The sequence below is a fragment of the Pelmatolapia mariae genome, linkage group LG16_19, assembly GCF_036321145.2.
Source record: "Pelmatolapia mariae isolate MD_Pm_ZW linkage group LG16_19, Pm_UMD_F_2, whole genome shotgun sequence".
In the NCBI taxonomy this organism is placed as follows: domain Eukaryota; kingdom Metazoa; phylum Chordata; class Actinopteri; order Cichliformes; family Cichlidae; genus Pelmatolapia; species Pelmatolapia mariae.
The window spans coordinates 50,012,771-50,246,272 of record NC_086241.1 but is presented as its reverse complement, the minus strand read 5'-3'; the positions used below and the strand labels follow the sequence as shown (position 1 = coordinate 50,246,272).

Genomic DNA, 233,502 nt, shown 5'->3' with positions numbered 1-233,502 from the left:
ATAAAGAAACTTTCCTGCTCATGCGGCAATCGAGCTGTCTGTGAAGTGAACCGTGATCGAATATTATACTAATTTAACTGCACGTTAAAACGTTTCCACTATTTCTTTATTGAAAATCTCAGTAGTTTCTCTCTCAGCTTGCTCTCTTCAGTTTATCACACGCGGATTTAAATATCCATACCCCAGAGTACAGTTTTAAAGTTTTACAACTGTATTAAATGTAAAAATATCTTCAGAGATATAAAGATATTATATATATAAAAAATATGACACTAGATGCCTTAATCACTTTAAAGCACCCAGTTTGTCATTTGGGGGGATTTTGTCACATAACAAAGTAAAATTGGTAGGTAGGGCTATATAAAACCTTAAATTGGAGCTTAATTAAACTGTCAAAAACAACATCTTACATGAATGATAATCATAATATGAATCTTCTTGTAGGATTTTGTGCTGTATTCACTTTCAGGCTGCACCATCAACTGTTGCCTGTCCGGGAGCAGAGATGTTTGTCGCTGATGTTACTCTGGCGCCATCCTCCGTCAGAAATACAGAACACCATCTCTCAAACTGAAGAGGGTGGGCTCTCCACGGTTAAATATTTAATTGGTAAACTTTGAATATTTCATGCGGGTGATGTAAGCGACAGTGGCCACATGCCCTGCTGTCCTGCACATAAGAAACGGTTTCTCTTTTTGCTCTCTCCATAAAAAGATTTAATTTTATTTCACTTTTTCTTCGTCCACTTTTTTTGCACAAGTCATAACAGCCAATGGTGACGTTTTAAACGTAAATATAACCTCCAATATATGTTTTTATCGTCGGCTGCAACATTTCTCGGGAAAGGGGCTTGTCAAAAGACACTGGAAGATTTATTATTAGGAAATTAAGACTTCAATTAAACAATACACCGTGTAATAAACGTTTTTTTCCACACCAGCTTATAAGTCATATTTAAATATGTTAGTGAGTGGTCAGTGAATTGTCTGCCAAGCCTTATAGGTGTATTTTTCCTATTTTTTTCCGTTTACTTTAACAGCAGTTAAAGAGAATTAAAGTTAAGACACTTTTATTTGCTGCAAAATGTTGAAGAAAGTATTGATACGCAAAACTGGAGATTCTTGAAATCAGTGAATGAAGCTGGAGGTTAACAGGGATCGCAGATGCTACGAGGTGCTGTTCACGGTCCTGAATAGCGGACAGGAGCCGTCAAGCGCGCATCATTTATCTGGCTCGTCACTGTTTCCCACTTGTGCAAACAGCGCTCCAGCAAGAACATGCTCTCTGAGATAGCGTTTGTTTCAAACATCCCTTGAGAAAACTCTTACCTTTGTTTTTCTCTTCAGCAGGTGACTTGTAAACCCAAATATAATGTCCGAGTCGACGAAGAATGTCCCCAGGTCTATAACGCTGGGGTTGGGCTTCCCAGCTTCGGGAGACCCCGGTGAGTTTGGTAAAGCCATGTGGGCTGCAAGTGTACCCTAGAAAATATTCCACTCCCTGGGAAACCTATTTGATTCTTACAGCCATCTATTTCATATGTCTCGTACCCCCTAAAAAGATCCAAAGGGTTTTTTAATCCGGACATTCAGTCATTCAAGCTGAGCGCTCGCACGTGTGCGTAAAATAGCCACGACTTCCAGCAGCCCAATAAGAGGGAGGGAAACAAGCACTGCAATCCATCCGGTGCGCAAAAAGGTGTTTATATCCACTGAAACACTTTTTTAGCCATTCTGAGGAAGATTATCCATGATCTCTGAGTGCTGTTGCAGGTCTGAGAGAGAAGGAGCACCTTGTGCATCTGCTGTGCTCTCATCTCATCTCCTCTCCCCCTCCCTCCCTTCCTCTCTCCCCCTCACTCAGCCTCCCTCTCTCTCCATCTCTCTCTCTCTCTGTTCCCCTCAGATAGAGATGACCTGCTCTCATAGCCGATTTGCTGGTGCGTCGTTGTCATCCCCCTGGACGAACACGTAAAACACAATGACAATCCGGCTATAACCCCTAACGACAGACCCCCTGTAATATTCCTGTATTATTCATGTAGGGGCTTGCAGTAACGACCCAATCAAAGCTTCTATGTTATATGTTTGTCTTATATACATATATAATGTTCCTATAATCTTCCTGCAGCAGAATGTACTGCAGCTCTGTGGTCAAAGTGTTGCTGTAGAAGCCAGTCTGGGATATAATCAAATACGAGGCACTTGATTTCTTTACTGTGATGACGGTTATCTGCAGTGATAGCCAATTTTGTTTGGATTGAAACAGATCAGCTTTTGATTGATTTTACTTTATTACAGTCTGTATCGAAATCAGATCAGCTCAAATTTCCTGTGAGATGTCCAAGGCGGAAAAATCTCCCGAGTGCTGTCTGAAATTCCTGATAATTTAAGGTGTTTGCTGCTTAAAAATGGAACTAACAGTTATAACTGAGTAAGATCGCATGGTTGCCAATCAATATTCAGCGAATAGCCTCAACTCTTCGAGCAAGCTGCGGCTAAGATAGTGAGATTAAGAATGAGGCCAGTGGGTGGTTTCCCTGTGATCCAGCGGACCTATTATAAAAGTAATGAGTTGTCTTTTAGAAACAAAAGTAAAAACAATTTAGAGACGATTAGTTTTTAGAATGAAAACAGGCGTTAAAACAGAATAATCAGAGCGTTGTCCTGCCCGGGTTTAATTTACGAATATAAACCAGTTTTTCTTCTCAGACTGGACTGCACGGAAACAAACTGTAGTGATGATGTCATGCACATGGAGCCGCTCCTCGGTGAGCTACGTGTCACTGTGAAACGCGGCACCCGTGGTGGTTTCACCGAAACACTGGCTCGCATTTCTATCTATTGTTGAAAACTGAATTCAAATTGACAAAGTATGTTTTTTTTAATGTTACAGCTGTAAGAATCCGCATTATTTCTTTTGGATTAAATTGATATAATGGGGTTAAGTGTCTCCACCAAAGCCCATAAGAGCAGAAACAAATATTTGATAGGCTATATGTTGCACTTGAGAGTGCAGTTTAAATTAAGAAACACCACAGGCTGGTGTGGTATGTGGTATTTTGGGCTCCGTGGTATAAGACTATGACATGATTAGCTTTATTTAGTTCTGAGTTTTAAAAGGTGCCTTCAAAGCCACTGGAAACAGCAGTACACCTGTTGGCTGAGGCTGAAATCTGTGGATGGTTCCTTTAACTTAACAAATGAAATAGCTGAGCGGAAATCATATCTTGGGGTGAAATTTATCTTTAACTTCAATCGTTTTATTAGTTTAGCTCATTAGTATCAGAGCCCAAATACAGTCAACTTTTTTCACAGTGGCGGTAAGTGTAAGTGTGACGTATCTGATCTGACTGCTGGAAAGTTGCAAGGTCACCGGGAGGGAGCGGCGGCTGGAGCAAAGTTTTTCTTTGTCTTTCAGGAGGGCAGAGAAGATCAAGAGTGACTCTGGTGCAACAATTATGACTTGACAGCTAAGCAGAGGGGGGTTAATCATTTGTTTTATCCCCAGAACAACGCAACTCATCACACCCGCTGTTGCGCACGCACGCATGCATGCACGCACGCAAACACAGACACCTTCTTTTGTGTGATGGAGAGACAGGGGTTGTGAGAAGAGCAATAATTGCAATTCATAGTAAAGATGATTTACCATGTCCGTCACCCAGCCCTCCCCTCTGGAGGAGGTCTGGGTTGAGTCTCCTCTGGCCGCTGATGAAATTCCAAAGACGGGATCCCCTGGGACTTCGTGTGCTGCTACATCTGCTGCCCTTGCGCACGTGCAGGGAAATCGCTCTGGGCATCTCATTAAGTCCTCTCCTATGTCTTATCCTCTGACTGTGAGACCTCGATCTGCAGCTTCTCCCGGTGCACGGACAGGCTTTGTGAGAAACGTTTAGCAAATATTGATAGTTCTTGGCGCATGGAGGAGATCAAAAGAAAAAAAGGAAGGGGGCTGTCTAAAAAGGAGAGGGGGAATAAATGGTGCACACTGCTTTCATGAATGATTTATGCAATGTAGAGTAGCCTATTCCCTTCCCTGGGAAAAAGCATTTGGATTTACTTGTGTCAGATTGTGAGTCCTTAGTTTTGGTTTTCTCATCAAACCTTTAAGCAGATAAGAGACCTGAATGCAAACCTGTGGTTTTAATTAAGTCTGAGTTTAGAGGCTTTTTAAACTAATTTAGACTAATAAATGATTTAATCAATATAATACAGAGGGGAAAACAGCAGCCCAGGAAAAATGATCTTAAACCAAGTTAAATGGGGAAATAGCTGCCCCACGCTTAACTATTTCTTGATTAAAATGTCTTACCAGCAATTATTTTTCTCTGTTTTGGCAAATTAGATAGCAGCAGATGTGATTTTTCCATATTTACCACAGTTGCAATTTTCAGTACTTTGGACAGCGACCATCCCTGCAGACGTAAAGTACACAATCCCACGCAGACCCATCAGAGACAAATGGTTCTTTATTGACTTCTGAACAGCAGCAACAGTAAAGCGGTGAAAAAGACGGGTGTTACAGCAGCAGGAGCAGCAGAGCTGTTAAAAAATTTGTATGTGCGCCAGCAGAATGAAATTACTGAACCCTGAAGATTTTTACAGCTCCCCGCAGCTCCTGGATTGCAGGTGTGATTGCAACACAAGGGGGCACAATGAGAGTAGGAGACAAAGGCGCGCATTAAGGAAGAAGAAAAGCAGAGCAATTCACTCTGTTGTTATAAAAAAAAAAAGTCAAACGTTAGGCCTTTCTGGTATAGAGTCACTCGAGAACAGTGCAGCTTCTTTTCCAAAGGTGGGAGCATTTGTCGTACTGGTCAAGTGGTCCTAAACATTTCACAATTTTGTTAAAGAACTGTTGAACTGTTGAGAACCACTTAATCAGAGAGACTACGCACGTCTTCATAGCAAGGTCCGTCCTCTAAACTGTTGATCTCACTAGTGAAAGAAAAAAACAACAACAGGCAGAATTAAGTTCTGTTAATCTGTCGGTTAAGGCACAAGTTAAAAACACCACACGACAGCAGATTTCACACTGGGCCTGATGGAGAGCAAATACTCAAAAACTAACAAGGGGTTTCAGCCAAAGACTTACCTAGAGATACTTCTTTCCTCGCGGTGGTGTTTCTTTGTGTCATCCCAGCCCAGACTGACTAACTGCAGGGTTAAGAGCTCTTTATATAGCGTTTTGGGGCTTGGTTCGTACAAGCCTCACATTCAGGCAGGAATGAGGCCCGTGCAGGTCCAACCGGATGAGCTGGGTTCCACCAGTAGGAGCACGACGGGGCAGCCACGCTCAAGACAAAGATAGCAACTGCTATCACATGAATATGAGGAATTTCATGTTATCTTTGTCTTTGTAGTTTGTTTAATTTCTGATGAAACTATCAATTATCTCACAAAGTCTTACATTGTGTGAGCTTAAGGGCTGTGTTTGGGTTTCATGTCATGTAACACCTATTTTAAGCAGATACTCTGGCTACCTGTCAGTGTTAAGATTGTATTACTAGCTGTTAAATCACTGAATGGCCTGCACGAGATAAATTATAGATGGGAGTTTCATAGACACGGCATTTCAGTGGTCTCATGGATCAGAGGGACTCCGTTTCACTTGACTTTTCTAAAAAAAGAAAAAAAAAATAGGGGGGAAAACCCCACTGTTTTTAGATTAGCCTTTAACTAAACCTTGCCTTTTAAAATGGCTTACTTTCCAGACTTTTTTGTTTTGTTTTGCAATTTCATTTTTAAGTTTTTAAAACATTTTATTGTTTCAGTGGTGTGAGATTTGACATTCAGTTATCCGCCCTGCTTTGTGAAGCCTAATTATTGGTCATGTCACATTTCGTGTGTAGTACACAACAAAGGCCCAGCATGAATACATACAAAAGAATCATGTAAAAGTGATAACTACTCAAGAATCAGGCATGGAGCAGTGCATGTGTTTTTTTGTATTTATTTATTTTTTTTGTGCAACATGGGAGCGATCACAGGAGACATTTCTCTGAAAGAAGAAATTTATTTCTGCCTCTTTTTTCATCCACAGAACAAACTAAATCTCCCAGAGTTTCTGATTTGCAGCAGCAGACAGCAGAGGCAACAGCAGCACTGGAAACAACAGGATACATTAAAAATAACTAAGATGTATATGCACACACATGTAATCACAGATTGGTTTTCAGTAAAGTTAATACCAAACAGGAGTAGCAATGTTTAACATTTACTCATGTTTAACTAAAGTAACGAATAAGTAAATGTCATTCATTTGTGATCACAAACGTAAAGAATGCGAAAAGACATTTAAAACACATTAAGGAAAACAGAAACCGTGACACTTTAAAGCATTTATGTCTCACACAATACTCTGGATTTCCCCTTTCCATCTCAAAGAAAGAGATATGTGACACTTCAGGCTCAACAATCAGAACAAGAAACACGCTAGATGAGTTGCAAAGGTTTAAACTGCAGGTTTCTGAAATACCTGTTGTAGCAGGGGGAAATGAAAAGCTCTGGGAGCAGAGGTATACTTTGGCTGAAATGCACGGGTAGTACAAGTGGACACCATCCAAAATAAAATAAAATAAAATAAAATGGAAAAAAATCCCTAGAATCATTTGAACTGAGACTTTGCAGCATGTCACTATAAAAGAAACAGCATAAAAATCTGTGAATGTACCCTGTACGTCCAGATATTATGCTATGACACATATATTGCTACACAAGGAGAAAATACTACTTTATATTGTAATGTTCGTGTGTATATATAGGTTCTGCTGAAATGGCATAATTCCCTAAATGGACATCACATTTACTACATACATAGAAATAAAACATTTGATTAAAACAATCAGCACTGTAACCAGTTTCCTTATACACAGACAAGTCTGCAACAACTTCATGTACATACATCCACTTATTTTCTCTGGGCCCTTCATGCCCTCAGCGGTTACACAATCTTTTGTGTTATTAATATTTTTGGAGAGGAAGACTGCAGCAGCGATGGCTTTGAAGAACACATGCAATCAGATGACATTCAAGAAGAGAGCAATTTTGTGAAAAGTAGCCGGACATTGTGCAGAGAACGCCTCGGCAGTTAAATGGATGCCAACAGAGGACAGTTCTTGTTGGTTCAGGTAGCGTCAGCTCAAAGTGCCGGTGGGGTAGCCTTGAATTGGATCACTCCGCTCTGCCACGGGGACAAACAGAGACAGGATTAATATGCAAGGGTAGCTGGTGTTTCAGCAGAATTCAATAAAACGCTTCATCTCCAACCACAATTACACACACAGATGATCAGATGTTATCTGATGTATCTCTGGTGATAAACAGGGTCTGACACACGTTTGGCTCAAATTCATGCAATAGTTGTTTTGCAAAGTGAGCAGGTTACAAATTAAGCTGGCAATTAGCTCGTTTTAATCAATGATTAAGTTATTATTTAGTCTGGTAAAGCTGTCAGTTACAGTTTCTCAGAGCCAGAGTGAAACGTCTACACAGTAAGGAAGCAGCTTATCCTCACGAACATTTTTCTTGATTACTTCTATTAATGATTAAATGATTTTCAAATGTGTCATTTTACTTCTACTCCAAAATGTAATCAGATTTCTTATTAGACTAATTAAATATGTCAATGTGCATTGACAAGAAAACGAATACACACATATACATATAAGCGCTTTCTTACTACAAGCCATATGCACTTAATCACACACACATTCACACAGTGCTTTTCTCTATATCTAAGCACATTGCCTAACACTCTCATGGATGAATCAAAACTCAGGGCTCATTTTTGCCCAAGGTTAAGCTGACATGCAGACTGGATCTAACCACCAACCTTCCAATTGGCAGATGACCTACTCTATGTCCTGAGCCACAGTCAACCTGGTTATAATATAATATATTGTTGGCACTAGGAGCTTTTCCGATTTCCTTTTGCAGTCTGCTTGTGTGTCAGTTCAACCAATGGGATCTGAGCAGGTGTGGGTACATGCAGGTGAACAAGGTGTGTGAAGACCCAAAGAGTGAGTGCATTGACCAAAATGCTATGTGGACATAGTCACCTATCACCTGACATAAATTTAGGGTTTTAATTTGAGTTTCAAAAGGAATCTATTTGTAAACTCAAACTGAACAGGAAGTATGGAATTATTAAAATATACTTCTATTGGATGTCCTGGTTACACCAGAAACCCAGACCCACAAAAAAAAAGCCTGCTTCCCCCAGGTTTTCAATCAGCATGCTAGCAAATGGCTTTCCAGATCAGAGCCATTTCTCTGTAGATTCGGCACGTTATTCCCACCCAATTTGGTGACCATTCCAAGTGTACGCAATTCCTCTTTAGCACTTTGCGCTGAGACACACAACCCAGTGCCAACAGGTCATGATGGATAATAAGCAAAAGGTATTGTAGACAAAGAAAAAAGGGAGCCAATGCAGTCATGCACAGGGTTTGATCTCATGCTGACTATGGGGAATGTAGACACAGGGAAACACACACACTTTGGCTACATCTTATTTACCTCCTCCTCCTCATCATCATAATCATCATCATCATCATCATTAAATTCACCCAATACTTTCTGGAATTAAACAAAGTAATTGAGAGAAAATTATAGACAGAGAAACCAAGCGTGCCCTGCAGAAGAGTAAAGCAGAAAAATGGAGAAAACAGAGCATACCTTTGATTTTTTGCTCATGAGTCGGAGCAAAAATGCTACCACATCCTTTTTGCCGATAGCTTGGGCCTGTGACAGGCAATGATGGAGAAGTTGTTTTTTTTTAACTTTGTGAACTGCTAAGTGTTAATAAAATAGAAAGATGCCTTCCTACAAACCCACCACTTGAATTGCAGTCTGCCCATCATAGCCTGGTTGATTTAAGTCTGCTCCGGCAAGGCTCCAGATTTCCAGACCATCCAGGTCACCATTGGCTGCCAGGCTGACGCACACAAAGTAAAAGCATTATTACAGCAACAGGATTCATTTCTCCAAAATCAGTATCAATATAATATACACTGGGCAAAGAACAGCTTGTGTAAAGGAAATTTGTGGAAAGACTGCAAAAGCATATCAGTGGAACATTCAGTATTACTGAGCCACATGAGCCACAGGAGCTTGAGGTTTATCTTCATAGTGACACGTGCAATGCTTATCATACGAAAGGTGTGTTCCTGAAACTGGAAATTGGAACGGTCTTAACAAAACCTGTTTAGTGTCTCGGGCAGATTAAAAAAAAAAGAAAGAAAGAAAGGAAAAAAAACAACATGTACTCACTGACACTACAGATAGAGAACAGATCTGAAGCTATGCTGTTAGGGAGCATTCCTACAGTTTGTGTAAGAGTGGGACAACTGGTTGTACCTGTGTCAGCTATGTAGGATGGGTCATTAGTGACGGTGGAGCAACGAAGTGGCTGTGTACAATTGTTACAATACTTCCTTTTTTTTTAATGTGTCTGACCTGCACATTTCAGTTCCTGCTTCCTCCAACTCATGTCTGGAGAAATGAGCTCCGGTCTTTCTCAGCAGCTTCACAACTTCCTTGTGTCTAAGTTAGAGAGCATGTAATCACAGAGTTATTGTTACTGTATATCACCTTTCACACATGCACTCTTTTCTATTAATAAAAGGGCATCGCAACTGATCACTTTTCTGTAACTTTTGCAAACCTTAAGATCGAGCTATAAATATATTCCACATGGCACAAGTTTCAAGGAATGTAATGACACAACACAACATTGTGACTATAAACCTCTCTCTAATTGCAGTGATATTAGGACATTAGATTATGGTGCATTTTTGCTATTCTCAATTGAAAAGTCAGATCTTCCCCTCTCGGTGCCTGTGTCCAATCAAGAGCAGCTGCTGCAGCACACACACATAGACCCTGCTATTAATGATGGGCCTAAACACTCAGAAGTTTGGCTAGACTTCATGAGAAGTGATGATGATAATCTCAGTTACAACAAGTGTGACGAGTCCTTTGCACGTGAACCAAATAATGCTCGTGCACTCCATCTCCGTCACTTAGCGAGCTGCCAGAGAGCCTATATCTCTTTTAAAAAGGGCTTATGTTTAATAAGCATATTCGTTTGAATCAGAACAAACAGACATAACTACCTATTAAGTGTAATTAACAGTTCAGGGGAAAGATATAATGCTAATTTTAAACAACATTTTCATTCACACTGTAATTTAGACTTGGAGCGAAAGAGTCAGTGTGGCAGTAATCATCATTTGGCAAGTACGAACAAGTTTGTTGTCCCCCGCAAAGAGCCGCCCACGCAGGAGTCACATGCAGTGATTTTCACAGTGACAAGAAATGTGCATTAAAAGCAAAGGCCGAAAAATTTCCACAACTGACCCGCAGACTTTCTGAATAAGACCTGTGTGACAAAGCGACAGGGTAAGCTAGTAAGAGCTCAATTTTATGCCTAATTGTTTAGCTGTATGGAGAGCAACAGCCAGAGAAACTATTAGGGACTTCCTGCGGAGCATAAAGAAGCCAGTAACTCTCATCAATGAACCGGGGAGCAAGCTGGTAGGACTGGTTCAGAGGGCACTCCCCACATTTCTTTCAGGTTTCTCTCTCTGTCCTCTCTGCCTCTCCTTATATGGGCATGAGGCTCTTACTACAGTACGAAATGTGGCTCACAATGTGCTCACGCATCCCTGACAGCAACTTAAAACTCCACTTTTATTACTTATTGTTATTTCAGTGAAAATATTAAGAAGGGGAATAGCTACCCAAGCTGTGCAGCACATTACAGGAAGTGTAACAACAGGTGTCTGCGCTCCAGTGCATCCCTCTGCCATCACAAAGGAAACAAGTCCACACTTGCAGCACCAACCGTTGAAAGAGACGAGCCATTTGTCGCAGCTCTGACACATACAACGTTTTCACCCTGAGGCTCAACATAGCCCTGAAATGTTGCGCCTGGCTATTCCCTGACAGACGTTTAGAGCAAACTCAGTGAATGACACAAAATTAAAAATACAGCTTTGGTAAAAATAAACACTGCCTAAATTGTCAGATGACAATTAGCCTAATTAGTTTATAATTATTGCCTGGCCTCTAAACTCCATTACGAGCCCCTTCCTGGTTTCACCCTCCCCCCAGCCGCTGCTGCTTTCTTGCCATTTGAGCAGAACCTATCAGCAGCTCATGTAATGAAGTCCTCTCTGTAGCAGCTATTAAACATATTTGCAGGAGATCCTCAGATGTCTAATGGCCAAGAGGGGGGATTTAAATTGTTGTGTTAGCAAATTCATAAATGACAATATTACTTTAACAGCAAGATAAAGGCAGACACACTGGCCCTTACTGTTTCGAAACAAGACAAGTCTTACCTGAAACGCACAGCATTGCATAGGGGTGTGTCGCCATAGCGATCTTTAGCGTGGACTGAAGCTCCATGACTCAGTAGGTACTGCACCATTTTGAGGTGGCCCTCACAGGCAGCAACATGAAGGGGTGTGCGTCCATCGTAGTCCCCCAGACATAAGTTACTGCCCTGTGGAAAGGGAAAATCATCAGTGTATGTGCTGGTGGTGTGGTGAGATGATGTATTGATTTTATTTCTAATTTATATTTGTTCTTTTTGTTTATTTGTTTTTATTTAATCTTTATTTATACGGGTAATCCCAGTAAGACTCAATTGCTCAATCACAAGAGAAACCCGTTTCAGACAGAGTAACAAAATTACAAAAATAATAATAAAAAATCTCCTGAAAAAGACTAAAACTTGAGTGTACAACCAGAATGATCGAAAAGCCTTACACCACTGCACTGGGCGATGCCAAATCTGTGGCTGATTTTTTTTCCACTCATCTGAGGATCTAAAGTGCCAAACTGGTTGAGTAGTAGTCTTCAAGAATACTTCTCCAGGCTTCTTGAAGGACATTCAAAGCTCTTCTCTGGATGTTTGCTGCTTTTTGTTCCATTCTTTGTGAGGCTGATCCCACACTGCTTCAGTAATGTTGAGGTCTGGGCTCTGTGAGGGCCAACCCATGCATGGTAGTGTCCCACTGTTTTTTTGGGATCACCGTCATGCTGAAAAAATGAAGCCGTTGCCAATCTGATGCTTTTCAGATAGTATTACATCGGATCAAAATTTGACAGTACATTTCTGTGTTTAGAATTGCATCAATTTTGACAACGTCACCATCCACCATGTTATATAGATGGCTGTATTCACTCACTGCTGTAGCTCTCTCCTGATCTCATCTGTAGATACCGACAATGATTTGAACCAAAAATTTCAATTTGATCACTTCATAAGACCTGCTGCCACCGATTTTTACTCAATTTCTTGTCTAATGTGGTATATCTCAGCCCTTTCTCCCTGCTTACTTTCCTTAAGAGTGACTGCTTGACAGCCACCCTTCTACTGAGACTATTTCTGCAGAGGCTTCAGTGAACATTAGAGGGATCATCAACTGGAAGGTTTTTGCTGGATTTTCTTTACTATTTCTTAAGGACACGACTTTCAAATAATGTTCATCTGCTGCTTTTTTATGCTTGAATGATTCATGGGTCAGTGTTAAGTGGCTTAACAAATATGCAAAAAATAAAAATAAACAAGGTCTGGACCGAAAATGAGTGAAAAGAAGCCAATGCCCTTACGTAAGGGCAGAATATATTTTTGAAAACCTTAAGGTAATCTAGGCAGCAGCTGCATACCAGTCAATCCACATATAGACATGTACATGCGACTGTGGAGACAACTCTAGGCTTGCCTTACCAGTCTGTCCTCTAGTTCTGCTTGTCTGAGTGCCTGCGTGTTGACTACACCGCTCTAATACAAAATGGAAGTGTGACCCTGAAAATGTTTTGCAAATCTACCAGTGGGAAAAGTTTACCAAAGTTCAATGACCTTACAGCCAAACATGGCCAGGAAAGAAATGGGTAAAATGTGTTTGGAGACTCAAAAACAGGAAATAATGATTAACTTTACAGCATGTGGTGAAGGTCGTAGGATTGCTTACCATTTCTTTTAGGGCTTTTAAGGCCTCAATGTCACCGATCTTAGCAGCGGCGCATGCCAGCGTGGGAGTCAGAGCATCTCGGATGGCTTCCAGCTCCTTTTGAAACCAGATTCCAAGAATTTTAAAACCCGCAATTTCTCTGAATATGAAAACAAGTCATCAAGTATGGCAAAATGACAAGCTCCTAATAACCTAAAGTTAGCCCCAGAGCTGAAAGTCTGCGGAAATGCACTGCTACTCTTACCTCTTTGCAGCTGACGCTTAGAGACTTGGCAATGACTTGGATGAAACGGCTGTCACTCAGGCACAGTTTGGCTCCTGCCAAGTCAGCGATCATTTCACCTCGCAGGTTCTCTGCCATCATCTGGACAGAGTCACAAAAAAAGAATATTTTCAACACAAACCACAGGTTCACAACTTTCTCTTTTAACACTTTGTTATTTTAAAAACTTCCACATTATAGAAAAGAAAGTGCTGAAAGTGCCACCAGCCTTTTTCTTCGCCTCCAGATCAAGCTCCTTCTTGGCCAATACGTAGGACAGTTTTGACAGTGCAGCCTCTGGAGTCATGTCGCCTCCTGCTATCAGGCCGGCTTCTATCAAGACCTGTAGTATCAATCACAGGAATAAGTGACTTCATTGATTCATCATCTCTCCAACTCAACTAAACTTAACATATTAACAAGATTGTGATTAATTACCAAGCGTCATGAACTACCTTGCCGGTGGCGTAGGATGTAGACACCGACCCCCTCAGACACTGCGTGCAGTTGATGATGATGACACCGGCATCAGTGGCTTTCTTTAACTGTTCCAGGAGATCAGGGCGGTTATCGGGGGCATTTCCGCTGCCGTAGGTTTCCAGGACCACTCCTTGCATGGGTGGCTGCAGGAAAGCCTTTACCTGGAGAAAGATGAGCACAGTTTCAGGTTATAAACACCCAAAATTTATGGCCATCTTAACTGGCTACTCAACTGCGCAGAATCAAGATGAGAAATTAGTATTCCGTGTTATTTTTCCTGCAGCCCCTTTAACTCCATGCAACCCATTCACTCTCCTAAAAGCCCATCTGGTGCCATCTCTGCAACCAGAGTATCTCAGTCACTGGTTGGCTGGTTGGCACTGGGAAGCCCTATACCACATCATTACCCATGGCATATGACTAGAATGGCAGATGACTCAAATGGCAGAAAGGAGAGCAATTAATCTGAAGGTGTTAGCAAGCATAAAGTCACTTGGCAAGTTCGTGGCAGTTACCATAAAATGCGAGAAGAAGGTGACATTAAAAGTTCCAGGTTCACTCAGTATTTTTTGATGCGATAAGCAGTTTGACAAGAAAGGTGTGACGCAGATTACCAATGAAGCTCCCGTACTGCAGAGTGCGGACACACGAGAGCCAAGTGCCTAATCAAAACGGTGCCTCATAAAAGCAGTTAAAGGCTGTAAGAAAGCCTTGATAGCAGAGTTGGGCAGTGGGAGCAGATTGAGACAGTAAAGTCGCTCCCCCAGCAGGCGCTGCAGGGGGAGGTGCAGCTAAATGTTACAGTATCTGTAGCAACCCTCCCTCTTTACAGGGTGATTGGACATGGCCCATAACTCCGTCTCATCTTTCTCTGGCTTGAGCTTTGATGGCAGCTTACATGACTGGGAAAGTAACAGAAGAAGGCTAATAGCGCAATTAAATTGAAGTTAACTATATTTTATTGCAGACAAAACAACAGTCTGTTACCTTTGAAGAACAGGTGATCTCGACTACATTTTAGTGCAACAGAAAAAAAGTAGGCAATTACAACTTTCTCGGCTTAAAGATTTGCACCATGCTGGCAATTTTAACCAACTCATTTCAGCACTTGACTGCATGTCATTTGGTTTTAATTGGAAACAGCGTAAGCAAGCTGGAACCTCTGAGGCTCAGAAATGAAGCCAAGGCTCAAGTCCAAATACTGCAGTTCCTCAAGCAGCCAAATGAGGCTGTCTCAAAATGTGAGAAAACAGACTCCTATGTTTAAAAGGACAACATCGGGGAAAGCAATACGACTGCTAAGTTACATGAAGCTAGCTGATTGTTTATGGTGCTAGTGAGTGTTTTAATATTTTTTTGTGACCTTAGCTGTAAGGTTGTACAAGGTTGCATTTAAGACTTAAAGTTATACACAACTGTCGGGGCAGCCGCTCTGAGTGATTAGTGAGGCACTCTAAGGAGCAAGCTGTTTAGTTTTTCTCATTTTTATTCTTCTATCCAAATAATGACAAGCGGTAGCTTCAGAACATCTGGTAAATATTCCAAAATTACAACCATGGTCCACTTCACAGGCTACACCAGTAGCATTAAACAAAAAACGACATTTTATACCACTTTCATAAAAAGTTAAATAAACTATATTTCCCTGAAACTTACAGTAGACGCAGTGATTCCTGGGAATAGCCTAAGCAGGCCTACGTTGCGGTTCAGCTCAGTCTTGACTTGAAACTTTGCTGTGGTGTTTGCCCTCCACACTGTATCCCAGTTGACTGGTGGAAAGTTGAAGAAACTCCATTAAAAAATAATTTAAAAACAAAAAGTGATTTATTTTCTACATAAGCAGTTTATTGGTTCCTTACTTGCAATATCCACTTCAGCAGTGGCCAAGGGGGCCAAGTTAGGAGATGAGAATGCATTGAAGCTCCCAGCATCCACTTTGGTCACACGATTCCCTCTGTAGAGTTTGTTGTAGAAATACAGGCACACCTAAAAAATGCATGTTCATAAGATGAACTTAATAATTTATTTCTTGATTGATTAAATCACTAACATTCACTAACATATAACAGAGCTAAGAGAAAACAAAGCAACAACTGGTGATCAGGGTATTACATTCAGTCAGCTTCTCTCTCACAATCCAACATTTCTAATAAGGTTTGCAGTCAATTAGCAGCTATAAGCCATCTTCTTTATCTCACCTCAGGAATGACAAATTGTCCAGCAATTAGTAATGCCCCAAGTAGATTGTCTCTGCCATCATTCCTCATCTCATAGATGGGTACCTGAAGACAGCAAGTGTCTCATTTTAACAAAGCAGTAAACACCCTGGTTTATTTGCTGGTTAGTTAGTGACTTGAGGATAGAAGCTCTTACCTGTGAGCCCGTGAGAATGATCGGTTTGCCCAAATGCTCACACATAAAGGACAGGGCAGAGGCTGTGTAAGCCATAGTGTCTGTGCCATGAAGAATCACAAAACCATCGTAGCTTTCATAGTTTCTCTGGGGTGAAATAAGAAAAAGAAAAAATGATCATAATGGAGATAATTTCACATTGGCATATAGATTTTAAAAGGCAGGATTTAAGTAATATAAAGGCACAACAACAAATTAAAAAGAGTAGCAAGTACCTCAATGTCCTTTCCAATTCTACCCCAGTCATCTGTGGTCATATTGGAAGAGTCCAATAAAGGATTGTACTCCAAGATAGTGTAGACTATCCTCTTATTTTGTTTACTTACTCTGGAAGAGAAAACAGTCCAGTTTATCTATGAGCTGCATTCTCTATATGAACATTTACACAAAGCTAAACAGTGACAGATTATACAGCCAATAATAAAGCAGCGGTGTTAGTCGTTCCAAGTACAAATATTCAACTTCAAAAGTTCACGCAGTTAACAAGCGATTAAAGACTTTACTCGGACAAATCATTACGTATTATGTACTGTGGTGAACATTTAATAAAAGCTGGATCAGGTTCTGATTAAAGGGGAGATGTGAGCTTAAAGAAGCGTAAGGGAATGTTAAAAACGCTGACTTCAAAGTCCGTTTAGCTGGGCTTTCTGTCTGAGCAACAGGGCGCCAAAACCTGTTTCAGGTTTACACACACAAAGAATTTTCAAAGGGTAAAAGGGAGGGGCAAAGTCACACAAGTTAGACAGTGCAGCACTTTAAAAGTTAAGCATTTTTGTTTAGCACAGTAGAGTCCCAATTTCCTGCACAGCTACATGACTGAACACTTCAAATACATTTATGGATACAAGATAGCTTATCTGATATATTTTGAAGGTTCTTTGGTGACTCGTATCATGTTGGAGCAAAAGCCTGTATTTCTTTTTCATTACAAATAATAGGGAGGGAGTCTTTCATACATACATATTTATGCTGCCTGTAAGTGGAGTTTAACGCAGGCGTCCCACAGCCCCACCTGCCACGCTCCATGTAAGGCAGCGTGACTGACTGAAGCGATTTTCTTTTTAATCTCCCTTTTAAAGAAACACCGTAGAACACCCCCCACATTACCATAGGGCAGCCTTATAACATAGAGATAGGAGGTGAATGGAACAGCAGGGGGAAGAGCGGGTGAGTCCCAGTCCATCCAAGCAGGGGTCCTATAGACACTCTACTAATTAGCCTCAAGTCGACACATGACCCAAGAACATATGCTGTCGATCTTCTAGAAGAAAAGTGCCTAAAAAAACACTATTCAAATCACCAATTATTCATATATCTGGCAGTGTGCCCTAAGGTTTAGCAAAGCTACACATTACCATACCCATGCTAAGACACTTCATATGCTCAGAATAATAAATGCATGGAAGGACATTGGAGGTGGAAGCAAACAGCCCTGTGGCATTGCCTCTCAACATCACATGAATAAAGCTTTTCAGTTAATCAATAAACCAATTCCCCTCTGAAATAATAGACGTAGGATCAGCTCTTGCATAAGATCAACAGTATGCCTATTAAATTTGCATGTGAGTTTAATTCAGTTGATATGAACACTACAAACTCAAGGATGAGCAAGTGTTAAGACGTGCTGAACACCTAAAAACATTCAATTAGTAGAATATTAATTAATATGAAAACATAAGAAGATTGCTTTGAAATATATATATATATATATATATATATATATATATATATACACACATATCACAGATAATAAAATAATGGAGTTCTAACAACCTAAACTTTAGAAAATACTTACCATTTCAAGGGCCATAGATACCTTGATATCTTTACTATAATATAGGACTAAACCCACTTTCACAGTAGCAGTCAACATGAGGGCAGTGAGGAAATTAGTGTCTCTGGAAAAGGCTACTTCTACTGACGATGAAGACCCTAAAGGGCATGTCAATCAGCTCAGAGCCCAATTCACTCAACTGCCCGCAAGCATCAGAAAACAAGACAAAATAAAGTTAAACATGCAACACTGCAATCTATCTTTTGCTTATATCAGGAACGAGACGCTGTACAGCTGCCTTGTTAGTTATTGAGTTCAAAATTAGCCGGAGTAAGAGACACAGAATTACTTCAGGCAACTTTTTTTCCAACTGCCGAAAGACACGTAGGCATGCGCTTCCCAACAGGGAAGCACACCCAGGCATGTGGTGTTAAGGACAGCAGAGACATCAAACCAATCTCAAGCAGGGAGAAGTCAAACACAATGCAACCAGTACTACAACACCCGTGAAAGTGCAGGTCGGGATGGGGCGCTGGCTTCCTGTTAAAGTGATAAAAGCAGTTAAGGGTAATAAAAATAAGTGCATCTCTTAACAGGAATGTAACTTGTTTTATTTTCAGCCTCTGCTTTTCCAGATAAGAAACATATCTTGCACTGTGTGCAGTTACCATCTTGGGCAGATACAAGATATAAGGCGATTTAGCCTGTATAACGAATGCTCTTGCAAAAACACCTGAAATACATTATATCTCATTGTCCTGAGGACGGTCTGCACATACTATAAACACAAAGTTTGGATCTATAAAGATCCAAATAGCTGTCAGGTTTAGCCATTCAGGAAAAGCACTGCACATTAGACGAAGTGCAACATTTTTTCACTGTGAAGTGAGACGGTCTCGAGTTAAATAAATGACATAATTAATGTAATAAAATAGGTATAAAGGAAATAAAAACACACAGGATTTCAAACTTTTAGTTCAAAATAAGCAACATTACAAATTTACATGCGATCCTTTTCTTTGTTGTTGACCTACTCTTACTCTGTCAGTAACACAGGCCTCACGAGATGCTAATAATGAAGACAAATTATGAGCTAAATAATCCCGTGCCTCATACTGTTAATTTTCTGTTTTCAAATAAGTATAAGGAAACATGTTTAAAATATTACAAACACAGTTAAGCATGTAGTCTTCCTCTGATACATATGGCAACCAATAGTACAGCATGTGGTTTCTTTTTGTTAAATACAGATATATATATCTACATGTTGACTAATGGGTGCACTTACGGCAGGACCAAGGTGTCAGATCCATAGTACTCATACATGCGGGTCTGGTAAGCATACGTCTCATCATGGAGGATGGGCAGCTTACGCAGGCTCTTCACAAAAGCATTGGCTTGTGGGGCAAGAACTGTGGGTTAAAGAGCAGAAAAACAACAGAGATTTTTAATGTTTAACAGTTTGCTTTTAGTAGGACTACTATTAATAGAAAGCGAGCACAGTGGATATGCTGTCATCTCAACACCACAACAACACTCTCATACTGAACCCTAGTGGTTATTGTAAAAAATAACATTACGGCTGGAAATACACTTGAAGCACACTTTTAAAAACACATGATCTTCTTGAGTATAACATATAAGGACAACATTAAATGTACTATTAGAAACAATAACACAAAGGTTAGGAGACAGAATATAATATGGACATGCAATCTTAACTGTCAAGCAAAATAAACACATACATTGAACTCACACAAATAATACAGCTTTAAACTGGCAATCAGAATAACTGATGATTATCATATTTCAGTTAACAATCATTTCTGTCCGGCACATGGCCTCACATTTGATTTTAGTATACTTTAGTATAAAGAGGAGTTCCTGATCGTCCCAGTGAGTGAAAGGTTGCCTATGTACTGTGACTGGAAAACAAGCCCAAATCATCACCCCTCCACCACCGTGCTTGACGGTTGGTAAGGTGTTTGGGTAGATATGCTTTGTTTGGTTTTCACCAAATGTGGCGCTCTGGATTATGGTCAAACATCTCCAGTTTAGTTTGGTTTGTCCAAAGGACATCGTTCCAGAAGTCGTGTGGTTTGAAAAACCTACGCTATACTGCCATGTTCTTTTTCTGGAAACCCTTCCAAAAAACGCCATATTTGTTCAGCCTTTTTATACTGTAAAGAGAAAATTGACATTGAACACACTAACCAAGACCTGTAGCATCTGAGAGGTAGCTCTTGAGTTTTTTGCGATTTCTCTCTTGCACATTCTGACTTTGGATTGAATTTGCTGGGGATCCAGGCATCTGTCTTGAATGTTTTCCACTTGTGAATAATCTTTCTTACTATAGAATGATGAACCGATGGAATGAAGGGCAGCAACAATTCCTTCTCTAAGATCATTCATATTGTGTTAACACAAACTTAATCCTCCACAACAGCACTTCATGATGATCAATTAATCAAGTGCAATTTGTCAGCAGTGGCTGGGTCGTAGTTTCCCTCTAAATTGTACAGAAGCAACAATGGTGTAGTTACATTATCACAGAGCTGTAAAGAAGTCGTGTGAAAACTATTTTTCATATGACTGTATATTAAGGGAGCTGACCTACAGTTAAGTCCGTGCAATTTTTGTTATTTGAGCCTTTTATCAAAACATATTCAAGTTACAATTACAACCAATATGGGCTTAAAATATGACTAAAGTAATACTTTCAGCTTTAATTTGAGGCTGTTTACATCCAAACTGTAAGAAGAGTATAGTAATTACGGCTCTAATGGCATAATGTATTTGGAAGCAGTTGCTATAAAACCCACAATATGTAATCAAAGAAGCTCTCGATTCAAAAACCAGACCATCCTTAGGCTCCAAAAAAAAAAAAAAACATCATAGAGACAATGGGGCTATTATAAGTGGCCAAATCAAAAGTGTGGGACATCCTAAGAAAAAAGGATACACTGGTCAGCTCTGTAAATAATAAAAAGGCCTGGACCCCCCACAGATCCCCATAGCTGTGAATGGTCACAGCATCTTTTCCATGACAAAGAAAAAAACACTTCAGAAAATCCATGTAAATGAAAAAGACTCTCCAGAAGGCAGGCATATCATTATCCAAGTCAGCCATTAAGAGAAGACCTCGGAAGACCTTCATCACAAGCTCCAAACTATTCACTGGGTTCAAAATAGAAAGGCTAGAATTAGAGTGATGGAGAAGGCTTGGAAGCATGAGTCGAGCAAAACAACACAATGAAGGCAGTGTGTTGGCACTGAAAAGATTTCAGTCATTTACTAAGCTACAATGAAGGATAGTGTCATATCAAATCTATAAAACAATTTTATTCTTAATTGTAATGTCTAAAGAGTGTATTTAATTTAACTTTTGTTTATCTGTTGAAAAACAGACCAAAAAGAACATACCTTGGCATAAAACTGAGGAAAAACTGGTTTGGGGTGTTAGTGACATGAATATTGATGAAGCCTGAGCTGGGAGAACGCCAGGGTGTGGGGAGAGATTAGATGAGGAAAAGATCTTTCTGCTGTGGTATAAATCCTGTGATCACTTGTCAATATCTCAGTTGGTCAACAAACCACCTTGATCTACTGTACATTGTGACTGATCTAGCGCTCTGTTTTATGAGTTCACTCTGATTGTTGGGCTCTATTTAGTTATAAGTATAATACAATATGTATGTATAATACAAGTGTGGATGATGACCCTCGCCTAAATGGCTTTACGGCTGCTTTTTTTCTTTTCTTTGCTACCAGAACATGCATGGCCTTGTATCATTCTCATATCTACTCTATTGTGTACAAAGTTATGAAAAGTATTTGTCCAAATATAGTTAAGGCCAGTTCAGCATATTTAGATAAGCCATAACATATAAGAATCTTTAGTTGTATTGCAAATGTCAAAGCAATGAATAAACCACAAACATGAGTAGGTCGCTTATTATGGATTGAAAAATAGGGACAGGTGGCTTTTGAAAAGTCCGAATACCACAGTAACTAATGTCAACATCCAGTTATTCATTGAGAGAACCTGTTTTCACTGTAGTATATTTGGCATTGGCTACTCTCCTGTTTCGAAACTGAAGTCTGTTGTAAAACGCTGAATCATGCGCAGATAGAGTAAATACATACTTCTGTTCTCAACTTTCGTCTTTGCATTTCTGTTCACTAAAACCAAGCTTCATTTAGCATCTTCATTTTCATGTTCATTCACAAGACCAAGACAGTCTGCTCATGTGTACACCGGTGTAGTTTATTTAGAAGGTCGCCAGTCGCACATGGCATCAGCTGTGTAGGTAAGCTGTTTTCCCCAAGTCTATTTTCGGATGCACGTGCAGATTGTTGTCACGCCTCGTGTTCAGACCCACATGTAAACATGCAATAAGAGGAAGCCACCGGCTATGCTAGCTAACTGCTACAGAGGAGAACGACGAATAATTGAGGACAATGATTGCCATAGCTACCGTCGTCATGAAGAGTCATGCCGATAGTTCCTCCAGTATTGATAACGAGGACCCGCGCCTCCGCGGCGCAAGGTGAGGTTACCAGGTCGGCGCTCTCAATCGAGTTGCAACTGGACAACTTTCTCCTTCGTCCTGCATGAAGCTGAAGACTTCGTGGAGGGGAAACATCATTAACTTCTATCAGATCCAGAGATGGTTGTGACAAAGCCCGGGCGAGAGATGTGAGGCCATTGGTGCTGGAGTCCGCCATGATGCTTTTCGAAAGCCCCTGCGCTGTCTCTTTAAATGCGGTAGCTAAGAAAAGTGTTCAAAACCCGGGTTTCTTTAGTGTTAGCAGGATTACATGAGGCTCGTCTGCCTTTATACACGGAAAGCGGCTTTCATCGTAGTTAAAACGGCTTAGTAAACAGAGGAGGGACGCATTGTTACCGTTATGTTTTAATTTCCCCACCCACTTAAACTCTTCAACTTCTCGGACTCCTCAATTTTGCCGCGTCGCGAACTCTGACGTCAATGACATGGGCGTGTTCTGCACGTGTCTCTCTTAGCAATAATGACAATAATAAAGTTTTGGTCCTTGTTCAAGGAATTTTTATTTAGGCTGATCTACAAATTCTACGCAGTGAAGAATTCTGTAGAAAAGCTAAAGAATGACCTAGATGTAAACTCTTTATGCGGACAGTCTCCTGATACCGTGTGCCCATCCCATATATGTGGTCTTCTCGCTTTTCATATAGACAGTTCGTGTTTTCATATCTTTATATGGAAATACTTTATTTGGCTGATATGGTTATGATTATATTATGAATTATAACCATAGCAACCAATATTGCGAGTACAATGACACTCTCACCCCCTTTTCCTGTTCCTGCGTTATAACATGTAGCATACTGGCGATTTAACTTACGTTGTTACTTAACGGTTTGCAATAAAGTTGTTGAAATATACTGTGTCTCTTGAGTGTAGAGTACATTTGTGAGGGTGACTTTTGTAATACCTAAATAATAGTTACATAAAATATGGTATGTAACCTTATAACCTTGTAGTTATGTGTATACAACATAAGTTGTCATTTCATATTATTACAGTAAAATCCCTCACGCCACACTAAAAATCTTCTGGGTCAAACCAGCTTCAAACTGATCTTTTTCTATTATAAAGCTGCAGATGCACATTTCATATCACTATCAAAGTAGTTACTGGAGTAAAGCACTTTGTGTGGTACTATTTTAGTACTCTTAGAGTGTGTTACCTTCAAAAAGGTTAATGTTTGTATTACCAGGAAAGGTTTTTGTGTTTCTGTGTATGGGGGTGTGTATGGGTGTGTGGAGGTCAAGCAGTGTCCAAATGCAAAGCAGTTCAAAATTTTTCTGTTTTCCCTAAATGACTGCTGCTTGCATGCTCAAACTAATGGAATAAAACAAAACAAAAACAGTTTTAGGGAGGAACTGTAAAAGGTCAAACCTAATCGATCCTTTTGACGTACACTGACCTGTCTTCTGTTTGTCATCCCTTTCATTTCGGCTCCATGAGGGCCCCAAGGACAAATAGCAGCTAAACTGTGTTTTCCTATTTGCACAGTGGGTCTATAAACCTGTGTGAGATAAGATTTTCAGAACAAGGCTGATGATAACTGCTGTCGCTCTTCTCACCTTGATAAGAAGCAGTTTACATAATAAATGTATATATTTTCATACAATTCATTTGGATCTCCTGAACAATTATTTCCACGTGTAGAAAACCTGTTCTGATAATAACTTCCAGAACAATTAGACCTTTACCATTAAAAAGAAATTCTTACAGGTAGTAGCTGTATATTGGAAGGAAATCTTACCATTACAATTATTGTGTATTGTAATGTATTGTAATGCTTTTTGAAATGTTATCCATCCATCCACCCACAGTTTCTTTTACCTGTTTATTTAATTTGAGTACTCTGTACTCAAAACAGTACAGTAAAATGCACCCAAACAGCCTGAGAACTTATTATTATGCCATTTTTATCTAGTTGTCTCTTTTATTTAGTTTGTTTTTTCACTGTGCTCAAGGGGCCTGAGTTAGTGAGCACAGAGAATACAGGCAGGTAACTTCCTTGTAAAGCTCCTCGCAGGCACATGGGGGGAGAAACACCCTCTGGCATGTGTGTATTTCAGGGAAATGTCTGTGTGCACCTTTCTCACAATGTGGGCTCATAAATGCGGAAAGGTGCCTTTGCCGCATGTTAACCTGTATGTGAAGCTTTGTTTTGGGTACAATATAGAAAAGAAGGAAGACATTAGCTTGACATTTTCACTACATATTTTATTTGGTTATTTCAGCATGCACTATCTGACATAGACAAATCGGGCCCTTTTAAGTTGAAACTGTGAGTGTGATGACGCACATGATTAATAGAGGGTCAACTTCCTACGGGTCAACCACAAGGATACCTGGCACGCTTCACTTTTTGGTTTTAGAGCTAAAGAAAAAACATTTGGAGTTCATTTAAAAAATGTTTACTGCTTTATAGTTTCTGACTCTTATGCATGAAGGTAGATTCCTATGATCATTAGGAGGACACTGTGTTGTCAAGGAGTCCGGACAACTCAGTTTCCTGCCTTCTGGATAATTTTGTGCAATTTTTCCAATTTGTGCAATTTCTGTTTTGTGTTTGGGGCAATAAATATACATGCATCATGAAATTTATGCATCTTTTTATTTATTTATTTATTTTTTAAATTTACATTTAAAACTCGGTTGTAAAAGAAGTGTGCGCTTACTGAAATTAAATGTGCATTTATTATACATTTGTGATGATGCATAGCAGTGTCTGTTATCTTGATGTTTTAACAAAATACCCTAGTATCAGGCCTTTGACATATAATCAGTTTATATGTTTTAAGAGCAAAGTCTGTGTTTAAAAAAGAAATAAATAAAAAAATTACTGACTGGAAAAAAGGGAAGGCTATAAAAACACAGGTTAAAAGCTTTGGGATAATCTATGACACACAAAATAATGCCATGGTGAACTGCAGTTTCTTTCAGCTCAGCACAACCTTCAGAATAAAATTTTTATTTTTAGAACCCATCTGAAAAGAATCATGGATACTTCTGTTGCATCTACTCCTGTAATGCACTGTATACTGGAGCTATTCAGTCATCTCTTGCTCGTCTACAATTAGTCCAAAATCCTGCAGCCAGATTACTGACTGGGACACAAAAGAGAGTTCAGATTACTCCAGCCTACAGTGGCTCTATGTGCATTAGAGAGTGTGGTATAAATTGGCACTGTTTGTAATCAAAACAGTAAAGTGTCTTGTGTGTGCCTTTGCCGAGACTGTGGAATGATCTCGCAAGTAACCTCAGACAAGCATCAACGTGACTATCTTGAAATCTGAGCTGAAAACAGACCTGTATGTCAAGCTTCTGGAAGCAGCTGATCTCTGGAAACGTGGATGGAGGAAAAGTTGTTGTTGTGTTACTTTATGTAAATACCTTGTTTCTTCTATTGTAAAGATTTTTGGTTTTAAATGTGTTATATAAATAAAATTGATTAACTTACTAGTAAACATGAAGCTGCTTCATAAAGTATTCAGAAAGGTTACTGAAGAGAATTAAAATTAATTAGAGAATTATTGAAAAATAAATAAATAATAATAATAATAAATTGCACAATACATTTTAAGCAGTAAAATGCTGGATGTAGCAAATATGATCCAGAGAAGGTTCAATAAACACTCCATTTAAAAAATAATAATCATTTTCTGGGAATTATTTCCTGGTTCAGGCATTACAGGGTTAAGTGTTTTAGCTGAAGGCAACTGGACTGGATATTTAACCCAAGTGGGGATTTTACCTTATAGGTGGTGCTGCAGGTGGTTGACCCAACCTGTCATCATTGAGTCATTAAGGTCACAAGGGTCAAGGTGTGAGTGGGAGCTGAATTGCCTAAGAAGAGGCGCCAGACAGTCAACATCTCATAGACGGCTGATAGTATGACAGACCACAACCCATGTTCAGTGCTAGCCACTCACAGTGGACATAGACGGCCGTCTTTACTCATCTCTCTCAAACCAACTGTCTTCTCTGTCTAAAATGTGAACATTTAGTAACCTCTAAGGATATTCCCTGTCCTTTAAGTGCTACCGAGTCCTATCCTGAGGTCCTGGCTTTGCTATGTCGTGCATGTGTCTGTGGTTATTCTGTTGTTTCCTAGGCAAGTCTGAGCACTCGTCACTGCATTGCACTTCTTACACAACATTGTTCAGCTTGTGTTTAGGTCCACCCAATTTGTCCTGGGTTGAACCAGTTTTTGTCTGAAGGTTTGCTGAGTACACCAGGATCTTATGAGTGGAGAAGATGAATACTTCATTTCACATTGTAATTCATGGTTAATTCACACAGTTACTGGTTATTAATTAAGTATTTTTGCATGACCTCATCTCAAGTGAGGACTATTTTTGCCTTATAAAGCATTTATAAATGAAAATGAAAGTACCTTAAGACTCGAACAAGTCTTGGCTGTACTCACAACAGAAAATGATTCAGAAAACCCACAAAGAGATATAGAACGTAGAAATAATTATTGCCAGACTCAAACATAATCCATCTGAGGTTTACAGAATACTGAAGCGTAGGTCGGACCAGAGTCTAACTAGTAACAGGAGTTTAAGAGCGAAAGATACACCAACCAGTTAGAGCCACGGGGTAATTTAACTTAATCAGAATCAGAATCAGAATCAGAATACTTTATTGATCCCTGGGGGAAATTATTTCTTTGTTACTTAAGCTGCTTTATTTAAAATAAAAGATGAATATAGTTTTCACAAAAAATAGTGGATATTTCACAGAGCTTCACAAACAAGTGTAAACGCCATAAACAAAGCGTCCATCACATTAAACTGATAATACAGGAAAATATCTCTGATGTCAGAATTTCTTTAGTTTGTTCCTGAAGTTCAACTTTCCTCTGCTTTGTAGTCTGTTAGCTAGCTTTAGTCAGATAAGTCCAGTCACGTTCATTTCCAAAGTGCTTTCACATTAGGTGAACTCGGCTGAAATGAAAGAAGTAGTGGATGATCACCTCCTCCTTCCCATTCAGTGAAAACTCAGAGCAGCTCCTTGGGGTAAGGAGGTGATCAGGTTAAGAAGTGGTTCTCCTTCATCATGGAGAATCCCAAATCAATGGGCATTTTCCATGGAATCTTAAAATCCCTAGCCTGTAAAACAAGGATGCTACCGAATTAAATCAATAAATAGCAATATTTAATGGCCATAATGTAAATAAAATCAGGATTCCCAAAATACTGCTACATTATTTTTGGCAAAGCAATTGTTGTATTCTAGTATTCCATCTTTTAATATTCATCATGACTTTATTTTATTTTTTTGTTTCTTTTTTATAGGGTTATTGTTTTAAATGGACATGCATAAAAATACAAACATTTTTATCTGTATTTATAAATTTCATACTAGGGAGGAGTAATGTCTTATAAATGATAAATTGGAGCCTTACTAATGCCTTAATAGTTAATGGTGTGACATTTTTATAAAGTGTTACTCCTTCATTTTTCCTTGAATGCTACTCCCACTGGGTTTCATCCGTAGAATGGCAGTGATTTTTGTACTGCAGGCAAAGTATTTGGAGTTTTGCTCAAAGAGTTGATTTTTAACCAGACATTCCTTCTTGTTTGCTAAACCCCAAGCAAGCTTTCATGTGACCTTTACTAAAAAACATTATTCTGTCTAAGGCCTGTTTCACACGACTATGAGATTCTTGAATCACCTGCCTGACCATGGGTCTGATTACTTACACAGTCAGGGCAAATGATCAAATCTCCAGAGTTACTGTTCATTTTACAATTAAAAAAGGACAATTTAAAGTGTACAAGTTGGTTTTAACATCTAATAAAATCACTGTGCTTTCATAAACTATTTCATTAAAGGTTTAAGTACATTTGTCAGTGCAGACAGATATCAGTGGTGCACTGTGGACGCATGCTGGTTCACTAGTGTTTGCATATAAATCCAGTAAATACAAGACCTTTTTTTCTCCACATGGTTATATAGCGGCAGCAACGAGCGCAGCAAAGGTTAGTAAAACACCTGTCCTGCTGCATCCCACACAACAGAGGACAGACAAAGAGAACTGCACAAAATGATTGCCAATCACACATTTGGATAGCAACTTTAAACAGCCACACGGGGGCGGTGTTACTTTACTTTGATTAACATTACTACAGCGTCAGTAGACTTATCAGATAGAAACATTGGGAACTGAACATGTTAGGCATGGAGTGTATTACCATTTATGTGTGTTAACAAAGAACATTTTCATATATAACGTGATACTAATGTCGTTATTGGAAACAGTTTGGAATAAGGAATCACGTTGCGGTGTTACCTTAATTGTTATTAGCTAATTTATTGTTAACTTACGGCGTAAAAGAAAGCAGCGTCAGATTACGTTTTATTTTTATTTCAGAAGTGAAATTTGATTGTAAACGGCGTTTTAATACTGTCTATAGTTTATCCTCATGACCCAGACAGTCAGTGCTGTACTAGGCGGCAGTAGCTGAATGAAGCAGACGGGAGGAAGTGGCTGTTAATGCAGCTCCACACCTTTCCGGTGTAGCAGCACTGCGACCAGCTCCACTCAAAGGAGAAAGGCGAGAGCTGGGTGTATTTCTGGAGAAAGGAGGGGTAGATAAGAGGTAGGTAACTTATATTGGAATTAACCGTTTAACCGATAAAGATTTGTCCCAGACATTTTGTCATTGACGTGTGTATTATTCGTCCAGATAAGATTAGTTTTCTTAAGCTAACTACCGTTAGCTAGTTAGCTCGCGGCTAGCTAGCTAGGCAACAAGCTAGCTTATGTTAGCCTACTACCTGTGTGAAACAGCCACGAGCGATAGCTAGCTAATTTTTCATGTCTGACCCTCCCACCGAATCTCATTTCAGGGGGGACAGGAGTTACGCGAGTGGGTACATGTGCTGCTGAGTCACAGAGGTTATTCTCGAAGTCGTCCCTTCCCGCACGGCAAAGTTTCCCCGCACAGCGCTTGATGGAGTAGCCGCAGAAAGCAGCTTTTCTCCTTTGGTAGAGAACAAGGGCGCACCCGGTGAAGAGGACCGCCAGACACAGACACCACAAGGAATTCACAAGTACCGCGGCTTTTTGAGGGGAGGCCTTATATACTCACAGCGTCTACTACCCTTCATTTTTTAAATCGACTCTGCCCAAATTTCACACACCGCTTTGTGTTGTTTTACACAATACAATGAACGCACAGCAGCCGCTGGTGTCAAGTTCTTAACCTTACCGTGCCATGTTTTGTATAGGCCCCGAAACCCGTGTGATTTACTGAAGGTAAATGTCCCCGCTCTCAACAGGATCCTGACAGACTTTAACGAGAAGTCCCGAAGTCCTGCTAAGGTTTGACATGCTTAAGGACTTTTGACTTTCTAACCTTCAGTTGCTCTTCAGAGTCATGTTTTCACCAGTAAATATATTATAAAAACTGAAGTTGTAATCTTAAGTGAGTAATTACCAAAACGGTATCAGAAACTTTTCTCAGTAGGCGCAGAATATATATGCACAAGAGTTCAAAATGGGGAAAATGCTCTCAAAAATATTTGGCAACAAGGAGATGAGAATATTGATGCTTGGACTTGATGCTGCTGGAAAGACAACAATCCTTTACAAACTGAAACTCGGACAGTCTGTGACCACAATCCCTACAGTCGGCTTCAATGTGGAAACTGTGACCTACAAAAACGTCAAGTTCAACGTATGGGATGTTGGAGGCCAGGATAAGATTCGCCCCCTGTGGCGACACTACTACACGGGCACCCAAGGGTTAATTTTTGTGGTGGATTGCGCGGACAGGGATCGCATCGATGAAGCAAGGCAGGAACTTCACCGCATCATTAATGACCGGGAGATGAGGGATGCCATCATCTTGATATTCGCCAATAAGCAAGACCTTCCGGATGCCATGAAGCCACACGAAATCCAAGAGAAGCTCGGATTGACCCGCATCAGAGATAGGAATTGGTATGTTCAGCCCTCCTGTGCGACCACAGGTGATGGACTATATGAGGGCTTGACATGGCTAACCTCAAATTACAAATCTTAATGATTGAGTTGCTGACTGTTTTAGGTCAAAACTATAATAAAGTTGCAAGTAACAAATAACTTCTCAAAATGAGTATGGTTAAGAAAAGTTGATTATTTCCCATTTATTTTTTAATACTATGTTTACCCCATGACTAATTTATCTCTAACTGGGTTTGCCGGCTTAAAGTTCGCTTGTACTCTGTAGCAGGCCTATATCACATTCATTATTTCTGGGGCTTGCTTGATGAATATTGAGTTAATCGGTCCTAAGGTTGAAGCCACAGAAATCACCGCCTTTGCCTATTCTTTCTCCTGTTTTGTATAATTTTTCTAATGAAGCTGAAGTTTTTATCTTAATTCTTGGACTAAAGCTTGTTTCAAGGTTCTTCGGTCTCTGTTGCATTGAACTTGGATTTTTTTTCTTCTTCTTCTAAGGTGAGCTCTTTAATGTTATGTAGCCTACATGGAGGACTTTGACATTTGTTTTAAGACAGTACTGTGATGAAAAGTATTCACTCTCAATGGTATTGAGAAAAAAAAAATTCACCAATGCTTACATTTCATTCTCACCAGTTGGGGCATCAGAGGAGGGAAAAGAATGACTTTGGACATGTTTTGTTACCCCCTCTCAATACCCTTATGTGGGCTATATATTTAACTGATTGACCTTTTTGTGTCATGTCTTGATACCTAATTGTGCTGAATATTCAACAAATAGGCCTCCAGTAACTTTTAAACATGCTTGTCGGGATGCATTTTTGATTTTTGGGTAATGCGTAGTCTGTCGACTCAATCTTTCCAAAGGAATGTCATTCAGTTCTGAGCTCTCAATCTGATACCACAGTTGATTAGCCTCAGCAATGGGACATTATATGATAGCCTATATCTGTAGCATGAGTACGAAAGTACATTAACCCTACATCAGAATCCATCTGTCACGCAGTCAGAGGGAGCTGTTTACTGGTGAAATGTTGAATGACACCTTGTGGTGCAGCTCTTACTCCTATTTTGACTGGGGGTACCATGTACAGAACAATGTCATTGTAATGTCTTATTAAAAAAGTGATTTTAAATCTTCTATGTCTCTGTTTTTTCAAGAGTAAATGTAGTTGGTGGTTCATGCAACATTTTCAAGTTTTGGTAAACTTTTAAAAGCAGAAAAATGTAATAGGAAGTTTGTTTCAATGTGTGAGAAACTCAAGCTTACAATTCAAGTGTTAAAAATTCTCCCTCTGCTCAGTGGTATTCTCCATAAATGTTTATACGTTCACCCCTTAGACTAAGTTGCTGCCCTCAGTTCCCTTGCCAGTAAATGGGGGGGGGGGGAAATGTACAAAACAGGAAGTCCCGACTGCTGCTCTTTTTGGAACAACAACAGAGCCACACGATAGTTTGCATGGCATTTGGAAGGGCAGCGGAGATGTACAGCTGAATTGCGAATTCTTTTTGAATGTTGCATGTTGCTTGTGAGCCATAGTTAAGTTGATGCTGAGCTGTCAGTTGTAACTTCCTGAGTCTGACTTTGTTTGGGACCAGCAGTTAAAAAAAGTCTTGGTTGCTTTTATTCAAGCTGCCTAATAGAAGCCCTGCTGTTCAGAAATGAAAACTCGAATATGTCTGAGTAATGCTCTGTGATTAAGTGAAAATATAGTTTGCCTGTTGGATATAGCGGAGAAACTGCTGATGGGAACACATGTCCTACTTTTTAAGGAGCCTCTCATGACCGCGTTAAGATCATTTCTACATCCTTTGAAAATGCCAAAAGCTGTATAACAAGGGTAGTACCATGAATAATCAGTGTGTACTCTTACAAGATAAACACAAACATAAGTACCAACTAGCAGACTAGGAATAGTTTTGCAGTCTGTTCAATTCATACTTCTAAAACATGGACTTTCTTGCTGCTTGTATGCACTGCTTCCTAGTTTAAGCAGACATAGTTGTACACTACATTGTCACTGAAATGTTTAGGGGTTAGTATTCCTCATAGAATATATTTTTGCAAAGTATGTCTTGTAAATATTTTAATTTGTCAGTTAGGACATGGAAAACAAATGTTTCCATTGAAACGTTTTTTGCCAAAGACAGCACTGCTGGTGTTCACAAATCATCTAGCTGCTGTGTTTAGAGCAACAAAAGGTTAGCTAGCATTATTCTACAGATGTCCTAGAGTTTTTTGGCTCAGCATGCTTAATGACCTTGTGTCTTTTCCATTGAAACTGACACTATGAAAGCTAGTCATAAAGTGCATGTTTGCATTTACTGCAAGGTGATGCATTCTGTTTCATATGTATTATCTTTTTTCTTTCTTTCTTTTTTATCATGGCAGCATTTGTTTTGTGGAAAATTTGGTGTTTAGTGCGTTGCTGCAGGGGCCTCAGGATGTTTGCTTTAGCACAACGGAGGTTTCCGTCAGACAGGTCAGGTGACATCAATATGACTCTGCTTCTACTGATGTTTCACACAACCCACATACGTAATGCAGCAGTGATTTATGATCAGCTACAAACACTCAGTCAAAGTATTCGAAGGGTACATGTAAATAGTTGCTTTCAGTAAGAGCTAGGTCTAGGGCCTCCATTAGACACTGATGGCAGCCTAATTGGTCTGTAATGGCCACTTTGGTTCCCACCACTTCATTACAACCATATGATCCTCACAGCTTTATTGGCAACACTTGGGCCCTGGGGCAAGGATAGAGAGTGTAAGCAGGTTTTATGACCTCTTCTCTGTAAAGATGAGACCTCCCGGCCCTTCTGTCAACTCCTTCTGCGCTCAGCAAAAATTCCTTACATTTCCTGGGAGGATAGGTTAGAAATGGGTATTAGGTCACAGAAATAATGAGTAATGAAGCTTGTTCTTCTTTTTTATGAAGCATTAGGGTTGTCAGGTTTTGCAAAAAAAAATTGTAGCAAATTTGACTGTTTTTACAGCAGCAAAGAAACAGGTTCTGTCAGGACCACACCAGCAAATGAGGATAATCAGCACTTGTTTCTCATGAGTCACCAGTGTCATAATTTGCAGAATAAGAAGGGCTTAAACTTCCACTGGTCTGTGCAAGAATGTGTATGACAGATTTGTCTTAGCCGGCCAAAACGCGTGTTTGTTGGTGTGGTTCCCAGGACAACGGCCTGATGGGACCTCTGCCAGTGTGGCCTGGTGTTTTTGGTATCACACTGGTGGCTGGCTGCTGCACGTTTCCAATGAGTTCCTCTACTCTGTATGGAAAGAGGAAGAGTGGGGAGAAATCGAAAGATAACCTAATCTTTGCAAGTAAAGTTCTGCAATATTGGAATACCTTTTTTTTTTTTAAAAAAACTGAATAACGGCTTGTCCTTCATTAGTCAACTTCAAAAGTTTTTAAACTACTCAGGAGAATCTGTTGTGGTAGTATTGTAGCTGTACTCCTCCCATGCTTAGAATTGAATTGTGCTTGTGGTTTTCAGGGGTGTGGTTTGTCTTCCTCACTTGTCTTCACTTCCTCTAAACTCCAGCTGCAGATAACATTTGTGAAGGTAGCACCAATGTAATGCTCATTTTCTGTCTGCAGGCCCTGAATATAGTCATCGCCACTTTAATGTTGGCCTGCAGGACGACAGCCACACCCTTCTAGCTAATCACTCAAGGATTTGAGATGCATGCACAAAACTAAACACCATTATTATTTATCTGCCAAATGGTAGGAGGGAACACCTACTTTAAGCCACGGTTTGCAGAGCTTAGTTCAGTGGCTTATTCTCAGGGACAATAAAACAGCCTCTTTGGTTATGAAACTGCCCTCTATCACTTGCTCTCTGTCCTCTGGTTAAATCCCGTGCCCCTTCTTTGAGTGCGTTGTTAATAATGAACTGCACAGAGCTCAGTTTAAAATGGGTCCGGAAGTGGCTGAAAGTCGTTTTAGGTTTCCTGTTGAGGTTAACACTGTAGAATGCCATGGTAAATGCTGCATTTCTCTTTCGGTACCGTAGCTGGGGCTGGAATTTGTTTTGATTGCAGGTGTTTTGGAGTAGGTTTTGCTCATAAATGAAGTTTCCTACAAGCATGTTGTGGTTTTGATAGTGAGTAATGCTGTGTAGTGCAGGCCAGTTACATGAGGTTGAAAATATGAGGCTGTGATATCCAAGGTGCACTCTGGGCATAAGTCCAAAACGCATTCCATTCATATCTGAAGTGAAGGTTGCTTACTGTGGTGAAAACTGCACATTCAGAGAACCAGAAAATAACTGTTAAGTGCTGGAAGTCCACCTGACATATCCAATTTGTTTGTTATTGCACAGACAAAGTGCTCATACAGGCATTAACTAATTTAGGTCACAAAGAAAACCGTTTCGCTGGCTGACATCCAATCTGTTCAGTTATTTTTTTTAAACCTCAGAGCTGCTATTTATTTTCCGTTACACATAAATGTGTCCAGAGAGTACTCTTGAAAAGTGATAAAATGTTTATGCGTGCACCAGTTGAACTGTGGAACAATGTACTGTGCTTTTTGAACAGCACCACAAATAGAGTAAAGAGTGTTAACCATCGTTGCTTTCAGGTGTCAGAAGTGCTACAGACTGGGAGGAGGAGGGGCAGGTATAAATGGTGTTGCAGCTTGAGGCCTCTCGAGCGTCTTGCTTGCAAGGAACAGAAATTTAAGTCTGTTTCTGAAGTAAAGTGAAATCAGTTTGATTTTTTTTAGATTACTTGCCTATTTAATGCATTTGCATAAGGCTTATTCATACAGTACACAGAACACTGACCTTTGTCATGTGGCATCTGCTATGCTGATGCCACATGGCAAACCTCCACAGTGTTAAAGGATGAGCCACTAAGCGGTGATTTTAACACTGCAGTGTGTACTACTATAGACAGCAGTCATTCACCCAGGAGCAGTATCCACCAACCGCATGGAGTCACCCACAGCTTTCACACACTCGCTGACAGGATGATGAAGATCCATGCAAAGTGAACTCAGAGACTTTCCTCAGGAGCTCGCCGCCACACTGTCACACTCCATGACCGACTACATCTGTGTATGTGACAAGATCGCTGTAATTACAGCAGAGTCAGTGTTTCGCGTGACAGTGCATCTGGATTAAACAACAGTTTGGGTTTGGAAGGAAGTCTCAGATCTGTGGCGAGCCAGGCGATGCTACACACACGCTCGCTCACACACACAGTCCAGATTCAGACTGCTGTGAGGTAATGACTCAGGGAAACTTTACACAAAAGCACACAGCTACACTGCTTCCCTGCTCTAAAATTCTTCCTTCTGTCCTGGACCACCACACATCTTTAAAATGACAAATTCATCACTGCACTAGTATGCCGTGGAGACAGCAGTCACAGGAAGTGAAGTCACAGGACCTTTGGTATTTCAACCAAGGGATCAATAAACTACTACTACATTTTTTGCTGACATCAGTAAATGGCCATGACTGTGCCACATACATTGCACATATGTGTGTATATATATATATATACATATATATATATATATACACATGTATATATACTTGTGCGTGCATATTACGCATATTATTTTAAAACCTAATATTGCCCACAAAGACAATCAAATGACCTTTGATTAACAAATGTCATTACAGGCATAGTGCTGACATTAGTGCACTAACAGGGATGAAAGGAGAGTAAAGTGTGTGCAGTATTCTCACAGTGCTCCCCTCTCAACTGCAGCACAGCTGTCTTAACAGCACCCCCGCCCTCCCCCTGTTCCCCTGCAGGGGTGTGTTTGGAGGGGGAGCATTGTGTTTCTATAAGCTAGTTGTCCCATTGGGCTTTGCTTCCCTGGCACGGTACCACCTCTTGCTCTCAGATCCAATGAACAATGAGTGCTGCAGATTATTAGCATTGTTGTGTCCCATCTTTCCAGATGAGGATAAAGAGATAGCTGAAAGATAACAAATACAGTGCTTGGTAAGCGAGGTCTGGCCTGCTCCCTCTTGGTGCACCGTAAAGTTCAGTCGGGCTCAGATTGCTATGTAAAATGGAGAAGGGGGGGCGGGGGTGGTCTATGTCTGTGGATACACCTTTGCGGAATCAGAGGAGTCACTCTTTCATGCAGGCCTTCTTCTATTTTTAATCAGCCCAGTTTGATGTCTATTCTTGAGCCACTCCCTAATAGTTTGTGAGAAAATGAGTCTTCCTTTCTGGAGCAGTGTCTCTTGGCTCCAGGCAGCGTGATGATGGTGACACAAAGGATCCTCTGTGTCACTTGGCTGTGATGCAGCAGAGTTGAGCACACCACACGGACTGCTGGAGTCAGACTCTCCTCCACCCATCTGGTATTAGGGGGGGAGGGGGGGGGAGTGCGCGCTGCACTGCTACCTCATGTTAAATTGTTTTACAAGAATGCTGATTATGGAATCCATTGCAGGTGTTCACTAGCCCAAGACAATGATTAAACTTATTAAAAAAAAAAATCCCAGTATGCATTAGATACTATGGACTTTTGTTCCAAATACAGGTTTTCCACACCATTAAGAGTTATTCCTACTTATAGCACCATCTGTTGGCAGAAAATGCCCCCATTCTGTCTTGATGGTTACCAGAATCCACAGTAATGTGCATGTGTGTCTGATATATATGATAACAGATTACCGAGACACTGCTGCTGCTTCACTGTGGGCTGTCCTCATTTACAGTGGGCCTTCCTATTCCCCTGTTGTGTGAGCCTAATTAGTCATCCACAGGAACAGCACAACTACACCGTTTTAATTATTTTTGGTTAACATTTAAGGAAAACACCAGGGATGAGGAAATATATTTTGAGTTACTTAAGTGGAAGACCCATGGATGGGGTGGGGGAGAAAGTGTTGACACAGAATAATGGAGCTCCCCTTTACCCCTCTAATCTCCTCAGTAACCCTCTGGGTCCTGTCCCCACCACACTGGGGGGCATGGACTTATTACCAGCTGTGAGTCAAATTAATTAGGCAAACGTGTCCCAGCCAAACCAAAGCAGACCTTAACCGCAAGTTAATTCTGACTGTAACGGTCCAGCTGCACAATGTGCAAGTGAGAGTGGCACAGGAGGGCCACAGGGAATGATTATTTTACATGATCCACTGTAGTTATTTATAGTAACTGTAAATAAAAAAATAAAAAGGCAATTAAACTCACTTGCTCCTTTCTTCATAGGCATTCTCATCGACCAACATCTGTAATCTGATTCGATCCCACCACACCTCTGCCTCTCTTGATCAAATGCTCATTTTAAACATTCACATGTACTGTTAGAAGAGACTGGTTAACTGGTTTGTTAGCTGGAACAGAAAGGAATACACAAACAATTTTCTTCATGTTTTCAGATTGCTTGATTTCATGTTGACTCTATACACAAAGCTAAAGCACCTGCGCCTGTAGTATTATTAGCCACTGCTCTGCTCTACTAATAACGCCAACTCTTAAATTCAGGGAAATTTATATACAGTGGGCTTTTCTGCCTATTAAAATAGGTAAGTGTTGCATTCATCCAGTGATCATGTTGGGCCATTTCATTAATGTGTAATCAAACTTGGATCTATTGTACTATTTCTTTCATAAATCAATTTGAGTATTTAGGGGGATCTCATCCTGTCAACTTCAGTATTAACATTTTACTTGGCCTGAGTGTTTGAGGACAACGTGCTCATTACCCTACAGCTCTACTGTGTAAACAGACAGCAGCATGAAAGGCTGTGAGGGGCCCCTGCATGCCTGTGGGAGTATGGGGCGTACTTCATGGTTTTATGCTTGAAAAGGAACCATAATCTTCCACCTAATCTGGGGCTTTGAGTGGAATTCCCCTCACATGGACGGCAAAAGCTGGCATTGCAGATCTCTGTTGTCCTCAATTTTTAAAGATTGGGGACCCCACATAAAGATATAGATTCAAATTTTTAGTTATACATTAGATTTGTTACCCTAACCTCACTTCATATGAAAAGTTAACAAAACTGTCTTCACATCTTAATATTTAATTGTTGAGCAAGCAGCCTGGCTCTTTAATTAATCAGTGCACACAATTAAATCCTTTCCTAAGTTTCAGATTTTAAGCAACTACTTCTTACAAGTGTCTGATTTTACATAATTCACAAGATGAAAATCACAAAGAAAACCACTCTAAACACCACTTATCACTGTCATCAGGTGCTTATTTCTGCATGAGGTTGTCAATATTTTTATGTAAACATGTAATTGTACATATTATCCAATTATTTAATTATCACTTGCTAAATATTCCAAGTTTAATGATATACAATGGGAAAATATGTCTGCTCAAGAGCAGAAGTCCAATAGGTTTCATGTTTGCAGCTTTTTGCAGATGCCTAGGGCGTAAAGGCTTCACTTTCACATCTGCTTAACTGTATTTTGTATAAACAAGACGAACTGCAAAGACCCAGGGGGATGATGCCTCTTGCTCAAACAATGCACTTGTTTCTCCGATCTGTGCTTGCACACGTCTGCCATCTAGCTTCACAGCAACAGAACTACATGGACTGAAAGAGAACTCTACTGTTTTAAAGAGCAGGAAAAAATAGTGTCTGTGTGTTGATTTAATCATGTGTGCTCCAGTCAAATAACACACACAGTAATTTAACAGCATGCTTCCCTTTAAAAAGTTAAAAAATTTAATATCTTAAACAAGCTCAGTACACTGTTCCAAGTTTCTATGTCACAATTGGAGTCCGATAATCAGGCTTTTCTTCGAATGTGCAGAATGTGGATGTCGGGACTGCTAAATTCTGGGTCTTGTTTCTCTGAAGGAATCTCCTCACAGCAGAAGTTCTGTTGCAGCAACTTAAAAAGAAATGAGAGCAGGTCAGACGATAGCTATGACAAATATCTCCACTTAGTTTGTGGAAATAAAAACATAATCTAACCTCAAAAAACTGCCTTTCCACTTCTGGGTTGACACCCTCACTGCGCTGCTCATAGCAGCAAACAATGCAGGTCACTGGTCCACAAAGCAGCTTCAAGCTCTCCACCAGTGGAACGATTGACTGTATGGAAATAAGCGATGACTCACAATGAGACATACAACACTTTTTCAGAATGATTGTAATGTTGCAGTCTTGTAGGGGATCATAATGGATTGAAAACTACAGGAAAGTACCTGCTCATAATAGATGCAATCTGCCATAAGGACATAATCTGGGGGAGGCGAGAATTCAGACACATCTTCACCCCTGTAATAGTGGAAATAAAATATTAAGCATATGCTGAATGTCCCGCTGAAATATTACTGTGAAATTTATATTAGGAGCATAAGACAAATAGGAAATGTAAGTACAAACCATTTCAGTACCTTGGCAGTTATGGATCCACTGCTAACAAGCGCCTGGTTTTCTTGGATGTTCATCTTCAACAGGGTCTGTAAATCTTCTAGGTCTGTTACTATTACCTGTGCTCTGCAGCAATTTTTTTTTAAAAAATATTAATAAATCACCAATACTAACTTTTTCCATATGATTACTAAAACATAGTAGTAGTGCAAGGAATGACGTTTAAATATTTTGATATTTAAACACAACACTAAGATCACATATAAAAAAAAAAAAACTCACCCTAGCGTTGCTGCCATAAGACCAACTACTCCCGTACCAGCTCCCAACTCTAGCACAGTCCTACCAGACCAAACGTTCACACCTGAAGACGGATCGTAAAACTGCTTTGTCTCTAAATACTTTGCGAGAACAATAGCTGCATCCCACACAACGCAGCCAACATCTCCCAAGTAGCACTGCTTAACTTTTAGGGCACAACCGTCGTTTCTCTCTATTTCTCTGACAAAATATTCATTCTCGTCTGCCTTAGCCGCCATGTTGGCCAAAACAGAAACAGAAATAGAACTTCCGGTCTGATATATTTTTCTAAATAAAAGACTTACCTCGCCCAACATTAGGACTGGTGCACAGAGTTGTGCTTGATGCTTTAAAAAAAGTTATGTATTTCTAATATTTCTATTTTATTATTTTAAAAATACAATCATAAACAATGAAAAGTCTATGGCATCACAAAAATATAAGATAAGACAAGAAATACTTATCTTAATATTTATTAATAACAGTAATACAATTAAAATTAAATTTTTATAGCAAAAAATCAAACAGAATTTAAACCGAAGTTGCAAAAAAAAAAGTAAAAATTAAATTAAATTAAATTAAAGACATGAACGTGAACGATGATTAGCGGGTCCTTCCACCGTAGCACATTTTAAAATTATTTAAAATTATTTGAAGCGTACCAAGAACCATGGTTTCTTTTAGAGAGTGAAGGCTTATAGGGATTTCTTCTTTTTTTCTTATTTTCTTTTGGCCTCATAACAACAACAACAACAACAACAATAATAATAATAATTGTTTTGTGTCTTCCCAAGTTGAAGTGAATTTTTTTGTACATTTATTTGTTGTTATTTTTGTTGTAATTCACAATAACTGTTATTAATGACCGAAAAAAGAAAATAATATTAAAAAATAGATAAATTAATATTACTACAATTAACTTGACGTGCCGGAAGCCGTGACGTGTTCGCGCGCCACTGCGGCGACGGTAATTATGCTTGCTAGCTGTGAGAACTAGCAGCTGAGAAGCAACTTTATACTGTTTGTCGAAGTGTAGTAACTGAATATTACCGATGTACATCTGAGTCTGTGTTTGTCAGTTGTCCTGCCTCTGCATAGGTTTAAAATGTTTGCCAGCAGCACAGAGGAGGTAACTGATGGTTACGCCTCAGCATGTGAACAGTCGTGGGGTACTGTACCTAAGGACAAAAGTGGACTGAACGAAACCTCCTCTTGTGTCACATCAGCTTCCTCTGCTTCATCAAAGCAAAGTTTAAATGAGGGCAGTACGAGCTCCCGCCACGGCCCATCATCTGGAACGGCCTCAGGTGATGTGCTAACATTAGCAAGTTTTATTTTATTTATTTTTTTGGGGGGGGGGGGGGGGGGGGGGGGGAGATTAGATACCAAAAAATTTGCTAACATTGACATTTCTGTTATGAAATGATCAATTTTTTTATTTATTTTTTTTAAAATTGAGAGCAGTTGGGGCACCCGGCAAAGTTTGGCTCTGGGCATGACACAGCAGTAATAATACTGTACTACACCTCTTTTCTTATGTTTCCTATTGCTATAGGTCAATTACCGAGCAGCTGTAGAATAGACAAGCCAGCTTCATTGCTCCTTTCATCTTGTTCAGAGAGCTCATCTTTCCACAGCCGTGGAGGAACACCGAGACATAGAAGGACCCCAGGGTCTGCTGGGGCACCTGGTACATATCCTGCTCAGAGTTATTGATTACTCTGGTATTAATTAAGCATATTTTAAAAGAAGATATTACTATTAACAAAGAACTTTTTATGCAGGAACAAGTTGCTCATCTGGATCCACAAACGCTGGTGCTTCTGTGGTTGTGGTAGTAGTTGAAGGACGCGGCTTAGCCAGAGGAGAGATTGGCATGGCTAGTCTTGATTTGAAATGCCCAGAGCTTGTACTCTCCCAGTTTGCAGATACGGGAACATATGCCAAGGTAAACCACCCATGTCGTACTGTCATTTAGTACTCAAAACAGACTGGGACACATGGAATTGATATTTCAGTCATGTGTTATTCATCTGAAGGTCATAACCAAGATTCACATCTTGGTCCCAGTGGAAATACTGATGCCAGACACAGCCAGTGAGAAGGGGAAAGGAACAAAGCTGTTCAATCTCATCACTGAGAATTTTCCGGTACAAATGCAACAATAACACACAATTCTTTTAAACAAATTTCCACTTAAAGTAGAGAGTAGCCAACTTGTGCTTAAGTATTCACTGAGTTGCTGTGGTTCAAACTAAATTTTATTGGGTATTTTTTCTTCAGGGTGTACCTTTCACTCCAGTGCAAAGGAAGTATTTTAATGAGAAGAAAGGGCTGGAGTACATTCAGCAGCTGTGTGCCCCAGAATTCAGCACTGTTGTTATGGAAGTTCAAGCTAAGTATGCTATAGATAGATAGAGAGATACTGCAGCCTAATACTTTTGTCATTGCCCAATGTAATAACTTTTTTTTTTTAGGTATTATTGCCTAGCAGCTGCAGCTGCTTTGCTGAAGTACTTAGAGTTCCTCCAGAACTCTGTCTACGTTGCCAAGTCCCTTAAAGTGAGCTTTAAAGGGAGTGAGCAGACAGCCATGATTGACTCAGCATCTGCCTCTAACTTGGAATTGGTGGTTAATAATAGAAACTACAGGTGAGATGGAAAGCGATGATAAGAACGACATCTTTTTATGTAGTTCCTCTGTCATGCAGTCTGACTGTGCCTTTTCTTTTTTCGTTCTAGGAGTGACCATACTCTTTTCGGGGTACTCAACCACACAAAAACACCTGGTGGTGCCAGAAGGTTGCGCGCCAACATTTTGGAGCCTCTAGTTGATGTGGAAACAATCAACACTCGCCTGGACACCATACAAGAGCTGCTGGAAGATGAGGAGCTTTTCTTTGGCTTAAAGAATGGTCGGAAACAGGCACAAAAAATTTGAATCATTATAAGTATTCTGCATACTGAAAATTGGAGCATATCTGCATTGACTGTTTGTTCTTCTGGCCCTTTTAGCCATAAGTCATTTCCTTGACATTGATCAGCTGCTCTCAGTTCTCGTCCAAATCCCAAAGAAGGAAACAGTACGTGCAGTACTTTCAGTGCTTGTGACAATATTCTGTTTGTTTACTTCTGTGCATTTGTCACTACTGTTACTTTTTTCTTCTACAGTTTCAAGTTGCTGAAGCAAAGATTACACATATCATTCAGCTGAAATACACATTGGACCTGGTGCCGAGGTTAAGGGTCTGTGCTGCTAACATCCTCAAACAAAATCGCCCAGTAGCCATGGACAGAATAAGAAAACAATGAATTCATTAAAAGCTAATTGTGACTTAGTTATAATGCAAATACTGAGTCTTTGTTAAAGTGTTATACCATTTAAACAGACGTTGCTGAAGAACCGGAACACAGCTCTGCTCAAGGCATATAGTACAACACTTGAAGATAACAGGTTGTAAATTTTGTGCTTATGTACAATGAACTGAATTTGCTAGTTACAATCTCCTGTCTACAGACTCATTCCACTGTATACATTTATGTCTGCCTCAGGTTTGACATGATCCTGGAGCAGATCAAGACTGTGATCAATTATGACACAACTTACATCAAAGATAGCTTTAAAATGCGCACCCAGAAGTGTTACGCTGTGCGCCCGAACATCAACAAGTTTCTTGACATTGCCCGGAAAGCTTACACTGAGATAGTGGACGACATTGCAGGTGTTAATGCTTAGTGTTTACCAGATAACTTTGTCTTGTGATGTTTTGGTAATCTGTTCTTACCTTTAGCCATGCTTCATGTCATTGTGCTGCACAGAGCTTGTGAACCAGCTGGGGGAAAAATACAGCTTGCCCATGCGTACTAGCTTCAGCACAGCTCGAGGTTTTTTCATCCAGCTGAAGCTTGAAGGACTAACCTTACCAGAAGGGAAACTCCCCTCAGAGTTCATCAAAGTAAGGTCCACTGAAGGCAGCCAGACATTTAGCAAAATATCTAACTCAGCATTAGTTGTTAATAAAGGAAGCTAAATTGCCACCGGTGGGACAATAAGGTTGACATTGATGACATTGAATGAAGAGGGAAAAACCTGCATTTCAACATCTTTTCACCTCAGGTAACTAAGCACAAGAACAACTATGGCTTCACCACTGCAGACCTGATGAAGAAGAACAGCCGGTGTGAGGAGGCCCTGAGGGAAATCTTTCACATATCTTATGTGTGAGTAGATCATGATCTCGTGACTTACAAACATGAACAGAAAATTGAGGTAAAGGAATATAGCTTTGTGGTATGACTGTTCTTAGCAGTTTTAGAGTTTTGTACAGTGTTGTGCAAAAGTCACCCCTCATTTCTTTATGTTTTGCTAGAAAACTAAAAGTTAGAGCCAAAACTTTTATATTTGGGTTAAACTCCATAAGAGCTGTTGCCACCAATTTTTAGTGCAATTCTTGTGATATTCAAGCATACCTCATTCTTTTCCTCCCTGTTTTCCTTCATTAATAATGTCTTCTTAACAGCCACTGAAATCATTTCTGATGAGGCGTCATTGAACAGTAGAGGGATCAACTAAAGGTCCAGGTGCATCTCTGAGGTCGTGTGCGGGGTCTTTGCTGAATTTTTCCCTATTTCTTAATGACTCAACTTTCAGATACTGTTCATCTGCTGTAGATAGTCTTTTAGGCCTGCCATTTTGTTTGTCCTTCACTTGTTCATTATCAAATTTCATATCAAGTTCATTATCAAAGACACACTGCACACCATGCTGAGATGTGCCAAGTTTTAGCCTTTTGAGAATCACCTTGTTGCTGCAAAAATATTTTACGTTGTAAAACTTGATTATTTTTGGCAATTTTATAGATTCAGCTAAAGACATTGGAATAAATTATGTCTTTTGTGATAGGCTGTCAGTAACAAAGTTTCTAAATATACAATTTAAAATGGGTTCTTTGCTAAGCGTTAGATCCTTTTTAATGCTTGAATGATTCATAGATCAGCCATAAGTCGCTTAACAAGCAAAACAATATTCCTGGGAAAATGGTCAAGTACAAGGACTGGAAAGAAAATTTGTGAAAAATCAGCCAGTGTCCAAAGAAAAACTTTGAAAGACCTTCAGAAAGCCTGGAGAGCTATTACTCAAGACAAATAAAAGAAAAATTACAGAAAGTTTTGGCTCTTTGGAAGCAAAATATGAAGAAATAAGGGTTGGGTCAAGGACTGTGCTTTTGCACAGTAGTGTAATTGCAGAACTTTGATCTGATTTACTGATCTTTACCAGTTGATATTATTTAAGGGGTTACTTAACTCCTTTAAAACCAATTATTCAACTCATGCAATAAACTGGGGAATGTAGATTTTTCTCCGTGGCCAAGTTCTGTTTTTAATTATGCTTATAAGGACATATCTATTAAACGTTGTTGTACTCTCTGTCCACTAGGGGGCACTGTTTATTAGCCATAATTTCTGTTCAGTTCAGTTTTTATTTCCCTGAATCATGTAACCTGTCTCCATACAGGGTGATATGCCAGCTGCTGAGAACTATCCATGAGCACATTCACTGCCTTTATAAGCTCTCTGATGCTCTATCCATGTTGGACATGTTGCTGTCCTTGGCAAATGCATGCACCATCTCAGACTACGGTAAGCATGAATCACTGTTGATTCCAGCTCTCAAGTCAGTCAGACTGTCATATTAACCATGACAAAGCCTGAACTGTTGTCTGAAGGTGTGCTGTGTGCTGCACAAGGCAGCACCCAGCCATCGTCACACATGACAGCCAGAAACGCCTCTACTGAGCTGGCAGCTCTGCTGGCCTTAGTTCTTTTCTGTGTCTGTCGTGGGCAGCACCAACCCAATCAGCCATGTGGGTGGTGAGTGCTGGCCCTCAGCTGTCTGAAAGTGTCTCGTTATAGACACGTGCTGACTGCCTGCCCCCTTTCTATCCCAGCCAGCTTGTACTCAGATTACCCGTCTTACATAACTGCGCACTGATGTGCTGTACTTACCGAGACAAATCTACCCAGCAGAGGAGCTAACTGCCTTACCTCTAGCAGAAATCGGTGTGTTACTATGTTATGACACCTTTAAGTGAACAAGTAATAGATGGTGTATATAAATGTAATTTTATAGATGGCACGTGTGTGTTTTTTTCACCAAACATTAGAAATGAATGTAAGGCTCAGTATGTAAACAGAGTTATTGTTTTGTGTTTTTCTGTTCTGTCCACCAGTGCGTCCACAGTTTACAGACACATTGGCCATCAAACAGGGCTGTCACCCAATTCTGGAGCGAATTGGCAGACAGCAGCCTGTATCGAACAATAGCTACATCTCTGAGGGCAGCAACTTTGTCATCATAACAGGACCCAACATGAGTGGCAAATCCACTTACCTCAAACAGGTGGCGCTATGTCAGATCATGGCTCAGATAGGTCAGCAGGAAGTTATAAACCCACCCTCCCCATGTGAATTTTAAATGTAGGCCTGGTCATTTCTGTGCATTAATTCAACACTGTATTTTTATTTCAGGCTCGTTCGTCCCTGCTGAGTATGCTTGTTTTCGTGTTGCTGATCAGATTTTCACCAGAATTGGTGTAGATGATGACTTTGAAACCAACTCTTCCACCTTCATGTTAGAAATGAAGGAGGTACACATTCCTAAGTTATATTTGAGCAAACAAAACAAAAAACATCAATCAAAAAGATCATTTATATGTAATTAACTGAGTATGTCTGTCCAAAAGATCTCTTACATAATCCACAATGCAAGTGACAAGTCCCTGATTATTATAGACGAGTTGGGGCGTGGTACCAGTGCTGAGGAAGGGATTGGTATTTGTCACTCAGTCTGCGAGTTCCTCCTTGGCCTGAAGGTAGAGTATGCCCTAATACAGCCCTGCATCACCACTCCTTTCTCTAAATTGAAAACCAGATGGTTCCAGTTCTTATGCACCATATTAGCTACTTAATTTATTATAACTTATTGTTACACCTGTAAGATCAACAGTGGAACGGTAGAACCAACAAAGAGATTGGGCATTCTCACCTAATTTTCAAGGTTTGTCCTGTTTCTTGCAGGCGTTCACTCTGTTTGCTACACACTTCCTTGAGCTGTGCCAGCTGGAGTCTCTGTACCCGAACGTGGAAAACCAGCACATGCAGGTTCAGCATACACGCAGTGGTGACACTGGTGCAGAGAGCGTGGTATACACATATTTGCTGAATCGAGGATCTTCTGAAGAAAGACACTATGGTACAGAGTCAGTGAAATCCAACAACAGCCCTGTTGGCATTTTTCATGGAAGCAGTCACAGAGCTTGTTTTTGTTTTTCTAGGACTGAGAGTAGCAGAAATGACAGCCCTTCCTTCAAGCGTAATTCAAGAGGCAAAGACAATTGCTTCAAAAGTTAGCCAGCAGTTTTTGGTATGGTTTAGAAAGTTCAGTTATTGACTTTTTGTACTAACATCTTTGGGTCGTCAACGTCTTCTCTGTGCCTTTAAAATTAACAGTTCATTTTCACCTGTGCTTATATGGAAGGTCCCATTTATGTGCCACAGTATTACAAATTATAATAAACAGGAAGCCAGCATTAGACACTGAGAGACAAATGCTGTATCATGGCTAAATATGTATTTCATTGATAATAACCCTCGGTTAAAATCAGAGAATTGCTGGATAAAAAGAGAAGACCTAACATGTTTTATTCTTTCAGGCTAGACATCACACTGATCCAGAAACTCAGAGGCAGCGAGCTGTGTACCACCTCTCCACACGCCTGCTTCAGACTGCTAGAAACTCAAGACTAGACCCCGATAGCCTGCGAATGTATCTGAAAGGGCTAAAGAAGCAGTATGAGGCAGAGCTTCAGACTGCAGGGCAAGCAGTGGATGCAGAGGAGCAGTGACTTGACTCTAAGCCTTTCAGCATGGAGGAGCTTTCATACACTTTCTTTTTTGTCTGTGATCTCGACATGACACCCTGAGTTTAAAGATGACCTTATCTGACATAAACAGCTATACGAATGTTTTTATAAACTATGTCATAATAAATAGTTTCTGTGTAAATTTGTTGTGTTTATGATTTTTAATGCAAAGTAAAACATAGCAGAATGTGCATTAAGTTAATAACATCCCACTCTCTTAGTTTACAATTACATAAATATTCCCGTAAGCCATAATGGTAAGCAAAGATCTGCTGGAACTTGTCATACAAATATAGTACTATAGTCTGTAGACTTTGGGGAAGTGCGCTGGACCACTCCTCTTTCAGTATCGTAAGATTTACGAACCAAGAATGTTTCGAAAGGGCGGTACTTTTTACTTATTATTTGTGATGTGATGACATGTGGCCTTCGGTGTGCCACGAGTCTCAAAATGAACGCTCCTTAGCAGGCTGACTGTGACCCGCCCCCGCGAACCAGAAACAGCAGATTCTCTGTGACGGATAGCGCAGAAGAAAGCCGGGTTGGAGCTGCCCTGGGAAGGCAGGAGTGTGCTGGTGTCAACGCAGAGCAACGCCATTTCACTACTAGCTAAGGGAACAGCAAACTGAAGCTACAGGTATTTCTAGCGGCTGTTTCGGGAAATCTTCTATTCGTTTCTTGTGAAAAAAGCTGCTCATCCCGTACTTAGCACAGCTTAGCTCTTCACGTAGGCCTGGGAACGGCCCTCAGGACTTTAACGGAAGGATGGGGACGGGTCAGAGATTTCAAGAGAGACGGAGGCTAGGATCTGAGGAGGAATGAGGCCCGTGTGGGCAAATGTCCACCCCTCCAGAGAGTGTGAAAGAGAGTCAAAGTATTCCGGCTAACATTTGTGTGGTCAGTTCTGTCGCCTCTGTACTAATTGGATTGGGCAGCTAAAGCTAGTGCCTTGCTCTCGGTAGTTTGCTAGTTAGCTAGCCCATTCATAGTGTTGAGCTATAGCCACTGAGTCGAACTTAAAAAGTGGTGACGGGTCTTTTCCTTCATGGATTTATACATAGTAGCAACTGTTTATGACCGTGGCTGGAACACAGTTAAGCCCCAGCAGTTGGACATTTTTGCTCGTCATTCTGGGAAGTCATTTTTGTGACATGTGTTGTCTTTTCTTTCGTTTTCGTGGTTTATTTGAGTATGACGTGTGATAAATGACCTAGCTGGGCTAGCTTGACAAGAAGCTTAGGCCACTTCTGCTTTTTCTGTGATTACATGCTGCAATCATTGACAGTGTTCCTCTAAGTGTAAGAATAGCTGCCATTGCGTATCTTGGCTGACTAGTCAGCACAAGGCCCACGATGCTACGTGTGGCATGACCTAGCATGCTGGGACATTTAGGGCTCAGCTGGTAAATGTTGAGGTGACTCGGGGCTATATCACCAAGTTTAGGTGCTGGCAAGCACAATAAGAAGGAATTATAATGGGGTTAGTGACCAAACACGTTACTGTGGAAAAGTGAGACTTTGTTAAACTGACTTTTACTTACTAAGTAAACACAAAACTAAAGTACGTCTCTGAAGGAGCTTGAGATTTCTTCCAAGACCTCACTGCCCCTATTTTAAAGAGCCTTTAGGGTTATGCCTCAGCTTCTTCTCTCTTTTGATGAAAGCATTGTTAGCTTTGCTTTACAAGAGTGTTCTTTTTAGTTTCTTTGAGGTCTGTCTGTAGATGGGTTCTAATCTGAAGTGTTTTACTAAATGGCATACTTTCCTGGATAAAGCATGACAGGCAGGATCATATCCTTGCAGATAACTTTTTTGTTAATGTTTTCTAATAAAACCAAAACCACAGTCACTGTGTACTTTGGTACTTTCTTTAGTTTATTGCCAGAAGATTGATAAAGATGAATGTCAGTATTCAGAGAGAGCCAACTTCCATTTGACTTAACAATAAATCTAAGGTAGATCATTTTAATTGCCTGACTATCAGACTCTTTGTGGGTGAAAGGTGTTGTTGGTGAATATGATATTTCTTAAATTTGAAGAATAAAACAACATATTACAACAATCTAGCTAATCTATGTAATTATTATAAATCAGAATACAGACACAAAACATGTAAATAAAATACAAATGACATGTAGGGATGAGGTTGATATAATGGCATCTTCTTTGAAGGGCAAAAAAAAAAAAAAAAACATGCTCAAAAGTTTCCTTTAGTAGACAATGGTGGAGGAAGTAGAAAAAACAGTGGTCCATTTTAACCCCCCATTTGTTTGTGGTTTGTGCTCCTCTTTTCTGTCTTCTTACCCATTTAGTCTCCAAATGGTAGGGCCTGTAAATTGCCCCTTCCTGACCCTAGTACTGCCAGATGTCACTTCCTGTTGAAAAGCAGGTCTTCTTTCCCACTGTCACCAAGTGCTTACTCAGAGCAGACCATCTAATCTTTGGAATTTCCTCTCTAATAATAAAGTATTTGTCTTGAAGTGACTGTTGCTGTGACCCTGTACTAAATTTGTATTGAAAATGGCGCACTTCAAAGAAGCAGTTTTCTTTTCATTACAAAGATGTTCTTCATCATTTCAAAGTAATTATAAAGGTAAAGTGACTGCTAGTGCCCCTCCTACAGTTTGTCGTGAACATTGACTTGCTGCTAGAAATAAAAATCCTGCAGATACAGTTGTTACAGTCATAACGATTATATGAATTTATTATGTTATTACCACTTAATTACATATTGTAACACATTTTCATTTGGCCGTCTCCCCACCATTCTACTGTAGGTTTGATCCAGAAAAATAGTTTTCATTTTTCATAGTGTTTATTAAACTTACATTGGCTATATAATTTATTGTAGAGAAACTGCACACTTAACTAAAAAAGCTCAAATTTTCTGTAGTATCCTGGACTATAGATGTGTTTTAAAATGACTTGTTGCCTATTTTACATTTATTATGTATGCATAGCCTGATTTTCAATTACTGTCTGTATTGCTTTTTGGACCTGATAGTTATCAGGAGCTGTCTCTGTGTCCATGTCTGCCAATATCAAGAGGGCTGGCCAGCCAAGTGGTTAGATTCCGGGGAGCCAATAACCCGGGAGGGCTTTGTCCTGCGGGCTCATTTTGATGCTGGAACAAGCCTCAGGCCGTACAAAAAAATCTCATGCACCTTCCAGTCTGAGGCTAGGGACTCAAAGCAACCAAGCCTCATACCTTCATACTGCTTACTCCACCCACACTTTAAATACCAGGAAGAAACGCGGAGTTATTTTGACACATAATGTACTCTGGCATGGGAGTGTCCTCTAATATGCAATCAGCAATTTTCTGATCTAGCAGCGACTGAAAGTTAATGATTTTATTTACACTAGAAACTTGTTGTGTTTGTAGTACATAGTTTAAAAGGGCTTCTTTATGTTTTGACCTTATTTATTTTATAAAACCTGCAGTGTGTTCCAGGTAGTTGATGTTTGGGGCAGTCTCATCCAGAACTGTGAAATACATTTTTGGTTTTTAAGTGTTTCTTATTGGTTCAAGTGTAAAGCTTTAAAGCTCAAAATGAATGGCACATTTTCTAATGAGGTCACAGATAAGATACCAGTACAAAAGACAAGCAGAGAGTAAAATCTCTTATAAAGACCACATCTTGGTGCATGCTTTCACAGATATGTCTTTGCACACCGTTTACGTTTTCTGTGAGTGTGAAGGAATTCAGTCCTTGGGGTGGTTGAATAAGACAGCCATTTTCAATCAATTATTAAGATGAGACAATCTGATGTATTTGAGTCAAAGTAAAAGTAAAAATGTTATATAATAAAAACTGGACCCAAAAAAAAATGTTTCAAAGATGTTACATAATGGGGAGCTTGTAGTTTGTGTTCACAGGAAAGGCGTGCTGTTTCAAAGGCAAACAGTTTTTCAAAATTGGATCAAATAGTAGTCATAATGAGCCTGATATGTTTTTATGTGCTGCGTGTAATGGGAAGGGTTGGGTGAGGCAGGGAGGGGAGGAGAAGGGAGTGAAACAGTATCAACATTATACTAAGCCTGCCAGTCCACAGGAAGCCCTGCAGTGGAAAGTTATTCTTAAATGTATTATCATGGGTAATCTGCTTAATCCAAATTACTAAAGACGTCTGCTCTACAACAGTGACTCCTACGCTGTATTGCTGCCACAAATCTTGAGTATAGTATGGGATTGTGTCGCACTTCAGGTCACTCACTGTCGCTGCCACTCTGCATTGTTAGACACAATACTGCTGCCGTCACCCAGGGCTTAACTTACCCCCACTGTCAAAACACGGTGGTTTAATTTTTGTGATAAGTCACCGTTTTGCACGTGGTGTCGTCGTGTGTTGATTTGCAAGACGTACTTTGCAGCAATGTTGGAAAATGGTTTGTTATTTGTTTATTTTTAGTAAAGTTGCTGCCATTGCTGGAAATTTGCAAAGAATGTGACAAAAACATCTTATCTGGGCGATTAAAGCGAAAAAGATATGAACTAGGGAGGAAAAACTGGAGCCTAAAGGGGAAATATAAGGGGGAAAAATGCCAGTTCTGTGCTAGTTTATTCTTGCTGCATAGCCTTGAGGAGTCAGCTCAAACTCACCACATAGTTCCTAGAAATATCTTTGGCAGATGCAAAGCTGATGATGTCTTAGGACCACTTGACTCTGTAAATTCTGTTTGGGGTGGAGGAACATCATCTTCTTTTGGCTTTATGCAGGCGGGGGCTGAACTGCAGCTGCAGCAGATCTCATCCTGTGACACTTGGATATAGGTGTATTTTTGCCCCTTGCAAATCCGGTCCGATGTGAGTTTAGAATAACCACCGTGTCATTCTTGTGGGGGCTGAAAGAGGGAGGTGACTATTTAAGAGACTGTGAGCCATTTTCTTTTTAGCCTAGTTGCCTTTCTAATGATCTTGACCTATTTGGTCCCCTTTTAAACCAGGGCAAACAAAGTTGAGTCTCACAGTCAGTGTTTTAGGTACAGGTGTGTCTCTCTTTACACAAGTTACACATGTGTACATACGTTAAGCTGTGTTGCTGGGGGACTGTCTTCTAATTGGATCATATCGCTAAGAGGTGGCAGGGTGTAAAGAAGAAGAATCTCCTCTCCTACCTTCTCAGCACTACTGGTGTGCTTACACTCCGCCCCCTATGTACACATATCATAATCCATTTCCACTCATGAACTCTGCATAGAGAATCAGGTCTGAACACTGTTCTGAGGTCTGTAACCAAAGAGTTTGTGTAAAGATGCATGCAGTTTCAGGGTCTGAATAGTGAATTCAGTGTCCAAGTGAATTAAACCGGCATTCTTTTCTGTTTTCAAAAAGATGTCAGTTTGCAAGGAGATCTATAGCTCTGTCCTTCACTCTCCTGTCTGTGAGCTCAGTAAGCAGTTTCCTGTTGAGTCTGTTTTTGCAGTTGCAAGTTTCAAATCTTTCTGAATGCAGCATGTTGTTCATTCTGCGTATTCTAGTCCCCATTAAAATCAAAAGGCGGATAAACTGGGATATTTTTTTACTGTGTGACTGAAAAAGCGCTAGCCTGTGAGAATGCAATTTCTTAGCCTTCGTGAGGGATCCACCCTTCACTTGTCACATTCAGCCATCACTCTGGCTCCTGTGACTGAAACTTAATATGCTCGCTGAGAGACCAGCCAGACTTGTTAGATGGAAAGCAGCAGCAAGCTGACTGAGAGTATAAATCCTATAAATCTCATTATATCAGTTTCAATATTTGAGCAGTTTATCGGCTCAGGATCTGGTATTTAGCTGTTTTTATCAGTCTATTAGTCTTTATCTATTAAAATTTCAAACCAACATTAATTGTAAATTGAACAAGACAAGTTTTCTAAACTAAGCTTGGTTTTGTTTTTCTTGGGTTATTGTCCAATTTCAGAATGGCGGTGGATATCTACGACTCTCAGTACCTGCTCATCCTGGCCCCTTCACTGGTCATCGCCCTCATGTTCCTCTTCTTCTGGCTCTTCATGAAAGAAACCTCCTACGATGAGGTGCTTGCTAAGCAGAAGCGTGACCTCAAGTTGCCACCAAGCAAGCCAGACCCCCGTAAAAAGAATGAAAAGAAGAAGAGCAAGAAGAAGGAGAGCTCCAGTGGGGGAAGCGGCGGAGGAACCGGAGGTGGGGGGGAGTCAGAGGAGGATTTGCGGGATTTCGATGTGGCTGAAGGTGCCAACAGCTCCACTGTGGAGGTAGAGGAGGAACCTGTGTCAGCTGCTACCCCTGATCCTGCTCCACCTACACCCACTCCCTATGTGCCAGTATCGGTGTCACCAGAGGCTCCTGCTGGTCTGAGAGAGAGAAAGAAGAAGGAGAAGAAGGCTGCCAAAGCTGCTGCTGCTGCCGCCGCTGCCGCCTCCACCGCAGTTTCCCCCTCTGAGGAGCCAGAAGTGAACGGCTCCAAGCCAGTCAGCCGCAAGACAGAGGCACCATTGGCTGCAAGCAAACAGTCCAGCACACCCTCACCGAAACGTGAGGTTCAGGTCCAGATCCAAGCTGTTCAGGCTCCCGTTCAAGCTCAGACACCTCCCCAGATTTCTGGGAAAAAGAAGGAAAAGAAGAAACAAAAAGTGGAGTCTGGTTAGTAACCAAGGGTAATGTTTAAAATGGTTGCAGTTTTGTTTTTTTTTTGTTTTTGTTTTTTTTGAGAACACATGAGAACGGCAAGTAGCAGTTTCATTTGGTTAGTATTTGTTTGAAATTACAGCAGTTGTGGTAAAATTGAGAAGTAATATTGCTGTAGTTGCTCTTTTCTCAAGTTCAGATATTTGTGCCAGTAACTTTAATGATAATCGAGCATTCTTATTTAATCAATCAAGGCAACCTGAGAAGGTTTTCTGAACTTGCTGTCCTGTCTTTCCAGCAGATGAGCAGCATACAGAGGTTAAAGTGGAGCAGGCCCCAGCTACTGTCAAGAAAGAAGCTCCCATTGTGGCTGAAACCAAAGTTTTAGATGGTGCAACTCAAAGCGTGACCAGTGGCAAAAAGAAGAATTCTGCCAAGAAGCAGAAAACTGATCATGGTAATGATGATAAAATATTACGTTATTAATTAATAACATTAAATTTGAAGAATTTGGCTCTATTAAGACTCTAAAGACAAAATCTAATAAAGAGTATTTTCTGAAATCCAGTTGATGAAGCCCATATTTTGCCAGACTCAGCAGCTTCTGCTAACCACCAGGCAGCCCATAATGATGACGCGCCATCCAAAGGGTCTGGCAAGAAGCAGAAAAACGAGACTGATAAGGGTAAGAGGTGAAAGCGTGGGTTTTTAATCCCAAAATATTTGTAAGCCCTTTTAAACTCGGTTTCTCGTTTTTGCTGGCCTTCACAGAGAACACAGAGGTGAAACTGAAGGAGCTGCTCTCCGGTCTGTCCAGCCTGGCTCTGTCAGATGCAGAGGCCGTCAGTGTGATGGCTCTACTGCGAGAGAAGAGCCCTAATGCCGTGGACGCCTGGCACAAGGTGAGAGATTAATAAGAGATAAGCTGAATTGGGTGCTGTCACAAACAACATTCCACACTGTTTGCATTTGGCAGGTCACCCAGTGTTTGTAGTTGGACTTTCTATGCCTTCTTTTAAAATGTGTTCTCTTTCACTGACAGTCCTCAACTAGGCCTGACCCGACTGCCCAGGAAAGGGAGAAGCTTCTGACAACTCTGCAGGAGGAGGCCTCCATTGCCAAAGACAAAGTGAAACAGCTCAGTCAGGTCTAGAGTCCAATCTTTTTCTTTTTTTTTGTTCCCCCTAATGATTGTGACATGACTGATTTCCTTCCAACTTAATCACTGTAATGCTGGAATAATTCCGCTTGGTTCAGTAAAATGCTTAATTTATCTTCATACTTTGCTTCAGGAGCTGCAAGTTGAGAAGCAGAAGACAAACAGGGTAGAATCAATGATGAGGGAGCAACGCGCAGCGATGGAGAAAGAACTGGGCAGTATGCAGGGCAAAGCACAGGGCACCTACCAAGAGCTCCAGACAATGCAAATAAAGGTGAAGCCTTACATTTCAATTATTATCAGTACAGCAAGTACTGGCCTGTATTATACTTGATAACACTTGGATAACTGCTAGTGTTGTTTAAGAAATGAGGAATTTCAAAAATGTGAAGAAAAAAAACTTCTAGCAGCTTCTTTGGCACTCCAGAGAGAGTTGGTGAAGACTGAGTACTGTTGATTGTGTGTAGTTTCAGCAGGTGAGGGAGCAGCTGGAAGGCCAGATCAGTCGACTGCAGCAAGAGAACAGCATCCTGAGGGACGCAGTCAGCTCCGCCACCAACCAGATGGAGAGCAAGTCAGTGTTACACAGCTGTTCACGCTCCCTAGAGCTCCATACATGTCTCATGCTCAGCGTAGTGAAGCATAGTGATTCCAGCTATCTCTCTTAGTCACCTCATTGTCTTTTACCCTATCTTTCGTTACACAATAGCCTAAGCTATTTGTAGAATGCTTCTGCTGCAATTTACATATCCCTTAACAAATGCATTTTCATGTCATGTATGTGTGCTTGATAGGAATTCGGCCGAGCTAAACAAGTTGCGTTCCGAGTATGCCGGCCTGATGAAAGAGCTATCAGACAGCAACAGCAAGCTACAGCAGGAGGAGCACCAGAGGAAGTCACTGGAGGTCAGCTACAAGCAGAACGTGTCCCAGCTGGAGGTACGCTAATCCAGATGCGCGGCGTGTTTATTTAGCCTGTGCTTCAGTTTCCCCAGCTGAGACAAAAATGAACCGAGTTGTGCAAAACCTGGACATGCTTCAAATATGGTTAGCGGGTGTGGCAGCATTACTCGGGAAATGGGAGGAGGTTGTAGTGGAAGTCCCGGTGAGGGTTATGGGAAACAGAACCTGAGCTGGAAGGATTTTTGTTGCCTTTGGAAGCAGGAATGTTTGAGGCTTTGTGCTGTGTATAAACAACACTTTTCCTGCTAGACACTCAGATGAGCCTTTCCCGACTTGTCGCAGACCACGATCATAAGATGGAGATTTAAATTGCTGGCTCGACACAAACAAGTCTTGGCAACGAGCTTTAGTGCGAGAATTGCACTGTGTAGAAAAAAAATCTGAGAAAGAATCTGCACATAAGCCTCTAGATATTCTGATGGATTTCATAAAGTTTTAATTTAGTCTGCAAAATTTATACGATCGCTCAATTCCAATGAAAATGTATGGAAGGAAGGTGTTCACAGAGTTTGTATCTGTCTCCAGGCACAGCTGCAGGATGCTAAGCGCCGCTGGGAGGAGCTGCAAAACTTTATCCACAGTGTCAATGCCGAAAGAGAGAAAATTCAGACCTCCAAACAAGGTGATAAAACATAACATTGCACCAAACAAAAGTTTTAATTCTTGTGAACCCTAAAAAAAAAAATGATGGTGGCTCAGTGACGGCTGTCGTGTGGTTGCAGAGCTCCACAATCAGCTGCTGGCAGTTGAGGCTGAGATGAGTAACAAGAACAAGGAGATCCAGACTCTCCACAGCAGCCTGACTGAAGCTGTGGTCTCCAAGGATCGGCTGGAACAGAAAGTGAGGGAGCTGATGGAAATGTCCAAGCACAGTATGCAGGACGACTCGCTCCAGGCCCGGGTTCAGGTGTGCTCACAACTCGCAGTGCCAAACCTGCAGCAAGAAAAATGAAACTGTTATTGTAGTTACATGGAATGATATCAAAATGGATGTGAATGATATTATAGTCCTCAACCTAATGCTCACTAATGACTTGTGTTTAACAGGAACTTATGAATGAGAACAAAAGTCTTCAGGTCCAGATCTCTACGCAGGTAAATGGGTCAACTTCACACACTTATCATTTAAAGTCAATATGGGATGAGTACCTAGAGGTGTGTGTGTGTGTGTGTGTGTGTGTGTGTGTGTGTGTGTGTGTGTGTGTGTGTGTGTGTGTGTGTGTGTGTGTGTGTGTGTGTGTGTGTGTGTGTGTGTGTGTGTGTGTGTGTGTGTGTGTGTGTGTGTGTGTGTGTGTGTGTGTGTGTGTGTGTGTGTGTGTGTGAGAGAGAGAGAGAGAGAGAATGTAGGCTAATGACATTTCTGTTTGATATCTAGGCCACTCATGTCTCCCACATTGAGGAGCTGCAAAAGCTGTAAGAAAGATTTCATCTTCTCAGATATTGTGGCTCACATTCCAGGCTGTATCACTGAGCTATATTTCATCTTTCCCTGTGTTGTTGTTGTTTTTCTTTTTTGCCTAGTCTGGCTGAAAAGGAGCTGCAGCGAAAAAGTCTGGAGGATTCTCTAAATGCTGAGAGGAGCAGTGGGGCTAGTAGAGAAACTAACATGCAGGTATATTCAGAAGAGCACTTCACTACAGCTTCTCTTACTAACATTATACTGGTTCATTAGTTTGCAGGAATGTGTTGCTGTGTTGAGTGGAAATGTAGTTTGAAGTCCATGTACACCTTCCCCACGGGAAGAGGGCATGCTCAGATTTGCAGATATTTTGGGTTCAGATGACAAATTGATTTAATGCACTTCCTGGTATTTTAAACCTAAGACAGAATTAGGAATTCTGTATAATTTCCAAGTGATTGCACAGTATGTCAGATCCTCCATTGTCTTGGCATAATAAGTGTTGCCTGTATTCATCTGCAGGCCTTGCACAATGAGAACATGTCACTGAAGGCAGAGATTCAGAATCTGCAGGCACAGATTTCTGATCAGGTTAGTTGTGTTGCTTTGCTTTACTGTTTAAGAAAAAAAATCCACTATATGTTGGTGTGGGTTTTTTTTTGTTTGTTTGAGAGGTTGTTTTAAATTAAAAACAATCTACTTTTGGATGTCCTCTTGCAGACTGCATCCCAGCTGGCTTTGGACCAGTTCCAGAAGAGGTGGGTATGAGAACTGGAGCACATTTTAAATACATCAGCGTCTTAATCTGTCTATGAAATAAATGATCCATAATTCTTTGAACAGTGTCCGGGAGAAGGAGGAAAACATGAAAACTGTAGAGGGCCTGTTGGAGAAAGGGTTGATTGAGGTGGCCAACAAAGAGGAGGAGCTTAAGGTATCTGTTTTCTCTAAAAGACACAATCAAAACATGCTGGCTCATATAAACACATTTATCTGACCACAGCTTCCCCTAAGTGACTCTGCATAATACTGTTGGCCTGCTAACCACAATCTTTAATTGATATGAAGTCTTAAAGTCATTTGTTTCCCCTAATATAGATTGCAAGGAAAGAGAATGAGTCACTTAAACAAGAAATTGAGGACCTTAAGAAAAAGATGGGTTCTAAACAGGTGGGTTCTAAAATGATTATTAAGAAGTATTTCCTGAATTTTTGATTCCTATTCTGTATATATATATTTTTTCCTTCCCTCTAACTAAAGGTGTCTTCAGAGCTGATGGTGGAAGAACTCCAGAGCAAGTAAGATCAATAAAGTTTATTTTGATTATTTAGTACAAAGGTTTAGTTCCAACCATATCCTATTCATGAAAACAAAGGCTACTACTGACTCTGTAAGCATATAAAAAAACTAATTCCCCCTGGCAGTCCAGGACACTCCTAAGACACACCCCTCATAGTAGCTCTTTCAACATCCTTTCCCATTGGAACAAGAGGCTGTCTATTGTTGAATGTCCTCTCATTGTTGATATTGTGAAGATAAGCAGATTTCACAGGCTTTACAATGTAATGACCCTTATTTTATTGTGCTTCAAAGGATCCAAGAAAAGGAAACAAAGCTGAAAATGGTGGAGGAAAGTCTACAGGCAGCACAAGACAGCAGCTCGGCCAGAGAGAAGACAGTTGAGGTGCAGCCCTTTCCTTGTATCAGTATAAACAGTTTGGCAGATTTCAAAAGACCCTTTCTTCACGTTGTTCTTCAGTGTTGTCCTTGTTTGGGCTCTTGTCTGAATCAGTTTTTGTCTCACAGGCTCTGGAGCAGCAGTTGGCTGCCTTGCAGGCAGAGATAGAGCAGCTGAGACAGAAGGAGACAGCAGAAGCGCTGACCAGCTCTGCTACTCAGCTCCAAGAACTCCAGGCTCAGTGAGTTAAATCAGCACCTCAGTGTAAGCTCCCTACACACACGCTTTTCAAATCCGACTTTTGATGACCAACATTTGACCAACAGGCTGGTGGGAAAGGACCAGAAGATCCAGACACTACAGAGTGAGCTGGAGGCAAGGACGAAGGAGCTAAGCGAGAAGATTCAGCAGGTACAGCAACAGGTAAGGGAGTGAGAGAACATATACATACATACACATACATATATATATATATATATATATATATATATATATATATATATATATATATATATATATATATATATATATATATATATATATATATATATATATATATATATATATATATATATATATATATATATATATATATATATATATAGTGTGTGTATATATAAAAATGATAAGTGCTCATGTTACACATTTTCTGGCTAAAACTCATCCAGATGTCATTTGAGGAGGGGGGGGGGGGGGCACTCTTTACTATGTTAAAGGTTGTCGTCATGCTATAGCTTCTTTATTTGGCTGTTCCTATTTTAGTGTCATAAGATATTCAGTGCTGGTTTTCATTGTCTATTTCTCTCCCGCTCATATAGCAGTCCCACACGGTAGTGCCAAGCCCAGAGCTCCTTACAGCGTGAGTAGTATTGCATGACATATCAAAACAATACCAACACCGTTTTATTTTTTTAGGCCTGTTTACTGTATTGTACCGGAAGTGTGATCAGTTTTGTAATGTGTGGTTCTGCTGTTTTCTGTCAGGTTGTCAGAGAAGGAGAAACAGGTCTCCAATCTGCAGGCTGAGCTGGCTGAGCTGAGGAACACCGTAAACCTTCAAAGGAAGAAGAATGATGTAGGTTTCACATAGCAATGACCTGAACTGTGGAATAGCACAGGTCAAACCCTATGAGCAATCAGCCCTGCCCATTGTGTTTCACAAAGCACTCCCCCCACAGTGTTGCACACTGCATATATTCATTCTGCCTATTGTTGTCTGCCACTCGCTTTTTGTTCATTTTAAATAGTGCTTTTTTTTTCTTGTTTTGTTTGTTTTAAACCAAATACACATTTTTCTTCAGCTCAGGTTGTGTATGTAACACGATTACACACACATCAGTTCAGTGTCTGTTTTGGATTGCTTAAGCTGAGCATTGCATAAGAGGGCTTCCAGCCTACTCTTGTTGTGCTCGCTGCTGGCCATGACTGTTTCAGCAAGCCTGTTTGTGCTTGTGGGTGATTCAGAGCATTAGAAACTCGTCTCTCTTATTTTTGAGAGAGGTTTATTTAATCTGAGAAGCATATAAACATATGTATTATTATATGCACACTATAGTTGAAGACACTTATTTTAATTAGAAATAAAATGACTTAACGAATATTTTTTTACTAAATATACCTGTGCAGGCTGTGCATGTTGTTTTAAACCACACATGGTGTCAGAGTAGGACTATCAAGACTTTTTGTTTTTTACATATTTTTAGCTATTGGAGCATGGATGAGAAATGCCTTTGGTTCGTTTTGTTACTCTACCAGTCTTTATTTGAGGGTCACTGAATGCATTCCCCCCCGAGGCTGAACTGAAAGTAGTATCTCTCTGGAACTGACCAAAACAGGAGCTTCGGGAGAAAAACTGGAGTGCAATGGAAGCTCTGTCAGCCACCGAGTCCATGCTTCAAGGGAAACTCAGCAAAGCTGTCAAGGTTCGACACCTCACCTCAGTCTGCTTCACTCTAGTTCCAATCTGATGCATCCCCCTCCGAAACGCTGTGTTTTGCCATAATCGACCCAGTGAAATTTCTTTTCTGCCATCATCCATAACAACGCTGCATACTCATTTACCTTCACTCCTACCGCTCTGTTGTTTGGCCTCAACTTTTTAATTGGCTGTTTTTGAGCTGGTGAACTACAGTAATCTGCTCCCCCTCGGGCATCTCCGACTTTATTTAACAAATATTGGCTTCTTAAGTGTGTATACATAACTTTCCTTTATGCTTTGAAGTGTAAGAGGTTTTTTTTTTTCCTTTCCTTACCCAAAGCTTAGGTCGATGCTTGGAAATGAGTGTGCAGTGACTTAGAAATTCACTAGATGTCATTAGATTGAGATTCATTGTAATCATTTTGCAGCTTCCTGTTGTCTCTCTGTCATGTGGCATGCTTTGTGACATTGTACTGTTAAGATCACCAGTTAATCAAAGAAAATCTGTTTAATTCAAATCTAGTCCTTTTTTTCCCTTTTTGTTTAAGAGAAGTGTTAACATCCAAAGCTTGTAATGAATATGCAGCAGTCCTCTAATGTTTCTCAATGCTCTGTTCTCACAACTGAAACATCTTTGTTCTCTATCAGGGTGAACAAAGTGCAACTAAATCTAAGCTACAATCAGCTGTTCTTTTCATGCATTTCTACTTCATGTAGAGTTTGCTCCCGGATAGCTGTGCTATTAAGAGTTACAGTAATGTTTATTTCAGTCATCCGCCTACATTAGGTGAGGGTACATGCCGAACTATCTGCACAGCAGCTGCTCTCCTGCCATTTGAGTACAGTAGAAAGCACCTTCTCGCGCCTGAGCCAGGGAGTTCCTTAGCAGCTGTTGTGTGCTATCGGTGCATGCTGGTTGGTTGTATTCAGCTCCACACTCTGTGTCAAAGCTGTCTTGTGACAGCGTGTTAATGCAAACAGTGGTTAGACAGCCAGCTGGCTCGTGTATGGCATGTGTTCCCCCTTTCAGACCTCAGAGTTGATGGTGTATTATTAGAGGACTGATCAATACTTTTTGTTTATCGGTGAGTGTCAAGGTACAAATGAGAGATGCTCTGAATCTGATGTGACACCTGGCCTAGGTGTGGTCTGTTGATGCTTATGGTTTCTCAGAGTAAATGGAACTGGGAGTGAGATTTTTTTTTTTTTTTTGGTCCTAAACTTTGATAACGAGCTGTCATTATAAAATTTGTGGGATTTTGATTGAAGCAGCCTGATCACTGGTTTGAAACAGATTGATGGGGGTTAAGAGAAAGTTGGTGGTTATATTTGCTTGGATGACCACTGGACCTTGTCATCGAAAATATCTTAAGTATTTAAATGGTCATTTGTTAATCTCCTCTTCTCTTTTTGTTCTTTTACAATTTGCTACCTACCTTCTAGGAGAACCAGACAGCGCTGGCTGTATGTCAGGCTGAGTGCCGAGATGTTCTGCACAGACTTCTGCCACATGTGCCTCTGCCTTCTGAACAGGTATGAGAGGAAACATTTACCTCTATGCTAAATGTATTTGTACACTACAGCTACATGTTGTGTGGTTGCTGTTTACTTCATTTTTCCACCTTAATTGTCCTGTAGAACCATCAAGAATGGCTACAAAGATTTGAAACGGCAGCAGGTGAAAACTCAGCTACACAATCCAGCCCTGGATCAGGAGACTCTGAGGTAAATTTGGAAAAAATGCAAAGTTGAACATCATTCCTTTTTCAAATGAGTCCATCAGTAAGTACGATCCACTTTCTAGGAACTGGCTGAGAAACTGAAAGAAGCTGAGGAAACTCAAAGGGTTCTACAGAAAGACTGTGAGACGTACAAGAAGGTTTTGGCAGAGACAGTAAGGGTTATTTTTATTTTACTTTTGGGTTTGTTTGTTTTTGTTTTTTTAGGGGGGTGAGGGAGTTGCCATCAGTTGCTATTATGGTAGCACAGTGATCTCCCTTCCAAATGGAGCTGTCATTTATGTTGTGTCCACAGGAGGGCATCCTGCAGCGCCTCCAGAACAGTGTGGAGCAGGAGGAGTCTCGCTGGAGGGTGAAGCTGGAGCTATCGCAAGCAGAACTAAGAGAGGTATTGATTCAGGTTTAGCAAGAGATAAAACTCCAAAATGCAGAGTCACTGAAGTGAAATATTGAGAGTTCTCTCTCACTGGATCGTTCTTCTTTCTTTGATCTCAGATGAGCCAGAAAGTCGCAGCTTTGGAGCAAGAGGTTGAGAGACTAACTGATGAAGCAGAGTTGGAAAATGTCAGTAAACCAAACACACAAAAAGTCTACAATGTACACTCGCAAATGTCCTGTTAGAGCGGCTGTCATTTGTATCTCTGCTCATCTGTTGTGCTCTGTAGCTGAGAAGAGAAAAACAGCACTTGGAGTCTGAGTTGGAGAGGGCGGAGCGCGAGAGTGCCACTTATGTGACAGAAGTCAGAGAGGTGAGCAGAAACTGGACTTCTTCAGTCATGTTTAACCTCTTGAGGTGAACGTGCGACCTCTGTGTAACAGTTGAGCTGTTTTCACACATGCACAGTTACCCTGAACATTTCCAGAGAGCACCCAACAGAGGTGGCGTTGAGACTGCAAATGCTATATGCAGTCTGATTGGACATTAGACTACAGAGATGGCAGTTTAAAAGTCTTTGTAATGTCGGATCGCACTGATGTGTGATTAGCACAGGTAATATCCTGGTGCATTCACCACTAGCTAGTGAATGTCATGTGCAAGGCTCTACCCACACAGCCCCCTCACTTTAAAAAGACTTAAGTATTTCCATGAGTGCAAATGTGTCCGATTTAGGCTATTTCAGCATTTTCTGCTCTGTGCTACATCTGAGAAATGGATAACTGTGAGAAATATCCCAAATTAAGTCTTGAAATTGTCCAAAGTTCATGTGTGAAAACTGTTCCATGTGTGGTGTTTTGTGGCATCCCACAGTTTGTTTATTCTGGGAATATAAAGTTCACACAGCACAGGTTTTTTTGTTTTGTTTTGTGTGAATTGAATCACTTATGAATCTGGTTATCTGCAGTCATGCACAACTAATGCCCTCTGCTTCATTTGTGACTTTTTTTTGGTTGTGGATGCCTTATGGCCAGGTCAGTGACAGCTTGTATGACTGCATAAACTGTGTGCTGGTAGTGCTGACCTGGTTCACCTATGACAGACCCACATTAAACAAAACCCTGTCAAACTCAATTTCAGCTCAAAGATCTGTTGACTGAATTGCAGACCAGACTTGATGGCTCATATACAGAGGCTATCAGACAGAATGAGGAGCTGACTTTGGTAAGCGTTGCTCACCCTCTAGCTAGAGCTCCTTTAAATCCTATCCTTTATTGCACTCAGCAGTGGCGCGACACTGACTGCAACAGAACGGGGTTCTCTATCTCCTGCAAAACTGTGGGTCATCATTCACAAAATCTGTAGATTTGGACTTACATGGTGGAGCCATGAATAAGATTCGGGGCGGGGGATTTACAGCTTCTGAGTGATGACTCACCTTTACTTTTGAGTTATAATACTAACTCTTCTTTTTCTGCACCTGCACTCTACTTGTGTCTAACAAATGGCTTGCTAATTAAAAATCTTCTTTCTCTGCTAGGCCAAAAGTATGCCTCCTCTTTGTCTATCACTTACAATTTAACTTCTCTGATGCCTTCAGGCAAGCCTTGCGTCTGTTTTGTCTGATAGTCACTGAATGTCTTCGTGGTCATGAATCTTTAGTAGTTTTAAGCAATATTTTGGCTGTGTTCACTTCAACAATAGCACTATAAGAATGACGATCACATTGCTATGTAGTTCATACAAATTGGTGTGTATTCCTTCTGTTCCTGTGTTAAGTGACTGACATAATGATTGGATTTATCCTACAGTTGTGGAAACACTGAGACAGAAATGTACAAAGTCTGGAAAGTTATCAGTGATACAGTCATTTCTTCTGAAGTACACACGAAGTATTACAATGTCTGATAAAATTTAGGGAATTACTTTATTACTTAAACAGGACTTCCTGGATTATGATTCATCCTCCCAGCTTGTACCAAAAAGCCCACATGAGCTTAGTGCTATTTTTGGTTTGAACATTGTCTAAGCAGGCCCAGGGAATAAAATGAAATCTGTGCAAATGTTGAACTGTTTAATGTAGTTAATGTTGGCAGGAGGATTTGTATATGTTCTGAAAAACTAGAAGCGGGACTCAAAGGCCAGGTCAACAGTGCAAAATATCTAAATGTCTGGTTTCTTTCCAGCTGAAAACCCAGCTCACTGAGACGCTGTCGAAGCTGGAGGCAGAAGAAAACGAGAGGCAAAAAGTGGCCGGTGACCTGTATAAGGTAACGGGAATGATCTGGATTTCATTACACTTCTGATAAAGGTCAAACTGCCGACCACAATGCTAACAAGCGGAAATTTCTGTCCCTTCATGCAGGCCCAACAGTCTGTTGATCTGATCCAAGGGGAGCTCTCAAAAGTGACAGACAATGCTGATGACTTGATCGAGAACAGCAGTCTGTCATCACAAAGAGTAAGGGCAGTTTGAGTGTTGTAACACTGTTGTGACACCAAATAATGTTTATGTTGCGACATCTGGTCCTTTTAATGTCATGTTAAGACCAAAAAATTGTGTTTGTGACAGGAGGAGATTGACAGAAAGGAGAAAATGACTGCAGGATTGGGTCAGACAGTCACAGAACTGCAGCAGCTGCTACAAACTGTCAGCCGGCAACTCACTAAGAGACAGGAGGGGGTGAGGCCTTTTGATCGTGCTCTTTGTTATTCACAATTGGGTATCATACTCCTGTCTTTCCTCTTGCCAATGAAGATTAAACTTTGCAATTGAATGTTTGTGCTTTCCCTCAGGAGGCTGATAAAGATCTGCCCAAGGTATAGTGAGACCCCCACGCAGCCACCCTGACTGTATTACAGAGACCACCTTTGACTTTCGGTCTCATCCTGACCACATCACAGCATACTGTCACACCCAGCCACTTCCTCCCTTTCAACCTCTATCACTGCACTTGTACTGTAGGCAGCCTCAAACTGACTCTGGCCAAGACGCTGGCAAACCACTCCCAGACTCACTGCTGGCCACAGAGGAGCAGGCAGAGGTTACAGTTAACTCCAGGCACTATACCAAAATACACACTATTCCACTCCCACCACATTCCTCTTCTTTTAGCAACAATGCCAGTTAATTTTTATTCTAAACTTAATGACATCCAGCATAATTTAAACTATGTGGAAACCATTCCTCTGTTTTAAATTGCTTGTATTTTTCACTGAAATCCTTTTGAGTACTGCAGTAGTTTTGTTGTTATTTGTCTTAAGAGAGGGCAGTGATACGAATTTCCAACTCGACTAAACAAACTTTGGTTTTTCAGTCCTTTTCTTCTTAACTTAAAGATATGTAGTGTTTAAATGTATCAGTTAGGACCTGCTGAAATACACTATGTTGTTGATCTGTTTGCCTCCTGATCAGAAAACTATCCAACTGTGCATCCATTATGCATTTATTCATTCATAGCTCCATGTCATACCTTGGCTCAGTACTGGGTGGGAGAAGGGAGATCAGAAGAGGTCTCAGCATATCTGAAGGGTCACTACGTGACTGTAACTATGGAGATGCATGGACAAATTGTACTCAAGTCTGTACTGTAGCTCCAAACAGAAGGGAGTGTGTGTGACCCTGGCTGTGTAAGGCCAGGTCAACAGTGTAGGGGTTTTTAATCCTACTGCAACTACTCTAGGAATAAGCGTCCCATATCATCTGTAATCAGCACTCGCTATATTGTTGCTAAGATCATTAACACTGAAGATTTTGTTCTTTTTGTAACGGGTGATGTTAATAAAAGGGATGCTTGGTAAATCTGTTCAGCCTCCTGTGTTGCTTCCCCCCCCCCCCCCCCCCTTCTACCAATGCACTTCCCTCTTCTCGCCACAGTGGGGCAGCACATAACCTAAGTTGGAACTTGTTTATAGCCTTAACAATCCTGAACATGGGGAAAGGAAAAGTCACAATGCTTCTATTAATGGTGCGATTGCTAGCAGGTAAATTCAGCATGACAATGCAGAATAAACATGTCCGTCATGCAGAGGCGTTATTCCGGGTAAGTGTTTTTGTAGAATAGTAAAAAAGCTCGATATTGCGTGCCCTCAATAATGGAACATTTGGGGTGTGACCAGGTTCCTGTGATAGTAACATGCTGTATAATCCCTCACTATGGGACACTTTTTCTGCTTTGTGTGAGGCTTACAAATTCTATCAGCGGTACAACTCTTATGAAAGAACCAGTAGCTAAAATCTAGAACCTACCAAGGATGACACCTGTAATGCTGGAAAGTACCACTCTACTGTGATCATTTGAAAGTGAAATTTTACCATTCTACTTGAGCCCTTATAAAGGCACAAAGGCCTGGGTGTATTCTTTCTAAATTTTCCATATTTTCTTTGCCACCTCCAGCTTTTTATTTTTGACAAAAGGATAAATCTGCATGCGACTAGACATGACTTGACTTTGACTTCTCTTCACAGAAAGCTCTTGCTCTCATCTTTTGCATGTTAAAAGGCCTTTAAAACAACAGGACTGTTGTGCTGCCTGGAGGAGGGGTGCGGGTCAGATCAGGAACACGGGCAACATGGAATCAGCACATTCCTCACATTCTCCCACACTGTCATGCTCCAGTCAGCTGACTGGAGGTCTAGCTGTTGCCTTCATGGGAACCTCGCGAACAAATATGCTTCACAGCATCTTTGATATACTTGTTAAACTGGATCGCACAGGAAGCACCTTTCACAGCTTGTTGTTGCAGACTGCTTAACCATGTGTGCACAACTGACTGCAAAGTGGCTATTTCCTAATATACAGCCATTTGCTTACACACCTAAAAATGTACACGTTTGATAGTATATCTAAAATGAGGGATATTTTCTACAGTTCCGCCATTGTAATCAATATGATGTCCTTTGTGTGGAAATTGCAGAGATTTTAAAATGTCATAAATCTGAGGTTTCACTTTGTCAGACACATGCTCATTGTTTCACCTCTTGCATAGAGATGCTGTCATGTAAAGCCTGCCAAAGAGCAGTGTGGAAGTTGACAGGGGCCTTGTGTTTCCTTTGCTAACACTCATACCCTCAATTGTGCAATTTAGTTTGTTGCAGTACGCCTCTGCTCTGCATGCTTCTTGCTTGCTAACACTTGACTCCTCCCCCTAAACACAGATTTACACTCATACTACACCAGCACAGCTCCAGAAAAGCAGCCCACTCCCTGCATCTGCTCTCTATCAGTGTGGTATGTGGTAGAAAGCCTTTGATCCCCCCCGAAAAAAAAATATCTGTGTGTGTGTATTTCTGTGGGTATGCATGTGGGAACGTGAATCAGACAGACACAGAAAAGACCATAGAGCTCTATTACAAAGACAATGGCGGATGAAAGCAGAGAGAAAGGAGACAGTGACACAAAAAAGGAGTAAACATTCATTATACCCACAGCATTAAGATCAGTCCCTGGCCCTTGTAGATCCAGGCCAAATGCAGCTTGATCCCTATGCACAAATGCCGAAGAAGCTGATGTTAATCCGTGCTATCAGTGGCCAAGTGTATGCACCATTAAAAGAATTCAACAAATGCCAAATATTTGACTTGTAATGCTTACAAATGCACAATACTCTGTCTTATTGTGGTGAAGTTTAAATTTGTTATTCGTGAGGGTGGGGAGGCTTTTTCCCCCTTCCGGCCCCTGTATTCTCTGACTACCTTTTGTTTTCTGTAGGTGTTATTGCACTTTGAAACTGGACACCAGTTCAAATAGAAGGCCATTACTGCAGAGACAACAGGGCTGAAGCAGTAATAGCACCTCCAGCCATGCAGATTCCTGTTAAACAAGACAGAGCCATTAAAGCGTGGAGGAGACTGCTAGACAAAAGTGGCACTTTCACCAGAAAAGCATGAGGGGGAGGGGGGGGGGGGGGGGGAGTGAATGTGTGATGTACTAAAAGAGGTGTTACTAGAGGCTGAGAGGTTCTTAGTAGCATCACGTGTGGACATTTGGATAAATTAGATTTCTGAGTCAGTCTCAGAAAAGCAATTAGCCAAATTACTAGGCCTTGGTGTTATTATTTGACTAATGCGCATCAGCCAGTTGACTGACATTACAGAATGAAATAAGCATGCACTCACGGACCGGAAGCCAACAAAAGGAATGCTGAAAACAGAGACAAAAATGAAAAAATGAGCAATGGTGTGGTGAAAGTAAAACCTCGAGGCATGCACATCCGTAGTGATGTCATTAAGTTGCACAATCAATCACATGCATTAGCCAGCTGCAATAAAGTCATAATCAAATAACACGCTGTAAAGAGCCTAGGGGGTTACCAGCGAAATTACAAAATCTGATTTCACAATTTTTTTTCACACACTCGCTGTTATGTCAGTCAGAAAATGTACCAGGAGGATTCTGAATAGTTTTTTTTTTAAATTTTATTTTTTTACCATGTCTGTTCCCACTTTATGTTCCATCCTCGGTAGGCAAAACTACTGCACTTATAAATCATGTGATCCTTGGCACATTTTGCTGAAACAGTAAATAATAGAAATGTAAATACAACGACAAAACGTTTAAACCTTTATTTCCGTCAAATATAGGAAACTGCAATCACGTCAGGAAAAAGTATGATCCCTTTAAGAATTCCCAGATTGTACTCTTTGTTTACATAACAGAAGGTGCGATCCATAAACCATGACGGGTGGTTTCAAAAATGATTATTACAATGTAGATTCAACTGCTTTGTCTACACGAGAATTAATTAAAGATGAAACATTCTCATGTACTATTATCTATGTGTTTAATGAATAGATACAATAAAATTTGACCAGGCATACCATTTTAACCTAGGCGTAGGTAGAGAGCCCCCCCTATACAAAGTAAAGTAGAAGTGAATGGTACGTTCCGGCCCTGGTCCTCGCTGTTTTTGTATCTGCTTTAGAGCGCATTCAACCGCCAAGTAAGTTACGTTTTGCTATGTCACGCCGAGGAAGTTTCAGACCAGTTTATTTTTAGCAAACTTGATTCGTGAGAACACTGAAACACATGCTGCCGTGTACGCGATCTGAAACGAGTCTGCGTCGCGCTTTTTAAGGAGGAATTTTAGGTAATTTGTGAACCGTTATTACTGTAAAGCTAACAGTGAAGTGAAGCCAGGAGCCTCATGTTTTCGTTAAGCCAAGAGGAGCACTGCGCCCCATCCATAGACCTAGTGAAATACGGAGAGCTGGTGGTTCTGGGGTAAGTTGAATCGTTGTTGTATTTGCTTCTGAGTAAGTGTGGACATGAAACTGAAAACGAGTGTTTGTTTTTAAGTTTCACAAGCGGGCACTCACACTGCTACCTAAGCTACATGACTGTAAGTTTTTGAAAATAGCATGGAGTTAGCAGTGATGCGTTGTGTGTGTTTTTTTTTGTTTTTGTTTTGTTTTTTAAATTCAAGATCAACTTCCAACACAGGCGAGATTATATAACATCAAAGAGGCGCTGTGATGGGAGCACGTCAAGCTCTGTTTAGAAATTTACAAGCTCACGTTATCCCACAAATCAGACACGTGCGCAATTACAAATGTAGACGTTTTAAATATCCCATTCCCTGGCAACCCCGATAACTACAAACTGCCTGCATGTGTCTACATATCTGTGTCCGTGAAATAGGACAGATTTGGGACAACTTTGGGAACCCGAGTGAAATTTATTCAGCAACTCTGACCGGACGCTCCTTCTTACCTTAGAGTTGGATTCATGGGGTTTTAGGAATTCGGAAGTAGTGATGGTCCCCTCCCCCAGCCCCAGGGTGCTTCCTTTAACACAACTTCTGCAGTCACGCACGCACGTACTGCCGGCTGTTCTCCGAGTTTAAAATCACACACCTTGACCTGCAAAAAGTTATCTTTACATTCCTTATTTAACAGACAAGGGGAGCTTAAATGTCGGATAACAGCGAGAGCCTTATGAAGTACTCTGTAATGATATATGTAATTCGATAAAATGATATTGGGATATGCTACCTGATGTGAGGAACATTCAAAATGTTATTTATACAGTAAAACATTTTTTCTGTTCACAGAGAAAATCAGCCAAAGTATCTGCTGAATTATACTGTATAGTAAGTAGTAAGGAGTCGGTTACTGATTTCCATACCTTATACAGTATCTGCCATTACCCACAATGCTCCAGTGCAAGTCAGAGAAACAAGGGAAAGCAGTGGACAAGTTTATCTAATCTCACAGGATATATTCTTATATTGCTTTATACTAGCAGACTCTAAGCTGCCTATGGGAACAGCATCAAAGGCTGTTCAGTCAAGCTACCTTTCTGCTGTTTTTTTCCATCTTTGTATTTGTTAATATCTCAGTATGGAGTAATTTTTGTTGGGCATGCACGGAACCACCATGTTTTCACAGAGTGTTGAAAACAAGCCGAGCTGTAGTTCTTTTAGTTATTTATTTATGTGTTTTTTATTATTCATCTGCTTTAAATCATCTTATGCGGCTTCTTAAAAGCCTTACTGGCATCTTTACATTTCTTGCCCAACCAGTAGATGATTAGTAATCAGTTCCTTATTGTCAAGCCTCCATACTTATTTAAGCTTTTAATCTTATCGCTTACTTATTTCAAAGTTTACAAGGCTCTTCTGACAGTTTGACATTGCAGAACAATTACGTCAAACCTGCAGCAGTGGAAATTTTGCCTTGGTGTCAAGAACCTGTGTAGACGTACATTTTTTTCTATATAGTAAACTGGTCAGGAATCTCTACAGAAACTGATAAGAGCCTCACCATTAACTGTATTGTTGTCAATAAAATATCAGTAATTTCCCCAATGGAAAAAAAAAAGTCAGTCTCATACATTTACTGATATAATTTCAGGTAAATATAAAACATGGGAAAGAAATTGCCAAGGAATTATGACTTAAAGCATTATTTATCAAAAAAGATGGTAATATTCTGTCAGTCTGTTATTTTGCCTATCAGATGTATTGATAGCTGGCATGTGCTGGTCATTTTCAGGCTATTTGTTGAAGTAATCTTTGTTTTTCACATCACTCTTTACATTTACAAAGCCTTTTGTAGAAGAGCACACCTACTCCTGTTAAGTATTTGAATTATTTGGCATTCATTCTGTAACTATCCAATTGCCACTTGTACTGGATAATATCAGACAGTACACAGACAGAGTGTGTTAATGTAAAAAGGCAAACAAAATAAGCAGTTATTCACATCTGTGTTGTCACCGAATAAAGCCAGTGTAACTTTTACCTTTATTATATCATAACTGCTTTGTCCTCTTTGTGTTTTTGTTTTGTTTTTTCATTTTGTTTTGTGTGTTTTTGTTTGGTTGTTTAGAATTTATTTAGGACAAATTGCCACAAGCTATCCTTCTAAACAGTCACCTTCTCATCCTGTCTGTATTGTCATGGCCAACAGATGATGGAAAACACGAGTGACTGAACTTTGGCCACTGGCCAGTCCTGAGGCTCTTATAAAAGTTATTAAATTTTTATAGTTCACATTTACTGGTGTCCATGCGGCTGTGTGACTTTCATCTTTACAGTATTTGAAATAAGGTGCTGAAATGATGGCTTACACAGAGAGCAGACTACACTGTGTTTTTGTACACTGCCCTCCACCCATACACTCGCAGTCATAGTGCTTATTGTAAGGGATAAAAAGTGCTGACTGCTTATTACCCCAGGCTCAGTATGTGGCATGTTTGAAGCTGGTACTTTTGTTCTCTCCCCTGACATAAAGACACATATGTGAATCAGATGTGACGGGTGTATAATCACTGCCATGACATCACATCCCATTGATAAAACTGATGGTAGACAAGATAGCTGACAGCATGGAACAAAGCTTGTTTGAGCAGCAGTTCCCTCAGCGGTTTGTTGCCATGACCGTGGTGGCTCTTATTACTTGCATGGCTGCCCCCCCATCTCTGCCGCCGCAGATTGGCTTGGTGCTGGTCAGTGAAAGGAGGCAGGATGAGGAGGGGGTGCTGCATGGGTATCCTGCAAATGAAAGGATGGATTGATCAGGACTCAGCCTTTGCCTCTCTTCGGCTTCCTCTGTCCATTGTGGCAGGGAGACTAGGCCTATTGATTGAACTTTCTACATTTTGCCTTAGAGAACCACTCATTAAAGGAAAGTGTACAAATAAACTTGGGAGCATCTTTGGTACAGACTGACATAGATCGTGCCTTTTTATTAATATTATGAATTATGTAATTTAAATGGTATAAAGAGAAGAGACATCTCTTTCTGGGTTTTTTTGTCAGTACTACAATAGAAGTATTTAAAGATTTCAGGTGTAACTGGTTGAATCTAGAGTGGTGCAGTGGTTAGCATGATCACCACTCAACAAGTATTCAAACCTCTTGGTGGATTGAGGCGTTTCTGTGTGCAGTTTGCATGTACGTCTTGTGCCTGCGTAGGTTTTTTTTTCTCAGTTGCAGCAGGATCCTCCCACAGTCCAAACACACTCATGTTAAGGTAATTCAGAGGTTCAGAAACTGCAGGGCATGGACAACTAGGCAAAAGAGAGACTTTTATTTATTACCAAACAAGATTTGGCTAATGCTATTGTGCTTACTTATATATAAAGTAAAGTGGGGTATGCCAGAAGAGGTTTGAGAGCCACTGGGATTTTTGTTGATTGTGGATTGGCTGTAAATATGCATTGGAGAGTATGTGGTAGTCTGTCTTTCTGTGTCAGCTCTGTGATTGACTGGCAACCTGGCCAAGATGTGCCCAGCCTCTCACCCTGTGACGTCTGGGCTAGGCTCCAGCACCCCTGCTGCCCTAAGTTGGATAAATGGATAAGAAAATGGATGGATGATGCTCATTTAGTTGACTCATACTGTCTTTGCTCATCATGCCATCTGGTTGTCTGGTAATGATGTATTATTTATGTATTTTTACAGCTTAGATTGATTTAGATGAAGTATTGATAGGCTGAAGTCTTAGTGACCTAGAAACCATCTTGTGTGACCCTGTAAGCCTAACCTAACTTTCTGTAATTCTAATGAGTGTTACAGCTATTCAGCATATCTTCTCCTCATTCTGTGAACACTAGCCTTTCATGTTAGCATAGGAAGTAGGAGGTGCTGTTGGCTCCTTACCGCAACCCTGGAGGATAGGTGATATGCCAGAGTCTTCTAATCCCTGCTGCTAAGTATTGGAAGGTAAATCCGCTGTCTGTCTGGCACGGGTCAAAAGGGAAAGCGATCACAATTAGTTGGAACGCAGCTTTAAAGAGCCTGTCCTAGCTAATGTGACGGTGGCAGTTCCATCATGACAGAATATTGTTCCTCGGTGTAATGCTGAATAATTGAAAGCATATGCTGCGTTTCTTGCAGAGCTAGGGTTATATTCTCCAGTCAGAATTCATCATGGCAAAAACACTAAGCTGGATATCATTTGATTGTGTGCTTTGTATGAGACACACAGGGGCAGGTAACCAGCCAGTAGACCCCCCTAAACTGAAAAGACATCTTTATGTAGGGCTAGCTGGTCTTTATTTAGGTGGGGTGTTTTTAGAGCAGGTCAAATAAAAGTGGAGTACAGAGAACAAACCATGTGAAATTAGCTTAGGAATGTGTGCATCAATAAAGGGGCTTTATTTGTTTTCTCTTACAGATTACCTGTGAATGAAAGCAACACAATTACTATATAAATGGGGGGAAAAGTGAGCATTATTTTATTTTTCTTTAGATTTAATGTGACTTATGTCTTGTACACTTGTACTTTATTTTGAAAGCAGCATGAGAAGGCCAGCTCAGGCTTTTGGAGCCCAAGATTTCACAACTGTGTAAGGGTCTGCATTTAAAGTGTGCACTGGTCTAATGACATGGAAATAGAATCCCTGAAATGGCCTTGAAAGGAGTACTATCAGACAGTAATCACCACTAAAAGTAAAAGCTGAACACTTTAGGAGAGAAGGTAAGCAGGTCTGCTGTCATTTGACACTTTCCTCCTGTCTTTCTGTCTTTGTATTTGTTGCATTTAGTCCATAGAATCTTCCAGTGCCTCTCTAGCTCTCTGTGGGTGGCTTGTCCTACAGGCCAGCTTTGTGCACTGTGCTGACTAGGACCATGTGTTTCTTTGCCTGGCCAGCCGTGTGGAGACATGGGACAGGTGGACTAGCCTGGGAGGGAGGTGGGAAGGAGCAGAAGGAGGTTCTGTTGCTATTGTTCAGAAACAGAAAGGAAAAATGTCAGATTGCATAGTGGCTCGTAGACTCTGTTCCCCTCCGATACATTGGTGTGCAAACTTGAGGCATATAATATAAATGTGTATCTTGTGCAAAGTGTCTGTTCAGCACATTTGTGGTTTATGTGAGTGTGTGACAGAAGGTCTGTGTGTTGGATGATAGTCGAGCATGGGGTGTCCCAGCTGTAGGAACCAGCTGGTGGATAGAAAGAAGACCAGTTGTACCGGAAGGGGCTTCTTCATTCACAAAGAGCAGCTTAGGCTAGGTGCCTCTCAGCACACTAAAGGGCAAAACTGGAGTCTGTTATTAAGTGATTTTGGAAACGGAACAGATAGCTTTGTAAGCTGTATCCGTGTATAAAATTCAGCTTTGAAAGAATGTGTCTGAGTCATCCACCCAGACTGTGCATTCCCAAAGTGATAGCAAACCTGACATGCATCTTAAAACGTGCTCCTGCCTGGGACACAGAGCAAAAGAACAGCTGCAGTTTACACAGTGCACGCACACTGAAATCACCAGCACCAGAGTGCATTATGTAATAAGAGCCGTTATCCAAGGTAACGCTTAGATTACTAATAGGGTGTATTAGATTGTCAGTGATGTAATGCGTGGCAAATCTCCTTTTCAGAACACACGAATGTTTCTAATTCTCCGTGTTTACTTCTTATATGATTACAAGACTTTTGCCTGTAAATCTCATTAGACACATCTTTTTGCAGCTATGGAAGCTGTTAGCATTTTCACACAGATGAAAATAAATAAATAAATAAATAACTGTCAATTTGCTGTCCTTCTCTCCACCCTGTCCCGTCTCTGACAGGTACAATGGCTCGCTGCCCAACGGAGATCGTGGTAGACGGAAAAGCAGATTTGCTCTATACAAGAGAATCAAACCCAATGGTGTATCACCAAGCACTGTGCACGTCCTCAATACACCCCAGGCCACCAAGGTACAGAAGGATGATTTAATGATTTAAAACGATTTAATGAACAGGCTCTCGGTGGGATTGAACATCTGCCTGCCTTTCTCTTCAGACAAAATTTATAAAAGTGTGCAAAAATGTAACAGAAACAGAAGGTGATATTTCTTTTTTTAGGTAATAGTTTGGGTTTTTTGTTTGTTTTGGTTTTGCATATATACATAAGAAGATTTGGCTGTATATGAAGTTGAAAGCATAATTTCTAAAAATGAGCCCTTTTTGTTTTTTTTTCCACAGCAGCTGAATGGCCTTTTAGTGATTGTGGTAGCTAGTAAATTGTGCTGTGAAAAGCACTTTACATTATTGTTGGCAGACCTTAATGTTGACATTTCCACTACAATGACTATAGTTCCTAGCTGGGCTTCAGAGTTTCTCTTCACGGCAGGCTGCCTGCAGGGAAGTGCCACATCCAGTAAAACGTGTTTGCCTTCCTGCATTCCTACCTTCGGTTCCTAGGCGAAACTGCTAAACATCAGACAAGACCCGCTTACCTCTGCGCCACTTGGAGACCAGTGTTTGACATTTTTAGCTAAAAGGCTGTCTGGTTCAGGTTACTGTCAGGTTGTGGAATCCAGAAATTTGCTCTGGGACGATTCAGTGACAGACGCCTTTTCATGGCAGAGATTGCGCTTTATTTTGTTTGAGTTTGAGCTGCAGTGTGCTGTGAAATATGGCTGAAGTGTTCTGCTGCTCCACATCATAAATTACGTCTCAGATAGTTTGCTATCTGCATTAGATGTGGCTGTTTTTACTGTGCATTACATTAGTTACTGGCTGTTTCACTGACCACTTCAACCCTGGCACCCTGTTATGGGACTTGAAGGATGAGCTCAGGGGTTGTTGCTTTATGCCAGCCTGGTTCGTCCAGGTGTATAAACGGTTAAAAAAGGGCCATTCTGTAAGAGACGAGCTAGGTGGTCAGCTTATTTTAAGGAGAAGGGGGTATTACAGAGGTAAATCACTAAAATGAAACAAGCCCCCTGCCCACCCCCTGCAACCCATTCTTGCTCTCTTCCAGTGCAGCATACGAATGAACTGAGAAGTCTCTGCGGCTGAGAGGGAGAGCTCACGTGTCGGTGCACACTCTAGTGTTCATGGCAGATAATGAGGAGCTCCCATGATGCCACTGCCAGCCTCGTATTCAGAACATTATGATTCCAACTCCTACCACTCGGGAAGGTTGGGGAGGATATTTTTGGGGGCGTAGCGTTTATAAAAAATACATATTTGTGTGTGCACTGCTCCTTTTTTAGTTCTTTAACAGGTGGAGCACCATTTGTTTGTAGCAGCGCAGTCAAGACAAGACTGCATGCGATGATGACATTTGTCCCCGTGTGCATCTGATGTTACAGCAGACTGTGGCAGCTCTGATGACCCACTTTCCCTCTCCCGCTTTCCCTCCTGCACGTGACGAAGAGGAGGGGGATGTTTAGGAAATGGAATTTTGCAGATTAGAGCAGAGATGGCATGTGGTACAGTGTTGATGGAAGCTGGGGCCGGGCTTTAACCCAGCCTTCCTCGCTACACTGACATGAAGCAGTTCAGTTGCCTGGCGAGCTTGTGTTAACCGAGGCCAGCAGGGAGTTTATGGTCACTGTTTCGCGAGTTTTTTTGTTCCTCTTCCCAAAAAATTCCTGTAATAGGTTTTAGGATTTTGGTAACATCATGACAAAATTACGCAATAAGCCTGTAGAGCTTTGGCTTAATTGTGAGCTGTAAAAAAACCACACATACACGCTAATAATCCATAGAAATGTTCCAAGTTGTCAAAAACAAAACAAAAATAAGGACAATAACATGTTTTCTTCCAGGAGCGCCTCGTAGTTGTTGATTCTAAGGATGTGAATCATCACTTAAGTGCCATGTGTTTTAATAGTGGGTTTGATTTTTGCTGTGGTCTTTAATTTAACCTCACCAACGAGGAAAGGATTGTGCAAGGAAGTTTTTACTGTAGTTCTGCTGTGCTGTTTGGCACTCTCAGATCCGGTGATAAAATGCCACAGATTGGATGATGATTTATTATACTGTTGCACTGTGTACTTTGTTATGAACAAGTTGGGTTTTTTGTTTGTTTGTTTTCACATTTCAGGCCGTGAGCTGTAAAGGTCAGCACAGTATCTCCTACACGCTATCGAGGAACCATACCGTAGTGGTAGAGTACAGCCATGATAAAGACACAGATATGTTTCAGGTAAAAGTCCGTTCACTTTTACTTTGGCACACAACTGCATTCAGATACATTCACAACCCGTACATTAGTTTCTCAGCGATTACTGTACTTCTTTATAGTCAGAAAACATAGAACAAAAAGGCTTTTGTTCTGCTTTTTTTGTTTTTGTTTTTTTTAATGTACTTCTATACCTAACATTACCAGTTTCGATCTAGTAAAGCCAGGAGGAGTATTTCCTCTCTGACAGCCAACAATGGTCAGAGCCTGTTCCCCATTCCTATGGCAGGATGTGGCTGTAATTTTAACAGCAGGAGAGCTGCTAGTTCTCTGGCTAAGACATGTTGTTTGAATTTGATGCTACTTAACCTGTTTTGTTTTTTTTAAGGACTGACAGTTGTTGGAAAGGTTTTATTGCCCTTTATTGTTTGTGTTCTGTTATATTGCCTACAGGGGCTTCAAAGGCTGTCAGAACAGTAATTGCTATATCCTTAGATTGTCAGTTCAAATGGCTCTTTATGAATGGGATAAATGAAAATATGGATGTAAGCTTTAATTTGACTGATTGACAAGGTCTCTTTGGGCTCTTTTAGCCTCTTTGGTTATACACAACCACCTGATTAGACTGTAAAGTTAAACGTTTATGTATAAAATGCTTTTCACACAGTAAAGTAAGTAAGTAAGAAAATTAAGTGCTGTAATAGCAGAAAAGCAAGTTAAGACACACAAAAAGTATAAACGTTCAAAAACACGTCCAATCAATAAAAATCATCTGTGCCCGGTTTACACTGCTCTAGTATTAATCTGAACGTACAGCAAGGCAGTGATGAGCCAAGGGATGTTAATGTTACAGACACATGCTTCATATTCTGCACCCTATCTTCCCCATGTGTTTAAACAATACTGAACGCACCAGAGAGAAGAGGAAGCCACTCGAAATGTTGGACTTCAGGACAGTGTGAGATGGGGAAAAAGAGGAAATGAAAGGAGGAAAGCCTATTTTTGCCTCTGTTTATTCAGCTTGAACTGTTTCCAAGTGCTGAAAATTATGCTCATTAAAATATATATAGATACTCTGTGTGTGTTTGCTTGTGCACGTACATAAGCTAGCAGGATGCAGAACAGTTGCTGTGTCTGGTATGAATTAAAAAGAACCTTTCTTTATTGATTGCACTGTTTTGAGATACTTTCTTTTGAAACTGTTGTGGAGTACAGCATGATATTAATTATTATTTTTGTGTTGTTTTTGCAGATTGGGCGTTCTACTGAGAGTCCCATAGACTTTGTGGTGACTGATACAATAGCAGGGGGTCAGGAGGGTGAAGAGACTCTTATCACGCAGAGTACCATCTCTCGTTTTGCCTGCCGAATTGTCTGCGAACGTACCCCGCCTTACACCGCTCGCATCTATGCAGCCGGATTTGATACGTCCAAAAACATCTTCCTTGGGGTAATTACTACTTGGTGTACCATTGTGATTATGCACCATCTCTATCTATGCTACTTTTTAGCCTGTAAGGTTACATGGCTGCCTATGTTTTTTTTTTTTTTTTTTTAGTGCTTCTAATCCTTGAAGCTTGTAACCAGATAAAGAAAATCACTGTTTCATATGCACTGTTACGTAAAAAGTGAAATGCCACACATCATGTCAGTTTGTGTCATCATCCATTTTCTGTCTTGCCTGTAGGAAAAAGCTGCAAAATGGAAAAACCCTGATGGTCACATGGACGGCTTAACAACCAATGGTGTGCTGGTAATGCACCCTAAGGGGGGATTCACTGAGGAGTCCAAGCCCGGCGTGTGGAGAGAGATCTCTGTTTGTGGTGATGTTTACACGTTGAGAGAGACCCGCTCAGCACAGACCCCAGGCAAACTGGTGAGTAGTTGAAAAGTTAAAATGTATCAGTGTATGTATGCAGTGACACTGTGATGTTATAGAAGTACTTTAGAATATTAAAGTGGCCCTGTTATGTTTATTATTTTAATTCTTCCACAGCCACTTTTAGAGTAGCTTTGAATGAGTCCCAAATCAAAATAAGTAATTATCTTGATCCAAAGTCTGAAATAATCCATGTTTGCTGATTTCCTGATCTCAATAAGCAAGCCTTCCTCTGATTGGTTGCCTATTGTACACAAAAGGTTTAAATGGCATTTGGGTGGGACTTATGCCACAGAAAAAACTGTCTGAAACTCAGCAGTAACAGGAACTAAAGGTGAACCAGATGTTGTCAGTATGTAGTACAATGTAGTAATAAGAAAGATCAGCATGTCATAGGCAGTGGATTTTTTTCCCATGTAGAAGGTAAATGTGTGCGCACTTCACTATCCTCCGCAGGTGGAGAATGAGAGCAATATTCTACAGGACGGCTCCCTGGTGGATCTGTGTGGAGCAACGTTGCTGTGGCGTACTGCTGAAGGCCTCTTCCACACTCCCACGCAAAAGCACCTGGAGGCACTCAGGCAGGAGATCAATGCAGCGCGCCCCCAGTGCCCTGTGGGCCTCAATACCCTCGCCTTCCCCAGCATGCACCGGAGTCGTGCCCTTTCATCTCTGGAAGACAAGCAGCCTTGGGTGTACTTGGCGTGCGGTCACGTGCACGGTTACCACAACTGGGGCCACCGTTCAGAGCAGGAGGCCAACACTGAGCGAGAGTGTCCCATGTGCCGGGTGGTGGGGCCCTACGTGCCACTGTGGCTGGGCTGCGAGCCGGCCTTCTACGTGGACACAGGTGCACCCACATACGCCTTCGTGCCATGCGGACACGTGTGTTCAGAGAAGTCGGTCAAGTACTGGTCAGAGATCCCTCTGCCCCACGGCACTCACGCCTTCCACGCAGCCTGCCCCTTTTGCGCCACCCAACTTGGCCCAACTCAGGGCTATTCCAAGCTAATCTTCCAGGGTCCGGTGGACTGAGTTTAAGGGGTATTGCTCTGGCTGAGGAGATTAAACAGGAATGCTGACATGCAGTGAAAGATTATTTTGTGCTTTCTTTCATTTATGTAAGCCAGCTCTGGAACGAAGCGAGCCTTTTTCAGGTTCTGGTCATGTACTGTGGATTGACAATAGAGAGCCATTACAGATTGTTCGGGGCCTTTTGTGGCTGTTTGGATGGCCACTGCAGGATGCAGAGATGTGAAGCACACTGGACCACAGACGCACGGCTCCTCCAGAATTAAATACTGTTTTAGCTATCCTGCCAACAAACCTCTTTAAACAAGGCTCCAGTGCTGGGCTGTAAACTACAATGCCTGCTGGTTTTCCATCAGAGGGCTGTAACACTAAGGTTGTAGAAGGAATGAGTTGAATTTACTCATGAATCAGACTGAACCAAATTATAGCAAGCAGGTGTAGTTGAGTCTTCTGGGAAATATATGGGGTGGGGTGGGGGAGGGTATATAATTCAGTTCCTGGTGGGCCTGAAACCAAGATTTTACAGAGCCAGACAGCTGGACTGTTGGCTGAGAGAAAAGCTCGGAGAAGATGGAAGTTTTAATAGTTAACTTGTTAAATGGTCTACACTGATGTCCTGGTCCTTAACCCGTAACGGCATCAACACCTTGTAGCTCTCCGGAGGCGGTTTCTAACTGCCGAACAAACTTTGAGGGAGAGTTGGGGGGTGGGTGGGAAGACTTTTTATGTACAGAGATATAATCCAGTGCCTCAAATCCCATCAAACTATGGGAATATTTTTCATAGTTGTCAAAAAGATATTTTGTTGAAGGTAAAGAGAGAGATAGTTTTGCATACAGAAGGTGTAAGAAAAATAACAACCCACACAGATTCTAACACCAGAGGTATTTTATTACACTGAGGCCCTTGTACTGTTTTGTAATGCAAATGTTAATATATTTTTCTCCAGCATATATAATGTGTGTGAGAATGCTTGAGCGTATGTGTGCGTGCATGTTTGTGTGATTGTGTGCGTGTGGATTGGACTGCGTGGGTGCCCTCGGGCCGTTAAAATCACCCTGCATCGCTTCACCCCGATCCCCAAAAACGCTACCAGAGAGAACGCGGGATTTAACACAAGGTCGCAGGGGCTTGACAATGAATGTACTGAAATGCATTGACCCTTCTCGCTGGTGGTGCTTTGATTATACAACTTGCTTTCAAGGTGTGATCGAAGCCTGCTTTCAGTTAAATAAATCGCCGGAGCCGTACAACCATATGAATCAAGCGTACCTGCTTGCTTGCTAGCTGTCACTGCCCCACACAAACACACACACGCGCACACACACACACAGACACACACTGTATTCAATCTGCACTGTTGTTAGCTTTATCCCCACGCTGGGTTTGATCCAATGATTTGTACGCTGTCGAACCTGGGCACAGTCTCAGCAGCATCCAGAGATTATACCAAATATAAGGAGGAGCTGTTTTCTCTCCACATGCAAGATGCGACGGCCACTTTTTCCTCCAATCCAAAGTGTTTCTGTAAACAATGCTACCCCCAAACTGCTGCTGCTGCTGTGGTGGTGGAATGTTGACAGCTCTGGATTACAGTCAAGGCTGTTCAGTCGCTTCATGGGAACAATGATATTATCACACTCTGTGCCAAATTTGGTAAGTTCTATTGTGTGCGGATGAGTCAAGTTGTCCAAAACAAAAGTAGCAGATGAATTGAAAACTGAAGAATCTGGGACAAATCTGTCTGTGATGTTAGCTTTCCAGACTGTGCCCAAACGAGTGTCGTTTCCAACATTAGATTATGAAATACAATAGTGAGCATTAAAACAATGAGATGTTAAGGGCGATGTTCTATTATATAGCATTAGGTTTTCCCAGACTTTATTATGATGATTAAAAAATTTCAGAGGTATATCTGAGGCGGGGGAAATCTGCCTTTGTCCTCGACATGGTATTTTTACTTTATTTTATTTTTTTCTTTCCGCTTCCCTCTGAAGAGAAACATATTTGGCATTGTTAAGAATGTCAGCAGCATTACACTTTTCCTCTAACCACAGAGCATTTCAGACTCGCCTGATTTCTGCTGATGTTATTTAACTGCCATGCTGGGTCAAGCACTAGGCCACATACTGTACGGTAGCATTCCCTTCTAACCTCATGTGCGTTCGGCTCAAACACTGTGTCCATTGCTTAAGACCGTGTTCTGTAACAGCTGCAAGAGTAGCTGCCTCAAACATTCCTCCTCGGTAAACATGGGTGGGGCCCACAGTTCACCCAAGGGCTTGTTCTATGATTATTATTATTTTTGTGTCTCTAGCAGGAACTCTGTACACAAGCCATAGAACGCACTGATGCTCCTAATGTCTCCTTTGCAAAGAATAAAATATTTTTTAAAAACACTCTGCACCAAGTTGGATTTCTCTCTCGCTCTGACTGACAGTTTCTATTTCATACTTGTGGGTAATGTTCAGGGACTCCTTTTAAAGTGATCCACCGTTTTTTAAAGGGCTGCGTGCGGTTGATGGGGATTTGTTGGTTTTTATTTAGCTGCTGCCTTTGAACACTCCAGATGTCTCAGCTGTGTTCGCACAACCAACATAGCAGCAATGTTTAATCACAGTTACATATGTGTTTCATCATTCCTCTGTATGAGCATTTCTCTCCTATCTTGGTTGCCAAAATGGCTCTGAATTGTGATTGCTCTATCAGTATTTTTTTTTCCAGATAAGGCAGAGAATTTTCTTCAAGTCTGTTTTATTCACATTTCTTGTTCTATCTTATCAGCTTCATCTTAATATTTATTAGAGAATGACTGCATGAGTGTAGCCCCTTGTTTTCAGTAGTTTTTTTAAGTATGCAGTTTCCCTATGAAGCCACAGGAGGGCACTGTTTCCTCAACAATAGCGCCTTTGGCGTTATGCCTCTCAAGGTACTGAGCCTGCGGGATCCAATAGCTTGAAAACACAGCAAATAAATAAAAGTTTGATGTTGGTTATGAAAAACACTAAATATAAATGCATCAAAAATACATATGAAACATCAGAAATTGAATTATTTAAATTGGCATGCCAGTGAGGACTAAAATCCTCCAATTAGGCTATCAGAGGAGTCTATATATTTAGTTTGAACCAATTAATCTATTACATACCATATGTTTTTGTTTATGCAGTCAAATTAATTATAATAGTCTTTTATCCCCATCTAAATCCTGATGTGATGTATAAGGAGTGCATAGTTGTGTGCAATATTTAGCTTTTAGGATTTTTTTTTTTTTTTTTAGTGTACATGCAAAAATATTGTACCATAATGATATTTTCCATCATTCGCATGTGACTTCATCCTCTCTATAATAAGGACGCATGAAAAGGATTTAAATGCATAACATGTCATTCTGGCACAGGGAGGCGAACGGAGCTGTGGGATGCCGTGCTTCCTAATTAACATTTCTGCAGTAGATGTGAAATAGGTTCATATGTCTGCACACTTGCCTGTTTTTCTTAATGACAGAAGAGACACTGAAGGTGACAGCATGCTAATTTTGAGATCACTTGGTGGGTCCCCCTGCCCCTAAGCAAGGCTGGGTTATGCAAATAAAGCAGGATACCTTTTTTTTCCTTCTCTCAGTTTCATGAGTAAGAAATGAGGTGCATGTCCTGCACTAATGCTGAGAATTTACACAAACCATGATCCTCCTATCATCCCCCCTTTTTTCTCTTCTACCATAGTTTTTTCACTTTTATGGGACCATTTTGCAGTTCAGTGGGAGTCGTATTATAATTGTACTAAAAAGTTCCTTTTGTTTGGTTGACTGAGCAATCAGAGAGCACAAAGCTGTCATATTTGCCTAAAACAAGGTGGTGTATTGACAATGATAGCTTGCAAGTTTGCTCCTGTTAAGTGAGTTTTCAAGAACAGGAACAGGAAAATTAGGATGCTTTAGAAGAATATTGATTATCCAGTGCTGTAATGATATATTGGTAGTGTCTTTAAGAATATTAACAGCATAAGAGGAAACCATTACCTGTATCCAGACAGAGCATTTAGAGTTTTTGGGTGGGCAATGGCAAAAAGAAATTCACTCTTACTAAATAAAGTACCTAAGCATTCCAGTAGTTTTAATTTGATAGCTGAGAGCAGTGAGCTGCAAACTATATAGGTATAGGGTTATGGCAATTATTTCTCAGTGATCAGTGAAAAAGTATATGCTGTACATCTCCTCCACACTCCTCTGGGTAGGCGCAACCCTGCACATAGTGATAGTAATGAAATCCAAACTGTTTTCAAGGCCCGGCTTCAAAATGTGGCTGGGGGGGCAATCAGTTGTAAGTGCATGCAGCCTTAAAAAAAAAAAGACTGAAACTTTTAAACAGTGATCGTGCCACTTCCTCAGATATTTAGATGGGATTTTTCCCCCTCTAACAACAGCCAGCAATATATAGGTTATTGGATTAAAGTCAACAACAGCTGTCAATCATCCAGCTGTTACACATCAGAAGGTTGTATTCAGAGTTGTGCCTTAGTTGCCTTTTTTTTTTTCCTTTTTGTCTGTCTGCCCTGTGATTTCACCTAACATGTGAAATGCCACAGGTGGCTGCGGGCTGTACGCCAAGCTATCAGCGGGATACCTTAGCTGGCAAGTTGAATGCTGTGATATTTACCTCAATTACCCAGCGTGCAACTGAGGCAAATTATATGCAGATCATCATCTGTAAATAAGAGATAGTGCTCTTCCCCTCGTGTAAATTAAGTAACAGCACATACAACCCTCAGAAGCTAACACAAGACACATTTGTCTCCCTGGTTTTTTAATAGTAAACTTGGCAGGTCTTTTTTCTTCTTCTTTTTTTAATCTTCTTGCAAATTGGACTGCCACAGCACAGTGCCACATATTGGACTGTGCTGCTAATTCCTCACTATTTCTGTCTCGAGTGATTAGTCACTAATTGTTGCTTCAGTCAAACACCTGCATGTCTTACTTTAAGTCAGGTCCAGTCTTTGTTATCCAGGCCCAAGGTCAAACACCTCACACAGGACTCTCCTCTCACTTCTGAGTCATGCAATTTGAGTTGTCAAACAAAACCATCCCACTTTTTTTTTGTGTGTGTGTGCATTTGTCTCCTTTAGCTTGCAGCCAGCTCTGTAGCACTACACAATTCAAAGCTGTATGCAGTGCAGTTTGAAGAGGATTATGATTATATCAGGCCTATTTACTATTTCATGTGGCTCTTGATGATACTTTGTACTCAGCCTACTCAGCTTATTACTTTCTCAATGAATAACAAATGAGTTGTCAAATAAAAGGCAAATAAACACAGGGCTAAAGAGAAGCCGATACAAATATTTCATTAGAACATATGTGGGGAAAAATAGGTTTGGAAAATCAAGCATTAAATTCAAATACTAAAGTGGGGGCATACTTTGCCTCTCTGAGCATCTCACGCCCCCTCTTTTTTTCGTCTCTTGTCTGCTGTTACACGGGCACATGCGGCGTCTTGCCTACTCATCCAAACAAGAGGACAAATTACTTTAATTATGGAGTAATTGCAGAGTCTTGTGTTAATTAAATCTTTATCAGTTCAAGTAAGTGGATTGCTCCCACATGGAAACCATGCAGTGACGTGCCGCCTTGCTCTCTCCCTCCTCCCCCTTCTGCTCTGTCTAAATTTTCAGTCTAAGACCATCTTTTATTCACGGCCTCACCCGACTCTAACGTCTCCTCACCCCTGCGTCTCACACTGAAATGATTGGGATTAGCATGATTTGGGGAAAGGGTGGGAGGGTGGCAGGGGTGGGGTTGTTTTACCAAGTCTGTCGGCAGCCAGCTGTTTCTTAAAAATACCATAACAAACATGATAGCACCGACACGAGGGAGTGTCCTCACGCTGGAAAATGAGATACAAGATTTATCTCAGGTTCCTGGTGTTTGACAAAATTGAATCCTCTCATTTTAATTGCTCTCGACTAGGTGTGCTGCTCCAGGCGATGAAAACAGGAGCTCTGTATGTTGTCCCTTGTTCTCCGCAGACTATTATGTTCCATTGTGCAAAATGCCGATTATGATTTGCTTTATCCTTGTCATCTATCTTATTTAGGATCATTTAAGTAGCCACATGTTACAAAGGAACAGCAGTCAGCCCTGTTATTATGTGTGTTTGAGTCCCCTGCTTGTTGTAATGAGAACTGGATCACAGAGGAGAATTAATCTCTCTGAAGACCTATTCTGTGGTTCAAGGCCTCGCTACACGTACGTTTTACAGGGAATGGTCGTATTTTTTCCACTTGCAAAAGAGCACAGCGTTAATGCTTGTTGTTTCTCGCAGCTTTGTCTTTTGACTAGTATTTGGGCCAGGCTGTGTGGAGCAAAAGAGAGGCAGCTTTAAATGAAAGGACACAGTGAACGTACACAGAGACCTGGTCTACAAATTCAAGAATGATCTAACTTTATTAACCATGTTTTGTTAAAAACGCACAAAACATGAACAAAAACATAAAACATAAAATTACCTTGTTACGATTCCAAATGATATTCCCAGAGTCATGTGACTAAACATGCGTTAACCTGTTTTTTTATTGGACAAAAAAGTGAGACTGTTTTTCAGGGATGTGAAAACTAGTTTGGCATTATGTACTGTAATTACATGTTATACACTTTTATGGTGCTCACTGTACACTGATATCCATGGGCTGATATATTAACAGCATGCATCTGAATGAAGACAAATAAGTCAGAAAGAACCAGAAAGAACAACAAGAGATCCGCTCCCTCGGTTAATGTCTGTGGGTTCCAGGCTTCAGCCAATCGGCGCAGCATCCCAAGGATTCTTGACAACGTATTAAAAATTAGCATTTTATTTATGATTATGTTAATTTGTCCAATTGCATCTGAGACTTTGACAAAGGGGGAGGAGGTGGTAGGGCTGTGTATAAAACTGTTCCACCCCCTCAATTAAAGCTGAGAGTGCGCACATCAAATGCATCTTGATTGTTTTATTTCATATGCATTGCAGTGGCCCACAGAGCCAATGTTATGAAAAGTACATCCTATCCAGTTATTTCTCACCCTGTCTGCATGCTGCCCATTGATTGTAAGCGAGAGAAGGTTGAGTAAACATGGCTGCTCTTTTTGCAAGTGCAAATACTGCAGAGTTTTAATCTTTCTGCGTCAACACAATGTACATTTTGGCTCGTGGACACCGCCAATGTGCAGCTGTTTAGCAGAGAGAATGTTTATGAGTCGACGAATGGGTGTAATATGGCTGTGAAGCAGATTCAAAGGGGCTTAAGTGGATTACACCTAATTTCAAGGATGCTTAAGGTAAGATTAAAACAGATATGTGGTAGGTTAAGTGAGGAAAATACAAAATCAAATAGATGGAACTGCAGTCAGCCACTTTCTCACGCGTGGCTGCTCTTTTTCTGTATGTATAGCATTGAGTTTAAAAAAAAATCAACAACAAAAATCTGAGACAAAATGCAAATTTTTCATGTAAAAAGGACTCGGCAAAGAAAGCATACGCACATTTTAAACAACAGTTTTGCTCCACTAGACCGTCACAATTCACCGTTAATGCCCTTTCTTATCTTATGCTACAAATCCCCAGAGCTGGAACATTAGAACTCTCTAATCACACACGCTGGCACACAGTGTGGGCACTCCACACAAACACACACACACGCATACAAAGTCACACACCTCACATACAATCTGAAAAAGATAATGAATTTAATACTGCTGCTATTACAGTCAACTAATGTTTGTTAATAGCCTGCCGCCATATGGAACGAGGGCCTCAACCATGTGGGTAATTCCTCTCTTTGGACAAGCTGTCAATATAAAGGCCCTGCGTTTATTTTGTGAATGCATGGGATAGAAGGGGGGGTCTTAATCCAGCTGGCTCTCTAATGATTCCTCTGTGCCCCAAATATGAGCTACATGGCTGCGAATATGCCTACAGTTGTGTTTTATCTCAAATATCAGAGCTAAAATGTGTCCATATTGGCGCTCCAATGAACATTTGCGCATATGTTGTACAGTTTGGGTACAAGACTAGCTTTCTATGTGGTAGGGGCTAATGGAAGTGATGGTTTTAGAGAGAAGTCTTTATGACGTGCCTGATTACCCCTCACCCCCCCGCCATCCACCACCACAAATTCATCCCATCTCCTCCCCACATCCCTCTTGCCAGCACTGCACCCCAGTGGATAACCAAGCTTGGATTAGCAGTGACATCACACTGAAGAGATGGCTGAGCCCCAGTATGAGGAAGGGTGAGTACTTTGGTTTGTGTGTGTCAGATGGGTGTGAGTGTTATGTGTGTGTTCAAGACTGATTAGACGGTGAGGGTGGTGGTGAGAGGGACGGGAGGATTAGAGAGCCATCTGAGAGTTGGTTAGGTGCTGACACCACTCCACCTCACCAAGGGCTCAATTTACTGAAGGATCAGAGTCATTTATGGTGGGCTGGGATTATTATCAGTTCAATAGGGCAATTTCTTTATTACAGTCACCTCTCAACCTGTGAAATATGGACACTTGTGATACATTTACAAATTCATGTATCTTGTTTCTGGCATAATCTAGTGCTCTACTGTGCACGTAATTGTGCATTTGAAGCAGGTACTGTAACAGCTTTAATATAATAATGTTTTAATCCAGTAATAATGCCATTTTCACTGTAAGGCTTAAAACAACCCCTCCAAATGAGGGAAGGCAGGCTATGTTTGAGTTGAGATACTCAGCAGGCCCTCTCAACTAAAGCTCTTGAAATGCACTGAGAAATCATATGCATTAGAAAATGCATATTTGCATGTTGATCCTTCAAAATGGTGCCTGGCAATGAATAGTAATCACAAACAGGTCCCTATAAGTAGCTGGTTTGAGCCTTTAGACTTTAACACATACTTTTCATTGGCATATGTAGTTTCAGTTTACAAATTAGTCAGATTTAGAGTTCTTTCCATTTCTGTACATTTTAGCACACAATATTATACTTGGAAGAAAACCTGAAAACTTGAGTATGTTTTAAAATTTATGAGTAAAGCGCAAAAAGGAAAGGCTTTCAATTTTTAGACTAATTTTGACAGAAAAATAAACTGTCGTGCTAGCGTAAAGATGCAGACCCAACCCCTCCCCGTTCAACTCTGTGAGTTCAAGTGATGAAAGAAGACTGATGCACATTCCTGAATGACATTGAGTGAACAAGGAAGTAGTCATAACCATGTTGCTTGGCCAACACGTCCGAGATATAACACTGGTCGTCCTCATTTGAACCGCTCGTTTTTGTTTCCTTCTACAAAGCAAGAAACAGCAATTCAATGAGTAATGCAACTTATGAGGAAAGCGTGTCCGGTAATATCGCGAGGTTAGCCAGTCGGCGTGAATGTGGCTGCTACTTTCCGCGGGCAGGAAGGACCTAACTCAGCACACTCTTCTGCAAGTGTGCTGAAGACTATGCAAAGGTTTTACTTAGAACTAAATTAAATTTACTTCATCTCTACCCAACATCGTTTTAGACGTAGGTCAAAGTTTTATTTATACCCCGAAGGGTCTGGAATACATGGACGCTAACGTTAGCTCGCTAGTTAAGAGGCATTTCATTGAAAATCGTCCGTATTTCCCCCGAAAGAAACAAAATGTCCGCGGAGCACAGAGCAAGCTGGATACTGACAGGAACCGTGGTCGCTTGTGTCGCCGCTCTGTATGTGCCCTGTGTGCAGAGGACGGTCCCCGGTGGAGACTCAGGTTGGTGCTAGCAGGCTAGCTAACGCTCATTTGGTCACGTGGCTTTGTTGTGTTGCCGGGAGCCAATCATATTGCGCCTTGTTGATGAAACCGCTGCAGCTTGACTGGTGCTGTCCATGGTGCTGCAAGTGAAGGTAAAGCGACGTTTGTTGACGTGACAACGTAAACAAACACATGCCAGACTTTGAGATACACATATATAAATTGAAAGAATCATTCTTTCATTCATGTTTTTAAATCGTCCGCGGTAAATACGAAAACCTCTAAATGAGACACTAATACCTTTTTTACTTCCAGTGTTTAAGGCTGATTTTGGAATCAACGCTGGCTGGTAAAGACAAAATGCATTATTTCATAATATTCAGTCAGTGTAATTAACAAATAATGCAAAAATATACACGACTATTTGTATTTATTTCGTTGTTTTCTTTCTTATTCTTTTAAAATATCTTGACGTTAATTATTTTGACGTAAATTGGTGGTGCTGTAAAGAACAATTTCCTGTCCTATTTGGGATGATGTAGTTTAATGTAGTTTATGCTTTTCTGTTCTTTAAACTCAGCTGCTTTTAGTTGTACTTGTACTTGTTTACTTGTAATTCTATAACATAACTTATTTGGATTTCGTTGAAGTCTGTAGAGGTATAACAGTTCTCCAAAGTCACAGTTTGGTTCACACCTATTTTTATTAAGAGTGAATGAATAGGAAACATTTTAATCACATGCTTAATGACTTAAATGTGATTCAGTCGTTACTATAAAAAGATGCTTTGACCCAATGTTACCTGCTACACATAGGTACAATGGTACTGTAAGATAAAATTGCAATTTTTTTTAAAAAAAGATCAAATAATAGCATATTATGTGTTTCAGAACTGTTAACATTTTCATTTTATTTTGTGACATATTAATTAATTTATTTTTTAACAACAGATGCTCTTCCTGATACAATCCCAAAAGGTATTTGTGTCTCTCGCCAGACCAAACCAGCAACCTTTTGTTTGTTAGGCGTTTGTGCAAACCATGTTTGACTCACACCTAATTGCATTTTTCCTCCTCATTTTATGCATTTTTAAATTTTTCTGACTGTTGGGTAATACAGACACCATAATTGCTGACAAAGCACTGTTGACAGCCAGTCACTACAAATAATTGTCCTTGTTTGTTTAAATTCAATATTTTGTGTGCATGCATAAACCTAATTTACATTTAACACGGCTTACTGTGGACTTGAATGTATTCCACTCAGTACCTTCCGATGTGTTTTCCCAACATTCTTGTAATGCAGTTTATGAAGGAGTGCCTTGAACAATTACAAACAGTGTTTAGAAGTGATACCAAGGTTACAAACTTGTAAATTATGGACTTGAGGGCATGAAGGCTCTGCTTGTTAGGTTTTTACTGCTTTGGCGTGCGAGCTGCAGAAGGGAATGCATTTTTGCAGAATGAAAGCATAAGAAAAGCTCGGCCAGATATAAGCGAGGAGAGATGAAGCGAGAGCGGGCAATTGGAGTGCTGAGTAGCCCTGCTGGTTGTGCTGCTGTCTAGCGAACAGGGCCTTTGAAAAAATGGCCAGCCCCTTCTCCACAGTGTTTAGGGACGGTGCAGGATGCCCGCTCTGATAGTGCCAGCTGAACACCCTTCCGAATTCTCCAGGTCTCCGTCTCTGTGTCCTAATCTCTTTAGGTGTGATGTGCCCTGGAGAGGCTTGAGCGCAGCCCCGCGGGTACGCTGTTGTCTAGGAATGTGGAGTGTGGAAATGATGGGGATTATGGGAAGACTGGTGTGGGTGCCCATGCTCCACAATCACAAAGACTCTTGGCACCCATGCTGCTACCCCGTTGAGTCAATATTTTCCCTTTTTAGTATTGGGGCTGCAGAACTGCATCTCTGTTGCACTGAGATGGATGTTTTGGCTTGGTATTAGTTTGAGTTTCAGCGCTGAATGGTGTAAAAGTGTGCCACTTCTAAGGGGAAAATGAGTGAAATTGAGAAGCCGATGAAGGATGAGAAAGTGTGATGTTAAATGATGGCAGGTAGCTGGCGGCTCATGCCAGGTGAAATGGAGCTGTGGAAACATTTAAGCTGTGCAGGTGGAGGAGTTCTGACTTCATGGTCCATTAGACTGATAAGAGTTAGGGCTCCTCATGTGGCAGAAATTTAGGCATCGTAATTCACTGTATCAGCAAGGTTGCAAAATATGAGAGGAAACCAGTGCCATCTGAAATCCAGCCCTTCTGTTTTGTAAAGGTTGTTACTGCATCACTGCTCATGTCCCTACTGTGCAGATGTTTGTTTGTTTGTTTTTAAATATATGTAACAGCACCAACAGCTGCTCAGATTGAAACAGCTGTATTCTTTTCTTCTTTCTTACGTGCTATATGTTTGAAAACCAGTGAACACAGGAGAGCAATATAAATTAATTTACCTTAATGTGATTTAATGGAATCGCGTGTAGTGTCTTACGGATTCGACATAGCTTGTAAAAGTGATAGAGTCTGCAAGAAACAAGGCCAGCGTTTCATTGGATGTGTTTGACGGAGGAAGGGACTACCCGCCTGGTACCAGTAGAGGGGGCTGTCCTGAACCTAAACATTTATCAATGTCATTTAATCTGAACCAAATTTCAATTTTCATGAGTGGGAGATGCAAACATTGGGTGAGAAATCAGTATAATTTGAAATGCTCTGGGTGTATTCTGGCACAAATGGGTTTGTGCCCAGATACATTAAAGCTCCCTCAAAAAGCTTTTAGGGGTTTTCTTTTCACTTTGTGCTGCGCCTCACACAGAGCTTGTCAAAAAATTGTGCAGCCGGCTTTTATTTTTACAGCTTACTTCATTCTGTGACTGTCACCGGCGTAGCCTTTCTGTTTGTGCCCAACGGACTAAACGAGACATTGAGACATTAGGAGTGTGGGAGCAGGAGAGAGGCACGTAGAGCAGCAGAAGAAAGAGGAAAGGAAAGGACCCTAATGCATGGGGAGGATGGGACTGGAAGCATTATTCTCAGATCTGCATATGTGTGTCTTTGTGTGACAGAGCATTGGAGGGGGAGTCTAATGGTTTGTGTACGCGCGTGTGTTTATATCTGTGTGTATGTGCTGGAGAAGGGAGGGAGGCATCGGGGGAGAAGTGAAAGATGAAGAGAATGAGCGTGCCGCTTAGGAAATGTCACACTGGGAAGATTTGCAGGTTTTGATCCTGGCAAATTAATGCAAAACCCCAGTGCAAGTATTTGATTTGGGAAAACTTTGGGAGCAGACTTGTCTCTTAATAATAATTATTGGGTTTACATTAATTTCCTCCCCTATTCTCTTCCACAGGAGAGCTGATCACCACTGCTTGTGAGCTGGGGGTAAGTATTAGCTGTATTGTTTAATCAATTCACTCATTAACTCTTATAAGCATTAAGGAAGTTTAATTAAGCATGGGCAGAAAGCAGATTAATTTACTTTCAGTCCACAGGTTTTTCCCCTTCTTTTCTATACACTTATTTTACTAAGTTGCAAGTAGAGAATGCTATAATTTGCAACCCGTTTTTCAAATCCAATTAAAGTCAATGGTAAGGCGATGGCTTTTGTAGGCTTTGCCTTATGTACGGTATAAGGCTTATTATATCCACCCCTCTTTTTTGTGTGTGTGTGTGTAAGCCGCGAAGAATGAACTAAATCGGGTTAACAGTTATAATAAGTTTTATTATTTAATAAAGTTTATTACGCCGCTGTGATCCTTTTAGGGAGGCTGTGTCGGTGTCACTATGCCAGTAATCCTGCCGTTAGTGCTGCAGTCCGTGTGGCCTGCCTGTCTGCCTTTCAGGCCTCCCCAGGGCCTTGCAGGCCATCTCTGGGACCCAGGCTGCTGGCCCCCCTCTTCTGATCCCCAGAGCTTGAGAGTTCTCCTTCTCTTTGCTCCCTGTGGCCTTTATCGCTCAGCTGTCCTTTAGCTGCATGTCTGTACACTGCTGTCAGCCCACACAGTACTTCCTCATGCTCTTAATCGCTCTTCATTTTGGTGACGTTACCCACCTGCGTGATGCTACCATTTAGTTCACCACTCTCACTGCTGGAGCTTTTCTTTTTCTCTCATATTTACAGCCTCGCTTTTTGCTCATCGAGTTATTGCGACGCGCCTTTTCCATTCCCAGCTCCTCACTCAAATTTTAGCAAAGCTGTTTGCATGTCTGCAAAAAGATCCTTTGCCGTGTTCGAGGTAACTGGTGAGTCAGTCACACTCTCACCTTTCGGTTTTCTGTTCATTCGAAGAGCTGCCCCTTCTCACTGCCTGCATGCTTTGTGTTATCTGTGCCAGGGAATGAGTCTGTGTTTAATGACTGAGCCCTTATCTGGGTGGAAGAGACTTAGTGGCTAATTGCTGTGATTGCCAAGATCTCCCAGGCGAAAATGACTACGGCTCTGCGGTGGTTTGGGGGTTGAGGCTGACGAGCACCACGTGTTATACCACGGGCTCTAGGGAGCTGCACTGTCCTTGGGAAGAGGCCCGCAGCAAAGAAGTGAGAAAAGGGGAAAAGAAAGGGAGTGTAGGGCTCTTGTATGACAGCACAGTCAGAGTAAAGCCAAGCAGGATGTTTCTGACTCCTTACCTGCTGAGGATAAAATGTTGATACAGCAATATATTAAATCCCTTTCTTGTGCGATAGAATTACAGATATGGTACACCGTTGTTAAAAATCAGAGTTTTTAAAAGTAAATTTTGTAGGGACTCTCCACACAGTCCCGATGTACCGGAGTCACTACCGGCGCTTATCACATAATTAAGGGAAAACAGAAGCTGAAGAAGAAGAAATTTAAAAGGGGAAAAGAGAGCTAAAAAACTAAACAGTTTCATTACAGAAATGGAGTAAAAGTAATTCATAGTGATGCATACTGGCACTACATTGCAGGGAATAAATAAATTTTTTCTTCTATTTGTTTTCTTTTTTTAAAGTTGCACAGTTAAGGTGCATATATCATTGATTATTGTCTCTTAATGTATAAGGTATTGTGATACAGTCATCATCGTGGTAAACCTATTGTGATAGCATCACATTGTGAGCTATTTTTACACATACTGCAGCTCTTTTTCTAAACATCAGTGGTTTGCCTGCCAGATCTCTGGGATTGTGCCAGTGTGTGAATAGCAGATCACTGAATTTAACACTAGTGAGCAGAATCACGTGTTTTTGCCCCTTACTCACTTTATCAAAGCTGCTTCCCTTCCCAAACCAAATGGAGTATTTCCTCTAGTATAGCAGTAAGAACGCATCTCCTGCTATATGCTGCATGTAAGAAAGGAGCACCTGATTCTCCCAAAAGTGTAAAAAGTTCACGTGTGAAATGGCCCTTGTCTTTGTTTTTGTGTCTTTAGGTGGCCCATCCTCCAGGATACCCACTCTTCACTCTACTGGCTCACATGGCTATGCGTCTGCTGCCCTCACTCTCTCCAGCCCACAGTGTTAACCTGATGAGTAGCCTCCTAGGGGCTGCAGCTTGTGGTGGCTTCTGCATTACTGTCTGCAGGTAGGCATATGAAAAGTGTGTTTCCCAATTCCAGAATTTCTTGATGCATTATGTTCTGTTCTGGGATTTTAGTTATTGTATAAAAAAATTACATTGGTGTACTCTGCAATCGAGTAGGTATCAGTAACTGAAGTACTAAATTCTCAAACAGAACTTTAAGGAAGGAACTCACATCAAGGGAAGTAACAATAATAAGAAGACATTTTTGAGTGGCGGCAGTCTTTAAACATTCCCCTACTGACTTTTTGCATCGTGAAGCTGTCTGGAACAGAAAGTGGTATTTTTGGGCCCTGACTGACAGGCAGTGGTCTCCCTGATCCTCTGTTCAGTATTCAGAAGCAGAACCCAGTCGCCGTCCTCCCTCCCAGCACCTTACCCTCCCTGTTTACCTATCAGCCACCCGTTGTGAGAATGCGTGTATGTGTATGTATATCCCAATTATTGTGCCCTCCACCCCCCCAAACCTGACATCCCTGTTCTTCTGCCCCCCCCCCACTGCCCAGCATGCTCCCAATCCTGACATGGCACGATTTCTAATCTCTCCCCTTCTTGCCTCCTGGGTCTGAGAGGAACAGGATCACTCTCTGCGCTCCTCCCTCTCCCCTCTCTTCAACTACCTCTCCCCTCGCTCAGTCATAAACACAGTTTACGGTCCCCGCATTGCCATCTACCCACCCTGCAGCTTCGCCTGCTGCTGACCGTATCATATAAGGAGTATTTTACCCCTTCCTGCTTTGTCTGTGTGTTTATCTTGCATGGTTAACCAGACTGCCTTACATCACACTTTTTGCTGATTTTAGTCATTTTCCACACTGCATTTTGGTGGCAGCTTAGTGTCAACATTTTACCTTTTTGTCCCTGTTTGTGCATACTGGGCTGTTTCCAATCATGTCATATATTTCTAAGTTACTATTTCCAGAATAGGAATTGTTGAATATGATGTAATTTCTTCCTGCTGTACACCTTGGCAGGCTGTGAGGACTCTGTGATAGCGGGAGGACAGCAAGTGAAAATGAAATTGTGTGTGTTATAAAGTGCGCAGTGCTGGGCCTGCTTCCTGTGTGCTTGGCCAGTGTGTGCGATGTGGCAGGAGGTCTGGAGAAGGTCAGGGTACAGGGTCAGCCCTGCTGAAGTAGGGCAGGGACTGGAGAGGGAGAGCTACCCAGGGGACTGGCCCTAAGCCCAGACTGCATCAGTCTTAGACCCTGCCCTGTCTTACTGTTTCTGAGAGGTGAACCAAAGGCTGCCAGCTTTCACCAGTGGTCCCAGGACAAGGCAAAAAGGACAAAACAATAAAAAGAGGGTTAAAAAAGGGGGAGTTTAAAATGCTGCACTACTTTGTTATGCTTTAACTGGACATCCTTATTGCTCCCCTGGTATTAATGCTTTTGATGAGCTACCAGTCAATTACAGGATTGGACTCCGTTCTTGGCCAGACATTTACAGTTATTTTGAGGGCCGAAAATATCCATGCAGTCTGCTGATATTTGGCTCCTGTTTTGCATGTTAACCGTAGCCCCAGTTTATAATCTCGGGGGATTTAGATCCAGTTGTGGATTATGGTCAAGTAAAAAGTCATTATAAAGCTCTGCAACCCCCCTTACCCACAACCGCCCGCTAGGGTTGATGAGTGGTGAGGACTTCATCCAGAGTGCACAGTTACACCATATAAGCTCTTAAGTGTGAATGTATAATCTACGCTTCCAGTTTAGAGAAATAAGCATAAAAGGTTTTAGTCATTATCTGTTCAGGGCCTAGACTGGGATGAGCTATGAGGCTGTGGATCAGTTGGCACACTCAGGTTACTGGGGGGTTACTGGAGAGGGCAAAAGATGAGAGAACTGGGCGAGGGTTCCCGGATGGTCGAGACCTGCTTCTTGGTTCTGGCGTGCAGGGCATTTGTGTGATTTAACCCTGTCAACAATACTGGCATAAATGCCACGGCCATGCAGAGACCCTCTGTTCAGTCCTTTCCCTCAGATGAAATGCCAAAACTGACCAGCCGTTCATACCTGCTCTGCCCTTGTAGTGAATGTGCTGTGTCCCAACATAATTAATTTCTTAAATGTCATTTGTTGTTTTTGTCCCTTTGTTGGCCCTCCTAAACAGTTTTTTTTGTAACTACTTCTCATTTTTTTGGTTTTCATTTGCTGGGAAATAGGCCGCCCTCACCCTCCCAAACAAATTATTGCTTTGTGAAATTATGTTCAGATGGCAAAATATTTTGAAGTTAATACGGGTACTCGAAGTCAGTTTCTCTCAAATAATAAATGGTAAGACCTTGAAATTCATCTGGAATATACCCAACATTGTGAGCCTTTGATGTATCAATTTAAATTAGTCGGCCAGATTGCCGTGTTTAATGTGGGGGAATGTAAGTTGATAGGCTTGGAAGCCACTTCTCTCTCTTGCATAAGTTTAAATGTAGCAATTTAGCCTCCCTTTGATTTGTCAATTACAGTTTTCTTTGCTTGATCATATAGTTTGATGGCCGAATTGCATGTCTTGTTATGTTTTCACACCACGGCCTGACAAGCCTTTGAGGATGGTGGACGTAATGATAATTACTATCGATTGCACTTGGAGGTTCACAGAGAGAAACATTTGGCTGGTGGAATGCTAAAGGCCTCAGCTGTGAGTCTCTGGAGGAATGCGCCCTTCGTAGCGGGATAATCCAGACAGCTCTGTATTTTGTGCTCTCTCGTTTCATAGTTTATCTGCTAAAGCTGCTCTGAATCTCTGCTACCTGAGAGGAATCTCTCTCCATTCCCCAGCTTATCCCGAGACACCGCGAGCAGACACGTTAGCGAGCTGACAGCCATCACAGCAGAAAAAAAACCCAACTTCGCCCCGCTCAGTCATCAGCACTTTTCGGTTTGATCACATGATTACATAACAGGCCCGTTGAAGCACACAAAACGTGTCTGGCCTCCCTCTTTCCCCGGCGGCCCTCGAGAGAAAAACTGCACACCTGCGAAAGGCTCCCCTGCCAAGAGCTAGCCCATGTGGCACAGCTGACACCTCAGTGGACGGGAGGGTGGGCGTGGTGCCATTCCCTGCCGCGTGCTGCATCCCCAGCTCCTTATAAGGACCTCCACCATATGGTCCCGATGGTGCTTTCTCTCCTTGCTCAGGTGGGTTGTTTTTCCAAAGGGGTGGGGTTGTGTGTGTCTTGTTGAGGTCGTGTCAGGAGCGACGTGTGGGGGAATTGTTTTTAGCAACGTCTGATGTGGGTTTGTATCCAAAAAACAGCTGAATAGAGTTGTTTTATTGGGTAATGCTCTCACCTCTTCCTGTAGGTGGCAAGGATGCCCCTCCCTCTCACATCTGCTACTCTTGGATAAAATCTTCAGCCCAAGTATCCATAGAGAATACACCCATTACTGTTATTTTTAAATTTATTTATGAAAATGCAGAAGACAATTTTAAGTTTGTCTGTTTAAAAGGCCTCAATCGCTGGACCTTTTGTTCCTATTCTGCAGTATCTCATCCGTCACATTGTAGTCCAACAGACCTCCTTTACTCCCACCCTCCTCAGCATGACCAATGGTTCCCCCAGGACTCATCCTCTAATACAGTTAAACAGATGTCTAATGAAGATGTTATTTCCTCATTACTGGCTACGGGATGGGGATAGAGCGGAGGAGGGAGGAGGGCTAGATAGACAGCAGAATACAGTACCAGTTTAATATTCCTTTTGCCCGTGGGCCCGAGATTGTGTCTGCTTCGGACGTCAATATTACATTCCTCACCCACCACAGGCAGTCTTAATAAGGCACCAGGCACAGAGACGGATCAGACTCGGCAATTACAATTCACCCAGAATTAGTTAATGGAATCTATACAGCAACATTTATGTATCACTGGTGTGTGCCTAATGACTTTGTTGGAAAAAAGCAGCAATAAAAAATGGCATTCAGTGAATTGCATAAACACGGGATTTTTCTAAATTGTTTTTTTTTTCACCCCCCTCTTCCTGTAATTTTTGTGTGTTGGGTGGAGATTAAGATGGCATTCTGGGAGAAATTGTCATGTCAGTGGCTGCATTGTTTGAACAGAATTGTGGTGATTAATTTTACACGCACTTGTAGCGCTGGAGCGCTTTCTTGGAGGAGGGGTGTCTGAGCGGCAGAGCCAGGGCCCGTGTTTACCCTCCTTTCAGCGCAAACAGACAGCGTCTTCTTCATACACCGCACGGGGGAAGGAAAGATGGGGAAGTGCTTGGTTTGGAGACTTGTTAGACTTTTTTTTTTCCTCCTGAAACATACAGTGTGGACGTCAGTTAGAAATCAGATTTTCTCAGTTAGTTCTTATTGTAGTTTAAGATGAAATAATCGGGAAAAATATCATAAACAGCCGTCATTCCAGTGGTCATTCCACCAGCTAGCAAAGTTAAAATATAGTAAAATGTGATATGATAGGTAATTATATCAATATTTTATCTATTAAAGGGAAGTGAAAGGGTAACTGGACGGATGTCAGTGCTGCCATATTACTAATATCAACAGTAATATCACCATATAACACGATTGTTATGTTTCTGTTTAAATAACCATAAAAAATAAATCTAAATAAGATTACGACATATCATTTTATCCATTTTGAACTCCAGTTGAAATCTTAAAATTAGCATTGCATACCTAAACAATTGTGCAGCTGATAGATGATGAATTTATAATAATCACAACAGCAGAAGGTAACATCTGGCTTTTACTCTCAAGCATAAATTAAGCTCTTGACTCTACATTTTCTCTAATGTAATACTGCACATTGCATATTTTTTTTATATTTTAAACTCCAGTCTCATGTTTTTTGAAGTGCATTTTTTTGTTGATAACCCAGAAATCTACAAATCTTTCTGCTCTTATGTGACAAAATAATTTAACCCGTTTGAACTCGAAACAGCAGAAATGTATAAAATCGTAAAACTGTTCGATCGTACTGTCATGATGTAATTCCTCTGAAAGAAAATTAACATTGGGTCATTTAGTAGTACTAAATCAAAGCCAATACTTTGATTTACTGACATTCCTTAATGTTTGTGTATCAGTTGCAGATTGGCTTTGAAACTTCAAAGCAATACATCATACCCCTGTCATATAATAGCTGCTAAGTAGCCTGCCTGGTGTCCCGGCCAGAGGGGAGCCCTGGGGTGTTTACTCGGGCCAGCTGGAAACCTCAGCCTCAGCCCGAGCAAGGCCACCCCCTCTCTCACGGGCTTTTTACCCTCTTCAGGAATGTGTGATTGTTTTCCAGCACCGCTTAACCCAAACCACCACTCGGTTAGAGAACAGTGCGGCGTTGATCCGCGATGGCACAGCTGTGGTATTGTCTGTTCCCTGGGGTGGTGTGTAACAGCGGCTCTCTTAGCCAGCTCCATTGTGAAGCTTCATTCAGTGCAGAGTGCTGGTGTAGGTTTTTTGTGTGATGCTGTTTAGCGCAGACGACCGATGCTGGCATGTCTCCGGCCCATACTGTAGAACCGAGTGTGTAAATGAGGCAGGTTCTCATTTTGACACTTCAAAGTGATTATACTGAGCCTTTATTGTGTCCTTGAAGGGGACATTGTCTCTCGTATCATTGTCATTTTTTATTTTATTTACCTTTAATCCTCCCTTTTCAGCCTGTGCTCCTTTTTCATATTATTCAAGTTGAATTATGGATAGTTTTTTTTCTTTTTAACCACTTACTTTATTTCCAAGTTTGTGTTTCGTTTCAGGCTTTAAGTATATTGGTCATTCCTTAATTACCCCAGTGATGACGCAGGCATTTTTTGGCAGGTTGGATCAGTTCAGGGTTGAATAGTCTCGTTGTCAGCCGTGTTATTCTCCTGCCACGTCCCAACCAGTCCATTGTCACTGAGCCACAACATTTCAGTACAGCGGCAGCATCCTGCACAGCACTGAGTCGTGATAACAGGGAACACGGCCACACTGGTGTCAAAATGTGTCCTGCTTTATCCGAGCGCCCTGGGAGCAGCCAGCCCGGAGAATGAGCTGTGGAGAGGCTGACTGGGACCCAGGTGGTCCCGCGCAGACAGACAGGTCATTTACAGGCTGCACTGTACACACATCACTGGCTTCTTACCGACTGACAAGCTCTAACAGAGAGATTTGTCAGGCACTCAGGGAGAATAAAGAAGTTCAGGAACAGAAGTGTGTGCCTGTATGTGTGTGTCTTTGAATATGTGACGAGTGCTGGCTATCAGACGAGCTTCAGAAGGAGGAACAGACTTGGTGTAATAACCCCTTCTTTGGGACCCCCTTGACTGCTCTGCACCCCGTGCCACCCCCAAACCAGCCCCCCCGCTAGGTGCATGAGCTGTGGGTTAATTGTCATGCGAGGAGGTAAAATTATGGGTGCGGGAGGTCTCTGCACCTCAACAAAAGTCCCCATCTGCATCCCCCCACCCCCCTCTAAAAACGCCACCCTTCTTCATTTTTCCTTCAAGTTACAACTAATTCCTGGAGCGGTGCAGCGAGGAAGTCGCTGCTATCGCTTATTAAGACCCACTCCTAGACGCCACCACCCCCCAACCCCATTAAGTGCACGCTCACACACATACGTGTGCTCATTCAGCAGGCTTGCCTTACAGAGAACACAGAAAAAAATAGTGGAGAGCAGCAGAGAGAAAACCCAAGAATAAAAGGGGAAGTAGTCAGCAAGCTAAAGTTTTTTTTTTTTTTCCACCCTTCTCTCGCTCTCCCTCTCCTTTTTTTCCTGATTTACCGCGCTTTCCTCAGAAAGCTCCATTGTTCCCCTAGCCTAAGTCTCATCAGGCCTTTTGTGGCTGACTATCACAGCGGCAGGCAGAGAGCTGGAAATGTATAAATGGTATCATGCCTTGTGATTAATGGCGGTGCTTATGAGTCAGGTCTGATAACGGGCCTGCTCTCTACTCAATTTCAGATACCGTTAATGGAATCTGTCTTCTGCGATTGTAATGTGAGAGCGCCTAATTTGCTATGGAGCTTGAAGCTGTCACCGGCAAGGGATTGTGGGGTCATAAGGGACCTGGCAGCCGTTTGGCCTGCAGCTTGTATCTGCGGTGCTGAATAGAGCAGCTCTCTGCCTGTCAGTTAGCTGATAGGCTGATGAGGACTCTAAGCCACTCCACACAATGGCGGAAAGGGCCATACTGCCTGACTTCCCTAATTGTCGAGCCTGCTCATATTTCAGAGCCAGCATGCTGGGGACTGGGTTGCCTTTTTTTTCCTTTTCTCTTCTTTCCCCTCTCTCTTCTTGAACTTTTTTCTTCCCTTTTCTATATTTCATCCTACATCCCGCACACTGTCTCACCCCTTTAATGCACACTTTTCTGCGCTATTTTCCTTTTCTTTCCCTTCTCCCCATCATTTGTCGCCTCACTCTCTCTCTCTCCCCCTCTGTCTCTCAGTTTAGTAAGTGGTGGGTCTTAGCGTATGACAGATTATCCCAAGTTTGCTTCAATTACCGCAGAGGAGATGGAGACAGTACAGGAGAGGAGGAAGGGGAAAACTTTTGTGCACACATTATATTTAAGAAGCTGAGGATAAAGTGCTATCTCCACCACGGTGGTTTCTGTGCCAGTCTGTTCAAGATCAACCGGCTGCTCGAGAGGGACTTCTCATGATATGTGAATTACCCCAAATCGCTGAGTGTTTTTCAAGGTCTTGTCCGAGAAGCAAACTTGGGTAGAAGGAAGATTATAATGGGTCCCCAAATTAGTTATAGGGAAGTGGTGGCTTTTTTGACAACAACATTTAAAATTTGTGTGAAGCTGCTGACTTTGTTATTTTCTCTCTGTTTTTTTTTTTTTTGTGTGTCGTTGCAGTGCAACTTTGATCAAAAAAATTGAAAAAAGCAATTTAAGTTCTGCAGCCTGTTTTTGAGGTTCATTTTAATGCAGTCGTTTTAAACAACTGAAACATCCAGATGGTTAAATTAGTTAAATTTAGTTGACCAGATTGTAATTAACTTCTTGTCATTGTCCTCCGATGCAGTCCTTTCTAAAGAGTAAAACCCTCTTCTTCTCCACTGTCAGGTTGGCAGGTCCTGGTCCTGGAGCAGTGCTGGCTGGTGGGCTGTTCGCTGTGTCCAGACTCAGCTGGCAGTGGTCCATGGTGGCAGAGGTCTTCACCCTCAATAACCTTTTTATTGGCCTTCTCTTCTTCTTGACCGCCAGCTTCCACTGTGCTGAAAATGCCACGCAGAGGAAGAAGGTAACTCAAAACACCACACAACAGATGCAACACACAGGTTATGTTTTATTCAATGTAAACGCACAATGCTGCACTGTTTTGGTTGTCCCTGTTAGATTGCACACTGGGGGGCATTATGCTGTGGCTTGGGGCTCTGTAACCAGCACACACTGGTGCTGTATGTGTTGGTCATCATTCCTTGGGTCCTTTACCGACTGTACTCTCAAAAGGTAAGTCACAGGGTCTCATTAAATAAAGAGAATTATAGATGGAAAAGAAGAAATAGGGTGTGTGCAATTTTTTTTGACGGAAATAAAAAGGCTACAAAAACAAGATTTCTTAAGAAATAATCCTTATTCATTTTTTCCTCACATATCCTCTTAAAAGCTGCTGTTTGCGAGGTGCAGCCAATCAGAGGGAAGTTGGTTTAAAGGGAGAGGAGCTAAAATGGCTTTCAGATAGAGATAAATATGGATTGTTTTAAACTCTGAACTCTAAATATATGAAGCTGGAAATTAGCGTAACTTCAGAGTTAGTGTTGGTCTAAGAAAAAAGGGGCTTTTAGGGAAAAGCATGACCAAACAAGGCTCTCCAGTCTTGTTGACACACGCATTTTCCATTTTACTTTCTTGCTTACGGTTTGGACAACATGAATTTAAGAACATCTTATCCTTGTATTTAAACAGGAGCTGTCTTTGCGTTGCCTTGTATCTCTGGGATTCTGTTTCCTCGCTGGCTTCCTGCCGTACATCTACCTGCCGATTTCATCCTACCTCAACACAGCCCGCTGGAGCTGGGGTGACCAGACCACCCTGTCGGGTCTGTTGACCCACCTGCTGCGAGCTGAATATGGCACATTCTGTCTGGTAAGTGTTGCTTGCCTCGCTGCATTTAAACAGACCCTGACCCTGTTGGCTTAGCTTACATTGATTTTTGTTTTGCAGGCAAAGACAGAAAGCTCGGTTAACCTGACCACAATGCTGCAGTAAGTAAACAGTCTTTCTGCTGTTTGCACGTGAAACTTCCTGGTCTGAGTATTGTAAACGGCACAAGATGGTCATTTAATGGGTCTAATGACCATCAGCTAAACTCGCATCATTGTTTCCCAGAACAAAGTAACATCACTGAATTTCTAGTTTTTGTGGCCAAAGCAGCACGTTTAGTCCATCTCGCAGGAAACATTGTGTTTCTCATCCATAAACTGCCCAGCATGTTTGATTTGAGTATTTCATTTCTATTTAGACAGTAGGATCTAGGATGGAGAAGGGAAGAAAGTAGGTCGATTTGATCTGAGGCACAGTGAGGGCACGTTTGGGACTAGAGATGGAAGACCCAACTGCTCTTTGCAATGGTTCTGGTGATTTACACAGGTTTAGCCACATACACACGCACACCAAGCCATTATAAGGGCCCACAGTCATTTCTGCAGCCCATCTCTTCCCTTACTCTCCCCAGCAGCTTTTGTTCTTCCCATTCCACTCTCTCCCATCAAAGCAGAACTGAACCTGCTTAGAGGGCCAAATCGCTGTGTTCTCTTTCTCCAGCAGTTTGAAATGATCACTCAGCTCTGGTGTTTAAGCGTGACAAGCTGTGATGACAGACATTGCAATAGAGCTTGAGAAATTGTATTTTTCCACTCTAGCACCTCCCCACCCCCTCCACCCCATTCCCTCCCTTGCTTCCCTCTGCTACCACCACCACAGTCATCCCACTCCTGGTATCTTTCTCCAGCTGACGGGATGGGGTGCGTGTGCGTCTTAAGACCCCCCACTACCAGCACCCCCTCTGCCAAGCACCCACCCCTTTCCATCACCCCTGCTGCTTGATGGACAAGCACACCTTCAAGATGGGGAAGAGAGGCGAACATGACAGGCATGTCGCACTGGAGACGTAAACCCACTGGAATAACTGACACGCACACACACATGCACACACGATCATGAGCACATTCACACATAGTGTACATTGGGAGATATAGAGACTCAATAAGCTGTCAAATAGAGATGGGTATTAAGGAAGAGGCAGGAAACTATCTCTCCGCTCTGAGCAAGCGCTGTGTGACTGACAGGCGCTGTGAGGAGAGGATGGGGCTGTGGGGGGTGGATGACACAGTCATTCGTATCTGTCAATCCGATTGAAAGGAGGAGTGCACAGTCCAAGGAGTTTGTTTTGATAGGGGATGAAGGGCATTTAATAATTGGTGTCCTTGAGTTCAGTAGCAGGGAGGGTAATTGAGCTTGTCTTCGGTGTCCGTCATGTCTCTGTGTGTGTTTGTGTGTGCAGGGCTCAGTTGGACCATTCCCTGGCAGAACTTTCACTTCCTGTCTTGGTACTGGCAGGAATGGGCTTTGCGCTCTCCTCATTGGACAGGTAAGGATGAGTTGGATGCCAGCGTGCAGCACACCAAACTCTGTCACGCACATCTCAGCACCCACTTCAACTACAAAAATCTAATCCCCTGGAGTAAAAGACGGGGAACAAAACCACTGACAAAATGCTGATCTTAGAAAAAAAGAATACAAAACAACACTGAGGCACCTAACTGTCAAACTGTCTCGACGCTCCACATTCAGATCAAGAGGATTTGATGTGTATTTTGGATTTTCAAAATCATGTTTGTGTGTACAAGTAAATCACTGCCTGTATGCATCTATATGTGGCAGCGTGATCCTGTAATTCATTACAGGAGAGCCTTTGCTGGGATCTGTTGGGTGGAGCTGATAAAGCCCCAGTAATGCCCCAAAGCCCCGCAGGGCACAAGCTATTCTCCTTCTCCCCAGGTGCACTTCAATAAACTTGGCTACATACACAGACAGATGATGAAGAAGAGGAAGGTCGTCTAATAGATTGCCCAAAGGAAACCCGGCAAATGCTTATTTACCCCATGTTAAAGTGTAAGGTTATAACTATGATTTTGTTTACTTTTTAGCTATTGTGCTTGTAAGTGAGGAAAACGTAAATCAAGAAAGCTTGAGTGAGTATAAGTGTCTGGCTGACGGAGATCAGCAAATCAGTTTGTTGGCAGGAAACTGTGCTCCAGCCTGAAAGCGGGTCTCTTCAGGTTCGGACGATGACTTGTTTTTTTGCCACGAGGGGAAATGTTTTCTTTTTGGTGTATAAGAACATTTTACAGCTGTACTGTAATGAGTTTGTGATTCAGCGGTTGGCACCGGCTCATTATGACTCAGTCTGCATTAGAAAATCAATCATGCACCTCTTAGCTTGCTGGCAGATACGTTTTCTCTCAGGCTTGTGATCCCCGTCCGTGCATTAATATTCTTACAGACTTATTCAAAACAAGTATATTTTTACAGAGCAAATAGACAAAGTGATACATTAGACTAAAAATATGGAATTGGCAGACGATGCATTTAGAAAAAAAAGGAAAGCTGGTTAAATATTTGTGCGCTGAATAACCCAAGGTGTCCCGTCCTAGGAGGTGTCGCTCAGTGTCCTGGCTGTTAACTGTCATGCTGGTGGTCTACTCGCTGTTTTTTGCATGGAGAGCCAACCTGGACATTAGCAGACCCTTACTGCTCGGAGTGGTGAGCTATAAGACTTTTATGTTCTTAGACATCTTTTCTCATTTCATAGCTGAAGCATCACACCTTGTGCTCAGCATTGAATTACAAGTTTGTCTCAGTTTTCAATATTCTAAAATAAAACCACAGAGACAGCAGTGTACTGTATGTTGATGCTGATCCTGGTCCAACGGTAAAGCAAACCCAGAAAAAAACAAAACAAAGCAAAAAAAAAAACAACAAAACTACAGAAAACACTTTTTTGCCTCTTTGTGTGTGTGTGTGTGTGTGTGTGTGTGTGTGTGTGTGTGTGTGTGTGTGTGTGTGTGTGTGTGTGTGTGTGTGTGTGTGTATATACACTTGTATATACACTTGTATGGTCACTTCCTGCAGGTTGAGCGTTTCTGGCTCCAGAGCGATGCTGCAGTGTGTGCGCTGGCAGGCCTCGGCTTGAGCTGGACTCTAGCTGGGCTGGAGAGGAGGCTGGGCTATGGGGGGTTGTGGAAGACCACAGGCTGGGTCTTCACTGCAGCTCTGCTGGCACATATGGTGCACACCAATCACAGGTGAGTATTGCACTTGCTAACAGTAACAAGCTTGCTGTTGTTAGGTGTGATGAAAATCTGCAGTGCTGTCGATACACAGGCAGGAATTACTGTGGTGTGCAACAGTGGTTTTCATTGCACAAGTCTACAATGGTAGATTTCATCTGACAGAAGCTACGAGTTTAAAATGCTGACTTTAAATTTGAAGATTTGTTGTGTTGTTGCAGTTAGACTCATTTTGGCCCCGGCCTCAGAATTGCACTGCATGTGAATGAAGACACTACCAAAGGAATGCAAAGGCAGCACTTTAAATGTATTCTCATTGTTTAATTTAAAAATCCAGCGCTCCGAACTTTAACTCCTTACAAAATCCTTACAGTTCCATTTCCACTGTTGTATATTTGCAGTAAAAGGGCTGAGTTAGGGCTTTGTAACGTCTGAATTTGGAGACAATTAGAAAACTAATTCTTAACAGCGAAGATTTTGATCACAGTGGACATAATTATTGTAGCTGCATTGTTTTTTTCTTCTACAGGCTATTAGTGATTTCAGGCTCTAATAGTGTTTTTGTGTCCGACCGCTCGAGTCTTACGGTTTCTTTTCAGATACTCTGCAATCCATGTATCTGTCAATTTAATGTTTTTACATTATTCATGTTGCAGTAACTACACTGAACCCAAATGCATATGAAGAATGAAGTTAAATACTTCTGCTTTGTAAACTTTAAATGATGTAAAAACTCCCCTCTTCTAGCTCATTCTAAAATCCCCATGCACATTTTTTCCTGAGTCAACCTGATTTGTTTCTCTTTTGCTTCTCTGCGCTTCATACTGCAGGTCTGAACTCCACATGTCAGGTTTTTCTCTGCTCACCCCATGGTAGGGGCTAAAGAGAGGCACGGTTAGCACATAGATTCTACTCTGAGAGCTCAGTCTGAGATGTTAGCTGTCCGAGAAGGCAGATTACACCAGCGTAGCGCTGGGGAGTGCCAGACAGCCATCACTGAGCGGCTTTGATCAAGGGGAGAGCATGGCCTGTGCTGTCAGACCCATCACACCTGTCTCCCCACGATTAGATAGGCAGCTAGAGTGAGGGGAAGGGGCGGGGGCACTGACAACTTACCCTCAGAGCACCTTGAAAGCGTACCTACAGACACTCACATATACACCGCCGCACACATCTCACACACACTTCTGAGCAGGGGAAAAGATGTGTTTAACCATTTTTAAAATGGGAGAAAATGCAACTTCTGTTTTGATGCTAGTGTAGAGTAATTGCTTGCATATGTGCTGTTGATCTTAGGGAGTGTGATCAGAGTGGGAACACTGTGGTGGAGAGGTTCGGCAGGGAGCTTCTGGCCTCCTTCCCCAAAGACTCGATCATCCTGACCAGAGGAGATCTGCCTGGAAATTCTCTGCGATACCTGCACTACTGCCAGGGCGTACGGCCTGATGTACGCCTAGTTGATCAGGAGGTCAGGAGGTTTTCCCTGTTTCCTGTATTGAAAAGATTTTTCCTTTGTAATATAAGTTAAGGAATTTTATTTATGACGAAATTGTTTTGTCTTATTTTTCTTGTCCATTAAAACCACACTATATTCAAATGAGATTTAAAAAAATAAAGAACAAAATGTGAATAAAGTGTGATTTCTCATGATAATATAATGTTTGACATATTTTGGCAAAATGTCAAAAATCAGCTTTGTGATAACTGAAAGAAATTCATTGAAAATCATAAATTAGACCCTTAAGTCAGCAAGTAGAGGCTTTATAAATTAGGTGTGTTGTCATTATATACTTATTAGTTTGTATATGTTATCAGTATGATTCATCAGTTGCTTTAAGATATAATGACACAAAAAATCCCTTTAAACTAATTGCACTGATGATTCTTTAACTGATAATCGACTGGATATAAATATTTCTCTGGGATTGGTGGTGCTCTTTGTTCTCACTAGATGATGACATATGCTTGGTATGTGGCCAAGCTGGCACAGCACCACCCTGGGATCCACTTTCCCGGCCGCTGGTGGGACCCGGTCAACCTCGAGGAGAAAGGCACCTTCAGTCTTGATCAATTTCTGTCCCGCAATACGCAGTGAGTGCCTCAGACACATGAAAAGAGCAGAGGGGGAATAAAAGGATGGTCTGAACAGCTAAATAGGAGGATGTTAAATGGAAAGAGAGAGAGAGTGAGTGATTTGGGAGGGCAACAATGAACAAGTGGGTGATCTAATGAGGCAGAGATCAGCAGGATGGTCGACACAGTGCAAGCACGAGATAAGCCCACAGAACTGTTGAGGCCATAAAAGGAGTCTGATGAACTACAAAAGTCAGCTAATCTACTTGATTTGGTTAAACGGTCTCTGGTGGACTTGCTGCTGCTCCCTGCTCCCATGATTCACTCCTTCAGGAGGAACTGAGATCCAGAAATTGGATGGTGCCTTGTTAATACCAAGCCCACCAGGGGGCAGTGTTTGCCAGGCCAACATGTATATCTCTCTGTGGGGGCAACACTGACCTGCGGGATTAACCCTCGGGGTCTGTGAGAAGCGCAGGGCTGATGGGAAGCTAGAAGGTGCTGGGATGTGAGGAAATTTCTGTCACCATGTTGTCACTGTGTGTGTCATTATATACAGGTACCCGGAGATAAAAACTGAGGGCACGAGCAAGCCTCTATCTGAGAGTTTGTCTCTGTTTTTCTGCAGGAGGGATGTGTTTGCCTGCATCGGGCTTCCTGATGGAGACCTGAGCTGGGAACGCAGTTATTCCCGCTGGCCCCTGGGTGTGTGTGACTACTTAGTGCCCGTTCAGAAGCAGTTTCACCCTGAAGAGTGGGCTCATCGTACACGCAATATCTACAACTGGAGTGATCCACACAACAGGTTAACAGTTAACTCTTACCTTCATGCGTATTTCAGCCTGGATTATACTATTAAAATAATATATATTTAGATTGGTGTTGGGGATGTCATGTTATGCTCATTGCTCTGAAATTCAACCTAACATATTAAATGTTTTTAGAAAAGTTTGATCTCTTTGATCTTCATTTGAATTTTTGAAAATTTCATCGTCACTGAGATTTAAATGGTTAAAAATTTGCATGGTTTAATTTTTAAGGTCTGCTGTTGGCCAAGAAAATAAACAAATCCTTTGGAGCGAAAAAAAATAAATAAATCTCAGTGCTCACTTTTCTCTCTGTGGTCTCAGTCGTCCCTCCACAGACTCCACAGAACGTCCCTCAGTGGGCTTGTCCTCTGTTCTCCATGCTGTGATCCAGCTCTTTGTGAATTTTACCAGAGCAAGACATTAGGCCCTTAGCCATCTGAAATGAGACTGAAGATGAAAAATAATGAGTTTCTTATTGCGTTTTGTCAATAACTGTGTCAAAAGTGGAATTAGTCAAAGCTCCATATTTTGTTGCTGTTGCCAGGAGCCCTTCATTCACTCAGATATCCACGGCTGAATACTGTGACATTATTTCCCGCACCCTCACGACAAGCGTGTCTGCCGATGCCCACAAGCCAAATATTAGCTCGGAAACCCTGCTAAAATATTCTTTTGAAGAAGAGGTCAAGTGTTTACAGTCAACAAAGTGGGAAAAAAAAGGCAGATGTGGTTTTACTCCATGTCTAATGTGCTAGCTGGTATTGTTGCTCAGTCACTTAATGTTTATGCAGCAAACATTGATGTTTAGTGTATCAAAACCTGCACAGCCAAGTGGAACAATATATTCACATAAATAATCATTTATAGTTAGTGGAACTGTGAATAAGCCAGCGCGGTGCCTGAAGGTGGTTTAGATAAAGAAATGTTTTTTTTTTCTCCCCATGTATGAACAGTTTCCATCCTGCATCCTGGGAGCGTGTTGCTAATGAAGAGATGTGGCAAGCCAGGTATGCTGAATGCTTTACAGCGGATGCTAGTTTTCTTGTTTGAAGTGGATGTATACTTTCGAGCGTAAATAAAAAGCTGTGTCACGATGCATATTACCCCACCAGAACATCTCCATAAACCAGTCTTGTGTGGTAAAACATCTACACGTACAATGTATTTGGTGCCGACATCTACATAAATCACTCCATTGGAGTGGTGCGTCTGAGAGTGTAGATCTGCATGGCTCATCCATCCAGCACTTAGCCCTGAGCCTGCGTGCTTTGTTTCAGGATGAAGACGGCTTTCTTTTTGTTTGACCTGGCTGAAAGGATGCAGGGAGAGGGGAAAGCTCGCCTCTTTGAGCTGTCTTACACTGTGAGTCTGACCCCCACCTGCAAACACTTTACCATAGTAGGGCAGATTAAAATGCATCAGGAAAAGCATGAATGTTTTTATGTTTATCTCCCTTTTTTTTATTGCTGGGCAGCTATATAAAGAGATTGTTGAGGCCCACTCCGACTATCCTCCAAACTGGGACAAGAACCTGGCTCTGGCTTGCGAGAGACTGCTCCGCTCCGGTCACAGGGGTTACAGTGCAGACAGCCTACTGACCTGCAGTGTCCAGCACTTCAGTCTTTACTTAGAGAAGGACCCCACTGATCCCCAGGCACCCGCCATCCGCTCAGCCATTACTCACCTGCTCCAAGAGAGAGACAGATTCCGACAGAGCCGGAGGCAAACCCCATAAGATCCATGGAGCTGGAACAATGGAAATTATGACTGAGCCAATGTGCCTCTGTGTGTGGTTTTAAGGTGACGCTCTATGTGGATCAAGACTGGTGCACTGGTGTTAAGTTTGGCTAAATGTACTGTGCCAAATTGGACTTGTATATCAGAATTTGAAATTAAGGGAAATGCTGGTGGATAAGTTCTTGTTTGAAGTTACCAAACAGAGCTAACACTGTGCTATGTCTCATTTGATGAATGTTTACAGTTGACCAGCGGCAGGGCATGACTTTAGGAAGCCCTGCCTGACCTCAATCAAGCTCTGCACGCTTCTCTTAAAGTCACCCATTCAATTGCTTTATCGTTACATCTCGTTCTTTTTCCCCCCCCTTTTTTTTCCTATTCTGCTCTCAGAGCTTTTAACGTGCTGATTATTCTGCCTCAGCCTCTGCTCTACTTCTTTTTCTCACATTAGGATGGCAAGACCGAGATTGAGGGAAACCCAATTTGGGGGCAGAAATGGGGGATTAGAGCGGCTGTTTAATCTAGGACAGACTTGTGCTGTGCCACGCAGTCCTCACTCCACATCAGTGGCAGCCCTACACACCCACCCACCCCTCTATCCTTCCATCAGTCTATCTTAGATGGTCCTTTAAATGTTTAAAACTAATGGATTCGATGAGTGCTCCCCCCCCCCCCCCCCCCCCCCCCCCCCCCCCCCCCCCGTCTCTCTCTTCCTTCCTAACATGAGGGCGGTAATCCCTCTTGGATTTAAATGAAATGTGAAATGTCACAATGCCAGGGACCCTTTTAGAGGTGCGTTCGTGCGTGTGCCCATGCGGGCATCTATGTTGATTTGGGTCTGCATGTGTGTGAGAACATGCTTAAATCTCCACTCAACCCCCTCTCCTTGCCAGAATTGCTCATAAACCTATTCGATAAACAGATCGGCACACTGAAAAGCAAAATGCTTTGATCACTAGAGAGACGCAAAGTCATGGAAAGTTCATGGACAAACGCAGATACGCAAGACTTTCAGTGCCCGACTTACAGGAAAATGGAATCTCAGGTCTGTGAATGTCGGGAAGAGGTGCTGTCAAACTTAGTCGGACTGGACCAGGGTTGTTTGAAGAACACCCTCGAAGTACGCCTTTGTATACCTTTGATCGGGATCTGACACATCAGTTACACACTGTTTTTTAAATGTTAGTGTTGATGTTAATGAACCTCGTGCCATGAAATTTGTTGTGCAGAGGTCAAATCAGCATATTGCCATAAGCTTTATAAAACGTTTCTAAAGAAGCCTGCTGTTTGAGATACCAGCGGAAAGCGAGGGACAGTGAGTGCATGTGCAGTTTTCTCAGAATGTAATCTGCCCTCTGTGTTCGCAGGCCTGGTTAGCGGCTGTCAGCTGGCTGGATGATGAGGTTCGACCTGCTGTAGCACAGATGGTTTGGTTTCACATAAAAACAAGGGGGAAACTGTCATTCTGCTTTCTACAGATTAAAATATTTCAATAAAGATTTTTTTTTACGTATTTTTGTGCTCTGCTCTCAGACTTAGTATTTTTGATCAAAAATGTTATCATATTTGTTGTTTTGACATTGCAGGCAAATTAATAATGCGGGTTTAAATCGTGTTTTTTAACTTCACTTGACTGTATTGGTGTAGTTTAATGTTTACATCAGTTATCTGCTGCCACATGCCTCATCCCCTCTTATTTTTACCTTACCTTCCTTTTATCATCCCCCTCTTGTCACCCACCCTCCCCACCTCCCACCCCCTCTCACTCTGTCTTTCCGTAACCCCTCTGTTCCTCTTCTCTCCCGTTTCTGAGAGTCACTTGCCCACCCTAAATCAGCAAGCTGCCGAGGATTGTGGGAACCCATGGAATCGCCGTGACCAGGGATGCAGGCAGGGAGCCACGGCAACGCTGGAATGTGGGGCGTCTGAGGAGATAAGAGCTGTGAGCCCAGCCAGGGAGAGGCGCGAAGTGGGGGAGGACGAAGAGGCAGAGTGAGGAGGGTGAGACAGAAACAGGGAGAGCAGCAAGTCTGTGAATGGGGAAACAGAAACACAACGCCATAAACAGCCAGAGAGCAAGACAGAGTGAGACAGAGAAAGAGGGGCGGGGGACTTAGGGGGGCACACACTGGAGATGGGAAGCCAGCCTTATTCCTCTTTGCATTTCATTTACATCCCTGGCCGTATCGACCAATCGGATTGGGAGCAAAGCCCAGGGCTTAGGAGGGGAATAAAAAGACAAAATGCCTTTGCTGCTCTCATCCCTCCCTGATAATACCCCTTCTGTTTTTCTTTTCTCCTTTTCTCTCGTCTATAAGTAGATACTGTCCGAAATGCCAGCGGAAAAGCGACACCTCCGCTTGCTGTGTATCTCAGATAGACCGAGCGGGAGCAGGGGCTGAAAAGACAGCTTTAGCAACTGGGCCTATCTCCACTCCTCTCTCTGGCTGGATGGGAGCTTGGAGTGGAAGGAGGCGGAGGGCTGGGGTGTGTTGGTTAGTGTTTGGGAAGAGAATAGAGGGTGTGAGAGGCATGATATACTGAGCTGGCCACAGATTTTGCAAAATCTTACACTCTGAAAAACTTTGCCTTCAGATCCCTTTCTTAAGCATGAGAAACCTGTGTCAAGGATGTTTACCAGGTGCCACCCATCCTTGTAAAGGTTGCCAATGCCTTCTACCGAAGTCTGCACATATTTGTTAGCTTAACATTGCTGTCCCATGCAAAAAGAAATGTTTTTTTTCCTCCTAAGACTCGTATGTCTCATTTCATACTATGATTTAGTCATGAAAGTGACCGGTTTCGCATTTTCTTATTCAAGTACAGTACTGTCCAAGTCCTGAGCAGTTTATTGAAACATGCAAGCGTAAATGGAAATACAGTATATGAGGTAAAAACAGAGTTTGTACATTTCTAACAAGCTTGAAAGTCGATATTTGGTATGACCACTTTTATTCTTCAACACAGCCTGAACTCTCATAGGCAAGCTTTCTTGTATTTTCTTTAAGTTGTCTTTAGTAATATTTCTCTGGATGTTGCCTGCCTTTTCTTCTGCTCTCTGTCAAAATGATCCAACACTGCTTTGGTAACATTGAGGTGCAGGCTCTGGGGAGGCCAGGCCTGCATTCATCCCTCCACCACTGATTTCCAGTCCTGTTCTTGTGTAAGTTGGAATACCTCAGTTTTTTTCACCCTGTTTCCCTTCCACAAGAAGGAATTCTTAACAGCCACTGAGACCTTTTCTGATGAGCCTTTAGTTAGCAGTAGATAGATAGATTAATTATTCTTTTTCTTATTTCTTAAGGACGTGACTTTTGGATTCTGTTCATCTGCTGTAGATAGTTTTGAGGTCTGTCCTCTATTCGTCGAGTTTCCTCAGTTTTTTTGTGACACATTGCACACCATGCCAAAACATGCCTAGTTTTCAGCTAATAGCTCTTTGCAACTCTACTTATTGGTGCAAAAATACTATTTTGTACTTGTCAAACTGTATTACCTTTGGCATTTTTCATGAATGCAAGAGGTAAAGATAGAAGACAGAACTGTATGTATCAAGTAAACATGTATGAGAAAATGTAAAAAAGCTGATTTAAATAGAACAGATAAACATTTATCACTTTTGTCTAAGTGTAAGGAGGTCCTGAGTTTGGACCCATGCAGTGCCTCTGTGTGCACTGGACTCTACCACAAAAGTGATTCTAAATCTCAAGAGTTTCACTTCCTTCATGCAAATGTATTTTAAAAAACAACATTTGCCTGCAGGTTTGTCTGAAACACCAACTGTAAGGCACACTGTAACCTTAAACTTCTCACAGAGGTAGCACTACTGTTATCTTAGCTAAATTAACTGCTCTCCTGGATGTGTATTGCGTAGAATTAGGCCCATTAACATCAGTCTGTGTTGACATCATGATTGACTTTTCTCAGGTTTCCGTTTGCCATCACTCTTGATTTGTGTTTCCACAGTGTGTGGCGGCCAGTGTTTGTATGTCAGGTGCAGCATGTGTGCAAGTTTATTTGTACAGGTGTTTGTAGTGCCCTCCATTGTGTTACTGTTTGTATGTTGTATTTGCAAGTTTCTTTACTGTGTTTAAAAAAAAAAAAAACTGGCATTGTCTTCCTGCTCATGTCTTTGTGTGGTTGCACCTATACCATTGTACTGCAGCTGGATCTTGCACTGCCAATGCTGCCTACATATAAATAGTGCTTATTGAAATTTACTGTTTGAGAGATGAGTTTATCTCACTTGGGGTTTGTGGCACAGCTGTTAGAGAAAGAGAGGGTCCGTTACCTGCACCAAAAACCTGTGAGTGATCAGGTCACATTAGGACCCTGTGTGGACCCCCCCTGCTGCTTCACAGCATCCTGGTCCTCTTTAGCCCACACAGCCGCCTCCCAATAGTAAATCAAACCAAACAATAGAGGAAGATATCCGAGGGATTAGAGGTCAGAGGGTTGGGGAATACAACATCTCTATTTCCAGGATCAATTTTCAACCGCTTGGTAATCTCTGCCCCCAGGCTTCACATACCTCCAGTGGTCTCTCTGGCGGGGAGGTGGCATTGCCAGGCTGTTGGAGCTGGTACTCCAGCTGGGTGTGCATGGTTGATAGGATAGCGGGGAGGTGAGGTTGTAGGTTGATGGTGTAGATGGACAGGAGAGCAGAGGGATGAGTAACAATAGGTCCCTCCCCTGTATCCAAACCTTACCTTAATCCTCACGGATAAAAGTGTAAATGTACGGTGTGTACGATCATACGCTTGTGACATTTTAGCAGATGAAAAACGTTCGGCGTGTGTCTGTGTGCTTCCTGTGTGTGCACGTGTCCACAAAGTTTGTTTTAATCTGCAAATTTGTAAATGTGAAATAACTTTGAGTTCTTTCGAGCAGGCTGAATATTATCCCCAAGTTCCCGTTGTTATCTTGTGTACACACATTTGTTTATTTGATACAGCCCCGCTCCACTACAGCACTTCTGTATATCAAAGACAGCAGTGCGGAGCGTAATTGAAAATGGCTACCGTGGAGAAAGGTCTCTCTGCTTTGACTGAGAAGAGGCAGGAAAAAGCCTCATTCTCCGCTCCCTTCTTAGATCTATTTAAATAATTGAGGAGTAAACTGACAAATTAGGCACCTTTATGGACGCCCCTGGGCTCTCTCTGGGGTCCTTCACTTTTCCCAGTACAAGAGAGCGCCACTAGGCACTGGATAATATCTCTGTGTGCTTTGAGAAGAAGGGGGGTAGTGGGCCAGGAGGGGTTTCGCCAATCAAGCGGGCCACACTTCCTCCCCCAGGTTCTAATTTTGTGCCACATTAAAGAGCTCGGCCTCCATTTAGGACACAGAGAGGCATTTTCATAATTTGCCGGGTCTCTCGACTAGCTCGGGGTGCCTTTTTTCCTCTCTCTTGCCTCTCTTTCCCTCACTCTGTATCTGAATGGAAGGCCCGGGGAGGAAGAGGGGTAATTCATTCGTTTCCTTTCAACCAACCAGCTTCAGTTCTGCATAATGTTGCTGCTAGGTGTGTACGGAAGCTAATATTTATCTCTTTAATAATTCCCCATTAGACCTGAATATTATTTGCCACATAAAGCCTACACTGCTTATTGTGGGGTGTACATTGAAACGGTGGCGTTCGTGCGTTGCAGCTGTGACCATTGATTAAATATGTGTACTGTACACCCAACACGTAATCTAGGTTAAAGTTGTTTTAATTCTTCTTGCTGACACCATCCATTCATGCAGCTGCAGCATGTGTAAGCATTGATTCATATGTGATTGGTCACATAATTCACAGTCTCAGGGGGCATTTCATCGCTGACAGACAAGCTAATCTGAAATCCCCCAATTTACAAATGAAAATCCCACCATCCAATTGAGCTAATAGAGGGACTTGAATGGGATAATAAGATGTGGTGTAATACTGTGTAAAAAGCCTGTAATGTTGTGTTGGTGTAAGAGCCTGTGTGACTGGATGTTTGACTGTTTGCAGTGATTATAGGGGCCTCCGGGCCTGGCGACGGCTCCGTGGCTGGGACAGGGAGCTTCTCCCTGGGCAAGGAGATACGCCTGTCTGCCCCTTCTGCTGGAGCTACAGGGACCAGGATGTCATGAGGGAGAGTGCTCCCTGTGAGCTCTCTCTCTCTCTCTCTCTGTTTTGCTTTCTGTCTCTTTCTGTACGTCTCTTTCTCTCTCTCTTCCTCTCGTTCTCGGTCTGTACTATTGCAGTGCTTGCAGATGTGCACAAACAAGGGAGGATTAAAGCAAAACGAATCTAAACAGACAAATGGAATTAGAATGATGGGTGTCGGTGGGCTGGTTCACAGTGATAAACATAATGATGCTCTGTATGTATGTGTGTGTGAGTGTGTGTGTGTTCCTGTGTCTGGGGGATTATCAGTGGTTAGGTGTGTGGTGTGTATGGCTGGGTGACTGCTTCTGGGTGTCTTTGTGTGTTTGCCTATCCGTCTATGTTTTTGTAATTATGTGTGTGTATATTTACTCTGTCTATAGTTGTGTGTTTGATAAATTAGTTATTCCATATTGCCTCACAAAAACAAGTCTCTCTGTGCCCTCTGCGTGTGTGTGGGTATGTTTCTCTGTTTTCCTTTCTGTTAGGGTCATATTTCTTTCTCGTCTTCCTCTGTGTTTCTGTTTGTGCAGCGGACACTTTTGCCTGTGTGTGCTTAGTGGTCACCGAACTCAGTACTGACCTGTAACTTGAATATCATAAGGCACTATTTGCCGGAGTTGAATAATGAAGTGTAAAACTGACCACTGCTCTGCTGTTTATGTGCAGTTGTGTTGTGTTCTTATGCCAGCAGTCTGTGCGTTTATGTGGTGTTGAGGTCAGGAGTGTGGAGGAACCAGCAGGGGGGCAGTGATCAACAGTCTGGGGCTCCCCTGCAGAGGGGCTCTGGGATTAGGGCTAAACCCTGTCCTGCCAGATGGGCACAACACATCCCCACATCACACAAGCACCAGCACCTTTAGGACTGCTTTTACCCTGCCCCCTTTCTCTGTGGAAACTAAGTGACTTAAACCCGAGGTAAAAAAAGAGAGACAAAAAAGCAAACTGATATGCTTACACACTTTTTAAAAAATCCAGTCTGTGCAGTATAGATATGTATTTTTTGTTTGTTTAAGGAATACCAATTTCTCCACTGATTGAATTTTCAAATTTGGTGCATGAGTGTTTTGTTACACTGACGTAGCAGGAAAAATGAGGCTGTGACATGTTGTCCATCGTTTCTTCTCAGGACCTCACAGAAACGCGGCAGAGGAGACGACTGAGATGAGGCACGCTTCAAAGTGTCAGGTAGTGGACAGTATGGCCAGTCAGCAGGTTTCAAGGGCATCAGAAATGAAACTTACAGGTTGTTTTGATGTGCTGTATTTTAGAGCCACAGGCTACACTGAAATGATAAAGTGTGTCTGTGTGTGTGGGAAGGTCTGTAAGTGTGTAGATTGGTGGCTCAGGCATCAGCAGTGGGTTGATTGCTTCCTGCTTGACTGTTATCAGGCACAACTGGCACTAAATAGCATCTATAATATTGAATGTATTCCCATAAATCTATGAAATTATTAGCTTTTTATGCATTGGCTCATCGACCTTATGAAAAATCTTGCTGTTTTCTGTTTCGTTACAATTCCTTCTTAAACTCGTAGCGACCTATGAGTCCATCAATCGCAAGTGGATAACTTGACATTTGCACGAACCTCCAGTGCTTTGTGATAACAGCCCACCTGTAACTATTATCCACTGGTTCCCCAGCATGACTTAGGAAATCATCTCTGCATTACTAGAAAGCAGATTACATGAGACAAGTGTACAAACAAATAAAAGATTACAGGCTGTGAACATGTTTCAGTCTAATTCCCTTTCAACAAGCTGTGCTCAGCACAATGCTTTTCTCTCCCCAAGCTAAATTTGGATTTCCCCGTTGATGTGAAGGCCTGCTGGCCAGCCATGTCTTCCACCAAGAGCACAACCTCTGTAATGACAGTGTTCCACAAGACTGGCCTGTCTCCTCTGCTGGCATTAGTTAGGCTTTGGAGTTCAAGTGACTACAGGGTTTAAACATGGATTTTTAAAAAAAAAAAAAAAAAGAGGGGAAGAAAGACTCGCTGTTGTTCTTGAAAAGCTGTGTTTATCCAGGATTAGAGACACCAACATGTTAATAATTGTTTCTCACAGAACTGCAAAGAAGCACTTTCCTGTAATCCCCTAATCAGGCATTACACCTCTGAGCGAAGCCACAACGCAGGCGCGTGGTGTCTGTGACGCAGCACGCCTACACTGTGTCATACACCCACATCTTCTCCAAACCACACCCACTTTGTACAAAAGCACCTGCTCTAGTTTTCCTTTTGTAATCTACACTTCCTGCATTCACCTCATCTGCTCAACGCTGTGGATCAGTTGGGACAATAATAAATGTTTTCACTTTTATAGTTTTTTTCTTTGTCATGAAGCATCTGCTGTGGATGTATCAGAAAGTTCTACATGTGTCTTTCATTCATTTTTCACTATAACAGTCTTTTGTTGTTTGAACATAACATTTATTAAAGCACAACTTCTGACTTCTACTTTGCTACATTTACAGCCAGAATTGCTGCTCACTGGTATAAGTTTAGCAATTTAGGTATTTTTTAATGAAAATGATAATTACACATATACATCATCCTATCTATAATAATTGGATCATATAATGATATATAATATGCTAATGCAAAAACCAGTTTCTTTTGGTATTTATAGTTAAATTGTGTGCTTGAGTAAGGATCACAGTAATTACCTCCGCCAAGGAGGTTATGTTTTTGGTAGCATTTGCCTGCGTACATGTCAGTTTGTTCTGTTTTCAGTGAATTATGATTTAAACTTTCCTTTAAAATTTGGCTTACATCCACTCAGGTCTTCAAGGTCAACTCAATAATTTATTTTTAGAAAATTGTCAAAAATCTTTCAAACTCAACTATGATTTTTACAAGTGTGGCGTGTATCATCAACATATAGGAAATGCAGTATAAAGATTTAAAATATCATATAACAGCTGAACTTTGACCTATTCGCCAAGGTCAGTAGCTTGATTTGAAGGTCAAAATGATACTAATGCTATATAGAGCTAGTCAGAAGTATGTGCCATTGTTTGTATTGATACAGAGGCATGTATGGAGAGGATTGTAAATATCACAGTACTTTGGAGCGCTGAGCGCTTCTTCAAATAAGGTCAAACTTTCATCAAATATCTTATCTTTACAACTGTGGTTAAAATTCTGCTGCCTTTGCTTGGATTGACAACATTTATGAAATTATACTGGTATATGGAGGTTATAAATATCACATTATAGTATCATGTCACATTTGACCTCTGACCTCACTTTTGCATTTCATATCTGCCTTTCTTTGAAATTGACCCCAAACTGTCTTTTAGCTTTAAGGAAAGTGTTGTCAGGAGAAAGTGAATATTCTGCCTATTTAGTTTGAACTATATGATATTTCATAATGAGTTCAAGTTATTCATGTCCAGTTATTTATAAATCAGTACCTGTTATCCATTACATACGGCTGCATAATGTTTGTGTATTTAAAGTATCTGATTTTTACTGTGCTTAAAAGCCTCTTTAAAATATGCTGAAAAAGAAAAAAGAAAACAAAGTGAATATATAAAAAATACAATATTATTTCCTTATTAGTAAATACTGTCCAGAGAGTGAGCTGCCTTGGGAGAGGTTGTGCTCTTTTTTTCTGCCATTGCTCACGACATTGTAAATATCTTGATTTGTAGAAAGGCAGATAAGATTTGTTTTCTGTCTGTAATGGTGTTTGTACCCTAAAAGTTGTATAAAGACTTGGCAGCTCACAACTTAAGCTCATTTTCTTTCGTCATTACTTCATGCTCATGTCTATTGTTTTGGGCGATCAATTATTGGTCTCTGTCACGATGAAACCTCTTTGAAAGCCAGTTTGTTATTTCTTAGGCCAGCTTGAAAGTAGTCTCTGCAACCTGAAGCTGTGACACCTTGATGAGGTGGAATGCAGCACCTGTTGTGATGCTGCCAAGGTCACATAGTTTGATAGTCATTGGTCAGCTGTCCTCGGTTGTACAGTGGCAAAGGGTCAGACGTGAGACCACTGTACATGCTGAGACGATGACAGGGCTGAGGTTGGTGTTGATGAACTTTTCTTCAAAGCAGTCCTGGGAATGTGATGGCTGTCAAAGTGGAACCAGTAGATGAGCTTTCGTGTGCTAATGTTTATGAAGATTCCTCCAATATCGTGGCCTTTTAGCTTTACACATGCTTGTTGAAGTTATTGCACCCTTCCCCACACAGATGCATGTTTGTCTGCATGCTTGCTTGTTTAAATGAGACTCACCACATGTGGTTTTTCAGTCTTTTCAGTTCCTCATCCAGTTTTGTTGTGATTTTTTTCTTTTCATGCAACCATTGTTAGCGCTTAATGTTTGTTTGTTTGTTGTTCCCCCTGGTTTCTGCCCTCCTCCTGTCTCCTTGCGGGTTGGAGAGTGTGGTGAGGGGATCGGCTGGGATTAACCTGGGGAATTTAATTAGTGGACCTGTCTTCACCGCTCTTAACATTTCCATCTCCCTGGGCTGGCTGACTGGCCAGCAGCTGGGGAGTTCAGAGGCAAGACACATGTTTAACAAACAGATTAGTCAGTCATCCTGGCGTATGTATGTGATGTAGAAGCGAGAAAGATGAAGAGGAGAATAACTGAGAAAGCATAAAGGAACGCCTTTTGCAGTGGGACTGTCAATTTTTACAGCTACATATTTTGACTTTAAAATGCAGTAATAACCAGCTGTGACCATGAGGGGGGGCACTTTTTATTATTATTATTATTTTTTATACATACACAGTACTTGCCACTGACTTTGATAGCTAAAACTGGGGATTTGTGTGGCTAAATTAAAACGTTTTTGGTTTTAAAATGACGTGTAAAGTAAAAGTGGTCGAGACGTAATTTTTCACAGGACAGTTATCATGCTCTAATATTTTAGAATAATTTTGACCGGTATGAATTAAATATCTGACCACACCCTGTCCTGTTGGTGGAGGTGTTGGGGAGCAGTGTTATTGTGTAACCACTGTGAGCTTGGGGTAATCACTATTCAATTCAAAGCCACACTATTTCATTGTAATCCTGATGCTAAACTCCCCATTACCCCATCTGGGACCCAACAACAACACCCTCCCTCCCACCTATGCTGCAAACACGCACTCAAAGCAACCGTGGCTGTGTGTTAGAAATGCTGTGTGCCCTGTGAGCGCCTGCTAGGAGGGGTCATGTCCAGCAAATTAAAAAAAGCTGCCGTAGGAATGTCGCCAAGTCTCACAGGAGCAACCGGCACCCATCCCTCTTCCAGTGCTGACCCACTGGTCACCGGTGAATCCCCTGTTTGTATTCTGCACACACACCCGGCTCCGGGGAGCGATCCCACAAGCCTCCTGTGGGACTGCTGATAATTTAAGTCAAACATTATGTCCCCGCTTGTTTGACACCCATTTAAAGCTTTTCAATCACATGTGTTTGCCACAGTCCATCGCCTAGCCTCAGAGTGCTATCCATGTCACACCTTTTGAAAGACCTAATCAATTTTGTTTGATCAAGTTCCTCGTGTCAAAACAATTGATTTTTCTTCAGAATGAGATTGGTTGACTGATAATTCTGAATAGGTTAGGTGCCCCTTTTTGATTTCTATGAAACGAGGTTTGTGGACTTTGTTCCCCTCCCCCAGCGTGCCTCCCCTCTGTACCCCTCCTAGTTTGGGGCTGACTGGTGTCACAGTGTAATTAAGGACTCTTAAAGAGCTACGGAGCATACTCATTAATGAACTGTAGCATCCTTGCTGTCCATAGACTGAAAAGAGGAGGGAGGGGCAGATTCAGCTGGAGGGCTTGCCGGCTGAATGGCTCGTAGTTCAGTTGGTGTGCAGAAGGTTGAAGAAGAGCCTAAAACTTGCACAAAAAAGGTTTTGTTGATAATTAAAAGCATGATGGGAAATTGATTATCGTTTTTCAGGGGTAATAGTCATAATTTAACAGGCAAAATCTTGTCACTTGGGTTGGAATCTATTAAGGGCGTTCACGAGTTCCTCTACCCTTTCAACAACAACAACAATACCCCCCCTTTTTATTTTTTGTGTGTTTTTTTCCATTTTCATGGAAATGCAAAACAAAACAAATGGCTGTGTTTGTCTTTATGAAAGTAGGCCAAACAACTGCTGACAAACAAGAGGGGGAGTTGTAGGTCAGGTCGCCACAAGCCATGTGTAACCGTGCCTGTTGATAGAGCATGACACACTGTATAAGCCACAATAGACACAATAACATACAAACGCCCCTGCCAGAATGATGTAATATTGTCTAGACTTAACAAAGACACACACGGGGAAAAAAAAGTGTGTTTTTGTTTTTTGGACTGGGCAAATGAACTCCATATTATAACAGACTTAAACATTTATACCAGCTCCAAGGATCGCGGTTCAATTCTGCTTCACTTTTGGTTTGATTATTTTTCAAATCTTTGAAATATGTCAAATATTTCAAAAAGAAAAATAAAGTTGCCTCGCAAAATTAAAATATTTATTTGTTAAGATGTGAAAAGTTGTTTCACTGGAAAACCATCTTCACCCACACAGCACAGATAATTTTATTTACATTGAGAAGTTCAAAGTGCTGAATTTAACATAACCATTCAGATTTACTCATTTTTTTGTCAAAATGTTTGTAGTTTTAATAAAACTGGACAAAAATTTAAGAAATGCATGCAATGTCAAAAATAGAGCTCATTCGAACAAAAAATCCTATTAACAGTATATCTGAAAGTGACACCTGAGTTTTCCAGCCAAAAGAAAACTTGTTTCTAACTATTTAAAGTGGTGGATTGTGTTTCCATTTCAGGGAAACAGAAATTTCACTTCTTTAATTTCACAGATCAGTTTGTCAGCATCTCGGTGAGATCAGCTGCTCTGGGCACATTTGAACAGCATCACTCCCGAGTTGTATGACCTGCTTTTGAGACTCGTACTCTGAGACCAACATGTCTTGGTATGTTTGATGTAAGGAATATAAAACCAAGACTTCTGTGAAAAAAAAAATTATAACAAGCACTTGACAGAGTCAGACATTCTTATATTTTTTTAACGGGGTCTTAAGAAGTAATTCTTTTCTTTCTTTCTTTTTTTTTTTTTGTTAAACCACTTAACACTGACCTATGAATTATTCAAGCCTATAAAAGCCACCTAACTCAAGCGATGAGCCAGTGTTGTGCCTAAATACAACAGACAACTTAACAAGCACCCAATTTAAAATGTATCTTTAGGCACTTTGTTACTAGCATCCAAGAACACCTCATTTGTTCCCATTTCTGTAAGTGAATTTATGAAAAATGATAGCTCAGTTTAAGAGGCATAAAATAGCATTTTAGCACCAAGAAGGTGATTTCAAAGACCTATTAGCTGACAGTTTGGCATATCTCAGTGTGGTGTGCAGTGTGTCATTAAAAGATTTGAGGAAACTGAACAAATGGAGGATAAAATAAAAAGTGGCAGGCCTAAAAATCATAAACCCTCTACATCTACTGCAAGAACAGTATCTGAACGTCATGTCCTTAAGAAACAGTAAAAAATCAAACAACAACCAGCAAACATTGGACCTGAGAAATGTATGTGGCCCTTCAGTTGATCCAAGAACTGGACTAAAAATCAGTGGTGACAGGTCGTATGGAGTGATGATTCCAGATATGTGTGTAGAGAGTAGCTCATATCAAGTACTGACTATCAGGCTGCGTAGAGCTGCAAAAACTCTGTTGTTGTCTTATACACAGTATTTTGATGTATGTTTGCAGATGTTGCAAGTGTGACTCAAGACTTTGACACTTGTGTGGCAGCATTTTAAGGCCGATTTAAGATCAAGTATTGATGTTATTACTTGAATACTATTTAAATTTCACCTTTGAAAATGGGGGTACGTGCTTTTGTCCATTATTGCCATCGGTGATCATGAACAGTGTCTTGATCTCAGGCATTTTATGTCACATTTCTATCTTTTAACTTATTCCGCTGAAAGCTGATTCAAGGAAAGTTATTAATGGCTGCAAATGTTAGAGCTTGAATCGCAGTAGGGGGGTCAGGATCCTCACAGTTTGGATGAACGGACTTGACCCAACCTCGGTAACCTTTATGACTTGACCCCAATACCTGCGCGACAATGTATTTTCCTGCACTGAAGTTCATTAATCACGAAGCAGTGTTCGGTTTTATGGATCTGTGCAGTGATATATAAGTATATAGTAGTTTAGTATGCCTTTTATTTGCAGCAGAAGTTGACCTCCTATTACTACAGCAGTCTATTCAAGTGTAGACCTCTTTTAATTATAATAGATGCGATTGTTTTTAAGTGCCCTCCCTCTAACTCCCACATCATACTTCTTTGTCTAATTCCCCATCGTCTGGCATAATACCTCAGGTTAGACACACGCGTGCACACACACACACACACACACACACACACACACACAACAGATGCCCCCTAACGCTTATTCACATAAAGTCGGCACGTGATCGGCGTCCCTGGGTCCACAGGCCTGCCAGCCTCATGGCATTGTGTTCCCCTTGGGCAGGCAGCCGGTCTCCCTAAATACCCTTTTGTCTTGGGTTGGATAACAAAGCAGTGGCCAAGCCGCTGGTGTGGCACGCGCACAGCCACTCATCCCCGTGGTTTGTGACCCAAACAGGTGGATTGGAGGGTTGGGCTGGTCGCGGTGGGTAGATGAAGAGGAGGAGGGGTGGAGGGAAGGGGTGGAGGGTTGGGGGCTGCATCTGTCTCCACACTCAACGACTCTCTGGGTCAGCCACTGCTCCATATGCTCTCAGGAGAGAGGGAGGCACGCATGTAGACCCAGACTAACAGGTGCAAGGGGGGGGTGATAGGGGATTAAGAGAGGTAAAATTGATCAGAGAAGGATTTTGAAACTGTCAAATTAGCTGTATAAAGACAGAGAGAGATTTGACTATCCCCGGAAGATTTCGCTTAGAATAGATTCTCAACCCTTAAGCCATATTAAGTCTCTGGGTTACATTATGAAGAGCAGTTTTGCCTGTTGTCAGCCATATTGGCTCTCAGGCCCTAGAGCATCACATCTTCAAAGGGCAACTGTTGCTGTTTATGTGTTACCCAGTTGACCAAATAATCACTGGTGCTGTAAAATGTAGGCTTGTATTAAGTCAAACTGCATCTTGTATTTCACTGACATCAAGACTGAAACAAAAGCGGGTTCTTTAAGATATATTAGAAGACAAGTGAAAAATCTTTGTGCCAGTTAGTGATACAGAGTATTTGCGAGGGAAACCACAAATAATCAGCGGATTTATGGATTTATTACTTATAAAAGAAATTATTATCTCTATATTTTTTCCTGTTACGAAAGGTATGCAGTGTACTTTCCATGTCACAGTCTAGGTTGGACAAATTAAATTAACATCTGTGCTAAAGACTTTACCAAAAGCTGCTCCAGTTAAAGAAATGAGATTGGCGGCCTGGGTTTTCTTTACCTGTATATAAAGGATTATTTTGGCTGGTTTGACTGGTGTGAACTGTGCTTTGATTACAGTATCTTTAACAGGATCGTAGACGGATTACAGAGATGCTTTTCAAAGACCCGGGTGTCCTTCAATTCAAAGTTAGACAAACTACAAATTGAGAAATTTCAAGACCCTTGCTCTTGTTCCTTAGGGGTGAATTTGATACGCAGTCCTGAAAGAGCTAGAAAATGGGTAACAGAAAGCTTTTGTTTGTGTGTCCACTGTAAGAAAATCACTGAGTAAAAATGATGTAAAAAGGAAGAAGACCTGAAAAGAAAACACTTCAAAAGAAACACAGTGGTATGTTTGGAGGGGGGAAACACCTCATCCTAACTGTGCGGCATGGTGGAGGCATTATCATGGTTTGGGTCTCCACTGCCAATTAAAGGCCTTGATGCCTACCAGACACTTATAGAGCAATGAATTAAGTACCAAATGTTAGGGCCCATGACCCGAAATTTAGTAACTAAGGTTCTGAAAAGGCCAAGTCTAACCTTAACAGAATTGAGATGAAGTAGCACCACCAAAAGACAGCTGTTCAATCAAGACCTAACAGAAATACTGACAGAACAGTTCTTATCAAGGTCCAAGTCGTCTTATCAGCGGTGGAAACATCCGATGTAGGTCTTGCTGTAAGATATGTTTGGTTTAGCCAGACTGATTTTGGGTGTAATTGTAACATAGATGAAGAATATACCACATTTTATCAGTAATAAGTTCAGAAATCCTGGTAATTCTAAGATTTATCAACTGTTTTAAGTGAACAGCTGGTCCATATATCTTCTGTTTACTGGCTTCAATCACAGTAAAGCTTTTTCTTTTGAAAACACACATGAAACCAGATGGAACCATGTTACCTATTACACTCGAGGTTTGAAAAGTCTGCTATGAAAAGTCAAAGCATTTGCTGTCAAATGATCTTCTATCCAGATTCTCTAAGCTTTAATACTAAGATGTGCTGTGCGCATACTTATAGTGGCAATAAGCCTTTGTCACACCAGACATTCTGGGTCGTCGTAACAGGATGTGCACAGGTATAATTAATGACATTAACGAAAGCTCAGGTTCATGCACAATACCTGCACCCTGCAGCCATCATTACTGTTTTTAATTACAACTCTGATTTTCTTGCTATTATAAGTGTGAATATTTGCCATGAAAAGGCCTATATTCACATATTTGAAGCTGTGCTTTAGTGTTGATGGCTTTGAAACTAGCAGCAATATTTTCAAGTTTACCACCAATATGTGAACGTATATCGAACTTTTTCGAGATTTCTATATACGTACTTCTAAAACCGAGTCTCTACTGTCTCAATGTGTTGCTATTTTGCTAAATTACTGGATTTCCATCCCATCTCTCTTGAGAGTGTACCAAATATTTCATAAAAAAGAGATAAAAACCACCTTTACCATTTATTCAACCATGCAGTCGACTAAAGTGAAAAGTTAAGATTGACTCCTGCTGGAAGAAAAGCCGCGCCGTCATGTTGGCGTTGAGGTTTCTAGAAGTTGAAATGTGTTTTGAACTTGTGTGTCATGGAGACGGCTGCTTTCATGTATTCAAGGCACGTTGGATGAAGGCATACACTTGCGGGGCCATGAATTCAAAAGGCTTAGCTTTCTGTGCGATGACACCCTGAAACAGTTCATTGATGTATAACACTCAATGAAATATTGAAATAAGCAAAGAAGAAATTCTTCCTCTGGGGCTGATTTGCTTCTCCGCCATCTCTGCACTCTAACTAGCTGTTGTCCATCTGAGCTGCGGTCTCTGAGCTCTAATCTGTTGGATTCAGCTAATTAATTTTTGGTTCTTCCTATAGGCCTGTCTCACAAGAGAGGGATGTTTGCAGGAGATTAAACCACAGAGTGTTGGTTAGAAAGGTGTAAATTATCAGGGAGGTCTCATCACATGTACCTGTGTTAATTGTTATAACGAGGAGTCTTGTGGGCTTAGCAGCCTGACGAGGAGGAGAGAAGTGGCTCTTTCACAGGTATCTGTTCTAGTGGGCTGTTCAGTGGTACCAGGGGAACCGAAACACTTACGTGATCTATACAGATGTTGATGAGGAAGAGGAAACCGCTGTAGCATTCTGCTGCTAGTGATGGCGAATTATTCTCTGAGGAGTAGATCGCCTTTTATGGATTAATTCATTTACACTGCTGAATTAAGAGGGCAGAGTATTAATTTGAAATTATTAAAGTATATTGTTGCACAACTTCTTTTCTCTCTTTTGAGATATACTGTGCGGGTTTTTGATATTCTGCGTCGCCTGTGGTGAGAATACTGCAAGAATGGAGAGAAATTGGCTCAGTTCACCATGAAGTCATTAAATTTGTAAGCTGTTTGTGATCAAAAGGTGTGTTTGAGGCCATTAACTATTGGGTTTGATCATGGTTTTGCATGTAATGTCAAATGTCAGCTGTTCCCGCTATTTCCCCCTTCAAAACTAAGTAAGTAAAACAGAAGCGAGCCTTAAAAGCTTACTCTCTGTGTAAATGTTTTTAAGTGGCACAATCGAGGAGGTTTCTTGTGCTTTGCATTGTTTTGTACTTGTTTTTACTAACACTTGATCCTCACTTAGCTGTGATTCAGTTGGATAGCATATGGGTAACACAGTAGTTTATATCCATGAGTCATTTTGGCCAATGTTTTACATTTTATGGAGTAAACCATGCACAAATATTGTGAGCTAGAAAGTTTGAATTTGACAGCAGTGTGGGGAAAAAAATTAAACTGTTTCTGGAGATTTTATGCAATGTTGAGGCCTTCCTCAAAAAAAAAAAAAAAAAGCTGGGAATCAAAGGAAGGCTGTGAAATATTTTACTTTTACTTTTACGATGATGAAATGCTTTAGCAGCTCAGATAGTTTTGGTTATTTTTTTTGATGCATTTTTTTGCACTCGTAACAGACAGAAATATTTATTTGTTAAGGACTCAGTGCACGTTTGACGTATGATATCAAGTTTGCACCCCTTTGACAATAATGAGAATTTCATGTATTTCGCTTGAAGCCATATGTGGCTCTGTTTAATATATTATGCGTGACCTTTTGAGCCATATTAACCACCAGTTACACTTTTAATATTTCAGCACTTCTCTCCTCGTGGTACGGCACCATTAGGATGACGCGTAATCCACACTGAAAGTATTTCCATTTTGTCTGGTGGAGAGATTTTTTTAATGTCTGGGAAACATTTAATCCAAAGAGTTTTTAAAAATGCTGAATTTCAGCCTTTTTAAAATGTAGTTACTGTTACAAAATAAATTTAAAAAAATAAAATCATTGCAGAGTATAAATTTATCATTTCTTATATATACCTTTGTGTCTAAAATTGTTTTGTTCAATAATGGATGGATGCCCAGTCTTAACTAGGTGAGCTTTATCTAACTAGGTATTAAGTTGACCCATAAGTATAGTAGTAATGTGTTTTTTAACATATGCTGAGGTCTGGTAATCTTCTTACGGGTTTGATGGGTTTTTTCTACATTTCTGAATAGCTTAACAAAATATGCCCCAGTAATGGATGGTTGTATCCTCATCCATCACCCTCCTCCCAGCTACTATAACTTGAAATAGGCCATCAAGTGGCTAATGAACTGATAAGCCCTCTGTGTCCTGTGGGGCTTATGAACATCATAAGCCAAATGTTTGGGCATATTTGGTGAAACAGTTTTTTTTTAAAGAGCACTTACCAGGGCAAAGGACCCCGTTGACCCAGTAGCTATAGAATTTTTTAAAAAGTCTCTTCACATGCATGTCTTTTTACCACAGAAAGTTATAAATTGCTGCAGGCCGTGGAGCAAATAACGCTGAGGATATTTTTGAGGTTACAGGTTCTGCGGTGCTTGCTGCTGCTGCACGAACAATGTGTGGCCCTTTGCATTTTGAGACCTCCTAGTCTAGCTTCCTAGTATCATTATCAGTTTTGGATCTCTGTAAATCCACGGATTTGTGTGAGCAGTCTGAGAAATTAAAATAACATGCTTTTTACTGCGCTTACTTCAAATCTCTTTAGACTTCATTTTTTAAAACATCTAAATCTGTTATTATGTAGGCTATACAAAACCCCTTTAATTTAATCTTTGACAAGATTATCAAATTAATTGATGATGTCACAAACTTAAATAATTTCAGAAAATGTCGACTAAGCCTGGATAAGCACTTTCAAGGGGATACTGCTGGATTAGCTTAAAATATTTATTTATTATTTTGTATTAGTTTTTTGTACATATTCGCCTGAAAATCATCATTTTATTGATTTAAAAAGAATTATTACATTTTTTAGCCATAAATATATACAGGTATACTATATGTACAAAGCATGCAGACTTTTAGACATGTTTTAAGACTTTTTTTTGGAATTACAGTTTTTTTTTCTTATTCAGAGCCATTAAATAATGTTTACACTTTTTCCAAACCTGTCCAATATTCCTAGCCAGCTATTTTAATAATCTCCCTCAGTAATAAAAATTGGTGTTCTTTGCATTTAAATGAAAAATTCACTGAGTTCAGCAGCTAATATTTATCTCTCTCTCTCCCTCTTCCTCTTCTTTTTCTTTCTTTTTTTTTTTTTTTTTGCCTTATTTTATAAAAGGATCACTTACTCTCATCTGTCTAATTTTCACAACCCCCGATCAGACCACACACTCGGTTTGTAATCCTCCCTATTTCCTCCCGCGGGCGTTGAGGCCTCAACCGGCAAACTTTGCGCAGGCCGATGATGCAGAGGATGACTCGCAGTTGTTACAGACCGGACAGCAGACCAGGGGATGAGGGGCGCTGCGCGGCCCGCTGTTAGACAAAAACCAAGAGGGATTAATGCAGCGTCTGTTGGTCCCATATGCTCCTCAGGACTGCTTTGGTCTTGATTAAAACTCATTGTAGGCTGTGTATGAAGTATTGAAGTATTGTGAAGGCCGGACGCCTAATCCCTCTCATGACTTGTGCACTTTGAAGACACGAGACTCCAGGGTCAGAATAACAAGCGGAGAAAAGGAACCTTTCAGCTGCTATTGGTTATATCACTCAGCATTAAATGCGAAAGTGACAAGTATGTTTACTGTTGGTGTGTGTATATATTTATATATAATTCTTCATGTCATGTGCGGACGCCTAAATGTAATTGTGGGACTCATCATGCATTTCCAAGAATGCACATTTATTCCGATTGAGATTGTATCTGTCATAATGTTGTAGGTTCTTTACCTTATAAGTGCTCTACACTTTTTTTGTGATGTGATGCTGTATGATTAAATTTAACCGGGTTACCAGCCTTTTGGTAGTCTCTGAAGGGAGTCATCTTCAAACCTTTGCCATGCTTCTTATTCTCCAGCCCCATTTCTTGCACCTTGTCTCGTTCTCTTACAGTTTTTCCCTCCTTGTCTGGCATTTGAAAGTGACCCTGCAGTCTGAACCCCCTCCCTCCATCCTCAGCAGACTCTATGAAGGAGTTGTTGACGCATCTCATGAATATTCAGTCACCCACTAACCAAAGCTATTGTTTCCGAGTTCAATTGCTTCATTGTTTATGACCATAACGAAATACATGTATGTTGCTAAACCTGGCGGTGCACTGCGCGAACTTAGGCTGTAATTTACTGTTGAATAACGCCGCAATCTGCATGTGTAATAGGCTAAATTAAAAGGAGCATCCAGCAGTGAGAACCCATAAATAATCTGCTGTTTGTGCTTCAACCTTGAATAAGTTATACGGCCTGTTATATAATTAAGTCTTTCTAAACTGCAGTTCAACCTCATAAAACAAACACACACGCACACACACCTATTTTCTGACCACGCAGGAGTGGAATCAAAGTCGCTCTTCTCTTTAACGCTTCGATTATTTCAAGCAACGCTTTTAATTAGTGTGATCCTTTAGCGGAGACTCCAATGAAAGAGAGATTATTGGCAATGTCAAGGATGCTAATTGAATGTTGGACTTCTAACAATTAGCCCGCTGCACAACCATGTCGAGTCATTACAGATCCCATACCCGCTTTGACTTTGTCTGTCGTCTTAAAGAGTAACGTCGGACTTGAAAGTTGGAGCAATAAAAAGTAAATAACAACAAACCCTCTTTTAAAAACAGCTTTCTCCTCTTGAGTCCTAAAATGTATTGATTTCTTTTTTCCCTCTAGACATAACCTCTCCTGTGCACTTAATTAAACACACCGCGCATGTGGGAAAAAAAGTTACAGGAATATTGTGCGGAGTTTTTCTTGCCCTCTTTTTGAGCCAATTTCTTACTTTCGTACAACTGCACTGCTATAAGCACTTCTTAAACTGTAAACCCCACAACAGAGCAAAACAAAATCAAGTGTTGTATATTTTCATTTATTTTTTGCTGTATGTATCTCTTACTGGTCTATTTTCAGGGCAGTGAAAGCAAATTAGCGTTGTTTCTTGATATATGGATGTCATATCAGCGCACTTGTGAGACATGAAATATTAGCCTTCATATTAAAGAGCTCATCCAGGGATCAGGCGTGGAAAGCCATGCCGCGCGGGCTTTGAATAGGACCACGGCTGCCCTGCGCCCCAGAGAAACCCCCGCCGGTAAAATATTGGGATTAACATCTTTTGGAGTCCGGGATTAAACACTGCTTTCTCAAACCGCACACTCGCTTTCACTGTCTGAATTGCACTACCGGAAACAATGCGGCATTAATTCGTTCTTCTTTTTTTTCTTTTGCGATTAAATAAAGGGAAAGGAGAGGATTAAGTTTATGTGGCGCATTACCACTACGAACACTGGATGGCTCTGAGACTCATCGAAAGACAACACATGGGCGTTAATGCGTTGGGATGTTTTTAAGACGTGATAGAAAAACTAATTACGCGTGAGAAAACAGAGTTTGGTCGGCACGCACAAGTGTAGGCTAATTATTACTCAGACGGCCATTATTGGCTTAATTAATGCGAAAGTTCTGATTTTCCCTCTTTGCCTCATCACGCACATATACCACCGCAGCCTCGGTTGAAAAAAATAGTACCCACAAAGGTTTTGTTCCATTTTTAGGGCTTAAAGTCGTAGAAAACGAAGAAACCCCCTTAAACAACCATGATTTTTGCGCACATTGCCAGGGTTCCACTTTAATTTCCAACACGCACACGCACACACAGATCGTCTATTGATGAAAGAGTAAGCTCACAGGACCTTTATTCATGTCTTTTCAGCGGTGAGGTCACACCATCTTTGGAGCCAGTAAAGGATCCACAATCACCGTGTGTTGAGATCAATGGAGGGGAAGCAAGTGTAGAGCTCTCAGCAGCCGAGAGTCTTTTCCAGTATGGCTAACCCTTGATTATTACTACCATCCACCATGTGCTTGGAAAGTCTCGTCTCTCTTTGTGATGCAGTAAAAATAACCATTAGCATCTTTCGTTGGTGAAAAAACCCCAAAAGAAACAAAAACGAAAGAAAACGAAAAAGTTAGAAATCTAATAAAATCACAGCAGAGAGTCCGATGCGAGGGGGGGCTCACAAATTGCATACAATACAACAGATCACAGTTTCGAAGGCTAGCACAGATAAAAAAAACAAAAACCCACATATGTACCATTTATATAAGACGCACACTGATTGTCTCTTAGAAACTACATATTGATTCCTTATAAACACTTTTTTTTCTTAAATAAAGTAGTGCATCCATGTCCACACGCCATCCTCATGTCCCTCTGCCGGCAGGGCGGCAAAGTTGTTTAAGAAGCTTTAAGAAGGTCTGTCCATCCCGAGCACTTCAGCAGGACTATTAACTTGAGTTTTGTTCTTTTACTTCCGTGGCTGTGGTGTGCTTTTCTTTCTGAGTCCACTCTGTGACGTCCTCAACAGGTGGTGTTTTTTTGTTTGTTTGTCTGTTTTTTTACGCACATAGGTACGCACTGACAGATAAAGAAGAAGGGCTACAACCGATGAATAAACGGGAGGGGGAAATCTCTTTGCCAGTGCTAAAATACATTAACTTCTCCTCTAGGAGGACCAAAGACCATCATGCCAAAAACTAGAGGCCCCCCTGAGAGCCCTGCCTCGGTGTACCAGGCTCACGTTTTACCCAGTCTGAAGTGTTCTGTTGAGGGATGGCAGCGCTGTGTCTCGTGTGATCGTCACTGTTTGTGCACTTTTTGACAGCTGATTGCTCGGTTCACAGGACCTGGAATTTCCACGAGGACGTTTGATCCTTATAATCCAAGCAATCGGCATTGAAGTTCAGCTTCCACGATGCCGCTTGGTCCTTATAATCCAAGCAGTCTGCTGTGGAGTTGAAGCCCAGGCCGGACGTCCCGTATCCCTGGGTGGAGAGGGACGCCGGGGACTGGTTCAGATGGCTTGTGACTGCGTTTGTGCTCATCGGACTGAGAGTTGACCCCGGGCCTGACAACTGGTGGTGCATGGGAGTGAGGTAAGAGCCGCAGTCCATACCCCCGAAGTAGGACGTCGACCCGGCGTAGCCCTGGCTGTAGCCCGAGGCCTGTGTGTAGGTCATGGGATAAGACCTCTGCATGCAAGAGGAGGAGGTAGATAGGGGATCTGAGAGGGGAGAAATGGATGCCGGACTCCATATGGACACTGGCGCGGTGCTGGTAGAGATGGCGGGGACCGTGGTGGTGCTGGTGGGGGGTGTGAACTGGCCGCTGGCCCCGCTCTCCGAGCTCACTTCTCTGGTTGGGGAACTTTTCTTTTTGGCAGGTCGCACTTTGTTCTGCCCCCCATTCTGCTGCTGCTGCTGCTGCTGGCGACACTTTGCCCGCCGGTTTTTAAACCAGACCTAAAGCAGGAACATAATTGAACACGTTCATTACAATGTCCCCATAAATACTAACCAAGCTATACTAACCGTTTAAAATAGGAAAAAATGCTATATATTTCCTCTTTTATTGCCCCAGTAAAATTATTTCAACGTAATTGGAACAGTTTCCTAATAACTGAAAGATGCGTTTTAGAGTACATATAAAGCAAATAAATAAATAAAATACAATTTTTTTTAAAAAATGAACTTTTTTTATGCTTGTGTTTCCTTTCAAATGAGTCAGAAATATATTTTCCCCCAGATTAAATCAAATACAAGTACAGGTAAAATACTATATATTTAAAATACTAAAATGCTTTACAGGGCCCAGAGTGAAATGTTTCGTTTGATGCTTCTCAAATTAAAATAAAAAATAACAAAGCCACTTTTTTCATTCTACAATATATAACAATATTTTAAATATGTCTTGGCTTCGGTTGACTCACCTGTACCCGGGATTCAGGTAGATTGATTTTCAGCGCTACCTCTTCGCGCATGAATATATCAGGATACCGAGTTTTAGCAAATAACGCCTCCAAAACGTCGAGCTGTGCGCGCGTAAAAGTAGTCCGTTCTCGCCTCTGCTTCCGTGGAGTGGCTGTAAGTGCAAGAGAAACAAAAATCGCATAGGTTATTTATGTATACATGTACAATTAAAAAAAAAAGTCATCAAAGCCAAATTTGAAACTAATTACGCAGGAGTCATGTGAGAGTAAAAAAAAAACAAAAAAACCCGGTGGCAAATTGTAGCATTTGACATCTTTGAGTCTAACGTGCCAAAAAATTTAATGCAAACATCAAAGTAATTTGCCAGTAATTTCCTCTGGAGCCACATCTAAAAATAAAATCACACACGGAGAGACTTGAGGATTAGTCCTTACTCCAAGCTGTGTGCGCTAGAAGTTTGCTGTAGACTACTTTCCATCACCTTTTGTTCGTATTGGTCTGGTCAGTCTAATAAATGTATTTATTTTTCTTTCTTTTTTTCCTTTTTTAAAAGAAAGAATAATAATAATAATACACGCAATAATAATTCGTGAATTTAAAAAAATGTATATGAAGGGCTGGATAATTGCTGTAACATAATAGCAAAGAGCCCTAAGTCATTTTCAGGCTGTGTGATCACATCTTATTTAATTTTCAAAGAGGTTAAACATACCTGGATAGCCCACTGATGGATGTAAAAGATCCATGCCGGAAGTAGTTAAGCTGAGGCCATTAACTGTGTAAGGTGGTTGCTTTAGATACGACATCATGCTAATGTTTGTCTGAGTGCTGAAGTTGGAGAAAATTTTGAAAATTGATGGAGCTCCCGAGGAGTATTCGGTGTCCTCTGTTAGCCGTGTGGTCCGTATTACACCTGGCACCTGTTTAAAAGAAGAAGAAGAAAAGAAGAGGAAGATGGATATTCTCGTGAAGTGATATTGGCTCTATTTACGTGACGCTGTGGCGAAATAAGTCCTTTCCAGAGCGCATGGCTCTCCTCAAAAAGCACCAGCCACTTCTCCAGCTGTCCTCATCTTTGCAACCCCCACACGCCCTCCCACGATTAAGATAAAAGAAAATGAATAAAAAGAAAGGAGTCCTGTGATTGCAACAAGTTAAAGCCACTATCTCCTTTATACAGTGAAATTAAACACCATGAACTGAAGATAAATCTCTTCAAAATAAAAGCTAAAAATAAATAAAAGTTGTGGGCAAATTATCTATTTTATTAGGAGCTAACTTTATTTTTATTTTTTAATATTATTTATTTTATGTTAACATGAGATTGTATGTATGTAATAATCGATTGGATGAGAAGAAAAACAGCTGAAGTTGAACTGATTGTTACTAAAACGTCTGAGTCCGTTTAGTCTGACAAAGCACACAGTCAACGTTACATTTTTATGATGAAGATTAATATGCGCCCATATTGATGTGATTTAAAATAAAAATTACTGAATTTTCAGGTTCATTTAGTGAATAAATTGTGTTATTTTTATGTAAGAAGGAGATCATTTTAAAATATTGAACCAGTGAAAGAAAAATGGACACATGCTTTCTCGATACACATTTATTTTTATTTTTTTGCAGTTGTTTTAAATAAACAAATTTGCTCCTTGGTAAATTTTGACCGCTGTCACTTCAACTTCAGTGAACCTCACGCGTTATCCCCACTGAGCCTCTTGATTAGTTGCATTTTTTTTCTTTTCAATATCCAACGGTTTTAACCCCCTCATCCCAATCTGTCACACTTAAAACACACCCGTCAACCAATTGCGCGCACACACGCTCGATAATAATTACTCTGTCCAAGAATTAATTATCAGAAATGGTTTTTTTTCTTCGTAATTTAACGAGGCAATCCAGGTGGCAGCTAACCGAGCTGCAGTTTGGTGTGAGTACAGTCCACAGAGCTTCCAGCAAATCAAACCCGGCTCTCTTTCTTTATATTTCTTTCCTGCAAATCCTCGTGCGTTAATTATGATTTCATCGCAAATTTGCTGATATAAAGTAGGAAAAAAGTATAAAGTATCAGCAAAAGTAAAGAAATTAAACTCTCGTAGATATTTGCTTGATTGAGCTAAACTCCTAATTGTGACTCCCCCCCCCCCCCCCCTCCCCAAACAGGATCCATCCAAATGAAGTGTTGGTTTATTGTCTTATGAATTATTTATTTTCCGAGGCAAAGGAGAGCTAGAAGACAGAGGAGGCCCAGGAATAATTTTCAGTAGCAGGCCCGAATATTCCTTCTTTTCTTCTTCTTTTTTTTTCCGGTGAACTTTTCAGCCTGGACGCCTCCACAGTTTTCCATCTTTGCTGCCCTTATCCTGTATTAATTTACGCAGAATACACGAGTGCAGTGTGTGTGTATGTGTGGGAAATTTTTGTCTGAAACTTGACTCAGTAAACATGGATAGACGCCCTTGTAGCAGTCCTGGATCAGTGAGTGAGTGTGAAATTGGTAAAATATGACCTCCAGGAATCAATTAATTATTTAAAAGCCCATTATTACATCAAGAGAACTTCAGCCCAGCGCTGAGTCTGGTCTTGTTTTCAGTATCAGAAGCTATCACAATGTAATTTTATCAGTTACTGGTTTACTGATGTGATTTACAATGTTTCCGTTTTTTCTTTTCTTTTCTTTTCTTTTCTTTTCTTTTCTTTTCTTTTCTTTTCTTTAATATAATAAATCAGTTTGTTGAGTGCACCCATTGCACCCGTATTTGTGCACACATAAAATCAGTGACAGCCTGGGTTTAAGACGGTATATTTAATGCCAACAAATAACCTGAAACCTCCTCGCTGGGATCTCTTTTAGAGTCTTCGTGGGTTTTTATTTTAGCACCAGTTGAAACGTTTTGCTTCCTCTTCTAAAGAAAACGATTAGGCGAGGAAGTGATCAGGTGAGGAATTGCAGGCTTTAACTAAATTTCGGTGGTATAATAATAATAATAATAATAATAATAATAATAATAATAAAGCTGAACTTACCTTGGCAGGGATGACTGGAAAATTATTTGTCTACTTGGTGTCCTCCGGGAGAAATAATAAAAGTCAGTAGAAATCGACGACGTCCTGTCGCATAAAAGGAGAATATCACAAACCCGAGCAGAGCAGGAGCAGCCGTCTTCACTGGAGATAAAAGTTAAGCGTTGAGCGCCTACATGAGGTTCTGAAGCGTTGCGGCAGCGGCGGAGTGAAGGAGGGAGGCTGCATGTACGCCTTTAGGATTTGTTGGTGTGTTGTGAGTGAAGTGGTTTGAGTTAGATTTTGTACAAAGTGCCAGCCAATGGGAGCCGCAGGACTGAGCTGAGGTCTGTCTCTGTCTCCGTCTCTCACACTGGTGGGGAGGGTTTTTTTTTCCTTTCTGGGAAACAAATGTCTCCAGCTACTTTTTTTTGACGCACAGTCTTCAGCCAATGGCAGCGAGAGGGCGACTGACAACATCCCCATCCCACCGCAGAGAGGGCACACTGATAATAAATAAAGGGTACGCCGTTGGATGATGAGAGGTGGAAGGAGTTTAAAGCAAAGAAAAGTCAGTTTATTTCTCATTTTATTATATTTTTTCATGACATCAAAGGAAGCCTTAAAGTAAGAGATATTATATAAATAAAAAAAGGGGGGAAGAGGCGAAACATATCCGAAAAATAAAGACTTCTCAGAGCGTTTAATGTATGTCGAGTATTTTAGTGGGAAACTCTTTTTAAGCGTTAATAATTTCACACCCTCGTCTTTACTTTACGAGTTTAAATACAACCACAGATGTTTTATTATAGAATAATATCACGAAAGCTTCCAGACAACCGATCAATATTAAAAGTCGATTATAATATGTTTTATCATCTCTGTTGAGGCACCAGATAAATCTGCAGAAGAAGACCGGGAAATATAAGTAGAATTAAATATGTAGGAAAAACCCCAAAACAACAACAAAAAAACGGGGGACCAAAGCGGAGCTTCAAGGCTGCACCGTCCTCTCACATTCCAGCACGTCGTAAAAAAGGGGGATTTAGAGCGACTTATTTCCTTAAAACTGTCCTCCCATCCACTGAGCCAGCCAGTCTGCTACCGTCAGCCCGCTGCAGGCCCTGCACCAAAATGTACAAACAATATTTCCAGGTGGGTTCCCACCGGGGAGACACCTGAGCACTTGGGGACTCGCAGCCACCGCACCTGCGGGGTACAGCCAGCCATGCAATTACACACATTAAAAAAAAAAAAGCTTCTCCGTTTGGCGACGTGCGGAATGACTTTTCACTGACTGCACTTGAAACGGTTCCTGCAGGAGGAAGATGTGCTCGAAGAGAAACAGACTTCTTTATATGAAGGTAGGCCTCTTTTAATTCTGTTTCATGTGCCGAAAGTGCAATTTAGTAGATTTAATAATAATAATATTATTAAGAACAATAATACTAATAACAATAATAATATTAACTATTTATTTATTCCCTCTGTTTTTACCTAGTAACAGCTACTTAGTGCAGGGTTGATGTTATTTCATATTTACTGGAGGACCAACAAGCTGCAAGGGACACATAAGCCTCCTCTACGTCACTTGAATTTTGAACCTGCGTGCCCATCTCAAAATAATATGCCGAGGGTTTTTGTCACGGCTTGGTAAATGTATCATCTTAAGAGGCTTTGTGGAACACCTACACACACACACACACACACACACACACACACACACACACACACACACACACACACACACACACACACACACACACACACACTGTGCGCTTGCACGGACACACCCGCTCCACTTCAAACAGATTTGAATATTGATTTAGATTTATAAACACAGACAGACCGTGGGCTTTTATGACTCGTCGCTTGCCTCTCTCCGTGGCTCGTGTGCAAGGCCGGAGTCAAAGGTGCAGTGACAGCTGCCGAGAGTACCGGTTCTCTCTCAGCCTCTGGAGCTCACACAGTCTGACGCACAGCACACCTTATCAACTTTGCAAAACTCAGTGACATCTCTGTTGACAGATTTCGATCGTGGGGAAGCGGCGGTGTGGATCACGAAGCTGGATTTCTTTTAACAGCACAGCCGAGGGGAGAAAAGTTTGAGGAAGAGGAGCTGCGACACATTCAGGTAACCTTCTTTCTTTCTTTTGCAACTCGTGCTTATTTTTTAATTTTATTCTTGAAAGAGTAAGAGGAACCGCCTCATTTATTCGAAAAGGAGTCTATTAATCACTTAACTTATCACGTAGAGGCAAATTTAAACGGGTGGAATAATTAACTGTTGGATAAGTATTTTTTTTTTTAAATTGTGTTGCTGTTTGCTTTATGACTAAAACATAGCAAAAATCATCATAGCGCACAAAGTGTGAATGAAGTCCTGCACTTTCTTGAGGTTTTACATTATTTCACATGAGGGTGTGCTTGTGACTGTTACAATGTGCAAGCCTAAATAAAAAATAACCAAAAAACAGTTTGACAGTAAAACCTTAATTTAAAAAATATTTTATTAATGTTTCCTTATGTTTGGCAGCTGCATGCAGAGGGTCTCAAACTGCGTGAAAAATGATGACGTCTCGTGCTGTTATCTGCTGGATCTCACCGTTTAAATTGCTAAATAATTTATTAAACTGTAAAGCCTGGCCCTCCTCGGGGACTTTGTATCTTAAAAGGACGTTTAAAAGGAGAAGGAGTTAAACGCCTCTGGCGAGCAGCGCTCCCACTGACTCCCGGCTAATTGACGACGACTGCTTTTATCTCCGCCTCTGCTACACTCAACCTGAGGGTGAGGATTTCACCAGGCCCGCTCCAATCTGTGATTTCTACAGTTAATGCGTAGCCATGCATCTTTTCAAACGCACCGCGCAGGCCCTGGATGTTTGACCCTTGTTTGATAGGGGGGGAAAAATCGCATTTTTAAGATTGGATAATTACAGGCAATACAGACCCCCATTTCACTGCTCTGTGCTTTATCCAGGCATGGAAAAGAAATAATCAACACATTATAGAATACATAAACGCACTTTAAAAAAAACCAAAAAGGTGAAACTGGGAAGTCTAACAAAAAAGAGGAAAAAAAGGTGCTTGTAAATTTCCTTAATTTCAAATAACATATTTGCCATCAAAACAGCTTTTCTCGCATCTCTTCTGCTTCTCTTTTCCCACCTATAGTTTCATATTCACATGGCTGAATACGAGGAATGTGTTGGTGGAATTCATTCTCAGCTTAAAAAGAGACTTAAAATGGGAACAAAATCATGTAAAGCATTCATATAGAAATGATAATCTGTAATGTCAAGAAGAGCCTTTCCTTCTGCACATAGGATTTCAAATTTACCCCCAGGAAAGGTTGATTACACTTCAGTCAGCCTTCATCGTTCAATATTACTTCTGCTAACATGCTCTAGTTTTTTCTCCCCTCTTTATTAAATACACAAAGTTATTATGTATAAACCAACAGAAATATTACTTTATAGAATTAAAACTATTACCATCCATCCAGATATCATTTAACTGCCAAAAAAATAAATAAAAATAGGATTGTTATGTAAATGTAGTAATGATGTTTTAAACTACTTTATTTCAAATTGTTTTTATCGCAGCTAAGAGTTAAGTTAATGTAATGATTGAGGTTAAACTCTATTGTTTATCAATGATGCAGGCAGTAATTACTGTAGCTAGATATTTGGTGTGTGTGTGTGTGTTTTTCTTTTTTTCCCTTTCTTTCTTTTTTTTGGTTGTGAGTGTGTGGGTGACAGAGAGAGAGGAAGAAAGAGAGAAAGATGAGCTGGAGAAGGATAATCACAAGCTGTATTTTAATTAGCCTGGCAGGTTTGATGGATACATGCAACCACTGCTGCTGCTGCAACAACTGCATAGTGAGCAAGATGCCTAAACAGAGGGCTTTCCCCGCACTCTTCCCTTATCACAAAAGAGCTAAACCTTTGTGTAATGTAACATGTAAGTGACCCCAGAGGTCATCAAAACACATCCAGTCCCCTCCCCGGGGATTAAAGGGGCAGAACCCCATTCAGTGTCTGTTTGGGAAGAGTTTGCTAACACGGAGGCACACAAGGCATGCTGATCTCCTTAAGCATGTGCAGTTTTATAAATTTAATTTAGGCTGAAAGTTCTGTTTAAATAATTTCAGAGACGGGCACACTGTTGGATAAGTCTGTGCTCCAGTTTTCAAGCTGGTGCTAAACTTGGGAAATTTTGGGCTTTCTTTCCCACACATTTCTCCATAAATTCAAATGCTGTGCCGCCATAATGGCACGGCTCTGTGTGTGTGTGTGTCTGTGTGTGTGTGTTTGCCAAGTTCGTTCTTTCCATTAATATGACATGTCTTTTAATTGCTGCCATAAATGTTTGTGTTGTGTTTCACGCAGGAGTTTGCCAACAAACAAAACAGATGCAATTAAACACACACTCGCCTTCAGATCATCTCTGAGGAGACAAAGTCGAGTCTGGTGGAAAGCCGACAAGGACAAACAAGGAGGGAGAGGACTCTGCTGCCTCAAGGTTAACGCCGACTGAATGAACTCTCGTCTTCACACTATCAGTCTCGCCACAAAGACACATCACTCATTGCTTTTTATAGCATCTGTGCTCTTTTTAGAAGTTGACACGATGCTCAGTTGATGTTTTATTTTTGTATCATTGCAGAAAAATTAAACCAATTTTATTTATTGACACGCCTCTGTTTATTTTGTGACTTGCAATTAATTCAAGGTTAATATGCAAATAAAGACATTTATGTTGCCATCACTGTAAGAGCACCGCTATGCTCTCCTTTCCCACCCTCTCCTTTTACCTAGCCCTCTTCTCTGTGTGCTGCTGAGGTGTCTGCGTGGCGTGGTAAAACCTGCCCTGCAGACCGGACCTCTCAAGTCTTCAAAGGTGGAAGAACTCAATGTGGGGGATTTGTTCAGGCTTATTTGGTAACCTAGGATTTGAATTGGATTCTGGGAAGCATTCATAACACATTTGGAAATGTTACATTGTGTGATTTTGTGTGTAATCCCCATAATAAATTTTAGAAATGGTCACAGCACTTGCACAACTGTGACTATTCATGATTTATCAAATGGTTTTCTTGTCTTGCCTCTTGGGGGTGAGGTGTGTGTGTTGCCCGCGGGGAATGGGGGAGGCGATCTCAGAGCCGGCGAAGAGACAATTCTTTAGTTTTAACCTTTCTCTTAACAATTTTTTTTGTTTGTTTATTTGACCTGAATATGTGATAGGGTGAACCACCATGCTTCCAGAGCGATTCTCTCAGACCCCCCAACAGCACTGGAGCATTTCAACCTCTAGTGGATTATACCTCCCTGGGAGGAGGGTTAGTGTACACACACACACACACACACACACACACTGTAGGTACAGTTTATTAAACTTGCTGTATATTTTATAAAAGCCACAGTCATACATTAGCACGCTGGGCTGCACATTTTATTGCAGTTGAGTAGAAAACTGTGCAACTACAGCATTTTATATTTGTAGCAAGCCAGTTGTGTAATATGCAGAAATCTCTCCAAGCATGTTTTATGACATAGAAAAATATTCCTTTTTAAACTCTATATAGGTCCTTAATGATAAGTCAAATACTGACAGGTCTCCTACTAAAAAAACATCTTTGCTGAAAGTTACATATCAGCTCCAGGCTACTTCTGATGCCTCCAAATTTAGCTCTTTCTCACTGCTTTTGCCCTCTCATATAAAATGTCGATAGAGAACCTTTCCCCCCTTTCAGGAGATTAATCTGGAAAGTCACGATCAAACAGATAAAGGAAGAGAAACAATAAGCGGAGCAAAGCAGGAGCGGAGGTGGATACTTATCATCCTTCACCATCCAAAATGAGCGATGTGTACTTGAGAAACGATAGCTGTTCGCCTGATGCTCCAGAAGGAGCCCAAAGGGAGTGAACTTCTGTGTGAACATATATTTTGGGGGCTCTACTACTTGAATTTTGTGTCTGGTGTGTGTAACTCTCCCGCCTTGGATTGATAAGAGCGAGAGCTGTTTGTGTGTGTGTGTGTGTGTGTGTGTGTGTAAGTAAATGAGTATTTGTGCCCTGTCCAAACCCCACTTTGTTTTGAATGACACTTTGGCGATGCCCCCAGTCCCCCACTTCGACTTCTCAAGCGTACCCCCTGTCAGTGCCAACTCTGCCAATTCCTCTCATGTCTTTAATATCTCTCTTTGGGCCCTTGGGTTTTGCCAGTGAAGGCTCCCCAGTGACAGTTGGACATTGCCTTCACATTTGGGAGACAGCGGCGGGTGTCTGTAGCGTTCCCAGCCCTGGGCCTGTGGGGAATCTGTGATGGCTCGCCTGTCAGCCGGCCCCTCCCCTGTAATTAGGAGAGTAAACACAGCGTCTGGCTCGGCTTGGGGGAGAAGTAGGAGGGAGCGGAGGAGGGGACTGTCCGGCTCCTGTCCTACTGCTGCTTGAGCTGTCCAGGAGTAGCTTCGGATAGCTAGCCTGTGATGTGCAGCCCCTTCACATCCACAAAGGATGGAGATGTGGAGGAGAGTGCAGCCTGTTAACGTGCTGAGAAACATCAGTACCTTGTTGAGCATCAGTGAACCAGCGAGGAGGCTTTTCACTAAGCTGAACCTTTGTTTAGAAGTAGAAAGAAACTGATCATTTAAGATGATCTGAGAGCTGTTCAAAAAAAAGTGATGAGAATGTTGATGAGGGTAAGCTGTGCACAGAAAGGTGTTCCTTGTACTTCTTTAACAGCATAATGCTCATTTAGGTCTCTAGGCAATAACATAACACCACTACAAAGCCTCATCTCCTCTCTTCACCTCACTCCTGGTTGCTGGGGGGACTGGTCAGCTGCTGGAGGAATGTGTTGTGGGCTGGAGTTGTAGCTGTAGCTCGGGACCAGCTTTGGGGGACTGCCATGCTACCCTAAACCAGCCACTCCACACTGCCCAGGCAGGGAGGTGGGCTGCGGGAATGCTGAGACCAAGAGGGGAGGAATTTCACTGGTTGACCTGCCAGAGAAATGCCATGCAGAGAGCAATGAAGAGAGAAACCTAAAATGAGAGCGAAAGACAGAAAAGCATATCTCAGCCAATTGAAACGCAGCCTGTCAGTGTCATTTTGGTTTCGTAGGATGATTACTGATGATGGGCCAGTTGCTGAATGAGCTGGTTGCCACACAGACACTGTGGCACCGCATCTGACTTCGATCTTTTCAGGTTCAGCGGGCATAACCAAAGTAGCTTCAACAGTTTATAATCAGCACATTTAGAGATGTATCCCATTATTTACCATGCAAATCATCCATCTGTCTTAGTGGACGTTCGTTACTTGAACGTGATTGGATGTATTCGTGTTTTTGCGTAAGTAAATTTTAAATCAGATGGTGTGCACCAGTGTGTACATGTGGCGGAGATGGAGTACAAAGGAGGAGGGGCGCTTGAAGGCCCAGTGTACTTGCCAAAGTCTTTACGGCGCCCAGAGAGCCATGCTGCAGCATCATGGTCCACAGCATGGAAAGACATGGGGCAGATGGGTGCAGTGTAGCAACTCAACCTCCCCCTTCTCCTCCCAAATGTGAGGCAGCAGTGGTGGGAATGGCACAGTGTGAGAGGGAGTCTAAGTTCAGGGCTGAAACAGAAAAGCTGTTGGAGGGGCATTTGGGGGCTGGGAGAAATTGGGGACTGAAAGCTGTTTTTTTTTTTTTTGGAGGGGGGGGGGGGGGGGGCACTGGAGAAGCTGTTGGTGGGGCCGAGATCCTGCAATGGAGAGGGAAAGCCAATCCCCCCTGTCACATCCCTTTGAAATCCAAGTGCAGGGGCACGAGCCCAGGGAGGAGTGGCAGCGTGGCCCAGCGCCTGGGCAGACAGGCAGTCACCGCACTGGGCCGCAGTCCAGCTCGCCTGGCCTGGCCCCTTCCCACTGTAGCCCACCCCGTCTGGATCAGGCTTACGGGAGTCAGGCAGCAGACCCCCAGTGGACAGGCCGGAGCCCTGCGCTACTGAGTAGCATCTCAGATCCTCTGCTGGGTTTGAAACAGCAGCAGAATCCCCCAGGGAGAGAGGCCCTGCGGAGCTTAGGAGGTGCCTCCACTGCCTCACAGCTTCTCCTGCACCCAGGCCTCTGGATGGGGGCCCAGTGTAGTCTGCTGCTGATGATAACCCCCACCTCACCACCAGGCCGTTCTGCCTTCAGGGCCCTGTGCAGGTCCACACATCCCCATGGCAACAGTGGCAGGGCCGTCCACACAATGTGAGTGGGCAACAAGCCAAGTGCTGCCAAATTGGGATGAGGGAGAGACATTTTGGGAGAGTGCTCAATCCTGAATCTTTTCACCTTTATGTTGTCTCTGGGTAATCGTGTTTTTGGCTTCAGTGAGCTAATATCAGAGATTTGGCCAGAATTGTGAACAGTGGTCAGCGGCACCAGAGACGAGTGCACTTTTGCGAGGTTCCCCGCCTCCCATGTTTCTTAAATTCAACTACTTCTCTTCAGGCTGGAAAACATTACTTGTCAAATATTGCTAACAGCAGCAGCAGGCATTTATAAAATTAAACCCTCGGGTGGGCTGATATTTTCCGAAGCGTTCCTTGTGTGTTTAAAGAGACCTTGTCAAGGCAATATTAAGCCTGCGTAAACACAAGTAGTTCAATGACATTCGCAGCAGCCACCTAAAGTTGATTCCCCACCCCCTCCAGCCACTGGGAAGATACTAAGTGGTTGGGTGGTGTTTACTGAAAGTGGATATCTGCTGTTTGTTTTGTTGTTCTGCTTCCCGACCGTAAACACTGCATAGATTTCCTTGAGTGGTGTTTGAAACACATTTGTGTGTGCGTGCCATGTGTTATATTTGCTGATAACAGGATTTACTCAAATTGCGAATCACCAGTTGAGAAAGGTTAATTGTCAGTGCAAGTGGTAGAATGGGTACATGCAATAATTATTAGTCTAAGTTGCTTTATTATTTAATGATGCTAATTAGGCATTAGCTGTGGTCCCCTTTTTGGATCACAACTTCAAATGCATGTCAAATTGCATTAAGTTCACTTTGACATCCATTTATCAAACTAAAGGAATGCTGTTTTGTAGATGTCCTTAGTGTGTTTATTGTTGTGAAACGGATCTGTTAGCAGAGGGATTTTTAAGAAATGGCTCATTTTATTTGCCGTGAGGACAATGCATTTTATGATTGGTGCACTTTTAATGGTAGTCTTAGTAGATTGGTCATTTACGCTTGGATCAAGAAAGATATTTGATACATGCACAAAAGCGGAAATTTGAAAGTGTCTTTTCAGCTGCACTGGATTTTACTCCACTAAGACACACAAGGTTTGGTTTGTGTGCCACCCATGTGGATTAGACTGGCATGAATCTGGCATTAAGGTTAGGTGGAAAGTGACAAGGAAAGAAAGCAAGAGATCAAGGCATGACTGCCAGTGCATGTCATTGCCCTACACTCTCATCAAATAGCCCCGTGCTGCTTATGTTGCTGCCCAGACGCAAATTAATTTGGACGCCTGGAAAGACTGCAGAGCCCGGGACTCATCTCTGCCCTTTAAAAGAGAAAAGGCACCAGCGGAGAGCACTCTTCCAACAAGGGGGTGGGCAGGGGCCGAGAGAGAGGTTTTGATGGATTTCAGTGGAGGTCAACAGAGTGTCTGAAATAAGATGGGAGGGTACAGAGGACATGGTTGAATATGCTTGTCCTGCTATGATGACAAGATGGCTCAGCTACCACTGTGCCACTGGCCTCCCCCTGCTTTCATGCTCGCCTCCCTCCCCCCTGGAAGCCCCCCCATCTCCCCGCAGGACACCAGTGAGGTAGAGAGGAGAAGCAAGCGGGGGGAGAAGAGTGGGGTGCTGATGGTTAGCTGCCGTTTAATCTTCTCCTTGGCTCACTGCAGATTCTTTCACTACATGCCCCTCTCCCTCATCTCCCCAAATCTGTACCTGCTCATCCCTGGGCCCGCTTTACAGGGGAGCTCTTGATCAGTGAGGTGATGGAGAATAGCCCTCGTCACACACTCCAAATAGGATCAGATTGCCTGGGAGCAAAAGGTGAGAGCTACATGGAGCTTGGTTAAAATAGAGGAGGTGGTGGTGTGGAGATGCTTCAGCAACCAGACACTACCAGGAAATGAGCTCAGTTTGAGATGGACTTTCTAGTGCTTGGAGATTTCAGAGGGGTTTTGGTGCTGGTGCAGAACAGCCACAAAACTCCAGTGCATGCATTGGCCAAGAGGGGAGGAGAGCGAGGTGGAGACCACACTCTCCACTGGCTTGTCGTTGGCATGTCGTTAACCTCCCGGGGATTGGGGGGAAAAGGAATCAGTCCTCTGTATGCTTTAAACTCAGGGTTCGTTTGTAAGGTGCCCGGGGAGCACTGCACCCCTGCTGGAGGACAGGGTACCAAAACAGCAGCATGCTGACAAAAGGGGTGGAGTAAAGGGTTAAATAAAACCACATGCTGGGTCATAGAGCAGCCTCCCTGGGTTCAGCAATAAACAGTTAAGTTGCTCAAATGAAGTGTTTCAGTAGTCTGAAAAAGCTTTTAGTTATGTATTTATTTTTTGACCCAACTCATCACTGATCATGTCTGATTTAAGATTTAAAACTACAGACGTATTATCAGCAAAATCTACTTTAAAAAGTACTCCTTCAGAAAGTCTGAACTTTAAATGCTGTACTTCAACGTGGTTTTAATTTTGATTGGTTCATACACAGTATTCAGAAAGGTTACATACTTTGTCTTAAGATGAACGCGTAGTGTTTTAAAAATTGTAATACTTCCCTCAGAAAAGGAGTAAAGTACTAAAGATTTGGAACTGGAAACAGAGGGGAACCACAGCACATTATACATTATATTATTTGCTTAAATCATAGAAAAGCTGGTGTGTGAATGTGACAAGTTGCTTTCTCCGTGTTGGAAAAGGAAAACAATAACACAAATATTTAGTTTCGAGGTTAAAGTGTGCAAGTTGATGAGATGGAGGCCGGAGCTACAGTACAGCGGAAAAAAAAGAGAGTCAGAACAAGAGGTTGGTAACTCTTGCCCAGTCTTGTGATCAAGCACCAGTGGTTACACTACAAACTTCTATTCCTCCTTTTCACCATTGCTCTTTCCACCCCTTTTCTTTTCTACAGTAGTAATGCCTCTCACTATTTTTCTACATCTTATCCCTTTTAATTAGAAAGCAAATTCTGCAGCCTGGAGAGACCTAATCCCCTACTGCCCAACAATGCACGGAGTGGCTTTGAACAGCCGACCTGCAGTCTCAACCCCCCAATGCTTCAAATTCCCCCCACACTGCTGGACCTTCAAGGGGGGAAGGGGTCTTTTTCTTCTCAGAGCATTATTACTTAAGGATACATGTGCTGCGGTATTTGCAGAACTGCATATTTGCATTTTAGGAATGTTAACAGTAATTAACAACTAAGTGACACATGTGACAGAAATGATACAAGTGTGTGCCAACTGGCTCTGTCTCCCCTGCGAGAGATGTAGCTGCATCTGATTTGCATATATATTAATGTCCCTTATTGTATAGATTAGATCCCATTAGCCGTGGTGATTCTGGAAGAAGGTGCAGTCACTGGGATGCAAAAAGTCCCGTTATTATGTTAAGATCATTTTAAAATTGTTGGGGGGCAAAGAAAAAGAAGGGGTTATGGCACTGATACAAGGTTAAGAGTGATTAGACTCTCTGTCCATCTTGACAATAGGCTGAGATTAGATTCTGCAAGCCCAAAAAGAGGGGGGAAATAGGCCTCCATTAGTTGTCTGTGCATTTACTCCGCTTGTATCTAAAATTACCAGCTTTCTTTTCTTAATAAGAGTATATCTCGATGGGCACACAGCTGCCAGAAATTAAATTCTGGCTTCATTCCTGGGGCTGTGCGCTTTACATCCACTCTGGCACTTATCGTAGTGGCAAAGTGATCATTTACTGAGCTGTTTGTCAGGAGAATTATGAAGCTGTCAGTGCCTGCTCTTGTGCCATCCATAGAAGAGAGGTCATCAGATAGCAGCGATGATGAGAGACAGAGGAGGAGAAAATCAGGCACAGAGACTCTAACAGTGGCTACAGTTTAATCTACTGATTGCTGCTCTTGATTTAAAAGAAAGCTGAAACCTTGGGAAGTTTGATTAAGAGTCTTTGTGCCACGCTGCCTCCAGTGGCCAACGTTTTGCTTCACCCATTACGCATTTTCTTTAATAGCACTGAAGCAGACAAACCCAAGATCCATTCTCCTCGGCCATCACACCATGCCAAGTATATAAGGTTCCTCTGAGCTGTTTGATACATATTGTTGCAGTCTTACAGCTTTGCTATATATTTTTTTTAAATGAACATAATGAATGGAGTCACTGTTTGTTAACTAGATGTCAGCAGCCTACTGTGTTCCTCAGTATTTTAGTGCCCTGCATCTTCTTGCAATGTTATAATTTGGTTTCCTCTCATCCAACAAATTAGAATTGAAGAAAAGAGTGTTTGTGGGGAACAATGTGCGAGATGTTACTAATGCAGAGAGGTAGGTTGAAATTTTAAGTAAATACAAAATGCAGTTTTTAAATAATGATTTTGATTTATTAAGGAAAAAAATTAGCCAAACCTACTCGGCCCTGTGTAAAACAGCAATTGCCCCCTAAACCTAACAACTAGTCATGCCACCCTTGGTAGCAAGAACTGCAATCAATCATCAGATTAAATGACAACGAATCTTTATCGATTGATCTAAGAAATCAGAAAGGGAGCACATTTTTCACAGCACTGTTTACTGTCATTTATTTGAATGCAGCTTTCGCAAATCCCTCACAACGCACAATGGCAAGCAAAATGTGGAAATTGAAGTAAACCTTAGGTTTAAAGTCTTATTAAAGTTACATATTAATATTTCATTTTTCTATTGCAATATTTGTTAAAACTGTTAGTTGACCTGCTGTTTCCGTTTTTGCATCTGTTTGGTTTATTTTTGTATTTATTTAAGTTTTATTCCAATTAATGTGGCCATACATTGGACCATGTTTTTTCGGGACACGTGATTCTATCGATGCCCAAACTGAAACAAAATATATCTGTTAGACGTGTTCACCTGGTTAGTTGAAGAGAAAAAGAAAGCACTGTTTTCAACACATTAACCAATAGCAGCGCATGTGATCTGATACAGACGGATTCAACGTTCTTCAACCAGCCAGCTCACTCGTAGAAAGTTTGCGTGATGCTATAATGTGATGATCTGAGGTAAGAGTCAGGTGAACTCACAGCTAATAAGTGGTCATCACGTGTCCTGCATCCTGCACGCTGTAGGTGGTCGGCACCCTGGGTTACACCAGAGTACTTCCAGTCGCAAGAACATGTCTGATGCAAAACTATCTCTTGTTGCGTAAGCGAGGCCATCTTGCGCTGATTTCCAGACAAGGTTCAGCATTTTTCTATGTAAGCAGCGATTGTGTGGTAGTGCAGGTATGAGTGCAGTTTGACTGTAGAGTCACGTGGGTCCATATGCAACAGGAATATAACTGTGACTTGTTAAATTAGATACGATTACTGTAACGGACTACACAACACAATTACAGTTTTTTTGTTTTTTCATTTTAACTATTCAAAATGTTGTTGTTTGTTTTGTTTAAATGTTTGCCTCAATGACTTTTCTGGATAACCTTAGCGTAGAAAATGGAAAACCTGTGGATGTAGTGGAAGATTGACTTCTCTTGTGTGAATCGATATTAGTTAGTAATGAAAATGAAGACAGGCATTTTGGTTCAAACAAACGAGATGAAAGAAAATCTCTGTCGTGAATTAATAAATTGGGCTCGCGTGTTATACTTTGTAATTTGCGGACCACGTTCGTCGGCGCTGCGTTTCTTCTTCATTTTCATGCTTTCAGCTCTGTCACCTCTCTCCTCTCGCTGTAACAATGTTGTCTTAAATGAATTCAAACAGAGTTTTATTGACACAATGAATGATGTTTCAAAGGAAACACAGATTACAAGAAATAACTTCATTTAGCGTCTATATTAATCATTGCTCAGCTAATTAACACTGATAGAGATGCCCTGAGCTAGGATAGTGCTCTGCGTGCTTGTGTGTGTGTGTGTGTGTGTGTGTGTGTGTGTGTGTGTGTGTGTGTGTGTGTGTGTGGAGAGAGGTGGGGAGTGCTGGGAGATGAGGGCATTCTCCCACTTCCATTTACTTAAAGCTCAGGGGATCTTTTTTTTTTTTTGCATCCTGTCGCAATTAGTTACTCACGCTGTCAGTCTGTCTGTCACATCCTGGTGTGTCACACTGAAACAACTATGGAGTGGGCTGTCTGGATGAACAAACAGCAAGTGTGAGTGCAAGCATTCAGCAAGAGAGCGTGGGTCACACTCTCTGCCTAAGGCCAACATATTCTTTTCCTACTCAAGGGTTCGATTTTCAGAAAGCTACTTAGGTATTATTCTAATCCCTACCAAGTTTCTTCCCCCCAAGGCCAACAACTCAGGTTACCACTTTGGACAGTTGATCAAATGCACTGCTAAAGTTTGAAGCTGTTTGTTAGAGCATAAGAAGCCAACAGTGGCAGATTCGAGGTATTCAGCCTGATCTTCTGACTCCACTGTCATGATAGGTGATTGTATCAGGAATCCAGCATTGTAGTGCTGCTAATTAGTATGTGAATGTTCAGCAGTAGACTGAGCTGCCAGTCTTTATCTAACTGAGTAGGCGCCAACTTATTAATAAAACATCATCTCTTAATTTGCTATAACAACACATTAGCATGACAAAATCAATGACTTTGATTTGATATTCATGTATTTCTCTGAACATATTTGCTGTTCTCCTGGGCCTGTATATGCTGTGAGGTGAGGCTTCTTGGAGCTGCTGCAGATGGGGAGGGGGCAGTGGAGGTTATGGTGAGGACTGCTGGGAGTTGTGGGGACGGCCGCCTCTGTGGGATGTTTTTCTCTTGTACAGTTTTGTTGTCTAAATGTTTTACAAACTTAATTGGCATTCCCGGGGGATGGCTGCCAGCTGTCTGCCTGATGGCAAGGGTTTCTAATTTGGTGCATGGCGAAGGTTAGCTGATGGGGTAGCTAGCGGAGCGGAGCAGGGTGTACAACACGCCGCATGCTGCACATGGCCCTGATCAAGCCCAGGGTTTGCTTGTTTTTCCCTCGTTTGTTCAACAACAGACATTGCTTCACCGGGAAAGAGAGTAACAGCTGCTATCTAACAAGCAGAGTGCAGAGAGTGCTGGTCCGTGATGTTGGAGTGAAGTTTTGGAGAGAGCTGGCTAACCAGTGGTGAAGCTGGCAACAGGCTGGGTGCATAAATGGTATCATGGATCATGGGCTGGTACCTTATCACCTCTAACCTGTAGATAGTGCTTTATTCCCATCCAAGAGCTTTTTTCAGTCATAGTTAAAGTAGGATTTAAAAGTTATGGACAATGTTTCATCAAGGTCTTTGAACCTCCGCCTTCTCTCTACAGCATCGAAACTGCTTTTTAACTTTCATTCAGTCACTTTTGTCTCTTCCTCACAGGTGAAACTCTAAATCATCTCCTCAACTCCAGCCAACCCTTTTAAATTTGACAATCTGATGCCACTGAGGGATTTGAAAGGTCAAACTACCTATTTTAAGAAGTCAAACTAAGCTCACGTTCTGCCTTAAGTACTAATTAATATAAAAAAGCAGAATAAAGAGCTTGGGAGCATTAAAGGTTTAGGTAATGAATGGTGGATAAGAAACCGCTGACACGCTAATGGACTAAAACCAAAGATTCTTATTTACATAAAAAATAAAAAAACACAAATGTGCTTTGTAAGTTGGGTTCAAATAAAAACTTGATTTCCTTTAGGAATTATTTGGTTAGAGAAGGTGGTATTTCCTTAGATGCCAGTTTTACATAATTAACCTAGATTGGGTTGCAGGTTTAGCAGGAGTGTGCAGGCCACCTTTTTTTGTGCTGCTTTGCTATGTACAGACAGCTATATTGTTAAAATTGTAATAGTTCCCCTGGATTTCTTGTGTTGCTGTGGCATTGACCTCTAAGGGCAACCATACATATTGCCTGAAGATATTTTGACACTGCAGGATCTGTAAACCAAATATCCAGAAAGCATGTTATCACCCGCGTCCTTCAAAAAACACACACAAATACATCCATGGTCACCCACAAGTTAGCCCCTTCAAACCTCAGCCCAACCTGCCGTACAGGCCAGTACAGCAAGATTCATCTGTCAGCAAGCATCTTCTGTAGGGCATGTTGACTCTGCGCACATTAATATCAATGCATGGTGCTGCATAGTCACATTGGATAATTGGCATGCAGTAGTGGCACAGTGGCGGAAAATGTAAAAGTTGCTGGTTGTTCAAGGGTAAATAGAACTTGTCTCCATGACAAGGTGGTGACAGCTGAGTGATTTATAAATATGCTTTTTAAAACTCTCCCACATGAGCGCAGTAGTATTTTCAGCTCAGTATTAAGTCAGTGGAGTTGCATGCAGAGGTTCACCTGGGATTCCTCTCATGTGTTATTCCAATTGCAGTTCTGCAGTTTTGCAGTCCTTGAACAGAAACAAAGATCAACCAAATGTCCTTTTATGTAAAATACCATCCTGTGAGCCAAAGTGGAGTTTTACTTGTGTGACAAATCCAAGAGATATTCCTAGAGTACCCTATCGGAAGATAGCTAACAGCTGCAACCTCTCTGCTATTGATGGGATACTTTGCAAAAATCTTGGCTCAAGGACCATCAGATTTTTTTTCTCCCCAAACAAGAGGCCGAATGTGGAGAATGCAGAGGATCAAGGGATCTAAAGCTTAGTAAAAGCACTGCATTCATGATGCATGTGTCTGATGGTCGGGAACGGAGGAAAACATATGCTGAAGTCTTTATTGGCATTCTAGGGAAGATTGGAGGGACAATCAATTAGCTGTGAGTCCTCTGGGTCTCTTGGGATATACAAATGACTTAGTGGCCGTACACACACAAAGATGCTAATTCCCTGGGCTTGACTTCATGGGCAAATGCCACTGGTTGAATACCACTCACTGATTTGCTTTACATTGCTAAAGGATGACTCATGTATCAGCAGGTGCAGGTGGATAAAGTGGACATGCAAAAGGTGTGTATCTGAACCTGGGTGGTACAGGCAAACCTTGTTTTAACATGGCTGCTCTTGACTTTAATTGGCCTTATAATAGTCTAATTGATAAGTGTTGTGAGTGGGACAGGGAGGGGGCAAAGGGTTGCACTACGCCCCTGGCTGTGGTGCAGACTTGAGAGGAGCATGCGGGGGCACTGCTGATTATTCAACATGTTTCTCTAATCCCAGCCCTTGTGGTAGGAACCTGTGAAAGAGCCTGGTCTTTGTGCCGGGGGGCTAATCGTGTTTTGGAAACGCCGATCGAGGCTAATCTTCTGGCCTGCTTCTAATGTGGAGCCGCTGATATCCTCTGCTGCGATAAATTAAGCTACTTATTAATCTAATTATGGTACATTCATCCCCACAAACTTTCATGTGACTTGGAAAGCCCCCCCCCCCCCTCGTTTCACCATTAACTCCTGCACCCCTTCATCCTCCCCCTCTGCAAACCTTGAGACTGACTCTGCTCTCTCAGACTGCCTGGCCCTGGCCGGCCCAATTAGGAGCCCTCAGGATTTTGCCTCTAACGAGCCTCCAGGCTCCAGTCAGCCTTTCCACACAGACTAGGGTCAGTCTTGCTCATTCTACATCCACCCCCTCCAACATCCCCCAAAATCTCCACCTGCTCTTTTCTGCCTTTCTTTACCCATTTTATCCCCTTCATCTCACTTTGAAGGGCCAAACTAGTTTAATGTTATATTAAATTTTATTTTGCAGTTTCTTTGTATGTCTTTATGTCTCACAAAAAACAAGTTAAAAAAACACAAACTGGCTATTTTTGCTAGTTTTGAAAGCTTCTTTTGTTTTGCTCCATGTTTCTTCCATCAGTGAACCCTTTTAACTCTCTTGTAGACTTGTTTTATATTTTCAATTCCAAAAGTGAAAGTGGCCTCTTTCTGGCCTTCCACAGGCTGTGCCATGCTATAATTCTCTGCTTCTCATACTTCTGCTCCCAGCTTTTGCCTGATGTTACTCCCGCTGTATTTGCTGGTCTTTCACAGGGTGCTGTGGCTCTGCTGGGTGGGGATCTTGGGAAGATGTAAGGCTAGCTATGGGGAAGTGAGAGCAGGATGACAGGCCCCTTCCCTCCATGGACAGTGACCCTGAAGGGAGATGAAAGAAGTTCACATCTGCACTTTAGCGGCTCAAACAGGGCTGCAATCATCCGTGAAGTCTCTCCTACCTACCCTCCCCCGCTGTCTCTCTTGTGCACCTTACTCTTTCCATACTTTCTTTGATTTTAGGTGGGGTGGAGAAGAGTGTCACAGCACCCTGGTGTTTGGACCCCTCTTTTTCCTCAGCCCCTCCTCATGTCTTTCTCATGATTTGGCTCCTTTTTCCTGGAGCCAGTGGGAAAAGTTTCTTTTTTAGCCTTTCTCCTATACTAGCAGAGCTAACTTTTACCTCTTTCTCAATGGTGCATATTCTGGAATCAGCTACACATATTTTGTTTTGCCCAAAAAAGTACTGATCTTTCTCACATGGGGTCATGTGCACATTGAGTGCAAGAGTTGTCTGCCATATTGGATGTGATGCAACCATGGGTTGTTAGGGAAAACTGTTTATTTCCCAACATCCCAACTTGGATGTTGCTGGCTTTCTCTGACTGAAATCAGTTGCAAACTAGAATTTAGTTGCTACCACATTGTCACTGTTGTCTGTTTTTTATTGTTTATATACAAATACTCGTTATCTATTAGTCCAATGGTAGTAGAACTTGGAAAAATGTGAAGCAAACCAGAAATGGAGAAGGTTCACCTTCAAAATAAAAGTCAGACTAGGACTGCAGCGATATCTTTGCCACCAAAACAATTACAAGGAGATTTTTGCCAGCCGGTCAGAGAATACTGATTTTTTCCGGTGGTTTTTCTGATTTTTCCAGTAGTTGACAAATGGTCGTGGATCAGTCTCTTGGTATGTATGACTGGGGCCTTATTCATTTGATCTTATGTTGTCACTATGAGTGTTATACATGGAAATCAACTTGATATCACATAATTAGTGGACTCACATTTGCAAAACCTCAACTGGTTACCTCTCAAGAAGCACCAAGGCAGAACTGGCATCAACACCCGAACCTGCTCAGTGGACCATAAGAGCTATTTAAGCAGCAATGCTGCAGCTCTATAGAACAGAAGGACAGACTGCTTGTACCATTTCTATTACAAGTTTACATTATTTTTCTCATAACACAGTCAAAAATCTTTTAATCGTTCTTCATGGAACTTCATTTAATGCTCTCTTACATGACCCTAGGTAACTCACCTTTTACAGGTATATTGTGAGTGGCATTAACCTTCTGCTGCTCCCTTACTCAAATGATGTTGTGGATGTGTTCTTTCTCAAAGCAAAATGGAGGGTTGAGACAACAGGGAAGCACTCTCTATCATTTGTTCTTAGAAACAAAGGTTCTTTGCTGCTATCAAACTCTCATTAGATATGGAGAATTGAGTGTGCGGTCTTCACTACGTACCAAACAGCGAGGTGATAACACAACGTAGAGGCAGGCCAGGATGCTAATTGCATGCCGAATATTTATAGTCCAGACAATTAGCTGTGCCTTTTATATGCAAAATAACAACAGCAGCAGTGGCAACAGAGAGAGGGATGCGGATGGAGGGGGGGTAAGTAATTAAGATGCTCAAAACAGGACAGGGACATGCAGTCTGTTGTGCTCTGATTTGTTGCTAACAAACACAATAATTAGCCTGTTATTGCAGGATAATGAAGTTGCCAGTGTCCTTTTCCCTCTGCCAAGTGACATCCTGTACAAGGACAATCGCTCCACTGCTCCTGTTACTGTGGACAGGGCCCTGAGGGGAAGGTTGTTGAGAAGTTCAGGGGTCACAAACCATGATCTGGTACGGGAATAGTACGGTGTATAGTGGTAGCATAAGGCTTTACAGCTGTCTTTGTGTAGTGGTGAAGTGGCAACCTAATTTCCATTAGGATGTGGTGTTTTGAGCAGGTATTGCATTTGTTATCCAGTGTTAAATCAAGAAAAATCATAATCCTGAGTTTCAAAAACCTTTAACACGCATGTTCAAATGTGGTCATGAAAAAAGGATAAGTGATGTGAATTTTCTTGCTATTGTGGATTAAGGTTGTTTCAAGAAGAATACAGTGTTATAACATAACATATAATAAACTTTCTCCAGTGATACGAACACTGTACATGTACATTTGTGTGTCACAGTGTGTATCTGCCTGCTTTACACATATGTTTGTGTATGTCTCTGACCGCAGGTTCACTGAATCAACAATGCTGTCTGGCGGGATTAGGTGCAGCTAGAGCTGATTTGATATTTGTGGCTGATAGTGCTTGTAAGTACGCCTTTGTTCCCTTCCATTGTGGCCAAGATTAAGGCAAACCTCCTCTTCATCATCCTCCTTCGGTGTAGTAATAACCTAGATAAAGCTAGTCTTTGATTGAATCATTTCTGTGCGTGTTCAGGACCTCCTCTCTTTCTCTTCCTGTCAGCTGTCGCTCGTGTATCAGACGCCTCATATTTACACTTTATTTTTCTTCATAACTCTGCCACTCTGTTTATTCTCTAAGTTTCTATCTGTAATACCTGTCAGTCACTGCTAGAAACTAATGAGAACATTTGTGTATGTAGATTTCTGCTAATGATGACTTGAATATAACTGAATAATGCCTTTTGATTGCTGTAATGCACAGAGTAATACATGGATTTTCTGATATGTTAGTTTGGGTAGAAGTTGGTCCATAGATACATGTAAATTGTTTATTAAGTTCTTAGTGTGCATAGAAGATTTTGGCCACACAGGCCTTTAGATCAGTTGGAGGCCTCTGCCAACATCTGATTGCTAGGTAAAAATTAGTATTTCCTGACTGCTAATCAATGATTGGTGGAGGCTGCGAGCTGTTGCAAAAACGGTATGGTGTTGCACCAAATACTTCAGTTATAGTTTTGCATGGAAGACAATGACTTGTCTGCAAACACTCGCAAACTACTCACCGAGTGGTAATGAAAATCTGAAAATGGAGAACATTCACCTTTAAAGTAAAAGTTGCACCTTTTGAAGCATTTTGTTTGTAGCCGTAGAAAGTATCAAAGACGTAGCTACTGTGACATCACCCATTAGTTTCTGAAGTCCTCTTTTGTTGCAAAAAGATCAGATGTGATGAAGAAGGGTGGGTCTGACTGTGAACTGCACTGTCATTGGTTAACAAACACCAGAAACTCAGCAGGAAAGTGCTTACAGACGGCGTGACATAACGCCATTTTCCATTAGGACCATCAGTGGTGACCTTCAGATAGGCAGAAATTTAACTTCTGCACTGGTTTCCTTTTTCCCACCTGGAAGCTACGTTCATGTTTTCTACTGTCTGCGGTCGCAGCGGTAAGGCGCAACTTTTAATTTGAAGGGGAACTTTCTCCATTTTTGATTTGTGTCACACTTTTTCAAATTCCAGAAACCAAATGGAAAGGATGGGTGACTGCGGTAATCTGCTAGCAACTAAAGTAATCACAATGTTTTGTTGCAGCAGCCTCTTTGGAACCGATTTCACTGAGCAACAGTCAGCAACCTCCAGCAACCACTCACCAACCAGTTGGGCAAAACACATTCTCCTAACCTACCAGAGGATCCCAGCAGGTTACAGACAGGTCTTTAGATCCATGTGACCATGAGTGCTAAGGTTTAGGAGAATTTAGTTGTGTTTGGTGTCATGTGGAAGTCAAATAAGGACTTATTGATGATGATTATCGCACAGTGTGGCTATTTTAAGTGCAATATTTTTAGATCCCAGCCTCACGACCAACAAACACACAAACAAATTCCTTTTAGGTGAAAACAAAATGGTATAGCTTTCTTCACAACTTTCTCAGGTAGGATATGAAACCTTTGGCTTCTGGATTTACGTATAAACATTATTAAGGCACTCAGTTACACGGCATTTAAATGTCCTCCTGTACTTAAATAACATATAGAATTACTGTTATTGTTATTATAATATAATTCCTTTAACAAAGTAAATATTGGTCAAAATGCATTAAAATATTCTTAATGAATGTAAGTTAATCGATTATGGCAATGATATATTTGTAGCAGAAATATAATTGAAGAATAAATTAAAGAAGGTTACCTCGAGCAATTTTTTGATATCCTTTGATAAGATAGATTCTGTGTTTAAAATAGCCTTTTTTACTCTTGTTGATGAATAAACCTGTTTCAAATTCAGTTTATGTATGAAGGGGAAATCATTATATTCTTATATAAACATCATTAGATTATTGCTGCGCAATACTTTAAATTTTGTTATCGATCCAGTACTGAGTAACTACAGGGTCAGTCTTACAGATGTCAGTACCAATACTTTTAACTTATAAAGGCAGCTTGTGTAGGGGAGAGCAGTGTGTCATGACTTATGAGATGAATCATCATCATTTTAGTGGGTTACAAATCAGTGTGCTACGTACTGAACTTAGAGGATAGAAACAAAGTATTGATCCTCTCGCACTAGTATCAGTCCCCCCTGATGTAGGGATGCCTACAATACACCTGACCAGGTAGGGCTACTGTACAGTGGACGTGCTATGGATTATCTTTGCTCTAACATTTACACCTTTGTCGTGTTTGAGAAGTTATGACCTGCTGACACCATTTTTGTGTGTCTCTTTCTCACACAGATACACATACCATACAGTGGTGTTGCATACATGGTCACAAACATACCCCTCCTGTTTACTTACCCACCCAGGGTCGTCACATGACAAAAGACATCCGAAGTCATTTATGTGATTGTGTATCTTTCCCGGCTCTCTCTTATACACACACTAATCTCTACAGGTATTTCTCCTCGGCTGCTGTTATTAGAATGCAGCAAATGCTCTCTATTGATGCATGTCAGAGCCTCATTCTTTCATCTCCAACATTTAATTTACCGTCCTGTTGTGCCACTAATCCTGTGTCGTGCCATTTCCTCCGCTCCTCAGATTGCTCTCTCAAAGCCCCCTCTCCGCCAGATAAAGAGGAAGGTAATCGCCATTGTCTGGCTACAGATACACCAGTGCTGGCTCCCCTTCTCTCTGCAGCCCCAAATTAAAGGGCCGTCCTGCCCTCGCGCCCCCTTAATCACTGGCCTCGTCTCTCTGAGCGAGTGGACCCCAGGGCTGGTGCACTTTCATCCACAAATAGGCTTTCAGTGAGAACCACCCAGGGCTGGGCTCCTCGCAGGAGATCCCCACACACTCCTCTGCTCTGTCTTTCCTGCACCACTCTCACTCCCAGCCTCACACACTTGCTCTTCCTCAGGCCCTCCCTCAATGATTGGACATGAAGAGTATTCTACTTTCACTTCTATTGCACCCTGATGAATTGAGTCTTTCTCTCTCCTCAGGAGGTCTGACCCACAAGTCTGCTAAGGAACTTCAAAGTGGTAGTGCACAGAGTCATTTCAGCTGTTTTAACTACAAGTGGAGGCAGCAACGCCTTCCACTGTGTTCCTCTGGTTGCTAAAGCTATAAAATTTGCAAGCTGTCAACACAGCTAAAAATCATGCATTTTCAAATGTGTTTCATATACAGACATTTCATGAAATTGGTAACCCAGAGTGTGTATTACTGACTGATATAAAAAGCATTTCTGTAATAGCGTGCACTCATCCATGCAGGGTAAATTGGTGATGAGGCAAAAAGCATCTAAACTCCACAGATAATCAGCTACTTGACCGTAATTGACTGAAAGATTCTGCTTGATACTCACAATCATGAAGTTAGGCTGCACCATTGAAAATATAATTGATTGCCGACACATTGTAGGGTTGTGGGGGTCAGCCCCCTGCCCTCAAATATGCAGAACCACTCAGTAGCATTTAGCTAATTTCTGCTAATTGAGGCTCTTGCTCTCCTCTGCTGAATTGACATAACGCTGGAGGGCTCAGCCAAATCATCACCATTATGACATTAGTAAGAGCTTATCCAGCGCTAAGAGCTTGAGCTGATACTAACACTAAGGAGTTTAGGATGCTAAGATGAGACCAAGCAATTGCAGTAGCTGTGGTAAGACTGATGGACAACAATGAAAGTTTACAATAAGGATCAAAGATCCTAGCAGGGTTAAGGGAACTATCCAATTAAGAAAACACATCATTCAGAGCATGTGAGGAAAGAGACACTGCTATAACTAATGCAGTAAAGCTGCAACCCGCCCCCCCGTCTACTAATAACAAACCGTTTAGCTTGAGCGGCTGCTGCCATGTACAAAAGAGCGACTGGTCTTTGCTATACAGTTAGCCTGTCTGCCCTTCTTATTAAGAATCCTGGGGGGAAAAAAGATTCTCCTCTTTGCTTGGCTGTTTAATACACACTCAGAGCAAATTATTAGGGAAATAATATTGTGCTTTTCATGAAACAAAGATGGGGGGACATCGACCAAGGGTTCTGGTGCTGTGGGGGAAAAATGATTGCTTGTAATATGTCCCAAGTTGTAATCCTTGGACAAGAGATTGTGGGCTCCTTTTTAGCCAACAGAGGGGCTCTGGCTGGGAGAGGCGCTGGGCTTAATTAGACTTGTGTGTGGAAGAGATGGGCTTTAGGTATAGCTAATTAAGATCATAGCTGTGGCTGAAATGGTTTAAACTGCACTGTAATGCCAGTCAGATCCCAAAGAAACAGGAAAATGCATGTGAGATGCTATTTTCTGTTGTCCAAAAGTGGACATCTAGGTGATCAGGGCAAAGGTAGAATGGATGGTTCCCTGTATGTTCTTTATGTTGATGGAAGCGTGAAGGACTGCTACTACAATTTTGTCGGTGTGATGACACTTCATTTAACCTTAGTTTTATGATGTTTATCAGTGATTTCCAACCATGAGACGCGACAAAGTAAAAACCTTCAAAAGCGAAGGGTTTTGGAGGTGGTGGTGGCCACAGACCATTGCTCTCTCCTTATTTCATCCTAACAGATCTTTCTGTAGTTTTGCTTTTTGCTGCTGACTGTTACCTGCTCTTTTGTGCAAAGAGAAACAGGAGTAGCAGTAACACAGCCCCACAGCATGACCTCCAGTGTTGTAAGAAAGAGATTCCATGAGTGTGAAGTGAGATCCTGACCTTCTTTAGTGGGACCTGTGCTCACAGCTCAGTGCTGTGCAGCTTGAATGGCATTCATCTAAGAACACCAGAATTGGCCACTGTCGCCTCATTCTTTTCACAGATGAAAGCAGGTTCACATGGAGCACTTGTGAGAGATGCGTAAGACTTTGCACAACATTTGTTATGGTGTCTTCAACCTCAGTGATAGTCTTGAGAGACATACATTTGGAAGGTTGCACACACCCTCATATCCTAGCCAACAGTACTCTGAGTGGTGTTGGGTATGGGGGTGAAATCCTCAGGCCAACTGTCAAACCTGCATCTAATGCATCTGCTGCAGTACCTGGATGACAAAGGAACTAATGTCACTAACTTTTCCTCAAGTTATTGACATTAGCGACATTGGATTTCCTGACCTGAATCCAATTAAGAAGCTTTGGGGCGTTATGTATCAGTGGAACCACAGGCTGCCCACGAGATCACTGACAGATCCCCCAGTGCCCTCTCCACTGTCTCATCAGGAGATGCCCAGACATGGACAGGGCTCCATACAGGGGGAGACAGTACTGAGTCACATTGTGAAGCAAGGTTGATCACCCATGATTTGAGTTTTTAATTTTAATCCAGCCCTCATCTCCTGTCTGCTCTACATTCCTGCTGAAGAAGAATAAAGATTTAAAAAAAAAAAAAAAAAAAATCTTTTTAAAGATAAAGTATACGTGGGCATTTGAAACTGTTTGCTAAAATCACAGATACATTAAAATTGTGGGAAAAACTCATAGAGTAGAAATATATTAAATTTATTAATGAAAACATTTAAAACGATTAGTTTAAAAGTGCAGTTATCGAGATAAAAGCATAGATTTTAGAGATTTAAATGAACACATTAAACAACTATTTGAATGTGAGAGGTGGTGTTGATAATAATCTTGATCATCTTTGGTCTCTCTGATAGTGGGACTGATGCATACTGAGGCACAAAAAGTGACCTATCAAATCATAATTGAATCAAATATAGCTATTAGATTCAAGTAACATAAGGATAAAAGCTATTCAAATATAACAGAGTGCAGTGCAGTCTACATTAGGTCAATCGCCAAATCTCTGTTAGTCCGTCTGCTAGTTCCTGGGCCTGTTAGCGCCAGAGACACTTGATAATAAGAGTGGAACTGAATCAAACTGGAGCCCTCTTGTGTCTTCTGGCGGGCAAAATGGTTGGAGGCCAAACAGCCGTTCCTATAATCCTCGCTATTGACAGGGCCTGCTCTGTTCTCCGCCTGATCTGTTTGGTCTGTCAAGTTAAGGGAGCCCCTCTAGTGCTTGTGGGAACCAAATCTATAAACAAACCCTCAAATGATCTCAGAGCCTTCCTTATGTATTGTCCTTGGCCTACCATCAACCCTGCTGCTTCAATCGGAATTATTATTTAATTGGCCCCTACAACAAAACGGCAATTTTTTTGTTCCTATATTGGAAGGGGGGGATTATATTTCAGCTCACACACGTTTGAGGTTTGGCGGTAGCTTGGTAATAAAGTTGGAGGCTCGCTTCATATTGAGAGAATATGCCTCACACCAGAATAAAGGCGTGAATGAATAGAGCAGTGGAGAAATACATTAGATATTTCCCTGGAGCTTTTGAGCCCTTTCATCATTTCATTCATCTTTGTTCGGACCAGACCTTTCTTGCTGTGACTTTGTTAAATTTCAGTATTTCATCTCTTGTTCGTTTCGGCTAAGGGTGAAGAGGGGAGGGAGCTTTCTAAATGTTGTCGCATAGCTGTGATAACCAGGCTCTCTCTCTCTCCGTCCCCTCTGACCAGCCGTCACCTTTAAATCTGCCTTTTCATATTCTTCTCAAAGCGTCTTGTCCATAGAAAAGGCGCCTGCCAAACCGGATCTCTGGACAAACAAGAGAGTGTGGAGAAAGAGAGAGATGGGAGACCTATTGGAGGCAAATTATTTAACCACTGGTGAAGAATAAAAATGCCTCCTCTTACTTCTGCCTCGCTCTCCTGTTTTCCATATTGTTACTGGTTGTAATAGAAAAAAAAAAATTCCATGATTGCCTGTTGACTTCAGGAGCCTTTTACTATAATCAACAAGTACTTCTTCTTAAAGACTCTTGAGCTGTACGGCATCCTCATACCTGGACTTGTTCTTGCTAAAAGGCCCCTGATTTGTATTAAACAGTCGGTCTTGATGCTTCATGCTTCTATAGGGTGTGAGTGACAAATCTGGACAGCAGTGTGAGTAAAGAGTACATCTACCTGGGTGGTTGTCCGGTGACAGGTTGCCAGAGAGCGCAGGCCAACTTGACCGACAGGCCTGCGATGGGCGACGACAGCATGGCCTCCTCGCCCGTGAATAGCTGGAGGCCCAGTAGCACCTTCAACTACATCTGCCAGCGCTTCAGAAAAAGGAAAATATTCAAATGGTAATCGGAAGCCTGTGAATCATAAGCCCAAGGTAAGCTATGTAATGCTGGTAAGACAGTGAGTAGTGCTTTATTTGTGAAGAGGGAAATCCTTTTTGCCATTCAGGGGAAGAATTGCAACAGTAATACCATTAACTTGCACCCTGAATCGCCAAATGCCATTTAATTGCCAATAGCAGCCCATTGTTTGGAGTGGGTGAATTTAGCCTTCAGCGCGGCTGTGTTTATACGTGTGAGGGCAAGAGGGGATAAAAATGGAAGGGTTTATGTTGCGGGGGGGTTGTAGGGTGTCATAGTGTAAGATGTCTGAAGAATGATGGCCCCTCACACATGCACAATCACACACAAGCAACCGACGTCTAACTAAAGCTCCGAAGTAACTAGCTTAACTAAAGTCTTTAGGGAAAGTAAATTCGGACAAACTCCTTTCTCCTTAATACCTGATTTGTTCAACAACATGATTTGGGGCGCGTCTATTCAAGGCCCTTTTGGGCCGAGCCGAGGTCTTAAGGCTCAAGGCTTGTACCTCGCGGTTATTGTTGGCTGTTTAGGGTTTGTCTCAAATCTCCTTGTGCGGGTGTGTGGACGCTCCTAATGCTGGCTAATGGGCTTCGGCAGAGTAGCAGTCTCACAACTCCCATTGAGGACCCCATGGAAAGCAGCATAAGCTCCATCGAATAAAGGCTCTGGCCAGACCTTTCTTTTGGAGTTTTTTATTATTGGGAAGAGGCCACCCTCCATCACCCCCATTTTCACCCCAAATCTCCTGTCCATTCTCCTTTGGATCCTCTGTCCTCATCGACCTCCCTCCAACCTGATCAACACCAGCACCCCTTCTCCGGACTACAAGCCCAAACCCATCAGCATTGTCATTACGCTCCCTCCTCCTCTCGAAACCTGCCACAGTCCAAGACGTTGGCCTCCACCCCCAGCCTTGTCTCATACCGTCGATGCTGACCCTGACAGCCATGTCCCGGGGCGGGCTAAATTGAATGTGAAATGCATGGTGGGTCCTCGCAGACTCCATTGTGCAAAGGAGGAGTCTGGGAGGCAAGCAGCGTCACTGCTCCTCAGTGCTGATCGAGTTTGACAGCACAACGGGAGGAGGCAAGAAAAACGTTCTCCTGCTCTCTTTCAGAACTGAAAGAGGGCCTTTTTCAGTCACCCCCACCACCCTCACCCTCACCCCCACCAACCACCTTACTCACCAACTAGCTCTGCCTTCCCTCTATCACCCCGTTCTCTTCTTTTCACCATGCACTGAAATGGGCTGCAGCTTTCTTTTGACCACTTGCTCCCCTGAGATCACACTATATTTCATTGAGCTCATCCTTGAAATGACAACAGAGGAGTTCCATTTCAACGCAATGTCATCTCTCCTTGCTTTCTACTGTTTTTCATCTGTAACTGAACAAACTCCACCCCCTTCCACTGATTTCCGGGGTGCTTTGTGGATCTTAAAAACACTTCTCCTCTTCAAATTTAGCTTAGAATCCACTGATATCATTGAGTTAAACCTAAACAGTTCAGACTACGTAACCAGCGTTTACATATATGTAGGTTTGACATATGCCTGTGCATGCCCATATGGAAAAGATATATATAAATCTTATAAAGTTTGTATCTGTCTTGTGTGAAACTTGTATGGAAAGCATACAAGAGTGAAAACAGATATAAGATCCCTTGAAAAATCATATAAATGAAACTTGTATGTTTTGGATACTTACTAAAACAATATATGAAAGTAATGAGAAAGTGGCCACTTTCATGAGTAAATCATATAAGTTTTTACTATTTCTTTTCCATATGGGTGAGAGCTAGTGTCTGTGAGCGTACTATTGAAAATGCCATTTGTTTTGTTCTGCTTGGCCTCAGGCAGCCCCTCTCCCTTGGATGCTGCAAACCCCTCATTTAATGCAAATGACAGTCATCAGCAATCCAATGCATCTTTCATCGCTGCACATTGCCTAATCAATGTGAAGTGCTGTGTAAAAAAATACATTGCCTCCCTGTAATAGTTGTTTTTGACCGAGTCAAGTGCAGCTCCTAGAATTAATCCCAACCTGAGATTCAATTATGGGCGCCTGGCTAAGCAGGAGAGGGATAGCACCGTAAGCAGGAGTGAGGGGACTATGATTGTGTGGTGGGGTTGGGCTCTATGTATCTGTGTGTTGTGTGAAGTGTATGTATGCGTGAACATTCCTAGCTGTGGACATGCAGGTGAAGTAAATTATAAGTTCAAATTTAGTGTTTTTCTTTGACCTTGCTGGCTTAAATCAGGGGCAAAAGGCCCTCGAGTCTCTTCCTGCAGGAGACTCATCATCATTCAGAGGCAGCCCACGTCAGTCTCCCTGGCCCTTTTGCACTATGCGTTGCAAAGGGAGATGTGGAAAATTGGCTGGTGGAAATTCAGAGCTGTGAAAGCTCATTGTCACCTTTTTCTAATGAGTTCCCTGATCATCAGATCAGTTCTCAGTTCTGACACTGTTTGAAGAAAAGGAAAAAGAAGGAAGCGTAGCCTGGCTGCGGGAGACAAATGGGAGCTACATCGTAGCTTCATCAATGTGCATGGAAGTCAGGCTTCCGGAAATTCATTTCTGCGGCCCGTGCCAGATAAGCATGTTTCAGGTTAGCATTTGTGCAGTGTGTTTTTGAGGAGACGCTGTGTTCATTATAAGGTGTTAGAGTGGCTCTTGTAATTTTCTTTCGCATTTACATACTGTTGTTCTTGGGATCCATCAACACCTCAATTGTGTATAACGACCAATTTGAAGATATTAGATTAGCCCACCCAGCGCGCACCTCCACTGAGTAGATGGGTGGGAATTTAATTCAGAACCAAAAAGTAAGATCAGGGTTTTTGAAAGTATTGGCATAAAAGTGAGCCTACAGTGTCTGATTGCAGCAGATGTACACATCTGAATGAACGTATGCATCAAAAATTAGCATACTTCCCAGTTACACACACACACACAGATTACACATGAATATTTGCTGTATATACGCTATTTAGTATACACTAAAAGTTGATCTTCTACCAGCCCAAGGACACTGCTGCTGTCTTCCATCCTCCCCCTCCTCTACCCTTCCCAACAGTGGGCCAATGACAACATAAACACAGAAAAGGCAATTTAGCTCCCTCTTTTAGAACTACTTTGAAAATAAAGGAATTTTAATTATGGACACAATGAAAAAGAAAAAAGGACTAAAAAGGGAGAAAACATTCACGCACAGTAAACAAAGCTGAAACAATTATCTTCTGGTGACCAGTCGGTGTTTTTAGAACAGTCATTTTTAATCTTTTATTTACTGCAAAGAGAGAGAGGGGGAGTGAGAGAGCGAGAGAGAGGACAAGAGGGAGTGAGAGAGAGAGGGATGGTGATGAGATGGGTGAGGGGGGGTGAGAGAGGCTAGGGTGAAAGAGAGAAAGATAATATGCATATATTTTAAATATCCCCACCCTCACAATCAAAAGATGCGTGTTTTTTTTATTTTTTTTTATTAGGGAAACAATTTTGCTACACACCCGGGTGGAGGAGGGGGTAGTTTGTCATTTGTTGTTGGAAATTGCTCGCCGTCAACCCCCTAAAGACAACATTGCATTTTCCCATTCATCAGTGGAAGAGAATGGAGTGACACTGTGAGTTTCCTGCGGTACGATAAAGCATACCACAACAACAGCAACACAATACATTGTGATGACGGTGGAATGATTTTAGAGTTAGGCATAATTGAACCTAGAAGGAGGCCTTTTGTTGCTATGTGGTGGTTATAATAGGCAGGTGATTGACATTCAGACAATTTGCGTGTTGACCTCGTATTCTTAATACACACCATTACGTTTAATGGTCAATTTCAGATGTGAAACACCTTCTCTCCCCCGTGCAGAGAATTGCATTCGCACACTGCTTTGTGAAATGGTGAGTAACAAATCAGGGCCTGTTCAGCATCTTGGACATGGTGACTGTTGCCTGGGTCTTGTTATTTGCAAAGGAGCTGTGCTTTGGGACGCCAGAGTAAGTGAAATATAATTAATCTATCACATCTATTCCAAATGAGCCATTGACACCTTGCCTTTGAAGCTGTGCTGCTGCGTGGATGTAGATGTGTATCAGCTGTGTCTGGCCCCTGGGTGCCTCAGATATAAACATTCACGCCACCGGATGCTGTTATCCTCTATTGAGTGACACTGATGCGTTATGTGGGATTGGCTAAGATAGCAAGGCAAAAGCTACAAATCTCCATTTGCAATGAGGAGAAAATTCCATAGGATTAATTTTCTGTATAAGACCCCTGCCTGGGCCCCCGCCCCCACCTCGTCCACAACTTCAGCTGTGCAGCCTGGTGTTAAAAGACCCAGAGGAATACTGTCTTTGTCATCCTGCCGTTTGGGGCTGAAGAATAAGAGAAGTTTTAATCCCCATTGTCCACGAGTCTGGTGGTTGGTGGTGGGGGGGTCGGCGGCTGTAAGATGATCCAACCGGCCACACTAATCCCTCCATACCACTTTCGCCTTCACATCAAAAACACCCCCACCCTCCCACAAAGCAGCGGTCTTGTGCGTTGGACCCCAATGTGCAAATTCTAAAGAGGAAAATGGAGCAAAGAAAAAGTTGCAACAACAGAGCAGAATAGACTTAAAGACAGTTGCACAGAAGACAGGGCGAGCTCTGGGGTGACGGTGGGGGTATCACGGGCTCCTTCCAGCCTGCTAGAACACACGCTCCCTCTGCCGCCACTCTCCCCCTCAGGTCGGGCCATGATGCTGCTGCAGTTGCTCTTTTATAAGGTCTCCCTGGCAACTGGAATATTTCCCAAATCCTGTGTATTTTTTTTTCCATTTTCTAGAAGGACTACAAGCCAGGGGAAAGGGGACAGGTGCCACTCAGCCGAATGCACATGGGCTTACCGTTGTACACAAATACCAACTGTGATACACCATATTGTTTTTTTTCTTTCTTAAATCCCACTGGATAAGCCAGCATAACAAAAAGACAGCCAAATGTTAAATAGTGGGTATTGTGTTTCTATTTTTGCTGGTGGATCAAACGTGACTTTTAAGAAGTATTTAAGGAAATAAGTAGTTCTTCATAATATTTACTTACATACTGTTTACTTACATGGAGAAACTGGTCTTTTTCATGTGGTTTTTACCAAAGCGGCATGCCTTTTGTGCAGTCCTTAGAAATAAGACCACACCAGGAATTACCAAAAAAGACCTTGAGGGATCTATTCTGTAGTCATTTGATAACATTATAACAGCCACATCATTACGACTGTGATGGTAAATATTAAATGTGACACCTTGGTGAAGTGGGGTTCCTTTTATTATGGGGGTCAGAGCATCCACAGCGACAGGACCAGGGAAGTATATGAGAGATTAGGGCAAAGCTCAAGGCCACTGAAGTCATCAGAACGATCCTTGTTGTGGCCTCTGGGGGCACACACACACGCACACCGGAGATGCACTGATGAAGTTCACTGTAACAGAGAGTGTGTGAGGAGTCAGGGTGGGGGCAGGGAGCAAAGACACAGGGGGGTGGTGTGTGTGTGTGTGTCTGTGTGAGGGAGCCAGGAGACAGCCGTTTAAAATTCTGTTTCCTGCAAGTGAGGAGGCTAATCCTGCCCCCATAATTCCCTGCAGCCAAAAGCACCCCTCCTTCCTCAACATCACCACTCCCTTTTTCTCTATCTAGCTCTCCCTCTATCTCGCTCATTCTCGCTCTCTTAGTGCACACTCCATGAGTGACAGCACAATGCCCAGGCCCTCGCACGCTTATCTAACTCTAGCAGATGGTCGACTTGGATCAATGCACACACGCCACGATCAATGGCTGCGATAAAGAGCGGCGGGGATGGTACCCTCTCCCTAGCTCCCTCTTTCCTTCTATCTGCCTCCCCTCATGCCCAGCCTGCTGCCCCCTGCCCAATTGTTTCTCTTTGACGCCTGTTCATCTGCATCTGCACTGGCACCTACCCGGCGGCAGGCCCTCTGCTGGTACTGAGGCCCCGCTGATGGCAGGGGTGGTGGATGCGCTGTCCCCGGCATCCATCCATCTCGCTCGACCTGCTCCCTGGGAGAACTTTGAGCCCTCTTTCTATCACGCTTATCATGAGATCACTGCTTCATCTCCTCCTCGCCCACCCTCCTCAACTTATCTCACTCTCTCTTTCTCTCCTGCATCGGCTCTGGCTGTATCTCACATGTTAATCTCCCACAGCTGTACACATTCTCTTCAGCCATACAGCGCGCTTTCTGCCTCTGAACTTCTTTGCTCTCCTTGAATGCACCGTTTACTATGTAGTTACCATCATCTGATGATGCAACATTGCGCTCATCTGTTAACAGCTGTATGGGATGTTTGCACAAAAAACATTTCCACTTTCTTATACGCTACAGGCACTTTGATTCAATATCAGCCAAAGGTCAAAAGTGGCTGTCTAATTGGACACTGACATAAATGAAGTGAATCAAAGTGGGTCATAGACAGAACTGTGAAGAGAAAGTGGAGCAGAAGTCTGACTGAGTGAATCCCCAACAGGAACTATGGGTGGAAGTGGGCCAGGGTGCACGCTGGTAAACAAATTTAAACACCATAAGCAAGGATTGTATTCAGAAACACACAGGGGAGTCTGACAGACACGAGTAAAAAAACCCACAATTTCCACAAAATACATCAGTTGTATTTATTTAAGTGTAGTTATGTCACTGTAACTTTATGATCGGACTCCCTTTGACATGAAAGTCACATTTTCTCTTTCAAGTACAGTTAAATGAAATCAGCACAACTAAAATGAGCAGAGGCAAAGATTTTCTGATTTTGTTCTTTAGAAAGTGTTAAAATAACACAGCATTCATTGCTTTTTCATTACAACACTACTTCTATAAATGCACCTCATATTCTCCTTTATAAATCTGACAGTTCAGGCCACTTTACCCTAATGTTAAATTTGTAGTGTTGAAGAATTACATATGGAAACTGAACATTTCCTGGATAATCCACAGACCACAATGTCAGTAGATTTCAGAGGTGGAAAACTGTTTCTCATGTGTCTCACATTGCTCTGAACAACAATGAAATTCTACTCGACTTCATTGTAATTGTATGGATTTAATTTGATTTAAATTTAAAGTGACTCTTCAAAGTAAAAATGCTCTGCTTTCTGGTCAGTTATTAAATGCCTCTGTTGATGCATTTAATAACTGACCAGAGTCGTATTTAATTTATGGTGCAGTGTTTCAGCGTGTTATTTTGGTGCTAGCAGAAAATCAAACCAAATGAAACAACTTTTGTCCTTCCAGGAAACAATATTGTATTATACAGCTCTTACTTGGTACCCATAGGGCTAATGCCTTAACATGAGGCCACGTGACATGTCAGCTACCTAAACTTTGCCTAAAGAGCAACTTCTCCCTTTCCTTCTTCCATAAGGAATTTGTAATTGGCCGTTGGTGATGTAATGCGGTTCATAATAAGCCCATTAAAGCCTTTCTCTGTGCTGATGGAAAACGCAGTGGCAATATGGACACCTCCGCTATTTATACCTCTCAAATCCTCATGCATATTCACACAGTGCAGAGACAGGGAAAGAGCAGGCAGACACTCTGACAAATAAGTGCCTGGATCTCATTTCTTTTGGAGTCTAAGCTATTTCAGCACACTGGGGCCTCCTTCCCTCCTCAAACTGTGGCCACAGCCACTCTCAGACTCTGCCTGCCTTCGTTTGGTCTTGGTCATCATGAGCAAGAAATGTGTGTAAATGTTTGTATTTGTGTGTGTATGACAGAGCAAGAGTGAGTTGAAGAAGGAGAAGAAAGGTGATAACTAGGCTGCGCTAAAGAGTCTAATCCATCGGTTGAGGCCCCAGGTTCTGTAACTCATTTTATACTTCACCATCAGCAAAGCACACCTACCTATAGGTGTCATCAAGCATCTGTATCTCTCATCAGTCACACTGAATGCTTTGCCTTGCACAAATGATTCTTCAGGCTGACTTGTACCACATTTTTATCTGTTTCATCTTGCAAAATTAATACATCTTCATAAAACCACAGACATACAGCCTTTAGATATAGACTGCAATCTTAAGATCTTCCTATAAAGATGTATGTGTGTTCCTTAGTTTGGTGAAGTAATTAGTATTCAGTCAGGCAACTCACATTTGAAATAACTGAGGTATTACAGTAGTAGAATAAGGCTAGAGCATCTGGGCTTCAAGCTCATCATTCCTATATGATACCCACAAAAACTGGGGAGTGATGAGCAAAAATGATCAGGGAGCCTTAAGGTGGATGCTAGGGTGGTGGAGGAGTTGAATCAGCAGAGCACGATGTAGGGTAGCAGCGCCAAAGACATCAGAAGGAGTAATGGGAAATTTTGCAGCTTAAATAGACTACTAAATAAATTTGTCCCATATATGATGTGAGAAGAGTGAGGCACATAAATGTTTTTGACACACTTTGGTTCAAGTTTCCTGGCTAAACTAGTTCACCTGCTTTACACCATTAATAGATTTTCAGTTCTTATTTTTATTATGGTACATGATAAAAGAGGGAGCTTAAGCAACACTGACATTTCTTACAAGAGAGACTATGACAACAAATTTCTACTGTTATTTTTTTCTGTAGTATGTGCCAGTAATTTGTTTCCATAGTGGAATATGCTGAAGTTAATAATGATTTTTTTTTTCTTTTTAAGTGGACACATGCTATCATCTACCTAACATCTGGGAGAGTAACAAGGCAGAGCTTCCTTTATCAAGATGAAGGAAGAGCTAATGGAAGAAAATGCCCATTGAGTTAGAAAGAGTTTCACTTCTTGGAACGTTTATTTTTTAAGAAACAAACTTCCCAAACTGCTGACAAACATGCACAATTTAACATCAGCTTAAATAAAAGAACTGACCCTTTAAATTAATATTAATGAAACAGCCACATCATCTGAAGGTGAGTGGTAAGGACCAGAGTTACTATGTGCAACAAAAGCAGCTCAATGGCTCGTCAGAACTAGCCCCAAAGCAAGCCCAATGCTCCGGGATCATTGGCAGGCACTAGGGGTTACTAGGGGTGACATCATGGGAGGATTTCAGGATTTCAGTATAAATATGTATTTAATTTGAAATATGTATTATTATTAATGTAATTTTATGAAAAAGGGGTCCACCCAACCAGTGGAAAAACAGTTGTCCCTGCTTCACAGCAAGAAAAGGGCTCACGTGAACATAATGTGAGATTGAATAAATGAAGTGGACTTTAGTTCAGTGTGGCTAGGTTTCAGAAAGTGAGCATCTTAGGCCATAGACGCTGCTCCCATGGGTAACTGTGTGCTGAAACTTCACTTATACACTAAGTTGTTTGTTTCTTTTCTTTTGTTTCTGACCGCTCCATTCCCATGCTAATTATCATCAGGCGGTTCCTGTGTGCTAGCAGAGCGCAGCGGCACAGCTCCCACATCTACCTACTGCTGGACAGATAGTCTGGCTGACCACACTCAGCTATTGTCACATGAGCTGTTGTCTGAAGAAGCCGTGCTCCCCCTCTGTCCCACTTTGTTCCCCTACCCACACTTCTTAATCCTGCTTAATTTGAGTGCAAAGAAATTCACATGTGCCAGTAAGAACATTTACAGAGTACACTGCCTCCATTCCCCCCTCCAAAATAAAACAGAGCTTAAGCACTAAGCTGTATTGATCTTACAACTTGATAGTGTGATTAAGGGGTAAGATGGCGCCCCTAAAAAAAGTGCACACTTTAAGATTACAGGCCACGCTACACCACTTTTAATTGGGAATTCATTAGTATGGGTGCGGAACCTCGGCAGGGATGTGCCCCTGAGTCTCACCGCGGACTCTGTTTTGGCCTGGAAAACGTCACACCTTTAAGAAGAAAAAAGGTAAGAAACAGTTTGACAGCTATCAAAGCAGAGGAATGGAGAGAGAGGAGGGCGAGGGGGAGCTATGGGCCAGAGAGAGAGAGACAGATTTGTCCCAATGGAGATTTGAACACCTCTGTGCTGTGGGTGGGCAGACTCTTGGAGAGACACAGAGCTAAGGGGCTGCACGGCCACCCGGTAGAAGGAACTCTACACCCCAGCGTTGGTAGGCATTAGTTCAGCACCAGCTCTTCAGCTCACACACACTGACAAACCCAAAGGCTGTAGAAGTAGCAGCTTTGATCATTGAATCACTGGCAGAGACGACAAGAACAGATCTACTAGTTCCATTTAACCCACTTCCACTAAATGACGAAGAAAAAAAAGCCCTTCATTTTTCCCCTCCCAGCATTAAAGTAGCAGAAGCTGTTCTGTCCAGCAAGGTAGTATCTCCATTTTAATAAACACACATTATCATTTTTCCTGTCATTTTGGACTTAAATCGTCACATATTAAATGTACTGACAAACAAGAGAGAGGGAGAAAAAAGAAACATCACCATGAAACTGAGAAAAATTGACATATTTTCCTGAAATTTTTTCAAACATTAAGCCAAAAGGTAAGAAGCACAAAATAATATATATATATATTAAAAAAATCCTCAGTTGACAATGGCAGTATTTCATTGTTTGGGATACTGAATGTAATGTCTCAGATCTCACTGGCATCTTCCTCTGGCAGCCCCACTTGCTTTCCTTTTTGTATTTTCATTGTGGATTGTTGTTTACTGGCTTCAGCGCATTATATCAGTGCCTCTCTTTCCTCAAAACACCTACTCATTTGAAGACTGATTCATTCCAGGCTAATTCATATTCCCAAGGGATTAGAGACATCTAATTTGGTGATATTTCTGTCATGCATACTTTGGATGTAGTATTCAAACAGTCGTCCCCTCCCCGTTTGCCACAGCACAAACACACACACGCACACACATGCATGCAAAACCAGAAACACTGCAACAAATCATGTAGTTATCTTGCGTGCAAAGCCAAGTATTTTCTTGTGTGCTTGAAAGATTCTCAGTTCACGTCTTGGTTGTGCATCTGCATTGTGGTGCGATTGGCAGATAAGGGTTCAAAATCAGGACAGGGAGGGAAAAATGTAAAATAAAAAAAAAGAGATAAGTATTTCTAAAATGCAATCAGGGTACAGAGGCACATTGGAACGTTACGTGCCAATGGATCCAGATAAAAGAGAGAAGCAGAAAAAGTCTGAAAGACTTGGACAAGACCCCAAACTATGCAATAAACAGATTATATCCCAAGATAGCAATCATCTGTTTATGGATGCGTAAAAAGATCAGAGTTAAAGGTGAATATGAATGAATTTAAGCTGCAATATGTAGAAGTTCTGCATCCAGTATGGCATCCTTGCTCACAGTTAGAAACTCGCATCGGCAATAGATGACTAAATATAAGAGCACTGTGGTGTAGTAACATGGTTAAAAATGGATGGATGGATGGATTGGTTTAGTAAAGTGAATTTCTAAACAGTATATCACTCAGTGTGTTGGTTATATATTACTCTGTTACTCATCCAGTAATAATGTTAATAATGATAACAACACTGCCACAACCATTGTGCAGGGATTAATTTGTCTCCTGATGTAGCATCTGAACGCTTCGATCAAGTCCGCATCTCAATTAAATGTTTTTTGGTGGAAAAACACTACCTTTGCTTTTTAGTGTGAATTTTTAAGTTGACCAAGATTTTAATGCTAAACAGGTTAGCAACATTACAAATAAGTCAGTATCAGTGAGCAGTATCTATTAAACATTTTTGGTTGGTTAGGCAAGGTTTCAAAGGTTTTGTTGACTGTTTGAAATGTTGTTTATATAAGACGTGCAGAACAGAGATGGGTGGAGTGAAGACGAATGCAAGGAGTGATTCCCCAACCGAAAGGTAATAGCAAGAGTGACAGTTTGTAGTGAAACCAGCTATGACTTAGAGACAGTGCTGCTGATGAAAACAGGCAACGGAAGCTGGAGGCAGCTGAGATCAAGGTGCTTAGGTTTTACTTGGGTGTTTCAGAAGGACGGCTCAGGTTGAACAGTGCTGGAACTAAGTAAGAGAAGCTTAACTGAGTGGGACTGGACACGTGCACCGGAAATAAACTGGGTATACTGGGATGCTGTTGATAGAAAATGAAGCTTTAAAACACCTAACCTGCAGACAGTGACTTTGATATTCATAAAGTCAGAAGTGTTGATGATGTTTCTCTGCAGTGCGCCCTGTTTTTCAGAGGGTGGTGTGACAGTGATGGATAGCTGTAAGCTTGGTACCAATAAGAGCCTCCGAGTGGTCGATCTGGGGCCCAGGACTCTAGTAGATGGACCCTCCAGGAGACCTACTCTAAATTAAATCCTCTGAGGCTGCCAGGCTACACTGACGCTTTCCTGTGCCTCACACCCATTCTCAACCACTGCCTCCAGCCAGCCTCACTTTTGTTCCCCAAGAACAAGTTTTTCCTCCTTAATTAATTCAACAGAAAGTAATTAAACCTTTGCATTCTGCCGACGGGCCTCGTCTGCCCCCACCCTTACGAGACACAAAGAAAAGGTAGGATGGAGAGAAGGGGCGCAAGAAATTAAGAGCACTCAGTGCCAAATGACCGTCGGAAGCAAAACAATATTAGCCCCCTGAGTTAGTAGCCAGGACTCATAATAAAGGAATAACAAGACCAGGCATCGAGCTGAAATGAATGCTCTGCGGTGGTAGAGCAGGTTGTATTGTTCGGCAGGGAGATGAAGGCTGCTGACATAGACGGCTCTAGCCACAGAACCACTCTTAATTTGCTGAGTGGTGTAAGTCCTCAGGGGAGCGTGTTGTTTGGCCCTGAGGGGTAATAATGTACTTGGCAACTTCACCCCTGCATTCAACACTTTATGTGAGCATTTAGAAAAAAAACCACCTCACTGTTTTAAGCCTATTCTTGAAATCACACATATATATAGTACTGTGCAAAAGTTCACAAAGCACTGGGAAGCATCTGATTGGTCCAAAATTCATGCAAGCAACACCAAACATAAGCAACCAACATTTTAACCCAAAGGACCCTGAGCTGCAACAGCTTACCTTTCGACAGGTAAGAAACAGTGTGATCACATTACAGCGTACATTACAGTCCTTATGTTTTACTTTAGTGAACCTGGCAACTCTACAATCCTACCAAAGCACTAAACTGCTCTGGAATAGTCATAGATCCAGGCTCAAAAGCAGAGGTGATAGAGCCTTTTCAGTGGTGGCTCCCACATGACAGCTGCCAAGTCTCTCAATCAGGTTAAAAACCTACTAGTTCTCATTTTCTTTCAAGTCTACTTGAGCAGGATGCCCATGCTTTTATTAAGCAAACACAATCCTATTTACTTTCTTTTTATTTAACCATTTTTAGCAAATAATTATTATTGATTTAGTGATTGTTATGTATAGTGTATATTTCGTATAACCTGAATAACACTTTGGTCAACTCAGATTGTTTTAAATGTGCTATAAATATAAACTTTGACTCAACTTGACTAGTTTGTAAGATGCTTCCTTATCACAGAGACACAAATACCTGCTGTGACGGACTGGTAACCTGTACAGGGTGTATCCTGCCTAGTGATTCCAGTTGCTTCACTACCCTAAATTTGACAAGCAGCTAAGAAGGTGAATGGATGGATGTTGGTGCTAAGTGGCAAACATAGAGAATAGCAGAATTTCACTCACTAAAAAAGATGAACCTACTTCTTGGATCATCACTACAAACACGAAGGTGAGGTTAAGTGGCTCAATATAGCATTGTTATAAAAGGGGAGACCACAAAATAGTCATTATGCAAAGGAGTCTATTTTTTTTCAGACATTTAATACTTTTTAAATAGGAGACATTTTTGTAATTGGTTGTGGTTATTTAATTTATTAATTTTTATGTTTTCTTTTTTTAAGTGGTGGTAGTGGTGTAAGAATGAGCTCTTTGAGTGAAATAAAAAAAAAAGAAGCAGAAAAAGTATTCAAATCAGTTAAAATTTGATCTTTTTTAATGGACTGAAACACCACTTTCACATTAAGCATCAGTATGAATAATCCTGTATATGAGATTTTCATAAATTTCAATTTCTGACACTTCAAGTGCACTTTTACTGAAGTAACACTTTTGATGTAAAAATTATACCTTTAGCTAAGCGTTTAGTACGTTTTTTATACTACAAATAAAGAATCTAAAATCCTTTTTCCACTGCAGAAAGTCTCTCTCTTCCACTGAAAGTTTCTTTATATTAATCCACAGAATACATCTTCATGTTCTTTAGTAATTACCTCCCTTTCAGTGGAGCACATGATCCTTCCCATTTGGCTCCATGCGGCACACAATCAGCAAGTGTTTTCAGTGTAATCAGCCTGCATACAAAGAGCTGGTGGTTTTTATTAGTCTTACTGGGCTATAAATGATTCATGGCCTGTGTCCTGGGTGTGGTTCAGGGATGTCTTGATTATTTGTCAAGTAAAGAGAAAAGTTAGTTAAGCCCATGTCTTTGAACTATGATGTTGGGTCAGACAGCCAAGACAGATATTTTCCCAGCAAATATTTTAATCCCCAACTAATCACTTTGTGAGTCCAGTGTGTGGAGGTTTCAGAGGGGCTGGTGGTTGAACTGGGGGGATTGGAGGCTATGAGGAGGGGGTTGCCTCATTGGCTTGGCACATTCTTCCTGTCAGCGACACGCCCTTTTTTCCAAGGGGATTGTGGGAAGAGTCAAACAGGGCGACCTCCGGAGCAAGCTGCTGGATGGCGGGAGGTGTTGACTCAGGTCCTGGAAAAAAGCCACGTGGGTGCATGCATGGGGCACCGACAGCCGCACAGGTGCTTACACATCCACTAAACCCCCTGCTAACAAATGCGCGTGATTGATAAGAGATGTGACTCAATTTGTCATTGATCTAAATGTTAAATCTGAGGTGTAAATGAAAGTATGCATCTCTTTCATGTGCAGCATAAAGAATCTGCCCTCAAGAAGCCCCTCTCTTTCTGCAGTTTGGATTACATTTCCTTTGAGTGGAAATGCTGTGCATGCACTCCTCACTCTAAACATTTTTTCCACTGATGCAGAGAAACACACTTTCTCATGCTGTGGCACTCCAGATTCCTCAGCCGTTCGGTGACTCTTGGCATTTGCTTATTATCAGAATATTCTTAATCATAGTGGAGACAGTGCCAGTGGAGAGAGCGAGCCGAGAGAGACACGTCAAAACATCTTCAACCGTAAAGGACCAGACAGCAAGCGTGATGGGCAAATTAGTCAGAGGCGCTGCCTAAATGGATGGTGAGGGCACAGGGGGAGAGATAGGGAGTATACGAGTGTGTGTGGAAATCAGCGAGGGAGCAGAAAACAGAAAGAGAGAAAGAGAGGAACCTTCTCCATTTCACCATTCAGCGGTGCCTCCTATTCCCGAAGCACTTCGCCAGATCACAACCCACTAACTGATAGAGAAATAAATTAAGGAAAGGCTGCTCAAATAGATACGATTCTGAAGGAGATTTAAGGAGTGGAACTGATTGTGCATGTCTGATTCCTGCGCTTCAGAGTCCTCACCCGGGGGGCTTGGCTTTCAAAGCTGAGTGACTTGCATGGAGAAACACTCCATTAACAAAGTTCAGCTCTCCTCTGAGCCCCCCCCCCCCCCCCCATAAAAAAAAAATCTTCCCCTTCTCCTATCCCCCCTCTCCCACCACAGACGACCTCTCCCAGGCAGCAAAGCTTTTTTCTGAAACTGTTTCAGGGTGCAGTGCCTTCATAAACAGGAAGATTGTAGTATGTTTAGAGAGCAAACAGTTGACAGAAGGAGCTCCAGGCCCGGTTAGAGTATTAAGGGATAATTCTAATTAATACAACTTGGATACTGTTTTTGTGGTTTCGGCTATCATTTCTATCAGTTAGGATAACATTGTACTCAACCAAAAAGTCTGCTGAGCTCACACCACATATTAACAGCGACATAAAATGAAGACAATGGGGCAAGACTAACATATGATCAGAAACATGGCGACAAAACATCAAAACCAATGACTTTATCTACATTTTTAAAAAACAAAACAAAAAACACGAGTATGTTTTTATATTTGTGCATCTGTAACCAGTTACGAACACGATTTTCCTCACCTGAAAATAAGTCAAATTCATTTAGAGACACAGAATTTGGGATAAAGTGAGAATCGGCACACAGTACCCATAGTTACAATGATGCATCACTTAAAAAAGCCATTCTATATCATGATCAAGGAAAAACAAGCACAAGCAAACGAGGGAAAAGTATGCAACTTCTCGTCTTTAAATATGGTTGTATTTTACCTTAAATTATAATTTTTCATCTTTGTCTGCTTCTCTTGTTCCCGATAGAGGCATCCAAGCTTTGTTGTGCTTTTCTTTTTATCCTAATTAAAGGCCATTTGGGGACATTTCCTGCATACAATCATGTTGTTCGAATTGTTGATGGAATTCTGTGATTTGAGGATATGTCAAATAAGCTAACATTTCTTAAGTAGTAAGTATTGTACAGTATCCAAAATTTGAACAAGAGTTTTGGTACGTTTTTCGTAGTTTCTGATAAGTTCAGATATAATGTAATGTTATATATAATTTGTGAGCAGGTGCTTCCGCCTTCCAGTCCTAGCTTTGTATTCACAGATATCAGAGTGCCTGACATCTTTCTTCTTATTAACTGAAGACCAAAACTACGATTCCGTTATAACTTTATTCGTCCTGTAAATGTTTCTGCTACACAACTTGGTTTAGCCCTGTCAGACTTGTTGGTGCTAAACTATTCATGCATTCCTAAATCGTATTAAAGGGTTAACCTGAGCTCAGGCAGTTTAGAAAGACAGAGGGCCATTGAGCAGGCAGCATGGAGGAGAGCAGTAGCTCGGGTCCAGAGTCCCAGGATTAGAGTCATGGGACTAGTCAGAGGCAGGACCATTACCCCTCAGTGGAAAGCCTCAAACCCAGTGACTCCTTCTCACATCAGATGGAAAGGAATATACTCAGAAAGAGAATAAGTAGAGAGAGGGGTGTAGGCGTAAATGGAGAGGAGTGGGTTATGTGTCCAAAAAGAGGCTTGCAGTAGTGCAGAGCAATTAGGCGCGGTGAGATGGGGAAGCTGTGTTTTTATGGTCAGGGAAGAGACTTGTGATCACTTTGAGGGAGGGTGTTCATAATCTCTATGAGGTGGTTACCGCAGTAGAAATGATTGTGGTAATGGAGGTCAGCCTTTGAAAGAGGCGCTTTGATGCGCCATCACCACTGAACTTCATTTAACTTAGCCCATCTAATCATCTGACACCAGTACTCAAAAACCCATTCACAAATCCCTCTATTATGCCAGTAGGGCTGCTATCACCTGAATATGTTGCAACTTTATCACACAGCTCATGTCTACAACTGAGCTCTTGACCATTAACCCCATTAACTTGTCAAAATGCTGTTTGAAATATTTGACTTTTTTTTTCTCGATTTCTTTGCATGGGTAGAGAAGAGCAAGTAGTATAGAAGCTAGGTGAGTGTGGATAATTGAGCAGTCTGCAGGCGTGGAGCCCAGAGATAAGTGAAAGAGTCAGAAATTGAGTGTGATGCTGAGGCGAGGGCCCGGCCCTTTATTTGATGGAGAAAAGAAGAAACGGGGAAAAAGGGGAGAAGAGGATGTCTCTGAGGAGGAGAGATAGACAGCAGCAGAGCGAGGGACTCGAAGACAGACAAGGGAAAAGATATGGATGGCAGGCAGCAATTACTGAGACTGAGGCTCCATGCGAACGCAGCCAAATGTGTGTGTGACAGTATGCGAGGAAAAGAGAAGCACAGAGCGAGTGGAGGAGTGGAGGCGAGGAGGAGAAGGAGGAGGAGGGGGCAACAGAGGGAGGATTGAGATCTCTGCCTGCCTGGGCCCCTGCTGACTCTCATACAGGCAGATCACAGGCTCATCATGTCAGCTCTGTTTGTGGAAATCCTCCCTCATCAAATGACAAATTTGCTACACGTTTACCTTTATCAGATCTGAGAAGAGAGGCCGAGGAGACGAGCAAGGAAAAAGGGTGTGTGTGCCTGTGTGCGTGTAGGGGGGCCTGTGTATGTGTGTGTGTGTGCCTCTTTCTGTCGCTGCTACCATCGAGGGGCCAATTACCTGCTCCTCCGAGAGCAACTCTGCCATCTCAGGCCTTTCATTCAGCCGCCTGTTTCTCCTCCTCCTCTCCCTCGTCCTCGGAAACATCTGTCTCTGAATATGCAATGAGTGTGTCAAAGAGAATACACCCACGATCTGCACAGAGCTAATATTTGCTAACATCAAACCTGTCTGTTCTGCCTCTAGTGCCGCGCACGCCGCTGGAGCAGGATGCCTCCGGTGCTGCTGGGATCCTCTCCCCCTCCTGCTACTGGCCTTGTTACTGACACCATGCCTCGCTGGCCTCCTCCCTCTCCTCCCTGCCTCTGCTTTACCCATCCTCTTCTTATCATCCTGCCCCTTCTCTTTTTTTTCCTCCCCCTACTCGATTAAGTCTTAATTAACTAGACTTGAGTCTCATCAGCCTTTTACAGCCCTCTTGAATAAACATCAGTATTGACCATAGTTTTACATGTCAGTCTGGGCTATCAGGATTTTTATGGATCATAGATAATGAATGCATTTAGCCCTTCGTTAACCTGTCTTTACCTGTTTGTCTTTTAAAGAAATGTTCAGATTCTTGTGCAGGAGAATCCCAACATCAATAAAGGGAGGATTTGATTATGCGTCGCTGTGTAGATTTTCTGCTTTTGTGGGTTCATAGAAGTAATAGTTTAATCTTTACATGTTTTTGAGCACAGTAACCCTGTGGTTATTTAATTTGTTAGTTATTAAGGAGCGCTAAAATACACTTTCAGAATGATCTGTGGAGTTGATTTTGATTAATTAGTTGAACTGCTTAATTTTTGCTTTTAGCAAAGCAAGTTGTCACTTTGGCTCTTTTTAAAGCAAAGAGCTATGCTACTCGCTAAGAATAACATTTTCACTAGTTCACACTGCTGTTAAATACTTGCTGAAGTAAAGAATGAAACTGTAGATTTGTCATTTCACGTCTCTTGTTACATCACAAAGTTTGATGTGCTGTAGATGAATTAAAAATTGCAGATTTGGTGTCTCAAAACAAAAGTGCTTACCAAGTTTTTCTATTAATCATGACACATGCAACATGTATACATGTGCACTAAAACCCAAATGATAGATAAGACTGAATTCTTTCCACTCCTTCATTGTCTCAGCGTTCCTCAGTGCCTCCAGCTTCCTGCAATGCCCAGCTACGCCCAGCAGGAAAGACTTTACCATTAACTCCACCAAATGCACTAATACTTTAACTGTTTTACACTATCAGCATCCCAGCCTCCATTATTAATCAGGACAACGTGCACAGCTCACTACATTCTAACTCCACAGTCAAACTTCTTTCATTGTTAAAATTGAATAACAGAGGACCAAAGTCTTCATTCAAAGTCTCATTCAAGTATATAGTATTCTATTTTTATTCTATTCTGTACAGTTGTGTACTGTATTTATTCTTATTTTATTTTATTCTAATTGTCCTTCATAACTTTTGCACTGTCCACTTCCTGCTGTGACAAAACAAATTTCCCACGTGTGGGACTAATAAAGGTCATCTTATCTTATCTTATCTTATCTTATCTTTATTTTCCTGACACTTCAGGTAATTTATGCAGTTTTGTGCAGCTCCTGCTAAAGAAAAAGTCTTAAGTCAGAGTCTTAAACAACATTTTTTCATGTGCAATAGTACACCCCCATACCTGTAAATATTTAACATATGTAATGGTTCCTAATTAGACACTCAATATTGCTTAGGATGAGCTGGTGCCCCATATGCCAAAAGCTACTGTGGAGACCAAGGTTTGAGTCCACTCCAGACCATTATCTGCATGTTTTTCCTGTCCACTCTCTGCTCAATACTATCATTAAAACTAAGCGCTGTTGTGCGATGCTTCACATGCTGACATGTCCTTGGGCAACACACTGAATCCATAGATGTTCCTAATGTCAGGCTGAGGGTGTGTTAATAGGTGAATAAGAAATAATATGAAGCCTTTTGTTTCCCCAGTGCAGGTGATTAATAACTCCACTCTCTTTACTTGCTCCTCATCTTTGATAAAGGATTTGATTGGGTCTTCCAGCCTCTTTAAAATATGGATTTTTGATTTTATAGTCTGGCTGTCCAGCATCCCTCTAATGTTACTTTTTGAGATTTTTGGAAACCAGCACTTTAGAATATGAGAGAAAACAAGGAAAGAGGAGCTGTTTCAACAGGAGCCGCTCTCCTCTGTGTCTGCCTCTGCTGAGTGATGAAGATTAAAGAGAGACAGAGAGAGAGAGAGAGGGAGGGCAAGATTAAAAGGGGACCATAGCTTGAGTGCAAGAGAGAGAAAAAGAGAGAAAGGGTGAAAGAAGGGAGGGAGGAAGAGCGCACGGAAGATAGCAAGCTATGACAGAGTGAGGGAGGGAGAGCATTTGCATAATGTCCTCCACCACAGTAAGTCCCTGAGGCTAGCCATGCTGGATAACAGAGGACCAATACTCTTAATTCAATCTCTTTATTTTTCTAATACTTCAGAAATTAATAATTCGTCCCCATTCCACCTCCAGCCACCCCCTCTCGTCCACAAAAACCACCGTGAGCGTCAGGCTGAGCTGCCTAAGTTTGTAACTTTAACCCAAGAAATTGATGTGAGCAGGCCTTGAGGCAGACCTGCTAATGAATGGATAGAGAGAGAAAGAAGAAAGTTAAAAGATGGTCTTTTATAAAGTAATTTAAGAAAATCCTGTTAGCTGGATCAAGTACAAGAGTATAATTTCTTAAAATGGGAAAAAGAGGAGCTTTCGCGCCTCTCCCGCACACTTAATAACAAAATTAAGGAGGTAAAAAGATAAAGAGACAGAATCAATTAGGGCAGGCCTGGTAAACAGTGCTAAATGTACAGAGGGTGGGATGGTCCGTGGAGGTGGGATGATGGGTGTGATGCTTAAGCGATAATAACCCTCAGGCTGCTTTATGCCACACCACCTCTGACATGTCCCGGATGAGAACTGGGCTGGGTGAGATGAGAGGGGGAGGACACATATGCAGCTGCCCTCACTGCCATTTTAGATATTTTTTTTAAAAAAAGGGAAAGTATTCGAGCAGTGCATGATATACCGAACAATTCATTTTGGTAGTTTCAAACAAAAACGTCTTTTTGCAAGAAAATTAAACAACCACAGTCTTTTTTTTCCTACTTAATTTCAGTTTCATTGGCTCCTCTGTTGTAGCTTTCCTTCCCCACCAAGTCAATAGGACACCCCTTTTTTCTGTTTCCCGATGACACGATCATTCTCCTATGGCAGAGGCGTAGAGAGACACCCATCAAGTTGACAGCCTGTTAACCAGGCACTAAACACACTAGAGATAAGAGGAGATTATCAGACTGTTATTGTTCCAAAGGGGAGTCCTCTGTCACAGAGACCTGGCCAGGCTCAGTCAGTCAGGGAGCTGGGTTGATGGTACAGTGCCGGTGGTGATTATTTTTGGGGGAGAAGAGGATCCTTTGCCATTAGTTCCCTCTGTTGTAAGAAAACTGGAGTTTTTCCTCAGTGTGTCAAAATCAGATCAATCACATGAACAAAATTGTTTTGAAAATTATTCATCACTTAACTAAAGTCATTGTTCATCAAGTATATGAACTCAGCATGGTTGTGTGCATGCTGAAAGTGGAAAGCAAGTGTGTTTAATGCAGTGTTTAAGCAATTAAATCATTTTCTGCTTTAATAACACCAAATATACCTTTGTTTTTTATCAAGTTGCACTTTGTTATTCCTGTGCACCATTTTTAGCGTTTACAGGTGTTCTCTTTGTAAGCTTGTACATCATGTGTGCTGATTACCATGAGTGGATTGGCTCACTTATTGTTAAAAAAAACTTGTATCTTTTGTTAGTTATTATTGAATTACTCCTGGCGTCTGTGTATTTTTTCATTACGCAGAACAAAAAAGGAAATTTCTCGTAGAATTGGAAACACTGCAAAGATATATATATATTTAGTTATGATATGATTTTTTTAAAATAACTGCATTATTTATAATTATATATAATACTAATATATTAATGATATCCAGCACATAAATTATAGGGAATTTATTGTTGAAAATGACAAAGAATTAATTACAATGAAATTAAAAATAACCAAATTAAATTTCCAGTGTCTTATCTTAGGGATCTTTATAATTTGTATCTTTACCTTTGCACAGAAATGTGACTCTTTTGACCTTTTATCCAGCGCTTCACTTGTGTTCCACTTCCTCAGTAGATAAAAGCAAGGATGAATGCTCTCTGTGGGCATACCAAACACTGAGCATTATTTGATTCACATTCCCCTGGGTGTTATGACTGGGAAATAATTGTACGTATTTGTATTTGTTTCTTTTAACTGTGGTGTGCTCTGGGAAATTCTTAATACCTTCTAGAGATTATACGGTAACTCCCAAACTCCCATGATTATAATTAAGCCTGACTTGGTTATAAAATGAGCAAATAGCAATTTAGTTTTGCATCGTGTGAGGGAGCATCTCTGTGTGTTCCCTGTGTCTCCGCACATCTTTACATTTCTAAATATACTTGTGATGATGCTTGTGAGTTTGAATATATACATGCATTGTGCATGTGTGTATGTGTGGAAAGTGCTGCAGAGGAAATGCACATATTGAGAGTGTTTGTTTGGGCATGGAGACTGCTATCATCTTTCTTCTTGCAAAGAAAAAAAAAGAAGACAAAAAAACACACACACAAACATTCCCCCATCCATTCTTTCTCTATCTTGCACTCACTCTCTTCAGCTCTCTCCCTCTCTCTTTCTGTATCACTTACAAAGGCAGCCGTTTCCTCCAAAATGAGGCCACGTACGGAAGGTATGCAAATGAAATCATTGCTCGTGGATTAGAATGGGACACCATATACCCTAAATCATGATTGTCAATCATGGCTGGGGATTAAGGGATATGGGCTCACAGACCTAAAAAAGCAACATTTCCCCCCTCAGGCAGATCCCCATTGTGAGAAGCTCTGAGGAGGAGAGGGCTCCACAGGGGAGGAGAGCAACACTGGAGCACTAGTGCCCCCTTCTGTCTCATGTTCACCGCACCGTTTCATCATCAAACACAGCCAGTCTCAACAGAAATAAGAGGCTGGCACACACAAGCCTATTCATTTACATTCGATGTAGCCGCGGGCAAAAACTTGATTAGACAAACGCACATGCTTTGGTGATGCAGTGTTTCATCTTCAGTGGAGGAGAGAGAGACCTCATTTGTTTCTCTGGCAAGTGTGCAGGCTTGGTTCAACATCAGTGGGTTAGGAGGGCCAAAGGCCTTACAAACGTAACAGATGTTTGTTTGCCCTGTGAGTGAATGTGTTTAACACCAAAGTCCCTTAAACATCACAATCAATTTGGTTTTTATACCGTGATTTTAAAATGCTTCTGCAGTATTTTTCTTAGTCCTGCATGCAACAACATGCCAATAATGGTGTACACTGTATGGAATTTAAGCATGTATTGTACACTATAATAGCAAGACTGGACTAGTTGCTAGAATTCCTAATAATTACCCATAATGCACAGTAATATTAAATTATATATTATAACGTTAAATACATTTACATAAAATAATTAAGAGGAAATGTGCTTAATGCTGCTACAACTCCAGATTCCTCCTTCATATTTAGGAAGTAGTGCAGCTCCTCACACAGAGACATGTTTAGTGGATTGTGTGTGCAGACCCCGGAGCCCTCAGCTAGAGTGCCAGTCTGTTCCTGTGGAGCAGTCAACCAGACAAACCCAGCCAAGAGAGAGCAAGGCACAGGCACCGGGCCAGGAAATAGCACTGGAAGACACTCCACTACGGCAGAGAATTAATAGTGTTTTTAGGAGATGGGGAGGGTGGAGGAAGAAGGGCAAAAAAAAAAAAAAAAAGCAGAACAAACAAACTACTTTATGACATCTTCAAGAAACTGGTTGTGTATGATTGCAAGAATCAAGGGATTATTAAACCCCATTAGATAATAAAAGCGAGCAAAGGAGGAGAGTTGGCACCGTTCACATCCTGCACAGTGCAGCCCTCAGCTGCCCAAGACTGAAGGTGGTGTGGCACCTGTGCCTTTTTGGCCCTGGCATCGTATGGGCAGGAGGTCAAGGCCAGGGCAACATCTGCATCGCATCAGAGGGCCTGGATGTGTGCCCACACCACCAAAGTTTCTCACAGAGGAATTCTGAAGAATAGATTTGAAAAAGACCACAAAAGCCTTTCTTTGTATATCCACCATAGATGTATAAATATGAAGATCCCACTGTTTTAACAGCTTTTACTCCAATTCAGCTCATATGCAAACTAGTTAATCAGGATACAGTGATACCATCTGTTGCGTGATTTCTAAACATCGCTCATTGTTTGCTTCGAAAATGCTAAGAACGGAGGACATTTAGTCAGACAAGATGTTCTCCGTGAGGCCAAAACACTCATGGATCTAGTCACAATTACTGCCTAATTTTAACAGGGGGGATCCTTAATCCCAGACTGTCTTCCACAGCGAGTCCACCTGAGTCATCTTTTCACTGGTGGGTAAAATAAACCAGAAAAATTGATATGAGCCACAAGCACACTAAAGAGCAAATCATTATGCATCATTAGGTGAAGATTTAGTTTAAACGTGTTTAGCAGGAATTAAGCAAAGCTGTTGTTGACATGGATTGACTGCTGTAATGCTTTATTGTCAGGGCTCCAGGAGGCAGAGAGAGGGACGGCCTAGTTGGGGAAGCAGCAATGCGCCGAAAGCAAGGATTTATGGGATATTGGGAGAACTAGCCGGGTGAGTGGACAAATAAGAAGCTACGGTCGATGATTTGGCAGAGGAGACAAAGGAGGGAGGGAGATGCATAAAGACACCAAACAAATATTGTGTCAGAGAGGATTCAGCTGTAGAATAAAATTAAAAGAATTGGTTAAAAATTGGATGCTTGAAATGTGCACGTAGAGAGGTTCTATTTGAAACTACTGTACTACAGACAGAATATAATTTTCTCACAATCAAGAGATTTGGATTTGTGTGGATTAAAACCCCTTAGATTACAAAACAACCATTTTCAATGACAGCCTTTTTCACTGACACCTGGCTAAACAAAGCTTGATCTAATAGCACGGTTTAAAGATTTAATTGCACAATGGAAAGGTCAAAACGATCGATATTGTAGGTATGTTAATGATCACAGTCCCGGTATAAATTCAAAGCTAACTGCACACATCTTGGTATGGTTTCCTTGCACCGGAGCAGATATTCTGCTATCTGAATACAAAGGCGGCGGACAGGCACAAAAACAGGAAACGGCTTTAACAGAAAGTAAAAATCAAAAGTAGAACGACACGTTCACGGTCAGTTCAACCACAGTCTTTCTGCTGTCCTGACACCAGCGTATGTTTGTATGTGTTGGAGTCTTTATGTTTCTGAATGTGTATGCAAGAGCTGCTCAAACTGACGAGTAAGAGAGGACAGTCTTATCCAGCTCTCCAGTGTTGACAGTTTTACTAATCCCCTCCACCTGCTCAAACACCCACCCCAAAAAATACATCCCTCCCCCTTTTCCATGTGCCTGTGCTGGGAGTCCCTGGGGCCAGGCTGCGCCTCTGCCTTCGTCTCCACACCAGTTATCGTCTCTGGCCTGGCTCCGCTCCCCTAACCCCTTCCCGCGCCACACACATTAATCGGCGCAAAAACAAATAGTTTTCAAATGTTTGGAAAAGACCCACTGTTTGCATCAGGGCCTAACAAAATAATTTTTACAAGCTATCCAGTTGTGATTAGGGCTGAGAGAATTGAATTTATGTGGCATTGATAATATTAATATTAGCCTAATTAATTATGTTGTTTGAACTTGCACAGCACCGTGTGTACCCTCTACACAACACTAACCAGCCGGCGCTGGAACTGAGCTCTCAGCCATCTCTATCTCCCCAGCTCTCCCCCAGTCCATGACTACTGCACACAATTCATCAACTCGTAGATATCTAATCCCCTCTGGCTCTGCTCACTTCCTGAAGTCTAAGAAAGAACTTTACTCTGGTGGCAAGAATTCCTATGAATACTTGATGACTTCTATAGACAGACTGTTTCATCTCACTTTGAAAGTCACATTTGAAGAGAACTCAGCAAACTTTCTATTCACAGCTCCCCAATTTATGAAGGATATTCATAGACAGACAGTAATAAAATGCAACAGATTTTTATTGGGTCACTAATTAAGGTAAACAGCAGTACAATGAGAGCGACTTTGTATAAGAGACAGTTTTGGGCATTAGGTACACAACCCTTTGTCTTTCTCAGTGTAGAAGCTCCCTAATAAGCCCTGTGTGAAGAAGTCCCTTTTAGCTTGTTTCCTTAATCATTAGAGGTCCACACTGTAGTGTCTCCTGACCCAGAAACACTGCAGATCAGACTGACAATGTCTTTGGACCGTGTGTCCCACTGGATGAGTAAGTGTTGATCTGTGCAATTACAGTGACAGATACTCAGTGACCCATCACACCAATCATCTAAGCCATAAAGAGACCACCCGAACCTACAGAGAGGTTCTCAGACCTGTTTACAGCTCGGATCACACTTCTCTGAGATGGCCTCTTGACCTGTAATTTGTGGTCAAGGGTCAAAGGTTATAGAGGTGGTCATGTGTCTCTCTTAGCCAGACAGAGCTCAGATCTCATGCTTAGTCAGGCTGTCTCTGTCTGGTTTCCTACAGTTCATTACAAGGGGTAGCTGTCTGCAATGCACAGAGCGACTACAGCCTTGACTTTACAGCGTGATTGTTGACAGATTCCCTTTAAAGCAGCTTTCGGGTCCACTTCTGTGCACAGGTGCAGCCACAGAATTTATATTTTTGGCACAATAAAAAAAAAAAGTGTTTCTTTTTAGATAACCATAGAAATTAGTAATGTCCATTTACTTAGATTTCAGATATCTTTGCCATAAGGATTGGTGATAGATTAGTATTTAAAAACAATTGAAATGAAGTCAATAGACATTTAAATTTCTTCAGCTTGGAGAAATAAACAATGGAAAAAAAAAGGTAAAATACACACATTCAAGGAGCACTGGCCCTTGTCTCCATGACGCACAAAGCAATCCCAGTACAGTCTGTATGCTAGGGCCAGACTGATGCATTCACTGAAGCAGTAATGGGTATCTTCAAGATGCATCATCTCATCAAAGCATAATTTACTGGACGGAGCTCAGGGAGGTGTTGAAACAGTCATTAACTGAAGTGTCTACCGAGTCGAGCTGAACGGTAATCCACTCTGAGCTGGACGAAGGCGTGCAGGAGGTTTCGGTCCAGATTGGTTAGCTGCTCACCCGAACAGACCTGCTTCAGGTTATCAGGGGCAACCACCAGGAGGTTACAAAGGGCATGGAGTGTGTCAAAGAGCTGCAGCACCAGAGGGACCTGAAAGACAGCGAAGCACAAAAATGTTTACATACTTTAGGTTTTTACACATTTAGATTAAATAAAAATGTCTAATATTTGCAGACTCTCTGTGAGAATTGCCAGTTTTTCCGTATTATATAGTTAATTGTAAATAGATTTATTTAATTTATTTATTTGCTACATAACATGATACACGGGTCAAGTTTTTTAAACCTCTACATCAGTGTTCCCCCCCCCCCCCAACTTTAACCCTAGTCCCCTTATGTTTTTGTTTGAGGTAAACAAACTGCGAGCAATAGTCTACAAAAATGCCAGATTTAGTAAAAATGACACAAATTACAATAAAATGCATACATTCAAATTTATATTTATAAATGCATATTCATTTTTTTAGTCCTCAGAAGGTTAAAAAACCTAATTTTCTGACAATTTTTTAATGGTTCATGCTTTACAGGGTTAAATAACTAATAATTAAAATGAATTGTCTTGTGGACTTTTAACAGCTGTTCTGACAAAATAAGCAAATGTACACGTTAAACACTGAAAATTTACAATGTTGTTGGTCCATGTATGTTTAGACTGAATGTTTAACAAAGGAAAATAAGCAATCAAATAATCAATGATGGAAATAATTCTTATTTGCCACCCTTCTTGTTTGTACTGAAAGATTAACAAAGGATGCCAGAGCCTTTATTTTGGATTGGCCTGACCAGTTTATTTAATAAAACATCCCAGGTAGAGCCTTTGTAGGCAAAGCCATGTTTGCCCTGTGACCAGTGCATTCTGGACCTATGCTCCACCCCCCACCCCACCCCACGCTCACCCTGAAGTCCTTGGCGCATCGTCGGTATTCAGCCACGTCGCAGATGGCCAGCATCCCTCCCATTGAGCTGTAGCTGTATTGCTGTAGATGCTCATGGATGAGCCGGTGGAAACGAATGCCCAACTCCGTCAGCACTGTGTCCACATTTTTCCCATCCATGGACTTCCGCACGTGCTCCACCTGCCGACTGACGTAGGCACATACCTTGGAGCAGGCCTGTCAGGTGGGGGGTACACGCGGAGAAACATGGAAAACGCGTTCAGTCCGACACACTATCTGTATTTAGTCCAAGAAAAACTAGGTGTGGATTTGATTTGCAAGTTTCCTTTGCTAATTTGTTTAGTTTTGAATGTGAGCTCCTTAAAGCAAGCTGAAGATTTTTCTCTCTTACTGTAGTGTACTGGATCATGACATTGTTTTCATCCTCAGGCCTGAAATCTGTCTTCTTCTGCTCTGTTGCCAAGATGTGCTTCATCTGGCCCACCATGCAGTTTAGTGTTCTGTGTGCAGCAGGGAAAAAAACAAAACACCCATAAATGTCTTTTAAAACTACTTGCTATTTCATTACAGGTTTCCATCTGCACATACAGACAAAGTATTAGAAACACACTGACCTGTCGATTCCTGTGTCCAGTTTTACTTCCATCTGCTCTATCACCTCTTTTTTCTTGTGCAAACACTCTGCCAACTTTGGAGATGAGCTAAAAACAGATTAGGAAAGGTAAATTCGGAAAATCTTTTTACTAAATGAATAAAGGTTTCATCATCTTTAACCCTTAACGGACCTTATCAGAGGCATGAGCTGGTCATTAAACTGTTTGTCAAACAAATGGAAGATAGAGTTCGCCTGCTGAACCACATCCAGGAAGTACAGGTTGGCATTCTTTGCATCAGGTGAGGGAATTGCTGTAGAAGAGAAAGAGAGAAAGCCAGACGATAGGAAAAATAGGTGGGTGAAAGCATGAATCAACATGATTCACAAAGAGCAGAAAACCACTACTGCCTGATGTCTACTTCTTGGCATTAGAGAAATATAATGCATGAAGCAGAAATTCTCAGTAACGCTCTATTTCAGTGTCAGACAGTGAGGAGAAAGTAATCAAACCACAGGGACATCAATGATCCATTTCCTTAATGCAGAATGTACCTAACGAATTGAGCACTGGGATGTACCAAATGCATGTTTAGTTCCACTGTAGCTGGCTGAAAATGATAAGCTGCTCCCTTATTATACAGTCCCATAGAAAATGTAAAGAAGTGCCAAAAGCGCAGCCTGCATGGCATCAAGGTAACTTGGATTTTTTACTTTTTCGTATGGAACAGACATTAATGGGCACATATAACCAACCGCAGTGAGTGATGTCAGAGCAGGTGTTTTCCTCTAGGCGTCGAATCAAAAACTGAGGAGGATGTGGCCTGCCAGGTAACATACTTGATGGTTTCAACTCATGTGGAGCAAATAAGTCACAGGAGAAAGATGATGGATCTTCCACATGCGGCTAACAAATTGGGATTTATTTTGCCTTTGATAAAATGATTTGTGTCTCTCTCGCCAAATGACAGCTGGGTTAGGCGCCCCATCAGCACTGAATTCGATGTGTTTCTAGCTTCCTTTGTTAGTGTTTTGTTACAAATAAATGTAAGACAGAAATATTGTATTCATCTGGTTTTCCTAATCTGCTCTGGTTCAACAGTTTGAGAACCACTGGACTAGACCATTATCAAAGTTTCACCGGGATGGCTGCTATTATTTAACAGTCTGCTGGCTGTTTGATTGAAAAGCTTTTCTTACAAGATGGCAAGGAAGACCTGGATCATCCTTGCCAGTGTATTAAAAGTTTTAGCTTTAGGACACAGCTATAGTGAACACTGCAGACAAACATTATGGTTTTAATGAGCTAAGTTGGATTTACCTGAGAGGCCAATCTCTAAGGCGTAATCAATGTGTTCTACACAAAGGTGGTCAACCAGTAGCAGGAAGATTGAGAAGGCATTCTTGGGCAGGTCAGATGGGTCTGAAAGCTGTGTAACATCAAAGAAAAATATGCATTTAAACTTTTTCAAAAAACACAAATGCAGTACAGTTAGCGCACCGCGAGTAAACATAGGGCAGAAAAGCCTCACCCTGTGGCATCTCTCAAAGGCATGGCGTGTCTCCTGCAACAAATTGACAACCAGCTCCGGAGAGAGAAAAGTCTCTCCGTGGGTGTCAATGCTAGGACCCAGTGGAAGATTGGTGCGTTGTCTGATCCGTTCCTTCAGATCTTGAATACTGTTACAAAAAACAAAACTTAAATTATGTTTTGTTTTTTTGTTTTGTTTTGTTTTCTGTTTTTTTTTTTACCAGTTAATCTTTTCTTTGTGTAAAATCAAATGTGCAAAAGTCTGACCTGCCAGCGCCCACTGGCCGTTTCTGGTGATTCTTGGAGTCGTAGTATCGCTGCAGAATCATGGCACCTCGAGTGCGAAGGTATTCTCTCTCCATGTCAATGTAACTTTCCAAGTATGAAGAAAAAATGCTCTTAATCAGCTTGGAGAGGAATGTATGCTTGTCTGAGCCCAGGTTGAACTCTGTGAGCTTTGTGGCTAATCCTGTGGTCCTTCAAAAGGGAAATAATCAGAGTCATAAACAAGACCAATGGTTTCTGGGTACCCATGAAGTGAACTGAATTAAAAGTCAGCAAGTTAATTACCTGGTGTAAAGGTCATAGAGATTCTTGAGGTATTGTTCTACATCTGAGTGTCGAGTTTCATCCAGTTTTTCTTTAACATGTGCCTGCAGACACAAAGCCAGTTAAATATAACCAAATACAGAGTAATACATCAAACTCTTAATTTCAGTAGAAATACCTGTAATTTGTTCTCAAAGATGTTCTGGATGAGTTTGGCCATGACAGTCTCAGGACTACTGAAGACCTCGCCCACCTGCTTATTGACCCTCTGGCAGAGGACTGCCGTGTCCTCAAACACATCATTCCTCATGTAGGCACCCTTACAAAGACAGATGACACCAGCAACATGTAAATGTCTGCAGATATTACTTGAAGCAATACTACCAAGTGTAAGAGGAACTTTACACACTCACCTCCTGACACTGCTTGATGTAGACGTCCACACAGTGTGCATAGCCCTTTTACGAAAAGACACAAGCATTACATCACTGTGCAACATTTCAAGGAAGTGCTAAAAATTTAAATCATACATGATTAATATGAACAGAATGGGAATCACAATTATCCTATTAATTTGACCAAAGATTAGGTCAAATGTGGACACTGAACCTATTTTCTAGGTTACCTTGAAATGTAATAGAACTGCTGCAACCTCTCGCATACGTCCAATCTCACCCCTGCGCTGAGCTGCAGTGAACTCCTGGATTAACTGCCGCTCCAGGTCATGGTATTTACCTGGTTAGAAAACCAAACAACCACCAATAAATTATTAGATTTTATATTATATTATTACAAAGGATTACTAGGATTTCTGATTTGACTACTCATAAAATGTGGCCTGATATTCATCTAAGTCACAGACACCAATAAACACAAGCTGACTAAATTAATGATACACAAACAGTTGTACTTCATGTGATTTAAAAATCAACACAGTGCAGGCTGGAAAAAGGAATTAAACTCTTAAATTTAGTTATGCATCTTAATGGCAAAAACCTCCATCAGATGAGGATGGTGTGCATCAGCACACATCAGCATGCCCCCATTCGGAAGCCAAAAAAAGTTTACAGGTCACATCCTACAGCATAAACATAAGTCAACTTTTACATCCCATTTTCCTCAGTTTTTCCACACCCCACAGTTTCATATAGAGACACCTTTCATTGTTTCATGTCATTGTTTCCCCCTAGATTGGGAGACATCCAGGCCCCGAGATAGAAAAGAGTATACTGATGATCTAAGGGTTGAGTGCTAATGTACTATCCTCTTTGCACAGAATTTTGTGTGTATTTGTGTTTATTATTAAAAAAAACAAACACCAAAAAAACAACTTCTTTCTCATTAGTCCAGGAAACACTGATCAACAAGTGTTCTGGAATACCTAAATGGACTTCAGTAACCTTGACATATTGCACAAAGTTGTTTTGGGAGGGCAGTGGTTCCATTTGTCCTTCCTTCAGCACACTGTCATTTACTGTTTTTCTTAGACTGGAAATAAAGTTACAGAAACAAACATTTTTGCAAAGTTTTGATATTTCTGCAGGTGTTTTCTGTAAGCCTTGTTTGGTTTTTTTCATTCTTTATGTACACACAATTTTGCTCCTGGTCTGAACTCTGTAGTACATTCACTACTCATGACAGTAGCATCAGGCCTGGACAGATGACCACCCGGGTCTTCAGAAATACTTTTAAAGGCTTTTTAACCCTGGAGAACCCATGGGGTCAGAGCCGACCCCATTGGTTTTCTAGGGAAACCATGGGGTCAAATTTGACCCATGGGGTCAGAGCCGACCCCAGCCGACCCCATTGGTTTTCTAGGGAAACCATGGGGTCAAATTTGACCCCATGGGTTCTCCAGGGTTAATGTTCGGACCCATGAAAGTTGTTGAGACTGAGGGATGGTTAAAACAAACAGTGTTTGTTTAACTTTAATCACATTTTCTTCATTGGAGCAGTGACTCAAATTCAAACAAACCGAACACTTTTTTTTTTAGCCTGCACTGTGACTGACTGCTTCAAGTGTTCAATAAAGGTGCCTTGGTTTTTGTAACTGTATCTCAGATGAAGATCAGATCATATTTTATTAATAATTAATGAAGAAAACTTGGTCATTCCAAGTGGTTTACAATAGAAACACTAAATGTGGGTGACTGTCAAAAACTTACTTGCAATTTTTGCCTTGACATCTGCAAACCTGGCAGAGAAAAACAGTAAATCAATATCAATGACATTTTAATCTATATACTAGTAAAATAAAAAAGTAGACGGTTATATTTTTAGAAATCACATGATGCTGTAAAGATTTAGTGTTGCGATTACACTGAGAGGAACAAAAGTAATACTCTGTGTTCCTCTTGTATGTCACTGCTTTTGTCTAAAGCTGCCTTCAGGATGCCTGACTCACCTGTCGAATGGCAGCTCCTGGGCAATGAGATGCAGCTTCTGAATGATATCAGCAGCTTCCTTAATCTGAGGAACAGAGAAAAAGTGAGAGTGGGTATAAATGTGTGTGTATGAGAGAGAGATATCAGGTGATGGAAAAAGAGTGAGAGCACAGCGGGACCATGTGAGGTGGACATCCAGAGAAAAAGTGGGCAGGCCGCCGGCAGTGTCTCCCCTTGAGGGATCATCATCTTAAAGCAGCCCTCCTCCACCTTCCCGTGTTGAACAGGGAGCTGATAACAGACAGGCTGCGCTCACCTGGGCATCGGCAGCAGCAGCGGAAGTCCTGACTTAGCAGCACATCCAACTCTTTATTGGCATGCCTTTTCTGAATAGGCTGTAATCCCACAGGAGTCTAAATCGCCTTCAATAATCTGTCCGTCCAGGGATATCTGTCTAAAAAAAAGGGGGCCCTGTCGAGAGCCGCCCCACACCCCCCTACACACACCCACCCCTCCTGACATACACGCTGGCTGAAAAAAAAGCCCCAGACCTACGAAAGGCCCGCCGTCCGCAACTCCTCTGTTCCCGCAGATGCCTGCCTCAGCTAACATCATTACTCTGCTCCCGTGAGGAGGATCCAGCCTTTCTGCTCGGCGAAGGTTTTCTAAGTATCTGTCCCCCAGCTAAGATTAGCTAAATCCCATGTAAGTAATGTAGCCGTCTCCCTGCAGTCAGGGTTTAGCAGCACTTGTCTCCACGCTGGCGGCCCAACCCTCCCTTTCAGAAGGATTAGCAAAGCCATCCCCCTTCAGCTATTCACTTGCAGCTTTCCTCTTTTCCCCCTCATATGGAGGTATGCTCAGGAAAAAGGAATCTGGACAGATATTTCTGCATGCCTTTCCAGAAAACCAGCTCCATCTCCAGCTTTCGTCTCTGGGATTGACCCCCAGACACACTTCTCAGCATCCGCTAATGACATTCCTACAAACAAGAATAAATCTAAAGCATCTCAGTCTCTCTGCTGTCACTACAAAACTGCAAAATCAAACTTTTGGCCACTTGTCTAACATTGAAAAGGCCTCTGTGTAGACTGAAACTGGGTAAAAGTGTGCATATCTTTTCCCAGGATGTATGTCACCAGTGCCCTTGTGTGCACCACCTTGCTACAAGCTCTCTCCTGCTGTAACGTGACACAAAGCTGAGGGCCATCCAAATTCTCTCTCCCAGACAACCTACTGTAAATGCAATTAGTTTTGACATGAGCATGTTGACATCCATGCTAGTCAATCAGCCAGCTATTGTCAGACAGCAAATGACAGTTTATTAATCCAAATTAGTCGAGGGATCCAACTAAAGGGATAAACTTAACAAATTAATATGGATGGTTTACCTCGTAATCCTGTTCATTCTCACCTCCAGCAGTATCACAGCAGGGGGCCCCCGACAATGGTCACGCATACACACCTCCACTGATGTGAAGGGAAAGAACATGTGCAGCATACTTACCTTCTCTGGGTTGTTAAATACATCGCTGCGTAGGTCTCCATCCAAGAACTCGTTGAAGTAGGTCATCAGACGCTGAGCTTCCACAGCTCTCTGGCGAGGCGTGTTCACCCCCTCCAGCTGGTCCCCCAGGTGACAAACCTTAGTGGCCACATAGCTGATGTGCTCGTCGAGCTCTTGGAAATGCTGAAAGGCCACCTGATATCATGCAAAACAAAGAGGATGTGAAATAAAAACACACAGAAAAAAGGTTTTGGAATGACAGATAATATAATCTTTGACAGCTCAAGGGCTTTGCAGTGGGTGTGATTGGCTCCTTTCACCACACAACATACCTGGTTGCTTCTCTGCAAGTCTTGAACTTTGTGGGCAAATTCCTTGGCCTCACGATGACACTGATGCTCAAGCTTCTCCACCTTCCGCTGGATCTTCTCATCCAATTGCTTCAACTCCTCAATGTGGTTCTGAAACTCCTCCAGTAGCCTTTAATGGGGGAAAGAATGCATGTGTAAATGTAAGTTTCCACTTGGTAGTTCTTAAAAAATAACAGGTAAAAGATGCAGAAAATGCCCTTAGTTTAGAATAGTAATTTGGTACCGCAAGGTTAAATCTGTCCCACTGACCTCACAGTTACAGTTAATAGTTAAAGAATAGTGCCAGATGCTTAATTCCTGGGTCCCCAGGCTTAAGAAGCTCTGAAAACTAGCAGCTTCGTCAGCTGCATTTTAAGTGCCACCAGGACTGCAGAGCAAATGTTCTAAGTCAGCACCACATTTCACAGAGTAGGAAACATCCCAAAATGATGAGTGTATAATCTTCTGACTAATTCCCTCAGCACTGGCTAGAGCTTAAAGACATCTCCCATCCTTTCCCAACAGACACTCATTCCCTGGCTGGTGACTCACAGTATGGTGGCCTCCACAGATATGTTGTCTCTGACTTGTAGCTAAGAGTATCCGAGGAGGTGGCGGCAACAGTTTGTGTAGTGAGAAGATAAGCAGGATGCATCTGTGGTACAGTTAAACTGTTGTGGCATTTTTGCTTACGAGATGCAGGCCTGTCCCCAAATATAAACATCATAACAAATATGGGGAAAAAAGATGCAAAAGACTTTAATATTTATTTCTTGTTTTTCTCCAAACCCGAAACTTTAAATGAGTGGAGAGGAGATCCAGGTGAGCTTTGTGAAGCAAGGAAGGACAGCTTCTTTAGAAAGTCAGTCTGTTGACTGTTATAAAATAATACAATGACATAATGTAATTGAAACACTAAAATCTAAAATATAATGAATTATTTCCAAGTATTTTTACAGGAAGCTTACCCTAAATTATTATCAAAATATGTTTACTGAGAGAGAAGAAGATGGTTTATGTGTATTTAATGGCTACAGAGAGAAAACAGTCTTGATTACGGAGTCTAATTAATTTAATTAACTGTTCAAAAAATGAGTGGCACTATGGCTAGAAAGACAGTATGCATGGTTAATGGAAAATCTTTATACAGCCAGGTGAGTCGAAAGGCTGTGTTTTCCATTTGTAAAAGTTGAAATATTAATTCATGAATAAGGCATCCTTTTGAGAACATATTTATTATTATAATAACTAAAAATAATCAATTAAACTTTACTTCCTTTCCAATAAAGCTTAATGGATGGAAGAAGATCTTATACGCTATATAATCTAAAACTTTGAGCTAAAATGTGGTGCATGTAATTCTTATAAACTACGACCTTATATTAAGTGTAAGAGAGATGCTACTGCATATGTAAATGACAAGTATCTATAGTACCTTTTGGGGTCAAATGCCTCGGCTCCTCCTTTGGAGCCTCCCCCAGGAGTCCTCCATGCCAGCCTTTCAATGTACTCATCTGCATCAAAGGGCTCCTAAAGCGGAGAAAAGGCAATGGGAGAAGCGTCAATTGGGCCAAAATAGGACAGTTGTCTACAAAAGGATGGTAAAAGATTACAAGATCGGGTAAATTGTAAAAGGTTACTAAAGTTACCTGTGCTGATTTTATTGCACACAAACAGCCAACAACATTGCTATTTCCTCGACTAAGCGAACTCATACAATTAAACAATACGTGTCCTCTTTTCTCTCACTTTAACAACAAGAAACCAAAATTTCTCCCCAATGCTTGAGTTATTATTAATTCTTAATTATGCACTCAATTGATAAATACGGTCGGCACCGTTAGGGTACCGTTAATTGTAGTTAGCCCCTTAGCTAGCCTGACAGCTAACACAGCTACCCGTTGTCATTTTACCTCGAACAGATGAGCTGTCGTCGCCATGTTAAAGATTCAGCTGGCGGCGCGGTGAAATAAAACCTAGGAGATGGAACTCAAAGCCGGCAATAAAGCCGACTTCTGCATTGATTTGGTGGTTTCGTACAGTTTTGCCCTTTGTTGACAGCTAGCTGGTTGGCAATCCAGCTTCCTGTATGGGAGAGAAGGGTGGGGACAGCCGCTTGGAAGTGCGCAAGCGCATTTGTCAGCTGATTGGACGTAGTTGTCACATGAAACAACAAAAGCAGGAAGTAAGTAGCAAGCATCAGCGATGTTCATACAGCGAAGCAAAAAATGAATTTAACACATGCACAAGGAGATTTAAATATTAGATTTTGACGCTTTTGTTTTTCACCCCATAAAGTCGGGAGTTTGCTGTAGTCGGAGAAATGACTGTACGTGGTTTGTGGATTATTTCTCACGAGAATGGAGGAAATCTGTCAATACGCTTTTCTAGGTTTGTGACTTCTAATTATTGTCACATATATGCTAACATAACATATTTTTTTTCGGATTGCTTGTAGATCGCTCTGTTTTGTCATGTCTTGTGTGTCCTTCATCAGGAGGTTTTCCACCGTGGAGCACCGTGCAAAGAGCCTGGCAGGTTCCTCATATGTAGCAGTCCCAGAGGAGAGTACTTTCCTGCAGCTCCTGCTCACTGAACTGGGGCTTTCAGACTCAGGCAAGAATTATGTAGCCCTCAGAGATGACTGTCTTTACCGTCCACGGTCACCAGCCCTGGAGCTGCATGTGGATGGACCTGGAAAAGGAATACTTTGGCCTGTGTTGACTGTCTCGCAAGGGCCTCTCATTCTGGCTTGTCTGCCTTTAGTGGATGTCCCTCCTGATCCGCGGCCACCTCTGGCCAGTCTGCTGTCAGTCTCACAGGGTCTCACACTTCTGGCAGGCCTACAGAGTTTTCTCCTTGGCTCAGGGAGTAAGCCTGATAGTGAAGGGCTTGGCTCTCGCCTGGCAATGTTGCCCTCAGTCCTCCTGCAGGTTTGTCCACTTGGCACACCCCTTGATGTCCCCCTACCTGGGACACCTGCTACACCCACAGCGCCCACTTCTGTTGGAACTCAGAAACAACCAGCCTGGAAGACAGGACTACACCGAGGTCGAGCTGTGGTTAATGTTGGACTGATAGAAACAGTGCAGTCCATGCAGTATGGTAATCGAAGCAGACAGGACCTCTGGGATGTTTATGGCACTGTGACATGCAAAGTAAGTCCACAATGTAAATAAAAGTGATTAATGTTATAACTTCTGGAAATGATTTATTTAGGATTATTCTACATTTCTACCCTTCTTTCAACAGTGTGAAGTGGAGGGGGTGCTCCCAAATGTGACAGTGACTCTATCACTGCCACCAAATGGTTCTCCACTGCAGGACATCCTGGTCCATCCCTGTGTCACATCTCTGGATTCAAGTATCCTGACTGCCAGCAGTGTGGATAATTATGATGGCTCAGCTTTCTCCGGGCCATACAAGTTTCCCTTTTCCCCTCCTCTAGAGCCCTTCAGACTATGCAGCTATACTTCTGAGGTATGCATACAAATTCCTTGCAGATATGTTTTCATTTTGTAAATGATTTCTGCTAAAATCTTAATTTCTCACCAGGTTCCTGTTCCACCCATACTTGGTTCATACCAACTAAAGGAAGAGGAGAACCAGCTTCGCGTGTCAGTAACCCTCAAACTTCATGAGAGTATAAAGAACAGTTTTGAGTTCTGTAATGCTCACCTGCCATTCTTTAACAGGTAAACTGCACAAAGTTCAAAATCACTATTTCCTCGTGCTTTATGCTTTCTTTACAAGCAGAATATGATCCAGTCATAAATATAATTGCTGAGAGCCCTTTTAGGAGTTTAGAAATTGTTGAAAAATCAAATGCACATATGTCTGCAGGATACATTTTTTTTAATAGAAAACTCTTTTAAATGTTTTTAAATCTAATTTAGGAGAGTTATAGTCTCTTGCTTGTGTGTGAGAGACTATTAAACAAACTGCACTGTAATTCAGCTGTGTTCTGTAACCTCTGTAAAAAAAGAAAAAAAGAAAAAGCAACACTTCAACAGCAAGTCTCAGACTTGAAATTATTGTGCCTCCTAAGTTTTTGTGGAACTCTAATGTCTTTGATCCGATTTAATTGATTGTCTGCATACTGTCTCTGTGTGCACTGTGCAGGGATCAAATGGGTGTTGTAGATATGAAGGTGAGCTCTGGACAGTTGGATTTTTCAAAAGAGAAAAACCTGCTTGTCTGGGTCCTGGGTAAGCGTTATGCTTCAGACTCTCCCTATAAGAAACAAAATCACTTACACTGCATCTGCATACTTAAAAAAATGGATGACTATTTTATTCTCAATGATATGTAGGGCAAAAGTTCCCAAAGTCTCGTGAGGTTACGATGGAGGGTAAGATCAGCTTTTCTGGACCAACACCAGGACCTTCTGACCCACTCTGCACAAAACTTACTGCTTATGTCAAAGTAAGTTATTATGTTTTATAATTACAAGTAGCCAAGGATCCTCACCCATACTTACTACCTTATGGTCTTCATGTACTACTCACATTAATGTAAGACGAGATAAAAAGATTTATTACTCAGTGGCTTTTTTCTTCACAGTTGCATTTCAAAGTGCCTGACATGACGTTGTCTGGGTGTTATGTTGACCAGCATTCGGTGCAGGTTTATTCTTCTGCCAAGCCACGGATTGTAACATGTAAGCTTACAGTAAAAAAGTTTTTTGTCAAAATATTTGTTGCCTGTCTCTTGGGTGACCCTGACAACTGTGTCTGTCCTGCCCTCAGCCCGAGAACTTCAGTCCAAAGAGTACTACATATGGAATTCAACAGGTACAGCTCCGGTATCTTCTGGACAGATGATGATGTAGGATGGATTCACAAAGAGGGGCTTTGTGGACACTGCACTGTGTATTAATGAGACTGAAAATACTGTAATGCACACACAGTGACGTACGACCCTGGGACCCAGGACCCAGCGTCCTGGGTACAGCTGAAAGTAAAGAATTTTGACCCAGTTAAATTATTTTTGTGGTACCCTGTTTTACAGGAGAGTTATTATCTATTATCTACTCACATGTGCAAAGGCACTTCACAATATGCAAAAATCAACTGGATTACTGCTTTTAAAGAACTACCTGCACCTGCAGTTCAACTTCTTTTATCCCCCAGTCTGCCTCAGATATATCCCATTGCAGACACAAGGGCCACCCCTTGCTCTGACAGTCGCACTTCAGTGACTCTCCATCAGCCGGATAATTAGCAGCTGGGGCCTTGTCATCAGCTGTTGTAGGCCTGGAGTAGAGGGGCGGCTGGACTGTGAAAGGGAAGCCTGATTCGGCCAGTGTCTTGGCGACAAAAGCTTCTCTTTTGAGCTGGCAGGAGTCCACACCCATACCAATCACTGGCCCCCACCTCTTTTGACCTCAGCTTTGCCCTGTCAACTAGTAGCTAGCTGAAACACACAAACTCTCCAGCCTGACTGTGATTGAGCGCTGACCCTCGGGCCCTTTGAGACTTGAAAGCTGTCGGTCTCATTCTGTGAGCAGGACCTGCCTAATTGGTGAAAAAGTCACAAGGGTGGTAACTGTTGAGTTGCCTCTCGAGGTTGCAGAGGAGGTGTTTTAACTAATTTATCGTGCAGCCTACTGTAAATGATTTTGATCTTTTATTGATGTAACACAATCATCAGAGTAGCCCTCTATTTATGCTTCGATGCATAGATAAAATGGCTCAAATTGGCGTTTGGTTCCAAATGCTTCCCTCAGTTTATCAGCACATTACCTGAACTATGCATGTAACATTTCTTTCTACTACCTCTGTGCATTAAGTTGAATGAATAACTAGCTGATGAAGGGTTAAACCAGAGGAGATTGTGTCCCAACTATTCCACAGCAGCCAGACTCCTCTGAGTGGCCTCATTGTCTGCCATTGGCCTCTTGTGCCCCTTGCTGGTCCAAATGCTACATTCTCACGTGGATTTCCACTCAGAAGGCTGACCATGACCAATCCTCTGTCAATTGGAACCAATTGCTCACACGGCATCCTTCACCTTCTTTTTATGTAGCAGTATGGAGTGGCAGACACCGAGACCTCTCGGCTCTCCCCCTCCACGATGATTTGGCTTTAAGGCCCAGTGTGTGTGGTTAGCGAACTGGAAAAGGAGAAGGTTTTTTTTTTTTTCTTTTTCTTTTTTTTTGAAGAGTTGGGCCACTCTAAATCTCCTCAGTGTCGCAATATGTGGTCAGTCTGGCTCCTCAAGTCTGCAGTTAGTGGCCTCTCACTGGCAGACTTTGCTTTGTTGATTGAATAGCTTGCTAAGTAGATGGACTCATTTAATGTGTTGCTCTGCTCCAGTGCCTTCTGTCCATACCGCTTGGCATTCAGCTGAATTGTTTCTCAGAATTGTTCACTTATTTAATATGTGTTTACTCTTGCATACATGCATACAAGAAACAGATTTACACTTTTGTCCTGTAATAATCAAAATAAAGATCATGTGGGCCAAACGCAGCATTTTGGATTGTTACAAATCATTTAAAACATCATGAAGTTTGGATACTAAAATGTTTTTGCACACCCACAAAAGAATTTGCAATTAAATGCCAAAAAATGCTTTCCACTTCTCTGTGGATGTTTGAATTACTGTGTGTCCCTCAGCCCAATAATGACACCCAGTGGCAGATTACAATAAAAGTCACATTAGCATGTATTTATGTCTTTAATACATTTAATAAAGTACATTTCTTCTGTTTAAATAGTTCTACCCAACCACTGCAAGATTATCACTGCTGATTAAATTCCTCCTGCTGTGTTGTGTTCATTTAACACGCTGTGCCTGAGGACCAAGCAATTGAAAGCTTCTGTTGCTCCAGGTGTTTGGTAGTCCAGTTCCTCTCAGCCGGTCTAAGTCTGCTAAGAGTCGGCCTCAGGAAGGCCACTTCATAAATAATGGTAGAATTACTAGTTTCCTGTTTTCAGTCTGAGCGTGCATTTGCTTTTAAATAACAGAATATATTTGCAGCCTGAAAGTTTTTTTTCTTTTGCGCTAACTTTTATCCCAAATGTCTAATAATGGACCAGAAACCAAAAAAAAAAAAAAAAAAAGTCGATTCAAATCTCTTTTAGCTAAATAGTTCATTTTTGGATGTTTGTTGTCAATAGTGCAGGGAGGCTAAATGAGCGTCAATGTTCCTGCATAAACAGCAGTTTTTCTCACGTCATCGCATTTCTTTCACCAATAGAGGGCGCCATAAACTCAGTCATGAAAGCCAGAACATGCAGTAGCTTCCAAACATCAAAAGGTTTCATCATATTGTTAATAAAAGTTAGTTCCAGAACACGCACAGCAACTTTGTTATCATTTCTGAAAACTGAAATTTGGTATGATAGCTTAAAGATCCTGCTTCTACTTCTTATCCTGCCTATCTGACCGTTTCATCCTGTGACCTCTGTGCACTTTACTTCAGTTCTCTGCATCAGTTTCTCTTCAGTTGTCCACAGTTTTCTATTTTGTTTTGCTGTTTTCAAAAACATCTGCCATCTCCAGTTTGTTGTGTGGTTTTTTCCTTTAGTCTGTGCTACATCATGAACTCTGTCTTCTTTGACTGTATGATCTAGCTTGCGTTGTAGCTGTTTTTCTGGACAGGTTACACTTAAAAACCAAAGGAAGGGAAAGATATTGGCTCCAGAAGGCAGCCGGGGTTCCCATTTCTTGTGGTCTCATTCCAAAAGATGTCTCTCTCAGTGGGTTCTCGCGAGTTTCAGCTTCTGGATGCCTTATGCATTTGGATCTCCATCGAAAAGGACAAATAAAAGAAGGCAAGTTAGGTTGGAATACACCACATTCAAACAGAGTATGTATTAGATCAACAATTTCCAAGCCTACCTACGTTAAATGTGTAGACTGTATCTTATGTCTTCTCTTCTGCCTGACATTTTAGAGGTGAGCTGAGAGGCAGCTCTCTGAACCTCCAGAAACCTGCCCTAGAAAGGGTTAAATAAACTGGATATTGAAATCAACTAAGTTCATTTACTCCAGCACTGTAGTGAATTATAATAATGAGTTATTTGTACTTTACTGAAATATTTCTAGTTTGTTTTGCTGCATACTTCTGCTTCACTGCCAGGAAAATTCCTTTAATGTCTCTACTACTTATGTGCTATTAAATGCTCAGTATTTTCATATTGTCGTAAAGATATTTATAACTAAAGGAACTGACCCATCAGTTTTCGTTGGAATTGGTGTTTTGTAGGTGATGGAAGAGTGGATGCTGGGTTTAAAGCCAAACACTCTAAAAAACAAAGAGTCACACAATTGTTGGGTCTATGCTTTTATTTGTTTCTGCAAGTTTGCATCTCCTGGTGGGAGCTTTTCTGTTCTCTGTAGCCTGAAAATAGATCCCATTGAGGGCCAGTCATGGCTGTAGACCACCCCACTTTCCACTCTACTGGCACTTTAATCAGATCCACTGGGAGACAAGAGGAAGGGCTCAGACTCACAGCTGCCTCTCTCTTCCTCCTTTCTCATCCACCCCATTTTTCTACCCTCTCCCACTCGCTCTTAAGCACCGTTGCAGACTGTTAGTAAAAATGTATGATTTAAATTATTGATGCTAAAGATGCACTTCACCTCTTCCATACTTTGTCAAGATGCTTTACCTGAATTACTTTGCTCGTGCCTTCTTGGCAGGTTGTAAAAAACCGGTGGACATCCCCATCTGTGAGGTCCCTGTCCTATAAAAAACACATCAAAATTCCTTATTGGAATTGTTTGACATAGCATGAAGGTGACAGTGGGTTAGCAGTGATATTTTTTTTATTTCTATTTTTTTTTTTTTTTTATTACTGTGGCAATTTGATTGGCAGTGCTTGTGTGGCCAATTTGAAGGGGCAGCAGTTGCAGTGCCTGAGGAGAGATAATGACGGGATGTCTGGGTAATAATCACAACCAGTCAGAAACAATAATGCAGAATGATGTCTCCCAGAGTCCCAGCGCAGATGTGAAATGTTTTAAAAATGAACCAGGCAGCACGACTAGTCTGTTTTAGTTAAATATATTAGGCAGCTAATTTTGCCAAGCTAACCCAAGGTCTTCTGGGTGGAGGAGAATGAATGATGCTTAAATTGTCACTTTATTTTGATGGAAAGTTCCTGCAAAGCGTGGGTCTTACAGCACACACAAACACAAAATCAGTAACACATAGTGATGAGTAACAAAACAAATAAATCATAACTGGGAATGAAATTTGGCGCAGACTGACCTGAAAGCAAAGAAAGAGTTATTTCCTGCTTCAGTGGAGGAAAGGTTGTGCTTTTCTCTCCCACAGATCCTGGTGGCAGCTCCACAGCGTGTGGCAGAGCAGGGACTGTCCATTGTGGTTTTGGCTTCTGAGTCTTTTCTTGCAAAATATTACATGGGGCCACTTTATGCAATCCTGGTCTGGAGTGTGTAGAGCCCATTGTCCTGCTGTCTGTCCAAGAAGCTGACACTTGCAAAATACTTCTCGGTCCAAGCTATATATGTAAAGTTTAATAGTTACAATATCTGTCTTAAAGTTGGTTGTTACTAATGACCTCAGTCACATGATGGCTCTGTGAGCGTAGATCCACTTGTGTTAATATTTCTGTTCCTTTTTGCCCTGTCCTATAAAAATGTCAGTAACTTCACTTTTAAAGGAGTCTTTTCAATTTGCATCATTTGCTTCAGCTGCTTCCAAGCAAACCCAGTGGTCTTCACATCCTCAGCGGCTTTCAAACTTATGATTTGTCCTGGAGCGTTGTTGTGTGGCGCCCAAGTAAAAATGCAATAACACTTTTGGAAGAAGTGGTTAAAAGAGTAGGTGTACACTCCATCCCAACCTGACTTTCACATTATAATGAGCTAGGTTTCTATGGCAACTCTCCCTACAGGTTACTTTGTAACTCATAAGTTAATGCTTGAAAGAGCCTGTTATTTTCCTGCACCCCTTTGCTATCTGAAAGCCCAGAGGGAGCAGAGAGGGAGCCAGGTTTGTTGGGAAATTGTTTTCTGACTGAAAAATATGACTCCAGTAGAGCTCATAAAAGCACTGGCGTAGGAAAAAACTGTTACAGTCCTGGTTCCTATTACGCTGCATAGAGGAGTTGTTGTGCATTTTTTTTCTGTGCTTGGTAATATTTGGAATTTTTTTAAAGACTGGTATTGTTTTTGTTATCATGCTAGCCGCATGAATCTAGGGATGGCAGTCCCAGTCTATCAGTGTGTTGGTATACTGCTTTCACCTGACTGAAATATTATGTCAAAGAACTACCCAGTGTGATTTTGCAAAGCCACTTGTGGTACCCATTTGCATGATTATAGCGCCACCTTGAGATGGATAGATGTTTAAATAAAAGGTATTGCTAAAATATCTTAGCAATCAATGACAGAAGGTGCCCGTGTCCGTGGCTGCTAAACAAGCCCAAATCATCACCCCTCTACCACCGTGCTTGACAGCTGGTATGAGGTGTTTGGGCTGACATGCTGCGTTTCTTTTTTGCCAAATGTGGCGCTGTCCATTATCACCGAACCCCTCCACTTTGGTCTGGTCTGTCCAAATTGTCCACTTGTTCCAGAAGTCTTGTGGTTTGTTCAGATGTAACCTAAGCCATGCGACAGGGATTTCTCCTGGCAACCCTTCTAAACAAGCCATACTTATTCAATGTTTTTCTAACTGTACTGCAATGAACCTTAATATTTAACATGCTAATCGAGGCCTGTAAACTCTGAGATGTAGCTCTTGTATCCTCGGACGATTGTCGAATTGTATTGATGCACACCTGAATGCTCCACACCAGCAAAACTGCAAAACTTGTGCTTTGATAGAGGTGCTCACACTTCAAACAATCAAGTGCATGTGAATAGCAGCACCTGACTGCTACTTACCCTCTTAATTTCTATAGAGGCATTATAGGTGTTTTCACAGGACTGCATATAGTTGTACTTTTTTAAACATGACTGTATGTATTTTACAAAATACTCTTTCTGCAGCTAAAGATTATAAAAGATCCGTCTGATTAATCTGTTTTATCAGTTTCTAGCTGGATACCAGTGACCATTATGAAAGTACAATTTGAACATTGCATTTTTTTCCTTTTGCTTCTTCGACATCATTTATTTTAATATGTTAAAATGCCACCACAGTTGTTTAGCTGAAACTGTCATCTCAGCAAATGCTTCATTAGAGGTTTCGACTCACTGACTGTGCTCCACCATAACAGCACTGTAGTGTGACTCTTGGGATTGTCTGTTTTCCAAATAGTCCTACTGATGATCTCAGTAGGACTATTTGAAAAAAATGTTTCTCACCATGTTATGAGATATTAAAAAAAAATCACAGTGACAAGATCATAGCATATGCTCTGTAGGAAACCATGTCCCGTGAGCTTTGACCATTGTTAGACATTTTCACCATTAATTGTGTGTATCTGTGAAAAAGGAAAAATTACAGTTAACTGTCAGTTTTCTGTGTATTGTGTATTTGTGTGTGAGAAAGTGAAGAACAGCACTGAAAAGCTTTGTAATTCTCAAAGAGAAGAATTCTGGAAAGTCATCACTGCTGAATCAGAGCAACACAGAGAATACTAATACTGAATGAATCACACTACTTAATTTTGCTAAAAATACTTGTCCATGAGCAGTTAATGGTCAAAGGGACAACAGTCTGCTTTAGTTCATTCTGATAGGCTTGTTTCCATCTTTATAGACTAGCTTGACTAATATTATATATTCAGTAAATAATTTGTAATGGCAGAGGAGATTCGATTAAATAAAATTTTTTTTAATATTATTCTACTGATAATGTGATTCAGGGTGCAGAGTCATTTGCTTTTCTTTTTTTTTTTACATTTATTTGTGTCAAATACTTAAATATACAGTCAGTTTGTCAGTTCTAAAATATTAGTCTAATATTAATACGAAAAATGTGTCCTCATTTCAAAGCTTTGCTTAGAAACAGTGGAGCCGTTGCTTTGCTCTTTGGGAAGTGAAGCTTTTCCAGCACCATTATCTGTATATAAATGTATATGAATGCTTTTCAGTTATCCAGGCAATCAAGTTCTGAAGCTAGAAGTTTTTCCAAAAATATTAGAAATAAATACATACATTGTGACATTGTGATATGTATACATAATACATACATGTGATCCTCAGTTAGATGCAGCTTTTTTGTGGGTTTTAAGACTTTTATTACAAAATCAAAAGATCCTGTACATTAAGCATAGTATAATTGTCATTCTTCTATATAGCGCTATTCAGTAAGATTTAAAATTATTACTCTTATTGATACAGATCTAAATAAATATCATAAATATGTGTAAGACTGAGCCAAACTGGCCCTGCTGACAGTTATATTCACAGAATACAGTCTGCAGAGCATCTCAAGGGGGAGCCAGTCGGCTCTTGGTTTGGGTGCGTGCGAGGGATGGAGCGCGGCAAGTATTTCAAGAAAGTAAATAACACTTTCAGCTCTTTCAAATTGCATGATCCATAAATGTTTTCAGTTTCCCCTGTTGTTGTGAAGTGATAGAAACAGTACGTCTCCAGAGTGAAGTTGAAGTTCAAGACGTTACTGCCTCACTTCCTGATAGATGAGTCCACATGGACTGAGCGTCCCACCACACCTCCAGTGTGGGCTCTGGAGAAATGTGGAGTTTCCAGACTGGTTAACGGAGGTCACTATCAGAGCATGTCATGCCAAGGGAATGGAGACAGTGCCATTTGCGCGACTGCGGCTTCGAGTGTGGGTGCTGGAGTCTGTGAGCTCCTCGCCGTGGTCCTCTGACTTTTTGTCCGCAATGGTGGCCAAGAAACGCAGAGTGACTGAGTCCCATTCCTCTGGCAGCAGCATGAGCAGGAAGCCCAGGCAGATGATGCAGGTGGCAGCCAGTCGCACCACACTGAAGATCACCTCATGTTTCAAAAGATCTACAGCTAGAGTAAGAGGGGAATAAATATGGGTGGGAACAAAAGAGGGAGCCAGAGAGCAGGATGGGGATAGAGAGTGTGAAGGATGAGAGAGAAACACAATCAAATCGAGATTAATTACATAAAGTAAGATAAACCACAGGACAGTGCGGCTGTAGGGGGATTAGTGTAACAAATGCAGCTTATAATCAGCACAAGCAATCCACTTTATCCTCTGTGTCTTTGCGGTCTGGAGCCCTGGGACAGGTTCCCGTAACCCACTGACCTTCATACAGACCGTTAAGGAAAAGAACTCGTCTGCAGGCATTTGTGTTGCCTTGGGAATCTGATCCTCCCTTAGCAAGAGGATGGTTGCAGGATCTGTCGAGGCACACTGATGATTGGGTTTCCGGGACAAAAGAGGCAGACTTGCTGTGTAATCTGTTTGCTACAGTGGCCCTAAATGCTGACCTCTCAATACAGCGCCACAGTATGTGTGGCCGTTTACTCCATTTTTTACAATCATATTATTTTACATTGAAATGATCAGTGAATGACAGATAATAGAAACCTTACCTGCATTTCCCGGCACACTGAGCAGTGTCCCTATAGAGATCAGAATGGGGTAAGTCAGTACCACACCAACATGGACCAGGATGTTGACCACTGCAAAAGAAACAGAAGACATTTAAGGTAAACATGAGGATGAGTGACAATTTTGAGGGTATTAGGTAAAATCTTGATAAGACATTTTCTGAGCATGGTTGTGCTGAAAAAATACAGCACAAATATTTCAGACTGCTGATCACACAATTATTAATAATAAGATATTTTTTGTTATCGTTTGACATGTTACAGCTCAAACAATCTGGGAACCTATTAGCTTAGTTGTCTGACCTAGCCACTGGGGATGGCGGCCAATATTTTGTAGCTTATGGTCTTGCCAGGTTATCTGGAAAGTGGATAATGGAGGTCCATTTAACACTTCCTTCCACTCACCATTATTTATGAATACACATATATTTCAAAAAGCTAATAAAAAGCTAAAATGTTGTCAGTCGATAGCTAAGGTTCCATTACTGGGGCTATAAGCAGACAACAAACGGAAACCGGAAAATTTCCGATACTTAAAATAATGCCCTTTGCCTACAGATCCTGCATCCATATTCAGACAATATAAACATCATATCCACCGAGTGACTGATGGTAATTATTAGAAATGAATCCCTATAGTTATACTAAAAGCCTTAAAATGATCCAAAAGGTTTGTACATGTGGATGAAACCATCCGGTGTATATGCACTCTCACCCAGCCACAGTCCTGCCAGTCCACACATGTATCCCCACGGCAGTGAGGAGAGTGAGCCCCAGTGCTCTACCCTGGTGAAATACAGGATGAGGGGCACACAGGAGATGAAGATGAGGTTGAAAAAGCCCATGGTGGAAAGAAAATGAGCCACTTCTCCAAGGTTGGCGCTGCCTAAGAACATCTTGAACAGCACCTGGATGGTGAGGAAACAAAGCTAGAGTTGACACGATGCAATCAAAAACCAAGCATAGCTCAGACTGGAACGGGCTTATGAGGAAGTCTGACCTTATAAAGAGCCGAAGTTGAGGCTGAGCCCACAGCCAATGCCACACCCACAAAGGAATCACCATGGAAACCATCAGCATAAGCCATCATGACAATACCTGTGATGGCCATTATGGCAGCCACAATCTGCACATAAAGACATAGATGACACATTTTGAAGTAGTAAAAGCTTGTGTTAAACAGGTAATAAACAATCTCCTTCTTGTTTTCATACAGACCCGAACACCCATGAACCGGTCCTTGAGGACAATCCATGAGAGGAGAAAAACAAAGGCCTTGTGGCAACAGTAGAGGGCAGAGACATCAGTGGCGGTCAGTTTCTTCAAGGCTAAGAGGTACAGGTAGTTGGTCAGTGTCCACAGGATTGAGAAGGGTGCTGTCCTCTTTACAAAAAGCTTGAGAGTCATTCCATCCTCCCCAAAGAGCTTGCTGCACTCCCTGTTAGAGAAAAACACCAGTAAAGTCTTCTGAATGGAAATGCTTCATTGTTGGAAGACTGTGTTTAGAGAATGGACATGATGGTTGTTTGGCTCTCACAGGCTTGAGGGTGGTTTAATACTGGTTCCAACTCACTAAAAAACAAAGCCTCCTGGGGCTGCTATTGAAGCTTTTCAGGTAAAATGATAATAGATAGGAACGTCCTTAGATATCACATTCAGCTAACTGTGTTTTTACATCTTTTTAAAGGTTTACCTGAATTTCTGGATGGGGGTCTGCTTCTCCCGTGTGGTGACTACATGTCCCGAGTAGTAGATGGGGAAGATCAGGATGTTCCAGTTGCTGCTGAACCAGGAGATGAAGAAGGGACAGGAGAATGACTGGAAGGTCAGCTTCACCACCTGAGTGGTACCCACCCAGGAGGAGGAAACACACAGCACCATCAGCAAACCACCCAGCACCTTCAGAGCCGTGTTGGCGCATGTATGGAAGGACTGGCTCTCCATACTGGTCTCACTTCCTGGTGTCTCTGCGTGAGACTCTGAGCCATCCTCTCCTAATGAGAGTCAAGAAGGGAGGAGAAAAATTAAAGGAAATCCACAGCTAGCATCAGATATCATCTGAATAATTTTGATTAGTATAATGTTACAGAGTTTAAACTTAACAACTTTTGTATTTTTTGCACCACTATATATAGACTTCAGTGCTGCCTGCATTGTGGCTTCCTGACTGGGTTCCAGCACATGAGCTTCATCGATCAGTCGTCCTTAGTGATCACTACCTCAGTTTGCCTTTCTTGCTGTGGTGGCACAATTGAGGCTCCGTTTAAAATGCATCGGGTTAACACGGTGCACGCTGCACATGCCATAAATAGCTTGGTTGCCTCATGATGCAGCATGTACTGTACTCCCTTTGCAGCCAGATGTGCACAGAAACCGGATGCCAAGAGAGCAAAAGTAAACCTAACCACATGACAGTCAACATGAAAGTCAGGCCAACCTTGGTGTTCATGGGACACTGTTCATGTGTCACTGCTATGAAAAGGAATTTACTGGAACTTTACTGGAACATCCAAATCACAAAGGTTAAATGATACGTATGGCCCAGTGCCTTTATGGATGATCAGAGAAAGCAAAGTGGGATGTGTGTGAGCTCAGATCCGTTCTTTACCTCTCAACAGTGTGATCAATTTACACCAGGGCAGGAATAAAAGATGACATGTGCTGGCTGTTTGCTGCCTGTGCTGTTTGCTAGCTCAGCACCTAAAGCTCTGCCATTTCCACCACAGACACCAGAGCCCTGCGAAACACACTAGAACTTGTACCAGTAGTAGCTCTCCTCTACACAACATCTCAGGGGTGCTCATTATTGCATGCGATAGTCTTCTGTTTGTTATCTGCAAAGAGACCTCAGCAGGATGTCAAGCAATGGGAGCACAAGTCAGTGACGTGTAATGGAAATGGATTGTACCAACAAGTGCAGTAAATAATCATTTCTTACATCCAACGAAGCTGTAACACAGTGTGTGGAGTGCAAACTCTTTGATCAAACAGCCATTTTATTAGTATGACAGCTGGTAGAAGTTTATTTTTTGTAAAGTTCCTTATGTGATCAGATGCCAGTATGTGTTTTAAAATTGATTACCTCTTTTTACAGGATGCAAACAGAGGAAAACGTCACCAAACTTTGAAAGTAAGTTGATGAGTAACTTCATAAAACAATCCAAAGTCTTGCCAAACATAGTATATATCCTTTATAAGTGCATGAGATCATCGCCGGCACTCAGTGGCTGAAAAACTGCCCAAGAGATTATAAAATTGCAGATTGGAAACAGTCATTACTGGCAGCCGTCTTCAATCAGTTCAGGGATAGAAGTAAAAAATAAGAACATAAAAATGCTCCTTTGCAATTAAAAGTCCTGCACTTAAGATCGTATCAGTGTATTATCCTCTAAATGTACTTAGCATCAAATGAAAAAAGGCACTCTGAAGAAAACTGGTTTCCTGAAACTGAGTATCAGTATCAACTTTTGCATTAGTGATACATCAGTGCATTTTGTAGACAGTTTTAACTTAACTTTATATGCATTATACTTTGTGTTCCTTTAAAGTTCTGTTCACTGCAGAAAAAGATGATAAATGGGGTTGGAAAAAAGAAAAAAAACATGTTTTTCAATGGTCAGTACACTAAAACACAAAATAATGATTTTAAGTAAAATGTAACTATAATAAATAAAAGAAAAATATATGCCAGTCAAATTTCATTTGACCTGGTTCCATTAAATGTAATATTTCAAATTGTGAAATTTACACGTAATCAAATGAATTAAAGTCAGCATTAGGGAACAAATTTTTTTTTGAGTGTAGTAGTCTCTAGGCAGGTTAGCTGTGCTTAGGGTACAGGTAATGGGGAATTTAACAAATATATATTTTTTTATAGTAATACATTTTTATTCCAGTCTGGGCCTCAAACATTTATTTAGATGAAACCAAATGAGTATTTTAAAAGAAAAAAAGCATTCTTCATTATAGACAAATAAGTTAACTTGTTTTTCATCTGCAAAGCACCAGTGAGCTTTCTTGTTAATGTATTGGTGTAAAAAAACAAACAAAAAAACTGTGGAATGAGGCATATTACAAATTTAGCATAAAATGGAAACATCCGAGTAAAGTAGCTCCAATAAAGCTCACGTAAATGTATTTTCCAACACTGCATCGCTGCAGCTCTGACCGTCTGTCCACGGTGCAGAGTGGAAAATTCCCTCTTCAATGACCACTTACACTTTGAAGGCTTTTACGAGCCTTCAAAGTACAAAAGAAAAATATTATTTAGCACCCAAAAAATTCAAAAGTAATAATGAGTTCAACTTATACACCCCCACCACAAAAATTGCTCATGGGAGAACCCCACTTCAGGGGATGTATTAAAGGCAAAAAGCTCACCATCGATACAGTTTCTGCAGCATCATCGAGGGATTTCATTTAATTGCATTCTGTCACAGCAAGGGTTCTTAATCAAACTAATGAACCTGGTGGTTGCTAAGTGGAAAAAACTGAGATCTGATATTTCTGCAATAGAGAAGCAGCTCTTTTATTTTTTATTTATTTATTTATTTTTTTTTACTTTAGGTCTGTTTTTCTTCATCCACACAGCAGGATGGTTTGTGTTTCACAGCACCGACAAAACCTAAAGCTTTTAGTGTCGGATGCAAGCTTTTCTGTCCTGAGGTAAAAGCCACAACAGGCTCATCTGATGCCAAGACGCAGTAATATTATAACTCTACTATTCCCCTGTCTCATAAAAGTTGCTCCCATTGCCAAAATTGTATTCTCATAGCAGACAGTATTATTGCTGACAAATATTGGTGGTAAAATTTTGCAAAGGAAACAATAATCTCTGCTAAACGCAGGCTGACAACACAGTACTGCAGGAGTGAAGGTAAATTCAGTCCAACTCAGGGCAAGTTTTATGAAAAGCTAAAATGTACGGTTAGTAGTGTTAAGGTATCTGTATATCCATGATGAATAATTAGTTACTTAGTGATGGGGTGGGGGTTTTTTTTAAGTAGTGATGATCAGTTTTGGTGTTTTGGTAGGTAAAATGTGATTGGATAAAAGAATGAATACATGCACAAAGATTAAAATCTACAAGTCAGGATAAAATGAACAGAATGTGTTAAATGTAACCCAAGAAAAGCTAATTTCCTCATGTCAAAGAAGCATCCACTGCAGTGATACTCGGGATAAAAAAGTGTAATATTTTGAGGTTTTTTATAGTTTTACAGGTTACACGCACAGTAGCTTATATTAGTTAGGACATGTAGTCAGAGTATTTGGAAGTGCTAGAACACTTCATTGCAGAAAACCCAGTGCTGCATAGCATCAGTCACCACTGGCACCCATTTATCCATTCATCGTGACGCAGTATGCTTCTTGAACCTCACTTTTCAATCCATTTTCTCCTTTATCGCCACCACTGATGTTGCATGGCAGTGATTAATGGAGGCCCGTTGAATCCAATAAGAGGCTCATAGTCTTGTCTGCAGTTTTTAGCCAGCTTAGCACAGGTCAAAACGCATTAAGTCTTTATCCAAATTAGGCCTGAAGATGAGACATGGATATCATGATGCTGATGAAAAGTTGATTAGTGGCATCACAGTAATCTCTGTTAACAGAGTTAAAGGTGGGGGGCTAAAATGTTTAATCAGATGAGGGGGAACAACAACAGGCCCGCTACCATGCTTTACACACTCCATTACCATTACACTGCTACCAGGAGGCTGAAATAATTGAAAATGTTTTTTTACAGTATTCAAATTCAAACGGTTTTTAGATCCAAAGGCTGCTCTCACATAAATGCAGCACAGATATAATTTGGAAACATCCATATTTATTAACATCTCTATATTTCCTATGAAGACATACAGACGCTACATGGCACTTTGGTGTATTTGATACCTTGTAGGAAACAAAATGTCACTCATGACCCTGAAAATAAAAGTTAAGCAGTTTGTCTTATCTTATTTTGCTATTTAAACACACAATGCATACAGTATACTCCAGTACAGTATAAATGGCATCTTAGGTCTCTTTGGATCTTTCAGTTTACCTTCAGAGTTAGGGCAGGTCAGGACCTGAGTGCTGTATGAGCTGAGAGGAGCCACTCGGGCTGAGTGCTTCTTCATCCTCCACTGGGGGCACCACACACTGTCCTCCCCTGGAAGTAGTGTGTATGTGAGTTTAGAAGTGTTGCTTGGCTGCTGCTGCAAGCTCAGCAGCTCCTTCAGCTTGCTCCGTGCATCCTCAGACTCCCAACTCCTCCGCTTTTTCTTCACACTCTTGGCTGCCTCCTCTTCCTCCTCCTCTTCCTAGGTCTCTGTCAACTATTCAGTCTCCTTCCAGCACTCCAAGTCCTGACTCTCTGTTCCTCTCTAGCCCAGCACGTCTGTATAGTGCCACAGCTCAGTGGTGATAGTTCAGTGGAAGTGTAGCGAAGTGGAGACCCTACAGTTGCTCTATCATGCCGTGATCCAGCTCTGCCAGTGTCTCCAAGGGAGACTGAGCTTCAAGTGTGTGTGGCATGGTGCAATCACTCCCCTCATCTCTTTCTATCCTCCCCCTCCTCTTTTCATGTCTGTCTCAGTCACTTTTCCCTCCTCTTCCTTTGCTCCGCAAATCAGCAGCTTTGTTTGGAAGGTAACCAAGCAGCTCAGGCTAATTTATGCTGTGCTAGCTGTGCCCCCTCTTTTCCTCCTCCCCTCGCTTTTCTACCTGACCAGGCTCTCCTCACTTCTTCCATCCCTCTCTCTCTTTAATCTCCCTCCCTGTACAAACTCTTGTCCTCTGTCTTGCAATGCCTCTGTCTTCCCTTGGCACCTCTCCTGCTCTTGACTACCCCTTGAGAGTCAGATTATTAGTAGAGCTCTCTCCGTCTTGTTGCCTCAAACCCTGCAACATTAGTCAATTGAGCGATGATATGAAAAAGGCAAAAACCATGTGCATACTACACAAGAATACATGACAATTCCAGACATTTAAATCCTGTTGTGCACAGAGGTCATCTTAGGTCTCTCAGAGGGAAAATACGCCTTTTTACCAACGTAATTCACACTCCACTACTATATGTTTGCATTTTATTATTGCACGGTACTCATGCGTTATATCCACATTCTACAATCTGAATCTGAGTTATTTAAAGCAGAATACATTATGAGTTAGTAAAACAATCGTTTACAGTGTTCTGACTCTGTTTACTTAAATGAAGAATCACACTGGTTATCTGTTGCTGAGTTGGATGGAAGTCAAGAGCTCCCCTGTTATTTTTATAATTTCATGCACCTAAGAACTCAGGTTGAGCAAAGCAGAGGTACTTCCCCTCTGTATCGTTCCATTGTACCAAATTTACTTGAAGGCAGAAGGTAAGAAAAGACTCTACATAACACATAGATCACCAACATACGGTGGGCCAGAGAGGTCAAACGCATTACAACGTAAGAAAAGACCAGCAAGTACAGAAACTACAAAAACACACAAAACAAGTTGAAGAAAACAAAGCAGAAATAGAAAAAAACCCCTCACGAATCACAACAGAAGTGTGTTTTGTGTATCATATGAATCACATTGTTAAAACACACATTACTGTTTCCTTTTTCTCCCTTACAACACAGATGAATCCACAGCGTCTTTTAAGTGCGTCTCAGTGCGATCCTTTCCGTGTTTTGGTTTCTGTCACTTCAAAAGCTTCTCAGGTTGCATTATGTTTGACCTCTCAGGGCCACCATACCAAGAAAATGAAAACACTTTCCTACAAGAAAGTCCTAATTTTAAAAAATTAACAAATGTCTATTTATGATAAATCACTATAGTGTGGTTCTTTAAAAAGAAAAAAATCCATAATCACTGTAAGCGCTTTTGATAAGAATTTATTTATTTATGCAGAAATTTCTGTGCAGGATGTTAGCTGTTTATTTATTTATTATATGCTGGTACTTTAACGAAGGATTTTAATATTTTATCCGTCACTGCTGCACAGTCAAGGGAAACCCTCATCAGCAGCTATGTTGATGATCGGAATAGAGTTTGTGAGTCAGGCTCAGGATTATAGTCAGTCAGGAGTTTCCATTTCAAGGAAAGCCATGCAGTTATTCAATCTGATGCTGTGGTTTATCTACCTGAAGATTTAATGGACCTAAATATCACTCTGGCCTCTACGTCAACAACATATCAGTGCCAAAGTATATGCGGTCAGACACATGAGGCGATGCAGCCAGTAATATAATATTACTATGAAATCTTACAGTAAAATCTGAATTGGAGAAGCAAGAACAGCAGCAATGTGACCTGAGAAACAGGAAACAGGGGAACCACTCAGTACAGAACTGCAATGTGATTTTTGCCTAAGTTGGCTGGCTGTGAATACTGAAAGCTATTTGCAGCGTGTCTGCTCCAGGATTTCTGTTAACGTCTGCCTCCCGTTTCAAATGCTGATCAGCCAAAGATCTGGCAAAGCTACAAAGGGCATAACAGATCAGAGTATTTGTTGTGCTTTCTTCAGGCTGCGAGAGAACAGAAAACAGCACAGTTATTGTTTGGCTGTTTGTTGCAAGTGAAAAAAAGACACTGAAAATTTGGGGCCACGTTCCAGTAACATTATGGTAATTCATCTGTTAGAGTTCAACACTTTGTAAAAAGCACTTCTCTACTGTCATTTTTTAGGATGATGCCGTGATGCAGGCACATTTATTCCCTGGGGTCACCCAATTACAGAATGAGTGTAACAAGAATACTACTGCTTTAAATTATGCAACCAGAATCAGCATTGTTTTAATATGTTTGCACATTTAATGTGTGACAAGCAGGACTGAATAGCGTAATCCAGGGACAAGCTGGAGGGTTAAATGTAAAAATAGACCTGCTGATGAGAGGAGCCAACACCTAGACACCGAGGGGACAGAAGAGCTACCCAGTCAGCAAATCCTGGGATTCGAATCAGTATCGGATTAAGAGAAATACCTGGAGAGCGGTCACTATAGGAGGCCACAGTTCAATCTCAAATATTGGACTAACAACTCTAAGTTTTAAGAAGATTATTACTTTCTCTATCCTGCGTTACTATACTGTTCAGCCTACATCTAACTTTGGATGCTTTCTTTTTTGTTACATCTGTAACTGCTGAGAGGAAAGTTACTGATCATTCATTCCCATTAGACTTTTACAAGTCCTTTACAACCCATCTGCATTTTATTCTACAATTCAAGCAAACCATACATGAACTTCAATCATTCGATAACTCTCTAACTAAGAAAGAAAGAAAGACAGAAAAGATACTAATAATAATCCCTTTTTAGAGTAGCTAATAAAATGGAAAGTGTGTCTATATAACAAAACAGTCTGCAAGCATAACTGATCAAAGCACAATATACCACAGCATCCTCCCTCTTTACCTCCATAGCAACACCGAGTCTCCTGTGCACACTGACGCACTCGACCCATTCAGGCTCTTTTGTCATTCAGATTAACTAATGCTCAACAGTTTGCAGTAGACGGGTCTTTGTCTTTAGCACCTCTCTGTTACTCATCACATCTCAACAAGGTCCGGGAGCAAAGACGACGAGCACAGGGTGCTAATTTTAGCTGAAAAACCTCTGAACAAATTTCAGTTGTGTATCCAGACACGGTACCTCACCAACTCAACCCAAGGTACTGAGAACATTTGAAGATGAGGACATCTAGTGGTAAACATGATTGGCTGCATTACAGGTGGGACAGGAACACGGGAAAAAACTTCTTAAAGAGACAATTTTCTCCCAGCTTTAAAGGGTTGTGTCACTCACATTTCTGCACTACACAGTCAAAGTTATGGTGATTTTTTAAATTGAAACAATAACAAAGTACATTTTAAAATATCAACATCAGTGTGTGTTAAACTAGGCCCAGTTAGCATTCACAATTAATAGGATTTGTCCTTCTGAGCCAACTGAACAAAGCAAGGATATGACTATTACTGTGAGTTTAGGAAGCTAACTTCAGTGGGTTCAGTCTGTTACTGTGGGAACTATTTATTTTTTGTTTACACAGACCTACACTCAATTGGTTTTTTTGTTCGTTTTTTTTGCTTTGTTTTATTATATTTTGTTGTTTTCACTGCCTTAGACATTGAAAACCTACACGAGTTTCAATGTTCTTTTATGTTAAGCAAATGGAGCTTGTTTGTAATGAAATGTGTTCCCCTCACAAAACAGATACCCAGACCCATGCTGCTTTCTTCTTTTGTTTGTGCTCTATCACTAAATTTAATAAACAAGTAAAATGCACAGACATCCCATACCTGTGGCGTGTGGCCATTTGACTGTGGAAACTGTGGATACGCCTGATTAATAACAGCACAGATACTGACTTTACTAAGTAGATCAGTTTGGGAATTTAATAACATTTTGTCAGTGTAATAAAATATGGTTTGGTCATTATTTCTGGGGTTTGTTTTGTTGGTCCAGTTCACAAATAAATAATCCCAATGACTTTCTAAAAATGCTGGAAACATTTTTACAGCTGGTATCTTGTTACTTTTATTAAATGTGAAAGGTTTATTGATGTGATTAGATTTAAAGACCACAAGAGGGCAATGTTTGGCTGCAGCTCATGCCTCAGTGTAGCAGCAATGCACGCACACACACATACTCCCTTCCCATATTATGTAATGTTACTTTGCATGACAGCAGTTGGCTGTAATTTATATGCTCCTTTATTTCTTACTGTTCACTCAAAGGGCTTTTACACTACAGCCATTAACCCACTCACACAGTGACAGATGCATCCAGAGCAGCTGGGGTTCAAGCGTCTTTGTGGGCGATAATCTCTGCAATTGCCCCAAGATACTTGCAAAACAAAGTTCCTAACCATAAATTGCTGAGGTGAGCTAAAAAAATCTTTTTCTTTTTTTTTTTTCCAATTTTATCACCTGACATGGGCTGCAATACTACAACACCAAGTGTACAGTCGCACAAGAATAGGTCAGCACTTCTGTAACTCTCATGGAGAAATATTGCACCCATTACTCCCAGGTTAGTTCTGTGCTTTCGCAGGAGCATTGAGGACTAACAGCACTCCAGGAGTCATTCAGGCAAAGCTCATATCCCATTCGTTGGCCTGGCTATAAATAGCACAGAGTGAGCAGACATGGGAACGGGACGGTCCAAAATAAGTATGTGCACATACAGAATGTTTGAGGAAGAAAAGGGATATTCATCTAGTGTGAACACTATCTGGTTTTAAAACACACACACAGACAGGCATGTATAGATTCACAATCATCATCTGTCCTCTTTCTTTATGTTTCTAGACTTTGTCTGTGGACAGAAGTAGACATAAAAACACACTGCTCTGTGATAAATGGTTGCCTTTCCTGCCCTTCATCTATATAATTTCCTTCTGAGTGCTCAGGTGTGCCCCTGCTTTACTGTGACGCCTGCAGTGAAAAGGATATAGGTCCAGTACTGAGTGGGACTTCAACTACAAGTACCTGCAATTTCTCTTGCACCGTACCTATTTACCCAGCGGGGAGCGCACACGCACTACACACTTTTTCTAAATTACCACCTCAAAAAAGACACCCAGCAAATTACAGCAATGTTTTCCAGGAGGTGCTGAGGAAGCATTTGCCTCACACACTATTGTTCTGTTAGAATTTACTTTCCTTTTATTTTCTCATTAAAAAAATCGATTCCATTACAGCTTCTCTCTGGAGCACGCGTTCATAGCTGTGCAACCATGTAAGTAGCGGATCAAGAGATATTGCACCTTGCTTGTTTAGAAAAGCATTTACTTTTTCCCTCTCACATTCTGTCACCGCATGCAGCCATTGTGTCATGACTGTACTGTATGCATTAGAGTCCGGACCCTGTCTCCAAATGTGGTCCACAATTCCCCTCAGAGGCATCTTCTAATTCACCACAGATGGCAAGTGGCAATACGAACAAACTGGCAACAAGATCTTACTAAATATATCATTACGCCATAGGCTTGGCAGGACAAGCCTTCTGTTCTATTTAGGTGCTCCTTTGTCTTATCCTTTATGGAAAATGATACTCACCAGCTTGAGGGACATGTGATTCAAAGTGTAAACAAACCACAGTACTTGAGTGCAATGCTTTCAGGCAGCAAGACGCAGCAAAGAAAGAGACTTTGCGAAGAATTAGCAGGATGATGATGTGCAAATAAAATGTAGTCAGATTAGCAACTGCGTGTTTAAGAGCTGTAAACACAGGAAAAACACTGACAAGCTGCACTGGAGAGCACCTTGTATGGACTTTCATTCATTTGATGGATAGATGGAAAAAAACAGGGGAAACAGATCTATCTAAAAAATGGGAAATGTCTTTCAGGTCAAAAACAACCTTCTGACTGATGCACTTTTATATCCTTGGTACGGCTCTTGCAATCCACACCTGCTCCCTGTATTTCAAATAATATCACAGACAGCACCCCATCTTTCATTTTCACAAGTACAGAATATATTAGACAATAAAATAACAGACTCAAGCCTGCAAAAAGTGGAAACCAGAGCATCACCAGATACTGATCTTCATTATTGTTTAATTTGATGATTATTTTTCGTTTTTCTTTTTTTTTTCTTTTTGCAGAAATAGATGATGAATAATTTAGCCTGTGTTGTCAGAAAATAATGAAAATGCCTACTGTTCTTCATGTTGGCATTTTTACTTAAAAATAGCTAAAACAATCCTTCAATAATCAGAAAAAAACTCTTTTTACTGGCCAATCAGTAATCAACAACAGCACCTTTTCATCTCAGCCTTCTGCGATATTGATGCATCGGAACATTTGCACTATTTAAAAACTAGAAGTAAATTTCAATGATGCCAGTGCTACTTCAAGCTTCTAAAATACAAAATACTAAAATACTTCACTTTTTAACTTTATATATTAGAGCCAGTCATTCAGTACTGGTTACACAACTCTGGTGCTGTCTCAGAGGCCTTTGAACTGTTCAATCTGTTTTCAATTGAAAGTTTGGACTACTCCTGATTAATCAGGTGTTCTTCTAATAAATTAATCCAGACAAGTAGATACATTCTCAAGTAAAATGTGTGATTGCATTCATGGTTAATCTACTGCAACTGACACCCCTGATAAACAGGAGGCGGTTAATGAAAGACAGGCTCATTTCGCTTTTTCTTTCCGCAGCCTCTATCTAAAAAGCCATTGAGATGCTCCGAGCTGATCTGAAAGGGCCTCAGCTGGAACTGTTCTTGATTGAATGAGACCCTATCAGGATGGCAGTATTTCCTTTGAGATTTCAAATAGATTTGTCACCGTATATCACAGAGCAGGGAAGCCATAACACTGAGAGCACATCGTTTTCCTGCATGTGTATTTAAGTCAGGAATTTATGTTTGAACTTTTATGTAGCAGCCAGAGGGAGATGTTGGGGAGCCGCTGTTGCGTGCCCAATTTAATTGAGGTTAAGGGTCTCAGCATCTGAATGTCAAGACACTCACATATACAGGCCTGATGACCAGCTGCATTTTGGTGAATTTATTCAACGGGAAAAAATCCCTTTAAAAGAGAAACGACATAATATCGTAGTGGTTGGGGCAATTATGCAACACAATGGTGAATCTGTGCCTGCTCCGGTGCTTTAGGCCTTGTCAAATCCTCTCACCTCACTTCATTACTATAGAGCCATTTATGATAGCACTGATTGGCTTTCAAAGAGCTTAGTGCTTTTCTCCCCACTTTTCTCTCTCATAATCCCGCTGCCAATGGCAACACTCGAACAAAACCGGAGGGCAAGTTTTCTAAAGATCATCCCTGAACAAAGTGCACCATCAGCTCTCTTCTCCAATCACAGCCATTGTCTCAATGTCAGCAAATTCAGAGCAATGCCTGACACAAATCAAAACCTCTTTGACAAGAAGAAAATTATAGAGAAGCTTAGCTAACACATACACGCACTGCTGTATTTGAAGCATGCCAGGAGATAGCTGGTAATATTCCCATCCATCACAGGAGAAGCTGTGAGATTTTGAATAAACAATTGATTGGGAGTGACTGTTCACAGACTTCGCCAATGTGGGGAATGTGAGCGCTCGATAGCTGGCAACATTAGAGTACAGTTCAAGCAGTCACTTAACTGCATGGCTCTTTGCTGTGTAACTGCATTGTCTCGCAGCGCTAGATTTGGTTTGTATGCCTCTCTCTGCCCCCTTACCCCCCCTCTCTAACACAGTGCCTAAGAGATGGACGGGCCAGCTCATCACCCACCCTCCAGCTGACAGTGGCAGAGATGGACACTCTGCTGCTCCTTAACAGCCATAATTAAAATCCAGTTTTCATTAACCAATTTTGCACAAGGCCTAATTACAATTAAAAAGATTTGGCAATTGTACACTGTTTCTTCCAAACACCGAATTACAAGCATTTTTGCTTTTGGCAGCTATAACATGCTTTGATAGGCAGCACCGTTTTCCCACAGTCTTTAATTTACGCAGCATCACACTTGCCTAATAAATGCGTGAACCTGTCACATCAACAAATGACCACATCAGACTACTTTCTTTTTCTTTTTTCTTTTTCTTTTTTGGCATCTTTTCACTCACTTCTATGACTGGAGTATCCCGGGTTGTAGCCGTAGTAGCCGGTGATCCTCAGAATCCGGTCCTCAATGTCGTGCAGTCCGTTGGCTGTCGCTTTGGGGCTGCTGTCCGTGAAGACAGCGCAGCTGCCACCGGTCGGCGTCGACTTGCCCGGCAAGTGTGTGCTCTTCAGGGGCTCCAGCCGAATACAAGGCTGGTCTCCACTCTCAAAAACACTCTCGGTGCTCATCATTGTAGGTCTCAGCGGGAGGAGATGAGATGAGACCGGGGACGAGCCTTGAAAACCATGCGAGAGACCTCCGGGGCTGCATCAACAATTAGCAGCAAGAGGAAGGCATCCAGACCCACATCCACATTCCTTCAGTGATGCTCTCGGACGCAGAGCAAGGTTATCAAACTCAAACAGCCTGGCAGCCGTGAAACACCAGGGGGCGTGTCACTACTATCACATGCGTTTTTATGCGTGTTTAATAAAATAAGAGACGGCAAACTTGGCTGCGATCAGCGATGAAGAGCAGAGGAGTCCGCTTATAGCAGTATCTATAAAATGAAATAAAAAAGCAAGGTGCTTAAAATAATCACTAAAATGAGTTTTCAGTAATTAGTTACTCTAATGCGTTTTTTATTTCATGATATCTCT

The 233,502-nt window shown here is 41.6% G+C and overlaps 11 protein-coding genes and 2 long non-coding RNA genes across 26 annotated transcripts; 8 read left to right on the top strand and 5 right to left on the bottom strand.

Annotated features, from left to right (window-relative positions):
• Positions 1–5,939: 5,939 nt before the first annotated feature.
• aspg (asparaginase homolog (S. cerevisiae)) lies at positions 5,940–23,367 on the bottom strand. Of its 2 annotated transcripts, XM_063497996.1 has the most exons (17): positions 22,395–23,366; positions 19,205–19,328; positions 16,358–16,469; positions 16,104–16,229; positions 15,929–16,012; positions 15,590–15,716; positions 15,387–15,499; positions 13,706–13,891; positions 13,480–13,593; positions 13,233–13,352; positions 12,989–13,084; positions 11,351–11,514; positions 9,462–9,548; positions 8,841–8,940; positions 8,682–8,747; positions 8,523–8,582; positions 5,940–7,185 (listed from the first exon to the last, which is right to left on the bottom strand). In XM_063497996.1, the coding sequence occupies exons 1-17, from the start codon at positions 22,642–22,644 to the stop codon at positions 7,144–7,146; spliced, it is 1,971 nt and encodes a 656-aa protein (XP_063354066.1). In that variant the 5' UTR covers positions 22,645–23,366; the 3' UTR covers positions 5,940–7,143. The 2 variants fall into 2 exon arrangements, with proteins under 2 accessions (XP_063354066.1, XP_063354067.1); XM_063497997.1 differs by lacking the exons at positions 8,523–8,582; positions 8,682–8,747 and having other exon boundaries at positions 22,395–23,367.
• Positions 23,368–28,959: 5,592 nt separating this feature from the next.
• arf6b (ADP-ribosylation factor 6b) lies at positions 28,960–31,562 on the top strand. The gene is made up of 2 exons (XM_063499111.1): positions 28,960–29,086; positions 29,337–31,562. The coding sequence occupies exon 2, from the start codon at positions 29,987–29,989 to the stop codon at positions 30,512–30,514; it is 528 nt and encodes a 175-aa protein (XP_063355181.1). The 5' UTR covers positions 28,960–29,086; positions 29,337–29,986; the 3' UTR covers positions 30,515–31,562.
• Positions 31,563–38,788: 7,226 nt separating this feature from the next.
• On the bottom strand, positions 38,789–40,330 carry vcpkmt (valosin containing protein lysine (K) methyltransferase). The gene is made up of 5 exons (XM_063499202.1): positions 40,044–40,330; positions 39,774–39,887; positions 39,593–39,665; positions 39,360–39,479; positions 38,789–39,276 (listed from the first exon to the last, which is right to left on the bottom strand). Exons 1-5 carry the CDS (start codon positions 40,298–40,300, stop codon positions 39,172–39,174), a joined length of 669 nt encoding a protein of 222 aa, XP_063355272.1. The 5' UTR covers positions 40,301–40,330; the 3' UTR covers positions 38,789–39,171.
• A 701-nt stretch (positions 40,331–41,031) lies between these two features.
• On the top strand, positions 41,032–48,078 carry msh4 (mutS homolog 4). 8 transcript variants are annotated; one of them, XM_063499829.1, is made up of 20 exons: positions 41,032–41,368; positions 41,617–41,751; positions 41,846–42,009; positions 42,101–42,211; positions 42,345–42,460; positions 42,539–42,712; positions 42,803–42,975; positions 43,076–43,143; positions 43,232–43,306; positions 43,450–43,514; positions 43,613–43,782; positions 43,880–44,016; positions 44,178–44,281; positions 45,576–45,700; positions 46,291–46,491; positions 46,589–46,707; positions 46,804–46,932; positions 47,138–47,312; positions 47,395–47,483; positions 47,773–48,078. In XM_063499829.1, exons 1-20 carry the CDS (start codon positions 41,167–41,169, stop codon positions 47,962–47,964), a joined length of 2,724 nt encoding a protein of 907 aa, XP_063355899.1. In that variant the 5' UTR covers positions 41,032–41,166; the 3' UTR covers positions 47,965–48,078. The 8 variants fall into 8 exon arrangements, with proteins under 8 accessions (XP_063355899.1, XP_063355901.1, XP_063355900.1 ...); XM_063499831.1 differs by lacking the exon at positions 46,291–46,491; XM_063499830.1 differs by lacking the exon at positions 47,395–47,483 and having other exon boundaries at positions 47,138–47,221.
• A 406-nt stretch (positions 48,079–48,484) lies between these two features.
• Positions 48,485–67,609, top strand: ktn1 (kinectin 1). Of its 5 annotated transcripts, none has more exons than XM_063496997.1 (36): positions 48,486–48,619; positions 53,886–54,586; positions 54,873–55,028; positions 55,140–55,256; positions 55,343–55,473; positions 55,614–55,718; positions 55,864–56,004; positions 56,198–56,304; positions 56,525–56,669; positions 57,219–57,315; positions 57,416–57,600; positions 57,741–57,788; positions 58,069–58,106; positions 58,215–58,305; positions 58,615–58,683; positions 58,813–58,850; positions 58,936–59,026; positions 59,191–59,262; positions 59,353–59,390; positions 59,686–59,776; positions 59,899–60,011; positions 60,097–60,193; positions 60,589–60,629; positions 60,755–60,845; positions 61,606–61,692; positions 63,132–63,221; positions 63,327–63,413; positions 63,493–63,582; positions 63,723–63,815; positions 63,923–63,991; positions 64,093–64,176; positions 64,944–65,027; positions 65,990–66,073; positions 66,169–66,264; positions 66,376–66,486; positions 66,600–67,609. In XM_063496997.1, the coding sequence occupies exons 2-36, from the start codon at positions 53,887–53,889 to the stop codon at positions 66,627–66,629; spliced, it is 3,807 nt and encodes a 1,268-aa protein (XP_063353067.1). In that variant the 5' UTR covers positions 48,486–48,619; position 53,886; the 3' UTR covers positions 66,630–67,609. The 5 variants fall into 5 exon arrangements, with proteins under 5 accessions (XP_063353069.1, XP_063353067.1, XP_063353068.1 ...); XM_063496998.1 differs by having other exon boundaries at positions 54,870–55,028; positions 55,164–55,256; XM_063496996.1 differs by having other exon boundaries at positions 54,870–55,028.
• Positions 67,610–70,744: 3,135 nt separating this feature from the next.
• peli2 (pellino E3 ubiquitin protein ligase family member 2) lies at positions 70,745–84,452 on the top strand. The gene is made up of 6 exons (XM_063498978.1): positions 70,745–71,026; positions 76,821–76,950; positions 79,070–79,171; positions 80,400–80,597; positions 80,835–81,023; positions 81,483–84,452. Exons 1-6 carry the CDS (start codon positions 70,950–70,952, stop codon positions 82,059–82,061), a joined length of 1,275 nt encoding a protein of 424 aa, XP_063355048.1. The 5' UTR covers positions 70,745–70,949; the 3' UTR covers positions 82,062–84,452.
• Positions 84,453–91,449: 6,997 nt separating this feature from the next.
• On the top strand, positions 91,450–114,826 carry tmem260 (transmembrane protein 260). The gene is made up of 16 exons (XM_063498707.1): positions 91,450–91,799; positions 95,123–95,154; positions 97,164–97,315; positions 105,339–105,516; positions 105,612–105,725; positions 106,182–106,361; positions 106,440–106,480; positions 107,779–107,865; positions 108,932–109,040; positions 109,410–109,582; positions 110,864–111,035; positions 111,519–111,658; positions 112,269–112,445; positions 113,403–113,456; positions 113,727–113,811; positions 113,924–114,826. The coding sequence occupies exons 1-16, from the start codon at positions 91,691–91,693 to the stop codon at positions 114,182–114,184; spliced, it is 2,064 nt and encodes a 687-aa protein (XP_063354777.1). The 5' UTR covers positions 91,450–91,690; the 3' UTR covers positions 114,185–114,826.
• Positions 114,827–119,791: 4,965 nt separating this feature from the next.
• Positions 119,792–136,838, top strand: LOC134644388 (uncharacterized). Its single transcript, XR_010096487.1, has 3 exons — positions 119,792–121,234; positions 121,446–121,504; positions 134,394–136,838. It is a non-coding gene; the product is annotated as an uncharacterized LOC134644388 (long non-coding RNA).
• Positions 136,839–136,941: 103 nt separating this feature from the next.
• otx2b (orthodenticle homeobox 2b) lies at positions 136,942–142,395 on the bottom strand. The gene is made up of 4 exons (XM_063497406.1): positions 142,063–142,395; positions 139,745–139,952; positions 139,032–139,183; positions 136,942–138,564 (listed from the first exon to the last, which is right to left on the bottom strand). The coding sequence occupies exons 2-4, from the start codon at positions 139,839–139,841 to the stop codon at positions 137,941–137,943; spliced, it is 873 nt and encodes a 290-aa protein (XP_063353476.1). The 5' UTR covers positions 139,842–139,952; positions 142,063–142,395; the 3' UTR covers positions 136,942–137,940.
• Positions 142,396–142,923: 528 nt separating this feature from the next.
• Positions 142,924–146,711, top strand: LOC134645813 (uncharacterized). The gene is made up of 3 exons (XR_010096587.1): positions 142,924–143,402; positions 144,067–144,172; positions 146,430–146,711. It is a non-coding gene; the product is annotated as an uncharacterized LOC134645813 (long non-coding RNA).
• Positions 146,712–195,885: 49,174 nt separating this feature from the next.
• exoc5 (exocyst complex component 5) lies at positions 195,886–206,936 on the bottom strand. Its single transcript, XM_063499417.1, has 18 exons — positions 206,748–206,936; positions 206,270–206,364; positions 204,817–204,964; positions 204,485–204,679; positions 202,998–203,062; positions 202,759–202,787; positions 201,219–201,328; positions 201,007–201,051; positions 200,772–200,912; positions 200,615–200,697; positions 200,312–200,521; positions 200,046–200,193; positions 199,835–199,943; positions 198,707–198,827; positions 198,536–198,622; positions 198,313–198,421; positions 197,922–198,137; positions 195,886–197,116 (listed from the first exon to the last, which is right to left on the bottom strand). Exons 1-18 carry the CDS (start codon positions 206,772–206,774, stop codon positions 196,928–196,930), a joined length of 2,127 nt encoding a protein of 708 aa, XP_063355487.1. The 5' UTR covers positions 206,775–206,936; the 3' UTR covers positions 195,886–196,927.
• Positions 206,937–207,018: 82 nt separating this feature from the next.
• On the top strand, positions 207,019–211,491 carry ap5m1 (adaptor related protein complex 5 subunit mu 1). Its single transcript, XM_063498240.1, has 8 exons — positions 207,019–207,225; positions 207,332–207,992; positions 208,087–208,314; positions 208,390–208,529; positions 208,957–209,042; positions 209,147–209,259; positions 209,398–209,494; positions 209,583–211,491. Exons 1-8 carry the CDS (start codon positions 207,158–207,160, stop codon positions 209,663–209,665), a joined length of 1,476 nt encoding a protein of 491 aa, XP_063354310.1. The 5' UTR covers positions 207,019–207,157; the 3' UTR covers positions 209,666–211,491.
• A 5,199-nt stretch (positions 211,492–216,690) lies between these two features.
• slc35f4 (solute carrier family 35 member F4) lies at positions 216,691–233,232 on the bottom strand. Of its 2 annotated transcripts, none has more exons than XM_063498713.1 (7): positions 232,866–233,232; positions 220,007–220,307; positions 219,532–219,751; positions 219,314–219,439; positions 219,029–219,221; positions 218,296–218,385; positions 216,691–217,746 (listed from the first exon to the last, which is right to left on the bottom strand). In XM_063498713.1, the coding sequence occupies exons 1-7, from the start codon at positions 233,092–233,094 to the stop codon at positions 217,505–217,507; spliced, it is 1,401 nt and encodes a 466-aa protein (XP_063354783.1). In that variant the 5' UTR covers positions 233,095–233,232; the 3' UTR covers positions 216,691–217,504. The 2 variants fall into 2 exon arrangements, with proteins under 2 accessions (XP_063354783.1, XP_063354784.1); XM_063498714.1 differs by lacking the exon at positions 232,866–233,232 and adding an exon at positions 224,360–224,724.
• Positions 233,233–233,502: the final 270 nt, after the last annotated feature.

Bases quoted from the DNA above. Each gene is read 5' to 3' on its own strand.
- ap5m1 (XM_063498240.1), top strand. From the start codon at position 207,158: ATGACTGTACGTGGTTTGTGGATTATTTCTCACGAGAATGGAGGAAAT. The intron at 207,226-207,331 runs GTTTGTGACTTC...GTCCTTCATCAG, and splicing joins CTGTCAATACGCTTTTCTAG to GAGGTTTTCCACCGTGGAGC. The intron at 209,260-209,397 runs GTAAGTTATTAT...TTTTCTTCACAG, and splicing joins AACTTACTGCTTATGTCAAA to TTGCATTTCAAAGTGCCTGA.
- tmem260 (XM_063498707.1), top strand. From the start codon at position 91,691: ATGTCCGCGGAGCACAGAGCAAGCTGGATACTGACAGGAACCGTGGTC. The intron at 111,659-112,268 runs GTGAGTGCCTCA...GTTTTTCTGCAG, and splicing joins TTTCTGTCCCGCAATACGCA to GAGGGATGTGTTTGCCTGCA. The intron at 113,457-113,726 runs GTATGCTGAATG...GCTTTGTTTCAG, and splicing joins GAAGAGATGTGGCAAGCCAG to GATGAAGACGGCTTTCTTTT.
- msh4 (XM_063499829.1), top strand. From the start codon at position 41,167: ATGTTTGCCAGCAGCACAGAGGAGGTAACTGATGGTTACGCCTCAGCA. The intron at 41,752-41,845 runs GTACATATCCTG...CTTTTTATGCAG, and splicing joins AGGGTCTGCTGGGGCACCTG to GAACAAGTTGCTCATCTGGA. The intron at 42,010-42,100 runs GTAAACCACCCA...ATTCATCTGAAG, and splicing joins ATACGGGAACATATGCCAAG to GTCATAACCAAGATTCACAT.
- ktn1 (XM_063496996.1), top strand. From the start codon at position 53,887: ATGGCGGTGGATATCTACGACTCTCAGTACCTGCTCATCCTGGCCCCT. The intron at 57,789-58,068 runs GTAAATGGGTCA...TTTGATATCTAG, and splicing joins AGGTCCAGATCTCTACGCAG to GCCACTCATGTCTCCCACAT. The intron at 58,107-58,214 runs GTAAGAAAGATT...TTTTTTGCCTAG, and splicing joins ATTGAGGAGCTGCAAAAGCT to TCTGGCTGAAAAGGAGCTGC.
- slc35f4 (XM_063498713.1), bottom strand. From the start codon at position 233,094: ATGATGAGCACCGAGAGTGTTTTTGAGAGTGGAGACCAGCCTTGTATT. The intron at 219,752-220,006 runs GTAAACCTTTAA...TTTCTCTAACAG, and splicing joins ACCCCCATCCAGAAATTCAG to GGAGTGCAGCAAGCTCTTTG. The intron at 219,222-219,313 runs GTCAGACTTCCT...CTCACCATCCAG, and splicing joins CAACTTCGGCTCTTTATAAG to GTGCTGTTCAAGATGTTCTT.
- exoc5 (XM_063499417.1), bottom strand. From the start codon at position 206,774: ATGGCGACGACAGCTCATCTGTTCGAG. The intron at 200,522-200,614 runs GTAATTAACTTG...TCCCTTTTGAAG, and splicing joins CTCTATGACCTTTACACCAG to GACCACAGGATTAGCCACAA. The intron at 198,138-198,312 runs GTAAGAGAGAAA...CCCACCTGACAG, and splicing joins TCATGATCCAGTACACTACA to GCCTGCTCCAAGGTATGTGC.
- otx2b (XM_063497406.1), bottom strand. From the start codon at position 139,841: ATGATGTCGTATCTAAAGCAACCACCTTACACAGTTAATGGCCTCAGC. The intron at 139,184-139,744 runs GTATGTTTAACC...TTGCACTTACAG, and splicing joins TCCATCAGTGGGCTATCCAG to CCACTCCACGGAAGCAGAGG. The intron at 138,565-139,031 runs GTGAGTCAACCG...TTCCTGCTTTAG, and splicing joins TACCTGAATCCCGGGTACAG to GTCTGGTTTAAAAACCGGCG.
- peli2 (XM_063498978.1), top strand. From the start codon at position 70,950: ATGTTTTCGTTAAGCCAAGAGGAGCACTGCGCCCCATCCATAGACCTA. The intron at 80,598-80,834 runs GTAATTACTACT...TCTTGCCTGTAG, and splicing joins CCAAAAACATCTTCCTTGGG to GAAAAAGCTGCAAAATGGAA. The intron at 81,024-81,482 runs GTGAGTAGTTGA...TATCCTCCGCAG, and splicing joins CACAGACCCCAGGCAAACTG to GTGGAGAATGAGAGCAATAT.
- aspg (XM_063497996.1), bottom strand. From the start codon at position 22,644: ATGGCGGACTCCAGCACCAATGGCCTCACATCTCTCGCCCGGGCTTTG. The intron at 15,500-15,589 runs GTAAGGAACCAA...ACTTTCCACCAG, and splicing joins TGCTGAAGTGGATATTGCAA to TCAACTGGGATACAGTGTGG. The intron at 13,085-13,232 runs GTAAGAGTAGCA...TGGTTTCAAAAG, and splicing joins TAAGCGTCAGCTGCAAAGAG to GAGCTGGAAGCCATCCGAGA.
- vcpkmt (XM_063499202.1), bottom strand. From the start codon at position 40,300: ATGGCGGCTAAGGCAGACGAGAATGAATATTTTGTCAGAGAAATAGAG. The intron at 39,888-40,043 runs GTGAGTTTTTTT...AAATTGCTGCAG, and splicing joins CTTATGGCAGCAACGCTAGG to AGCACAGGTAATAGTAACAG. The intron at 39,277-39,359 runs GTTAGATTATGT...TTTCTTTTTAAG, and splicing joins TGGAAAGGCAGTTTTTTGAG to TTGCTGCAACAGAACTTCTG.
- arf6b (XM_063499111.1), top strand. From the start codon at position 29,987: ATGGGGAAAATGCTCTCAAAAATATTTGGCAACAAGGAGATGAGAATA.